This window comes from Antechinus flavipes, chromosome 3 (genome assembly GCF_016432865.1).
Source record: "Antechinus flavipes isolate AdamAnt ecotype Samford, QLD, Australia chromosome 3, AdamAnt_v2, whole genome shotgun sequence".
NCBI classification, from domain to species: domain Eukaryota; kingdom Metazoa; phylum Chordata; class Mammalia; order Dasyuromorphia; family Dasyuridae; genus Antechinus; species Antechinus flavipes.
The window spans coordinates 428,008,698-428,279,868 of record NC_067400.1 but is presented as its reverse complement, the minus strand read 5'-3'; the positions used below and the strand labels follow the sequence as shown (position 1 = coordinate 428,279,868).

General features: G+C 33.1%; 1 protein-coding gene across 2 annotated transcripts; it reads right to left on the bottom strand.

Moving 5' to 3' along the window:
* Positions 1-77,394: 77,394 nt before the first annotated feature.
* COBLL1 (cordon-bleu WH2 repeat protein like 1) lies at positions 77,395-250,095 on the bottom strand. Of its 2 annotated transcripts, XM_051986250.1 has the most exons (16): positions 249,789-250,095; positions 248,876-248,990; positions 140,054-140,239; positions 130,948-131,149; positions 126,640-126,868; positions 125,802-125,840; positions 122,213-122,310; positions 121,842-122,078; positions 110,469-110,622; positions 109,940-110,014; positions 106,475-106,597; positions 101,106-101,340; positions 99,669-99,754; positions 94,253-95,832; positions 87,928-88,104; positions 77,395-78,779 (listed from the first exon to the last, which is right to left on the bottom strand). In XM_051986250.1, the coding sequence occupies exons 1-16, from the start codon at positions 249,796-249,798 to the stop codon at positions 78,693-78,695; spliced, it is 3,633 nt and encodes a 1,210-aa protein (XP_051842210.1). In that variant the 5' UTR covers positions 249,799-250,095; the 3' UTR covers positions 77,395-78,692. The 2 variants fall into 2 exon arrangements, with proteins under 2 accessions (XP_051842210.1, XP_051842211.1); XM_051986251.1 differs by lacking the exon at positions 106,475-106,597 and having other exon boundaries at positions 249,789-250,092.
* Between the last annotated feature and the right edge of the window lie 21,076 nt (positions 250,096-271,171).

Below are 271,171 nucleotides of genomic sequence, written 5' to 3'. Positions count from 1 at the left end.
TTTGTCTGGTTCAGATAAAAGTAAGTTTATTTTTAGATAGTGATTGGATTAGAGAGAGACCAATCCTGTTCCACTGTGAGAAATAATTCATTTTGACTCCTCCATTCCAATCTGTTTTATATGATTCTATAGTGGTGATGATAAGTTTTCTATATTAGACCCCAGAGCTATGAGCTGCAAATTGTAAGTTCACTTGCTCAATCATGGGAAGCTAAGTAGAGGTTCTCCACTCTTGTTTTTCCTTTTTATAGTGACCAAGCCCAGCACAGTGGAGATGACTCAATTACATGGAAAGTCCTCCAATTTATTTTTGTATCTCCAGACCACTCTCTTGCCCAATACAAACAAGTGACTATCTTATGAACACTTAGTCAGTGGAGATGCCATGTTTCACTCAAACTGAGACCCCTCTGCTGACATACCATTTCTATCTCATGCATCATGTTTTATTCTGCAAAGCAAGATTTATCAATCAATGGAATTCGGTACTTTGTATATTTCCTTTTGAATGCTCAGGTATCAAACTTGGTATTATAAAAATAAGGGTCTGCAAGAGGGGACATATCAGATTGTGAGGAGAATCTGAGGTATTTCATTAGAGGGGACCATGAACCCTTTAATAAAGTGCCATTGGCTCAGAACTCTGCCTTAATCTCTTTTATTATAGGTTGGATAATTTTAATCCCCATTGCATTAGTATCAAATGCAAAAGGATATTCATAGAAGCTAAAATATTGATAGGAGGTCTCCCTCTTTCTAGATTTCCTCCCTCTCTAAAGGGTAACTGAAATCAGTTACAATGATTATGTTTTCCAAATAAAAATATCTAAAAATAAACTTACTTTCATCTGAACCAGACAAAAGAATGTAGGACATATATTACATATACACTACAAAAATTGTTTTTATATTTGAAATACATTCAACTCAGGAGAGTAATTAAGAGAATGGAGAAAAATGTATAACAAGAGAAACATGTATAGCAGGGAATGTCCCAGAAGATCTGGGGTATATGATATATCTAACAGGGAACAGTAGAAGAGTAGGAGAGATTAGAAAATAAGTCAAAAGAAAAACTAATGAAGGATTGGAATTCAGGACAGATAGGAGTTTGAATAGCAATGAAAGGACAAAAATAATAGCAGCAATACAGTTCAGCCAATAGTCTCATTTTGTTCTCCTTCACTCCTGATCTTTATCATATGCCTTCACCTTCACCCAAGAATTGCTTCTGATAAAACAGACCTGGAAGGACCTGGAAGGGGCAACTAGTTCCCCATCAGCAAATACAATAATTCATGGCCAGGTAAATACAAATAAAATGCAAAATAATTTCTGTGGTAGGCAGGAAGAACACCAATACCTGAGAAGATCAAGAAAGGAACAGATATTTATTGCATGCCTACATTTATAGTTGAATAAATTGAGGCAGACAGAGGTTAAGAGAGTAACAATAGTGGAAATGATGATGATAATGATGATGATGGTAAGAAGATGCATCTATATTGTGCTTTACAATTTGCAAAATACTTTATACATGTTATTTCATTTCATCCTCGTAAAAATCAAAAGTAGGTTCTATTATTATCTCCATTTTACAGAAATTGAGATGACATGATTTTCCCAGGGTCTCATGTCTAGTATGTGTCTGAAGCAGAATTTGAACTCAGATCTTTCTATGTCTAACCCTGTTCATTGTACTACCTGATTCCCCATTACTAAGATAGTTGTTCTGTGAGTGGAGAAAAGGGAATGAGTGTGAGAGATGAGATATAATGGACAAGGCTTAGGAAATAATTGAGTATGACAGGACATAGAGAAAGAGGGAAAAAATAAGAATAGTTCTTAGGTGCCTATGGAACAATATTTGTGACCCAGATAGAAATGAGTAGTAACAACCTGTGTTGAGTTTCTTTAGGGGAAAGATAATAAGTTCAATTTTGAACTTGTTGAATTTCAGATGTCTCTAAGACAGCTAATTCAAAACGTCCATTTGGCAGTTGGTGATATAGAGCTCAGGAAAAGTAATTGGAGGTACAGATTTAGGAGTCATCTACATAGGATTGATAATTGAGTCTGTGGAAGACAATGAGATGAGAGACAGAATAAAGAGAAGGAAAAAAAAAAGAGTCCATGAAACATCCTTGCAAGAAAACTTACAAATATGAGTGATAATTACATAAATGGTAATATAACAAAGGAGATAAAGAAGGACTACCCAAGCTAGGAGAAGGAAAACCAGGAGAAAGAAGTACCACAAATCCCCACCAGGGAAGATCTGGTATCCAGCAATTAGTGGTAATCAACAGTATCAAATACCAGAGAACAATCAAGAAAGTTATGTGCTGAGTCTCAGCAAGGGATTTAAGGGAAATAATTAATTACTTAATTAAGGGAATCATTTTTTTAAGCCAAAATGGTTCATGAGACAGAGTTTGAGAAATGCCCATATAGACATTGAAAATTCAGAAGAAGGAAGATACTGGTAATAGTGCTTAATACTTTTCTGGAATAGAGAGAGACATGAGATAATATACTATAAATAACACTGAATTAGTAGTCGGTAGATTTTGGCTCTAATTTGATTCCTTGACTTAATACTTACCTGATTTTTAATTAATTACTAGCCTATTTAATCCTTATTTTCCTTATCTTTAAAATGGGGATAACAGTTCCTTCCCTGCCTATTTGAAAAGTATTGGGATGATTACATTAGACATGAGAATGAAACAAGTAAATAAAAATATGTTGGAAACTATGAGACACTACGCAAATGTGAGCTATTACTGTTATTATTATTCTAGATCCCAAGTGGAAACCTTACTGCCCAAAAGTATGTCTTTCCTTCAATGCATATATTGAGTAAAACTGGGCCTTCAGACACTCTTTGAAAGCAAGGAAAATCTTTTGAGAACAAATTTCTCCCATCCATTATTCATTTCCCTAAAGCACCTAAGTGCATTTTGTTTTCTAAAAACTATTTTTCCTTAGTATATCTATTGTGCTTTGGCCTATATATCTTAAAATTCTAGTCAATAGCTTTTAAAAATCATGCCCTTTCCTCTTTCCTCAAAGTGATTACTTAGTCATTAACCATAAGATGAATTCACTTATAGAAGAAACTATCATTAGGAAGGAATAAAAAAGTCTCATTACTAGAGGTAACTCGTTTGACATTTCTTTACAACTCTCAACATAATTGCTAACTACCAAAAGAAGTTCACAAAGCTTTGTAGAATGAGTTATAGTAGGAGCACAATCAAAAATACTACCTAAAAACAAACAAAAAAAATACTACCTGGAACATGAAAGATTTATGGCAGAGGAGATGCTAAAACTTACAATTTTTGTTCAGCATAAACAATTGAGATAGGTTTAGGCAAAAATTAAGAAGAGATATCTCCTGCACTATATAACCCACCCATGGGCAAGAGTAAGGGAGCTAGTTTTAAAAGGCATTATTTTCAAGAAGATTAAATTAGTCAATTTTCAAAAAACATACACATACACACAAGAAGACTTTATAAGTGAAAGAAGAATTCCCTTAGGAAATTTAGAAAATGAGGTAGCATGTTATTCATTTTTCCTAATAAATTGTTTTCTGAATTGCTTATTAAATAAAAAGGTATAATAATGACCATGTTGAAAAAATAATAAAGTTGATAATTACAGAATTTTAACACTTTAGTGAGACCTTAGACAAAATCTTTCCGAACTCCCTCACAGACAGAATGGAAACTGAGGTCAAGGGCCTCTATGACTTATTCAAAGTCACACAATTTGTTTGTAGTATAACCATAATCATTAAAGTCTTTTTATAATCATTAAAGTCACTTTCTCTTCTGACAATAATTCAATTCAATTCAACAATTTGTAAAATGCCTATTATGCACAAGGAATTTTGCTAGATAAATGGCAAACGGTCCTTGATCTCAAGAAATTTAAGTTATATTGCAATTAAGGAAAACAATAAGTAAATGCAAAGAAGATATTTTGAATGAATATTTTGTTGATTCTATGATCCCGCCAGTTTGAGTACCCCTGCCAATCGCAGTCCATTCATCATTATCCATCCAGAGTCACTCTTCTCAATATTCTACCATAAATTCACCAAAAGGAGGCCTACCCAATATTGCTAGAGGAATTCTTCTGTTTTTGTTGACATTGCAAGTACTGTAGTAGACATATGACTTAACTGTTATCATATGCATGTGATCAACTCATCTTTTTCAATCACACCTTTCTTTAATGACATCTTTTAAACTGTTTCTCTTAAATACCTTTTTGTTTCTTATGTATTATGACTTGCCTATGTCCACTATCTGCTTCTTCATCGCTCTTTGGGTCACCAAACACTTTATTTCATTAGAAACTGCGGTGTTTCATGACTCTTAGTCATATAATAGCATTAGAGCAATATTGCTGTTATAAAGTCAAGTCAAATTCTTCTGAGTAATTATGGATCTCATTTAAGAGATTCTACAATGCTCCTAGCCTTGACTTAATTAGCTCAACATTGTCTTCACACAGAGGCATTGAGAGTACTTTATTATTTATTGGGAATCTCTCCTTGATCTTTGTACATACAAAGTATATAAAATAATCATTTCAAAAGGAAGAGAGTATTAAGTTAGAAGGATCAAGAAAAACATCTGGTAGGAGGTAGCACCTGAGTTGTGTTTTGATGAAAGCTAAGATTTTTTATAAATGAATAAATATCTTTGAATAACAATGGTAACAAGCTAAAAAAAAAAAAAAAAAAGATGTTCTCTGGAAGGGCAACCTCCTATTGATGGCAGTCTAATAAGAGCTTATTCGTTTTATGTATTTTTAAGGTTTACAAATGACTTTTCATATATTAACTCACACCAATCTCATGTTAACCCATTATAACAACTCTTGAAATTCAATGCTATTATTCTCTCAATTTTACAGGTGAAGAAACTCACTCAAACAAAGAGGTCTAGGTGACATTTTAGAGTAACACAGCTAGTGAATATCTGAGGTAGTATTTGACTACAAATTTTTATTATTTGTTTATTTTAACACACATTGCTTTATGAATCGTGTTGGGAGAGAAAATCAGAGCAAAAGGGAAAGACCACGGGAAAGAGAAGGAAAAAAAAAACAGAAAAAAAGAAGTGAACATAACATGTGTTGAATTACATTCAGTCTCTTTAGTTCTTTTTCTGGATGCAGATGATATTTTCTGTCCAAAGTCTATTCGATTGCTTTTAATTGCTAAACCACTGAAAAGAATCAAGTCTTTCATAGTTGATCACCACACATTCTGGCTGTTATTATGTACAGTGTATTTCTGGTTCTGCTTGTTTTGCTCAGCATCAGTTTATGTAAATCTTTCCAGGCTTTTCTAAAATCAGCTTCTTCATCACTTTTTATAGAACAATAATATGCCATTACCTTCATATACCACAACTTGTTCAGCCATTCCCCAATTGATGCGTATCTACTCATTTTACAATTCTTTGTTACCACAAAACAAAAAGTTTGTGTCCCAGTTTTCCCACATCCCCTCCAACTTTTATCATTATCTTTTCCTGTCATTTTAGTCAATCCAGAGGTGTGAGGTGGTACCTCAGAGTTGTTTTAATTTGCATTTCTCTAACAAATAGTGATTTAGAGCAATTTTTCATATGACTATAAAAGGCTTTCATTTCATCATTTGAAAAGTGTCTGTTCATATTCTTTGACCATTTATTAATTGGGGAATAATTTGTATTCTTATAAATTCGACATAATTCTTTATATATGTTAGAAATGAGATCTTTCTAAAGGTCTCATTCTAAAAGGCAGCTAGTTGGTGCAGTGGATAGAGCACCATCCCTGAAGTCAGGAGGACCTGAGTTCAAATTTGGCCTCAGACACAACACTGCCTAGCTATGTGGCCTCGGGCAAGTCACTAAACCCCAATTGTCTAATTGCCTCAGCAGGGAAAAAAAGAGAGAGAGAGAGAAATAGACCTTTATCAGAAATACTTACTGTAAAGATTTTTTCCCTGGCTTTGTACTTCCCTTTTAATTTTGTTTCTGTTGGTTTTGTTTGTGCAAAACCTTTTTAGTTTAATATAATCAAAGTTATCCATTTTACCTTTCATAATGTTGAACACAGATTTTACTGACTCAAAGTACCATACCTTATTCATTGTCATTTAGTTGTCTTTAGCATAATTATCTAAAAATAATTCTTTAAAGGTAAGAACCTATATGGAGATGTTATTTTGGGAATAGGAAAGATCAATTAAGTAGAACTATACATGTAAATCCAGGAAACTGCCATATAACTAATTCTTCCCAATATGACCAAATGTACACTATACTCTCTCCATGTACTCCTTTTTCAATTGTACCCTTCTCTAATGACATCTTTTATATACTGTTTTTTTTCTATATACTTTCTTGCATGTTATGTGTTATGACCTGTGCATATTCATACTCTGTATCTCTGTCACTCTTGAGTCACAAAACACTTTCATTCTTTAGAAACTATGGTTGAGAGAACAGAAATTCAGAGACTAGAATATCCAAAACTCCTCTCATATTCTCCACTCACACTAGACTTAAAATATATGGCTTCTAGGAAGATCACTATTTAACAATTTGAGAAATGTAATAATTAATCTTTACCATGAACTAGTAATATGCTTTTGAAAACCACCCACAATTTTACAATGCTGATTTTTTTATAAATCTGTAAAAGATTTTTCTTTTAAGAGAAAATAACTATATCATCTAATTACTGCATTTTATTATGCATTAAATCTTTTACTGACATTGCAGTAGAGCAAATCCTCCTCTACCACTAATTAAAGAATCCTTCAACATCTTTGAAAATAGATTTAAATATTCCAGGATTTAGATAATCTGTAATTTAATTATTCAGTTGATACATATTATATCCTACAGTAAGTGTTACAGGCAGGATTTGAAGCTAGATTTTCTTAATTCCAAGACAAGTACTCTGTCTACCATGCCAAAGGTTGAAGTAAAAGAGCCTGGAAAATTTTAGATTTTTTAGGAAGTTTTCTTATATAGTACAATTTTCTATTATACTATACTATTTCTCAAATGTCTTTCTTTTAGATATCTAATTTCCATCCTATTCAGATATACTGTTGTTATTCAGCTGAATAAACATTTCTTAAGTGCCTTCTATTAATACTTCATAGATGTATGATACTTTTATAGTTTCCCAAGCATTTTCCAATTTATTTTCTCACCCAGTCCTCACAAAACCCCATGCTTATAACTAGACCTTCTTATACTTACCTAATTATATTTCTTCAGCTCCCATATATGTAACATTTTGCATTATACAAAGTGTAAATCTCTCAAAAACCCTATAAGATAGAGTAAATCCCATTCTACATATGAGAAAACTAGGATTCAGGAAAGATCAGTACCAAGGTCATATTGTCAGAACGTAGCTGAGATCAGACTGAAACCTAGCAAAAGTTCTTTGAAGAATCTTATCTACTGAATGACATTCACAAATGCAAAAGATTTCTATGGTTTAGAATATTGAACTGAACATAACAAGACAACAAGGAATAGAGATAAATATAATTAATTATAGATGGATTCAAAAAATCAGCTTCATAGGTATAAGGTTATAGTTTATTTAAAAAAAAACAGCATCTCAATGAGCTTTCAACTTCAATATAAGTAAACAGTAAAATGGAACAGCTAAAAATGCTAATGTAATCTTAGGGAGACAGACTGTCCAGAACAAGGAAGAGTCCAGTCCCTTCATCCGCTGCATTAATCAGGTCAAATATAAAATAATGTATTCAATTTTGAGCCTCATATTTTAGAAAACACATTGATAAACTGGAGAATGTTCAGAGGATAGTTACCTATATTAGCTATCATTAATAAAAATAGGTTGGAAGAAAGGAGGATATGTAGACTAGACTAGAAATGCAGGTTGAACACAATAGCTAGTTTTAAATATCTAGTATGGTAGAAAAATCTCCTCTCTGAGTTCACATGGGAGATAACTGCTGCCAAAATACATTTACCATATGGCAAGGAATTGAAAATTGAGTGGATGCCTATCAGTTGGGAAATGGCATATGAATATAATGAAATATTATTGTTCTATAAGAAATGATAAGCAGGTTGATTTCAGAAAAGCATTGAAAAATTTATATGAACTGATACTGAGTGAAGTGAGCAGAATCAGAACATTGCACACAGTAACAGCAAGATGATATGATGATCAGCTATAATAGACATAGCTCTTTTTGGCAATTTGGTGATTCAAGACAATTCCAATAGACTTGGGATGGAAAATGCGAGCCTTAACCAGAGGGAGAACTATGGAGACCGAATGTTGACCAAGGCATACTATTTTCACCTTTTTTTTTGTTTGTTCACTTTTTCTTTCTCATATTTTTCCCTTTTGTTCTGATTTATCTTTTATAACATCACTCATATAGAAATATGTATAAAATGATTGTATGTGCATAACGTAAATTAGATTGCTTGTTGTCTAGGGGAGAGGAGAGATAAGGCAGCAAAGGGAAAAAATATTTGGAACTCAAAATCTTGGAAAAATGAATGTTGAAAATTATCCTTATGTGTAATAGAAAAATATATGTGTGTGAAAACATATATGTATGTATGTACATATATATATACACACATACATATATATAATGCTTACCACAATTAGAAATTATATGGGCAGCTATATGGTACAATGAATAGAGTATCAGGTCTGAAATCAGATGACTCATCTTCCTGAGTTCAAATTTAGGCTTAGACATTTACTAGCTATGTGAGCCTGAGCAAGCCAATTCTCCAATTCTGTTTGCTTTAGTTTCTTTTTCTGCAAAATGATCTGGAGAAGGAAATGGCAAATCATTCCACTATCTTTGCCAGGAAAATTCCAAATGGGATCACAGAGTCAGATGTAATTGAAATGAGTGAACAACAAGAACAAGAAATTATAGAATTAAAAATCTTGGCTTTATAATTATGCTCAAACATAGGTCTCAGAGAAAATAATAAACTTGAACAACCATTAGGATTTTAACAGATCCTCTTATAGGCAAAATTACAAGTAAAGTGACAGAGAAATAATTCTTTTATGTATTACAATCTTTATGTCATAAAAGTTAAAGAAATTACATTTACAACAGCATACTTCCTTCAATATCATGAAAGTTGAACAAACTTACTTAACCAAAAAAAGACCTCATAATTTGTTAAGGAAACAAGCTTGTTTCCTTATACAAACAAACTGTATAAGTAAACTAAATCATGTTACTAATTAAACTACATTTAGAGGGTTTGCAAATAGGCTGAAGGAGAAGAATTACATGTTGCAAAAGAATGAGAGATAGTCAAAAAATCTCAAGCTTTGGTCAGGTGAAGTTAATATTAATAGAAGAAAGGCTTTCAATTAACCAAAAGTTGCAATAGGAAAAATAAAATGAAATAAAAAAGCACAATTCCCATTACATTTCTAAATTAGCATAAATACTTGGCCCCATGGGACAGAACTAGGAGCAGTGGAAGGAAGTGTTAGAGAGATTTAGGACCAATGTAAAGAAATACTTCATAACAGAATTTTTCTAAACGCTGCCTTGGGAAGCAGTTAATTTCTTTCTACTCCCCTATACCACTTAACTTGTTTTTCTCTTAAAAGATGATGAGAGCATCTTCAAATATTGGTTGACTCATCAGACTTAAGGTTCAAGCTATTGACATTACTCCCTGGCTGTCTAAGTATAACACAAGCAAAAAAAGTTTCAGGGGCACTCCAAATCTCTCTGAATTATTTAGGAATATGGCTGTCAAACAATAAAGAAACTCAGGAAAGGAGTCAACTTGAAATGTCCCTAACATCTATCTTGTTGAATATCCTTCTGTGGAGTATCCTTGTATGGCTAAATTAATCCCCTTTGGTTAACTGTTGAATGACCTTTGAGTATTCATTTAATTCCAAATTTAACCTGAACTACCAGGGAACTAATTTGATTCAAGGTCATGTCTAGTCTGGATGTAATTTCATTTTCACTAGGGATCTTCAGGCAAAGGCTGAATTTTATTTGTTGGACATTTGATAGAAAGGATTCCTCTTTGGGTATGGCTTGCACTAGATGATCTTTAACGTTTTCTTTAATTTTTATAGTCTGTAGTTCTGAGTTGATAAACTAATATTTATAATTGAAAACAAAAGTCCACTTAATTTCCTTTATGTGATGGGGGAATTGGCCAATGAGGGTCTGGTCCTTAGAGCATGCAGAATGTGTTCTATCTGATGACAATTCACACGAAGGCTTGCTGAATTTGCCTCTGCAGATGTTTAATGAAAGAACCCTTCCCCTGATTCAGAGAATGTGCAGGTATTCTATTACTGTACCTTGTCAGCTTGATGGATGGTGATGAAAAGTCCTAAATAGCTAATGAACTGGAAATTAATGTTCATACAAAGCATTCAAAAAATAGACAAACCTTTCTTCCATGTCAGCTTTTAGGTGACAAGGAAGAACTGTTATGGGCCTCTAGGTAAGGAAGGACTTTCTCCCACCTAGTACTCACATGGTCATGAACATATGATACTGCTCTATCTTAAGTGAATGAATATGAGAGACAGAATGCATAAGATTATAAATTTGTGATCTTTAAAATGTAAAAAATAATCATTAGAATTCCAGCAACAGGAATCTAGGGCAGAATCTGCTAGTACCCAACTAAATCTGACAACAAGAATACCACAAGAACCAACCTGCTTGACTCAACCCAAAAGTGAATCATCATAGCAGCTCAAATACCATGTGATACAATTAAAGTATTGCCTTGTTATTAAGTTTTCCCACACTAACAATGAATTTTATGTAGGAATATTTTTAGTAGCAACTGTTTTAATTTGAGAACATTCTTCCCAGGACTAAGGTAATAGAGTCATGTTTTCAAAGGTCTTTGTCCTTTTAACTACATTTTTATATAGTTAACTATAATTGTAAAAGCTATTTGATATAAATTGGTTCAATGATATTATGGACAATTCAACATTTTGGGAAGCAGTAATTACTGTGTAGTTATTGCTATTATATTATTATTGTATAGATATTTAACTAATGGGGTTATTGGTGGAACACACTGGATAAAGTTTGAGAGTTATAGTCTTAGAGAGTTCCACCTCTTAATAGTTGAGTTCTAAGTACTCAACTTGCCAGTACAATGTGTGTGTGTGTTATATTTAATTTTATTTATTTCTAAATTAAAACATTTTAAACAAATGAACAATTAATTATCAAGAATATCTTCTTTTGGAAGTTGGGATTCGAGAGGAGAACTGAAGGAAACTAAGGAAGGGGAAGCAGGGAAACAGAAGGCCAAGACAAGGAGAGAACATTCTATGTGTGAAAGACAGTCAATGAAAAGTCATTGAATGTCATGTTTTAGGAAGAGAAATGAAGCCTGTATCCCTGAATCATAATATACATATAAGGAAATAAAGGATTAGAAAATTAGAAAGATAACAAAGTGACTACACGGTGAAAGACTTTAAAAGACAAAGAGAGAAACCATTCCCCAACTAATAAAATTCAGAAGAATATGAATAGGCAGTTTTCAGAAGAACAAATAAAAATTATCCATAGTCATATTTTTTTAAATGATCCCAGTCACTAATAATTAGAAAAGTGCAAATTAAAGCAATTCTCAACTACCATTTCACACCTATAAGATTGGCTAAAATAACAAAGAGAAATGACAGATATTGGAAGGGATGAAGGAAATCAAGTATTTTCATGATAGAGCTATGGACTGATCTATTTTGCAAAACAATTGGAACCATACTTCAAAGGCCTTTGATCCATCAGCATTACTACTATATTTTACATATACTCCAAAGAGATCTTAGAAAGAGGAAAAGGACCCCTACATACAAAATTATTTATAGCAGTTCTTTTTGTGATAGTAAAGAATTAGAAACATAGAGTATGCTCTTCAGTTGGGGAATGAGTGAACAAGTTATGTAATACAAATGGTTTCAGAAAAATCTGGGAAGAACTGTACAACCTAATACAAAATTAGGTCTACATAATAACAACAATATTTTAAAGATCTTTGAAAGATTTAGTATCTCTGATCAAATGATCAATCAAATCAACAATGATCCACAGCAATTTCAAAGGACTTATTAGGAAACATGCTATACATATTCTGGCTAATGCAGCTATACATACTTGTAATGGATTTTGTTTTTCTTGTTTTCTTGCTGATTGGATTAGGGAAAAGGAAAGAGAGAGAATTTGGAACTGAAAAAAAAGAATAAAGAAATCTCTGTTTTACAATAAATTAAAGTTACACTCTTTAAAAAAATTTTTTTAAACCAGATAAGTTATTCTTGGACTTATCTATATATTTCCTGTTTTTAAAGAATAATTTACTTAGCAAAGTTGAATATAATCCAGAATGAGAAAAAAATTAACATGATGAACTGAAGACTTTGAGGTATCTGTAACAAAAAGATCAGAACTCAATTGAAAATTCTACATAAAAAATTCAGAAGAAATATAAGGAAAACATTAAAGACATTATAAGGCATACATTAAGGTCAATTTTTTAAAACTTATATTTATGAAAATGTTATCAATATTCTTAAAATTTTAATCATGACTAAGGTAATTTGAAAAAAAGATTGGGGCTAAGATGTGTATGATTGGGATGATATAGAAAACATAGTTGAATAGGAAAAGGTAAAAAAGAACAATCATATTATTAAAATGAGGCATGAAAGGAAAAATTAATATAGAGGAGTAGACGTGGATAAAGGACTGGTAATTAATACGTACATCTGGAAGGGTGTAGAAGTATTCTGCACACGTAGAGAGGATTGGATGACAACTTTTAGAGGAATATGTGGATTGAGATTTGGGAGGGTGAGGAAAGAAGATGGAGAAACTTTTGAGGGGTAAGTGAAGGGGAAAAGAAGATAAGTTAACAGGATAGGGTAGAAAGAGATTGAAAAAGAAAATCATGAGTAAAAATAAGATGGAGAAAAATTCACAAATAGTAATTATAACTTTGAATATGAATGGAATGTTTATAGCAACTCTCTTTATAGTAGCAAAGAACTGGAAATTGCAGGAATCCCCATCAACTAGGGAATGATTGAACAAGTTGTGATATATGGTTGTAATGGAATAGTACTATTCTATAAGAAATGATGAGCTCAGTGATCTCAGAAAGACATGGAAAAAGTTACATGAAATGATAAAGAGCAAAGTAAGCAAAACTAAGAGAACATTGTTTATAGCAAAGATTCTTAAACTGTTGGTTGTGACCCCATATGGGATCATGTAACTAAATATATATATATATATATATATATATACATATATATATATATATATGTATATATATATATATATACACACACACATACACACACATATACACATTCATCTCATATATACCTTAAGCCATATGAAAATTTCTGAGGTAAAAAAGGATTGCAAGTAGAAAAAGTTTTAAAAGCCCTGATTATTGTAATAGCAATGGTGTTTTTGAGAAACTAGGTTATTTTGACTATTACAACTACATAAATTAAACATAAAGGACATATGAAGAAAGATACTGATAGAGAAAGAATTGCTAAATAGAGGTGTTAAAGAATAATTTTACATATATACCTACTTGTATCTAATGATAGCCATCTCTAGGGTGGAGAATGGGGAAGAAAAAGAAAAAAAGGGAAAAAAGAAATTTACACTTTAACTTTGTTGCATATTTGTAGAAAATAGTAAGTTATAAATGGTAGATTTTCAGTTTTATGTACAATCATCTTTTGTTATTGTACTAGAAAATAAAAATAATGTTAAGTAATTCCTAAAAACTGACACTGATCAACAATGATGAAGGGAGAGAATACAAGAGGAATGAAGACTGAGAAAAGGTTTTTAGACTTAGCGATTAAGAGATCTTTGGGACATCAGAAGTATATTTGAATTTTTAAAAAAAATTTATATCACTTAAGAAAGTCAGACTCATGATTTTAAAGAAAAAATAAGAATGATTTTATAAGTGATACAATTCAATAAGCTTTTATTCATCTCCTACTTTGTTCCAAGCATTGTGTAGGTAGTAAGAATACAAATTAAAAAATGAAAATAATTTCTATTCTTGAGAAACTTATAATCTAAGCACAATTAACAAATCAGGGAATTATTCAGTATGTAGCATTTGGAGTTATTATTACAGTGCATTTTAAAATTCACATACCTTAAGTCAAGCAGCACAATGCTTATTGACTAACCTTAATTAATAATCATTTTTATAGCATACTGTAGTCATAGTCAAATGTCCATATTTATTCATGTATTTTCCCTTTATATGTTTTGAGAAAAAAGTTGAAGGTTTCCCCTGATGACTTTTAAGGTAGTAGAACTGATACAAGTCTCCATTCCTGAATTAGGGCAGCATTTTGGTTACCTTGCCTTCCACTATTTTTTTTTTTTTTGAACTCATGGAGCCCATGTTTTTGGTGTGTTTCCTCCTTCTTAATTCTCAGGTGAGTGAGTGTCCTGAAATGGGAATTCCCAGGTGTACAGTGATACAAGGAGATTCATCAAATCCATATGAGTTTCTGGGGGCAACTGAAATCCTGGAGCTAGCAGCAATAGAACCTGAGTATGGTTTAGGAGAACCTGAAGTAGATTTGAAGAGTAACTAAACTAACCCAGACAGGAGACAGACCCCAGGGCAAGGGAATGGTTAATCCATCCAACTCAACACATCACCCTCATGAAGCCTCATGAAGTACCCTTCAAGAACAAAGGAAAAACAACAAAATCATTACACTTAAAAGTAAACTGAGTAGGAATTCTGCAAAAAGAAAAAAATATTCCCAGGGTCAGGAAATATGTACAATACAGCACAATATTTTACCATTTGTTAATGCCAAAAAAAGAAAAAAAATGTCCCATAAAGAATAGGCATAGAGGCAGTTAGGTGGTGCAATGGATAGAAACCAGCTCTGAAGTCAGAAGGACCTGAGTTCAAATCTGGCTTCAGACACTTAACACTCCTTTGCTGTGTGACCTTGGGCAAGTCACTTGACTCCAATTGCCTCAGCAAAAAAAGAAAAAAAGAACAGGCATAGAGAATGTATATAGTTAAAGTATACACGTGAATGGCTTACACCACACAATGGAGACCCAGTGGAAGCTCTGGCATCTTCTGGGTATAGTAATACACTCTTGGGCCTGCTTGCCTTCTGGTCTTAATCAGATCCATAGTCTCCACTAGGTGCTGCCATTGGACATGTAATCTCCATTGTCCACTGCCATACAAAACTCCACTGGGTATGTGGTCATGTAGTTTCTCTTTCCTTCGATTTTCTAGATTCAGCTTAGATCCTTGCATTGAGATGCTATTATTCCAAATAAGAACCCTTCTTTTTTAAAGGCTTTTTAAAAAAATGCTTGCTCCAGTTATGGGCTAGCAAAAGACTTCCCTAGGAAGAATAACCTTCTTCATCTTTTTTCTTTATCAAGTGACTAGTTTTGTTCCTTTTAATCTTGGCTATAGGGGCTTTCATAATCAACAAGAGATTATCAAAAGAAAAGAGAGAGAGAGAGAGAGAGATTATCCATCCTAGGATAGATTTTTAGAGCAGAGAAAATCCTGGCAAAGTTCCTGCTGCCCACAAATTTATCTGGCTTTCTGAACTGAATTATCCTGAGTACCAGACTTGGGTTTATGTGATTGACATCTTTCTGATTTATAATGATGTACTGCCTAATCTTAATCTCTAAAGACTAAACTACAAATCATCATCATCTATGTTAAAGCTATTCACCCAATTCTGCCAAGAACCCTAGGATTCTGAATTCCTTTAGTTGTTCCATTTCTCAAACTCCTTCTACAATCTCCAGGAAAATCAACTGGGAGAAAGTAAGGGGAGGCATAGAAACAAAACTAAAGCCAAGGATCAGAATCATATATTTTCTCTCCTTCCTGCCCCATTCTTGTTCTTTCATATGCATATTTAAAATATATTTGTGTGTTGCCTATGTAGGTTAATGTGCCCACATGGGTCTCCCTAGATGCAGCTTGCAGGAAAGGATGAATAAATATCTCTAGAGTCTCTTCCACCCACACTTCTTCAAGCATGATTTCTAATCCTTCCAGGAGAGAATGTAGGAGATTGAGGCTTCAAATCTATTACTCTGCTCTCTCAGCTTAAATTATGTCTATCCACCCCTCCCCTAAATGTTATTAGTCTAGGGGAAATAATTTTAGGTTCAATATGCACCTCTGATCACGATTCTTTTAACAAAAAAGAATATATCCAGTGGTTTGGCTTCTTCCCTTCCCATCTAATGTTACACAGACCACAGATAGCAAACAAACTCATTTAGCCAAGTCTATAGCAAACAGAAGGAAGATTTAGTTGGCAGTAGTGAGTAGAGTACGGACCTAGAGCCAAGAAGAGTCATCTTCCTCAGTTCAAATCTGGCTTCAGACACTTATTAGCTATGTGACTCTGGGTTCATCTCTTAATGCTATTTGTTTCAGTTCCTCATTTGTAAAATGAGTTGTAAAAGAAAATGAGAAATCACTCTAGTATCTCTGCCAAGAAAAATCCAAAATGGGGACATTAAGCATCAGACATGACTGCAATAAGACTTAACAAAACAACAAAGAGTAAACAGAGAAGTTAGACAGATGAGAATTTAACAATTCTCCCACTGGAAGTGAGATACTTCAACCACAAGATATAAAGTCCCACATTTCACTCAAGGGGAAATTACTTGAGATCTCTAATATAGTAAAATGAGGTTAAGGACATGATCTACAATTCTGATGGATGTGGCTCTTTTCAACAACAAGGTGATTCAGGGTAGTTCCAATTATTTGGGGTTGGAAAGTGGCATCTGAATCCAGAGATAGGGCTATGGAGACTGAGTGTGGATCACAAAATAGAATTTTCACTTTTTTTATTTGCTTACATTTTGTTTACTTTCTCTTTTTTTTTTCCTTTTTAATCTGATATTTCTTGTGTAGCAAGATAATTGTGGAAATAGGTATAGAAGTGCACATGTTTAACATATATTGTTTTACTTGCTATCTAAGGAAGGGAATGGGGAAGGGAAGGAGAAAAAAAATTGGAACACAAGATTTTGCAAGGGTGAATGTTAAAACTATTTTTGCATATGTTTTGAAAACAAAAATCTTTAAAAATTAAAAAAAGGACATGATCTAGCTACCACCCTGTTCTATATATCACTTTCTTTCCAGAGTCTTTTTCTTCCTTCAGAGACCTCTCCCTGAAGAGAATCTGAAATCATGTGTATTTTACATTGAAGTTGAAAGCCAGAAGACCAGGATCTCTTATCTCCCAAACTCTTATCAATTCGGTCTCTCAAAAATTGAGTAAGCACAAATCCAACATCAAGTAATCAATCTCCTCCAATAAGCAATCTTTTTCAATGGGGCTTTGAGCCTGTAGTTATATGTGTATCAAAAGTTAACACCTTTTCTGCTTAATCTCGCAGAATCTAATTAATTTATCATGGATAACTTCTCCTGTAAAGAGCATGTTTTGTTCCTGTTCGAAGTAGCTAAAATACTAAATTAAAGAAGTAGAGCACTTCTCAGATTGGCACTTCTCAGCACCGTTCAAATGACAGGAAAAGATAATGATGAATTTTGAGAGGAAGTGGGAAAACTGGGACATTAATACATTGTTGGTGGAATTGTGAATGGATCCAACCATTCTGAAGAGCAATTTGGAACTATGCCCAAAAAATTATCAAATTGTACATACCCTTTGATCCAGCAGTGTTACTACTGGGCTTATATCCCAAGGAGATCTTAAAGGGGGGAAAGGGACCAAGAGATGCAAAAATGTTTGCAGCAGCCCCTTTTGTAATAGCAAGAAACTGGAAACTGAGTGGATGCCCATCAGTTGGAGAATGGTTGGGTAAATTGTGGTATATGAATGTTATGGAATATTATTGTTCTATAAGAAATGATCAGCAGAATAAATAAAGAGAGGCTTGGAGAGAGTTATATGAACTGATGCTGAATGAAATGAGCAGAACCAGGAGATCATTGTACATGGCAATAATAAGATTATATGATAATCCATTCTGATGGACAAGGCTCTTTTCAACAATGAGATGATTGAGGCCAGTTCCAATGATCTTATGATGAATAGTGCCATCTACTTCCAGAGAAAGGATCACAACATAACATTTTCACTCTTTCTGTTGTTGTTTGCTTGCATTTTGTTTTATTTCTTTTTTTTATCTAATTTTTCTTATGCAGCAGGAGAATTATATAAATATGTATACATATATTAGATTTAACATATATTTTAACATGTTTAACATATATTGGATTACTTGCCATCTAGGAAAGAGGATGGGGCAAGAGGGGAAATTTACAACACAAGGTTTTGCAAGGATCAATATTGAAAAATTGAAAAAATATGCATATGTTTTGAAAATAAAAAAGCTTTATAAAAAAATTAATTTAAAATTAAAAAGCTTTTTGTTTAAAAAAAAGTAGAAACAATTAATCACTTGTTATTGACTAGGGCAGAATAAGGGTAGGGGAAATGAATTAATATTAATTCCTTTGCCTCTGGCTAGCTACCTCATTCCCAATTCCTTTTTATCCTACAATCTTCCTCTTTAATTCCCTGGGGTAAGACTATGTGAGGTTCTCAGTTGGGTGCTACAGGGGATAGCATTGAGGGTCCCAGCATTGGATAAGGACTTCCATGGGACAGATTTATCTGAAGAACAATGTTAGTAACAATCCTTTTGGGCTTGGGTTTAAGGATATAATTTGCTTATATAGGATATAATAATAGGCTATATAAGGACATAATTTACTAAAGCAGAGATTCTTAAACTTATTTGTCTCATGGACCCCTCTGACAGGCTAGAAAAGTCTTTGGACTCCTTCTCAAAACAAAAGTTTAAAATTTAAAAAATTAAAATGCATAGCATTGATAAGGAAAAAATTACAGTGAAATAAAGATGAAATTATTTTTCACATCCAAATTCACAGGCCCCCTGGAACCTAGCCATTGATCCAGATTAAGAAGACCTGCTCTAAACAAATGACTCAGAGCTGAAAAAACTTCCAAACCTTCTTTTGGGCCAAAGCACCAAACCTAGAATTTGAAAACTATTACTAAATATAAACCTTTCAAACATTTTCACAAATGCTTTCTCACTCCTTTCTCTACCCCACCCCCAACCATCTTTCAGTTCTTTCACAGACACACTGGCATAAATGTTCTGACACCTTCCCACAGGATTTGCCATCAGAATTTCTCAGTTAAATCATTTTCCTAAGCAACACTTTTTAGGAAGTGGGGATTGCTCTACTTTATGGAAGGTGGGAAGTTTCGATCAGTATTTCAACAATTTAAAAACCATTCATGGGAATCAGATCCAAGATGCTAGAATGAGAGAATCCAAGGGAACCAAGTTCCTCACACACCCATACCAAATAAGCCAATACCAAATAGAACAGAAATAGCTTAAAAAAAAAACACACAAGAAAGTGAAAACCAATCAGAATAAAAGATGAGCAAAGAAGAATGCTGATTCAATTTAAACTATTATAGAGCAAACGAATCAGCTGAAGCAAAAAAAGCCACCTAAGATGCCTCAAAAGACATCCTCAAAAGTATAAACAACTTAATAAAATATATTAAGCAAGAAGTGGCATTGTTTTGAAAAATAAAAGATGAATAAACAAGCTTAAAGATATTTAGGGAACACTGAGAAATTAAATAAGATTTACATACTCTGTGGCACAGTTCAAAAACATCTTGACAAACTAGAACATTGGGCTGGATCCAATAAAATGAAATTTGATAAAAAATAAATTGAAGTCTTTTACTTGGATTCAAAAACAAAGGCAGAAATACAGAAGAAAGGCATTGTTATGATAGTAGTTTGCTTTAAAAAATTTCTGGATTTTTAATGGAATATAAAACACGATTCACACTATGATCTTAAAGCCCAAGAAATACAATGAAATATTGGGGTGTATGAAGAGCATCACAATGTCCAGATCAAATAAAGAATTGGTATTAGTATACTCTCTGCTTAGTCAGAATATATCTGAAATATTATGGTCAGTTTGGGGCCCCATATTTTAGGAGTAACATGACTAAACTGGAGGGCACAAAGAAAAAGGCAGCCAGGTTAGTGAAGAATCTTGAAATTATGTCATAGGAGGATCAAGAAACAATTCACTCACAGGAGAGATATCCTATAGCTTAAAGAAAAGAATCCCCTTCCTCCAGGCCGGACAATATATAAAAGTAGACAATGAGAATTAGTATCAAGGACAATGAGGATATATCTGCCATACTATTTTCCAAATTTCCCATCAATTTTTGTCAAATAGTGAATTCTTATCTCAGAAGCTAGAGTAATTTGGTTTATCAAACAATAGATTACTAGTCATTGACTATTGTGTCTTCGTTACCAAACCTGTTCCACCGATCCAGTATTTTTTTCATTATATCACTTGATATTCTTGACTTTTTTTGTTTTTCATATGAATTTTGTTATTTTTTCTAGCTCTATAAAGTAATTTTTAGCAGTTTGATTGGTATGGCACTAAGTAAGTAGATTAATTTAGGCAGGATTGTCATTTTTGTTATATTAACTTGGCCAACTCATGAGCAATTGATATTTTTCCAATTGGTTAGATCTGATTTTATGTGTATGAAAAGTGTTTTGTAATGGTAAGTATTTTATATTGTATATCATTATTTTCAATGGGATTTCTCTTTTTGTCTCTTAGTACTGGGCTTTGTTGCTAATGTTTATGAGTTTATTTTATATTCTGTAACTTTGTTAAAGTTGTTATTTATTTAAAGTAGGTTTTTAGTTGATTCTTTAGGATCCTTTAAATATGATGGTAATCATATCATCTGCAAAGAGTGAGTTTTATTTCCTCATTGCCTACTCTACATTCCTTCAATTCTTTTTCTTCTCTTATTGCTAAAGCTAAGCTAACATTTCTAGTAAAATGTTGAATAATATTGGCTTCTTTTGCCTCTTTTTGTTATCCTCAGTGCTGAACATAGTGCCTGTCATATAGCTGGTGCTTTATAACTACTGATTTGTTGAGGAGAAAGTTATCAACAATATCAAAGACTGCAGAAAGATTATAGAAAATGAAGACTGAGGGAAAAAGCCACTGGATTTGGAAATTAAGAGATCATTATTAATTTGGAGAGAGTAGTTTCAACAATGAAGTTTTAACCAGATTATAGAGCATTGAGAGAGTGAGAGGAGAGAAAGCAGAAGTAATGAATCAGTGGAATAGGTTAGATACACATGACATAATAATCAATGACTATAGTAATCTAGTGTTTGATAAATTCCATAAGTCCAGCTTCTGGAATAAGAATTCACTATTTCACAAATATTGCAGGGAAAACTGGAAAATAATGTGTCAGAAATTCAGCATAGACCTACTTTCCACATCCCATTCCAAAATAAGGTCAAAATGGGTTTGATTTGATATAGACTGAAAGGGTGGTATTATGAGCAAATTAGAAGAGGAAGGGATAGTTTACCTATCAGATCTTTGAAGAAGGGAAATTTTTTTGACTAAAGGAGAATTAGAGAACATTATGAAGTGCAAAATGGACAACTTTGATTACATTAAATTTAAAAGGATTTGCACAAACAAAATCAATGTAATTAAGATTAGAGAGGAAGCACGTAGCTAGGAAACAATTTTTACAGTCAATATTTCAGATAAAGGCCTCATTTCTGAAATATACAAAAAACTGATTCAAATTTATAAAAATACAAGTCATTACCCAATGCATATGGAAAAAAAAAGCATATGAACAAACAATTTTCAGATGAATAAATTAAAGCCATCTATAGGTATATAAAAAATGCTCTAAATTGCTATTGATTAGAGAAATGTGAATTAAAACATCTCTGAAGTATCATCTCACACCTCTCAGATTGGCTCAGATGACAGCAAAAGATAATGATAAATATTGGAGGAAATGTGGGAAAACTGGGATACTAATGCATTTTTGGTGGAGTTGTAAAATGATCCAACCATTTTAGAGAGTAATTTAAAACTATGCCCAAAGGGTTATCAAACTGTGCAGACCTTTTGACCCAGCAGTGCCATTAATGGGTCTGTATCCCAAAAAGATCACAAAAGAGAGAAAAGCACCCATATGTGCAAAAATGTTTGTAGCATTCCTGATGAAAAGACCAGAGATGAACAGAGAATTTGGCTTTTAGATACAAGACTCAAAAGAAGCATAAAAAGGCAAACAGAAAAGTGATATTTGTAAGGAACTCAATAAAGTTACATTTTTCAATGTTTATATTTATCCATGGGAAAGTGATACTTGTAACTCCTAAAACCTTTCTTATTATTAGGCCAGTTAGAAGTGTGCATAGTCAGAAAGCACAGATATGAGTTGAATACAATGGAATTATCATCTAAAAAATAAAATTTAGGAATAGAAAAGAAAAGAAGAAAAGAGGTAGAAAAGAATAAAATTATCCAATATAAAGAAGGCACAAAAGAGCTTTTATACTGGAAGGGAAGATGGAAAAGGTGTGAGAGGAGCACAGGAACTTCAAAATACTAATGCATTGCAAGTAAAGTTGTATGCTGATTCAACCATTCTACAGAACAATTTGGAACTATTTCCAAAGACATATAAAACTAAACATACCCTCTGTTTCACAAAGAGATAAGAAAAAAAGAAAAAGGACCTATGTCTACCAAAAATATCTATAAAGGCTCTTTTAGTAGTAGCAAAGAATTGGAAATCCTCTTGATTGAAGACTGACTGAACAAGTCCTTGTATATGATTGTAATTAAATACTATTTTGCTGTAAGAAATGATGAGCAAAATGTTCCTTTAGAAAAATCTGGAAAGACTTATATGAATTGATACGAATAGCCAGGAGAACCTTGTATACAATAAATTAAATATTATATGATGCTCTAGTGTGAATAACTTAGCCATTCTCAGCAATACAACCATGCAAGACAATTCTGAAGGACTTATCATGGAAAGATACTGTCCATTTACAGAGAAAGAATTGGTACAGCCTGAATATAGTTTGGAGATATTTTTTCTTTAACTATATTTTTCTTGGGGGATTTTTGACTCTTTTATTTCACAGCATGATTTACATAAAAATATGTTTCACATGCCTACACATATATAATCTATGTCAAGTGTTTGCTTTTTCAATGGGAAAGAAAAGAAGAGGAAAGAAAAAAATTTGAAACTCAAAATTTGAAAAAAAAAAAAAAGAAAAAACTAAAATTGTTTTTATGTGTAGTTGGAGAAAAAAATCAAATATTATTTTTTTTAAAAATGCTTAAAGAATGAATAACTAGTCAATAAATGTTATCTCTCTTCTTCTCTCCCTCCTTCCTTCTCCTCTATCTCTCTTCTCTCTCTTTTCCTCCTTTTTTTCCTCCCCCCCCCACTCTCTTATATCCTTATTTATGTCCAAAAGATCTTGGGATCAGAGCTGGAAGGGACCTTAGAAAACACCTAGTTCAATCCCTTCATTTTATAGTTGGAAAAACTGAGTTGAAAGCAGGTTAAAAAAAAAAAACTTTCAAAGGGTTGCACAGTTGATAAATATAAGAATTAGAACTCAGATCTTCCTGATTCCATCACAACATCCATTATCCTGAGTTACTTCTTTATATCATGTGCCCTTGAGATGAAAGACCATTAACTTTTTTTTCAAATACCTAACATCTAGCTTGGGTAAAATAGTAAGAACTTAATAAATATTTACTAAATTGAATTAGTCAGGTAGTTAAGATATGAAGGAAGTTGGGATCCTAAGAAGTGGTGATGAGAAGAGAGCCCATTCCAGGCATTGGGTACAGCCTGTACTAAGGTACAGAAAAGAGATGGAATGTCCTGTACTGGGAACAGGAAGCAGGCCAGTTTGGCTATATTACAGGGTGTGTAATGATGAAGGGGAGTGATGTATAATATGTCTAGAAAGTCAATGGGAGTCAGACTACAAAAGATTTTAAAAACATAAAAAGGTGGGATTGTCCTTTATCCTAGAGGCAAAGGGGAGCCACTGGAGCTTTTTGAGCAAGGGATGTGATGTGATCATATCTGTGCTTTAGGTATGTCAGCTATGAGAATGGGCTTTAGAGGGCAGAGACAGCAAGTAAGATGACTACTTAAGAGGTGGTCCCAATGGTATGGCAAAGGCCTAAGCTAGACAATACTTGTGAGTAGATGTCAAAAATATTGGGGAGGAAGATTCCACAAGACTTGACAGTTGGAGAAAGAAAACAACCAAAATCTATACTGAAAGGAGGAAGAGTTAAAAAAATTAAAGGTTGAACAATACCTTGAGAGGTACAGCTAGAGCAAGGAATATTTGTGGGTACAAGGCTCATAGATTTAGAGAGGGAAAAATTTCAGGAGCAAACTAATTCAACGCCTCTGACTTTGGAATGAGGAAATCATGCTAAATGATTTGCCCAAAGTCCCAAAGACCTTAAAGGACAGAGAAAGAATCAAACTCTAGAGCTAATATATACAACCCCCTCCTTTTTTGTATATGTGAAAATGAGTGGTAAAATATGGGAAATTATATAATGAAATATGGTAAAAGTTTTGCAAGAAAAGAAAAAAAATGTGCTAAGTGATTCATGTTCCTGCTGTAAGTCAAGTTATGGGAGGCATTCCAGTGGTTGGAGTGGTTGAGAGTGGGTTTGACTGATAGTAAAAAGAAGTTTGGGTTTGGGGAAAGTATTATAAAGACCCAAAAATACCCAGAGAAAAAAGGGTAAGTATTCTAAGTAAGTTTCATATCTATCAGCAAACATAATAAGGGTGAATTTGAGTAGTTTTAATATTTGGGGATTGACTGATATATTAACCTTTTCCCCACCAAAATCTTTCTTTTATAATTTTTCACATTCACTCTTTTCTGATTTTATCCTCAAAGCATATAGATCTTCAACTATATTTTCTTTACACAAAATATCTGATTGCCAAATCTAGGTGTATATGTAGGATGCGTAGATAGAAAATCAGATAAGAATAACATGAAGGTAAATAAAAGACCAAATTCCCCAATTTTCCTGGGTGCTATTGGCCTTCTTATTAAATCCTTAAAATTTAATACTGTGATGGCTAAAGTGTGCTAAAGAAGGAAATTCTGACAGTGGCCAGAGAATTCATTTTTTAAAAAACCCATTGCTTGTATGTTGACTTTGCTTCCCTGAAGGGTCTTTTTTCAAATAGCATGAGAAAGCTGGCTCAGATTTGTAAGCTGAAATTGAATCCACATGGTCACTCATTGGTCCAAAAAAGGAGCAGAGAGTAGTGACAGATGGAGGAAGGATGTAGAATGAAATCATTGTCACTTTCTCAGCAGATAAGAATCTCACTTCAACAGCAAGTATGACCCCTAAAAAATGACATCAGCTTTTGAAGGAAAGGTCACCTTTCTAAGATTGCAGGAACTCCTGAGGAAGATCTTCCAACAGTAGGAAAAGGTTTTTCTCTTTTATTGGAAAGGCTCATCAATGTATTCTATAAACTCATCATTGATTTTCAAAATATACACTTTTATTCATATATGCCTAAAACTAAGGCATTCAGAAGTCCATACAACATATATTATTAATCCACTTCTAGGAAAAAGCAGCTTAGATTTAGGCTGCCAATGGCAATTCATTTACCCCAGGAATCATTTGCAACACTTCATAATTTACCAAAAAGCATTTATTGTTGTTTTTCGGTCATATCTCACTTCTAATGATCCTATTTTGATTTTTTTCTTGATAAAGAAACTAGGCAACCTGGATTAAATATCTTGCCTAGAATGACACAATTACTAAATATGTCTGAGGCTGGATTTGGACTCTTAATCCCAAACCCAGCGTTCTATCCACTGCACCACTACTCTGCCCCTCATAAAATTTCCTACTGGAGGTTTAACTGCTATGGTATGATAGAGAGTCAGAAAAGATGGGGAAGATGTTTTCATTTTTTTAGCCACTTAAGTTAAATATTCAAAATGTAGTGTATTTAGGAAATATAAAATTGTCCTAAAATCTGTTATACATAACCAGTTCATTCATTTTTCCTTTTGCTGAATCAACAAATTGCTTATGCTTGGCAGTCTCTTCAAATGAAACTTTGATTACAGAAAATGAATGAGCTTAGTAGAGCTTGATTTCGTAACAACCAACTGTCAATGTGTTGATTAACATTAGAACCAGGAAAGGGAAAAAAATGTAATAGCCCCACCCCTGCTTGGAGAGTCTTTCTGGAACTTGGACTGTGTCTGGATTTTTTAAGCTATTGGTACTTTATTCATGTCCTGCCTGTCCTTTCCCCATGGACTGATCTTAAAATAACCTCCCATGGCCTTCCTTTCTTATTCAGACACTTGGCATTTATCTCACCCTCCAGGTCTTGCCTGGACTCCTAGTCCTGTCCTTTTCTAGTGCTTTTTAAATTCTGATATGACTTAATGATGTACCTAAAATCTCACTGAGAGCACTATCTATGAGAATGAGATCAATTTGACAAACATCAATTGTGTCCATTAAGCCTGCAAGTAATCAGTAGTTCTAAGTGCTGCCACAAAGATTCCCACATCCATAGCTTTGCTTAGTACAAAATGGCCAAAAAAGAAGATGTATGAATGTAAAAGTCCCAAACTTCAAATTATGGGGGTTAATGGTTTATATAAAATGTCAATCCCACAGCAGGACTAGAATATACAACACAACTCAAAGTTTCAGTGAAGTATCCCTTTATGTCCAGCACCTCACAGCGAATCTGATACATGGTAGACCTCCAAATAAGAGTTTGTTCATAGTTTGCTGACTTAATAAATCTAGAGGATTCTGATAGGTGAGATATAGGGCTTTGCTGAATGCTTCAGTTAATTACAAGGAAGTTATAAGAAAGACAACATATACTCAGTCTGCAGAATTTTATCATAACATGTTGGAACTACTTGACCCTTTGAATTAATCTAATTGCTTGCTTCCTTCCTTTCCCTTCGGTCTCATGGGACCTGATACTTTTTGGAGGCTTGTTTTGGGCTACACCACAGGAAACCCCCAAGAGAATCAATAATTTTATTGATATTCAAATATAGAGGGATATTTGAAAAATAAACTGAATGATCACCACAAAATATAGAGATTATATTACCATTCATAATGGATTAAATTCTGAATATGAATATGGGAAATGAGAATCGCAATATCCACATTCTCTGTCTCACAGGGTTGCTGTAATATTCAATGTGGTTATTGTTGTTGTTAAATCATTGTCAGTATGTTTAATTCTCCATCATCCCAGTTAGAGGTTTCTTAGCAAAAATACTAAAGTATCTTGCTATTTACTTCTTCAGCTCATTTTTCATATGAAGAAACTGAGGCAAACAGGATTACATGACTTGCCTAGGGTCACAAAGCTAGTATATGTCTGTGGCCAGATTTGAACCCAGGGCAATGAATCTCCCTGACTCCAGGCCTTTCATGCCATCCACTGTATCATCAAACTGTGAAGCATGTGATTATCTATGTATATGTACATGTATATAATACACATGTATAATGTGTGTGTACACATGCGTACAATACACATGTGAGTTGCTGAAAACTTTAAAGCATTATATATCAATATGATTGAATGCCTTGAAAATAGTGAAATTAATCATTTCAGTCTTATGAATATGTTTCTACTATGTAAAATAACCAAAGTAAATCAAGAGGCAAGATGGTATAGTCGTTAAAGTATTAGACTAGGAAGTCAGGAAGAGCTGAATCATCATTATAACATACATGACAAATTGTCATACATGTTCTTTTTGAAACCTCCAAGGAGGGGAAATTATGACTGCTCTAGGTAACTCATCCCACATTTGGACAAATCTAATTGTCAGTTCTGATTTTCCTGATATCAAGGCCCAAATTGGCTTCTTTGCAATTTCCACTCATGGATCTATATTCTGGGGCCAAAGAGAACAAGTCTTATGCTCCTCTATGTGACAATCTGTTGTTTGTCTCTTTGAAATCTCTTTGACACATTGCATACCTATTCCCTCTGCTTCCCTGATGTTCTAGTTCTCCTTTCTATTCCTTCCCCTAAGAGTAGTATTCCCTAAGACTCTGTCTTCCTTTCTCTTATCTTCTTTTTATCCTCTGTCTTAACAATCTCATCTAAAAGTTTTAGTTATCATTCTTATTTAAATGATTGCCAAAAATCTTTTACCTAAAGCTACAGACTTGGGGTCTTCAGAATTGTTTTCCAATTGAACCTTCAAGGCTCTCTTTTACTTATCCCACAATCTAGTATTTAAGGCTTCAATTCACATTCCCAATCTTTTCCCATTCTTTACCCCTTTAGGTATCCTACACTGCCCCAAACCAGAATTCTTGCTGTTTCATTTATCCATCCTAGTGGATTCCTAGCTCTCCTGCCTTTATTCTTGCCATCCCATGCCCATAATGTCTTTCTGTTTTCATCTCTATTTGACCTTCACAGCTCAACTAAAATGCTCCCTCTTTGTGATGATTTACCAGAAATTCAAAGATTAAAGCATTTCTTCATATAGGCCTCTGGATAAAAATGATCTGTCCTGCCTCTGAACTCAGAGCATTTTTTGTACTTTTCTTATGAATACATAATTCATATTATAATTGTGTGTATCCTCTCTCCCTGAATAAATTGTAAATTCTTTTTACATTCTAAACCTTTTATATTTCCTGCCCTCTCTGATGACACAGATTATGCCTTACTCATCCCTGTCTCCTTTTTAGTACCTATTTATTATAATCTTGATAAGAACCACAATACCAGCACTTAAAATTTGCAATACACTTCCACAGAGTATTTTATTTGAACCTTATAATAATCCTCCAAGACAGGTACTCTAGATATTATCCCCCTTTTACAGATGAGGAAATTGAAGTTCACTGAAGTTAAATGACTTGCCTTCATTCACAAAGCTAGTATCAGATGTAAAATTTGACTCAAAGCATTCCTGATTAGAATATCAGCCCCAGTATTTTATCTGCTGCATAATTATCAATAAATATTTTTTACTTTAGTTTAATAAGTTATTTTGATAACAAAATATCTTAGTTTAGGAGGAAGGTATTCAGGATTGTAACATGTTAAAATGAATATCTAACATCTAACTTATTAGGTTCTGGGGAGAATGTGTTTTTGTTATGGAGTCATTTCAGTCATGTTCTCTCTTATGTGACCCTATTTGGTTTTTTCTTGGCAAAAACACTAGAATGGCTTGCCTTTTCCTTCTCCAGCTCATTTTACAGATGAGGAAACTGAGGCAAACAGGGTTAATTGATTTGTCAAGGGTTGTTGGAATCCTTACTAACTGCTAACTAATTAGAGTTGATTTAATCTTACAAGAAGATGTTTTGGGCAGAACCTGAAACAAGGTACTAAGTAGAACTAATTAATACAAGGCTTGTGTTCACACCTTTACTCATTGGAGTTCAATGAGTTCACACCTCCCTTGAAGCTCTTTGGGCCAGAGAGCACTATGGGAGAAAACCCACAATCCTTCTCTTGAAAGAGCATAAATAGAGCTTCAATGGGCCAGTCAAAGAAGTTCTTCAGAGTGAAGAAGCTCCAAGTCGAGATTTCAGCGGAGTTACGCCAGAAGCCCTCTCTCCGAGGCAAGGCAGAATATTTTCCACTTGGCTGGCTGGTGGCAGAAGAAGAGTTTTCAGAAGAAGAAGCTATGAGTCGAGAGTTCAGTGGACAACTAGATTCATCTTCATCTCACACCACTATGGTAGGTGGCTGGACTCCTGCACGCCCCCCACTGAGACCAAGCTGGTCTGAAAGACACACCAGAAAGCTAGCCGAGCCCCAAGTGAAGGAGACAAGAGATTCATTCCATCTCTGTGCTGGTTGGAGGCTGAAGAAAGCAGAGGCAGAGGCTGAAGGACAGAACCTTTGGATTTGGAGACATCCGGAGGGCTCTAAGCTAAACCAGCTGTGTTTTGAGAAGAACAAGAACTCCAACATTTGAACTCCAACAAAGGGTCATACAAGTAAGTAGGTAAAGTCAAATTTGAATTCAGATCCTCTTGACTCTATCCACTACACCACCTAGTTGGGGAAGATACGCATTAATGCCAACAAATGGGAAAATTATAAATGTATGTAGTTTTTAAAGAAATCATAAACTAACAAATGGAAGCACTACATATACATTTTAAAAGAATTACATAATATATGTGTACACTTTTAAAATATGTATGAATGTGTATATAAATGTATTATATATATATTTGCAAATACATGATTTGTGGTGGTGGTTGTTATTTAAGAAATTTTGTGATATAGCAGATAGAGGACCAGACTTGGAATCAGGAAGTTCTATGTGGAAGTCCTGCCTCTGATGCATAAGAGGAATAAGAGGAATAAAGGGACAGGTATTTATTTAAAACCTTCTTTGCGAAGTGCTTTATAAATATCTCAATTTTTTCCTCAGAAAAATTCCATGAGGTAAGCACTATTATTATCAGCATGATAATTGTATGATCATAAACAATTCACTCAAACTCACAGAACCTATTTCTTCAGCTGTAAAATGGGGATAATAATATAGTATAATTTATCACAGAGAAAAGATTCAATTAAAGTTCCAATATTATTTCCTAAAGACATGTTAAACATAATATCCCAACATTTAGACATGAATTAAACACAAAGCACTTGTATATAATATAGAACAACTCCTCATTACTGATTCATGTTACAATCACAAAAGTTTCATTGATTTTCATTAATTTATTTTGTATTAATATGTCATAGGCATTTTTGTCAAGACTACACTTCATCTAGGCACTAATTAATGGTAATGTACTACTTAAAAATTAAAACTCTTATCCTAAAGTATGTGCATTTCATTTATATTAGTGAACCGGATTTTAAAATATTATTTATAAAATCATTATCAGAAATAATTTAAGATCAAGTACATAATTGAACCAGTCAATGGCATTCCTAAAAATATTGATATTTTCACTTTGTTCTTAATTTTTATGCTAATCAACCATTGTAGGAAAAAATATTGCCCTTTCCTCTCTGGATCTCATTTGTATGATAAACTTTGCATTAAAAAAATGAATATATTTCTTTGTTTATTTAAAATTTAAATACAAAATTAAAAAAAAAAATTCTCATGTGTATAGCAGACCATAGGATCAAAATACATTACAATAAATTTCCATTTCAAGAAAGTATATATAATAAAAGACATTATATTCAGAACTTTTCTTCTTTTCTTTACTCTCATAGGTTTTCTTCTGTTCTCTGCTATGTACTTTTTACTTTATTTTTGTTTTCCTCTTTCCTTCTGTGGTGTTCTTTTTCTTTAAAATAATAATGATTCCTCTGATAGCAGGTTTCTTGGGGAGGTTTTCCTCCTGCAGCCTTAATTTCAGTTAAAAGCAATAATCACCCAAAGGCAGCCAGGTGTTAAAAGTTCAGATCTTTTATTGCATCCTCCAAAATAACCCGGTTAGTTTTTCTTCCAGGCCTCTCTCTCTCATTGGTTCTAAGAGTTCTTGCAGCTTTGTCCTTTGCTTCTGCCTCTGCTTTCTTCAGCCTCCAGCCAGAACAAAGGTGAATTTGTCTTGCCTCGGAGAGAGGGCTTTTGACTCTCAATCTCCCAGAGTGCTCTGTGTCTGTCCCAGAGTGCTCCTCTCCCGCCCCTGGCAATGTTCAGAAGTAACTAACTTGAAGCTCTAGAGCTTCTATATATATGATCTCCCAAAGGTTAACTCCTCATTCTGGAGGCAGGGATTAAGGGAGGTGTGAATTTGGATATCTCAAACTAAACCCTGAAATCTCCCAAATGTGTGAACTCCAATGAGTAAAGGTGTGAACACAAGCATTATTTCTCAGTTCCACTTAGTACCTTGTTTCTTCTGGTCCATAATATCTCCTTGTAGGATTAGATCAATCATACTGAACCATGCTAAATTAGATAATTATTGTCTCTATTAATTCTAATGACTTAACAGTTTGTAAAAATTCCAACACCTTCCATACACTTCTACCAAACTGGCTACAATTAAGCATGGATATATTTGAGTGTATGCATATGCATGTATGTGTGTATACATATATACACAGCTACATACATGCATTAACATACATTCACATGAATCTAAAACAATATCAACATGGCTGACATAATGTAGATTTCTCTCTTTTGATTGAATTTCTTTATATTTTGATTTAGTCTAAGATTACTATCCTTCCTTTTTTTTTTCTAAAAATTCTACTCCTGATCATTGTTACTGTGTTTGATTATATCTCTTGTTTCCTGTTTTTGCTAATTTTTTTTTACTTTATTTCTACTTTCTAGCTTGCCTTGTTAACCTCCTCCACCCACAATGATCCCTCTCTTATCTATTCCATCCTTTCCCTCCCTCTTTATCTCATTGCCATTAAACTACACACCCTTCTATATGCCATCTTATTCTATTTCTTCTCTGTCCTGTTTATAGATTTTGGAGGGTGCTATAACCTTCTTGGTGTGTGTGTGTGATTTCCTATTTACTTCATGTCTGATGTAAGTAGGATTTCATAGCTACCAACTCTCTTCCCCAATCTAATTCTTCCCAGTTCTTGCTCTCATATCTCATTTATAAAGCATAATTACTGTTTTTACCTTTTCCTACACAATTTTGTCTTTTACAGTCACATCATACTTAGCTCGACCCCAATCTTCTTTTTTTTTTAATCTACCCAATTTCTAAAGATGACCTTACACAGCTGTATAAAATTTCCAAGTATAAAATAAACAATTTGTCTTTATTGAGTCCTTTGAAATTAGTCTGTGATGTTGGCTCTTATATGTCAAATTTTCTGTTGAGTTCAGATCTGTTTGCAACAAAATACTGAAAATCTGACAGTTCATTGAATGTCTTTTTTTTTTTTCATTCAATATTATATTTAATTTGGCTGGATGAACTATTGTCTGCCGCAAACTCCGTGTTCCTTTACTGTAGTTGCTGATAAATCTTATGTGATTCTAATTATAGTGTTAGTATATTAGAATTGATTGTTGTTATTTTATAAAATTTTCCCTTTGATTTGAGTTCTTGTTGTTGTTTAAGTAATTTTCCTTGTAGGATCTCTTTCAGATGGTGATCATTGAATTTTTTTTTGTCTATTTCTACTTTCCTCTCCTGTTATAATATTTCAGTATAATTTTCTTTAATTGTTTCTTGTATTATTGTATCAAGATTCTTTTTTTGGTCATAGTTTTCAAGGAATTCAATTATTCTTATGTTTTCTCTTCTTGAACTGTTCTCCATATCTGTGTTTTTATTAAGGTGTCTTATATTCTCTTCTGTTTTTTCATTCTTTATATTTTGATCTCATAATTTCACTGGCTTCCCTTTGCTCAATTTTAATTTTCAAAGAGTTAATTTCTTCCTCAAGATTCTGGATCTCGTTTTCTAATTGGATGTCTTTTCATAATATTCTTGTTTTTTCAGATTGTTCAGGGTTTGGGGTTTTTGGGTGGTTTTTGGTTATTAGTTTTTTTTTTTAATCTATCTCATTTCATTTTTAAAGTCTTTTTTTATTTGTGACAGGTAACCATTCATTGTTGCTCTTTTGGGTATCCAAAACTTATGATTTTTTTTACTTCAGTATCCTGCTCTGAAGATAATCCATTCCCATTGTAACTTTTTATAGTTGGGTTCTTTCTCCTTTGCCTGCTCATTCTTTAAAATATAAGAGCTGTTAGTGTAATCACCTCTTGCCTTCACAAGAGGCAGAGGGGAGGTTGCCTCTGGTTTCATTTCAGTAGGCCCCTCTGGCCTGGAACACAAAACCAAGAACTGCACTCTCCTCTAATGTCAGCAGCCAATAGCTTCTCTGCTCCATTGTTTCTGCACTCACTGGGAGTATGCTAGTTTCTTCTCTCCAGAGCTACAGCTGGTCATAGTGTTCCTCATCAGAGAGATTTCCTCAATCTTCCTGGAATCCCCTGATTCCCCACACTGTCTATCAAATAAAGTTCCTTGGCTGAGGCTATCTCCAAACCCATTCCAAGGCTCCCCACTTGCTGTTTCAATGGAGCTACCTTGAAGGTATTTATATTTTACATTGGCCAAACCTCAATCTTGGGGTCTTTCTTCAGAACTTTTCTGGTTGTCCTAGGAAGACAATTCTTTTCTCCCATATCTTATTTGTATTTCACCAATCTACTGGACACAAGTTTGTTTTGTTTCTGGGGGAAATCTGGAGAGTTTGGAATTTTCTGCCTACTCTACCATCTTCCCAGAATCCTCTCCTATGATGAACTTTCAATCAAAATCCTCATCCAATTTCGTTTTCTATCCTGATGATCTGGAATACGGTCCAGTGACACAAAGATACAATTTAAAATTGATAGGAAAAAAAAACAAAAACAAAACTTATTTACATCCAGTTAAGAATTACAATGAGTTACATCTGGAGGTAGGCAATCAATTTTATATCTCATAAGTTCATAAGTCCTTATTGGAGGTTTGCATTTATAAATTTGGATTTTTTGTATTATGAATTTCTCATAATAAGAACAACATGTGTAACCTCATGATTTTTTTGGCCACTTATTTCAAGGTAATTCTACTAGCATTATTCAGTTAAGCAAAATTGAATTTATCTGTCTGTGCTCTAAGAACTTTTTTTTTCTTCCTGACTTCTCCTGTTTCTTTTCATGGCATAAAGATGAAACCTCAGAATCATAACTTCTCCCTTTTTCTACCTTCCACATCTGACTTGTTGTCAATTATCATTGTTTCTAGTCCCATCTCTTGTATTTGCTACTTCTTTTCCATTCCAACAGCAGTAACTATTTTTAACATCTTACTTAGATTATTAAGATAATATCCTGACTTATACCAGGAAGTAAAGCTAAATTTATATTCCTAATTTATTATTCTAATCATTTCATCCCCATGCTGGAAAAAATCAAAGATTGATATTGATTCAAGCTTCAAATTCAAGACCCTTCAGAATTCAGCTCTAGCCAACTTTTCTTTTTTTAAAAAATGTGATTATTTATTTGTTAATTAGTTTGGGTCTTCCTTGTTAAAGGCTAAAAGTTGGGAATGATTTTGATCACCTTTTTTTTTTTTTTTTTTTTAGCATCAACTCATTATTATTGCTTCTCATATACCTGATGCTCTAGCCAGAAGTTTCTGTTGCTTTGACAAGTTCCAGGATTTCTTGCTTCTGTTTCTTTTCAAGGCCATTTCTTATGACTAAATTGCCATTCCACTCTCCTCTCATTTCAACTGACATTTAGGCCAATATTTATTTTGTTTTTGTTTTTGTTTTTTTTGTTTTTTTCATAGCTTTTTGTTTACAAGTTATGTGCATGGGTAATTTTACAGCATTGGCAATTGCCAAACCTTTTGTTCCAATTTTTCCCCTCCTTCCCCTCACCCCCTCCCCTAGATGGCAGGATGACCAATACATGTTAAATAAATTAGAGTATAAATTAAATACAAAATAAGTATACATGACCAAACCATTATTTTGCTATACAAAAAGAATTAGACTCCGAAATATTGTACAGTTAGCCTGTGAAGGAAATCAAAAATGCAGGCGGGCAAAAATATAAGGATATGGTTTTTAGTCATCTCCCAGAGTTCTTTTGCTGGTTTAGTTCATTACTGCTCCATTTAGGCCCAATATTTGAAGAGCTGTGGTTTTCATACCTTTGTCAGTTAAAACCCTACATATGCCACAAGGCTCAACTGAAATGTCTTCAACTTCATGTAGCTTCCAGTGAATATCTTTTTTTTGCTGAAACTTGTTGTCTATATGATCTTGAACAAGTCTCTTTCTCTTTGAGTTTCCCTATATAAAAATATAATATATATATATATGATTTCTTTTTTTAAAAAAAATAAGTTTTATTAATATTTTCTGTCTCTTACATTTCCACAATTATTCCAAGTATTCCTTTTTCATAGGTATCCCATATAAAAAATTAGATTTTCAAAGAAGAAAAAAAAATAGCACAACTGATCAATATGTAGGGAAAAGTCTGAAAACATTTTCAAGGTGCAACAACTATAGACTCTCTACCTCCATAAAAAGATGATTGGGGATATCCTCTCATATCTCTTCATTCAAGCCCTGCTTGATCTTTTGAATTTTGTTACATTTGCTTTTGATTTTTGGATTGCAGTTGTTCATTCAATTTATATTGTTGCAATTATTATGAATATTGTTATCTTGACTTTGATTCACTATGTATCAATTCATATAGATTTTTCAATGTTTTTTATATTCATCACACATTTCATTTTTTTTACTCTTAATTATTTTAATAATAGCTTTTTATTTTCAAAATACATGCAAAGATAGTTTTCAACATCCACCCTTGTAAAACCTGGTGTCCCAAAATTTTCTCCCTCCTCTCCCACCACTCCTTTTCCTAAATAGCAAATAATCCAATATATGTTAAACATGTGTAACCTTCTAATACATATTTCCACATTTGTCATTTTGCAAGAGAAAAATCAGATCAAAAAGGGGAAAAAAATGAGAAAGTAAAAAAAAAAAAAGCAAGCAAACAACAATAAAAAAGATGAAAATACTCTGTTGTGATTCACATCCCCATAGTCCTCTTTCTGGACGCTGATGGTTCTCTCCAACTCAAATCTATTAGAATTGGCCTGAAACATCTCATTGTTGAAAAGAGTCATGGCGATCAGAGTCAATTATCACATAATCTTGTCATTGCTGTGTACAATTTTCTCTTGGTTCTACTCACTTTACTTAGCATTAGTTCATATAAGTCTCTCCAGATTTTTCTGAAATTATCCTGCTGATTGTTTCTTATAGAACAATAATATTCCATACATATACCATAACTCACTCAGCCATTCCCCAACTAAGGGACATCTATTCAGTTTCCAATTCCTTGTTCCTACAAAAAGGGCTGCTAAACCCATATTAATACATGCAGATTCTTTTCCCTTTTTTATGCTCCCTTTGGGAGACAGACCCAGGAGAGATACTCTTGGATCAAAGGGTATGCACAGTTTGATAGCCCTTTGGGCATAGCTTCAAATTACTCTACAAAATGGTTGGATCAGATCACAACTCCCCCAAAAATGTATTAGTATCCCAGGTTTCCTACATCACCTCCAACATTCATTATCTTTTCTTGTCATCTTAGTCAATCTGAGAGATTACACACATCATTTCTTACATTGCAGTAAATATTCCATTACATCTATGTATTATAATTTATTTAGACATTTCCTGACTGCTAGGCATCTATTTGGTTTCTAATTTTTTAGCTATCACAAAAAGTGCTACTTCAATATTCTGGAGTATATATGTATAGATTTTCTTATTGTTGCCTGATAACAGAGTCTCTAGTTCTAAGGATATGAACATTTTAATTACTTTATTTGCAAAATTTTAAGTTGCCTTGCAATGGCTGTACCATTTCATAGTTTCACCAACAATATATTAATGTAGCTATTCTTCCACAAATCTCTCCAATGTTGATTGCTTTTTTTTTCTATCATCTTTGCCATTTTATGGCATGTGAGGTCACATCTCAGAGTATTTTTTTAATGTGCATTTTTCTTATTATTAGTGATTTGGAGCATTAATCAGATGATTGTAGATACTTTGCATTCTTATGAAAACTATTTATATCCTTTAATCATTTGTCTATGGGGAAATAGCTATTATTATTTATTTTTGGATCCCAAATCTTTATAAGACAAATTTTTTTCCCCCATTTGACTACCTTCCTTCTAATCTTATTTGCAAAAGTTTTGTCTGTGCACAAGCTTTGCAGTTTCAAGTAATCAAAGCTATCTTTTTTACCTTTTTAAAACTGCCTATCTCTTATTCAGTTAAGGATACATCTCCTTTCCATAGCTGTGTAAGAGGTGTATTCTACTTCTTTTCTGATATTTTTATGATATGATTGTTAACATTAAGGCCATATATCCATTGTGGATGCATTGTTGAATTTGGTGCCAGATGTTGGTCTAAGCCTAATTTCTGCCAGACTGCTTTCTAATTTTCCTAGCAGTTTTTATTAAATAGGGTATTTTTACCTATTTAATTTATGTTTTCCACTTATCTGTCAAGTAATGGGCTTGAGTTAAACTACATCTGATTCTCCTTGATTAGTATTTTCCATTGACCTATCTCTCTATTATTTAATCAGTATCAGATGATTTTGATGACTGTTGCTTTTTAATGTTGTTTGAGGCTGGAAGTGTTATTTCTCCTTTCTCCCTACTCCTTTTCATTATCTACCTTGATATTCTAGTTTTTTTTTTGTTTTTGCCAGTGAATTTTGTTACTAGTCAAATGCTATGAAATATCTCCTTGACATTTTGATTGTCATAGCATTAAAAGTATCATTTTTTATTATATAAGTGCAGCTTATCCATGAGCACTGAATATTACTTCAGGTATATAAGTTGTTTTTTTTTTATATCTTTAAGGAACATTTTGTCATTAAATTATATATCTTTTGTGCACTTTGGGAGGATGATCCCCAGATATTTTATGTAACTTGTAATTATTTGGAATGGAACATCCCTTTTTATTATTTTTTGTGCATTTTGTTATCATCATATAGACAAGCTTGATTTTTAAGAATTTATTTTATAGCTTGAAACACTACTGAAGCTACTAATTGTACCAGTTGGTATCTTTGCTCATTCTCTAGGCATTTGTCAAATAAATTATTGTCATAAGCAAACAGGAATAGTTTTATCTCCTATATATCCATGTTCGTGCCTTTTATTTCTTTCTCTTGTCTTACATCTTTGCTAGTATTTCCAAAAGTACACCAAATAATATTGGGGAAAGGGAATATCTTCACTTTCTTTCCATAGTTATTGAAAAGATTCTATTGTATCCCTATTGTACATGATGTCTGCTTTTGGTTTTAGATCCATGACTCTTATGATTTTTTAAAAATGACCTATGCAAATACTTTGTTGGGTTTTTTAACATAAAAGTGTTGTTCTTTGTGAAAGTTTTTTTTTTTCTACATCTATTAAAATGACCATGTGATTTGGATGATTTAGTCTTTAATATGATTAATTACATGGATTATTTTCTTCATATAGAATCATTCTTGCATCTCTGGTATAAATTCCATTGATATTAATGAATGATTTCTTGGATTAAACAGTTGTAGTTTATTTCATATAATTTTGTTTTAAATTTTTGAGTCAGTTCTCAATAATGACGTTGGCCTATGGTTTTTCTCCCATGTTTTATCTTTCCTGGGTTTAGGTATTAGGACTATATTATTCCTTAAATGAATTCTAATAAGTTTATTTCCTTCTCAAGTTTGAAAATCATTCATGAAAATTTTAAAAGCCTGATAGAAGTCTCCTATGAACCAATCCAACAAGATCAAATGTTTTTGGTAATTTCTTTACAGTTAGATTTATTTCCTTTCTGAAATTTGGTGATTTCAGGTTTCTATCTGGGCTTCTGATAATTGAGATTTGTTATATTTTGTAGCCTTATATTTTCTTTATTTATATTATATACATATTATATAATACATATAACATGTTATATATTATTTTATTATAATATATATTTATGCCTTATATTTTTAAAGATATGCCTCTTATTTATTTTGTGTTTTGAATTTTATTAGCATATAACTCTAATTATTTTTTTTTTGCATTCTGGTTTTGCTGTGATTTCACCCTGTTGATATGCACTTTTATCAATTTGACTTTCTGGTTGTCTTTTTAAAATCATATTATTCAAAAGTTTATCAATTTTGTTAATCTTTTCAAAGAATCAGGTCTTAGTTTTATTTATTATTTCTATAAGTCATTTTTGTTTGCAATCTATTCCACCTTTAATTTTTAAAATCTCTTTTGTGATAATTTTAGGTTAGTCTACTTGTGGGTTTTCTAATTTATTTAAATGCATAGTCAATTAATTCTTTCTCTTCTGTTTTGTTATTATCTGTCTGTAAAGATATGATTTTCACCTGTAGGCTATCATTTTTATTGATGTAGTTATCATTTCTATGATTTGTTCTCTTATATTTAGGCTTTTATTGTTTAGTCTCCATGTGGGTATGTCTATTTTGTTTGTGGTCTCTGAATTAATGTCTATTTTTATAACTTTATGCTTTATAAAGGATTTAATTAACTATTTCTGTCTTTTTACACTTTTTTTTGCAACATCTCTGTGTCCTAATACATGGCCAATTTTTGCAAAAGTTTCACATAGTGGTGTGAGATAAATATTTTCTTTTGCTATCTCATTAGATGTCATAAGTCTTTTCTTTAGTAATTTCTTTCCAGTAATTTTTCAGTAATTTGTTCAGTTCCATATTTTCCCTTTTGTTTATCTTTATGTAAGACTTACCCAAAACTGAGGTTTGTTGATGTCTAAAGTCCCTTTCATTTTTAGGTTCTATGACTCTAATTTGCTTTTTTTTTAAGTCTGTTATAATGGAAAGGTCATAAGATTTGGGTCATGGTGATGCAAATTACGTGCCTTTTAACTTTTGTGGGGGAAATGATGGGGGTGAATCCTTAAACTGTCCAAACTCTCCTCTGAAATAGGCCCACCCTTCAGGACAGTTAAGGGGTCTCATTCACTTGGAGATTGAGACCAGGGACTTACACCCTCTATTGAGTTGAAGATTAGTCTGGAACCACTCCTGATAGCTCAAACTCCCAAGACAAGTAATCTCTTTTCAATTTGAGGTCTAGATTCTGGGCATTGACAACATTGAGAGAATCTCATTCAATTTTGAATTGAAGCCCAAGCCTCAGACAGCTAACAAAAGATGACTCTGAACCCCGAATCTTTGCAGAAGTCCGAAACAAGATTATGCTTGCCAAGGAAACTACCTTCTTAGCAAGCTATCCTGCCAGGACTTTTTGCTCACTGATGAAGATATTCTCTTCTCTGTGTTAACCTTTGCTATCTCCCTAACAGGACCTTTTGCCTACTAAAGAAGTCTGTCTTCCTGGCAAGCTGCCTTCCCAGTGCCAATAAATCCCTTTTGCCACACAGATTTCAGGTTTGCAAGTTCTTTCATATAGGACCTGCAACCCAGATCAGAGGGGATTTCCCACCCCATCCTCACACCTCATCAATGAGATCTTAATTTGAAGCCTAGATCCTTATGTACTGGATAGAGTGCTAAGTGTGGAGTCAGATATTGCCTCTGGGCTACCTGTGTGATCTGGAGCAAGATATTCACCTCTGGGCTTTGTTTTCCTTATCATAATATAAATGGATTAGATTGAATAGTCTGTAAAGTCTCTTTCATTTCTAATCCATTTACCCTGAATACCTGGGACAAGGCTGTGTGTCTAAGAAAAGCTTAACAAATATTTCTTAAATTGTGAAAGGAATTAAATATAGTCGGTGCACAATGCTTTCCTCATAGAAAGGTTTAATTCTATAAAAATCCCTTTTATTTCTGTTCTTTTTTAAAATTATGACACCCTTATTTCATTTTCTGAGAACATAAAGTATGTTTCTATCTTATTTTTGCTGTGTTCAGAGAATTTAATAATGTATACATACATATACAGACATGGACACACACACACACACACACACATACACACACACACACACACACACACACACACACAGTAAGTGGAATAGAAGGTAAAGAGCTATGCTTGAACCAGAAAGTCTTGGTTCTGATACCTACTGGCTACTTGACTTAGAGTAAATTGTTTAACCATTCAGAACCTTAGGCAAATTTATAAGATTATAAAATTGCAGAGAAGGCACTAACTGGAATTGGTAGAGCCTTATACTACTTAAATTATAGTCTGTCCATTATTAAATGCAAATGGATAACTTTGATTACAATAAATTAAAAAGGGTTTACATAAAAAAACTAATGTAGCCAAGATTAAAAGGGAAGCAAAAAACTGGAAAACAATTTTTATCATCCATGTTTCTGATAAAAGCCTTGTTTCTAAAATACATAGATAACTTAATCAAATTTATAGGAATAAAGTATAAATGATCAAATTATATGAACAGACAAGTTTCAAATGAATAAATTAAAGCCATTTATAGTCATGTGGAAAAAATGCTCTAAATCACTATTGATTTAAATGAAAATTAAAACACTACTCAGATGAGAGGAAAAGATAATGATAAATGTTGATGGGAATATGGGAAAACTGGGACAATAATATATTGTTAGTGAAGTTGTAAAATGATCCAACTATTCAGGAGTACAATTTGGAACTATGCTATATATGTATATAGGACTATAAAACTGTGTATACCCTTTGAACCAGCATTGCCACTTCTGGGTCTGTATCCCAAAGATGAATAAAAGAGGGAAAAGGACCCACATGTGCAAAGATGTTTGTAGAAGGTCTTTTTGTGGTGGCAAAGAATTAGAAAATAAATAGCTACCCATTAATTAGGGAATGGCTGGATACGTTGTGGTATATGAAAAAATGGAACATAAATTGTTCTCTAAGAAATGATGAGCAAGCTGATTTCAGAAAATCCTGGAAAGACTTAAATGAACTGATCCTGAGAGAAGTGAGAAGAAACAGAAAAATACTGTACACAGCAACAGCAATTTTATGTGATGGTTGACTATGATAGACCTAGGCCTTTTCAACAATTCAGTGATCCAAGGAAATTTCAAAAAATTTTGGATAAAAAATGCCATCTGCATCTAAAGAGAGAACTATGGAGACAATAGGGATCAAAGCATACTGTTTTCACTTTTTTTTGCTTGTTTTTTTTTTTCTTTCTTGTGGGTTTTCCCCTTTTGTTCTGATTTTTCTCTCCCAACATGACTCATATAGAAATATGCAAAAAAAAAAATGAATGTAGAGGTATAACCTAAAAAAACATATTTTTTAAAAAGAAGGAAATTGTAAGTTCTCTCTTATGTATTTTCTCTCCCTCTTCAATCCATGTATATTTACATAATCATATACATACACCATATGTATACACAAAGACAAACTCAACATTCTGATTACATTTATAGAAATCATATGTCCTGGATTTTTATTTTAGGACTGCTTTGATTTCAAGAAGACATAGTGCTTATTAGGTCTTTATTACATATTTCATTTTTTGATATATCTAATATGTATGGTACAAAGAAATGTCACTGTAATTATACTCCACTATGTAAAATTCTAGATGTTGACATGCAAACTATTATAAAATCTTTAAAACTGATGAAATATAAAATGTGCATCCATATGAAAATACTGTGCTTTTTTTTTAACCTATAAAACAGGTGCTTACAAAAACTTAACAGTAAGTTTTTGTCTCTAACTATTTTGCTATTGTATCTAATAAAAGTCATTATATAATGTTAGATTTAAGAAGGCTTTTAGATATAATCTCAGAATGAGGATCCTTAGATCCAGAGAGTTTGCATGCTCACAAAATACCATGGAAAGCATATTTTAAATCTTTCCATTTAGATATATTATAACGTACACATTAATTATATTACTCAAAACTTCACTGAAGATTATTTTCCAAGCCTTAATTTAACAATGTTTCATAGCACTTATAATAATATTGAATTGAAAGGGGAAGGGTTGGGAGGAAAGAAGAAGGGGAAATGAGAGAACCATATATAAAGCTGAGATATTATTTTTAAAAGTAAAGTAAATGTCATTATAATGCTTAAATGTTTATTGAATGAATGAGTTCAATTATAAAATGGTACTAAGAACAACTACTTCAGAGTTCTTTTATGCCTTAATCAAATCTTCAATGCAAATAGAGTTGTCATATAAATTATTACTAGTCACATAAATTAAACTAGGGCTAGTTAGCTAAAGTAGCGGATAAAATAATAGCCTTTGAGTCAGGAAGCCTTGAGTACAAATCCAGTCAAATCAGCCCTTGATCTTGGGCAAATAATTTAACCTCAATTGACTCACAAAATAATGATAATACTGCTTTAATGGTATGCTGTAAGCTCTGAAAGAAAGATGAAATTTAAAGAATACTCAAAAAAAAAAAACCCAGTACAGTTTAGGAAGCCATAATGCAAAGCCCAATTCATACTTTTATTTATTATAGGAAAGACCCAGAGCCATCATACATTTAAGAAAAAAAGTTTTCACATAAACGTTTGTAAAAAGAGATGCGTGGATAGTAAACATTAGGCTACAACAGGATTATTGAACTCAGATAAATTTGGGACAAAAGAGAATTTTTTTTAATTCTGCTTCAATTGAAAATTATGCATTTTTATAGTATGTCAAGGAATAATTCTGTCATCCACTTCACCTTAAACAACAAATAATCTGAAATAATTTATATGACTTAATTCTATTTGCAATGAAGATATGATTACGGCATAAAAGAACTCGGCAGTCTTTCTTAGCAGTATCATTTCATAATCAAAGTCATTCATTCAATAACCATCTATTAAGCACCTCCTTTATTCACTCAGAGACCCCAAAGAAAGGGCTAGAATGATGGGCTTAATCCTACCTTAGTAAAGAGACATTCTTTAATATGGTTTCTTCATTTTTCCTTTAAAGCACAACCAATTGATTCAATTTTTTTGGAAACCATATTTACGATTGTTTATTTATTTTTAAAAAGCTTTTTCTTTTCTTTTTTGCTGAGGCAAAGTGACTTGCCCAGGGTCATCCATATTGGAAGTGTTAATTGTCTGAGGTCAGATTTGAACTCAGGTTCTCCTGGCTCTATCCACTGTGCCACCTAGCTGTCCCAAGCTTTTTATTTTCAAAACATATGCATAGACGGTTTTCAACATTCACCCTTGTAAAACCTTGTGCTCCAAATTTTTTCTCCCTCCCTTCCTCCTTCTCCCTCCCCTAGACAGCAAATAATCCAATGTATGTAAAACATGTGCAATTCTTATATACATATTTCTACAATTATTATGCTGCCCAAGAAAAATCAGATCAAAAAGGGAAAAAATGAGAAAGAAAACAAAATGTAAGCAAATAACAATGACAAAAGTGAAAATGCTATGTTGTGATCCACACTCAGTCTCCACAGTCCTTTTTCTGGGTGCAGATGGCTCTCTCCATCACAAGACCATACTGGCTTGAATCACTTCTCCATGGAAAAGAGCCACATCCATCAGAATTGATCATCACATAAATTTATTGTTGCTGTATACAATGTTCTCTTGATTCTACTCATTTCACTTAGCATTAATTCATGTAAGTTTCTCCAGGCCTTTCTGAAATGATTTTGCTGATCATTTCTTATAGAACAACAATATTCCATAATATTCATATACCATATTTTGTTCATCTATCCTCCAACTGATGGGCATCCATTCAGTTTTCAATTCTTTGCTGCTATAAACATTTTTACACATGTGGGTCCTTTCCCCTTTTTTATGATCTCTTTGAGATACAGGCCCAGTAGAGGCACTGCTGGATCAAAGGATATGCAAGTTTAATAGCCCTTTGGGCATAGTTCCATATTGTTCTCCAAAATGGTTGGATCAAATTCATAAGTCCATCAACAATGTATTAGTGTTCCAGTTTTCCTACATCCCCTCTAACATTCATCATCTTTTGCTGTCACCTTAGTCAATCTGAGAGATATGTAGTGATACCTCAGAGTTGTCTTAATTTGCATTTCTCTAACCAATAGTGATTTAGATCATGGTTTTAATTTCATCTGAAAATTGTCTGTTCATATCCTTTGACCATTTATCAATTGGAAAATGACTTGTATTATTATAAATTTGAGTCAATTCTATATATATTTTAGAAATAAGGACTTTATCAGAATACTTGGATGCAAAATGTTTTCCCCAGTTTACTGCTTTTCTTCTAATCTTGTTTGCATTGGTTTTGTTTGTACAAAAAATTTTTAACTTAATTTAATCAAAATTTTCCATTTTGCATTCCATAATGTACTTTAGTTCTTCTTTGGCTGTTGTGGCATAGGAGCCACCTGCCAGTGGCTGGAGGTCTAACTCAGACCTGTAGAATGGATCTCTTTATTTGAGAGGATGATGGTGATACAAGGAGACTGAGAGGCAGTTGCATTGTCTGACTTCTCTCCTCTTCCCTCTTGCTTGCAATTTATGTCATTCCTAATCTGCAAGGAACATCTGCAAAGGCTGCTTCACAACTCCTTCAAGTATTATGATTCCCAGCTGTGGAGGCTCTCAGAGAATTATCTGCCCCTTCACTTATGCATGGTCCTTAACAATTCCCCATTTTTTGTTTTACAGTAGTCACCTGCCAGTGGCTGCTGAAGGTCTAATTCAGACTTATAAAATGGATCTCTTAATGTGAGACTTCATGAAACAAAGAGACTGAGAAGCATTTGTGTTCTCTGGCCTCTCCACTGAGAGGCAGTTGCGTTGTCTGACCTCTTTCCTCTTCCCTCTTGCTTCCAATTTATTTCATTCCCAATCCACAAGGAACATCTGTGTCTAAAGGCTGCTTTGGAACTCCTTCATGTGTTATGATTCACAGTTGTGGAGGCTCTCAGAGAATTGACCTGCCCCTTCACTTAGGTATGGTCCTTAACATTTGGCCACACTCTTTATGTCCAAATCATGAATCTATTTCAACTTATCTTGGTATAGAGTGCTGGGTGTGAGTCAATGCCTAGTTTCTGCTATACTAATTTTCAATTTTCCCAGCAATTTTTGTCAAATAGTGAATTCTTATCCCAGAAGCTGGAGTCTTTGGGTTTCTCAAATACTGGATTACTTATTGTCATTGACTATTGTGTCTTGTGAATCTAAGCTATTCCACTGATTGACCAACTATTTCTTAGTCAGTACCAAATGGTTTTGATGACCTCTCTTTTACAATATAGTTTTAGATCTGCTACAGCTAGGTTATCTTCATTTGCATTTTTTCATTAATACACTTGAAATTCTTGACCTTTTTTTCTTCCAGATTAATTTTGTCTTCATAGTTTCTAGCCCTGTAAAGTAATTTCTTGAGAGTTTGATTGGTATGGCACTGAATAAATAGATTAGTTTAGGTAGATTTGTCATTTTTATTATATTCACTCGGCCTACACAGGAGCACTTGATAGTCTTCCAATTGATTAGATCTGACTATTTGTATGGAAAGTGTTTTGTAATTGGGTTCACATAGTTCCTGACTTTGTCTTGGCAGGTAGACTCCCAAATATTTTATATTAACTGCAGAAATTTTAAATGAAATTTCTCTTTCTATCTCTTGCTGCTGGGCTTTGTTGGTAACCTATAGAAATGCTGATGATTTATGTGAATTTCTTGTGTATGCTGTAACTTTGCTAACCTTGTGAATTATTTCTAGTAGTTTGATTCTCTAGAATTCTCTAAGTATACCATTTTATCATCTGCAATGAGTGATAATTGGTTTCCTCATTACCTATTCTAATTCCTTTAATTTCTTTTTCTTTTTTTATTGATAAAGTTAATATTTCTAATACAACATTGAATAGTAATGGTTGAATAGTAAATGCTTTTTCTGCATCTATTGAGATAATCATATAATTTCTCTTAGTTTGGCTATTGATATAATTAATTACGCTAACAGTTTTCCTAATATTGAACCAGCTCTGCATTCCTGGTATAAATCCTACTTGGTCATGATGCATTATCTTGGTGAAAACTTTAGGGAAATTGGTCTATAAATTTTTTTAGAGTCAAGGAACAAAAAGGCAGGCAAAGTTCCCTAGTGGAATTCACATTTCACAAGGATGGGACTTTTTATGAGAAAGGACTCAAAGTTGGGGTATGCCAAAGATGTTGGGGTATTGGCATCTTAGTAGTGGTAGTGTCAAAAATTCACACTAAAGTTATCTCCAAATTAAGCAAAGGCATTTATTTGGGAATTTACTTGATGAAGGGGTTGTGCATCCTAAATCCTCCTTTTTTAACTTCTTCTTTAGGAACTTGGATGCCATACCACTTGGGGCATATATGTTTTATATTGCTTATAACATCCTTTAGCAAGATGTAGTTTCCTTCCTTGTCTCTTTTAGGAAGGATTTACCTTATCTGAGGTCTGGATTACTACCCTTGCTTTTTTTACTTCAACTAAAGCATAATGGATTCTGCCTTTTACCTTTACTATTTACGTATCACTGTTTTAAACAAATTTCTTGTAAACAACATATTGTAGGATTCTGGTTTTTAATTCAGTCTGCTATTTGCTTCCCTTTTAAGGGAGAATTCATCCCATTCACATTCACAGTTAAAATTACTAACTTATTTTCCTCAAATTATATTTTTCTCTTTCCTTTCCCCCTTGTGCTCCTCACCAATGTTTTGCTTCTGACCATCTCCCTCAATATGTCCTCCCCTTTTCAGCTCCCCCCCTTTTTAAATTCCTTTCTTCTTCGACTTCTGTTCTCACTTCTATTAGGTCCCCCTTATTTTCGTCCTTTCCTTTTCCCTCTCTCTTGTTACTTTTCTGTAGGATGAGGCAAGTTTCTATATAAAACTAAATGTCTGTTATTCTTTCTATGAACCAAATCCAATGAGATTAAGCTTCACATGATGCTCATCCCTTTCCTTTCTTTCCCTCAACTGTAATAGGTCATTTTGTCTCTTCATGTGATGTAATGTAGCCTATATTACCTCCCCTTCCATTTTCTCCCAGTACAATTTCTTTTCCACCCATATCTTCTTTTTTATATCAGCACAGTAAAGTCAAATTATACCTATACCCTCTATGTATACTCTTTTTTTTATGTATACTCTTAACAAAGATACAGTTCTCAAGAATTAAACATGTCATTTTCCCATATAGAGATGTAAACATTTTAACCTTTAAAAACATAGGGTTTTTTTCCTCCCCTTTTTACCTTTTTATGCTTTTCTTGAGTTCTGTATTCGAAGATCAAATTTTCTGTTCAGCTCTGATCTTTTCATAAAAAAAAAAAATGAAAATCCCCTATTTCATTGAATGTCCATCTTTTCCCTTTGAAAGAAAATGCTTAATTTTGCTGGAAAATTGATTCATGGCTGCAGTCCAAGTTTCTTTGCCCTCTGGAATATCATATTCAAGGCCCTTCAATCCTTTAAAGTGGAAGCAGTTAGGTCCTGAACAATCCTCATTGTGACTCCTCAATATTTAACCTGTTTCTTTCTGACTGCTTACAGTATTTTCTATTTGATCTAACAATTCTGGAATTTATCTACAATATTCCTTGGAGTTTTCATTTTCAACTTTCAGGAGATGATCACTTAATTCTTTTAATTACATTTTACAGATTGGTTGTAGGACATCAGTATACTTTTCTTTGATGATTTCTTAAAAGATGTTGTCTATGCTTTTTTTTTTCATCATGGTTTTTAGATAGTCCAAAAATTCTTAGATTCTCTGGCTCTATTTTCTAGGTCAGTTGTTTTTCTGATGAGGTAGTTTACATTTTCATCTTTTTTTTTTTTTTTTGGTTTTGTTTGATTGATTCTTGATGTCTCACTGAATCATTAGCTTCCATTTGTTCAGTTCTAAATTTTAGTGAATTATTTTCTTCAGTTAGTTTTTTTAATCTCCTATTGCATTTAGCCAATTAAAGTTATAAATAAATTGATCTCCCTGCATTGCACTGGGCTGCACTGTACCTGCACTGACCTGAAACACTTCTCTCTCCACCCCCAGAACTGCCCGATTGAGACAGACCTTTTCTGAAGTTCTTCCAAAATATTTTCTGCTGGAAATTTGTTACACTCCAAATATTTGTGGATTTAATCACTTCAAACCCATTTAGAGGTTTGATCTCGTGTTAATCTGGGGGAAATCAGGAAGAGTTCAGACAAAGACCTGTCTACTCTCTTCCATCTTGGTTCTGCTCCTTCATATTTACTATTGTTAGACCAATGTCACTTTAGTCTTTGGTGTCCTAGAAAGTTGTCTGCTTCAGTGGCTTCCCATTTGCTGCCCCATGGTTTCTTTCCTTTTTTGTAATAAAGAAAACAAGTTTCACCTTAAAAAGCACAATTCACTCCACTCATAATAATAAAAATAGCTCTCATCTATAAAGTGCTTTAAGTTTTTTCAAATCATTTTTCTTATAACTCTGTGGGTGGAGTAGTGAACATTTCAATCTCATTTTACAGACAAATGACCAATTCCAGTCACATGTCACATAGCTGGTAAGTAGTCTAGTCAGTCCTTGGAGACTTCTGTTTCAAAGTCCATTTCTCTATCTACAGCATTATATCACTTTCCTAGGGCTTATATCTATAACTTGATATAGAGCCTTCTCTCTGTCATTTCCCAGAGGGCAATTTGGCCTTTTCATGGGCTTATTATTTTTTCATAAAGCAGTTCTATTCAATTTTCCTATCCAGTTTGTTGTTGTTCATTTGTGTCAGTTATATCTGAATTTGCCATCTTCTCCTGATCATTTTACAAATGGGGAAACTGAAGCAAATAGGGTTTAGAAGACTTACCCAGGTTCACACAATTAGGAAGTATGAGGCCAGATTTGAACTCAGGAAGATTCTTCCTAATTTCAGGCCCAGTATTCTAACCACTGAATCACCTAGCTGCCCCCTCCCCCAAAAGGTGGTGATTTTTGCTGTTGTTCAATAATATCCTATCCTTTATAACCCCATGGACTATACTGCTTTGGGGTTTTTTTTGGCAAAAGATGGTGGAGTAGGCTTGTCATTTCACTTTCCAGTGGATTAAGACAAACACAAGTTAAGTGATTTCTCAGGGTCACACATCCAGTAAGTGTCTGAGATGGATTTGAATTGAGATTTTTCTGACTCCAGGCCCAGCACTCCATTCTGTGAGCCACCTAACTCAGTCACTTGCTTCTAAACTTGAGCTGCTGAGATCCTCTTTTTGCTGGTCTGTTAAAAATTACCTAGAAATAAATGTTTTATGGACTGAAGCAAAATTAATAAATACATAGAAAAACCAGAAAGTTAAGTGAAATATTAATAGAATTTGACATCAAAGGATGTCCCCTTTGTTCTTTGTATCCATGAATATGCTGGGAGATTGCCTCAGGTACAGGCTAGCTTCCAATCCTAAATGCCACCAAATGGACAAATCAAGGTTTACTACTCATGAATTTCTGATCTAAAAAGGTCTCATGGGGATGGAATCTAAATTAGTGTAAACCCTCAGGACTCAACCTCCTAATCCCATCCCACCACTCATCCCCTCAGAGATTTGATCTTTGAGTTCAAGGGATATGTAAATTAACATAATTTAATATCCCACTGGCCATTTGGAGCAGATCTGTATCTAAATCCCATGGCTTTTAGTAGCCAAAGGCTGGGGCACTAAACATGGAATAAAGAAGACCAAAGTTCAAAACCGGCCCTCCCCACACCCACCATACCTATTAGCTATAGAGCCCTGGGTTTGCCATTTCCTCCTCCAGATTATTTTACAAATGAGGAAAAGAGGGTTGAGTGATTTGCCCAGAATCACATAACTAGTAACTGTCTGAGGCTGGATTTGACTTGGAAGAATGAGCCTCCCTGACTCCAGGTCCAGCACTGTGGAGCCACCTGGCTGCAAGCTTCTTCTCCATCACTGCAAGTTCTCTCCTCCATCTCTTATGGCCATTTGTTCTTCATTCTCCAAGAGGACTATACATTCAGAAGGTGATGCTGGGACATGTGAGTTGGATTTAAGTGAGGGAGGTCTGTGCCCAGTCCCCTCCAGAGCCCTCTGGGTCAGGTTGGCAAGATATAGATCAGGAGGATGGGAAAAGGCCCTGGAGACAATGGGAAACCTAGGTCTTTTTTAAGCTAAGGTCTTCAACAAGTTACACAATGAATTAATGGGAGAATAAAACCTGGGGCAGCTAGGTAGAAAAATTTGAGAGAGCCACCAGGCCTGGAGTCAGGAGAATCTAAGTTCAAATGTGACTTCACTTACTAGCTGTGTGACCCTGGAAAAGTCACTCAATCCTGTAAAACCCTGTTTTACAGTATCCTCTTCTGTAAAATGAGAGCAAAGGCAAAAGCAAATCACTCCAATGTCTTTGCCAAGAATATGGCAAATGGGGCAAAAAGAGTCGGACAAGACGAAAACCATATAACAACAAAGGACTCTAACAAAAGTTTAAGAGACTCGATCCAGTTTTATTTTCAACTATATCACAGGACTTAACTAAGAGGACTTCTACAACATATGGGATAATTGTAGGAAAATGGCATGTTGAAATTTGTGCAGTCAATTCCAGTTACCCCATTGTTCCAGTCTTGCTTGTCTTCCAGAGTATATGTCAGGCAATCTTTAGGGAAAAGGTAGCACGTACTTTGATCCCATTCCTTATCCTTTGTAAAACTTACCAATCTGCATATAGCTCCATGTACTTTCAATCCCCCATTTTATTTCTAGTCCCATTTGCCTGTGATGGCCCAATAAGGGAGGAACTGTGTGACATTAGCTCATCCCCTTTTAAAAATGTGTGTCTCTCTGGACTGTTTTTCCCCTATTTGGAATATAATAACACCAAGTTTGAATTACATTTCCTGTCCATGTTCAAAGTGCTTTTGCCTCAGGTGCTACAATAAATTCCTTTTATTGAGGTTGCTTCTTTATTGAGGACAAAGACTTAAATTTTTTTTTTCTTTTTTACCAAGTGGAACAAATGTAATCAGCAAGATGGTGAAATAGTTGTTTTTAGTATTACTCCTCTAAATTAACAACTTAACTAATAGTAATTAAGTCTGCATTAATAACATAAAAGACAGAAAAACAACTCAAGGTAAAAGTCTTAATGAAAACCTAAAATATTTGTTGTTTTGGTGTCTGGATGGGTGGCCCCTACCTATTTGTGTCAAATACTTAACTCTCTCTCCTTACACAAATAAAATGTGGAGTGCATTGGGATTGTCCACATATACAAAGGAAAAGGGGGAAAGAATAAAGAAACATAGAAGATTCAATAGCACTGAGCCAGCTAGAGGGGAAGTGACTTCTATGTCTTAGGAAAGGGGCCTAAAAGTCTAGCCATGATCAATTTTCTCCTCTACAGAGTTTGGCCTGGGAAGAGTTTCAGATGGATCTTTACAACCTCAAGTTGAAAACTGAGGAAGAAGGTAAGGCTGCCCAAGCCACAATATCTAGAAAATACAAAATATATATAGTAAATGAAAAAAAAAAAAAAAAACAGAGACAAAATATCAGAAACAGTCGAAAAGTCACATATTCCATGAGAAAAGGGCAGATTATAAATAGCTTAACTCTTAAACCAGATGAAATAAAACTGGAAAAAAATGAATAAAAAAATTTAAGACACAAGAAATGTTATACTTTGATTATAATGTCATAATTTGAGAGAAAAGGAATAAAAAACCCACAATAAGAAAGAAAATTCTACCAATTACTTGGATATTATAGAACAATATATGTCATACATGGATTTTTTAAAAAGAGAAATTAAAACGATATGTTTAACTGGAAATTAGGTCAGAAGTTAGACTTCTCAAAGCAGAAATAACTAAAACAGAGTAGACAATTTAAAATGCATGACAGAATCTTGACAAAGTAATAGAAGAACTGAGAAAGAGACAAATTTGGAATTTAAAAACACAGTGGGGGGAAAATTAGACAGGCAAAAGAAAAACAATTTGCCAAAGCAAGTTTGCATATAAATAACTTAAGGGTTATGTATGTCTTCTTCCAAATATAAATTAACATAATAAATTAAAAGCCCAAATATCATACTATTAAAAATACATGAAAACTATCTAGAACTTTTGAATACAGATAATTCAAAGATCACCATCAGAGAAAAATCCATACTTGAAACCCCAAAAATATAATAAAGTTCTGGAATTTCAATTTCCAAAACTAAAACATCTAAGACAGGTCTGCAATTATGAAAGATTATTCATGGAGGAGGGGGAAAGATTACTCCATGTTAATAAGAAATGAAAAAAGAAAGTAAAATAAGATAAAATTAAAAAAAAAAAAAGATTCTCTTCCCCTTTGGCCATGTCCAAAGTAAATGTTTAAATTTGCACTCTAAGTCCATCAATTCTCTACCTGGATATAGGTAGTATGTTTTGTCAAATTCTTTTATTTTTTTTCTTTTAAGATTTTCTTCAATATCCACTCTCTTAAATTATAGTTTGCTTTGTTTAGGATTACCTTTTTTTTTTAATTCCCTTCTTTCCCTTCTTGTTTCCCTGTTAATTAAAATGTATTTCTATCCTTAACAGTTTTTGACCAGTTAAGATGAAAATGAGCTTCAAATGTTGCCTGTACCTTCCCCAACTTCTTTCTTTTTGTTTATATATACTTCTGCTTACCCACCTCAAATATGTGAAATTAATTTCCCCATTCTTTTCTCTTCCCCTCCCCTTAGTGTGTTCCCTTTACCTTCCCTTTTTATTATATTTTCATATGTTTTATCAATACATACCAGAACCACTTTGAGATTCTCTATCTAATTAGACTCCTTCTATGAGCCCTAATAATAGTATTCTGAGATATCTCTATATATTAAAGTACAAACAATTTGATCATGGTTAGCCCCTATAATTACCTCTGATTATTCATTCATATTTAACCTTTTATGTTTTTCTTGACTTCTGTGTTTGACTTCAATGTCTTTGCAGTTCCAGTCTTTTTTTAATCTTTTTTATAAAATGTATTTTTAAATGTATTTTTGTTAATATACATTGCTTTATGAATTATGCTGGAAGAAAAAAAATCAAAGCAGAAGGGGAAAACCATGGGAGAGGGGGGGAAAAACAGGAAAAAAAAAAGTGAACATAAAATGTGTTGATTTACATTCAATCTCCATAGTTCTTTTTCTTGATGCAGATGATATTTTCAGTCCAAAATCTATTGGGATTGCTTTGCATCACTGAACTACTCTGAGAAGAATCAAGTCTTTCATTTGATCATTACACATTCTTGCTGTTACATATACAATGTATTTCTGGTTCTCCTTGTTTCATTTAGCATCAGTTCATGTAAATCTTTCCAGGCTTTTCTAAAATCAGCTTGTTCATCATTTTTTATAGAACAATACTATTTCATTACCTTCATATACCACAACTTGTTCACACATTCCCCAGTTGTTGGGCATCTACTCATTTTCCAATTCTTGTTACCACAAAAAGAGCTGTTAAAAACATTTTTGAACATGTGTCCTTTTCTCTCTTTCATGATTTCCTTTGAGTACAGAACTAATAATAGTACTGCTGTGTCAAAAGGTATGCACAGTTTGATAGTTCTTTGATAGTTCCAAATTGTTCTCCAGAATGGTTGCATCATTTCACAACTCCACCAACAATGTATTAGTGTCCCAGTTTTCTCACATCCCCTCCAACATTTATCATTATCTTTTCTTGTCATCTTAGCCGATCTAAGAGGTGTGTAGTGGTACCTCAAAAAGTTGTTTTAATTTGCACTTTTCTAATCAATAGTGATTTAGAAAATTATTTCATATGACTTTCACATGGCTTTAATTTCTTTATCTGAAAATTATCTGTTCATATTATTTAACCATTTATCAATTGGATAATAACTTATATTCTTATAAATTTGACACAATTCTTTCTGTATTTTAGAAATCAGACCTTTATCAGAAACATTGTCTGTTAAGATTTTTTTTCCAACTTTGTACTTCCCTTTTAATCTTGCTTCTGTTGGTTTTGTTTGTGCAAAAACTTTTTTAATTTAGTGTAATCAAAGTTGTCCATTTTTGCCTTGCATAATGTTTTCTAGTTCTTCCTTGGTCATAAATTCCTCCCTTCTCTAAAGATCTGATATGTAAATTATCCCTTGCTCTCCTAATTTGTTTATGGTAAAATCCTTTATACCCAGATCATGTACCCATTTTGAAATTATTTTGTTATGGGATGTAAGATATGGGTCTATGCCAAGTTTCTGACAGATTATTTTCCAATTTTCCCAGCAATTTTTTTCCAAATAATGAGTTTTCTTCCTGAAATTGGAGTTTGGGGGTTTATCAAATACTAGATTACTATAGGTCTTGATTACTGTGCCATGTGTATCTAATCTATTCCACTGATCTACCACTCTGTTTCTTAGCCAGTACCAAATAATTTTGATGGCTGCTGCTTTATAATACAGTTTTAGGTTTGGTACTTCTAAACCACCATCCTTTGTATTTTTTCATTAATTCTTTTGCTCTTCTTGATCTTTTGTTTTTCCAGATGAATTTTGTTATTATTTTTCTAATTCCATAAAATAATTTTTTGGTAATTTGGTAATTTGGTAATTTGGTAATTTATGGTCATGAACAAGTAGGCCAATTTTGGGAGAATTTTTATTTTTATTATATTAACTTGGCCTACCCATGAGCAATTGATGTTTTTCCAATAGCTTAGATCTGACCTTATTTGTATGAGAAGTGTTTTGTAATTGTGTTCATATAGTTCTTGGGTTTGTCTTGGCAAGTAGACACCCAAATATTTTATTTTGTTTAGTTATTTTAAATGGAATTTCTTTTTTTAGCTCTTGCTGATGGGCTTTGTCAGTAATATACAGAAATGCTGATGATTTATGTGGGTTTATTTTATATCATGCAACTTTGCTAAAGCTATTAATAGTTTCCAGTAGGCTTGTGGATGATTTTTTTTATTATAGCTTTTTATTTACAAAATATATGCATGGGTAATTTTTCAACATTGACCCTTGCAAAATCTTTTGTTCCAACTTTTCCCCTTCTTCTCCCTACTCCTTCCCCTAGATGGCAGGTAGTTTATGGATGATTTTCGAGGATTCTTTAGTTATATCATCCTATCATCTGCAAAGAGTGATAGTTTTATTTACTCATTGCCTATTCAAATATTTCTTTTTCTTTTCTTATCACTAAAGTCAACATTTCTAATACAATATTGAATAATAATGGTAATAATGGGCATCCTTGTTTCACCCCGATCTTATTGGGAATGTGTCTAGCTTTTCTCCATTATAAATAATGCTTGCTGTTAGTTGTAGATAGATACTGTTTATTATTCTAAGGAAAGTCCCCTTTATCCTTATGCTCTCCTGAGTTTTTAACAGGAATGGGTATTGTATTTTGTCAAAAGCTTTTTCTGCATTTAATGAGATTATCATATGATTTCTATTGATTTTGTTATTGAAATTATGATTTCCATTAAAGTAATACTTTTTTCTGATATTGATACAGCTTTGCATTTCTATTATAAATCCTACTTGGTCATGATGTATTATCCTATTGATAAGTTGCTGTAATCTCTTTGCTAATATTTTATTTAAAATTTTTGCATCATTTAAAGAGATTAGTCTGTACTTTTCTTTCTGTTTTTGCTCTTCCTGATTTAGGTACCCTATTTGTGTCATAGAAAGAATTTGGCAGGATTCCTTCCCTTTTCCAAATAATTTACATATTTGGAATTAATTGTTCTATAAATATTTAGTAGAATTCACTTGTGAATTCATATGGTACTGGAGATTTTTTTCCTTAGGAAGTTCTCAGTTCCAGAATTTTTAACAGAAATGCTAGGGAGTTTTTTTTATTTCATGAAATATTTATTTTTTCCCCTTGCAATATTATACTCATTTTTGCTGAGTAAGTTATTCTTGTTATTTTATATCAGTATTGGGATTTTATATTCTGTTTTGCTGAGTAAGTTATTCTTGTTATTTTATATCAGTGTCCTTTGCCCTCTGTAATATTGTTATTTAAAACTTTTTGCTGTCTTATGATTGTGGCTATTGAATCTTATGCTCCTGATGGTGGTTTGGTTCCCCAGTACTCAAATTCTGAGTGTTCACAATAGTTTTTCTTTGACCAGAGGCTCTTATTTTGATTATAATGTTTTTGTGAGTTTTCATTTGGAGAAGTTATGTGGTGGATTGTTTGTTTTTTTTTTTTCTTTTCTAATTCTACTTTGCCTTATGGTTCTAAGAGTTCCAAGAAGTTTTTTTTTTTTTAATGATTTCTTGAAATACAATGAGTAGGCTCTTTTTGTCATGGTTTTCAGGTAATCCCGTGATACTTAAGTTTTCTCTCCTTGATGTTTCACAGGTCAGTTGTTTTTGCTATAAATTACTTTACATTTTCTTCTATTTTTCCAGGCTTTTGACTTTTTTTTTTATTATTTCTTGTCTCATGGAGTCATTAGCTTCTATCTGGTCCATTTGGATTTCAAAAGAACTTACTGTTTTTGGTAAGGTTTTGTACTTTTGACCAAGCTGCTGATCCTATTTCTCATTCTTTTGTTCCATAACATTTATCATAACAAGAACAATCCCCCCCCAAAAAAAACCCCACTACTTTTAAAATATATTTTAGCTTATTAGAAGAATTGCACCTGTTTAACCTATATTAAATTGCTTTATGTCTAGGGGAAGGAGGCAGGAGAAAAGGAGAAAAATTTGGAACAAAAGATTTTGTAAAGGTGAATATTGAAAACTATATTTGCATATATTTGGGAAAATATACAACTATTACAAAACAAGAATCAATAAATGAAAGTCTCTAAGGAAAAAAAATTCTTGGAATTTCTTATATGAATTCTAGTTGAACTTGTGCCTAAGTAATTTTTTTTCTTTATTTCTTTGCTTGTAGATATTTTCAAATCATTCTCTTCCTGTGCATTTATATCTTGAGCAACCTTGTTACCATAATGAATCTTTATAGTGAGATTCATTTTGTTTGCTCATTCTTTCAACCTACTTACTAATTTTAGAGTTTATATTAGACTAAATTGCACAAATCTGAAAATTCCTCTTGGCTGGTCTTGCTATGGCCTTCTTGAGACTATTGAGTGTTGTGTTATTCTAAACTCTCAGGAACAGCTCAGTCTGGATACCTCCAATATTTCAGTAAGTGATTTGATCCAGTATCAAAACTTATCAAAGGTTATCACTAACCCCTTTTCTGAGTGCTGCTAATTTCTGGCCTTAGTTTGGATCTGAACATTATGTCTTGGTATTCCAGGTAGAATGCCATTAGATTCTTTCACCTTCGAGCCAACTGGAAAGCTGTTTTAGTTCAGAGCTATAGGACTATAGGCTTCCATTTGGCTGCGTATTCCTTCCTTTATTATTCCACAAGAGGCTTCAGATTGGATTGGAGCCTGAAACTGAAATTCTTTTCCATTTCTTAGGTCAGAGCCAAGTTACTATTTATGTGGTCTAGGACCTGTAATAGTTCTTTACCCTGAAAGGCTTTCCTAAGCACAGGTTGCTTCCTCAAATAACCTGGATCTTTTACTTAGAACCAAGCAGTGAGTGAAGGAGCAATTACTTGGCCATCTGTTCCTTCACCTTATACAATGTCACATCCTCTTCTGGATCTGAGACCTTTTCTCATTCTGGTATATAGCCTCTCTCTGAGCTGAAATGCTCTTGCATGGTGATTCCTAGCTAGACCCTATCCCCAGTGTCTGCAGACTTCTCTGTATATCTTCCCATGCTGTCTGGGGAAAAATGAGGTAGTGTGATTGGGGGGGGAGGTGGGGAAAGAAGGAGTGGAAATTTCCTCATCAAGACTTGATTAAGTTTTAATTTTTTTCTAGATTTCTTCAGAGTTTTATTTTTGTGTGCATGTGTGTGTAAGTACATGCTTGTTCTGTCAAGAAAGCACTGTGCTGTACTTATCCCTTCGTTATTTGCTATCTTGCTTCTGTCTCTTATAATAAGATATCCCCTCCCCCCCCAAAAAAAAACAAAGAAATTTAATATTTGTCCCATTTCCCCCAAATGCATCCAACAAAACCAAGACTAATCTTCAATATAAAAAGGCCTATTTAAGGCATTTTTTTTCCTAAGAAATCAGAGGTGAGCTAACTGTTCAACTTGGGAACACTGAATATGAGAAACATAAGAAAGCAGTATAGTATAATGAATAGAGAGTTAAACTTAGAATCAAGAAAAACTATCTTAGATACTTACTAGCTGTGTGACCTGGGACAAATTATTTAGTCTCTCTAAGCCTTAGTTTCCTTCTGTGGAAAATGAGAGGGGTGGGCTTGATGACCTCCAAGGTCTCTTCCTCCTCTAAATCTATGATTCTATGAGATAAATATATATTTTTTAAAAAGAGTAAGTGATAAAATCAATTGTCTCACATTTCCAGGATACTGTTAAAAAGAAATTAGATCAAAGGGTAAATGTAAGAACAAAGAGAGATTATCAAAGGACAAAAATGATCTAAGAAACTGAAGATTTAAGAGGATTTTTAAAAGTCAGGAAAAGGAGAAAGGATTGAATTAATATTCATGGACTACATTTCAAGCTGCCTGATAGATGAATCAATATCTTTGAGTAGGTATGGACAGTGGGAAGAATAATATAAAAGGAAGTTTCTCACATGACTAAAGGGGAAGAAAGAGAAAGAGGACTGCTAGAGAAGCATTCCTCTCCAGGGTAGATGTAGGTTAAGAAGAAAAAGATTTTTTCAGTATTTCAGGGGAAAAAAACACTTGAGCTCTTTGGGAAAGTAGGATAAGAGTAATTGATAGGAGAAGGATTGACAAAAGTGTGAGCAATAGAAAACTGGTCAAGATTTAACAAGAAAAAATTAAAGAACCATATTAAAGAATATTCTCACAAGGGATGGGGGAGAGATGGGAGTATTTTACAGGTTTCATCTGATGGAATATTAGAAGATGACTTTTCTGAGCAACAGCTGTGCTTTTCAGGACTGCCCACTACTCAAGTAGAAAAGATGTGTATGCATGAAATTAATGATCACAGTGGTCTGGGAAGGGACTTAGATCCAAAAATATACTGGTCTTATTAGGGGTTCATGTTCATGGTAAGAACATGGGGGGATGATAGTACTGGGTTTCTGGACTTGTGAAACAGAGTGCTCAACATCCCAAATTAATCCAATGTAATCTTCATGAATAGTTTTTCTAAGGGTGAGGCACAGCAGACCTCATTCAACAAACAAACAAATGCAAATAAGAATGAGTGAAAACTGTGCATGTACTAACCCGGTTTGTTTGTTTGCCTTTAATTCTTTTATTTGGGATTATTGTTTGCCAGAGCACTGCATATTTATCGAGAGTCAGACTTTTGATATATACAAACATCTTTTTTTTGAGAATTACATTTCCTTGTGGTATTAATGATGAGCAACCAAATGAACCTATTTAAAAGTTAGGTCATCAAACCTGGTATATAAATATTATTAGTTCAAAATTACCTGATGTAATGTATTTGAATTAAGAAAATATAATCATGGGGACTTCCAAAGGTGGAGCCAAGAGAAAGCATTCAATTGAGTTCTCCCAACATTCCCCTCCAAATAATTTTAAAATATCACCTCAAAGAAAATTGTAGAGTGAAAAAGCAACAAAAAAGTCAAGAGTGAAACATTTTTCTAGCCCAAAACAATATAGGAGGTCAGAGAGAGGGGACTGTGACATGGAAGAGAAGGAGGCTTGCCTGGTCTATGTGGTTAAAACACTAGTGGAGTTGACAAATCCAGCAGCATCTTTGGAAAATTGTCAAGATGGTAAGGGGACCTGACAACTGGTCAGAAAAAAGATTATAAGGGAACCCTGTATTAGTACTGAATGGAAAATCAGAAGCTTTTTGACAACTCCATTTTTTAATACCAACTTTTGAATCATAGTTCAAGAACAGAGGGGTGCGCTTTCAGTCAAGAGGGAGTGGAAGCCCTGAAGGGCAGTATCACTTCCAGTTGCAATGGAATAAAGGGACTTCCTAGATAAGGACCACAGTAGAGACTAACAGAGCAGTGTCCACACCTCTCCCCAGCTCATACCATATTGGTAACATCAAAACTTCCAAAGCTGAAAAACTAATTCTGACAATAGCAGTGAGATTAAAAATTGAGACAGTACTCCTCCCTATGTGCCAGCAGCAGAGTCCAAGATTAACATAAAGTTCCAAATCAAGAAATAGCTTGTAAAAATGAAAAAAAAAAAAACTACCAAAAAACAGATCATAGGGAAGATCAAGACACAAATGTAGAAGAAATTAATTCACAATAGTTATAAGCAAAGCCTCAAAGAAAAAATGTTAATTAGACATAAGTCTAACATGAATTACTAGAAGAGTTTTGAAAAAATATTCTCAAAATCAGAGTGATAGAAGAAAAATTGAGTAAAGAAAGGAAGAAAAATATGAAAAGATAGTATCTTAGCAAAAATGGCACAAAAAATGCTGAAGAAAAAATACCTTTAAAAATTGGCCAAATTGAAAAAGTGGTAAAAAAAAAAAATTCACTAATAAAAATAACACCTTAAAAAGAAGAGTTGACGAAATGGAAAAAGAAGTCAAAATCTCATTAAAGCATAAAGAAGAAAAAATTCCTTAAAAATTAGAACTGGGTAAGTGAAAACTAATGATTCTATGAGTCATAAAGTAACAATAAAAAGAATTTTAAAAATTGAAAAATGTGAAATATATCACTGGAAAAACAACTGATATGGAAAATAAATCAAGGAGAGATAACTTGAGAATTACTGATTTATCTGAGAGTCATGATCAGAGAGTCTAGACATCATATTTCAAAAAATTGTCATGGAAAACTGTCCTGATATTTTGAGTAAAATAGGACTTGAAGGAATCCACTAATCAACACCTGAAAGAGATACCAAAATGAAAAATCCCAGGAATATTATAGCCAAATTCTAGACCTCCCACGTCAAAGAGAAAACACTTCAGTCAGAAACAATTCAAATGCCATAGGATCTGAGTCAGTATCACATAAGATTTAGCAGCTACCTTCTGATATTTCAGAAGGCAAAAGAGCTGGGATTACAATGAAAGATAATCTACACAATAAAACTGAGTATAATTCTTCAGGGCAAAATGGATATTCAATGAAATAGGGACTTCAAACATTCCTCATAAATTATAGTGCTAAATAAAAAATATGACTTTCAAATACAAGACTCAGGAGAAACACAAAAAAGTAAACATGAAAGAGAAATCATAAGGGACTCAATAAGTTTAAACTGTTTGCCTTTTAATATGGAAAGATTATGTGTGTGTATATATATTATATATGTTATATGTATATTTATATACACGTACATGTATATATATCATATATATAGCTAAGATTTTTTATCATTATTAAGGCAACTAGAAGGAATATACATAGAAAGATAAGAGTGAGTCTATTATGTTGCATTAAAAAAAAGGGGGGGATAGGTAAGAAAGAGGGATACCTTAAGAGAAAGGGGGAGTGAAAGAATGGGGAAAATTATCCTACATAAAAAAAGTGCAAGGAAGAACTTTCCCTTTGAACAAGGAAATCCTAGGAGTGGGGTGGGACAGACAATACTAGAACTTCACTCACATCTGAATTTGTTCAAAGAGGGAAAATTATACATACATATGTGTGTGTGTACACACATATACTGTATCTTAGTACTCATGATTAATTGGTTTCAGAAGGCATAATGAGTGGTGAAAAAAAAGTACTAAAGGAACTTTTTCCAGAAGAGGCATATCTTCCGCTGAATCCTAACTATCCTTCTTCACACAATTTCCTTAAGGGAGAAGTGGGGCTTCAGCTATATAAAAATAAACCAGCCCAAACCAGCCCAGCCCAGACCAATCAGGTTACTCCCTTCTTGACTTTCTGAGACTTTTATATTCTCCCTCTACCTGCTCTTGTCTAAGCTTCCTGGCTGGGGAGGTGAGAGGGGAATAGGGAGAATGAATGTTCGTGTGGAAGCTATGCTCCCAAGCCTTCTGTCACCCAGGGTTCTCATCCCAACCTGGGACACAGGACTTCCAGGAGTCCTGGGCCTTCTGCTGCTGCTGCTATGGTTTGGGCCACAACTGCTAATCCTGCTTCTGCTGCTTCTCCTCTTGCCGAGCATACCAACTGCTTTGTGCCCTTTCCAGTACTACTCTTTTGGAAATTGGGAGACTATACACTGCAACCACATCATCCTGCAGAAACAGGATGGAGAAAAATGTGCAATTAGTAATCACAACTGTGAATGTAAATGGAATGAACTCACCCATAAAACAGAAATCAACAATATGTTTTTTTACAAGTAATATACCTTGGTCAATCTGCCATCTGGGGGAGGGAGTGGGGGGAAGGAAGGGAAAAATTGTAACAAAGGGTTTTGCCATTGTCAATGCTGAAAAATTACCATGCATATATTTTAAATAAAAAGCTATAATAATAATAATAATAAAAAACAAGTAATATACTTGAAACATATTTGTCATATACAAGTAATATATATGAAAAACACAATAGTGTTATGGACCAGAAGGTGTTAAGTCAGTGGAATTGATGAAGACAATGGTTATCTAGATTAACGTGGTGCTTAATAGTTCCCTAAATTCAGTATGATTGATTTAATCTTACAACAAATAATGGTTTCCAAGAGTGGATGCCCATCAATTGGAGAATGGCTGAATAAATTGTGGTATATGAATATTATATAATATTATTGTTCTGTAAGATTACTGACCAACAGGATGATTTCAGAAAGGCCTGGAGAGACTTACATGAATTAATGCTGAGTGAAATGAGCAGGACCAGGAGATCACTATATACTTCAATAATAATACTATACGATGATCAATTCTGATGGCCCTCTTCAACAATGAAATGAACCAAATCAGTTCCAATAGAGCAGTAATGAACTGAACCAGCTATACCCAGCGAAAGAACTCTGGGAGATAACTATGAACCATTACATAGAATTCCCAATCCCTCTATTTTTGTCTGCCTGCATTTTTTATTTCCTTCACAGGCTAATTGTACACTATTTCAAAGTCTGATTCTTTTTTTAACAGCAAAATAACTGTATGGACATATATACATATATTGTATTTAACTTATATTTCAACATATTTAACATGCATTGGTCAAACTGCCATCTGGGGGAATGGGTGGGGGAAAGGAGGGGAAAAGTTGGAACAAAAGGTTTTGCAATTGTCAATGCTAAAAAATTACCCATGCATTTATCTTGTAAATAAAAAGCTATAATATAAAAACAAAAAATAAAAAACAAGAACAAATAATGGTTTCCTAGTGATATAAAGATTGGTTTATACTCAGTATAGCGCATATAAATTGGGAGTCAGACTCAGAGCCAGATTCATTCACTTCATCTCACAGCACTGTGGCTGGCCTGGCCTCCTTCACTTCCCCCACTGAGACCAAGGCCAGTCTGAAAGGCTCTCTAGAAAGGTAGTCCGGGCTCTAGGCAAGGAATCTAGATTGTGAAGGACATAATAAAGGATTTGGACTTTACCACCTGGCTATTCTTGTAGTGATTACTTGGCTGAAAGGAAGGCTGCTCCCAAGACCTCCAGAAAACCAACCAAGAACATTACACAATAGAGTTAAAATAAAGGACTGGAGCAGAATTCATCATGGAAAAAGAACAAATTATAAAGTCCCAATTGAAAACCAAAATGGAAATTCTGAAATTAAAGGAGATATTAGTAAAATTAAAAACAACAAAACCATTGGACTAATAAACAAAACTAAAAGCTGGTTTTATTAAAAAAAAACCACCCCAAAATATAATAAACTATCAGTTAAATTTGATTTAAAAAAAGAAAGAAGACAATCAAATTGCCAATATCAAAGATGAAAAAGGTAAATGCATCACCAAAGTATTTACTAGGAGTTATTTTGTCCAATTACATGCAAGTAAAACTGACAATCTTAAGTGAAGAGAATGAATATTTACTAAAGTATAAATTGACCCTTTGATGAAAGAGGAAATAGAATACTTAAATAACTTTATTTTAGAAAAGGAAATTGAATAAGTCATCAATGAGCTACCTAAGAAAAAATCCTCAGAAACAGATTTATTAATGCAATCACTGTGAAGAACAATTTGAAATAAGAATCTCAAACAATTTGAAACAAGGATCTCAAAGGGCTATAAAACTGTGCATTCCCTTTGGCTGAACAATACCATTACTACATCTATATACCAAAAACATCAAAGAAAGGGGGAAATAATCCATTTGTACAAAAATATGTATGCATCTCTTTTTATACTGGTAAGGATTGGAACTGAAAGGGATGTCCACCAACTGGGGAATGCTGAATACGTTTTTTTAAAATACTTTTTATTGACAGAGACCATGCCAGGATAATTTTTTACAACATTATCCCTTGCACTCACTTCTGCTCCGATTTTTCCCCTCCCTCCCTCCAACCCCTCCCGCATATGGCAAGCAGTCCTATACATGTAAAATAGGTCACGGTATATCCTAGATACAATATATGTGTGCAGAACCAAACAGTTCTCTTGTTGCACAGGGAGAATTGGATTCAGAAGGTAAAAATAACCTGGGAAGCAAAACAAAAATGCAAATAGTTTACATTCATTTCCCAGTGTTCTTTCTTTGGGTATAGCTGCTTCTGTCCATCAATTGAAATTGAGAGATCTCTTTGTCGAAGAAATTCACTTCTATCAGAATACATCCTCATACAGTATTGTTGTTGAAATGTATAATGATCTCCTGGTTCTGCTCATTTCACTCAGCATCAGTTCGTGTAAGTCTCTCCAAGCCTCTCTGTATTCATCCTGCTGGTCATTTCTTACAGAACAATAATATTCCATAACATTCATATACCACAATTTACCCAATAATTCTCCAATTGATGGGCATCCATTCAATTTCCAGTTTCTAGCCACTACAAACAGGGCTGCCAAAAATATTTTGGCACATACAGGTCCCTTTCCCTTCTTTAGTATCTCTTTGGGATATAAGCCCAGTAGTAGCACTGCTGTATCAAAGAGTATGCACAGTTTGATAACTTTTTGGGCATAATTCCAGATTGCTCTCCAGAAGGGTTGGATTCGTTCACAACTCTACCAACAATGCGTCAGTGTCCCAGTTTTCCCGCATCCCCTCCAACATTCATCATTATTTTTTCCTGTCATCTTAGTCAATCTGACAGGTATGTAGTGATATCTCAGAGTTGTCTTAATTTGCATTTATCTGATCAGTAGTGATTTGGAACACTCTTTCATATAAGTGGTAATAGTTTCAATTTCATCATTTGAAAATTGTTCATATGCTTTGACCATTTATCAATTGGAGAATGGCTTGATTTCTTATAAATTAGAGTCAATTCTCTATATATTTTGGAAATGAAGCCTTTATCAGAATCTTTAACTGTGAAGATGTTTTCCCAGTTTGTTGCTTCTTTTCTAATCTTGTTTGCATTAGTTTTGTTTGTACAAAGGCCTTTTAATTTGATGTAATCAAAATTTTCTATTTTGTGATCAATAATGGTCTCTAGCTCATCTTTGGTAATAAATTTCTTCCTCCTCCACAAGTCTGAGAGATAAACTATCCTATATTCCTCTAATTTATTTATAATCTTATTCTTTATGCCTAAATAATGGACCCATTTTGATCTTATCTTGGTATACCGTGTTAAGTGTGGGTCCATGACTAATTTCTGCCATACTGATTTCCAGTTATCCCAGCAGTTTTTGTCAAATAATGAATTCTTATGCCAAAAGTTAGGATCTTTGGGTTTGTCAAACACTAGATCGCTATAGTTGACTATTTTGTCTTGTGAACCTAACCTATTCTACTGATCAACTAATCTATTTCTTAGCCAATACCAAATGGTTTTGGTGACTGCTGCTTTATAATATAATTTTAGATCAGATACAGCTAGGCCACCTTCATTTGATTTTTTTTTCATTAATTCCTTTGAGATTCTCGATCTTTTGTTCTTCCATATGAATTTTGTTGTTATTTTTTCTAGATCATTAAAATATTTTCTTGGAAGTCTGATTGGTATAGCACTAAATAAATAGATTAGTTTAGGGAGTATTGTCATCTTTAATATATTTGCTCAGCCTATCCAAGAGCATTTAATATTTTTCCAATTATTTAAGTCTGACTTTATTTGTGTGGAAAGTTTTTTGTAATTTTGCTCATATAATTCCTGACTTTCCTTTGGTAGATAGATTCCCAAATATTTTATGCTGTCAACAATTATTTTGAATGGAATTTCTCTTTGTATCTCTTACTGTTGGATTTTATTGGTGATGTATAAAAATGCTGAGGATTTATGGGGATTTATTTTGTATCCTGATACTTTGCTAAAGTTATGAATTATTTCTAATAGCTTTTTAGTAGAATCTCTGGGGTTCTCTAAGTATATCATCTGCAAATAGTGATAATTTGGTTATCTCATTGCCTACTTTAATTCCTTTCATCTCTTTCTCTACTCTTATTGCAAGGCTAACATTTCTAATACAATATTGAATAATAATGGTGATAGTGGGCAACCTTGCTTCACTCCTGATCTTACTGGGAAAGGTTTCAGTTTTTCCCTATTGCATATGCTCCTGACTATTTTAAGGAAAAGTCCATGGCTGAATAAGTTTTAATACATGATTGTGATGCACTACTATTTTGTTATAAGAAATGAGGAGCTGGATGATTCCAGAGAAACCTGGGGAAACTTATATGAACTTATGCAAAGTGAAATTAGCAGAACCAGAAGAATATTGTATACATTAACATATTGTATATATTAACAATATATTTTAAGAATGACCAGCATAAACTTAGCTACTCTGATCAAGACAATGAACAAAGACAATTCCAAAGGATCCGTTATTTAAAATATGCTATCCACCCCCAGAGTTTATTGGGGAGTTTATTGATAAACTCTGAATAAAGATTCAAGCATACTTTAAAAACCTTTTAATTTTTTATTATTTTGTTTCTTTTCTTTTTGCATTTTGTCTAATACAGAAATTTGTTTTGCATGATTTCACTTGTATAATTGATATCAAATTGCTTGTTTTCTAAAGGAGGGAAGAAGGAAAATACTATAGGAGGGAATTTAGAACTGAAAATAAAAAAAGATTGTCAAATTTTTTATGTTTAATTGGGAAATATTTAATAAAATAAATTAAAATACTTGAAAATTTAAAAAAGAAAACTAATTCTTTCAAAATTATTATCTTCATGTAGAAGTACAATTTTTTAGGAATAGCTTTATCTGTGATGATTAGGTTTAAAATTTTAAATGTCTATTTTCATAGCAAATGGGAACCAAAACTTAAATCACCTTCATTTTCTAGAATTTTCTAAAATATTTCCCTATTCAATAAGAGTTTCAGGATCAAATATGAAATTCCCCTGTTTCATTTGAAACCCTTTATAACTTAGGCTCCTCCTATCTTTTCAGTCTTTTTTCATTTTTATTCCTTCTACATTCTTGGTGATCCTGGCACTGGCCTCCTTTATGTTCCCTCAAACAAAACAAGCCATCTGGCTAGACCTAAACATTTTCAATGGTCACTGCCTCTATGTTTGGGACATTCTGGTTCTTAATCTCTGTCTCTTAACTTCCCCTTTATTCCATTAAGTCTCAGCTAGTGTTCTGTTTTCTGCAAAAAAAAAAAAACCTTTCAAGGTCCCTCTAAATCTTAGTGCCTTCCCTCCAATTTTACCCATAATTTATTTTGAATCTATCTTGTTTGCACATAGGTGTTTGCATGCTGTCTGCACTATGAACTTCTTGAGATCAGAAACTTTTAAAAAATTATTTTTGGCCTTTCTTTATATTCTTAGTGCTTAGGACAGTAACTGTCACTGCAGACAATTATTAAATGCTACCTTTCATATTAATGCTCTGTGTTAGGAGGCCTTGTCTCTGAAAAAATGGATTTTTTGAGGCAAAATGTATTTTTTAGAATAGAGAAATTTTTGTGTTTAAGACAAAAAAGAGTTAGATAATGCAGCAGGAATTCAACTCTCAGTTATCTGGAGCAGATGGGATGAGGGGTTTACAAGCCAGAAGTTACTGCTGGGGAATCTGGGAGAGAGAAATGAGAGCACTCATCCCAGCCTGCTATCTAGTAATTTCCTAATTTTAACTAATTATTCTTCCTAAGTGGGTTCTAAGCTCTGTTCTTTTTCTTTAGCTGAAGAATTATAAGTGCTGTCAGCACCCTTTAAATGCAATGCCTTTGGTTAGAACTCTGATTACTCCACCCTAGTTACTGCTCAGCTTTTAGATGAATATAGGACAAAGGTACACATTCAGAAACTTTTAAAGAGTCATCATCAGTAATAATTTTTTTTTAACATTCAGCAATCATCATCATAATCATCATCCTCCTCACACTTAAAAGGTTCAAAAAAGTGAATCCAATTTCATTTTCTCTTTCTTAAGGCATTTATCTTTGAGGGATTTCAGAGACGTTTCTTCTGTTAAATTCAAGTACTCTAGAGAAGGAAATTAAAAGACCAACTGCCAGTGTTTGTTGAAGGGAAGCTCAGTTGTTATTCACATTGTGCAACAGATGGCATTAACAGCCTGAGGGTTTCAAAGGGAAAAAAAAAAGTACATTCCCCATTTAACTATCCAGAGTTCTTATCTGAATCTAAGACTAGGATCTCAAGCAGGATTACTTATTCATTTGTTTCCCCTTTAATTTGATATTCCAAATAGGATGATTTGTTTACTCTATGTACGTTTTCAATTATTTTTGTCCAAGATCAATCAATCAACAAGCATTTATTAGGCACTTATATGTCAGGTATTGTACTTATGCTAAAGATACAAAACCCCTGCCCTCAAGGATCTCATATTCAGTTGAAGAAAAGAACATGTACATATGAAAAAGTATAGAAAATGAGCACAAAATAATATAGGGGGAAGAAAGAAAATACTTGTGACTGGAATAGAATCAGATGTTTTGGGTTTTTTTTTTTTTTTTTGAAGGATCTAGGGGTTTTAAAACTTCTTTGTTTTGGGATCTCTTAGAAAGGGCAAGTAATAGTCTTCCAAAACACAAAGACTTACCATTCATTTCTAAGTAAATAACTTTTCAAAATACACATTATCATCCAAAGGCAGCTAAGTGGTATAATTGATACAGCACTGGGATGTGGAGCTTGAAAGAACCCAAGTTTGAATACTGCTTTAAATGATATGACATCCTCACTAAGTTATTCAACCTTTCTCAGCCTCAATTTCCTAATCTGTAAAATAAGGATAATAAGAACACCTAACTCACAGGACTGTGAGGATCAAATGAAATACTGCATATACTTTGTAAACCCTAAAGTTCTATAGAAATGTTTTTACTATTTTATTGCTATTATTATTGAATAGTAATAGTTCCTATTTACGATTGCAATGTTGATCAAATAAGATAATATATGTGAAATACTTTGTAAATCTGAAATATAAATGTTAATTTTTAGCACTGGAAAATAATGACCAATTTTTGGTTCACTTTTTAAAAGCTTTATCATTAGAAGTCCAATAACCTTTGGCATCTGTTATTTCAAGTAAGAATGGACATCTAGCTGTGTGCCTTTAGTATATGAAGACTATTTTCTTCATTTCTTTGGGCAGAATTGTACATTTGTCTATTGTAGGTGAATGAGAACTTTCTGACATGTCTTGTGTATCAGTGAGAACAGGAAATGTAATCGCTGGCTGCCAGCTACAACACAAATTCTACTTTGGGACTTCCCTAACTAGACTGAGAAGTGTTTTAGCATTTCCATGATGTGGTACTTAAGTGTACTAAAAATAGGCAACCTGAACTATACAGCAGTTGAAGGACAAGATAAAAATAGTTAATAAACTTGAAAAATATTTGTATAAATAGAGTACAGGGATTAACAACTTAACTCAATGGGTTGAAAGTACTAATAGGATTTAATATTTTTGTTGAATATAGGAAATAGGATAGCTATTTTAAATATTCAAGAAATATGTAAGTTATAGGAATAGATTCTGAATTCTAAGTATGTTTGGAATTCATACTTTAACAAATTAACACTTTAATTTAGAATAGTTCTTTAGCCTTTCTTAGGCTAACCTCCTAACCCCAGTGTACTTCACCTTTTTTTTCCCTACCCTCACCCTAACCCCAGTGTAATCCACTATATGTTTATCTAAGAATTGTTTGGAACTTCCTAGTAGGAACCCCTACTCAATAGTACAGCAAATAATAAAGATTGTAAGCTCTATGAAGGTAGGCAGTAAATCTAACCTACACTTTTAAATGTTATTCTTTATTCATACAATAGTAGGTTAGTACAGTGGCAGAAAAGGTGGATTTTGATTCAGAGGATCTGAGTTCAAATCCTTTCTCTGACAATGACTAACAGTACTACACTGAAAAAGTAAGACATTTAGATCTCTAGGCATCGTTTCCTTAAGCTGTTAAAATGAAAAGCTTGGATTAGGTGACCCAGTCCTTTCTTGAAATCTATGGTCTAATGAGAATATTTGCCATAAGATATGGAACTGGAGGGGACCTTGGGAGCCATATAATTTAAATGAATTGCTGAAAAACTAAGTGAAAATAGTGTGTAACCTCAGCCCCCTAAACTCTAACAGTTCTGATCAGTTTCATTCAATTAAGTTGAATTTAAAAAATATTCATTGAATCTCTCTGAATCTTTTAATTTATACATCATCATCCAGTGACAGCTAAGTGGTATAATTGATACAACACTTGATGTGGAGCCTGAAAGATCTGAGTTTGAATCTTGTCCTAAATGCTGTGAGATCCTTCCTAAATTATTCAACCTCTCTCACCCTCAATTTCCTAATTTGTATAATGGGGATAATAAAAACACATAATTCACAACACTGTGTGAATCAAATGAAATAATACATATACTTTGTAAACCCTAAAGTTCTATATAAATGTTTTTATTATTTTTATTGTTATTATTATTGGATAATAAATAGGTTATGTAGAGGAAGACCTGAATTTGAAACTTGAATCAGACACTTTCTAGTTGAAAGGTTCTGGTCAAAATACACGTAACATCTCTTAGCCTCAGTTTTCTTGTCTGCAAAATGGAGACAATTATTATATCTACCTCATAGGGTAGATGTGAGGATCAAATGAGATATTAGGATGTTTTCCAAACCTTAATGCCCTATGTAAAGGCTAGATGTTATTATTAGATATTGCAGTTTGTCATTATAAGTACCCTTCAAACTAGTTAAAGCTCCACATTGACTTATTCTTTTATTTCCAATTTGTCCTATAATTCCTTGGAAAGTTCTATTCTTCAGTTAAAAATAATACTGAAATAGAGAAAGTTATGAAAACAGAGAGCAATATCCATTCTTGATACTTGAAGGTCATCCATATGGTTTCCTTCCTCTTTCTCCCTCCATAATAGCTCAATCACAAGTACCTGCCAACTCCTCCATAATGTCTTTCATATGCATTCCTTTTCAATTGTCACTGCCACCATCTCAATTCAGACTCTACTTATTTCCACAAATTCTTGCAACAGCTCTTAAACTGGTTTTTGATGCTGGAAATTTCCCTTTCAATCCATACTAAAACAGTGCTGTTTTTGTGAAATCCAAAATACTTCAATCTTGCCACTTTCATGCTGAAAAATCTTCAATGGCTCTCTATCATGCCCAGGGTATATCTACCTGCACTCAAGGTGTTCCACAATCTGACCCCAATCCAGCCTTAAGAGTCAAACTTGGATCTTAAGTTCTGTCTGGTACAGGTGCTACTTTTTTCTTCCTGTCTCAATAATGGTCTCTCAATATTGGATCAAGGCAGTGTGGCTTAAAAAGAAAATTTTTTTTAATAGCCGAAGATACAAATTCTTAGCCTGGTATTTAAAGTCATTGAGAAAGATACTATTTTCACTTTTTTGATTGTTTTTCCTCTCATGGTTTTCCTCTTTTTTTCTGATTCTTTTTCACAGCATGATTAATGTGAAAATGTTTAAAATGTCTGTACTCATATATCCTATATCAAATTGCTTGCTTTCTTGGGGAGGGGGAAGGAAAGTAGAGAAGGAAAAAAAAAATTAGAACTCAAAATCTTATAAAAGTAAATGCTGAAAACTATCTTTATGTGTAATTGGGGGAAAATGCTATTACATGGGAAGAACTTTAAAAAATAAATTCATTCAAAGTCTTGATCCTATAACTTTTGAAGAATTTAATCCTTAAAAATTCTTGAAATGTTTTTTTTTTCACCATCATCATTTCCAATGATTTCCTTCTCTTTTTCTAGTCATCTCTTGTAACAGATAATAAAAAAGAACAACATATCAATTACCAATATAGCAACCAAGTCTGTTATTCAGTATATACAATGTGACATTGTCATAGTGACTTTTCTCAGCAAAGAGTGAAAGAAAATTATTTTTTGCCCTTCTTTAGTCAATTGTTCACTTCTGATTTTTTTAATTTAAATTTTAATAGTCATTGGATATACTGCTTTCCTGGCTCTATTAAAAAAATTAATTCATGTAAGTTTTCACATTTCCCATATAGTCCACAACCAGTGTTACTTATGAAATAGTAAAATAGTAGGTCAAAGTATATGGTACATTTCAATCAATTTCTTAGTTTAATTTCAAATTGTTTTCAAGAATTGCTGAACCAATCCCTAACTCCACCAATGGTATATTAGTTTACCTGTCTTTTTACAAGTTCTCTAATGACTATTCTAATCTATTGTCATTTTTATCAATTTGCTGGATATGAGGTAGAACCTTGGTTGTTTTGACTTGCATGTCTTATTAGTGATATGGAACAGTTTCTTCTATGGTTGTTTATAGCCTGAAATTCGTTTGAGATTTCCTTTTTTATATTGTTTGGTCTCTTATTCATTAGGGAAAGGTTTTTGTTTTGTTTTGTTTTTTGTTTTATTTATTTATTTTTTTGTCACATCATTCCCCTTTACACAATCATCATTCCATCTGAAAGCCTCCTCAAATCTCTCATCTCCAGTGAATTTGGATAGGGCAACCTCCTTACCTAAATTGCTCACATTCTACATTTCCACTTAGTGAAATCCTTTTCTTTTAATGTTTAGTATAAAACTATGAAATCTTTGCTGATCCACCCCCTCCAACACTCCAGCAGAAAATGATCTCTTTTCCCTTGAATTTTCTTTGAACATTTTGTCCATTTTATATGTATTTTTTGCCCTTATTACACTCTTACTTATATATGAGCATCTTGTGGGAGGGGATTAAGAGAGGAGAAAATAACAAACTGAAGAAGAGTGATGCAAAAGAGAAATGGAGAGATTTAATTTTGGTAAATTGTATAAACTTTTTAAGAAGCAGCAGAGGAATTTGCAAAAATTCCAAATGGAATTTGTCCATTTAAGAAGATTATTTGTAGTCCTTTACAAATTAAGGGAACAGATTTTAATCCCTCCATAAATACCTGTCAGAACTTATTCCTTTATCAGTATAGAGAAAAGATGTTGGCATTTTCCCTTGTCTTGGGCACACACACACAAAAAAGAAATACAGCTTAGCTGTAAGAATCTTAAGTACTCCAGTCACAAAAGAAGATTTATCAAGAGACTGGCGACATTTAAAAGAAAGGAAAGAATATTCAATTAAGGAGACAGCATATTTGAGCATTGTAGATCTTGTCCTTTTGCCTGATACACTGGAGGAGATATACTGTTCTATTTCAGAGCAGTGTATCATATACTACAACCACTTCAATCTCTACCAGGGTTAATGATATTAGCAATTTGTTTTAACCACTCATTTTAGTTTTCCTTTTTCACTCAGTTGATGACAATTGTAGAATTTGTCAGGTTGATTTTTCCTTCTTTTCCTCCACTTATTTCTGGCTAATACTGATTAACCTGTAAGTGCTATAATATTGTTGCTCAAGCTAAGCCATCTATTACATCTCAGTGAGGTAAACATATATTCTAAACCACTTTTCTTTTGCTTTTTGAAACCACTATCTCATTCCTGTCAGGTTTCTTTTTTCTCTTTTTTTTTGTAACCCTAATCCTAACCCTCGCATACAGTTACAACTCACAAATGAGTTCACCAAATGATACTTTCTTGGGTATTGTACTGCAATCTATCTTCCTCCTAACTTTAGCCAAAAGCTTTGTTGCAATATGTGTTGGCTTGATACCAATTGACTGATTGAACTCTGTTACCTCATTATTGATGACCTTGCCATTTAGTATTAAATATTCATGGGAGATGTAGCTAATCAAACATGATCTATTACTTCTCCTAGTTTCTCCTCTCACATCCACTTACTTTCTTCAAATTCTTTCTGTTTTTACCTCACAGTCTGGTTATCCCTTCCTTTTATAATGCTAAACAACTCCTAAACTATATGTTTTGTTTTCCCTGCCTAAACCACTCTCCCTTATAATTCATCAGAAATAACTTCAACTTCAGAAGCAGCATATAAGGTCTATCCCTTAAACAGTTTATATAACAGGTTTATTTACCTGGAATTGTTGAGGAATGTAGTATTGTACCTGAGAATTTTTCTAACTTATTGAAGCTTATTATCTCTTTGTCTGCTTTTTTAAAAAACTTAAATGGCTTGAAATTTGATACATTGCTAGAATGTATTGAATCTAACAATTTTTTCTTGATCATTCAATCATTATTTTGAAAAATTGTGACCTATTATGTAGCAAAACATTGCTAAGTTGTGTTTGGTCCTATACTTACTGGTCCCAGATGGCTATGTTTTTTTAGTGTTTCAGACATTTTTAAGTGGAGATATCTAGGAAGCTCAGTGATTTGAGTGCTAGGTCTGGAGTCAGAAAGGCCTAAATTCAAATCTGGATTCAGTCTCTTCCCTGGGTCTTTGGGTTATTAAGTTATTATATTAACTATTCTTTTCACAATCTTTATTTGCAAACATTTCCTTACATTTCTCCAGGGAATCATCTCCTATAATAGATAATAAAGAAAAAAAAAGAATAGTTCAGCAAAAATGAACATATCAACCAAATCTGATTGTATAGAATATGACACAGCCATAGTACCTCAACCTTGCAAAGGTGGGTATAAATCTTATTATTTCTTGAAATTATAAGCATGCCTTACTCAAGTTAGTCCCTCCCACCAACTAATTATGTTATGTCCAATTCAAATTTCTTTGGGCAGTTAACCAACAACAAGTTAACCAATTTTATTCGAATTGTGTGTCAAATCAAATGTATAAGGAGCTCCCCATAACAGCAACATAACTATAATATCTCATATTGTTTTACTTAAATATTTTGGTTTCCATTTTTTCCAAATTTTACTCAACCTTACTTATCATTTCCATGATATTCACAGCAGGTTTTTTTGTTAATATATTTTAATTCAGTATTTGTTTAATTCAGGTCACAGATAAAGAGCTAAAAAAAAAACTAAGGAGTGATCTAACCCAGTTTCTCCCTAACCTCTGTCACCCATCCAACCCATTTTATAGACCAGGAAACTCAAGCTCAGAGAGGTTAAAAACCGTGTCTAGTTGTCTGCATGTTTTATGTCTTAGAAAATTCTTAGAGTCAGGATCCATATTTGATTTACTTAACATATTCAACCCTAATATGTCTATAAGACAGAAAGATCAACATGTAGATATATATCTGTATGGTACAAACCAGTCTTTAAAGAAAAAAGTCCTCAAAAATAAATAAGATAATTTTTATTTAACTGGAAAAGAATCAACATACTTTCAAAACTGGCAAATTGCTCACCAGAGGCAGTAGAAATCTACCAGAATTCACAATCATCTTGCTTGACCAAAAGTTATGATAATAAGTGAACAATTTAGTTCCTTCTGTGAACAAACAAATATCACATAAAAACTATAAGCCTAAAAATCAGGTGTACCCCCCACCCTCTGCCAATTAGAAATCTCTTTAAATGATCCAATATTAATTTACTAATTTTTAATATTTAGAATAATAGTATCTTAATCTTAAATAAGTTTCATATAGACTTACTATTATATCACATTACTATAATTAAGATAGATAGGCTCACTGGTATTTTCAAAACACATTTTAAATTGCCTAATCTGGACACATTCTAATCTTTTTTGGCCCTATACATCAAAAAATAAAATGAATATTACTATAAATCAATATTTTAACAAAGGATATTTTAAGGCCTCTGGTACAAGAAACATGTATTTCTGTAAGATTCATCTGTGCTCTGATACTATAAGAATTATATACAGAAAAACATTTATATTTAAATTATCTTTGTGCATTTCAAAGGTTAAAGATTAAAAGCAGAAAATTACTAAGATATTAAAATACTAAGAGGATCCCATCGCTTTGTCTCTGACTTTGCATTGTTCCTACAGGAAAAAAAAATTAAGATGAAGAATCTTGAGCACAAAATGATTCAAAAATTAAAACCAATGTTCAACTGATGACAGTCAAAGACAGTCATTTGTTATCACCAGTATTTTTAGTTGGTTCCTTCTGTAAATTGCAAGAGTTGAAATTTATGCTTATTACAAGTTTTTAATTTAACAGTAACATCAAGGCAGCATATGGCAGATATTTATTAACTCATATATTACGTTAAAGTACTTATATGATTATAAACCTAAGGATATTAAAAATGTATCCTTTTGTCTAAAACACCATTGTACAATATATTTCTACAGATAATTCAATGAAATCAACAAAATGTGATTATTTTTCATTTCAAAAACTGAAACTCATCTGCATCTCGTCTTAAAAATCCTAGAGCAGCATTTTTAGTTTTTAAGGCATACAGACAAAAATATCACTATAAATTACATATTCCAATAATTCTCTTGGCATGAAAAGCCATTACACAAAATTCACACATTTTAATAGACAATATATATTAACATACACCTGAATTTACATTTGCAATAAATCTCAATTAGTATTGTGTTAGCCTATGTAAAAGATGGTAGTAAAGTGCAAAATAGTTGATGTAACATTTCTAATGGTCAGACTGTGTTTCTGTGGGCAATGGACAGTTGAGTCTTGGTCTTCCATTTATAGATATGGTATTGGATGGAACAGTAACCTAAAAGAGAAACATATAATCACATTTTTTTTTCCATTTAGAAGCATACAGCTGCCTAATTTCAAGTTTTCATTCACTAGAACATTTTATTTACTGCTTAATTATGAGCACTCACATTTAGTATTTTATTGTTCAATGAAGTATAAATCATTAAGAATCAACAATCACTCATCCATGAAATTAAAAATGAAAGATTTGTTATTTTCACAACAAACAAGTTAAATAATCCATTAACACATCATAGTCTTTATAAAATGACTAAACCAACTCAAAGGACAGGAGCACAAACACAGACTGCAATCCAAGCTGTTAATGAGCTTTTTTCATGAGCTTAATTCTGGCTTCTAAAACCTGGTAGTGAGAATGCAGAAAAATACAGTCAATTTTTCAAAATCATTTTAAAAATGTAGACTTTGCCTTTCTCTTGCCCTGATTTTTCCCTCCCATGGACTTTTCATTAATAGAGAAAGGCTATTTTTGTATTTTAAGAATGCATATACTTTGGCTAATATGAAAAAAAGGAAAATTTTGAATGTTGGAGGGAATGTGGGAAAACTGAGATACTAATGCACTGTTGGCAGAATTGTGAACTGATCCAACAATTCGAGAAAGCAATTTGGAACTATGTCCAAAAGGCTACAAAACCATGCATACCCTGATCCAGCAATACCAATATTTGGTCTATAAATCTCAAAGACATACAAAAAAAGGGCAAAAGGACTTATTTGTACAAAGATATTTAGCAGCTCTTTTTGTGATAGCTAAGAATCAGAAATCAAAAGGATGCCCATCAATTGAAAAATGACTAGACAAGTTGTGGAACAGTATTATAATGGAATGTTATTAAGCTATAAGAAATGATAAGTAGGATGATTTTAGAAAAACTTACATGAACTGAAGCAAACTGAAACAACAGAACCTGGAGAACATTGTACATAGTAACAACAATATTGTTTGATGAAGAACTGTGAATGACTTAGTTATCCTCAGTAATATAATGATCTAAGATAAACCCAAAAGACTAATGGTAAAGCATATTTTCTGCCTCCAGAGAAAGAACTAATATTGATTGGTAATGGATTGAAACATGCTATTTTTCACTCTTTAATTTTTTTTCCTTTTAATTACATCTTCTTTTACAAAATGACTAATATAGAAATATTCCATATAATTAATGTGTACATTAATTAAATAAAACATACACATTAATAACCTATATTTGATTGCTTACCATCTCAGGGAGGAAGGGAAAGATGGACTTTGGAAATCAAAACCTTAAATAAAAATGTTTTTTTAAAATTGAAAGAAAAAAAGAATGTAGATACTTGAATGGTAGAACAACAAAGTTATTTTTATGCTTGCCATAAAATTAAATTGTTATATCAAAATAATATGGACAGTGACAATTAACTACAGTCCAATAAATTCCTAAGAGAGACACAATAACATATTAACAATTGAATGAAATCATCATGAACGAACCTGAAAATCAAATACAATGAAATCTGAATTTCCAATTTTTCCTCATCACTTAAAAGGATCTAAGGAAATTTATTTAGATTCTCCTAGATGAAGATGCATTTAGGTGTTCTGAAAGCTTACTGGAAGAGAGGCAGCTAGCTAGGTGGCATGATAGATAGAAAACTGGACTTAGAGACAGATGAAGATCTGGGGTGAAATCCTTTCTTAAAACTTAATAGCTATGTGGTTCTGGGAAAGTTACTTAACTAATGTCAGACTTAGTCTTTTTATCTATAAAAGGGGGATGATTTATTTTTTTAAATAATAGCTTTTTATTTTCCAAATATACACAAAGAAAGTTTTCAATATTCACCCTGGAAAAAAAACTTGCATTTCAAATTTTTTCTCCCTTCCTTCCCTTACCTCCTCCCATAGACAGCAAGTAATGCAATATATGTTAGACATGTATATATATGATTCCATAATTATCACACTGCACAAGAAAAATCAGATCAAAAAGTGAAAAAAAAATGAGAAAGAGCATGCAGACAGCAACAAAAAGGTGAAAATACTCTGTTGTGATCTACATTCAATCCCCACAGTTCTCTTTCCAGATGCAGATGGTTCTTTATCACAAGTCTATTGGTATTGGCTTGAATCACCTTATTATTGAAAAGAACCATGTCCATCAGAATTGATCACTGTATAATCTTGTTGCTGTGTACAATGTTCTCTTGATTCGACTCACTTCACTTAAAGCAGTTCATGCAAGAGGGATGATTTATAACAACTACTACTGCACAGGGTTGTTGTGAGGTTCAAATGACATAGCATCTGTAAAGTTCTTTGTCAACCTTTAAAGTACTATATATAAATGCCAACTACAATTATTTTAGAAGATTAGCAAAGAAAAAGATTTTTAAAATAAACATTAAACATGATGAATACTTTAAAAGAAAGAAAAAAAAGGAAGATTTTCTCCATTTTGGTTACTGATTATTGACAAAGATAATTGGGAGGTTTTTTCCCTGTTAAGAAAAAAATCTGTTATACTAAAAGCCATATAATCTATCCTGGGCAAAGAAAATTGGCTGCCTTGGTCCTGTATGGCTCAGTTTTTCTCCTGCTTCCTTTGGAAAGAAACTTGGAAAGCAGGAACATCCCATAGAACAAATAAAGGATTCAACTAGATTAAAAATCAGGTTTCTGTGGATTTCATATATGCCAAGTTCAGGGAAGCCAAAACTAAACCAGCTAAAATGTTTCTTGTTCACAAATCTTAGTAAAAGTCTTTTTCTGTCCCAGTGATAATTACATTGTAATTGACATTTTCATGGGCAAAAATCAGTTTTTAACAATATTCGGGAAGGAGAGGCTATTCAAATGGTAGAATACTGGTTAAATATTACTGACTATTTAATAGTGAGAGTATGGGTGTGTGTGTGTGTGTGTGTGTGTGTGTGTGTGTGTGTATGAGATTGTAAGTACAAAGGCAGTTAATTATTCTTTTTCAATACCCAGTAAATCACATTTAATCATGAGGTTTTCTCTTAATGTTCCAACAGAAAACCTCTCTTTCTGGTCCAATAGCTTCTGAAACAGGAGCATTAGAGCAAATACATTAAATTGATAAGGTTCCAATAAAGAAGGAGATAATCTCTGCACCTAGGGAGGGAACCCAAGAATAAAATTTCCCCACAGATTTGGTTTCCTTTTGTTTTGTTATTCTCCTTGAGCTAAAAATGGTTCATTCATATTCAACACAGTTTTGTGTCATGTGTCTCTTTGGTAACTTGGTGAAACCAATGGAATCTTTTTCAGAAGAATGTTGTCAAATGTATAAAATAAAATAAAATACATATGGTTTAAAAAGACACTCCAAAAAATTGTAATATAGATACAAAAATATTTTTTAAAAATCCATGAACCCCTGGTTAACAGCTAGCTCCTGATCACTTAAAATTACGAACAAACTTACCTTCTCATGTGTATTTTTATTCTCAGGAAATTCTCTGATGTGCTATTGTTGACTGACATTTTTATAGCTTATATAGTTTGGGGCAGGGGAGAACAACTATTAGTTGAAATCAAGTAACTAAAATAATTTTTAAATCTCTAAAGAGAGGAAAAAATAATTTATTGTTTAAACATTGAGTGTGCTTTAAACATGTTGAATATTGTTTAAAATAAACTGTGGTTTTAAGATAGGCTAGAGTGAAATGAACAACATTTGCTAACCCTAGGTCCTTTCCATCAATAAGGTTCCAAACTTTCCCAATGCTACTTCATCTAATTTGTAATGCTTGAATTTAACAAGTTGGTCTTGGGCAAAACTAAAATCTTCAGGGGTTTTTTTTTTTTGAGTAAAATAAGGAGTAAACAAGTTTTGATTTTATTGTAGACTAAATATACTTCACAGCTAATTTCTTAAGAATTGTCATCAAAATTAAAATATTTCTATTTTTCTACAGTAAAATTATGAAAAACTCCTTTAAGCTTGTGGTTGTATTTTTTTTTAAGGATTGCTATTAAGGAGTGCTTTTGATAGCTTAAAAAAAAAATCCAAGGAAATATGAGAGAAATCAGCAGGAGCCTAAGCTTCTTGACAAGTCTGCCCAACAACCTCCAATCCTAGTCTCTAGTTTATTTTTGGAAGGTTCCCAAAGACTAAATAGTACTTTTCAGATGAAATAATAAAAATCATTCCTTAGTTTTATACATTTCTAAAAATTGTATTCTAATTAAAAATGGTATATAAAAAGACATGTGCATAATTAGAAGAGAAAAAAACCTAATACTTTGCCTCCAGGTGTCTTATAAACAATATGACTCAAATAACCTTATGTTTAAAAATTAGTTCAGCTGAGATCAACTGAATCTAAAAGGATATGCTGATCATATATTAGTCTTAACATCAAAAGCAGCTTATAAATCACTCACCTTGGTTCACCAGCTCTTTTCTATACAGTAATGGGGTAGAGGGAAATGACCTCTATGAATTCATAGAACACATGGCCAGGGTAGGGATGAATTTTAAAAGGTTAGGGTATAAAATCCATGACATGCCCATGCTATGTCAGTTATGACTATATCCTCTCTAGAGCAATCAACCAGATAATTGCTCTAATGTGAATCTAACCATTATAATTAAGGTTAATTGCTTTGGTGTGAACATCAGCCATAAGGCAGGTTGGTACCTGAAGTTAAATTGAACATTCTGAGAGCCAAATCATAGACAAACACAGAGCCAACTTTCTGTTGAACATCTAAACTCACTGTCAAAATCACTAGAGCTTTTATTTGGCAACATAAATGTTATTCTATAAAAGAAATGTCATCATTTGAAACAAAAACTAGGAAAAATTTTCAGTGTACTGGTATAAGAAAGATGGTATATAAGAATGAGAAATTAGACCTTGAGGATAACTGTACATTTTTAATGATACATATAGGATATTAACTGATTTTTTAAAAATTAAAAACCTACCAATATATTATGACCTAAAGTGCTTTTCAAAGGAATAGGTACTGTTGAACTATTCAGCTATATCAGTAGCAGAGTGCACAGTGTGATGGTTCTCAAAGGTGGTTAGCAGATCCCTAGAGGTCCCCAGATCCTTTCAAAGGGCTCTCAGTGTCAAGTTGTTTTTTTTTTTTATTTGTTTCTTTGTTTTTCCAGAATTCTAAGATCTTATTTCCTTTTTTAAATTTTCACTTGCTCACCAGCAAACAGTGGAGGTTTCCATAGACCACATGACCTGTTAATTGAAGATTTAACTGGAAACATGAAGAATGATTTACTGTCTCATCTGCAGAACTGTGTTACTGGCTTACAATTGAATGAATCTATAAATGTGCTGGCCTAAGCTGCTTTGCTTGTGTTCATCCAGTAAGGGCTAACCATCAAAGTTCTTTTATGTGAATGCTTGGCAATAGACACAAGTGAAACATTGACCAAAGTTCTTAGAGAAAGGGTTTTCAATAAGTTTTAAGAATCTTAAGGAGTCCTGAGGCCTAAAAGTTTGAGATGTAGTTGCACAGAAAGAGCACCAGAATAGAAGTCATGAGTATTAGGTTTTCATCCCAATTCTTTCATTTAACTCTGTGACTTTGGACCTGTTACAAGACACCTATGGACATCAGTTTTTCTATCTCTAAATTCTGGGGTTTGCTCTTTCTCCTACTAACACTTTATGACTTGGTTCTTCCATTAGAAGCTAAAGAAATGGACTCTTGAAGTAAAGAACACTGAATTTGTAGATGGGAATCCTACCATCTGTCCACTCACCAGCTTTGTGACACTAGAACAAGTTATTTGACCTTTCAGGCTTCTATTTCCTTATGTGGGAATAATACTTTTACTTCCTACCTCACAAGGGAGATAATTTTAAATTGTTAAGTGCCATTTAAGTGTGAACTATTTTTATTATCTATTATGTGTGATGTGATAAGAAGATCTAGATATTTAAAATCTGGCTCTCTAAAATCTGTTTCACAGCTTGCTCAACCTTGAATTAGTGAAAGCTTTGTATGTGAAATGACTCTGCTAAAACAGGTTCTTTAATATGTTGAGTATATTGTGACCTCCTGGTTTAATTTTGCAGGCTTAAAAAAGTTCCAACTTACTTTGTAGATTCTTCTCATTAATTCATGGAAGATGATTATATTTCCATTGACTTCACATAGAGAAATTAAGAACAGTCCCATAATGAGTGTAGCTTTTTGTGATTCTTAGGTGCACTAAAACCAGTGATAATTTCTCAATTCTTTTTTAGGGAGAGAAGTCAAAAACGATAAAGGCTTTTCCCAAATTATAATATCTAATTTTGTTAACAACCTTAGAAAACATACTTTTCCCCCTTCTACATCTTTTGAATACAACAAATTTTCTATTTTAATTGCCTACTGAATTAATAATTAGAACGTATGCTACTAAAGCAAACAAAAACTTAAGTCCTACAAATAAAGATATAAAATATTCAAAATCACATGCTTTATGTCTTTTCTAAAAATAAAAACCTAAGCTCCCAAAATTCTCCTTCATGTTTTCTTCTCAAGACCCAAAAGAATCACTTGGAATAGTTTCCACACTAGCTTAGTTATGAACCTGCTTTTGTAGAGATCTCCAAAGTGGTCAAGCTCCTGCCTCATGAGAAGAAACTGATTGAACTGAGAGTGTCTGGGATGCTTTACCCAGAATCACTTGCACCTGTCTTGTCCTCTCTACACAGTGCCTTTGCTTGTTATGTTGAACCAAATGTTCTGTTCAATTCAATTCATCAAGCATGTATCAAATATTTATTATGTGTCAGAGACTGTGCTAGATGCAAAGAAAGAGAAAAAAGAACAGATCTCAAAGAATTTACACTTTAGGAGTAGGATATGATGTACATAGAAAAGTAAATATAAAATAATTTGGGGAGCAGAAGAAAAGTAATCATTGGGAATATAGGGAAAGGCATGATTTGGGAAAAGCTTTGTTTTCATGCTGAGCTTTGATGAAATTGGAGACTTTGGCAAAGGTGCGATAAAATGCACTTTAAACATGGAGAACAGCTTATGCAAAGGCATAAAAGAAATAGAATAAAAATCAGGTTTAGGAAATAACTAGCATGTGTGTTTAGAGCAAGGTTTCTCCAAGTATGATCCAGAGAATCCTGGGGGTTTCTGAAATTCTTTCAGAATATCTACAAATTCAAAATGGATTTTTATTTCTAATGTTATAAATATCTATATTATTGCCTAAAGTGCACAGATATTGATTAATGTTATGATTTCAACCTAGATCTCTCTAATTTGATGACTAATCCTCTAAATACTATATCACACTCTCTTTCTGAAGTTTTCTCTTCAAAGATAGCTTTCTACTTCTCTGAAATAACTGGTCAAAATAAAGAGATGGGGAGTTTTTTGTAACTATTCAAATAAAATCAAACACAAAAGTTGGAAGATACAAGAGTAGATAGTTAAATCTCCTCATTCAATAGAAAGTAGTGAGGCTCAGAGAAGGGAAGGGAATTAAGTCTATATCAATGTTTAGTATCAGACCTACAACACAATGCTGTGATTTGCACCTGGACCATTTTATAATTCATTTTGGAAAATAAGCCTCAATTATAAAAACAATTTGGTACTGATTAAAAAATAGAAAATTCATTGAGCAAAACAGGTTAAAGCAACAAGCAAACCATGGTTGAGGTGCTTACTAAACTAAAAGATTCCAATTTTAGCAGGATAGAAAGTTATTATTTTACAAAAAATTTGCTTGAGAAACTGGAAAGCACTTGGGCAGAATCTGGGCATAGACCATCATCTCACCCACTATCTCAAGATAAACTGCAAATGAATATATGATTTAGGCATAAGTGGAAACATAAATTTAGAACAAGAAAGAAATCACCTTTCAGCTCTATGGATAGGGGAACAATTGATGACTAAAAAAAAATGGAGACTGCAGAAAATGGACAATTTTTATAAACATTTAAGTTTTTTATAAACAAATAGAATGCAGGTAAAGCTAGAATGGTAAATGAGGGGCAGGGAATCTTTATGGTAAGTTTCTTTTAAAGACCCTATAGCCAAAATATGTACAGAGCTGATTATAAACTAAGGGTCTTCTATTCATAGATAAAAGGCCAAAGTACATGAATAGGATATTTTTTCAAAGGAAGAAAACTAAGCTATCAATAGCCAAATGAAAAAAATGATCTGAATCACTAATTAAGTAAACTACAAATGAGAGCAACATTGAGGTTTCATCTTATGAGATTGGTAAAGATGAGGGATTGACAAATAAGACTGACAAATGAGAGAAGTGACAACTATTAGAGGGGTTGCAAGAAAATAGACACCCTTATTATGTATTGTTGATGAAGCTATGAATTGGTCCAACAATTAGGTACTTCTGAAAAGCAATTCTGTACTATGACCAAAATAATTACAATACTGTATACTATAACTATAATCCAAAGCTATGATAAAGGAAAGAGGAACCATATGAACAAAAATACTTGAAGCAGGTCCTTTCATAGTAACATTAAAATGGAAAATAAGGTAGTGCCCATCTCATGGGGAATCAGTAAACAGATAAGACAACATATAAATATAATTAACATCCTTGTGCCACAAGGAATGATGAAACAGATAGATTCAGAGTAAACCATAAAGTTTCTGATATAATGTGAAATGAACAGAACTAGGAAAACAACTTAAATAAAGGCAACAATATCACAGAGGAAAAACAATTATTAGAGACTTTAGAGTTGTGATTAATGAAGTGATAAACCACAAGTCAAGAGGAATGACAATGAATTACATAATCTATTAGAGTGGTGACATATTTTAAATCCAGAATGGGACATTGGTATTTAAATGTGGTCAATGTGGGAATTTGGTTTGCTGAACTATGTGTATTTACTGTAAGAATTTAAAAAAAAAAACTTTTGGGGGAGCAGACCAGTGAGAAAAAAACTTATAATTAAAAACAAAAACCAATTGAGAAGGGATGGTAAACTTGAATTCATTATATACATTTTAAACTTGGGGGGTGGGGTGGGGGGGGAGAAGCTTATGGAAAGGGAGTAACTTACAGTGTCCTTTTTTAGGTTTAAATGTCAGAAACAATTTTCCCTAAATTGACAATGTTGAAATAAGTCCACTGTGATCCATCTGATGAAAGTAAGCTTACCCTTTTCAATTTGGCAGCAGCCTCTCCAGAGCGAATTGCGGTCAGCAAACTTTGTCGAATCTGTTCTGGGTCAGCACTTTGGAATGTTAAAGAAGTTTGCCTCTTAACGGTGAATGATGGGCGGTCAGTTAATGACTGCATCTGGCATTTCTCTTCATTGTGTGCACAGCTACCTTCCTATTCAAGGAAACAAAATATTTAGATAGTCCTCATGAATATAATTGAGCAGAAAGGATAGCGAGGGAGATGAGAAAAAATGGTACACTTGAGAACAGAGACACAGTCCAGTTCTATTATTCTTAGAACAACTTCTAATCCATAATCATCTTTCATTAAAGCTCTTTCCTTATTTCCTTTTAGGATTTAAATGTGAGCAGCAATAAGTTTTTGAGTCATTTTTAGTTATGATTATCTTTGACCCCATTTGGGATTTTCTTGGCAAAGATACTAGCATGGTTTGCTATTTCCCTCTTCAGCTCATTTCACAGATGAGGAACTAAAGTAAGCAGCATTGAGTATCCTGGCCAGGGTCACATAGTTAGTAAATCCCTGAGGTTGGATTTGAACTCATGAAGAGTTCCTTCTGAATCCAAGCCCAGAGCTCTATCCACTGTGTCACCTTGCTACCAGAACGCAATAAAAATGAAGGAAGGCAAGGGTGGAAGCTTTTCTTCCCCTAAGTTAAGGTTATCACAGAAAAGAAATAGTGTTCATTTTATGGTATAAGATTATAACGCTGGAATTAAATAATATTTTAATAAAATAATAACAATAAATTAACATTTTTCTCTAGTTTTTTATTAGCAACCAAATCAGAAAGTCCCACAATCCAAATAAAATGGCATTTCCAAAAATGGGCATCTTATATGGTACATTGGTTAATTTAAGGCTCATGGTGACATTCTAGATCACTATACATTATTTGTGTTCCTGTTGTTGTGTTCATGAAAACACTGCTTAGCACAGTGCCTGATACATAGTACAAACATAATAAATGACTGACAAAATCTCCAGGGCTCAACTTATTCAGAACTCTATGAATTCAACATATTTTCTGTTCTGTTCAATTATGATTAAACTAAAAAGAAAAAGAAATATAAACTATCAGTATCAGTGTCAAAGAAACTAATGAAAAAAATTTTTAGGAATAAACATTTAGAAATAACCTATTAAAAAGAAGTACTTACAAGTTTAATTTTTATAAAGTATCTTTAGGTAAATATAATCATAAAAGACTTTTTAATATAGAAATTAAGCAAGACAACTAGAGAAATCATCATTGATTATGGTTAGACTACACATGTATAAGAAAAGTCACAATACTATATTATAAATTTAGTGCTATGGCAAACTGTCAATGTGACATTTTATGTAACTGTTTTTAAATAACAATAAAATTGATTTGGAAGAAAAAAAGGGAACCTCAAGGTAAATACTGGGAGTAAGGGGAAGAAAGGGGTAGACAGAGCAAGAATGAAAGGACACAGCAGTGGTGTGATGGCAAAAACAAAACAAAACAAAAAACTAGGTTTAGAGACAGAATTCTCAAAGTCAAATTCTGATTTTGTTACTTACTACCTGGGTTTTCCTGAGCAAGTCACAACCTCTCTGAACCAGTTTCCCCATCTTTGAAATGAGTAGTCAAGAGTGAATGCTCTGTCAGGTCCAATCTATCATAGTTATCATATCTCACATTTTTGCATAAAAATAACACCAAATATAATCACATTACATCATAAAATTAATATCAAATTGGAGACAATATGATATAATGAATAGAATACTAAGCTTAGAGTCAAGAAGATGTAGGTATAAATCTCACCCCTAACAATTACTAACTTTGTGACCCTTGGCAAATCTTTTAATGCCTATTATCAGTTGACACTCAAGTACTTATCAAGTACTATATATAGACCTATATACAGATCTATTAACTCATAGATCTATCCTCCTGTAGGAAGTTCCCAAAGCTGATGAAATCACAGATCCTTGTATACTGAAATATATAATCATCAAATCTATTTGGTACTAGTAAAAGAACTAAAAATTAGACCAGAGACAAAGACTACACAAAAAAGGGATGAGCCACTATCATAAATGTTTTACAAATCTCATTCCATTTGATTTTCATTTCATCCTACAAAATAGATCTTATAATTATTCCCATTTCATAGTTGAAGAAACTGAGGCAAACAGAGGTTAATTGATTGACTCCAGACCCAGAACTTTATCCACTGGTTAATAGTCTTGGATAAGCTAGATCCAGAAAACAATGGAATACAACTCTACAGTATGAGATAAACCCAGGAACAAAATTACCTTAGAGGAAGGTCTTCTTTATTTGACAAGTTTTGTTAGAAAAAATGGAATATATTTTTATAGAAATTAGATTTAGACCAACAATCTATATCATATATCAAATAATAATTAGTGCTAAATAGCTATGCAAACTAAATATAAAAGGTCACATTATAAAAGAGAACAGAAGGAGATACTTTTTATAATTACAACTAGGAGAAGATTCTTTAGCCAAACAAGGAATAGAGGTGATCATGAAAGATAATTATAGACAATTTTTAATTACATAAAATTAAAAATGTTTTTATATGAAAAAATGCAGCTAGAATAAGAGAAACTATCAGATGAGGGAGAGGGAAATCTTTGCATTAAATACCTCTGAAAAAAATCCAACATTCACACAATACACACACACACACACACACACACACACACACACAAGTGTGTGTTCATTTCTCCAAATTATTAATACTAAGAGCAATACAAATTAAAATAACTAGGAAATTTTATCTAATCTCTCTCAAAAATTGACATAGTCAATGATTAAGAGTTTAAAAGATAGGTAGACTGATTAATACAGTTCCGGGGGAGTTTTGAATTTGACCAAAGTAGTTAAGCTCAAATAGAAATGAATTCCTGCAGTAGCATGTTGACTTAGAAAACCATAAATTAATACAGTCTATCTTGTGCTGTATTTTTAATTATTTTGTAAAATATTTCCCAATCTATTTTTTCCCTCCAAATCTAACCAACCAATCTGAAAAACAATTTGAAAATGCGGGGGGAAAATGTCACTTGATTGTTCATTCTCTTTGTTTTCCCCTATTACACATATGTTTCAAGGAGGTCAAAGACAGAGACAAAAAGTCTTATAAATAACAAATATTCATCATAGCCATCATAGTGGCAGCAAAGAATTGGAAACAAAAAATGTATCCATTAATTGACAAATGCCCCTAAAAAACTGAATCACAGTTGGTGGAGAGTGTTCAAACCTTGAAATCAGGAAGTTCTGATTTCAAAGATGGGATCACACATTTCCTACATGTGTGACTCTGGACATATCACATTCAAGCTACCTGCCTCAGTCTTCCCATTTATATAATGAGGATAAAATACTTGTGCTTACAAACATGAAAGCAGCATTTAAATGTGAGTTTCATGAATTTAATTGAATATTATTATGTGGTAGGAAATGACAGATATATTACTTAAGAGAAATATAATTTAAGTTGAAGTAACATATAACCAGAATATATACAATGACTACAATCTAAATCAGATAATACCAAAACCATTTAAACTGTTTAAATGTAATAATAAGTAATTAAATAATGATAAATAAATAAATAAAAATAAAATAATGAAGCCTAAAACAAAAACACCTCCAGGAGGTGGTATCCAATACAGAACTTCATATATGTTGTCAGAAAGTATTTGTGCTAAAAAATTCTGCTTAACTATTTTCTTTTGTTTTAAGGAAAGATCTAGTGAACAATGATTTAAAGGAGAAGGATGTGATACAAATACAAAATGAATTAATAAAATCTTTTTTAAAACTTTCCTTAAAAGTTTGTGAGAAAAATGAAATTAACCTCATTCAGTTAAAAAAAGATACAAAACTACAAATTCTGTTTTGTAAACAGCTATTCAAGATATGTGCTCTCTTCCTGAGGCAAAAGTGATTTTGAGATTCTCAAGATAAGGGAGAACACATGTTTTTTGTTGTTGTTGCTGTTTTTAAAAAGAACTCTTTATAACAACCTTTCAGTCCAGAGAAAAGAATACAAATACAAAATATATGGGGAGAGAGGAATAGACTTCAGAATAGACTAAAACTTGACTTGGCAATGCACTTAGTGTTATGTCAAACTCAGGATGTTTAGAGAAGTAGTCTGAAATAATGTTAGAACCTTAAAATGAACAAGATAATATAATTTATGTTAGAATACTAAAAGGCCACAGAGTACATAAAATCTCACTGCAATGACTGTGATCCAAACAATGAATTTTGTCCCTTTTATTTATCATAATATAAAATCAAAATCCCCCATTCTTTTTCACCAAACCCTGGGCCCATAACTTCTTATTTCAGAAATAGGCTGTTTCCAGTTTGTCATACTGGCTCTAATGAACATTTTTTTTAAAATTAAAATGAATATAAATGAAAGACTGTGAAATTGAACCCCCCCAAAAAAAATGGCTATTGTGAAAAACAAACAAATAAACAAACCTAAACAACATCTAAGTTGTATTTTAAATTTTCTTTACTTAGTTTATTATTGGGGTGGGGAATATCATATTAGAAAGGTAATAATGGATTGAGAAATGCCTGAAAAAACTATAGTATGTGAATGTAATGGAGCATTATCGCCCTGTGTGCTGAAATTATGTATTGTTTGTTATAGTTCCTTCAACCAACCTAACAGTTAGTATGGTAGGTAAGCATATGAATAACCACTGTTAAGGTAAAAATAAATAGGAAATAGGAATTAAGAGTGTAAAGGGAAACATGCAGCCACTTGCCCAAATCTGCCTTTAAATTAATCAAAGACACATCTGGAGACTATATGTTTAGAAAACACATAAACAAGGAAATTTTTTATCATAAAATACATATTTTTCCTCAGGTCTTTTCCTATGAACTTATCTGATATAGATTTTTGAGAAAGTGTATGACACTACCATATACAAAGAACTTGCTGGCAATATCTTTCAGGACAATGGGTTATCTTTTGCACATTTAATCCCTCTCTCATATAAAGAAAAAATCAGGAACTGCAAGTAGGAAATAGTATTAAACCTGAATGCCTAACAATAAAACAATCAATATAAAAGTTTTTTGTTACTGCTGTTGCTTGTGTTTTTAATTTAGTGAGTTATTTAGTCTAGCTTATTCATACAAATACATTCCATAATACTTTTCAATTCTAAGTTAATGTCTTACATACATTTGAATATGCATAATAAAACAATATTGACTATTTAATTCTCCAGAATGCTGATGATGATGCATATTATTCATCATAGAGAAGTGATGGATTTAGGGTAAAAATGAATATTTTAAAAATTATTTTAAAATATTGAAAAATATTCATGAATAAACAACAGATATACCTCACATATATAGAGATTTCTGTTAATTAAAAAAAATATGGAGGTTGCAGAGGAAGATGCCACAGATGTAGAGTGTCACATGCACTTTCAGATAAGATCACTATCAGTTTTATGTAATAATTTAACACTGACGGGTTGAGGCTACAGAATGAGACATATATGTTTACATATACACACAGCATATACATGCATTTGTATATAGAAATTTGTTTAACTATGCATATTTAGTACAAGGAGTTTGTTCTTATTTTATTTTACTTTCCAATTGGTTAAGGAGTGGAAAGAGGAAAAAAATTAGCTTTGGTACCTAAAAAAAAACAGAAAGGGGAAGGGGGAGTATGTGTGGGAAGTGAAAGCAACAATCCATAAATAAAAAATGTTTTATGCACTTTCAGGTGTGGTCATTTTATCATTAGTCTTAATAACTGTTTAATTTTGTTACAAGATGATAAGATAAATTATCCTTGACAGAAAAATAATGGATTTATGGTACAGGAGACATGTGTACAAAGCATGCATTATGTATTTTTATATGCATGTAAATGTACATGTTCAAACAGATTTACAGACATGGGAGAATTGGTTATACTTAACTGTACACTTGTTAAGAAGAAATTTGTTTTTGTTTTTTTCTCAATCAGGTGGGAAATGGAAAGGAGAAAAAAAAAGATTTTTGTTGATAAAAAAAAGTAGTGAAGTATTTTGGGAGTGATTGTACAAATGTGGAGAATTGTTTGCACTTTCAATTGAAGTCACTCTGTTACTAGTTTTATGTAGTTGTTTAACTTTGTTTTAGGAGGTCTCTCATAGAATGGGAGGTAAACTATAAATGCTTGTAAAAATTATAGACAAAACACATAAATAAAACTTTAAAAACCAAAATCAACAAAAGGAGAAAAGTAATGTTTACCTTATCAGATTGTAGAACTCCCAGTAATTTATCTAATGGATTATTTTTTTCTTCTTCCTCTTTAAAAGCTGGTGAAGGAGATGAATCCTCTCTGGATGATTGCCTTGGGACAGTACATGTTTTACTGAAAGACTGTGATCTTTTGACTACAGCAAGTGCAAAAGGAGAAGGGGAGGAAGTGGTGTATGGCCGTGGTGCACCAAAAGTCCTCAAGGTTTTAAGACTGATTGCTGCTGGCTGAATAGAGGGAAGGTTCGCTGGTTTAGGGGGTTTGATAGGAGAAGTTGGGATCTCTTTGTGTCTCTGACCGATGTCATGATCAGTTTGTTTGTCAGGTAATTCAGAATGGAAGTTAACTGTCTTATTTAAAGGAGATATTGTTTCTTCTTGGGGAGATGATAACTTTTTTTCAACTTCTTTATGCTTCAGTTCACTTTGAGCAGAACTTGTAGCAGCATTGACACTTTTGGCAGCTGCAGATGTAACATAATGACCTGAGGCCCTTTTCTGCATCTGTAGGAAAAAAGAACTAGGTTTCGTCTGGGGACTTAAACCCTTAGATCTTCCTTTTGGTTCCATGATACTATTTAGGTGTTCTAAATTCAGCATCAATGGAGTTGCACCATTGTCTTTATTTACTATGGAGACTGGTTTCGTAGAAGACACAGTCCCATCAGTGACACTTATTTCATTTCGAATATTATGCTCCCCTCCCAATTTGGGTTCATATTTCATATTAGCTTGTGTCTCCCTTGGGTCTTCAGAAATAAGATTATCTGTCTGGATAGCAGATTCTTTCAGCAGCTCACGTGGTTGGCAATTTTCTGAAGTTTGTATCTCCTGATCACTTTTATTGTAGCATGTATTTTCTGATTCCCAATCTTTTGGTACGTCCAGGGACTTGGGAGGTACAATTTTATAAGTTGTCATTCCAATTTTGGGTATGTAGTCTCTTGTAATTTCATTAGAAGGCTTTGGTTTGGTTTTGTAATCAGGTTTATAAAGGGGATAATTCTTTATACAGGAATCAGTTAGAGTTTTATGATTTCCATCTACTGGAACAAACAGATCATCGTTGCCACGTGTAGGACTTATATCTTTGAGGTTGAGTATATGTTCTTGCCCATTTAGTGATCTCTGGTTCTTGAATTCTCTTGAGGGATCTATAGAATCCTGTGATCTGAAAGATGACCTTTGAGATGATTTACTGTTATTTGAAAACTGTATGTTTTCATCACCTTTAAAGTTTGATAAATTATGATCCAGGTGAGCAGCTGTTTCATTTAACATATTATTTTCCAAATTGTTAGGGGACTGAGTTGTCTGAATTGATGCATCTTGAGTTTTTACCTTTTCCAAGTTGGACTGACTCAGCTTTTGATCTTGAATTTGTAAAAGTGATGGAGGATTTTCCTTGTTATCTATAGCAATGTCATTTTTACATGCTTGAGAGTCTGATAGCCTGACGGTTTCAAGCTTGTTATTTTCAGTAACATCAGATATACTGATTTCTATCGTCTTCCCTTCATTTTTTACTTTCTCATCCAAGTCCTTTGGAAGGAATGTCATATCATTTTGATCTTTGAGAAAAATAAAAACAAAATAATCTGTAACTAATAGTTCAATACGTAAAAAGTCCCGCCCCCATGACTAATATACCATAAGCTTGAGATCTACATTTTTTTTCTTATTTTGATATCTAAACACAGTTCCCACATTATGTATAATTTTTTTAAAATCTAGTATTTAATATGGTTCTATTTAATTTTTAAAAAATATCCCACAGGATAATTTTCAAAGAAAATCTTTCCAAAAAAATCACATAAGGAGTACATGATTTTTGCTGCCTTTAATCCTCTCCTTTGATCAATGAGCATTTACTATCACCTACAAAGAAACATTAGATGCTGGAAAGATATGAAATAAACAGACAAGACAAACCCAAGAACTATATAAACGTAATTACAAAACACTATTCACACAAGTAAAGACATTTAAACAACTGGAAAAATACTAATTGCTCACGGGTAGGCTGAATCAACGTAATAAAAATGACAATACTACCAAAGTTAAATTTTCTCATTCTGTGCCATACCAATCAAATAATTATTTTATAGAGCTAAAAAAAATTTATCTAGAAGGACAAAAGATCAATAATAACAAAGTAATCAATTAAAAAAAACTGTGAAGAAAGTTAGCTTAGCAGTACTAAAATTCAAATTATATTACAAAGAAGTAATCAATCTGATATTGGCTAAAAAATAAAGTGGTGGATAAGTGAAGTAAATTAGCTACATAATACAAAGTAGTAAATCACTATAGTAATCTAGTGATAAATCCAAAGATCCAAACTTTGGGGATAAGAACTCACCTTTAGGTATGTTATTTTGAGGTAAAAACTCTCAAAAAAAAAAAAAAGATGGAAAACTGGAAAGCAGTTTGGAAGAAATTAGGCATAAACCAACATTTCACACTACATACCAAGATAAATTCAAAATGGATACATGATTTAGACATAAAGGGTGATATCATAAGTAAATTGGAGGACTATGGGAAAATGTACAAAAAATAGATAAAGGATAAAGGAAGAATTTAGGATCAAACAAGGTATAGAGAGGATCATAAGAGGTAAAACAGATAATTTTCTTTACATAAAATTAAAAAGGTTTTGCACAAACAAAACCAATACAATTAAAAGGAAAGCAGGAAACAGAGAGAGGGGAGAATTTACAGCAAGTTTCTCTGATAAAAGTCTCATTTCTTAAATATATAAAGTAAGCCAAATTTATAAAAATAGTAGTTATTCCCTAATTGATCAATAGGCAAAGGATATGAACAGTTTACAGAAGATGAAATCAAAACTATTAGTGGTCACATGAAAAAATATTCCAAATCACTATTGATTATTGTAGTTCAGCCGTTTTTCAGTCATATATAATTCTCTGTGACCTCATTTGGGATTTTTCTCAGCAAGTGATTTGCCATTTCTTCTCCAGATCATTTACAAAGGAGAAAACTGAGGCAAATTGGGTTAAGTGACTTGCCCAAGATCACATAGCCAGTAAATGTCTTAAATCAAATTTGAACTTAGGTTTTACAAAATTTGAATGAATTTGAAAGAAACTAATAGCTAAACCATCTTCTATAACTAACGAGTAAATGGAGAAACGGGTTTTCTAAGTAACCTGTCCTTCCTCTATTCGCCCCTAGCCAGTGAGTTGCAGAAGGTCTGATTAAATGATAATCATTTGCTGATGATGAAGTGATTATGAGTGAGTGTGTGTCAGCAAGCTGACAGAGGCTAGGGAAGATGAGAGGAGAGAATGAATAACGGACTAGTTTAAAGTAATAGTAATATATCTTTTTTTTTTTTAAAGATTTGAAACTGTCTCATTATATTACTTAGTCATTGTATACAGACATAATTGAAAGCAATTTGAAAGTATAGAATTTATGCATTTACACTTGGATTCTCATAACTATGTCAAAATCCTGAAATAACTTAGTAAATATAACTAGATTAATTCTGATTTTGAAAATTGGTAACCAGCTTTTGATATGTCATTTTTCAAAGAATGTGGAATAAAACACTATGTTGTGGTGGGAAAGAACCCCATATTTAGTCAAGAATTAAACCTGGGCTTTTCTATTGTCATCCCCCCATGACTTTAGATATGTAACTAAACTCTCCAGAATCCCATTTCCTTCACTTTTAAATGAAAAAGATTAGACTAGATGATCTCTAAGGTCCTTTCCATCTCTGAAACTCATGACATAAACATATCAGGCATTAATGGTCTTAATCATTTTCTACTGACAGAATATCTGCCATCTTTCTTATTATACATTCAATTTTCAATTTTATTTCCACACATGTGGTAAATGTTTTAATAAATGCTATCTTCTAAGAGAGATCAAAAATGTTAGAAAAACAGAAGGAAAAAAGGAGAAGCGGGTAGATGATCTATTGTCATTATGGATTTTGAGGCAAAAAAAAAAAAAAAAAAAAAGACAAGGAAACTGTACAAATCATTCTTTCAGTTCCTGAGTCAGGTATTCACTGGTAGTTTCTGTTAAGTAACAGGTCAAACACACCTTATGTATTCCTAAAAGCAAACAAACATGCCTCACTCATCTATAATACCCTACATTAATCTCGATTGTTGAAAGATAACCATATTCTTTTCCCAAAAAGCTTCACTCAGTTATCATAGTTTAACAAAATAATATGGATTACAGGAATACACAAGTTCTTTTTCTCCTTGTTAACTCAAAAACCATCAGTAAAGTTCCACTTCAATTTCTTACTATAGCATGAAGGTAAATTTTTCAAAGTTAAGCTAATGGAGAATTAATCCTAGTAAATCCCACTAAACTAAGAAGGTTTTCATTATACTGGCATGAAAATATAAACTTGTATTTGGACATTCTGTCTTGTTACACTTTCAGAGATATATTACCATTTATTGACCACTAGTTAATTGAATTTTTGATCAAACTAGCTCTTTAAGTGTGTATGCTAAAATATGAGGCGATTTGAACTACAGCAGTCAAAGGATTAACCACACTGACCAAATCATGGCTCTATAAAGAATTGAAGTAATTTAGAATATCATGAGGAATATCTTATAGTAATTATTGTATTTATAAGGACTATCTCTTTTTGAAAATTAATCAATATGTACTGACGAAGTACCCACTAAGTGACCAGCACTGTTGTATATGATAGGCCACTAAGAAAAAAACTGGGACACTTCTGCCATCAGTGTGATGATTACATTATAATTGAGGTAACAATAGTTACTTGAAAAAATACAGACATCATAAGAAATACATAAAGTTTCATGGAGAGAATGGAATTTAAAATGGGGCTTTGAAGTATCTACCATGCTAGGAGTAAGTATGAGCAGAGACAGTTCATAAAAAGAGTTTAAAGTCAAATCACAAAGCATTTATTAAACATAAGTATTGGGGATACAAAGAAACAGGGAAAAAAAATCCCTATTCACAAGGAGCTCACAGTCTGACAGCCAATTGAGGAGTTTAGATTTAATGAAGTAAGAAATGGGAGCCACTGATGACTTCTGAGCAAGGAGTAATCAGACATGACAAAAGGACTCTTTTAGGAATATTTATATGGCAGGGATTTGGAGGTCAAATGGAGTGAGTGAGATAGATTGGAATGAGCAGTTGAGAAGGCCAGTTAAAAGACTGTCAGTAATAATAATAGGAAGTAATAAAAGGTTTATATTAGCATAATGACAATGAAAATAAAGATGATACTTAAGAATAGGGTAGAAGAATGGATTTTTTTAAAATATGACTTACTATAAACTAGTAGACAAAATAGATGAGCATTCAAGATACTTTTTTAGGCTTATAACAGTATCTGACATTCTTAGTTGGAATAACTCACCATTATTTTTATTGTGGTCCAGAGTTCTAGAGTTTCTTCCATTTTCAGTTACTGCCTCTTTACTACTTGTACCATTCTGTAGTTCTCTGTAAAATATAGTAATGTATATTGTATGCTGATATCAATAACATGCTCCCAAGTGCACGTGCACACAGACTCCCAAAGAACAAGAAAATTGGCAATGTATACTGAAGACAGATGGAGTAAAATAATCATCTGTTTCTGCCAAATACTGGAAATGTAATAGCTTGATAAAACAAAATACAACTGGGAGGAAATGCTGCTATGAAACATTATATTTCAGATGGAAGTACCAATAGAGAGCAGGAAATTAAGAGCTTAGTATACTGGACAATTTTCCAACTCAGTCAAAATAAAGCGGGGAAAGACTGAGTCAACTTTAAATCTGGCAAGGTCAGGAATATGGGAAGTGAATTGTTCTCATCGATCTTTTAAGTTGCTTTCCAGATCAAAAATCCTTTGGTTCTGTATGTTCTCTCACAGAAGTGTTTTGTCCAGAAGATAGAACCCTAAAAAGAGGTTATAATAACCCTCGTAAATTGGCACAGAATTTGTTTTGTGCTGCACTTTAATGTCTAGGCACTAGAAATATTTTCACACCATAATTTGTATGCTGAAGGCAAAGGGGAATGTATTACTACTCCTTTTTCCTTTTTCTTAAAAGGGAAGTGTTAAATTCTCCTTTTGAGGAAGTTGTTGTAATTTAATGGTTTGCCTAGTCACAATGTCTACATCACTAAGCTTTGTTGGCCTTTAATACCAGGATATTTCAAGATTTTCAAACAGGAAATTTCATTTTCAGTAAGTACTTCCCAAGACTCAAAAGCAAGTTCAGTCCTTCAGGAATTTTTCATTTGTGTCCGACACTTTGTGACCCTATTTGGGTGTTTTTTTTTTTTTTTGGGGGGGGGGTGCAAAGATATTTGAGTGGTTTACCATTTCCTTCTCCAACTCATTTTAAGGATAAAGAAACAGAAGCAAACATGGTTAAGTGATTTGCCCAAGGTGCCATAGCTAGTAAGTGTCTGAGGCCAGATCTGAACTAAAAAAGATGAGACTTCCTGACTCTGGATCCAGCATGCCATGCAGTATGGTGCCATCTAATTGTCCAGATGCAAGTTACAGGCTTGCAATAAACTGAACTAAGATAGTGACACATTTTGAATTACAAAACTCTAAGATGGCAAATGCTTTAGATTCTGGTTCTGAATTTGCACCTTTCCTAGCAGAGTACCCCACCACTTACAGGCTTTTAATAAATATTTTCATAGGGCTGATAAAAGTTATAAAGTATTCTAAATCAATAAGCTGGCTATTTGGAAGATATTTGTATTTCAAATATTGAATCTAGATTTCAGAAGCCTGGGATCCATAAAGTAAATCAGCAACAACATTTGCAGTATCTAAGTTACTTACTTTCCATCTGTGTTTCTATTTTCTTGTTTTTCTTCCTTAGAGTTTTCTGGGGACTCTCTAGAAACAATGCCAAGCTCTGATGTGGTATCTTTTTTTTCATTCTTTGTTACATCCATAGATATAAAAGAATTTTTTTGTGATTTTGAAGAAATACTTTCACTGTCTTCCTTGTGGAGAACATTCAATTCTTCTTTTTCATCTATTTCTTCAAGACTGAACTCAGAGGTAATTCCAGCTGCAACAAATATGGTCATAACTAGTAAAATATTTAAATTATGTAATTATACTGAAAATGTATTTTTAAAAATATGTTACATTAACTTTTTATAAATCTGACTTAATAACCAACCCCACCACCATCATTCATGAAGCATCTACTATATGCAAATCTCTGTGCCAAGCAATCAAAAAATAAAGAAAATGGTAGTTTCTGTCTCCAAGGTACTTACATTCTACTTGAGGTTAGGAGATAACCCACAGAAAAGTAACAATAATACAATCCAATTTGCAGAGGAAGAGGGAGACAGCACATACTGATTAGACTAGAGAAAGTAGCATGACAGTTATCCTTCAAAGAAAGTAAGGATTCTGACAGACAACAATGAGAAAGAGTGTATTCAAGGTAGATAGAACAGCCAATGACAAGAGACGCAAAAGACAGGTGAAATTTGGGAAAGAATAACCCAATTTGATTGGGTTGTAGAGTAAGAAAGATAAATGAAATAATGTAGGAAAAGTAGGTTAGCAGCAGTTAATGAAAGACCTTAGATGCTAGGCTGAGGAGTTTATATATAATCTTAGAGGAAATGACAAAGTGATTGAAGGTTTTAGAGAAGAGTGACATGGTCAGACAAGGAAAATTAGTTTCACTCTTGTATGAGGGAGAGATTAGCGATGAGGCAGACTAGAAGCAAGGAATTTGCTTAGGAAGCTATTACACATCAGTAGAGAGAAGAGGAAGGATTCAAAAGAGGTTGTAGAAGTAGAATCGATACTATGGGGTAAACAAGAGATAAGAATAGAGAATAACAGATTATGAAACTGGGTGGCTGAGAGGAGGTGAGGGCTTCAAAAAAAAAGTTTAGACAAAGGGCAAAAAGGTTTAGTTTGACAGTAAAGATAATGTTTTGTGTGGAAATTTTTATACACTATGTAGGAAGTAGTATCTAACAAGTAGCTAAGAATGTAGAATTTACATTTGGGAGAAACGTTAAGGCAGCTAGTAGAGCTCATATTTGAATTCGCAAGAACAGATGAAATTATTGAAGAAAAATTAGGTGAGAAATTTCGATTCAAGTCCAAAGCCCTGAAGATCCCCAATACTAAGGAAGCATAAAAAAGATAATGATCTACCAAAGTGGAGAAAGAAGGAACATTCAAAGAAGGGGAACTATGAGAGAACAGTGCCATGAAGACTAAATGATAAAAGATAATTGAGGAAAAAAGAGAAGTTACCAGTGTCAAAAGCTACAGAATTCAGAGTAGAAAGACTGTGAAAAGGACACTGGTTTTTAATAATCAAGAGACTATTAAAAACAATAAAATAATTTTCATAATATAAAGATGAGTGAAGCTAAGATTCAGTGTTATAGAAACCAATAGAACTAAAAATCCAATCAAAGATTGAGTATATTTGCATGAAATTCTTTAAAACTGTGTATGGTGATACTGTCTGAATTGTAAAGGTAAAGTAGTTTTTTCATGTATAAAAATATATGGGACAAAATTTTCAGTCCCTTCCTTCCAAGAGCTTGCAATCTAATGGGAGAGAATATGCAAACAAATATATGCAAAGCAAACTATATATAGGATAAATAAACAATAATTAACAAGGGAAAGGCACTAGAATTAAGATTGAGGAGAAAAATATTCAGACAACAAAAACTTAATTCAAGTGAGGCTTTCAAAAACACCTCTTTCCTTTTTGCTAAATGACATTTTAATACAAAATGTTAATTTTTTTTTTAAAGCTAATAGATTAGTGGAAAGTCTTTGAGAAATTTTGTAGCTGTAAAAGTCCATCACTCTGCAGCCAGTAGACAGATACAATCTCTACTCAAGCCTATCATGACATGACATCACAGACTCTACAGCTTCCTAGGATTGGGCAAAACTTGAGCTTTATTGCCATTGTCTTTCATAATCAAGTTTTCTCCATTTCATAACCAAGTTTTCTCCATACCAAGATAAGATATCAGATTATATTATTATAGGAAGACATGAAATCATTATCATAAAAAAATAAGCAAAATAAAGTGCTTATCTGCACTAATTCATATACTTTATAGTACAGAGAAACCTGTCTTTTTGCTTTTCTTCAGGCACAAGTTTCATGTTCAGTCTGGACATCTCCCTTACCTAGAATGCACTTCCTTCTCTCCTAAAATCCTTAGTCTTCAAAGCTGTATTCCAGCTGGAATTCAACAGCCTACACAGGCCATTCAAATCCCTGCTGTTTCTTTTCCACCATCCAAATTACTGATGAACTTTTTGAAGACATGGACTGACATTTTTGTCTTTATATACCAAGTACTTAGCACAATAGGCACTCAACAAATACTCATCTGACTGATGTAGCAAGTATTGTAAAAGTATTTCTTTCAAACTTCTTTATTTCTATTAAAGATACCATCATTCTTTCAGTCTCCCAGGTATGTAATAATTGAATTATCTTTAACTCCATGATAAACATATACAATCAGCTTGCCATCTCTGGTCTCCAACTCCTCTCTACTCACAGAACTACTACCCTTATTAAAATCTTCATTCACTTTGGCCTATATTATTTTGATCTCTTATTTGGTTTTTCTAACTTATCTCTCTCAAGTCTATTCAACACTTAGCTGCCAAAGTAATTTTCCTTATGTGAATATCTGAACATCCCACTCCTCTTCCAATTCCAGTGCTCTCCATCTCACTTCTAGGGAAAAAAACATAAACTTATCTGTTTGGCTTTTGAAGCCCTTCACCACCTTGTACACAAATTTCCAGCCTTACTACACAATATTGAGATCCTGAGATTTCCTGAGATCCAGACAAACTAGTTTCTTTACTACCCAGTTCCATCTCTGTGTTCATGCACTGGTCACTGCCCTTACCTGAAAATACTTCTTCCTTATCTGCCTCATAGAATTCTTCAATTCCTTCAATAACTTTCTACATCAAGCCTTTTCTGATTCTCCCAGCCAACTTCAAGTGTCTTCCCAAATTGCCAAATTTAACCACTTTTAATTATATATATAATATATATATTCTCAATATATTTTTCTGTAAATAGTTATACAATTAGGCTATGTCCTATCTATGCATCTTATCTAGTTATTCAATTATCACCATGACCTTACAATGTAAGCTACTCAACAAGAAATATTGATTCTTTACATTTAAATATTGAGTGCCTAGAACAGTACATACCACATAGATGCTTAATAAATGCCTATTGACCGATTATTCTAATTTAACCTACAAAATTCTTAAGGGCATACTAATAGCCAGATTTTCTACATATTTTATACTGAAAGTAAAGAAGGTAGTTTAGAAAATCAACTTTTTCAAGTTTACTGAAGAATCATTTGTGAAAATTTTTAATGTCCTAGTCAAATGTACTCACTAGGAAAATTGAGCTCAATGAATTAAATTATAAAGACCTAAGAGCCGGATTAAAAAAGACATTTGATTCAAGTAATTATTAGGGGGTTAAATTTTTCTTCAATAACCAGAAATGTACCCTGAGATGCTTTAAGTAATTTTTTTTATTGTAAAGAATTATTCTTGATCTAATGATGCCAGCTGACATTTTGTGTAGCACTTTTATGATTTGCAAAGCAATTTTGAAATGTAATTATTTTTAGTTGCAATGATTTTTAAAAATATTCAATCCCATTACATGCCCTTTGTTTAAAATGGGAATTTCCTACTTGACCATTTGATCAATGCAAGTTTCCATAGACTGAAAATATCAAGGTTGTTTTGTTTAATATAAATATTGTGGGCCAAATTTCAAACCTACATAGAAAAACAAATAAAAACAAATAAAACAACAACAACAAAGCAGTGAAATTAAATTTATGGAGCCACAGGAAAAAATCATAGAATTTCAGACTTGGAAACAATTTCAAATGCTATATAGTCCAACTCATCTTTGAGAGTTCCCTTTAACAGGAGTCCTCAAACTTTTTAAATAGGGGGTCAGTTCACTGTCCTTCAAACTGTTGGAGGGCCAGACAACAGTAAAAACAAAAACTTTGTGGGCCTTTAAATAAAGAAACTTCATAGCCCTGTGAGAGGGGGATAAATGTCCTCAGCTGCTGCATCTGGCCGCGGGCCGTATTTTGAGGACCCCTGCTTTACAATATAACATATCTAGTTTCTGCTTGAAGACTTTCCAGTGAGATAGAATCCACTCTTTCCCAAGACAATCATCTTTTGAAAAATTAATTTCTTAAATACATTACTTTTTTGGGTAATTCTATTTAGTAGGGAGCTTTTCTTGGCATCAGTCTTAAATCTGCCCTTTTTTGTTACTTCTATCCACTGCTTCTGGGACAAGAGACAAAAAGTCTAATTTTCCTAATACATGATATTTAGACAAGTATGGACAGCTCTCATCTCTGTTTCTGAATGTTCCCTTCTCTAATCAAACATATGGAGTTTTTTTAAACTGGTTGGAAGGTTGAACTAAGTGGCCTCTAAGATGTTTTAAAATTCTAAAATTATAATCAGTATCATTCTATCTATAAAGCTTTTTGCACTTTCAAAGAATACATTTTTAAAGGAATAAATTCATGGAAAAATTGTGCTTACTTGGAATTTTACTAAAATATATTTTTAAAGATTTTAGTAGTATATTCTTAAGAAATCATTTTGAAAATATTTGATAGAAAAAATTTGCATAACTAAGCAAAAATGAATTTTAATATTACAAAAATATCCCAATAATTAACTTAAAAGAAAATCAATAGGTAGTCCACGACTAGAGTAATGGGGAAATTCAGCAATGAGGTTATAGGAATGTAGCCAAATAAGACAAATTCCTGAATACACTTATCTGATATAAATGAAAGCCCTATGTCATCAAACAGGAAACAGTATAAAAGAAAACAGAAGGATTAAGCACAGAAAGGAAGTTAAATATTCAGATCCATGAATTTCATTCTTCTTTGATAGCCATTTCCATCCAAAAAGCTGAAAGCAAGCTTGAATGGAAGAAATATCAAGCAAGTCTAAAATCTGCATAACACTACAATTTAAAGCAAAGAGATACAGTCCCTTTATAAGAATTTTAAAATAAACAAAAGTTGACAAGTGAAAGCAATTGACATTGTTATCTTAAGCAAAGCAGCCTAGAGAAACAAGCTCCCACCACCTACATTTCAGTGATGTTATGGTTAACTCAGGTGTTTCAACACAATCAGAATAAGAAGCGTCATCTGCCAGCATCAGGACAGTAGTACACGGTTCATGACCAGGTAGCTCAAAGCAAAGTGAGGCATCTGTCAAGGAAGTAGTTTATGAGTGAGAGCTCTTAGATTAAAAGCTAATAAAAATTAAGAAGCCATTTAAAACAACAAGATTGATTTTAATCACATGTAGATAAAATCAGGAAAGATTGGGGCAAAAGAAAAGGTGAACAAGGCCAATGAGAGGAAGGCAAATATTAAAAGTAGATTACTGCATATGCCCTATCCAGATGTTTTTTCTTTTCATTTCACTTTCATGATTGAAATGAACACATATCACAATATTCAACGTTTAATTTAGTAGAACAAAAATCTGGCACAGAATTTGCAAAGTGCTTTGGGATTCTTTCCCACAAAAGAGATAGAAAAAAATACAGCAGACTCATCTCAATTTTTCCCATACAAAAATAACATGATGACTAGTCTTAAAAGTATATATTTTATTGTTGTTGTTGTTGTCCATTTGAGGTTTTCTTGGAAAAGATGCTGGTTTGTCATTTCTTTCTCCAGCTCATTTTATAGATGATGAACTGAAGCAAACCAGATTAAGTGACTTGGTTAGAGTCACATATCTAGTAAGTGTTTAAGGCAAGATTTGAACTCACAAATATAGGTCTTCTCTGACTAGGACTACCACTCTATGCCACTTAGTTGCCCTGAAGTATATGTTACAAGACTTAATTACCTCCCATTAAGTCCACAGAACATTACTAATTTGGCAAAGATAGAAACAAAGCACACACGCCTTGGAGTCTAAAACATATAACCACTTTTTAACATAGCAGTAGCAACAAGGATAAGAATTTTGGAGTCAGAAGAGACTTGACCTTATAGATTTATGTATTTACAACTGGAAGGAGCCTTAGAGGTAGATGAATCCAATCCCCTGGATTTTCAGATGGGACCCAAATTAAATAAGTGACTTGTCCAACTTCACAGAATAACTGCAAGTGGAAGAACTAGAATTAGAATCTTATTCTTCTGACACCGAATTCACTGCCCTTTCCACAATCAAAATGCTTCAGAAACTGTATAATCTAATTGTGTTAAACTCAAATAAAAATGGGAGCCACTAAACCATCCATAAGGATCCTGTGCCCTACAGGACTTAAAAAACCATATATTAATATCTATATTGTATTTTATTTGCTTTGTTAAATATCTCCCAATTATATTTTAAACTGGTTCCTATACTCAGGATTGTGGTGAGTCACACTGGGGCTGTGTGTTTGACATCTCTGATCTAGTTGAATTCCCTCACTTTATGAAGAAGAAATGTGAAATGACTTGTTTGAAGCCACAAAATAGCAAAGCTAGAATTTAGTCCTCAGACATTTAGTCCAGTATTTGAATTATTTACAAATTCATTATTAAAATAATTTTTAACAGGAAGTGAACGTGAGTCCTACAAAAATCTATAATACCACTCAAGAAAAATAAATATAATATTTGAAAGTATAGCAGTACTTTTCCTTCTATATTTATGATTATGTAACAGAGCCTTATAAGTGCTGTTATACTGTCATCCTTTTTAAAAAAAATTAGTCTTCCCCAATTACATGAAAAAATAGATTTTAACAGGCATTTTTTTAAAAAGGGTAGTTTCAAATTCTCTCTCCTTTTCCTGACCCCTTGCTGAAAAGACAAGTGATTTGATATAGTTTATACATATGCAGTCATGCATAAAATATTTCCATATTAATTTATACTGCTATTTTCAAACACATCCTTTCATTGATACAATGTTCACATAATCAAGGCAACATTGTGGGCTAGATGGAGAGCCATCACTGAAACCAGGAAGAGGTGGTTTCAAATCCCCAAACAATAACATCATCATCACCATCACCATCACCACGAACAACAACAACAACAATAGCCAACATATATAGTGCCTACTTTATAGCACAAACTATGCTAAGCACTTTGCAATTATAATCTCATTTGGTCCTTAGGTGATATTCATCTTCATCTTCCGGATGAGGAAACTGTGGCACACAAAGTTAAATAACTTGCCCAGGATCACACTGGTAATAAGTGTCTGAGTACTTATTTGAACTCAAATCTTCCTGATTCCAGGTGGCATTATCTACTTTACCACCCAGCTTTCACACAGACCAACTGTGACTCTGGACAAGTCATTTCATCTTTCAATGTTCTAGGTAACTCAAACACTAAATTTTTGAGAAGGTATCTGTCCACATCAATAGCAGAAGGTTCCTTTCCAGGAAAGTTCCTACATTAGGGAAATTACATTTTCACATTATCCCTAAGATATAAAGTTGCTAGTAGAAATACCCCATTTTATTCCTGACCTTCCCAATGTGTTATATTCATTTCCCACAAATAGTAAACAAAAAGTAAATTTATTGTACTTCTTGATGTCAACAGATATTTAATTGCTATTCATAAAAAACATGTATAGATCAAAATGGGTTGATAACTATGTTACTAAAATTTCAAATTATATTACTGGATTGTGACTAACTAAAAAGACCTGCATTAATATATTTTCTTTTTCTTTTTCTCTTCCTTTTTTTTTTTTGGCTGAAGTTTATGTTGTAACCCTAATCTTTATGAATGGATTTGATAATTAAATTTTGAATTTCAAACTATCAAAATAACATTAAGAAATGGTACTTCAAAACTTCATAACTTTACTTTTGGGAAAGTCCAAGTACTTCACAAATCACCATGTATCAGCTGGGGAAATGGGGTTGAATGATGCTAATCAACCCTATGGTTTCATATGGGAAAAAAAAAAAAGATATTCAAGAATGAGTACATTGCTTAAGAAACACATATGGAAAGACTACAGAATTTCTCCACTAGGATTTGCCCATGCTAATGAAATTACAAATCTGTAAACCAAAAAAATTACCACTCTACCTCGTCCCAACAACAAAATTATGAGTCCTATCAGCTTTGAGGATGGATTGCTAAGTATCAAACATGAGATTTCATTGGCATAAGAACTCTCAGGTACTGCATTTCAATACATATTGGCATCTTCTTTGCAGCTTTTACTTGGGTTACTAGGGCTTAAGAGATTAAACTTTATGCTCTAATGACAACAATAATAATAATAGATTGGAGCTTTGAAAGTGCTTTACATATAGTTTTAATCATTACAAAAGCTAGTCATTTCTCAGTATGGACTTAAAGTAATGACATCAAGGAATCCCAAACCACACAATTTTGTCTTCAGACTTCAAGCCAGTTCTTTTTTTTGGCGGTTAGCTTTCAATCTATTATGCGACACACCTTCTCATAACAATACCCAATATTTTAATATATGACTTTTACTTTTTATGTAACCCATCATAGATAATTTTTTATTTTCATTAACTCCCAAGTTCATAAGATATAAACTACCTGAATCAGGTGACACTTCAGGAGGATTTGTTTCTGGAATACTTTCTCTTGGAATTGTATCTACTGATTTCAGTGCTAAAACAAAGAGAAAATAATTATCATCACAAAAATGTCATATGCACAATAAGTTTTCTAATTAATTCCCTGGAGTATTATTATCTAAAAATGTGACTGAGTGTGTGTGTATGTATAGTTATGTTATTAGACAGCTCTATGACCTTCTAATTAAGTTTGAATTTCCATTTCTTTTTAGGTTGTGACATTAGAGTATCAGTCCTTTGTGAAATAAATAACAAATTTATAATCTGGCTCCCATATACAGTTTATAATAGAAAAATTTTCTGCATATTTTCTTCCATAAGGTTTTATTACTTTGGTTTATCTTATTTAAGAAAAAAATTTTAAGAAATAAGCATGAAAAGTATATAATATAGAAATCAAGCTTAAATATTATTTTATTATGTTTTCTATAGGCTAGTTCAAAAACAAAATCTGCAAACATCACTAATGGAAAAAGTCACATCATTACCTGTCACATTATTGGTCTCATAACTTTGATTTGGAGATACTTTAGAAGGTGGAGAGGGTGCTTTGCGTTTTGTCCTTCTCAAAGATGAATTAGTTGAGGATGTATTGCTGAGCTGGAAAGATCCTGTCCTCACTATCCCTGCTCCAGAATGGTCCTAAGAAAATTAAAACACACTAGCTTGTATATCCATGGCAGTTTGAGGCAACTACGTGGAATAGTAGATCAAACACCAGACCTCAAATCATGAAGACCTGAATTCAAATCCAGCCTTAGAACTTACTAGAGATGTGACCCTGAGCAGGTCAATTAACCTCTTTTAAGTTCAGTTTCCTGGAGAAAATAATAGCATCTATCTCCTAGAGTTGTTAGGATCAAATGAAATAGCTTATGTATAGTTCTCTGCAAATCTTAAAATGTTATATAAATACTAGTTATGATTATAATTGGCTATTAATTTTCAGCTTAAGTGTCACATTACTTTACATAAACCAAATCCATGTTAACCAAAAGTAAAGAGAGAAAGGCTAGAGCAAGTATTCCTACCCATTATTGTGTCATGGACCCCTCTTGAAATGAAGGCTATGGACCCCTTATGATTTCTTTAAACGCATACAATTCAGAAGATTGAAAAGGAAACCAATTATATTGAATGCCACCAAAAGTGTCAAAAAATAACGATAACAGGCAAATAAGTTTACAAACCTCCGAGGGCTCATAGTCCACGGATCCCAAATTAAGTAATCCTAATCTAAACTAACAATTAAATCAGCAGGATATAATAGAAAGAACATCAAACTTGAAGAGAGAGGATCTGGTCCAAATCTCACATCTTCCACTAACTACATGAGCAAATTTAACAGTAAAATGTATGAATATAAAACTAATTTCTTGAGAAAAAAATAGGGTAGGAAAAACTTTGTCAATCAATAAACATTGCCTAAAAGCTACTATGCACTAGGCACCATGTTAAACAATAGAGATACAAAAAAGACAAAAGACAATGCCTGCCCTCGAAGAGCTTACACTCTAACGTGGGAGATCATAAGCAAACAGGTTTATTGTGGTCAGACCTAGGCTTTCAGAAATCATTTTGGTGGTTGAACAGAGGATGGACTAGAGTGAAGAGGGTCATGAGGCAGGCTGCACTGGAGGGGTGACACTGTGTCAGAGGAGAGAAGGGGGCAAATGTGAGAGATGTAGCAAAGGGGAACTCCACAGACCTTGGCAACAGATTGAATAAGGAGGGAGAAGGTTGAGAGGTAGTGAGGAGTCAAGGAAGACACCAGGGTTGTGAGCCTGAAGAACTGGCAGGATGGTGTTGCCCTCTACCATACCAGAAAAGGTAGGAAATCAAAGTGTTTAGGGGGAATACAGTAAGTCTTGTTTCTGACATGGTGCATTTGAGCTGTGTCAAAGGCAGTTAGAAATGTGAAACTGGAGGTTAGCAAGATAGGTACATTTGAGAATTATTAGTATAGAGATGGTTATTAAATGCATGGAAAGTGATGAGATCACCAAGTGAGGTTTTATAGAGGGAGGAAAAAAGAGGGTCCAGAATAGAACCCTTTGGGGCATCTATAATTAGATGATATGGCCTGGAAGATACAAAAAAGAAGATAGAGAAGGAGAAAAACTAGGAGAAAGTGGTATTCCAAGACTGAGAGAGAAGAGGAAGATCAGCAATATCAAGGGCTAAGAAACATCAAACTAAGAAACAACATTGATGAATCAAAAAAATACTCAAACTGGCAACACCACCACTGCAATTAATTGCAAAAACACTATTTAATAAAGACAAAATTGTATTTCTGAAGACCCATTTTGAAAAAAAAATTTCTAGGTTTATTTTTTTAATATTTCTTTATATTCAACTATAGTCTACTTATTAAATGTATTCATGTATATGGCATTTGAAAACTTTTAAAGTTGATGACATTTGTCTTTATACTATTTTTTCCCTCCTCTTTTCCAGATGAAACACTTTTTGAAAAAGAACATCCAATATAGATTCTAATCCCATATTCTTCACTTCTATTTTCCTGACTTGCTGTCATGAGGCAAGAACAATGTTCCACCATCTATTTTCTAGGGCCTTCAATTTGTCAGTAACTCAGAGGTTGGCTTCCTTTTCATGGTGTTTTCATTTACACTATTGAAGACATATATATTATTCTATAATAATATACAATACATATAAATTACACATAATACATTTAATATAATAATATTATTAATATATACTATATTAATTATGCACAATTAATACCTTAATGATATATCATAAATACATATAATATAATAATATATAATGGACCAGTTTCTTTTTTTACTATCTTTGAATATATGCCTCATAGTAGGACTGTAGGATCAAGGCACTATCATTTTCTGACTAGTCTCAACTTCTTATTTCAGCGGATCCATACACACATGAAAAATTACACTAAAAAACTATTATGAAGCACTTTACTATTCAGGGCAATACATCAATTTCTCTGTATTAATAGTTACATAGTTAGAGGATGCCCTAGTACACAGAGCTTTAAGCCCAGAGTCAGAAAGACCTGAGTTCAAATTCAACCTCAATTATTAGTTGTGTTGCCCTGATCTGCCTCAGTTTCCTCATCATATAGATGGAAATAATAGCAGTACCTATCTCCCAGAATTGTTCTAAAGATCATATGGGATATTTTAAAAGTGATTAGCAAACCTTAAAGAGCTATGTAAATGCTATTAATAAATGTTATTAGTCTAGGATTACACAATGAAGGAAGGAATCTTCCTTCTTTGGCTGATCAGTAGCAAAAATGGGCTTTTTTGCTGGTCACTGGTATCAGTTTCTCCATCACTGTCACTTGTCTTTTCTATTACCTGATAAAACCCAGCTATGGCATTCATTTCTTCAGGAATAATACCTGCTTGAGAGTTAGACCTGGAGGTCATCCTCAAAGGACTTTTGTTTGTGCCTCAATTAAGCAGACTGCTTCACATAAAGTAATATGAAGGAGAAGAATTGGCATAAATAGACCCACAAATCTCTTCTGCTGATCTTTCCACAATTCAAAAACTCAATGACAGCAGAATTTTGACCTTGTCAAATAACCACAGGCACATTTATCAACCTATACCTCTGTAACAATTCCATGTTAGAATAAGTTGACATATTTGTTCAAGATATTTATTTTTTCTATATATGTAGGATTTAGTGTCTGCCACGAAGAGACAGGTTTTAGTTCTACATTAAGATAGAATTTATTCTGCACATTTGTTAAAACAGGCTTGAATGGATACTCAGCCTGTGGGATGGCAACTAGGAGGGGAGTGGTAAAATCAGCATGCATGGTAGGCTACAGTAAAGGTTTTATAACCTTATTTTTTCAGGGTAATTTTATTGCTACTGAGAAAGTATGGCATGAAAGGAAAAGAATGTTCATCACTAGAGCAGTGATGTGGTCAAAAAAGACATTCATAAAAGGCACAATCACACTTGAGCTTACCTCAGGGGGAGGGAGGGACATGGTTGTCAGAAAGGAGTCTGAGTTAGCCTGCTGTGACATGTCATAACTAGGTTTCAGATGATAAATAATGACTACAGTTTAACTATACTTCCTCCAACCATGAAATCTAATAGTCAACTGGGAGAAAGTCTTAAGGAGGACAAATTAAAGAAAGGGGGAGGAGGGATATAAGTGGGGTATTTGGATCATTAGCCTTTAGATACAGATTATGGACAAAAGGAGCTATTTTCATTTGGATACAATGCACTACCTCTTTGGGGAAAGTACTTAATTAAAATTAGAAATTAGAATCAGTTCTTATGCTATGTATCATCATAAAGTCTTAACCCCTAATCATATCTGGACATGAAAGAAACAAGAATGTCAGATCTGCATAAATTTAATGAGATTTTTTTTCCCTCTTGACTCAGCTAAGTCTATTTAGATTTAAACTAAAGAGAAAAAACTATCAGTGTTATATAGTAGGAACAGCACTGGTTTTAGAATCAGAATACTTGATTTCAAATCTGTCACTTACTGTATAACCCTCAATAAAACAACTTTCCAAGTCTCAGTTCTCTCATTTGTACTACAGTGATGCAAAAGAAAAAAAAAAAATACTTGAGTTTTGCTCATAAAAAATAAACTCAAGCTATGATTAGAGATAATGAAATCAGTCAAACAATAAACATGTCTATTATGTAGCAGACACTGTGCTAACCTTTGGGGATACAAACAGGGATAAAACAGTTCTACCTCTCAAAGCTCAGTCTAATGGGAGACACAACATGCAAATAACTATATATAAATGAGCTAGATATAGGATAATTTGAAAATAAACAACACAGAGAAAGTACTCAAGAAAGTTTGGAAAAGACTTAAGTCTTTTGCACATGGTAGGCATTAATTTAGTTCAATATTTCTTTCCATCACACTATTCTGTGTCCCCCTTTTTGTCTATTGAAACTTCTTGCAGAAATACAAAGAGGGCCATGGTTAAACTGGAAATTATACTTAGTCTAAAATGCCAAGAAGAGAATAGGAATATTTAAAAGGTGCCTTTTTTTTTTTTTTTTTTGCAAATACCTACTTGTCCCCTTACTTCACCTTCACTCTTCTTTTTGGATAAAAACAAGCAAAATGTAAAGAAAAAGTTTTAGGAAAAAAGTATTCCCCCTTTCCCTCAGTAATTCTTTGGAAACTACTTAATCATCTGCTAAAATTAACTTTAGAAGGCCAGTAGCCTTTCCAGTGTATATTCTCATGGGAGCTATAATATCTAAGTTCAAAGAGGACTTTTCAGGTTCCTCAATTTGCCAATCCTATTTTTAAGGGCAATTACTAAAATCCAAATAAAGCAAAAAATGAAATATGTATTTTAATTCTCTTCCTATGTGAAAACACTGGGGCCTGTTCCATAAAGAAAGAATAGGACAATTTCAAAATGTTTTGGCTGAATAGGAAAAAATATATACAAATCAAGTATGAATATGTATCTTTATATGTGAACTAGCATGATGGGCTAAGCCTGATATATCTTTCAGATGATCGAAATATGCTATCATATATAAGAAAGGCAAATGGTATGATGTGTAGAGAGCTAACTTCATCATCAGAAAGACCTAGATTCAAATCTAGTTTCTGCTGGCTCTCTGACCCTAGGCACATCTCATTCCTTCACATTTCTTAATTATAGGAAGGGAGACAACATACAACAACTACTTCTGAGATCTATTGTGAGACTCAAATGAGAACAGACATAGTGTCATTTCTTAACTTTCATAAATATTATTATTATTAATATAATTATTAGTACTGTGAGTATCTTAGATAATACAATGCTGGCTAAAAAGGAATGTATCTAATGCTGACAGACAAGTGAAAATATGGATAGCCATTTTTGTGTGTGGGAGGAAAAAGAATGGCATTTTGTAGAACTTTAACTTCTACTTAAAAGCCTATTCTCTGAGACAGACATCACATATTGAAACATCATCCAAATATATATATATATATATATAAACACCCATCAAAAACTACTAGAAAATACTTATATGGAATATGATGGCCAAATATAAAAATAGCTATTGTAGTTTCAAATCATTTGTGGATCACCATTAGATATTAACTATCATTTCCTAATCTATTTTTCTCTGCTACAAAAAAACTTGAACAAACAAAATTGCTATGTTAGGTATGTTACTTACAAAAAAATTAAGTTACACAGTATTCAATATTTCTTATCGCCTTTGTTTTAAGTATGCTTTCTTCTCATTTAAAAGGAAAAATTAAACTGAAAAAAAAAAAAAAAAAGAATTTTACCTTTGTTAAACAGCGCTCTCTTGTGGTTTATATTCACACAAAAAAGAAATATGAGGATAAATAGCTAACAGAACTTACTTAGCAATTGTTTTAATAGACAAATTAGTACATAAATTGGATGTTTTGTCATATTTTAACTTTTTTAGTACTCTAGCTGTTTACTTCCCTTAAATGAATTTAATTTATTTAAAAGTTTATATATATATATATATGCTTCATTATATATAAAAAGGCTTCAATTGAAGCCTTTTGAGTTTATAAAGATCTAGCTGCAAGATCCTGGGATTTTTTTCCTCTTAAAAGCAGATTTTACAGATAAAACTGCTAAGAATCATTATCATACTGATGAGAATAAAAAGGATTTTCAAATGACTGAACCACTTCTAAAAATGAAACATAATTGTAACACCATTCCTACCAAGTCTAGGGTGGTTTTTCTGAGGGACAGTTCTGTGAAACTTCTATGTGAAGGCAGTTTTGACTCCTGGTTGGCCAAAATAACTCTAAGATGATGCTACTGAATGTACCTGGAGAAGGGTACACCTTAATGGTGGCACTCAAAAGAGACATTTTGAATGGAGGATTATAGATCTCCCTCGTGCTATACATGGAAAAGTTAGCAAGAGTTCCTCCATCTTTCTCAATGTTTCTTGGTTTAAATGAGAACTTACTTTGCATCTAGTTAGAAGATCATTTATAATTGTATATATTTTCACCTAATTTGTATAATTGCCTCCTATTTCTGTTTATTGTTTACTATGATAAAGAAATAGTATACTAATTAGTAATAACTGTCATTTTTTAAATTAGCAGTGAGGAGTGGGTCCAAGTTTGTTAGAATAAATTATGACTCATCTAGATGCAGCAAGATGGTGCAGTGGATGGGGCACTAGAGTTGAAGTGAAGAAGACCTAAGTTCAAATTCAGCCTCAAACAATTTCTAGCTCTGAATCCCAGGTATGTTGCTTAAAGTCTGTCTGCTCTACTTTTCTCAACTGTAAAATAGGGTTAATAATAGCACCTCCCTCATAAGACTTTGCGAAGATCAGATGAGATAATAATTGTAAAGCCAATAAATAGCACAGTATCTGCTCTTTTTCCAAGTTCTCCCTTAATAAATGCTTATTCTTCATCTTCTCTCTTCTCAATAAAGGAAGGGAAAAGTAGCTGCTTTTTTTCCTAGAAACCTTTTCATACATACCATTAGATTATAGATATTTGATATGTGATAGATTTCTTGGAGAAAGAAGAGTGAAAAGGGGATTGCACAGAATCTACCAATCCTAGATCCTTTCTCTCATGTCCCTAACAGGCTGTACTCCTACTCTAAGCAAAGGTAGAGAAACTGCATTCTTATCCTTGATCAGATATCTATGCATTGCCACATGTAGACTACCTGTATTTATATTAGACATATTAAATGTATATCTCAAACATATAAAATATAAATCTAAACATATAAACTAAACACTAATGGAAGATTAGGAAGCAACTGCATCTTCTAAGAGGCACAAGTTACTCCCCCTCCCCCACCATTATATATTCTGATTTTGTGATATCCATGAAATAATACATTCAATGAATATTCTTAACCTCAAGGAACTAATCACCTAGTAAAGAAGATTACATAATATTCATTCATTCAAAACATTTATTAAGCTACTATTCTGTACAAAATAACATGCTATATGATGAAAATGATACAAAGTTATCCCCCACCCAGTCCTTGGCTAAAGAGAATGGATAGAAATTCTAGCTGTTCAGAAACTGGAAATTGAATGGATGCCCATCAATTGGAGAATGGCTGGATAAATTGTGGTATATGAATGTTATGGAATATTATTGTTCTATAAGAAATTACCAGCAGGATGAATACAGAGAGGCTTGGAGAGACTTACAAGAACTGATGCTAAGTGAAATGAGCAGAACCAGGAGATCACTTTACACTTCGACAACGATAGTGTATGAGGATGTATTCTGATGGAAGTGGATTTCTTTGACAAAGACTCAGGTTCAATTGATAAACGAATTGATAAATTCATTTATCATCATTTGGGTGTAGAAGCAGCTACACCCAAAGAAAGAACACTGGGAAACGAATGTAAACTATTGCATTTTTGTTTTTCTTCCCGGGTTATTTTTACCTTCTGAATCCAATTCTCCCTGTGCAACAAGAGAACTGCTCAGTTCTGCAAACATGTATTGTATCTAGGGGAGGGGAAAAATCGGAACAGAAGCGAGTGCAAGGGATAATGTTGTAAAAAAAAAAAAAAATTACCCTGGCATGGATTCTGTCAATATAAAGTTATTATAAAATAAAATAAAATATTAAAAAAAAAAAGAAATTCTAGCTGCTCACTTGCATAGTTGGTTTTTTCCAACCAGCTTATTGTGGGGGGAGGGGAAGGGGTGAATAAAAGATAGAAAAGGGAAGAGTTTCAAAGCCAGATTCACAAAAAAATATTGATTTGAAGAGGTTAGAGGAAGAAGATAGCTAGTAAAGGAAGAAGAAGGAAAAATTAGAAAAGCAAGAATCAGCAAACTATGGAGTTCTCTGAAGGTAAAACAGAAGAGAAAATGTAGTAAGAAGAGTGAGGTTTTTAACAGAAGAAATAAGAGTACTATTGAGGGGAAGAGAGGGGAAGAAAGTTGAGGGAAAAGGGACAAGGTTTCAGAGAATGATTTTCATTTAGAAGAATTTTAAAAGAAAGTGATCATACTTTCAAGAAAACAATATCCTCTCCAACAGCAAGAGACACAAAGAGACATTACACTTAAAATAACTATCGATAGTATAAAATATTTGGGAATCTATCTACCAAGGGAAAGTCAGGAACTATATGAGCAAAATTCAAAACACTTTCCACACAAATAAAGTCAGATCTAAACAAATGGAAAAATATTAAGTGCTCTTGGATAGATTGAGCAAATATAATAAAGATGACAAAACGCTCTAAACTAATCTATTTATTTAGTGCTATATCAATCAAACTCCCAAGAAATTATTTTACTGACCTAGAAAAACTAACAACAAAATTCATCTGGAAGAACAAAAGGTCAAGAATTTCAAGAGAACTAATGAAAAAAAAAAAAAATCAAATGAAGGTGGCCTAGCTGTTCCAGATCTAAAACTATATTATAAAGCAGCGGTCATCAAAACCATTTGGTACTGGCTAAGAAACAGACTAGTTGATCAGTGGAATAGGTTAGGTTCACAGGACAAAATCATAAATTTATAGTAATCTAGTGTTTGACAAACCTAAAGACCTCAGCTTTTGGGATAAGAATTCATTATATGACAAAAACTGCTGGGAAAATTGGAAACTAGAATGGCAAAAACTAGGCATTGACCCACACTTAACACCGTACAACAAGACAAGGTCAAAATGGGTTCATGATCTAGACATAAAGAATGAGATTATAAGTAAATTAGAAAAATATAGAATAGTTTACCTCTCAGATCTGTGGAGGAGGAAGGAATTTGTGACCAAAGAAGAACTAGAGATCATTATTGATCACAAGATAGAAAATTTTGATTTATATTTATATTTTAAAAGTTTTTGCACAAACAAAACTAATGTAGACAAGATTACAAGGGAAGCAATAAACTGGAAAAACATTTTACAGTTAAAGGTTCTAATAGGCCTCATTTCCAAAATATATAGATAATTGACTCAAATTTATAAAAAATCAACCCATTCTTCAATTGATAAATGGTCAAAGAATATGAACAGACAATTTTAAGATGAAGAAATTGAAACTATTTCTAGTCATATGAAAGAGTGTTCCAAATCATTCTTGATCAGAAAAACGCAAATTAAGACAACTCTGAGATACCACTACACACCTCTCAGATTGGCTAAGATGACAGGAAATGATAATGACGAATGTTGGAGGGGATGTGGGAAAATTGGGACACTGATGCATTGTTGGTAGAATTGTGAATGGATCCAACCATTCTGGAGAGCAATTTGGAACTACGCTCAAAAAGTTATCAAACTGTATATACCCTTTGACCCAGCAGTGATACTACTGGGTTTATATCCCAAAGAGATCTTAAAGAAGGGAAAGGGACCCACATGTGCAAAAATGTTTGTAGCAGCCCTTTTTGTAGGGCCAGAAATGGGAAACTGAATGGATGCCCACAATTGGAGAATAGCTAAATAAATTGTGGTACATGAATGTCATGGAATATTATTGTTCTATAAGAAATGACCAGCAGGATGATTTCAGAGAGGTCTAGAGAGACTTACATGAACTGATGTTAAGTGAAATGAGCAAAAAAAAAAAAAAAACAGTGAAATGAGCAGAGCCAGGACAACAACAAGACTATACAATGATCAATTCTGATAGATGTAGCTCTCTTCAACAATAAGATGACTCAAACCAGTTCCAACTTTCAATAATGAAAAGAATCAGCTATAGCCAGAGAGAGTACTATGGGAAATGAGTGTGGACCACAACATGGCATTTCTATGCTTTCTGTTGTTGTTTGCTTTCATTTTTGTTTTCCCTCTCAGGTTTTTTTTTTTTTACTTTCTTTCTAGATCTGATTTTTCTGTGCAGTAATATTCTGTATTAATATGTATACATATATTGTATTTAACATATACTTTAACATATTCAACATATATTGGACTACCTGCCACCTGGGGGAGGGGATGGGAAAAAGGAGGGGAAAAGTTGGAACAGAAAATTTTACAAGGATCAATATTGAAAAATTACTCATGCATATGTTTTGTAAATAAAAAGCTATAATAAAAAAATAAATTAATTAATTTTTAAAGAAGAAAACAATATCCTCTGTTGCCAATATTCAACTGTGGTACTGGCAGACATTAATAACTTCATAAGTTCTACTGAATCCATTGGAGAAGAAAATGGCAAATTATTTAAGTATCTCTCCCAAGCAAACCCCAATGTGGGGTCATAAATAATCAGACAGTGTTGAAAAATGACTGAGCAAAGTAATAACTATTTGGTTCCATTACTTTCCTTTATCATTTAATTACAAATTTAAGTATTTCTTTACCTCATATCAATATTGTGTTTTAGTGTAATTTCTGTATAACACCTAGGAGATTACTGTGAACCCAGGAGGCAGCAAATAAAATCATTTTAGGAGTTTATCTGATGAAGAATGCATAAAAATTTGATTATATCAGTCATTTAATAGTAATAGAAGACCTCCCAACATAGACTTATGGGTATCCCAAATACATTAGATTCTGAGCAAGCATGGGTCCAAGTGTTAGAGCAAAATTATTATCCAGGCCCTAGTACCTTATCAATATTTTCTGGCAACCTATATGAATGAATCACTTATTTTCTTCAAAATGAAAATTTTTGAACAATCGGCAACATTTTTCTGCTTTTAGAAAAAAAAACTTTATGTAAAATTTAATATATATATATATATATATACACACACATATAAACACAAAATTTTGCATGACTAAATTCCTGACACTCCTTTTTTCCTAGTAGCAAAATCTTTTTTTTAAAGTCTATTAGTAACTGAAGAAAAAATAGTTTTAAAACAACAACAATAACTCACCTTATTTGTTTCATCCACACTAATAGATTTCACTATGCAGGAAGCAGGTCTTGTCTGACTATGTACAAGATCCTGTGGGACACTCTGAGAAGTTGGCATTGGAGGCAAAGGAGCTCTCCTCTTTTTTGGCACATCAGATGGCAGTGTATTTGAAATATATGGTTTAGAAATGGTATTTGATCTAGTAAAAGTTGGCCGAGGTTTACTTATCAGTGGAGTTGCTGGAGCACTTGAAGTCTTAGGAATAATAAAAAGGCAGGAGAAAAAGTACCATAAGTATTAAGGAAGTTTCAGAAAATAAAACACTGAGATTTGTTTTTAAGTTTATAAGTAACATTACAAGATGCATCCTTAACGTTAAAAATGCTTACTTGTTCCCTTTTTTTCTTGCTGCGTTGAAAAAAGCTGAAAAACTTTTTATTTTCTTTTTCCTTCATACTGTCCAGGTTTTGAGATATTTGGCAGGAGTCTAAAATAAAAGAAATACATGTTACATTTTTTTCTTTGTTTCCCTAAGATCTTTTCCTTAGGTTTCTCTCACTATCCATTTTAACAAATGTTCATATTCAATAATAACTACAAATCTTAAGAAAGTAAATCCCAAAAAGTTGTTTTAACAGGGCCTTGAAAAGTATCTATTATGTTACTTTTTTCTCCTTTTCATTTATACTTTTGGTTTACAGCTAAACTATTATAAATAGCATTTTACTCTGCAAAATACAGGAATCCAAGTTACTACTAAACACCTGGTCAAAAGACTTCATGATTATTGCTATTTGTTTCAAGCATCAGCTTAAAATAAATGATAACAAAATTTGCCAGACTACACAGAGGCATATTTAGATTTTTTGCTAGTTTTTTTTTTAATAAACAAGTTTTTTTTTATAATAGAAACAATGTTTTAATGGAATTAAATTGTAAAAATGCAGTTTAACACCTTCTAAATAATATGACCATATAAAAAAATTTTGTTTGCTTAGCTCTATTAGTATTCTCCAAAATTCCACTGCCTGATATTTATAAACATCATATAACACAATTTCTTTTGGAAAATTCTTAATTACTTCAGTAGTCACATCATCAAAGTCAATTAACTTTAAAGGTTTGAATTTAAAAAATAACGGAAGTGATATTTGATCTTCAAACTATTTTAATATATTTATTTTTTAATTTAGTATATGCTACAATAATTACCTTAAACCTCAGGTACAAAGTTCAAGTAAAAGATTTATGACAGGTCATGAAAGGATTGGTTGCTGGTTTTTCTTTTGGTATTTCAGCAATGATAGATATCAGGAATTTTGGATGCCATCAGCATTAAAGAAAATTTAAAACTGATGTTTTGGTTTATAATTATCAAAATGACTGAACTGCTTCAACACTCAATACTTTTCCCTGTGAACTTTCTTTATCTGAAGAGATGCACATCTCTATTTTCAGTTTAACAATTTTATTTTAATAGAGTCACCACCACCCTATCCCCTAACTACAAAACATTAAAGATGTTTCTTAATTATCCAAAATTTTAGCAGGAAATGGTTTCACATTTTCTAAATAAGGTTTAATTATAATCTGAAATGTAGAACATGTATACTCTACCACTTAAAAAAAATTTTAAAGGATCTTTCTTGGAAAAGTTATAACAGCTTTTTATCCTAAACTAGTACAAAATATCCTTTTCTTTTCCTCAAATGGGTAACTTCCACTGAGAAATTCTGATAAATAGGATAGTTGCCATATGAAAGTTAAACAACCTTATCAAAGGTTAGCGTGTGGAGGTTTTTTTTTTTCTATTTTCTTGTTTTTTAGGGAGGAAGTATTGGGATTGGAATGGAGTGAGGCAAAAAGGATTAAGTGACTTGCCCAAGATCACAGAGCTAGTATGTGTCAAATGGCTGAAGACATATTTCTAAGGTCCTCCTGATTCTAGAGCCAGTGCTGAATGTGGATCAAATCACAGTATTTTCATCCTTTTTTGTTGTTGTTATGTGTTTTTTTTCCCCTTTTGATCCTATTTTTTTCCTGAGCATGATGAATATGGAAATATGTTTAGAAGAATTGGACACATTTAACTTTTATCAGATTGCTAGATTGTTTGCTATCTTGTGGAAAGAGAAGGGTGGAAGAGAAGGAGAAAAATCTGAAACACAAGGTTTTGCAAAGGTGAATGTTGAAAACTATCTTTGCATGTATTGGGGAAAAAAGTACTTTTTAAAAATCTAAGACATTTCATTATCTTATTTTAAAATTAATAACAGGAAATAAAGTTTATTTTCTATATACAACAAATAATAAAAAGACTATTTAATTAACATGCCCATTTAAAAAGTGACAAATGTGGAAAGCATGAGAGGGAAAAATAAAAATAGAAGAAGGCAGAAGAAGAAAAAGAAAAACACAAAAATGAAATGTGGGTTGTACGAGAAAAAGTAAAAAAAGACAGAAAGGGGAAAAAATGAGAAAAGAGGGAAAACCTTTTAAAGAGGAATAAAGGGGGATGCTTGGCAGTTTCCCCATTCCTTAACTGCACTCACATCAATTTCACCCTCTCAACTTTTAGAATCCCATGAAAAGCCAGAAAAGGAAAATCATGATATCCATGGCACAAACCTTCTTATTTCCCAGTATTTGTATTTGCTGTATTTCTCAAATTACAAATTGAGATCAGGGGTTCCTAAGGGATCATCTTACCCAGTTTTACATATGAAAAAACTGGGATTTCTATAGTGTCTTAATTTCTAGCAGAAAAGAACAAAGCATTTTTGTTATCATTATAAAATATTTTGAAGAGAAAAGCAGAAAGGAATCTCCCAAACGTGTTGATTATTTTTAAATTTCTGTTTAAAAAAATGTTTTGAATTGCTCTCACTCGTCTGGTTGGAATGAGATGATTTCTTAGGTATATAAGAAGGGATAAAAAATGAAGATCCTTCTATATGAAAGAAGGATAACTTAATTTATACTTCTAGATTTATAAGTTTATTAATATAGCAAAGTTTTAGTGTGGAAAATCTCTCTGCTAATATAGACTGACACCTTCTAATTTGTCCTCTTAGTAATTTGTCTGATATATTAAGACGTGAGTGACTTTCTTATGATTATACAGCCAGTATGAGACTTGAATCTAAGTCTTCATGAAGTCAAAGTCTGCCTTCTGTTCTAAGCCACATATGCTATATAAAGATTTGCCCTAAAATTATTTTGTATAATTTGCCTGAGCAAAAATAGTATTTGCTTTTCATTTTAGAATGATTTCCCCTAAATAAATTAATGTGTATGGAGATTTTGGGTAAATTACACAATTAGTCCAAGGAAAGATGAATAGTAGAATGCATTTAAGTGAGGATAAATTGAAAGATTAATAGAAGCAAATTTTACTGGGAATGTAGCATAATCTGTCCAGCCAACTAGATGTCCTGCATGATATTTTCCATGCAAATTCATTTATCTGCTTACTGTTTTATTATAGAAGCAGAAACAAAAGGTTGATTTTCTAACAATTAAAACTATTTCCAAAATGTAATAGTATGCTTTGTTAGGTAAGGAGCTCCCTACCATAGGAGCCTAACTATCTATCAAGCATGTTGTCAGCAGACTCCTGAACTGCATAGAAGCCTGGACTGGAAAATCTTAAAGGTGCTTTCTAACCCTGAATTTCTGATATAACAAGTTCAAAAAGTGAGAAGAATGTATATAACATAGTTTTCAGCATCTGAGTGGTAACTTTTGAAAGCGTGTTTGAGTGAATGAAATCAATGCTATTCTAAATTAAAATCTATAAGCTACCAGAGCATTTATGCTCGCTGTGCCCTAGTTGGTAACAATTTGTGAAAGCTCAGCAGGTATTCTAGAACTTAGGCATACTTTCAATTTACCCAATCACCAATAAGTAGAAATGTCATAGTGTGACACAGCTCTACCTACCGTGTAATATTAAAACTTCAAATCCATTGCTCTTACCTTGTAAAGATGATAAACTGAAGTCAGTAACAGAAGAAGCTACAGAGAGAGGGGGTAAAAAAAGTGTAAGTTAACTATAATGATATTTGTTCAAGTTCAAAATGTTACTATGTCAAAGAAAGGAATGTAAATTATATCTTAACACTCTATTGGGAAAGTGTTAATATTTTCTAAAGACAGAATAATTGTTTTCTTCAAAATTTACTTCCTTCAAAATTATTTTCTGAATCCAAACAATATTATCATTACTAATACTATTAGAAACACACATATTTATGTCTATACTTCAGAAACTATTATAATGCATGACCAAAGTATTATAATGCATAGAATATGAAATTACTTTACTATTTGTTAAAATTGTATGGAATATGTCTTTTTAAACCTCCTAATTTTTTTTTAAATCTTATTTTAACCAATTTATGTCAGATGTGAGGTTTGGAACATTTTTAGTATAATATTGTTAAATTTAAATTTAAAAATGTATATATAGATGGGACTATAGTCAATCAAAAGCAGTTCACTTTTTATTAGGAGAACAAGAAATTCACAAGATGCTACTCAATTTTTTTCTGTTTAAATCTAAGAAGCTGTATTAGCTATTCTATTCTTAGTCAAAAAAATAAGTTAATAAAAATTGGAAGTTATCAACCTTTAACTGAGAAAAATTCAGTTTCTTTTGCCATTTTTATGAGATGAAATCTGATGTATTTATATGGTTTAGTTTCCCTTACTTTCTTGTCCATGGAATATACAGACTTTATTAATTTATGGGTTGTGAAGTAGAGAAAACATATGATATATCAACTATCAAATGAAAAAAAAAAAAAAGTTTTACCTTTGCTGACATCCATCGCATAGAGTTCTCGTAGTCCAAGGTCATTAAAGGATTTAGCCAGGTCAAGAGGCTCCTGAGATTGGTAGTCCTTCAACAATATGGTGTGTGAAGGATCAAACTCACATTTGCTACAGATAATAGGAGTGAGTTCTCGAAGGGACACATGTGGACTAACTCTCACAACAGTCTTCTGTGTTTTCTTGTAGTTTATCACTACTCGTACAGTTTGCTGAAATAAAATGTAAAAGTCAGTCACAGTAATGTTTTTATTGGTTCTGTTGAGTTGTTTCAGTCCAATCCAACTCTTTTTGACCCCCCTTTTGGTGTTTTCTTGGCAAAGATACTCAAGGAGTTTGCTATTTCCTTCTCCTGGTCATTTTACAAATAAGCAAAGTGAGGCAAACAAAGTTAGGTACTTGGCCAGCATCACACAGTTAAGTATCTGAGGCCAGATTTGAACTCAGGAATATCTTCCTGGTCCCAAGCTCTGTGCTCTATTCACTGAATCACCTAGTCATCATAGTAATATTAAAATATTTAAAAACTAATAAAAGAACATGGATGAATTTCAATGACCTGGAAATCTAGAATTCATCTTCCTAGTTAGATTCACACAATTAAGATTACTTATGTGTATTAAAAAAAGTTATTTTGATCAATTTTTTCTAGTTCTACAAGTCTTAAAACAAAAAAAAATTAATTTGGTATAACTTGTAGGACTTCAGCATCAAACAATAACTATATTTATTTCCTCAGCACATTTTGGGCCCTTAATAATGCTTATTGATTAACCAATTCAACAAAGTTTAAGATAGACTAATTAATGAATTACCTTGTTTCTTTTACTATTATTTCAAAATTAGAAAATATACATAGATAAAATTCTTTTTTGTTCTTTATTCAAAAGTACATATTTTGCTAATGCCTTACTAAATGACAGGTTTATATGAGGTCTTTGTTCTAATTTAAGTGCAAAGTGTTTTATATGTATCTGTATTTGTATTTATTTATGTTCAGGTGTGAATTATCTTAATTCATCCTGGGTACAGATCCCTGCAGACATGCTCATACAATATAACTAATAGACAATCTAATGTCTTGTCATATTATAAACTAAAGGGCTCGTCTTTTTTCATTTGTGGACTAAACTGATTTGTCTGAATAGCCACAGAGATCTCACTGAAGAAAACTTTTAGGTTACTGGAATCCAATGTAAAAAAAAAAAAAAATAGAATAACTTCTACAAAAGGAGTACATAGAAAATAATTAAGATCCAAAGGAAATTTTCTTACTCCTAGACTTTGTGCATGTTATCATTCTTCATGATTTGCTGAGTAACTTCAGCAAATGCATGCATCTATAATATCTGAAAGGATCAATCAATTAAAGTTCTTTCTGTTTGCACCTATTAAAGAATTATTGATTTTTGTTTCCCCCAGTCCAAAAATGTAAAGTTCTTTCTGCACCTTATATACAAGGTCTTTCTTTCAGTAATCAGATAACAGGTCTTCACTGAAGACATGATTATGCATTATATTGATTAAAGTTCTTAAGTCTTTCAAAGTGTTTTTTTTTTTAATCTTATATGACCATAACATGCATAAGGGAAACCTTCTTATAAGAGGGACTTTCAAACTTCATTTTCCTGAGTCAAATATTTGCTGATTCAAATGCTTCCTCCTACGTGATTCTCTGACTCCTTGAGTTGTTAACATTTTATTCCATCTCAATTTTTTAAAAATAATATCCATTTGTGTATGAGAATATGTATGGTTTTATTTTTGTCCCAAGTACCTAGCACATAATTAATATGTCATAAGCGTTTGTTGAACTGAATTGATAAAGTAATCCATATTCTCTATGTTGAAAAGTATATTATTCTTTTGCGTTCCTGTTTTTACAAGATTTCAAATATATGCTTTGATTGATGATCCTATCAGAATTTATTTTGTTATATGCTATAATAAGGTATGAACTTAGTTTTGTAGGGGTTTTTTTTCCAGCCATGTCCAATATTTTGATTCCTTTTGGTGTTTTCTAGGCAAAGATACTTAAGTAGTTTGCCATTTCATCTTCTAGAGCTTTTTACATATGAGGAAAGTGAGGAAAACAATTAAATTATGTTCCTATGTTTACACAGCTGGCAAGTATTTGAGACCAGATTTGAATCCAGGTTTTTCTAACTCCAGCCCAAGGACTCTAGATCCTTTGCATCCCCATGCTATCCCTTCCATTCCCCACCAAGATATGGAAGTGCAACCCAATCATCTGTCTTACTTGATCATTAGAGACAAATTACACAACTTTTTTTTACTCCATGACATATTCTATTCCTATTTTGCTTAGTATTTTTCCAATGCTTCATAAATATTTCATAGAGATAAGAAAATAAGCATATGATTTTAAAATGTTAAGATCTGTTGTTTATTTTCTAATAATACTTCATATAATTTTCCACCTCAAACATTTTATATATTTCCTTATAAACAGAAAAAAACTTGTAAATTAATTCTTTAGTGATGATGAAACTGCATTGTCTTCAGCGTAGATTATTTCTTCTGTGGTGGTTCCATTGTAATTGATAATAAAAATAGATAGTATAGAAATACTGGCAAATCTTTTCCATTTAAAAAAAATGTTTTGCTTTTGTCCTTCCAGGTTTATATTAATAAGTTCCAAGGAATTTTAATATTTTCAAAAATCAATGATCATGAATATGAAAAATGATACACATGATGATGAAATAAAATATATTGTTATTGTTTTCCTTTGTTTTCAATGAGGACCAGTCACATGAATGGGTATGTCTTGGCTCAAATATGAATTGGATTTAAGTGAGACAGAGTTGGTCAGTCATCACCTACACTTTTTCAGAATCATCAAAATCCAGTGGCAAGACAAAAGCCTAGAGAACTGGTAATGGTCTAAGATGCAGGATAACCTTGGTATCTTCAATGTCAGACCAAGCTCTAAGTGCATTATAGAACCTGCTTTCAGCCACCTTTTTGACCTTTGGACTAAATTATTAATATCCACCCATTCCACTGGGGAAAGTCTTCAGCTGCTTAGAGTACACGTCCCCTTAACTCACCAATGAATTTGAGGCCCATTGGTAACTCTCAACCTATTTCATCCTATCAAAACTATTTACTGGGGTGTGACTCTTCTGCATGCTATAGCTTTTTGGAGCCAAAGGTGAAAAGTGAGTGACAGGTGACCAAAGGTAGAGAAGCACCCCTAATAAGGGTTCACACTAGAAGTGTTAGTCTTCCTGGAACATCCTATAAACCCTATACAAAATATAGGTGGGGGAAGGATAAAACCAAATAATAATTAATTTTAATGACCCAGCTTGGACTCTAGAAGAGTTGAGAAAATGAACCTTTCATTCCTCATAGCAAAAGTGAGAGAATTATCAGTGTGAAACATTCTATACAATGTTCAATGTATTGGTTGGTTTATATTTTTTTCCTTCTTTTTAAATTCTTAGTTACAAGGGGTATTGAAAAGCTATATCCATAAACAAATGTGATAAAGAAAGAGAAAATATATCAGCAACATATAATTTAAAATAAACTCACTTTATTAAAAATGAAGTGAACTGGAAAAAATGGCTTTTTAAAAGTAGTAATATTATATTTATCAAATAACAAAACCATATAGTAAGATTTCTTTTGTGAAAGCTATATGTTTATTATATAAACTTTTATATTCCACAAAGACTTACATAGTTAATGATCAATAGATTTTCTTATTCACAGTAATTTATTCAATTTTTTCAAAAATTAATACGAAAAAGGTCAGTGACATGAAATATAACTTCTAAAAATACATAATAAAGAAAATTATATAGACAATAGCATAGTCTTACCCAGAAAGTACTTAATGGGTTACTGCTGTGTTATCAAAAAACTATTCTTTCATCTATTTAAGTAAACTTTTACATGAATAATATTTCAAACACTTTTAGAATAGTAAATATTTAACTTAAATTCCTTTGAAGAGAAAATGTCTGTAATGCAATTCATTGGGAAAGCTGGCAAAGCATGGTCTGATTTGGGCCTGAAGGTAGCTAACATTTGAAAGGATTCTCCCAAATCCTGCCTACTTGAGGCTCTCAGTAACCATTTCTCCCAGTAGTTTATGCACTTAAGACTTACTGGTATCTTTAAGTCACCTTCCATTCACTAAATCTATTTTCAATTAAATCATAATAAAGTATTACTAATTACTGAAAATCAACCATTCATAATATGACCTTTTTATTAACTTACACTATGACATCAAAACTGAAAGGATGGTTCCTACCTCTGGTATCACCGGTATAGGCTTCTTCTTATCCAGATTTTTTGGCTTTAGAATGACCTTCTCCACTTCCAACATTCCAATGGGTGTGTTAGGCTTAAATTTAATTGGCACTTTTTCCGCAGATACCAGGTCAATTGTATAGCTTGAGGGGTTTAAATGATATTGTGCACAGAGATATATTAACAAATCCATCATAGGTTTGCTGCAAAATAAAGAATAAAAACAATTATGGTCACCAAAAGCATATTCAGTATAAGGACAACCTGAAATTATAGTTTTTTCAGAGCCTGCTTGAGATTCAGTCATACCTACAATAAATGGCCCAAATTTGGATGTAATGAGTTCATAGAAGTAAAAAATAATTTGAAATTTGCAAAGTATCTAAGCCAATAATGAGATATATATATATATATATGTATATATATATATATATATATATATATATATATATATATATAGCAGGAAGTACACCAGATGTGAAAACCTGGGCTCAAACACCATTTCTGAGTGAGTCATTTAACTCATCTGAAAATCTGTGTCCTCCAGAGTCCCTTATTTTACTCATTCCAGAAGCAATGGTAGTGGAAGAAATGCATTTCTGCATCCAAGAAAAGTAAAAGCAATGAAAACATATAAAAGATTGAGTAGAAGCAAAAGGATATAAATGGTGGGTTTTTAGCAAATTGTAATCAGCAAAAGGCCAAGAGAGTGACAGATCTAAAACGTTAGAATAATCAAGGATCAGAATTGAGAAGGAAAGACCTGGGAAAATAATGAGAGGTGGAAAGATTGAATTTCAAGGTGAGAATGAAGACACAAAGTTCATAAGATACAGGGAGGGGGAGGAAGTGGCATAATAAAATATTATGACCCAACAATGAAATTTTTGAATTCATGAACATGGTAATGAAACAACTATGAGTGATATCAAGGATATGGATATCTCCCTTATATGTAGCTGGGGCACCTAGCTGGCACATTAGAGCACTGGGCGTGGACTCAGAAGAGCCTTCTTCAGGAGTCTGAATCCAGCCAAAGACACTTTGTTGACACTGGGCAAGTCATTTAACCCAATTTGCCTCAGTGCTTCATTTGTAAAATGAACTGGAGAAGAAAATAGCAAATTGCTCTAGTATTTTTGCCAAGAAAACTCCAAGGAAGGGTCAAAGAGTTGAAAATACTGAAATCACTAAAAAAAAATTAATAATTTGTGTGTAAGCTAATGTAGAGAGGAGTAGATTAATAGTAGTTAATAGTAGAGGAACTCCTAAATTAAGATATTTGAAGGAACATTAATATATATACTAATAATAATACAACATGATGATAAAACTGTAATAGCTATCATTTATATATAGTTTTAAAGTTTCCAAAGAGCTTTACATTTATTTCATTTGATGTATGTAGAAGTCCCCTGATTTTCTCCATCCACTGGGATGGAGAAGAGGACATTAATGAATCAAACATTAACTCTGAAAGAAGGAACAACATTCTGGGTATTGGTAGATAATATTTACCCATATTAGATTGGGCTATCAATTTAGACAGAATGAAACTCAGAGGAGGAGAGGCTGCTGAGTGATGGCAATAAAAGGAGAAGCTGGAAATGGAAGCCTCAAGCAAAAGGCTATTATTCTGATTCTCTCTCAGAGGGCTAGTGAAACCATGGTTATAAAACAAAATGCAATGAGTATAAAATAGGATGGCCATGGAAAGGAAAAGGTTAAACAGGATAAGTTTATTAATTATGGAGCAGGACTTCCAGAGGTCATCATGGAAGGAGAAGACAAATCTGGAGGTGGGATGCAGGGTTGAGGTAGAATAGGAAATGATAGAATGTACTGCTGGATTGGTGGGGAGAGGGAGTGCTCATATACAGTCTCAGGTTTCAGTAGCACTGCAATAGGAAGAGCAAGAATGGAGTAGGACTAAGCTATCCTCTGGGGCAAGAACCCAAGAATAATATCAATGTATAGAGAGAGGTCCACAGAAGAAGATGGGTAATTCAAAGGTTCTAGGTTATCCCTCAAGGTGCTTAATCTCACTTCAGGCTGTGTGGTGTGTCTTATAAAGAAATGGGAATGTGTTTCATGGAAGACAAAAGCAGAAAAGAGGTAAATTCTGAAGTCTGGAAGCAAGGTCAAAAGACAGGAGATAAACATCAATAACAGAGACCTGGCACTCTCTGGCCTGTAGTCCTCAGGATTCCACCTGAAGGCAGGAAATCTCAGGTACTGCTGGGAGTGGGATGTTGAGGGGGGAAGGAAGATGATTTGTGATGGGATTCCAGAAGTTCTTAGGAGGAAGAAGGTGGGACTTCAAATAAATTAGTGTCAAGAACATCGAGGCAATTAAGAAAAGTTCCTCAGAAGATGTGGCATCTAAGCTGAATCACAGAAAAATTCAAGAATTTTGAAATGCAATTAAGGGGGCAGCTAGGTGGCACAGTGGCTGTGACTCAGGTCAGAAGGACCTGAGGTCAAATCTTATCTCAGACACTTAACACTTCCTGGCTGTATGACCCTGGGCAAATCACTTAACCCCAACTGCCTCAGGGGGAAAAAAAAAAGAAAAGAAATGCAATCAAGGAGGGGTTACTTTACATGTATAGAGAATGGATTAAGGAAATGCTGGTATTGGAGATGGAGTACTGAATCTGATGTATGATTATTAGTTTAGTTTGCCTGGAATGTAGAGTTCATGACTCATATGTATATATGAGTATATACAAAAGACCAGAATGGTGACTAGGCAACCACCCTGACAGAAGGAAAGACTAAAAGTTTTATTTTTATTTCAAAATCACAGAGAACAACTAAAATTTTCTAAGTAGAGGAATGACATAGACTTATTCCTATAGTGATACTATTTTTTAAAAAAAAGGAAAATAAATTATAAGATTATAGGGACCTATACTAAAAATATCTTATATATCTTTCTAAATTTATCGTTTTCAAATATTATTTACTGAATGATTGTATTTAGTATTCAGAAACTTTAAATTCTTTATCTATAATAAAGTATGTGCAAAATAACCTATTTTGGATCCCTTTTAAGACAATATTCAAAGCTGTCAACTTTCATTCAAAGAAAGCTATGATTTGTAATTTTAATTTTTTCTTTTTTTCCTTGTTTAATTTTGTTTTTGAATTTCATGGCCTATGAGGAATAGAGATAGATGCTGAAGCAGGAATTTCAATAATCTATAAGAACTATGTCAAATACCCAGAAGGCAGAAATATATCCAAGTAGTCAAAAAAAAAAAATTCAATAAGGAAATATTTTTTAAAAACTAAACTAAAAAAAAATGCAATAAAATAGATATCAAGTACATAGTTTTCTAAGTCAACATGAAGTCTATGTGGATATTTACGTACAGTTTAGTGGCCTGTTTATATTTGAGTTTGACATCAATGTTCTAGGAAACAGTGAGTTCTAGGGAATTCAATGGTGAGAAAATTATATTCACAATATAAAGTATATACAAAATATATCATGGTATATATAGTGTATGTTGGAGGCAGTTGCTATTGTAAATGGTACTGCCTCTCTCCAAAAGGATTATTAGCAAATACTGGGAGAAGAGAAGGCAAGACCACCAAAGGCCCAAAACAACACTCCTAGGAATAATACTGTATTCTTCTGACTTAATCAGTCTTATCAGATATTCACACCGACAGCTTCTCCTCTCCTCAACTAGTACAAAATAACTAGTACAAACGCAACATAAATAAATTCTTTTCATTTCTCTATGGGCTCTTGACTCTCCATATTTTTTTTTTCCACCATGTTTCAGCAGCTTTATATCCCTGTTATGCCCTTTTTCCAAAAGTAGGTTTCTCCCAGAACCTCCAGCTTAAGTAAGAACCCAGGACAACCATATTCAGTCTTTCCTTACTCTCTGGGCTCTGCTCTTACCTCTTCCACATGTATACTTTTTCATCTTTTTTGTTGTCTTCTCCTACTTGAGAATAAGCTTCCTGAGAGTAGGGACTCTTTCTTTTGGCTTTTATTTATATCCCCAGCTCTTAGCATAGTGCCTAGCAATAGTCAACAATGAAAAAATGCTTGTTGACATCTTGACTTAACTCCCAGCATTGTCAAGGGACATTAGATATGAAATTAATGTTTTATATTTCCAAATTCTTATATAATATTAAACATTTTTATCAGTACACTCAATTTCTATTCACTTCCAATAAATCAGAAGAAGTCTAGAATCTAAGCTGATGTGATGAACATCATATAGGTAAGTTTAAGCCTACCTTTCTAGGTTTTTCACATGGAGTTTTTCTCCTTCAATCTAACCTACCTTGTATATCTGCCAATGCACTTTCTTTCCAATATGACTCTTTTGCTATTATTATTCAGTTGGGTTTTTTTGGTCATATGCAACTCTTTGTGACCCTGTTCAGTTTTTTTGGCAAAAATACTAGAATGGTTTGACATAATCTTCTCCAGCTCATTTTATAGATGAGGAAACTGAGGTAAATAGGGTTAAGTGACTTGGCCAGGGTCACACAATTAGTATCTGAGGCCACATTTGAATTGAGGAAGATTAGTCTTTTCCAGACTCAGCACTCTGCCCACTGTGCCATGGAGCTGCTCCCTTAGCGTCTCTACCTTCCTTTGAAGGAAGTAAAATACTGCACAGTACAAGAAACCAATCTTGACTCCTGAGTTACTAGTAACCTCTCTCTGGAAATTATTTCATATGTATCTTTTATTTAATTTTCTTTGAATAGAACATAATAAGTTTCTTTAAAACAAATAATGTTTTGATTATGTTTTGGCTTTCTCAACACTTATTAGTAGAGTGCCTCAGAGAGGGAGAAGGACAAGATATACACCCTCACTGGTAGACAGCAGTGGGATATTAACCTGACATATATGCTTTTTGCTTTTAATTATTCTGATAATTGTATTACCACATCATTGGTTTTCTCTTTAATCCTATATATTTAATTTTATGCATTTAAAAACATTATTATAAGAAGTGACTTTTGGCAAAAGAAAAATAGAAAGATAACAATCTCAGGTATAGTGTTTTCAGTGAAGACTTTCCTAGATCCCCGAAAAATGGCACTTTCTCTGTAATTCTCACATTTAAAGATATGTCTAGAGCACTAAGATATCCAACAGTTTGCTAAAGGGTTATACTGCTAGAATCTGTTAGAAATGAGGATCCAAAGCCAAGTCTATTGGGTTCTATCCCCATCTATACCATGCCACCTTGGCAAACAGTAGTAGTATATAAATGATTCCTGAATCAAAAAAAGGACGACATATAAATGTACTTCTCTCATTTTATTGTATCGTCCTTTGAATAATTTCACAATTTTCCCAGGATATCTTTGTATATACACATTACAGATTTACTATCATGGAAATAAGTTTTAGAAGTGGTACACTGGATAGGTTTGGCTGAGTTCAAATTTGGTCTCAGATCCTTACTAGCCATATGACTCTAGGAAAATCATTTAGTCTCTGTCTCGGTTTTCTCTTCGTTAAAATAGGGCTAATAATAGCACTTAAATGAGATAATGATTATAAAGCACTTCATACATAGCAAATAATGGGCACCATGTAAATCTTTTTTATTATAAAATGTATCATAATTTTTATTTTGAAGTTCTAAGATTTCAGATCCTGCTTTTAAATCCGTTCTTCCAAAAAGAATCCACATTCAATCTATTCTCAAAACTCAATTCTTTGGCATATTACATTTAACCCATAGATGGCACTGTACTCCATCTGAAATAGTCTTGAATCAGTCACTTATGTTAGCCATTACCAGTAAAAATTATGTTCTTATTCAGTAAGACTATGACTACTATTGTACCACAAGGATGAGAGGAGTCAGAGTGTATTCAGCAACATAAGTCACCTTCAACTTTTCTTACCACAAAAACAAGTTCAGTTTAAGGGAAGGCAAGAAAGAGAAAGAACATCATATTGTTCCAATCTTCCTTCACCTCAAAGAAGGAAAAAAAATGTATATATTTGTTGTAGCTGTATGGACTAAATCTCTCCAGAGGTTTACAGAGGTAGAAACAGTGCTTTGCACTCTCTCCTATGGATAGAATGGCTCTATGTCCATGGGCTTATTTCTTAAACTGGGAGGTTACATTTGAAAGCATAATCTTGAATTAGAAAAGAAGAAAAAGGAGAAATGCACAAGGTTGTGTTCAACACTGGTTATGAGTTCTCCTCTCCTCAGATGTCTGGAATAAATTTGGTCACATGCTTATGTGCACTACATTAAAAACAAATAATGATTACAATAATAAGTAGCACTTCTACAAGTCAATTCTTTAAGCTTTGCAAAATACTTGTTTTCAGACATATATTAACTCATTTAATCCCTACAGCAATGCTTGTGAAGTAGGAACTATAATTATTCTCATTTTGTTGATGAACAAACTAATCACAAAGAGATTAAATGACTTGCCCAAGGTAATACAGTTGGGCAGGGTTCTGAGGTCTTCCTGACTCCAAGCCCACTTTGTCATTTATATAATACTGTAAGGTTTACAAAGCATTCTACAAATATCATCTCGTTTTAGTTTCAAAGCAATCTTAGGAGGATAATTATGCCATCAGATGAGGAAATTCAGGTAGAAGGTGGTCAAGTGATTTGCCCAGGGTCACTCATAGGATTTCAAACCAGATAGGACTCCAGACCCAGTCCTGAACATACAATTTCTTCTCAGTCCTTAACTGGGGCTAGTGTGGCTAACAATGCAATCTGTGTTTTTTTGTTTTTTTTTTTTTTTTTGGCATAAATGGTCAAAAACTGCTCTGTCTGACCAAAGGCAACTTGCAAAGCCAGGAAAATGTTTTCTCTATATCACTCTCAGATAGGCTTCAGTACTACCATAGAGATTAAAATTAGAGAAAGAAAAAAAAAAATTCCAGCCCCTGATTATTGTCCTCACAAGAGAAAAGTAATAAAGGAAAGAAAGTAGGGATGCTTTGGAGTCACCAATGCAATACTTATAATTAGCCTGGATATCTGAAGCTTTGTTCTGAAAACAGAGGTCAACAACCCAACTCCCAGCACACCCCTGTCACCATTCACTGATAAAACACTGTTTTAAGTTTACTCCTCTCTCAATATTCCCATGGGACTTATTTAAAGAACCAAGAATTTATTAAATAAGCACCTACCATGTACCAGGTGCTGTGATAAGTGCTTTACAAATATTATCTAATTTGATCCTTAAAACAATGCTGGGAGAGAGGTGTTATTATTGTTCCCATTTTACAGATTAGGAACCTAAGAAAGACAAAGATTAAGGAACTTCTCTGTGGTCAGGAATTTAATTGTCTGAAGCAGGATCTGAAATGAAGTCTTGCAAGTTCCAATTCCAATGGTATCTTTCTTTTAACTTTGAATTCAAGGAAAGTGGGAAAATATTCTGAAACTCAGTGGATAGCAACATTTAAAATGAGGAGGGACTAGTCTAATTGGATAGTGTGAATTTCTACAGAGGTCTCCAATTAGCATTTATAGTCAACAAGCATTTACTGAGAATAATAGATTTTCTTTCTTACTTAGATAATTTAATATGGTTACATTTATTGTTTACATGGAATTCTTGTCTACTTCAGCTTTTAAAGATTTCTTCTGAATAACTGCTCCTTATTAGGAGCACACTATGGCCTTTCAGGTGCACTCTTGTGGACTTCCTACTTGTCATGACCTAGTTTCCATCTCAGGAATGCATCCCCAGTGCTGGTGAAAGTTGGTTTGGGCACGATTACTAAACACAAAAAGCACAGCAGATAGAGTAAGCCTTTTGCCCCTGACACATACTGTCTATATGACTAAGCAAATCACTTTATAGTGCCCCATAAATTAACTCTATAATATAGCTGCAGGAGAAGTATTTCTCTGCAACAATATAGGAAACTCCTCAATAGGAATTCCCCACATGAATAAAACCATAAATGTGGTCCAAAGGGAAAAAAAAAAAACCACATCTAAATTTTCCTATTCTCATCTACTCTTTATGACTCAAAATTCTACCTAATTATGGAGATAAATCCTAAAATGAAGGCTGAAAGCTGTCATGTTATCTCAGGAACATGTTTCTCCTAGATAGAACCAGCCCAAACAAGACTTAAATACCCCATCTTAATTGCTCATCTAGTTTTTATTATGTACTGCAATTGTGAATATACTAAGATGAAGGCAGCTTAGCAAGCTTATGTCTTCAGAACACCCTCAATGATAATATTCAGGCAGTCAAAGCTAAAAGGAAGAACAAAGCCAAGAAACACTGTCTGTTCAAAGTAATTTTCCACATCTATGGCAACTCAGACTTGGCTTTGCCCTATTTTAAATTATTATGTGGATTTTAAGAATATCAAGTGTACTAAATCAAATCTTTACCTCTTTGTTAAAGTTTTATTTTTATCTTTCCAGTTAACTTACCTACATTCTAGTAAACAATTAAATTGTTTAACAAAGAGGTAAAAGTTTGTTAATTCTTTTTACATACAAAGTTTATTTTTGCATATACAGAAAGAAATATCTTAAACCTAAATGAAGAGTTAGGGAAGTAAAGGTTTTTGTTACTTCAAAGTTGTTGAAATACAGGAATTATTATTATTATTATTTTACATTCAATATCCTCATTTGGAAAATGGAGGAAATAATAGCACTTACCTCCCAGAGATGTTGTGAAAATAAAATGAAATAATATCTATAAAGCAATTTAGCTTAAATTTCTATACAATTATTATATACATATTTTACATATAATTTTTAAAAATCCAGCATGCCTGTGGAACTTTTCTCTGGAAAAGAAACTTTTCTTTTAAGATTTCTAAAATCTAGAACAAGAAATATGAATTTCTTTGACTGCATGGATTAAATTTTGACTGGGAATATAGAAAATTTTGAAGTTTAGATAGTGCTAGGGACTTACAGAAAATGTTTCAGCAGATATTTCATGACCTATCTATTTATGGCAATAGTAAAATACTACTAAAATGAGAGAAAAATATGGCCAAAATTTATCCCACATAAAGATTAACATCTTTAATAACACTAAAATAAATAAGTTATGTCTAAGAATCCTTCTAGATTGTAACATACCTGCCATGAACAATAGTTGATTTGATCACATCCCCTGGAAGAACCACAGAGAGCGCAATGTCTTTATCTATCATGTTTTCTTTCTGTTCCATGATGAAATTAGAGGATTCTATTGACTCATGTGAAGAAACATCAACGTATTTAGTCTCAGCTGGAGGAAGTGGTGCCTTGCCTTTAATTTTTCTTCTAACAAACAAACATATAAAAAAAAAGAGAATAGGAAATATTAATTATAGTTAAGAACCAACACTAATGTAGCATTAGGAATAAGTTGGCAGCATCAATATGTTCATGTTTCATACAATTAGCTGCTCTTCCCCTTCTCTTTCACTATATTCTATGCTCCTCCCAACAAGACCAACCTGCTTTTGTTCTGCTAACCTAACCAAATTCCAAATCCCAGATGTATTTGTTCCATAAAATCTTCTCTAATTAATCTAGTAATACTCTATTTAAATAAGATAATATCTGTAAAGTTCTCACTTAAAACAGTGTCTTGAACATAGTAGGCTATATAAAAATGTTTATTTACTTCCTCCCCCAAATCACCCCCACCTTCTTACCAGTTTATTCAGTGCATAGAGTGATGGAGATGAAATAAGGAAGACCTGTGTTCAAATCTAGCCTCAGATACTTCCTAACTGTGTGTAATCCTGGGAGCATCTTTTTGTGTTATAATATCCTCATTTGGAAAATGGGGGAAATAATAGCACCTACCTCCCAAAGTTGTTGTGAGAATAAAATGAAATAATATTATAAAGCAATTTTGCTTAAAATTCTATACAATTATTATTATTACTATTATTCTCCAAATCCCACTATATTTGGAGATGATCATATTGACACTCTTTACTTCACAAAGTTGTTGTGAGGAAAACATCTTGTAAAATACTGGAGCACTATTAAAATGTGAGTTTTATCATTAATATAGTTTATACCATATAGTTTCTTATATGATAACTTCCTGTCTCTAGTTAGTCCATCAGTTTTTTTAAAAAGGAAGGGGAAATTCTATATCTTTTATACACACCTACCATTTGGCATAGCACTAGAAAATAAGAAGCATTCATTAAATGTTGGTTGATAATATCAAATTTCATAACAATGCATTTTTAAAAGATTAAAGATAATTACTTAGTACTATTTTCCAACTCTATTTCATAGGATAATTTCTTAGTTGGACTTCTATAGGAATAAGTAGTTTTCAATGCAACTCAACTTTTACTGAGCATCTAATATGTATGAGGCACTGTTGGTGAAGCTAGATACCATTGCTATAACAATAACAAAAATAGTTCTTGCTTTTCAAGAAGTTTACATTATACTAGGGGGAATGCAAAAAGTACAAACAAACATAACATAAGATAATTTAAAGATAAAAAGGGCATCAGAACTAGAATTTGAATTCTGTGATACTAAGAGGTAAAGATAAAGGAATATCTTCCTGGCATGAGAGACAATTTCTTACCTAAAAGCCACACTAAAGATGGTCTTCAAGCATTCTCTGATTATCATAACAAGTGAAGCACAAAGTAGAGAAATATAAGCTTGCAAAAAGAAAAAAAAAAAAGTTCACCCTATAGGAATACAAATCAAGCTCACCCCCACCCAATGTGAATGATACTAGTGATAATTGTTATTAAATCCCAGAATCCCCTATTGTCTCTTCAATAAGATCCATAGTGACCCCAAAATCATTGTTCCAGTAATAAATGTAAGAAAAAAGCAAGGGGATAAAGAATGTTCAAAAATAAAACTTGCAATTATAGTAATAGTCCATTCAGTTAGTCTAATAACAAATTTATCATAAACAATGAGCTGGGCCTAGAATTCAATATTGGGAGAGGAGCTAGAATACATTTGAGAACTTGTATGATGATATTGCTGATCTAAAATTGCTAAAAGAGTATCTTTTAATATCAGTGTTCCTAATAGGCAATATACAAAGGCAGATAAGAGAACCAGGGGTAGATTAAAAAATGACCTTAATTATTTCCTTCCTTTCACATATTCCCTAACCCTACGAAATCATGCTTGCAGGCAGTTCTCTCCCTAATAAAATCCTACTCATGACACATGGCTTTGATTCATGGAATAACACAGTCTTAGAAGAATCAAAGTTACAGATTACCCAAAGGAAAATAGAAAAGAACATGTGAAGATACAATATTTTGCAATGAAAAATTGCAAACCAGGGGGAAAAACCAGAGACCACTAATCTATACATAAAAGTCTCTTCAGGCTATATACTTAGTTTTAAAATGTGAAATTATCTATGTTTTATATATTTTATTAGATATTTCCCAATTACAGTTTAAACTGGTTCAAGGGCATGTTCTAAGTCCCATGAAACTGGTGAATCCCATGTCTGACACCTTTAGTACTGCCATCAAGGAAGAAAAGGTGAGTCAATTATGTACTTAAAGTGAAGAATAACAATCAGAATGCTACATGGCGATTCTTGAATATTAGAATGCTCATGGACACCACAATGTGGGACAGATTCTTTATGTTAGATTTATGAAAGGGCATGAATTTTTTTAATAACTTTTTATTGATAGAACCCATGCCAGGGTAATTTTTTTTTTTTTTACAGCATTATCCCTTGCATTCACTTCTGTTCCGATTTTTCCCCTCTCTCCCTTCACCCCCTCCCCTAGGTGGCAAGCAGTCCTTTACATGTTGAATAGGTTACAGTATATCCTAGATACAATATATGTGTGCAGAACTGAACAGTTTTCTTGTTGCACGGGGAGAATTGAATTCAGAAGGTAGAAATAACCCGGGAAGAAAACAAAAATGCAAGCAGTTTATATTCATTTCCCAGTGTTCTTTCTTTGGGTATAGCTGCTTCTGTCCATTTTTGATCTGAATTAACTCTGATAGGGCATGAATTAAGATTACTCAGGATGAGAAGATAAAATGGGCTATGATCAATCCTGATGAAAGGATTTATTTTTATTGATGAGAGTGCAGATTGATATATCCAATTTGGGGTTTTCTTGGCAAAAATACTGGAGTAATGTGCCATTTCTTTCTCCAGCTCATTTTATATATGAGATCACTGAGGCAAACAGGATTAAATGATTTGCTCAGAATAACATAGGCAGAATTTGAACTCAAGAAGATGAATCTTCCGGACTCCAGATCTAGCACTCTATCCACTGTATTACCTATTTATTCTATGCATTACAGACCTGCTTGTTTATCTTGCTGCCAATGGAATAGCATTGACTTTTTTATTCTCCATGACTTCCATATGTTTTCCATTCACTCACTCATCTAAAACTGACATTTCAAATAGCCCAAATCAATTTAATGACTTGTTGGTCAATCACATGAATAACAGAGAATAATAGCTTCTGTTTCAAATAACCTTATCATTTATATAATTTTGGCTTAAAATTTAATTACACACAAAATAAAAATTGTGAAAATTTTTCCTTTAGTCTGATAAATATTATTTTAAAAGCAAATGTTGGTGGTTTTCACTCAAGGTGAAATACGCAAATTTTGCAATTTGCAAAAGAACAAGAAACTCACACAAGTGCTCCTTTTCCAAGGAGAACTTTACTCCAATGTCTACTCTTTCATACTTTTAGAATTAAATTCAAAGTCAAATTAACTTAATAGTGTCAATGGTCAATAAAGCATTATAGTTCCCAAAATGAACTAAGACTATCAGAAACTAGGTAAGACATTAGCACACGTTAAGTTTCATGGTACATATTTTTAAAAGTCATCTCTATTGGCTTTTAAAAGTGTATTCATTGGTTGGTACAAATATCATACTTTTGGAACCAACATATGGCAACTTAAATACTTTCTGATAATACTAAAGAAACAAGTTATTTTTATTTACCTTATTCTAAAACTTAATCTTTAAAATATAGTAAGCAAACAAAATCAACACACTTAAAAACGAAACATATAACTGGGAAAAATCTTTGAAGGAAACTTCTTCAATAAAGATCTGATATTAAAGGAAAGGGAAAAAAGGGAAGGGGCAGGAAAACTCTTGCCTTTCTTCTTTTTTTCTGGTCCCCTTGTTCCTCCTGATTTCAAAGTGCTTTTTTTTTTTTGAAGATTTTTTTCCCCTTTCAGTTTTTTTTTTTCCCTATGGTTTCTTTCTAATGGCTTACTGACAATAATTCCAACTTTCACTCCTTTGTAAAATGATTCTCAAACTCATTTCTAGTCTCTCTCTAGTCCCACAATTGCACAAGCCTACATTTTTTCCCTTGTATTTCATACCAATACCTTAAACTTAATGTCTAAAGCATAATTCACCATTTTATTTTTTTAATAGCTTTTTATTTACAAGATATATGCATGGGTAATTTTTCAGCATTGACAATTGCAAAACCTTTTGTTCCAACTTTTCCCCTCCTTTCCCCTTCCCCCAGATGGCAGGTTGACCAATACATGTTAAATATGTTAAAGTATAAGTTAAATACAATATATGTATACATGTCCAAACAGGTATTTTGTTGTACAAAAAGAATTGGACTTTGAAATTACAATTAGCGAAATTGTGAAGGAAATCAAAAATGCAGGTGGGCAAAAATAGAGGGATTGGGAATTCTACGTTGTGGTTCATAGTCATCCCCTAGAGTTCTTTCACTGGGTATAGCTGGTTTAGTTCATTACTGCTCTATTGGAATTGATTTGATTCATCTCATGGTTGAAGAGGACCACGTCCATCAAAATTGATCATTATATAGTATTGTTGAAGTATATAATGATCTCCTGGTCCTGCTCATTTCACTCAACATCAGTTCATGTAAGTCTCTCCAGGCCTTTCTGAAATCATCCTGCTGGTCATTTCTTACGGAACAATAATATTCCATTTTATTCATATATGACAATTTATTCAGCCATTCTCCAATTGATGGGCATCTACTCAGTTTCCAGTTTCTGGCCGCTACAAAGAGGGCTGCTACAAACATTCCTGCACATCCAGGTCTGTTTCCCTTCTTTAAAATCTCTTTGGGATATAAGCCCAGTAGTAACACTGCTGGATCAAAGGGTATGCACAGTTTTATAACCTTTTGAGCATAATTCCAAATTGCTCTCCAGAATTGCTGGATGTATTCACAACATAATTCACCATTTAATGTCATTTTTTTTCTGGTCCATTGGCCTAGAAAACTTTATCGTTTTTTACTCTGTCCTATTTCTCAAAACACAATTACTTGTCAAGTCCTATAATTGACATTTTCACAATTATCCTTTATTTGATTTTCTTATTACCTTTCAACTAAACTGCTACAATTATCTTCTGGTTTCTAGGCTCTCTCCATATATTCCATCTCACAGTCTCCCAGAGATTAAGGTTCTTGATATACAGTCTTTACTACATTATTCCTCTGATCAAAACCTTTCAATTGTTCCCCAGTACTTAGCTAAAACAGACTAAACTCTAAGCCTGGCATTCAAATAAATTTTTATCTTGCCTCCAATCTAGATTTCCAATATTATTTACATAATTATTCTTAGAGTAACTCTGCATTTCAGACTATTGTTTTTAAATTAATGTTAAATTTTGTTTTTACAAATTTCTGCCTTTTCGCCTTCCTTTTTCTTTCCTCTCTTCATTAAAAAAGAAAAGTAAAACTCCATTTTCAAACACATAATCAAGCAAAACAAATTCCTACACTTTTCATATCACAAAATACCTATCTCATATACATTCTGAGTTAATTCAATTCTCCAGTAGGAGGAGGTGTATAGCATGTTTCATTATGATACTCTGGAATTGTGGTTGGTCATTTTTTGAATGTTTGTTTTTTGTTTTTGTCTTTTTTAATTTTCTAAGTTGTTTCTGATCACTTCCACTATATAAGATCATAAAGTCTTCTTGAATTTCTTCAAAACCATCTTTTCAATATTTCTTATGGTACAATATTATTCTATCACATTCATAAGTCATAATTTGTTCAGCTATTACCCAACTAAAGATCATCCCTTCAGTTTCCTAGTTCTTTATATGTATTTGAATTCTTTTTTGATTTGATTTGATTAGATTACTGATTTCATTTATTGTTCTTTTCCTTGATATTTTTGTAATCATATACATCCATATGCATATATATGTATACACACATTTATGCATATATATTGCTTTCTTGACTCTGCCTACTTCATTTATATCAGTTCCTGAAATTCTTTCAATGTTTCTCTTTATTGTGCTGGACATTTCTCTCTTTTTCTTAATAGTATTTTATTTTTTCCAATTGCATGTAAAGAGAGTTTTCAGCTTTCATTTTTATAAGATTTAATTTCCAAATTTTCCTCCCTCTCTCCCTTCTTCCCTCTCCAAAAGACTTATATAGGTCATATACGTACAATTATGGAAATATATTTCCACATTAGCCATGTTGTGAAGGAATATTCAGAACAAAAAGGAAAAGCCACAAAAAAAAAAGCTTATTATTCATATCCTTCACTCATTTATCAACTGTAGAATAACTTGTATTCTTACAAAATTTTTCTCAGTTGGTAATGGAAAATTTTTGACCAAGAAATCCAGGAGAGTATTGGTCATTTCTTATAGTATATCTATGTACCACAATTTATTTAGTATTCTTCAGTCAATGAGCATACACTTTATTTCAAAATTCTTTGCTAGCATAAAATGTTATGCTATAAATATCTTAGTGTATAAGAGGGTGTTTTTTTTTTTTTTAAAGTCAATGACTCAGTGGGAATGTATCTTGTTAGTGAAATTTCTGGGTCAAAGGAAATGGACATTTTAGCTCATTTTGTTGGCATTGATTCCAAGTTACTTTCTAGAATAGCTGTACAAATTCAGCATTCTATCAATAATGTATCAGAAACACTATCTTCTAATAACCCCTCCAATACTGACTTTTTAACTAATTTTTGCCATCTTGTACAATTTATTGGAATAAAGTGAAATCTCAGAATAATTTTCATTTGTCTTTCCCTTTTATTGGTGATTTGAAGCGTTCTTTCATACTGTTGTTTAATAATAGTTTGTGATTCTTTTGAGAACTATTTGTTTAAATCATTTGATCATTTAATTACTGTCTCTTACTCAATTCTAAAAACACTTTATATTAATCAAAAAGCATTTTCCTGTTTACTATGTGCTAATAATGAAGAATGAAGCAAAAACTATTCTCAGAGCTACATTTTAACAAAATTGTAGGACTTGTATAATATGTTTTTATTGCTTTGCACTTATTTTTGTATGTATCATCTATACTGGCTAAACTATTAAGATATTTAAGGTTAGGGACTCCTTGTTCAGATATTGAAGAGCCTTCACAATCTGAACCTAATCTATTTTCTCAGTCTTATTACCTATTAGTATGCGAGAGAAATCTTATTACTTACTAGTATGCAAGTAGTATACTGTTGTAGCCAAACTGTCTGCTGATTTTTCCCCAAAAGCATAGTATGCTTATCTCCTACCTTCCCAGCCTTCCCTCATTCATTACCCAACCCTTGAGAACTCAGCTACTAATAAGTGAATTTCTTAATATTCCCACATTCTGAATCCCATCCAACCTTCAAAGCCCAAGGTCAAATCACACCTCTTTCCTGCTTAACTATTTAATAAATACTAGTCTTTGAGCATATGACTAAACCATACTAGATTAGACTTTTACTTTAAGGTACTCATTTTCCTGGAGAGACCATGACTTGACTTGTATTATATCCTAATCCATGTAAATGAGCTGTGCAAGTTGTAACAGGGCTCTGTTGTACTTCAGGTTTTATGAACTGGATACTTGGTACTTCTTAAATCAAAATGGAAAGTTTTGTAAACTTTTTAAAAGTCTACTCAAAGCTGAAACACTTACCTGAGTAATAATTTATTGTCTGTTGCATTTTTTTGTAACTTGAAAGTCACTAACAAGATTAGATGCAGGGCTAAAATATCCCCATATACATATAATTTTATTAGAATAATCATGAAAAAGTATTTTAAGTAGCAAAGTTATTTTATTTTAAATAGCAAAGAGCAAGATAACCAACTAATCATCTAATCTCAAAAAATCTGATGCATTTCTATCTAATGCAAGGTGATGCTAAAGTGATTTTAAATAAAATAGATTATATTCTATTGTTTGTGTGTTTCAAGAGAAAAAAATTCCCATCCTACCCCTAAAGCTAAGGTGCAATAGTTCTACTTTTTTAAAAAATCTTTCTCGCATGTATCTTGCCCTAACTCTTCTCTACTTCTATTATCACCAGCCAAGTATAGGCTTTTATCCCAATATACTTTACCCATATTGAGTAAAAACCTTCAGAATTCCATGTGCTATTCTACCAATCACTCTTCACACATCTATTACATATTTTCCATGTCGATAAATCAAATTAACAAGTATTTCTTAAGTATTCAGTACCTATAAGGCCAATGTGCTAAGAGCTGAGGATATAAAGTCAAAGAATTGAAATAATCCTTACTCATAAAGAACTTCCAGTGAAGATGGTACCCTCCCCCTCAAAAAAAAATATATATGCATAAACATATTTACAGATACATATATACATATATATAAACATAATAAACACACATATATACAAATACGTGTGTCTGTGTGTGTGTGTGTGTGTGTATGTGTGTAGTAAAGTCAGAAATACAAAATGCTTCCTGTACTTTGAGAAACTTGCAATTCTGTGCCCAAGTTCCAGTTTGGGATTTAAGCTCCCCAGGAACATGTACATCAGAAAATCCCTGAGATAAGACAAATCCCCCAGGCTTTATTCTATGTCCCTTGCATAAATCATGTAACAAATACACATCAGCCCCTCAAGTTTTTGAAAGGAGTTGTTGGGAGCTCAAGGAGAATGAATGACTTTCTTGAAAACTGATTTTCTTTTCATCATCTTGCCTCACTATATCTGATTAAATGAAGGCTATAAGTAACACATATGCTTAGCAGTATGTTCAATTGTAGCTCTAGGATCTTTTTACACAGAATATATTTTATTCTCAACAATTTTCAAGCTTGTCTGCACTGAGATTCCAATCTGGGGCATGTCAGACATAAGACTTAAGTGGGACAGAATCCTCCTCTACTGCCTCTTTGTTCAAAATTTCATTTATTTTACTTTTAATTTATGAAATAAAACAAGTATTTGCATGACAGAATAAAAAAAGGATGAATACATGTGAAACTGCAAATCTAATGTATAACTTATTATTTCTTTTTAAATATGATAAAGTTAGCAAGTAACTTTCCTTGTCCTAGAGATAGCTACCAGTGGACACAAAAACACATACACACACAAACACACATACACACAAATACAAAAACATCCTATATCTACTCCTATTTATCAGTTCTTTCTCTAGTTGCAGATAGATCTTTATAGGTCCTTTATAGTTAACTTGATTATTTATAAAGCTAAAAATACTTATTCAGAGTTGTTCTTAAGACAATATTTGCCATCACTGTATACAATATTCTCTTGGTTCTGCTTATTTCATTTTTCATTATTTTGTGCAAGTCTAACCATGTTTTTGTAAAACCAACAAGCTCATCATTTCTTATAGCACAGTAGTGTTCCATCACAATCACATTACCTTCTCTCTTCCCTTTCTTATAATTTGACATTCATATAGCACTTTATGATTAAAGAAAAGATCCTCTAAGAAACGACCAGCAGGATGATTTCAGAGAGACCTAGAGAAACTTACATGAACTAATGCTAAGTGAAATGAGATGAACAAGATCATTATATACTGCAACAATAAGACTATATGATGATCAATTCTGATGGACATGGCTCTATTCAGCAATGAGATGATGTAAACCTGTTCCAATTGTTCAGTGATGAAGAGAGCCATCTACAGCCAGAGAGGACTATGGACCACAACATAGCATTTTCACTCTTTCTGATATTGTTTGCTTGCATTTTGTTTTCTTTCTCAGTTTTTTTCTTCCTATTTGATCTGATTTTTCTCGTGCAGCAAGATAACTGGGATTCAATTTTTGCAACTGTGTAATTCAGGGATTGGAAGTGAGAACTTAGTGATTCATTGTAAAGCTAATTTTGATACTCTTAAGTCAGACAGTCAAAACTGTTTCCATACTTGTCTTAAGCATAGATACTATAACCTGTGTCGTAATGGTTTACACACATCCTTATATCTCCTATCCTGCAAACTCTTTGAAGGCAGGAAAATGACTTACTGAACTTTGTATCTCCCTTAGCATCAGCACAGGGATTATACACAGCACATAAGTACAGCAGGTACTTAATTTTGGTTTTATGGTAGAGCTTTCTAATTTTGTTTCTGTTAAGAATAATAAGAAAATTATTTTATATTCCCTGAGCACAAGAAATCATAACAAAGTATTACAAGATATGAAGCATCCAAATGACAGGAAAAATCAGTTTGCTATTCATTGGATATGATGCACACTACAATGTGTGAATCATACTGTGAAGAGTGTCTAGGTTTCCCCAAATATTTCTATATTATGTCTATAAAAGTACTGATGGCTTCTTTCTAAAGTGGTTTTAAATATAATCAAAAGGCAAGAAAATGTATGTATCATTTACTAGAGAGTACTCTTTTCTCTCATATGACCATCAGAGTGATAGTTTGATGGGACAGGCTTCACTGACAAAACCCTTACATATAGGAAAAATAGTCAGGTACAGAACAATGGAAAGACTCATTAACTAAGAACTGAAAGACCTCAGTTCTTTCCACAAGCTTGGTCTTTAAAATTAGGCTCTTAATTTCCACCAGGAGTCAGTAATCATTTAAGATAAAAGATTTTATTTTATGATTTTTATACATCTACCCCATATATATACACACATATGCATAAATATGTATATTTATAATATATTAATAAGGGTATATGTTTGTTAATCTATATATGTATATATGTATGTAATTGATGCCTTAAATTATAGACCACCTAATTTCTACTGATGTATAGTTTAACAAACTTTGTATATTAAATGTACTAAATGAATATTGGGACTAAAATAGTATTTGTTTCCAGAAATTGTTCTAATGAATGGCTGGCCTAGGAAAATAGGCAAAAGCCCTCAAGAATATCCATAATTTTTCCCTAGGTTTTTTTTTTTTTATCTTGGAAAGCAGGGAGATCCTAAACACCAAAAGCGAGGAGAGAGGTATGGAGGGACTGGATAGAGACAAAGAGTAAAAAAAAATATGACAATAATAAGGCATTTGAGAGAGGTGCTATCAAATGGAGATATCTAAGAAAAGAAAAGTCCAAGTGGAAGTATACTCTTTTCTTAAGAGATCAATTAAATTGGAATCTGCTACCAGCAGCTAAAAGCATGTTGTTCTTTCAGTGGATTTCTGGCCAAAAATAGATGAATCTATACCTGTGTATTGACTCACCTCATTAATTAAAACCATGAATATCTAGCCTTAGAGGGCAGAAGAGTTCAAGTCAAAAGTTCTTTTTCCCCCCACAGATTCTCCTCATACTGCCTAAAACTAATCCCCAAGGGTGTAGTCCCACTTGGGCTTTCTTTTCTTAGATATTATCTCCATTTGATAGTTTCTTCCTCAAATCCCTTGTTATTGTTATATCAAAAAAAAATCATATTGAACCAAGCACTTAATAACTTCCCTCAATTTCTACTCACTTCTCCTTGCCAACTTTCATTCTTGCCCTTCACTCTTCTGATTAGTGACTCTCTTCTATGAATCTAGAAAGGCTATATTGCTCCAGAATTTTTTCTTTTATTCCTCATTAAACCATCTTATCATTCCCCTATCCCCTTCTAACTATCCTTTATATATTGTCTTAACCCCATTAGAATTCTCCTTACTCACCATCAACTAACAAATCATTTTTAGAAGCATACGGAACTTCATTACATATAGCGAACATTACATATTCAGGAAACCACTGCTTATGTATAATATAAATTGAGAAACTTTTTTTGTTATCATAATTTTATGTAGATAAATATATTTTTCCCACACTGTTTTTCTAAAGAGATTTTGACACTTACCTTAATAAGACAAAAACATAAACCAAGAAAAGCTCTTAAAAATTCTAAATCACTTTAAAACAAGTTCAAGTTACACTATAACATATTTCCTAAGGCACTTCACCAGAATTCCTAAAAGATGGATCAAGAGAAGTAATATTGTACAATGCTGGCATTGAAATGTAGTCTATTGCATGCAAAAATATTTTACATAAGAAACTCCATAGGTTGAAATTTAAAATCTTTTGTTCTTTAAAATGTGTTAGGTTTCAAAGTATTATTTTTAAGCAAGAAAATGATATTTACAAGATTCATTTCCTCCCTCTCTTTTCTCTAGAATTGCAAAGATACACCAAATTTAAGTAAAGGTTCTCAAAGAAAAAATGAAAATATGACTTTAAAATTGCTATTACAATATAAATAATCTTTACATAAAGATAAAGGGATATATACATATACATATATATATATATATAATGAATAAGAACTTAAGTACAAAGATACAAAATAAATACTGGAAATCAAGACATCAACAAAGCAATTATTTCTGATACTTAAATTAACTTGAACTTCAATAATTGAATAATAATGGCATCTAGAAAAAAAGAACTGGACTGGAATGCAGAGAACTGAATTCAAATCTGTGTCTGCCCTAAGCAGACTGACAGCATACCAATAAATTACAACTTCTCTGAGCCTCAGTTGGAGTAATTTATATTTATCTTACTCCACAAGTGATTGTGAAAAAGGGCTTTTTGTAAAATGCTATAGAAATGAGTTATTTTTGTTGTGAACTTCTTTTAAGCCCTAGACTGAGTGAAGAAAAGACTGTCAAGAAGAAAAGCATCTTTCTTTTTTTTTAATAGTTTTTCATTTTTCCAAATACATGAAAAGAGAGGTTTTAACATTTATCTTTTTGATTTACATATTTTTCTCCCTTTCTCTCTCCCCTGTCTTCTCTACCCTCCCATAGACAACAAGCAATTCAATATAGGTTAAATGTGCAATTTGAGAAAAACATTCAGAGGGAGGAGCAATCTGTCTTTCTTAAGTAACAGTCTATCTGTATTTAATATTCCCAGATTATTATCATTTTCCTTTCGTTAAATACTTCAACTAAGTGAAAGAAGGACTTAGAAATAGTTTAAGGATGTTGACAATTTGAGGTCTAATAGACGAAGATGTTAACTTTTTAACAAAGTGTGTCATCTCAAAAGACAGAGAAGCTCTGACTACATAGTATTTCATCAACACATTAATTCCTAGTGTTACTCGTGTCATGTGAATCTTTTGGGATTCCTTTGCTTAGTTATCTGATAGTCTCTGCATCAGATATGCTAGTTGGATCAGTCATGCTGTATTAAATGTATAAATTCTTATATGCAAAACATATCTGACAACTAATAACAGAGAGGATAGAGTGAAAATGTAGAACTGGGGACATGATGGAGGGAGGGATTGTGGAACCCATTCTATAAAGCTGTCACTTTCTCAACTAGAATTACCAAGCAGCTACTATGTGGCAGGTATTATGGTAAGATCTGGGGACACAAACAAGGGAGGGGAAAATAATCCTTGTTCTCAAGGATTTTATAGTCTAATGGGGAAGACAACATGAAGACCAAAAGGTACAATGTATCTCGAATAAATTGGTGGGGGTGGGGCAATCTGGAAGGAAGGCACTCAGATTAGAGAGGACTGGAAAAGATTTCTTGCAGAAAGTGGGACTTTAACTGGGATGTGAAGGAAGTTAGTAAAGGCAGAAGGAAAGAGATTCCAAACATGAGGAGAAAATGCTCTTGAGCTGAATCTTGAGATGAAAATTTGCTCCATAAGAGCAAATGATATGCCCACACAAATATAAAGCATAGATTTTGTTTAGAGCTGATCCTGGACATAACATATAATGTCATTCCAAACGGCCCCTAAATTGACCATCTCTGTAACTCATATTGTTTTCTCTGGACAAAACAACCCAAATTCACAATTTCTTAGAGTTAGATCACATAGGACTTAGAACAAATTCCTTCCTCACATTTATCTCTTAGAATCCCCTGAGTTTCCTTCAAGTCAATTACTTTCTGCATGAGGTCTTTCATGATCTCCCTCTCCCCCCAGCATGGCTAGTGCACTGTCCCCCCAAATTGTCTTGTACAATGCATCTATTTTATTTCTGCTCATCAAAGTTCCTAGCTCTCTCTTCTGATCTTTGAGAGCTGGAACTGTTGTAATTTTATTTTTATTTTTCCAGTATCTAGCATAGTGCCAGGCACATTGTAGGCCTTTAATAAATGCCTATTGGTTAACTGGATTGGAGAAGAACATAGTCTCTTTCTTGATTCACTGCAGAACAGTGGAAAGAGGAATTCAAATCTCTCTGCTTCTTATCTCCTTGTGATCTTGGGAGAATCAAGTTTTCCATACTCTGAAATAGGTAACTGCTAAAGTATTTACAACTATTAATCTATGACCTACCCAGTTCAAGAATCTCCTGTAGAACAGGCATTATCAAACTATAATCCATGGACCAAATCAGACCTGTTACCTTTTAACTCCAAGGCAATACAAAAACAGCAGCAAGACATATTTAACATATATATGACTGCTTGCCATCTAGGGGAGGGGGTGGAGGGAGGGAGGGGAAAAATCGGAACAGAAGCGAGTGCAAGGGATAATGTTGTAAAAAAAATTACCCTGACGTGGATTCTGTCAATAAAAAGTTATTATTAAAAAAAAAGCTATTAAAAAATAAAAGAAATTAAAAAAAAAGAAAATGGATAGAATAAAAAGTGAGGGAGAGAGAGAAAGAAGGATAAATGGGAGAGATAGGATGGATATATATATGTATATATATATATATATATATATATATACACATATACATATTTATACACATATACATATTTATACACACACACACACTACATATATTTGTATATATGTATATCTCTAGTAATTGTAACTGTGAAAACATTTTACAATGAATTTCTCTGATAAAGATTTCATTTTTTTAAACATTAAAAAAAAAAAAAAAAACCAGCAGCAAGACAGATTGGGTTCATGAGCAATAAGTCTGACAACTCTCAGGGGTCCTCAAACTATGGCCTGAGGCCAGATGCAGCAACTGAGGACGTTTATCCCCCTCACCCAGGATTATGAAGTTTCTTTATTTAAAGGTCCACAAAACAAAGTTTTTGTTTTTATTATAGTCAGGCCCTCCAACAGTCTGAGGGACAGTGAACTGGCCCCCTATTTAAAAAATTTGAGGACCCCTGCAACTATCTCTGACAGTACATATCTTTTGGCTCACTAATAAGCACTATTAGACCGAAACCTTAAAGACATCAAGATTGTCAGGAAGGAAGGAACCATTTTATGCACAAAAATATTTATAGCAGTTCAATTTCTTGTAGCAAAGAACTGAAAACTAAGGAGTAACCCATCAATTCAGAAATGGCTGGACTAATAATGGTATGTGATTAAGTGAATACTGTAAGTACTCCAAGAAATGTTGGAAGATAAGTTTCAGGAAGAACTAGAAAAACTTTTATGAACTAGTTGAGAATCAAGTGGGCAGAAGCAAGAGAATTAGTTGCACAACATCAACCAATAATATGTAAATATAAAATATCTCAGAAACTTGGTAATGACACACCATGATTTCAAAGAAATGAGTGAAAATGCTATAATCACCTCTCTGATAGAGAGATGATGACATCAAGATCAGATTGAGACATACCATTTTTAGACAAGGCCAATGTGTACAGTATAGATATGCTTTGTTTGACTATGCCTGTTGTTTAGAAGAATTTTTCTTTCTCTTTTTTTCTCCCCAAGTTGGAAATGTGAATAGGGTATCTAAAAAAGAATTCCACTCCAAAAAAGGAAAGAAAGGAAAAAACGAGTCAGTGAAGCATTTTTAGAGATGAAGAGAAGGAAACTCTAGAGGAAATAAATGAGCAGGACAGCTTTGAAACCAAGACTGAATTAACTATATATTTAAAAAGAAAAGCAAGATTTGTGGTTTCCTGTACAATCCTCATTATCTGTTCCACCTTGGATATAGAAATGCCTGTTTTATTTGCTAAGTTCAAAATAAAAAAAAAAAAAAATTCCTGAGAAGGAACCATCCAATCTCTGCTTGACATTTATACAGCCCTTAAACATTTACAAAGCACTTGAGAAGCATTATCTCAATTAAACCTCACAATCCTGTAAGTAGTTATTTTTTTCTCTGTTCAGACATGTTATTTCATTGGTAACTCCCTACAAACTTCATCTACCAACACAAATTAGCAACTACTTTCAGACTTGAATTATCTGAGTCAATGAGAAGATAAGTGGGCTCCAAGTTACCTGGGCTCCAACAATATGTCAGAAGTAGGGCTTGAATTCAGGTACTCCAAGCTTTAAGACTGTCTCTTTGTCAGTTGATCTACTCTTCCTTGACAGGAATTATACTCATTTTTCATATAAATAAACAGGTTCAGAGACAGTTAAATAACTTGCTTATGGTCACATTGCTAATAAATAACTGAGATGGGACTTGAATCAATATCTTTCTAACATTCTAATTTCTATATAATCCCTTCACAAATCACCATAAATAATTGGAGTTCTACAACAAAGTATATACAGTATGGCTTCTAAGGAGAATAAAGTCAGTTATCTAGTCAGTCAGTCAATATTAGGAAAATTAGGAAAAATTTAGTGGCTGAATGGAGGATGAATTGAAGTTGGGAGAAGCTTGAGGCTCGCAGACCTATTAGCAGCTATTACAATAATGAAGGCATGAGGTGATGAAGAACTACACCAGAGGTGTGGCAATTTCAAATGAGAGAATGCAAGAGATGCCATAAAGGTGAAACAGACTGTGGCAATAGATTGAATTGAGTGGGTGAGAGGGAGGAAGAGATAGTACAGAATTCCAGAATGTCAACTAAATTGTGAACCTGGGACTGGGAAGATGGTGTTAGGGAAAGAGGAAGGGAAGAACGTTTAGGGGAAAAGTTCTGTTTTGGACATAATAAGTTTGTGATGTCTACTGGATTTCCCCCTTGAAGATGCAAGACTGGAGATTAGGGAAGGATAGAAGGATTTAAGAGCCATGGGCAAAGAAATGATAATTAAATCCTTGGGAACTTTGTTAGGTTGACTCAATCACTGAATCAATCACTGATTGTTTTTAGTTAAACTCAGCTGCCTCCCTACCAGAAGTTTTCACCTCATATTTATACCACAGACAATACTATCAACATACCATACAGGGCTTTAAAGGTAGTGTAGCTTTAAAATTTTTTCAAGTTCATTTTTTTCTTTTAGAAGTAGCATATTAAATCAATCAATACATTCTACTATGTGCCCCGAAGGGTGTTTAGGTACTGGGGATACAAATAAGAATGAAACAATTCCTAATCTCAATGTTCCTCTTTTAGGTATTTAAATCTAATTGCCAGAAAACTTTTTTATATGAGGTTGTCTGGTACAATGTAAGTTCTTTGAAAGTTGAGATTGTTTCATTTTATTTTCATTTTTTCCCCCAGTGATTTGGCATTTATAAATGTGTGTTGACTAATTCATAGTAACTGGAGGTTATATAGGATCATAAATAAAACTGAAAAGGTCCTTAGAGACAACTTACAGTTGAGAAAACTGAGTACTAAAGAAGTTATATTATTTGCCCAATATCACCTAAAAGCAGTACTGGAATATAAACACAGATCCTCCAATACCTTTCAAAACTTGTCCCTATGTACCTTGCAAGATGCTAACTTCACTAAATGATGTTAACTATGTTCAGAAGGTGTATTGATTCCAGGCCCTCTGGAACATAGGTTTCATCTATTCCCCTTCTTCCTTCAATCAACCTCACCTTCTTCCTGAAGCAAAACACATCTCTTTCTTCATGCTTTCACAAGTAATACCTTCCTTATAGCAGTTGGCACTGTTGTAATTTAAGGATATACTTTTCCCTCTACATGCCTGTACATTTCCTGAGGGCCAGAATGGTTCATCTCTATATCCCTCCATGGCTTAGAATGGTGCTTTCAAATTGTAAATGTTTTTGTTTTATTGAATATGCTTCTCAATGATATGGTAAAAAGGACAAATACATAAAAAGACACAACAAATAATTTTGTAATTAAGAGAATTTCATAACATAATTTCTCCCCATCATCATTAGACTACTATGATAGCCCAATTATAAACTTCAAATCCAGGAATAAAAGCATATTTTGAAAACATAACAATAAAATCTGAAATTAGCAGAGTAGAAGAAAGAGCACTAGTAAGATGGGCTATGTTTATCATGGCTTGTTATTAAGTAACAGGGTGTATTTGGCTTAATCTTCTATTTTTTACCTAACTAGATGGTAGAATCAAAGAATGAGAAATAGAAGTCAATTCTTTCAATTTACACATGAGAAATGATGCCCAGAGGATACAGGTGGTAAATAACAGAGTTAGGATTCCAATCAGGGTCCTTTAACTTAAAATTTGACTGCTTCCTCCCCCTTCCCCCCCCAGTTCTAAAATTGCAATTAATTCTATAGTTGCACATATTTAACATATATAGGACTGCTTGCCATCTTGGGGGGGGGGGGTGGAGGGAGGGAGGGGAAAAAACGAAACATAAGTGAGTGCAAGGGATAATGTTGTAAAAAAAATTACCCTGGCATGGATTCTGTCAATACAAAGTTATTATTAAATAAAATAAAATTTAAAAAAAAATTCTATAGTTGCAGAATTGACACAGTAATATATTTAAAATGTTATGTACTTTGTAAGGCAAATAGGACACCTTTTAAAACTAAAGCTTTATTATCTATGTAAAAAGAAAAGCAAGCTATATGATCTACTACACAATCTTTTTTTTTCTGTTCTATTAGGTAGTTGCAAATGTCCATCCTACTTAATGCTAAAGTTTAGAATAGAAAATTAATTTTAAGATGTCTACTTTAAAAAGGTATCTTCAAACTCCTTTTTACCCTCTTTATACTGAAAGGTCTTTTATCAATCAATAAACATTTATTAAGGACCTACTTTGTTTCTGATTTTGTAATTTAGATCTCATTTGCAATTAATACAGTATCACTCATGACAATATTTTTAACCTAGAAAAATTAAGCAATAATATTTTCTGAATGTTACATTATAAAGAACCAGAATCAAGAAAATCACTACAAACAGGAATAGCCATCTCATGTTTGGAAAAGCTTCCATTCTTAAATTAAAACTTTATATTGACTCCTTAAAACAAAGAACATCAACAATCTGTCACAAAAAGAAAATATTTAGCCATTTGTTTTGTCTTTCATTACCTCAATATATATAAAATAGTTTTCTTCCTCATTCTTACAATCTCAAGAGAAAGTGAATTAATTTATATTAAATTTAGATATATACTAAAATCCATTAGCTCTTTTTTTAGCCTAGAAACAACAAAAGGAAATGACAAAGAAATATACAGTATTCACAATGGTAAGAGAATATGCCTAAGGAAATAGGTGGGTTTAAAAGCAAAACAAAATCTAAAAACAAACCTATATGTTGTGCCAAGTACCCTACACAAGAAAAGCACCATATTCAGATTCTTAGCATAAGGCTTTGTTCAGAAATAGCTATTGAATGTTCAAAATATTTTTTCTTTATTATCTTAGTCTTTCATATAATAGATTTTGCTGTTTTATAATTTAACAATTTCCAAAAAACAAAAGCAAAAAAATAATTGTTCATTTGCCCTTGGAATAAAAATTAGCTAGAAATATTTAAAATACTTGTAATAATAATCTTTTAAGAAAAAAATCCACTAAATAATCTACCAGGTCCATAAAACAACATAGGTATTATTATTCATATCAATTTATCTGTATTCATTATCCTATCTTAAAGCTTATGCTAGTTTAAGTAAGAAGACATTTCAGCAACCTCCTACTTAGACAAATGAGGAAACTGGAGTCCAGAGAATTCGTAAAATTTATCTAAAGTCATGCAGGTAAATAAATAGAAGACTAAGGATTCAGATTTTAATCTTCCAACTTTTAATCCAATGTTTTTTCCACTGTGTTTTCTACCACATCTCAAATAAGAGTTCCTTTACAAACTTAAGGAACAAGTTCCTTAAAACAAACAAGAAGGAAGAGACAAAATATGTTAGATTAATTATAGTTTCAGGGCTAAGCTAACATCAGAACTTAATTTTCCTCTTTTATTTTTGGATTTTTGGATTGCTCCCCTCTTAAATTATTTATACGGTATCTTTACAACACAAGTCCATACAAACAAATATACCATCATTCTGCTGAAGAGATGAGTCGTGTGAAATGTTCTTTAGAGTCAGAATCAGCAGATAATAAGTGGCAATCACCATCATTGCAGGGAAGTGACATCTTTGTGATCACAAATCCATCTGAGTATTTCACAACTAAATGAATATATCCATTAATTAGTCTAGTTTTAGATATTTAACATTTTCTCCTGAATGTGAAGCTTAATGAACTTAAAAAAAAATAACACAAATACTAAATCTTATATGTAATCTACAACTTTTCCTCATCTTTTAAATTTGCAATCTAAATTTCTGTTTGAAGAAATAAAATAAATTCAAAGCTGGCTTTAATTCATCCATCACAAAAGCACCTTTTACAAATGTATTTGAAATGTCCAATTCATTATATATATTCATAATATATATGATTTTTTGAGTATGATAATTATTTTCTTGGGGAAGTATTCACAATATCTGTATTAAAATTCAAGTTTAGGACAGCCCATCAATTACTAAGTAGTCTAACAACTCTTATTCAGAAATGACTTTGAATCTCCTCTGCATCATAATACAACATGATCAAGTGTGAACATGGTCAGAACTGTCACAAAGTTAGATATGGCTTGTTTGTTTTTTTTATGTTTTGTGTTTATGTGTATAAGTATAAATCTCTAATGTAGCCTGTATTCAGTGGCCAAGTACAAATTTAAAAATCAAAACTTCTATTCATTGGCATGGGAACAAGTCATAATGGGATATTCAAAATCTAAGGTATAAGATATTTGGATGTTCTTCTCAAACAGCATTTTATCACTTCTAACCAATACAACTTCAAGGGTCAGCATCATTGTTTAAAATCTCTCAAGCAAGACTCCAAATAGATTAAATACATAAATATATCCTTTTTATATTTTACATTTCAATTGAATTGGTTTAACAATATATCCACTGCCTATGGCTTCCAAAGGCAAGTTTTATTGTTTGTTTGTTTGTTTTTTATATTACATGCTCAAATAGTTAAGTTCCTCTTCTTACCTCCAAGATTCCTTGTCCCATCCTTCATTTATCAGACTAGTGATTTTCTTCCAAAAGACATATGAATCAGAGGGAGGAAATAAAACATTCTAGGTGTATCCCTCCCCACTCCCTTCCTCACTAATGATATCATTAAGCCTATCTATTTATAATTTCACAATCTGAACTCAAAACCCACATGGATCACTGGATTTGTACAGTTTGTTAATCCTGACAGTCTCTGCTTTAAAAAATTAATCTAATCATGAGTAACTTTTGCTAATTCTGAAACAATATTTAAATGAAAACCATTAAGACAATTTTATTTCTTATATGTTGCTATAGCAAACTAATTTTAAATTGTAGTTTCAGAATAAATCACAAAGCTATACTTTTCCAGATACATTGACCATTGCTGTTTTGGTCCCACCCTGTCAGGTTTTCATTATCTTCCCACTTCTAAAGAAACCTCTTCTTTTTGCTAAGTACTAGTCAGCCATGCAATAATGAATACTTACATCAGAGATCCACAGACTGACTTCCTGGAACCCTGGTATTCCCCACAATGTGAAAATGAATTCGCAAGGAAAAAATAACACCAAATTCCACCAAAAATACCAATATTTTCTCTTTTTTTTCTGTTTTCTTCTTGAGGTGCAAGAAACTTCAACTGAAATAAGTTGGGGTTTTAACTAAGGCAATCTTTTGACTACCCAAAACTATTTCACTCAAATAATATTAGCATTTACAAAGCATTTATTTTCACTATAATTTTGGTTTTCATCTGACATTTATATCAAACCAGGCACATACTTAAGAGGTAGTATTGGTATGATTTGCAATGGAATGGAATTTCTACCATACTCAGCACAAACACAAATATCATCATTCCAACTGGACAGACAAGTAATGTTATGTGTTCTTTAGATTCAGTCAGTTAGCAAAATAGGATGTATTCCTAGAAAAGTTCTGTAATCAAGGGCAAGGCAAGGCAAAAATTTTATTGTCTGTTCCCCTATTCAAGGTGATCTCCTGAAACTAAGCTTAACATTCTTCTACCCAATCAAAAGATATTCATATTTTTAAAAAGATTAAAGGACCTCTGAATAAATGCCGCTTTTTAAAATGCATTTGGAAGAATAACTTAGAGCCCTATGTCATAATGAAAGTAAGATAAGATAGAGAGTTGAAGTAAATCAAAGACTAAGATTACCAGTCATCTTCACTATCATCCAGTCAATAATGTTGGACATGTTATTAAATTCCTAAGAATCTCAGTTTTCTTTTTATTTATAACATATGGATAATAAGGAGCATAATGCTTTCTATGTCACAGGATTGTTATAATGATTAGCAATTTCTTTTAGTTCTAAGATACTATAAAATAGGTGAAATTAAAAGCACTAATTAAACAAAAAAGCTCCAAACAATAGCTTTTATTTATTTTATTTTTTCTTTTATTTTTATTTTAATAAATATTTATTATAATTGTTACTGCCCTTTATGCAGAAAGAACCATACCATGGTTATATCTGAAAGTATCTTAAAATAGCATTTGAAACAAGTCTAACAGATAACATTAATTCCATTTTGGGTGGATTGTTGATCTTGGATATAATTCAGAGGACAAGGCAGACATTCAGAAATAGTCTTTTTACCCTTCCTGACCATATAAATGAAGTTTGGGGCAGCATATGACTTTTTTATGTCAAAAAGGAACAATGGATGATACAAATAAATCAGTTTCAAACATGCTGATTCAAAGAGGTGGAGATTCTTCCTTTTTCTTTCACTACTGTAAGAATTTTAAGCAAAAATAAAGAGATTATATAGAACTTCCTAAAACCAAAAAGGAATAGAAAACAATAGCAGAGATTTTTCTAGTCTTTACTACTGTAGAATTAATAAAATATGTAAATTTCCCCTTCTGTTTAAAATTCTCCTTTTCATTAAAAACACATATACTAGAAAGAAAATAAGCAACAAATTACAAAACAAAATTCCTGATACTTTATAAATCTTATTAACCATACCAATATATATACACACACATTTTATATATATAAACTTATAGCATTACCTTTAAAAAAAAAAAAAAAAAAAAAAAAGGTACCACTCACTTGGAAATTCCCAGCATGAGATCTAAAATGAACTGTCTGCTTCTGTTACACTCATGATAAACTGTAGCATTAGTAAGTGCCAGGCACTTCCTAACACTAGCAAATATCTTTTTTTTTTTTTAAAGGAATTTACTGATCTTACAGAATTCTTCCTGGAAGTAACAATTTCACAGGCATTAAAAAAAAATGTATTTCCCATGGCAATTTTTTTTAGTCTTCCAGATAAATTATTTGAACTGCAAAGAAAGAATTTTATTGCTTTTATGGTCTTATTCTACTTCAAGTATGTTTCTACAATGTTCATTTGTATAACTTTAAAATTCTAACATCTACACAGAAAATGGAATTTTTTAATAAGTACCAGAAAACTCATAAAGTATTTAAGATTACATGTATTACAAGCCATGGCAGGGAGGAGAGAAAGAAGTATTCTAAAATCAAGTGGAGATTAATAAAGGAACAAATATGTCTAAATTATGGCTTTTCCTATTTAATTCCTATATAACTTCCAGCAAGTCCAGCCTCAGTTTCCTCATGTGTCAAATAAGATTGTTGAAAACTTGGAAGAAGTACCCTTCTCAAAAAATATATATATATAAAGGAAATAGGGTAACTTGTTGACATTTTAAAAAGCTAAAAATAATTCTATTTGAACCATTATTTTGTAGCCTCTACCTTCAAGCAAAAAGCAAAGGCAGAATGATGTAGTATAGGAGTTCTCAAAGAGTGTATATTTGTGGTATAATGGTAGTCAATTCATTTAAACTTTCAGTGCCCCAGGCAATACTCAAAGCCTACAAAATCATAGGACAATTGTCTATCTATACTGATAGAGAATGTTTTCTTTCTAAAGCATTGCACAATGCCTGGCACATAAAAGATGCTTGATAAATGTTTAAAAACCAAATGAAACTCCCTACAAAAAAGTTAAGACCAGGACCCCACCTCAGCCCAACCTTCTATTCCAAATATCTACTAAACAGATGGCCAGGACCCAACCAGTTTTTTTCTATTATAGGACCACTATAAGATCTGTAAAAGGCAAGATCTGAAGTCAATGGGCACCTCATTCCCTTGTCAGCTCTGGATAATTATTAAATCAAGCAAGATCAGACCCACAGGGCTGGTCTTTATAGAAAATGCTGATGGAATGTAACTGGCACAGATATGACTAATAGCGCAACAATCTCTACTTTACTCCATTGTCACCAGAAAAGAGTCAAAAATACCATTAAAGATAACACTATTCTAACTACAGGTACACACCAGAATATACTTATTCATACTGAATCATATTGATAAAGTTATAAGTATGTATTTTCCCTATTAGCACTAAGATATTTGCCGGCAATACAGTTAATGACTGGGTGAAAATAAGAATTCTTGCTAAGCAATATAAAACAAATTCAGTTTGTCTTTGATAATCTTATTTCTTAAGAAGGTCATACTTTCTATTGGCATTGGGCTTTAAATATTTAGCTAATCTTTTCTAAACACAACTATGGAATGGGGTGAATCTCTTGCTACTTCATAAATCACTGTCCTGAATCATCATCCAGGTCAAAGAATTAAGAATTAACAGATAGATAAAGAGAGATAAATAGATAGATGGCCACAAAAGTGACAACACACACACAGGTATAATTTGTTTTTATGTAACTTAACAAATTGAATAATAAATATTTTTAATATTAATGTGATTTCACAGACTTATTGAAGATATTTTATCACAATAACCATTCCAGAGAGGGATATAGATTAGCTCCAGATGTCTATAAACCATTACAAATTGCTATTTTAAATAGTATTTTAAATAGAAAAAATACCATGAACAAAGAACAAAATTGTTACCATTTGACAATTATAAAGGACTGCTTAAATTTGGAGTCAAATAGTGACACGCAAGCAAAAATATTAACCATCTCTCTCATTTCTCTCTTCCATAGGACTGTATCATTTGACTGAGCAAAATTTTATACAATATAATCTTTTCAAATCTTCTGTTTTCTTGTCGCGTTAGCTTTAGGAATAATGTTTAATGATCTCTCTTCCAACATTGCAAGTCACCACCACATATATGTGTATAAGTAACTCCCACTTAAAAGAAAAACCAAGATGTATTCTGCAGAGAATTGAATCAAACTTAATAAAAGCAGGTTTTTTTCTTCATAGCTCTTAATGAGCTGATCCACTCCACCTGTGCCACTTCCCAGAGGCACATAGCCTATTACAGAACTGCTCTGCCCATCTTCACACACACACACACACACACACACACACACACACACACACACACACACACACACACATGTTCAGACAGGTATGGTTGGTTAGAGGAAGGAAAAATCTTATACAAATCCTCTATACAACCAAGCTGTTTCATTCTCCTGATTAAAGACTAGCAGAGGTTAGCACTTTCTTTTACATCTTTTCAAACTAGATATGACCCCAATGTTTCCTTCTAGGATGAAGATAGAGATGAGCTAGGTGAAAATTAGGAAGGGAAAAGTAAAAGATGATTAGTAGGAGAGATAAGTTGTACCACATCTTAATTGCTCCCCAGGTGAATTTTCATATAATATATGAGGTATAGCAAGTGTGAAGGCTTACTTGATGCATTTAGAAATTAAAAGCCCTTCATTTCAGGTTAATTGTAGTTTTTTTTCTGTTTTTATTTTCAAGTTGTTGTTTTTTTTTTTTTTAATTAAGAATCTACTAGTTTACTACTCCACTCTTCTAACTACTTCAAGATTTTTCTTGAACAACAACAAGAGTCAAGAATTTATGATGCACTCACTGTGTGATGGGAACCATGCTAGACACCAGTAATAAAATGCAGAATATATTCTAATGAAAGAAGACATGAAAAGGTAGCTGAACAGAGAGGAAGAAACAAAGAAAGTCTAGACTAGGGACATGGTAGACAAAGTCCTGTTGATGAGTAGTGCAGCTTGGAGAGTCAGAGATCCAATATCTCTTTGAAAGGGAAGCTTTTTCTACAAAATACCAAGAGTCAGTAAATTCAGCAGGAAAAACACCTGAATGTATTAATTCATTCAAATGGGTTTCAGCTAATTAATAATAATCAATCTTTTGATCTTATATCAAGACAGTCTTAAAGATGGTTTGTTTTTGAAGATGCACTTTGTGAAGTCCAAGACTTGTAGTAGGTGGCTAAAAACAGAATGAGGTATATAAAGCTATTGAATCATATTTTCATTTGTCCCATCTTAGGAATTTATGCAACCACTTTATTATGATTGTGGACAGTGAGTATTCCCTATTAATTCTGCCATAAATATTCTACTTGAATTCTCTCTCTTAAAACATGTTTTCAAACTTCTGGGCTTATTTATAAAGCAACTTCTAGAATGTACATAGGGCGGTGTTTCCAATGACTTGGGAATATTATGCCTTTAGTATGAGTGGGCAGGAGAGGGCAAATAGACACTGGACATGCTGTATTTCCAAAGGAGACATGCTGTCTCCTTGTGAGGTTTCTGGACAAGCTATTAATATTCTAAGTCAATAATTTGCTCTTCCAATTTACTCCACCTGGAGAACAGAACACCCTTTAAAAATAATTTTTTCTTCTAACTGCACATTTATCCCTGGATATTTCTTGTTCAGTTTTGGGGAAAGAAAATGAAAAGGCTTAAGATTTTTGCAGCAATGAGGAATATGTTTTTTTTCCCTATTTGATATTCAGAATTAGCTAATCTACCATTACTAGTGAAGGGAAAAAACTACACAATAACTCAAAACCTAGCATTAAAAAATACTGTCCATCGTAGCTGAATACTTTTAGTTTATGTTTTCTATTTTTCTATTTCCACAGATTATAAAAAGAAGGAAAATGGTTCATCTTATAATTAATGACTGATTAGATAAAGTTTGAGAAGATACTTTACTATTGCTTATTTATAATTCTATATTTTCCTGGTAAAAGTGTTCATGTTTTAAATGGTAATCTAATGATATTACTAATATGTATATAAAATATGTTTAAATTTCATTTTACTATTTGATATTTTAATGATTTCAACTTATAAACAAAAAATTTACGTACATTCATCTAGCAAAATTAAATATATATACATATATATTTAGGAGCAGCTAAGTGGCACAGTGGATAGAGCATCAGCCCTGAAGTCAAGAGGACCTGAGTTCAAATTTAACCTCAAACACTCAACACTTTCTAGCTGTGTGACTTAGACAAGTCACTTAACCCCAGTTGCCTTAGCAAAAAACAAAACAACAACAACAAAACCCCACATTGGCACAAGTTCCTTTTTATTTGAGAAAAGAAGGTCTATTCTACTATTCTATGCACTAATCTATGCAATATGATTAGTAGTCCCTATAATAAATAATCAATACCCAATGTCTGGCACAGTGCTAACTAAATTCTGGTGATAAGTAAAAGGCAAAAACAGATTCTACCCTTCAAAAAGCTTACATTCTACTGGTGAAGACATGTATATAAATAGATACACACAGAAAACATAGAAAGAACCTCAAAAAGGAAGGGATCAGCTATTAGGAGGAAATGGTAGAAAGGAAACTTCTGTGGGTAGAGTTTCACAATTGATAAATGCCTGGCACAAGGTAGATACTTAATAAACATTTATTGACTGACTGATACTGACTGGCAATCTAAAAGATAAATGCTTCATAATAATCTCTTTTGGCATTAGCCCAGAGAATTCATCATCTGAGAAACAGTGAAGCTAAATGCAAAGATGAAAATCATTAGATTTTCTGCAATGTGATGCATTTATTTTTCAATAATTTTAAAAAATATATTTACTAAAACTTAAAAGATTTGCCTCTTATTTCGGTGGGAGAGAAAGCCATCTCGGGTTAGACTCCTGGCTTTGGTCAGGTCTTGAATAAACTCCCTTCTTAACTCTGTCCCTGAAAAAAAAAATTATTTTCCTGAAAAAATTAGTTTAACTGCCATCATCTAATGTGAAGCTTCCCACATTCACCAGCTACAATGATTAACCCCTTCAAGAATTTCATTTTTAATTTATTTATATGCCTATGGGTTTTCTCTCCCAGGTAAACTATAAGCTCATTGAGGGCATGGACTATTTCATTTTTTGGTTTTGTGTTTTTATTAACCTAGGAATCCAGTTCCTGGAATATGACAGAGCTTTAAATAAATAGTTGCTGACCTAATGAGTGAACTACAAAAACACAGACACTCTAATCATTAGAAAAAGAAACTGTTTAGGAATACATAAAACTCAATTCAGCATGCATGTTGGCAGCACGCTTAGGTGTTTGGGGTACAGAGATACAACTGACCTCAAGGAATTTATAATTTGACAGAGACAACATGTATGTATTTTATGTATGTATTTACATAATTAAAAATAAAGTAAATGTAGCATGAAATAAGAGCAGTAACACCAGGGGAAAAAATAGAGAAAAATCATAAAAATTATAAAAAAGACTGTTACTATCTTGAACTTTTAAAGAGACCTAGGGATTTTAAGAGGTAAACATTCCAAGAATGAAGGACAGCTTGTGAAAAATATGAAGATAGGCAATAGAATGCTTTGTAGCAAAAGCAAGTGTAGATGAAAGCAAAAAAAAGGAGTGTGGTGAGAAAAATCTTGCTGTTATTATGTACAATATATTCCTCATTCTGTTTGTTTCTCTCAGCATCAGTTCATGTAAATCTTTCTAGGCCTTTCTAAAATCAGCTTGTTGATCATTTTTTATAGAACAATAATATTCTATTATTTTCATATGACACAACTTATTCAGTCCTTCCCCAGCTGATAGACATCTACTCCTTTTCCAATTCTTTTGTCACCATAAAATGAGCTGCTACACACATTTTTGCATATGTAGGTCCTTTTCCCTCCTTTAAGATTTCTTTGGGATACAGACCCAGCAATGGCACTGCTGGGTCAAAGAGTATGTACAGTTTTATAGCCCTTTGGGCATTGTTCTAAATTGCTTTCCACAATGGTTGGATCATTTCACAATTGCATGAACAATGCATTAGTGTTCCAGTTTTCCCACATCCTCTCCAACATTTATCATTTTCTTTTCCTGTCATCTTAGTCAATCTGAGAGATATGAGGTGATACCTCAGAGTTGATGAATTCTAATCAATTGTAATTTAGAGCATTTTTTTCATATAACTAAAGATGGCTTTAATTTCATCATCTTAAAAATTGTCTGTTTCTATCCTTTGACCATTTATCAACTGGAGAATAATTTGTATTCTTATCAATTTGATACAATTCTATAAATATTTTCCCCCAGCTTTGTACTTCCTGTTTTTGTTGGTTTTGTTTGTGCAAAAACTTTTTAATTTAATGTAATCAAAGCTGCCTATTTTGCCTTTCATAATATTCTCTAGTTCTTCTTTGGTCATAAATTCCTCCTTTCTCCAAAGATCTGAGAGGTAAATTATCCCTTGCTCTCCTAATTTGTTTATGATATCATCTTTTATGCCTAAATCATAATGACCTTATTTTGGTATGAGGTGTGAGATATAAGTCTATGCCAAGTTTCTGACATATTATTTTCCAGTTTTTCCAACAATTTTGGCCAAATAGTGAGTTCTTATTCCAGAAGCTGGATTTTGTGACTTTGTCAAATACCAGTTTGCTAAAGGCCTTGATTATTGGGTCAAGCACATTTAATCTACTCCACTGACCCACTATTCTAATTCTTAGTCAGTACCAAATGGTTTTGGTGACTGCTGCTTTATAATATAGTTTTAGTTTTGGTACTGCTAAACTACCATCCTTTGTATTTTTTTTCATTAATTCCTTAATATTCTTCACTTTTTGTTCTTTCAGATGAATTTAGTTATTTTTTCTAGCTCCATAAAATAATGTTGTGGCAATTTGGTATGGCACTGAAAAAGAAGATCAATTTAGGCAGAATTGTCATTTTTATTATATTAGCTCGGCCTAGCCATGAGCAATTGACATTTTTCCAGTTATTTAGATCTGACTTTATTTGTGTGAGAAGTGTTTTGTAATAGTGTTCATATAGTACTTGGGTTTGAGTTGGCAGGTAGGCACCCAAATATTTTATTCTGTTTACAATTATTTTAAATGCAATTTCTGTGTCTCTTGCTAATATATAGAAATGCTGATAATCTGTATGGGTTTATTTTATATTCTACAACACTGTGAAAGCTGTGAATTGTTTCTAGTAGGTTTTTGGATAAGCATATCATATCATCTGCAAAGAGTGATAGTTTATTTCCTCATTGCCTATTCTAATTCCTTTAATTTCCTTTTCTTTTCTTATTGCTGAAGTCAACATTTCTAGTACAATGTTGAATAAGAGTGGTAATAATGGGCATCCTTGTTTCATCCCTGGGAATGTGTTCAGCTTCTTTCCAATACAAATAACGCTTGTGGATTTTAGATAGATACTGCTTATTATTTTAAGGAAAGCTCCCTTTATCCCTATGCTTTCTAGTGTTTTTAATAGGCATGCATGCTGTATTTTGTCAAAAGCTTTTCCTGCATCTATTGAGATTATCAGATGATTTCTCTTGGTTTTATTATTGATATGGTTGATTATGGTAATAGTTTTCCTGATATTGAACCTATCTTGGGTTTTTTAAAATTATTTTACCCCATTTTCTTTAAATCTTTATCTTTGAAAACCAGGAAGATAGGTCAATCCTAAAATTTTATCTGTTCTAATTAGAAATTGTCATCCTCAAGCATGGAGAATAGGATCAAATCAAACAATCAATGAACATTTATTATTAATTTTGCTTCAGGTACTGGGGATACGAGTACAAAAGTAAAAACACAGGGAACAGGCCTGGGCAAATCAAAACAGAGTCTATAGAAGCCAAGGCAAGAGAAGAATATTGCAAAAGTTAAGGAAATAATTGTTAGAAAAGTAAGCAAACAAATTTAAAGAAGGAAGTATCCCCAGGCAAAAATTATAAAAGAAAAAGGTAATTCTAGCAACCATAGTGATTAAAGACTCAAAGATAAAATTAAGGGGGAAAAAGGTGTCTACCTACACCATTCCTTTTGTAATGAAGACACTGTCAATTTTATGTATTAATTTCATCTTTCTAACAAGATTATAAATTTCCTATGCACAGAAAGTCTTGATTAAAATTGGGCTAGACTTGATGGAACTCAATGTCTCTTTTGATTTAAATACATTATGCTCTGATAGTGATTGCTAATAGTGCTACCTATATTTCACTTAGTATCTTCCCCCATCTTTGAGTTTTCTTCTACAGTACCATCTCTTCTATCTTGTATAAAGAATGTCATTTGAAATCACAAATTGCTTATAGATCAAGTGTAAGAGGACTTGCCAACCCCCTGCCAGTCTTGGACATCACTCAGTGTACAGCTCAGGTAATCTGAGAGTAGCCTTGTAAGAGTGAACAAGATGGCGATGGGAGGAAGGGGTCCCACCCAAAGAAGCAACAGGTCCCAGGGGAGGCGTGCCGGATCTTGGAGGGGAGGACCTTGAATAACCCTGTTAGGAAAGGAATGTACACAACACATCTACATGTAGCTTCCTATCTACTATAGGAAAGAATCTGATTACTATGAAATAGTGACTTCATACACCAAACAAGTGACAAACAAGCGTGAGATGATAAAAGGACCTGCAGTCTTTGTAATAAACAGAGTCTCACACCACCCTGCCTCTTGCCCCTCATTGCTCAGTTTTTGCCATTTCAGGTGGACAGGCAGTTCTGGTCACATAAGGCCTATTCCACTCCAGAGTTAGGGCCGAGACCCCTAACAATCAAGTAATAAAAAAGATTAGATTTATAATGTTGATTATGAGATAAGGAGAATGACACATTGTGTTATTTGAACATTTTGGAAAGGAATTGATTATTTTCCTTTGTATTTCTTCTGTTTGACATTTGAGAAAAAAAAAATTTTTTGGAGGGGGATGCTGCCTCATTTTCTTTTAATCTCTATCCTGATTAATTGGGGAGTGGGGGGGGGGGGAGAGGGAAGAGTCAACAATGCTAAAATTTAAATCTATTCCAATCAAAAAAGATTTTCTCTAGTCTCTAATGTAGTTGACATAAGGCTGAGTCCAGTTAGCAAGAAACTTAGAGATCATCCAATTAAACCCTAACATTTTACAAATGAGGAAGTTGAAGCCTGAGACTAAGTAACCTGCTGAAATTACAATGGCAGTGGTAGAACTAGAAGTGGAGCTCTTATAAACTTGGCTCTCCCTCCACTAAACTTCTCCATGTCTCCTCCTCCCCCACTCTCAAATTTTTGATTAACTAGAGCTGCTTTTTGTTTAAGCTTCCTTCTCTAAATATTGTCTATGTCTATTTGCCTAGTCAGACAATATATACTTTTATCATGAGAAGGACCAACCATGTCAACTGATAATCAGGTTTTTTTTTTTTTAACTTAACCTTTTCATCCTATTTTCTTTCCATAAAGACTGTGCAAAAATGCACTATACAAACTGATGCAATTTGGTTCACTCAAGGTAATCTTAAATTCCATCTCTAGTATTAATCCTTTCAGTTCTAACAAACTGTGATTGTATGAAACAAGACATCAAAACAACAACAACAAATAATCCAGGATATCTTTGCAGAGGAATATTTTTTCAAGAAGTCTCTGTACCACATCCAAAATAAGGACTTTCAAAGAAGAAGAAGGTTAAAAAAAAAAAAAAAAAAAGGAAAAAAAAAGACTAAGCTTGAAGGAAACTGATAGCAAAAAGATAAAATAGATGGAGCACTGGGTGTCAGGTCAGGAAATCCAGAGTTCAAATTTAGCTGCAGACACTTACTTACTTATGTGACTTTCACCAAGTCACAGGACCTATTTGCAACATTTTCCTCAAATCTAAAATGGACATAATCACACCTATCTCTCAAGATTCTTGTTAAGATTAAATAAAATAAAAATGGTAATATGCTTATTCAGTGCCTGGCACACAGTATGAATTATATAAATGCTAGCTATTATTAGTCTAATTAACAGGAAACTACATAAAATAACTTTCACGCTAGTACAGAGCTTAAAGTCAGTGACAAAACAGCTAGCAGTAGTTGCTATGGTAAGTAACCCCCCCAAAAAAAAAACCCAAAGCTTTCTTTGATTTGAGGGCATCAGGACACATATCCATTCTTTCTTTAGTGTGTGTCTGTGGGGGTTGGAGGTACACAAGAGAAGGAGATTTAATGAAGTTTGAGCCAAAGCAGGAATTTTTTCCTTTCACCTGAGTCAGTCTTCCAAAGAAAAAAATAATGCTGGTTCAGGGTTCATTAGTGGGCAAGGGTGACAGGTGACATCTTCCCTCTAGTATAACAAACTACAAGACCATCAAACAAGAGTTATATTTTCGGTATGCTGGGTTGTTGGTTTTTAATATAATAATGTTAAGGGATAAGACATCCTAACGTTTGAGGTTCCCCAATTTGGTGTCACAAGTATGGTAAAAGAACTCGCACTCAGTTCCCAAATTAAGTGGCAAAGGGTTTATTAACGCTGAAAACAGCGGGTTAGATTCCAGAAAGGAAATAGGAGAATGTTGAGGGGCAGAGGACAATTTATCTAGCTTTCTACCATTGGCAAGTTAATTCTCTGGCCCAGAGATAGGACAGAGGAGTGGTGTTCCAGAATTTGGTTCTTGCTGACCAGATTATCAGTCAGCTATGAATTGAAGGATGGTCTCCGGAATTTGATTATCACTGATCAGATCATCAGTCAGTAATGAACTGAGGAGTGGCTCAGGAGCTTGGTTTCCACTGACAAGATTATCAGTCATCAATGAATTGAGAAGTAGTTTTTTTTCAGAATCAGACAAAAGTGTAATTCTTAGATTGGAAGTTGTAGGAAGTCACTTGAGGCAGACAGCAAATTTAGAAGATTTAGGATTTCCTGACTTACTGTTAGAACAGACCCTTCCACCCCCTAAAATCAGGGGACTACAAAATCATATTGCATCAATAATATACCCAATGAACATGAGCATAACAAATGTAAAAGTGTCAGGAAAGTACACTAGGCTATGAAGAGAATAATATCTGGACTATTTTCTATCACAAATTGTAAATATACAAAAACCTGAATATTTTCTGTAAATCAATGTTGAGGCTTGCTGTGACTCTGAAACAGAAGCAAGGTCAACCTACATCCTGGAAAACACCAATACGCTGGTTATAAGAATTAATAATAAGAAAACTGATTTTTGGAACATAAACTCTTTGTGAACAGCAATTGTTTCTTTCCTTCTTTTTGTATCCAGCAGTTAATAAATGTTTATTGTTATTTGTTATAATACTTATTAAGATAATAATTTATAGTGTTATTATAGATACATAAAAGTAAATTTGAAATCATATCAATTACGCCTCAGGGTGAAAATAGACTGGTGAAAAACCAAGACCACCTACAACTCAAGAAGATCAGAAGAAAGACCCAGGGCCAGGATTAACCTGTCTGAAATGCAAACACTTCCTGGCTATCTCCACAGAAGTATTTAGTGGGGACCTCTGGCCTAGCTGGAGATTCAGCAGGAACCAGGGAAACTTTCACCTCCCCTTCAAGGACTGAGAGAACCTCTGCTGATTAGGAATGCCAGGCCCAGCTAAACTGCTGAGAAGTGGCCCTGGAGGAGAAAGAACCAGAACCCAGTGAATGCAGAGGCAATGGGGCAGGGACATTGTTGGCTGGGGGATCTTGCAGGATGGAGCTCTTGGTTTAGGATCCCTGGTCAGAGAGGAGAGTTGAAGGGAAGCTTGAGACACCATTCCCCCACTCCACAATTAGAAGTGCTTACACTAATAACTCTTATTTTTAAAAAAATGAACCAGTAAAGAAGAATGAATCCCACCATTGAAACATATTATGGGAAAAGGGAAGACTGGGTTTCATCTTCAGAGGAGGACACTTTAATAAAAAAGCTTATATCTCAAAGAGTAATGTGAAATGGCTCCCTGCCCCAAGAAAATTTATAGAAGAACTCAAAAAAGAATTTAAAAATTAAATGAGACACAATGAGGAAAAAGAAAAAGAAAAAAAAAAAACATACAAGAAAAACAAGATTATGAAAAAATAAAGTTATCCAACTACAAAAGAAGGTATAGAATCTCAAAAGATGAACATAATTTTTGAAAATTAGAATTGGTCAAAGGGAAGCCAGTGAAGCTGTGAGAGACTAAGAAATAACAAAACAGATTACAAATAATAAGAAAATAGAATAGAATGTGAAACATCTTATAAAAGACAGATCTGGAGAACAGATAAGGAAGAGAAAATAAAAGAATAATTGGACAGGGAACTTTGACACAATAATGCAGGAAATAATAACTCAAGAAAATTGTCCTGGAGTGACAGAACATGAGGGAAAAGTAGAAATAGGAAAAAAAAAAAAAAAAAAAAAAAAAAAAAAAAACAGCGACCACCATCTCAAAGAGATATGGGAAACACACAGAAGTATTATTGCCAAATTTGGAAAGATCAAAGAGAAAATTTTGCAAGAAACAAGAAAAAAACAATTCAAATATGCTGGAGCTACAATTAGAATTGTACAAGGCTTATCATTAGCCACAATAAAAGACCACAAGTCCTGGAATCATATCTACCAACTATCAAAAGAAGTAGGCCTCCGGCCAAAAATATATTCAGCAAAATGGCTTATGATGAGAATAAACAAAAGACCCTGAAGAAAATAAATATAATAAGCAGTATCTAGCTACTGCTTATTATAAAAATTTTTATTTTCCTAGTAGTTGCAATATTTTTATTTGATCTCAAGGGTAGTTAAGAGATATTAACTCCATTTGTATTTTAAATATTATATCAATTTTCCTTAAAACCTCTACCTGGTTTCTAAGTAGAAGACTCTAGCTGTTTTTTCAAAGCTCTCTCTCTGTCCAAAATTCACTGCCCCATAAATCCAGAATTTCTTTATCCAAAATTCACTTTCTTTCCTAATACTTGATGTAAATAAGCAAAATGATTATGGGAACATGTCAAACATGTTACATAGTAATGTTAGTATTCAACTGACTAAAGTGCACAGCAGTAAATATTCTTACTCAATAACTGTCTAACACATTACCTCACTGCTGAGATTTCCAAAACAGCCAGCTGCTATTTGACGTAAGGTCAATATTTTTTTGCAAACTTAAATGCACATAAAGGTGAATGATGAAGGTTAAGATAAAAAGGTTTACTTTAGCATCAGGCTCAAATTTAGAGTAAACAATAAAATGCTGAAAAGCTTTACAATTAATATAAGCTTTTTATATAAATAATGAAGTTCCTCTGGAAATCTGTTATTAAATTCTAACTTCTATCTGTCAGTAAATAGAAAAGATAGATACTTTCCAGAGTACTTTGGAAGAAAATGAGCATGTCGGTAAATAGAAAAGATAGATACTTTCCAGAGTACTTTGGAAGAAAATGAGCAATAGTCAAAAGAAGTGAGAGAGGATTAAATAAATAATTTTTAAAAATAAATCCATAGTACTGAACACCTTCTAAGTATCTACAATTCAATCAATGAAAATTTAGAAGGGAGAGGCATAACTATTAAGAATAAAATAAATAATGTTGGGAGGGAGAAGCTAACAGAACATGATCCCTATTGGAATACCAAAACCCAGGAAAAACTATTACAATAATGTCATTTTGCCTCCTAATTATACATTATTTTGCGGGGTGAGGATGCTTTTTTTTGTTTTTTGATTAAAGCATTTTAATTTTCAAAAGATATGTATGGATAATTTTTCAACATTAACCTTTGCAAACCCAGTGTTCCTATTTTTCCCTTTTCTCCCCATCCGCTCCCCTAGATAGAAAGTAATCCAATATTTGTTAAACACATAAAATATATATGTTAAATCTAATAAATGCATACATATATATACAATTATTTTGCTGCACAAGAAAAATCAGATCAAAAAGAAAAAAAAAAAAAGAGTGTAAATGCTATGTTGTGATCCACACTCAGTTCCCACCATCCTCTCTCTGAGCATAGATGGCTCTCTTCATCACAAGATCATTAGAAAAGGTGTGAATCATCTCATTGTTGAAAAGGGCCACATCCATCAGAATTGATCATCATACAGTCTTGTTGTTGCTGTGTATGATGATCTGGTTCTGCTCATTTCACTTAGCATCAGTTCATGTAAGTCTCTCCAGGCCTTTGTAAAATCATCCTTCTGGTTGTTTCTTACAGAACAATAATATTCCATAACATTCATAAAGCATAACTTATTCAGCCATTCTCCAATTGATTCAGTTTCCAGTTTCTGGCTACTACAAAGAGGGCTGCCACAAACATTTTTGCACATGTGGGTCTTTTTCCCTCCTTTAAGATCTCTTTTGGATATAGGCCCAGTAGTAACACTGCTGGGTCAAAAGGTATACCCAGTTTTATAACCCTTTGGGCATAGTTCCAAATTGCTCTCCAGAATGATTGGATCACTTCACAACTCCACCAACATATTAGTGTCCCACTTACTATATATTCTTAGTTATAGGACCCTGTCCTATTATCAATACCCAGAGGCACAATTCCATCCCACAAGAGATTCTGTTTCTTCTCCAAAATCTCCTTAGAAAGAACAATGAACCACACTTAATCTTCTACTTCCTACTTATGAATATGCTTTTTGAGCAACTAGTTTATAGGGACACTATATAAAAAATTACACATCCTCATGAACCAAAATTCCAAAGAAGCCCCATAAATCCGGAATGATTTCTTCCAAAATTCACCCATATTCAACAAACAATTATTGTCATTCTCTTCTTTCAAGCCCTTCAATCAAGGATTTAGGGTTTGAAATGTGAGAAACAGGTTAATCTGAATCAGTTTCAATTAGAAAAATAAATGGGGAAAGATGAATTATAAGGCACAGATAGATGCTAAAGGATTGTGTGATAGCTTCGGATCCCATGTCCCTTTCCTCACATCCCAATTCCCCCACCAAACATAATGGCCTTATCAAATTTCAAATTATGACTTCTAATCTTCTGCTTATTTTTAATAGAGTACAGCTCGTTTTCTTTATGAAATGTAAAGTCAAATATTTATTGTAAAAATAAGCGTTTGTTTAATAATATGGAATGGATCTTTCATTCTAACATTTTTTTCCTAAAAATATGGGGACAGATGGGATTCTTTAATTTTCACTTGCATTTCCTATATTTATTTAGCCATGTTTTTTGAACCTCCTGACTTTCACAAGTAGCAACAGGTGAACATTTTGTTACTTCACTTTGAGATTTCCTCTCATAGTTTCACCTAACTAAAATGCCTCATGATAGTAGTTTAATATATGAACTACTCTTCTAAATAGTATGGTTTCAGGTCTGTTTTATTCCATTAAACTATCAGTAAAAAATTAGGGATTTTTAGACATTCAAAAGCAAGCTTAAGTATCTTATAGTGTGTATAACAAAAAAAAACTAATAAGTAGTAGGATATTCCAGAATGAAATTTTATTAGGTATGAAAATTATTGGGGCAATATTCTCAGAAAGTAATCTTCCATTATATTCCGAGGTTATTTTTAAATTCACATTTTAAAATTCACTGCTGCCAGATGGCTAAAGCATACAAGGTTATTACAGAGTTTAATGACTTAACTGTGATTAGGGCCATACTTCTACAAGGTCATAAATGCTATTTACAAATATGTGGCCTCATGTACTTGAAAAAAATGTCAGTGGGAAGCAACACTGTAAGATTCCCTGATTGGCTGAAAGATTGGTGGGAGACAGGGAAAACCAACAAGAAACCTGCCTGCATTTTAAAATTACATTTACCCTCAGAAAGAGGAAATTCTTTAAAAAAAAATTTTTTTTAAATGGCAAATGTGGAAACCCAATGTGAATTTTTATGCAACAATTTGTTTCAGTCTGATATATCTGTGTCCTTGAGAACAAATACAAGAGGCAACTAGTAGTCTAACCAGAAAAGCACTAGGTTTTGGAGTCAGAGGATTTAGATTTAAATTGTGACTTAGTCACTTTTATAGGTGTGGCTATAGGCTGTCACATGTCTCTGGGTCACAAGACCCTTATCTATTAAACTAGTAGGTTGAATTAGATCAAAGCTTTTTAAACTGTGGGTTGGGACTCAATATGGGCTCACCTAACTGAATGTGGGGATTGTAAAGTTATGATTTATTATCAGTAAATGTTTGATTTATATATCTATTTTATATACTTGTCTACTGGAATCTCCTAAAAATTTCTCAAAGAGTAGTTGAAAGTGAAAAAAGTTTAGAAGCCCTGAATTAGAAGACTTCTGAAGGCTTTTTTTTACCTCTGAGGTTTATATCCTAGAAAGCCAAAGGAGGATGAATAACTTAATTTCCTAAGGTCATCAGAACTGGAATTTGAACTCAGATTTGTGTCTCCAAGTTTAGCCCTCTTTCAATGAACATTTCATTTGATTTATGCCATTTTCCCATATGTCCCACACATATACCTCTCTGAAAAAAAGAGGCTTAAAGAGAATTAGACAATATGATGTAGTCTTTGTGGCAGATCAACATAAAGGTTTGTAGGCCAAAAATAACACAAATCTTTTGTACAAAGATGTTTTACTGCTTTCCAAAGAGCTCTCAAAATAGTAGTCAAGTTCATATTCTACCATAAGGTAATATTTTAATAAGTTCACAGATCCCCCCCCCCCTTCCTATAAATACTAGTATGGAACTTTGTATGTTAAAAAGTACAAAGAATATGAATTTTTAAAACTTTTGAATCAATGCTAATGTCTAAGGACAATACAAACAAAAGTGAATTGTGAGGAATACTTATCACAGTGGCCTATCTCCTCTCCAAGTCCACTTCCTTCTATAACTGTTCTCATCTTCTCATCTCTAGGGAAACTTTGGCTCCACATATCAAGTAATCAAATATGTTTATTATGAAAGGGAAACTACTTCCAATTGCTTTTCTTTCTTATTTATGCTTGCTGTATAAATACAACTATATAAAAAATTTCTAAAAAGAGAATACAAAAGTTCAGAAAGCTGAATTACAAGGTTATTTTTATTACAAAAACTTTGATTTGTATTTCAAGCACACACTGGGCCATAAGCAGAGATTTCATTCATAACCAACATCTCAACAAAAAAGTACAATTGCCCAAACATCTGATAGCAAGGACTGAAACTACTCGTTTCAAGCTAGCTACAGTCAAACTTTTCTTAAGAACATATACTATGTTAGTCACTAGGGGTCATCAATTATTCTCAACAATTTAGGTAAACTTGATTTTATTTTTAGAACACACTTGAGTGTGATACCATGCACACCTACAAATATTATTTATGGGAACTCTCAAAAGTCCATAAAACTTAAAATTGTAAATATTGTCTTGTCTTCAGTAGCTTTACTAATAATTATTCAGATCCTCATGACATCTCTTTTTTGTAATGGTCCTTATATCCTGTGATAATCTTACCCAAACTTTTCTCAGAGCCAGATTCCTGGAATATGTATCAGAATCCCTTTGCATGCTGGCCCCCTTCTCCCATTGGCAAATTCCTCCAGGGGCCATGATTCTTCTTTCCTTCCTTCCTTCCTTTCTTCCTTCCCTTCTTTCTTTTTTCCTTCTTACTTGTCCTAGGCTGAACAACTTTTATTCTCTCAGAATCTTTCCTTCTGATTTCTTGACTATGACCCTATCCTTACCTAACCTCCCCTTTCACTAAGTTTTTATGAAACTTCTTACGGTCAGACACTGACTTTTAATTTGTATTTGTATCTCCTCCACTTAGCATATTGCTTAGCATGTAGTAAGCACTTATTAAATGCTTTTCGCATTGCTTACCATTAAATATAACATTATGAATCATTATCACAGTTTTTAAAAAAGATTTTTGGCCCTATACAAGATTTCTAAAGGTCACTTTAAGATTAAATCTGAACTGTCTCATTCAAGATATTTTATTATTTTCTCAAGGTCAAAAGCCTAGAATTATAAAGCTTAAATACTAAACACCTGATCTTGACTCATTTTTTAACTACTTTGAGCACTTGGCAGAGTCCCAGTGAACTACAGTGATATAGTCAACTTTTAAAACACAAAATGCATTCTATATTATGTCTCAGAAAATGAAGTTTTTTTCATCATAGTTCAAAGGTTCAGTGGAGACACAAACCTAACTAAAAAGATAAATGATTTTTCATTAAAACAATCATTTCTCATATTCAAAATGGAGAAGCCTGCCAACTCTCAATGATACAAAATCTCTGAAGAAAGAGGAGTTTGGCAGACTCATAGAATAGTTTTGGCATTTAACTTGAAGGAAGTAGCTTGGCCAGCTGATCTAGCTCTTAGAAAGTCTCATTATGGTAATAATCCCAGGTAGGATTGACAGCTTTCTGAGAAAGGGAAAAAGGTACTTGCATTAATGAAATTTTCTTTCTGGAAAAGAAAAATGAAAGCATATCTTACTTGATTTAGTCACCATAAAAAACAAAATAGTTGTTAATGCTGCTGCTGGGGAGATGCGATAGGGGAAGGTGCCAAAACTGAGGAATTTTGTTCATGTCACCTGAGATTCAACAGAAAGTAGAAAAGTTCAAGATCTTTCAATTTGAAACATTATAAAAGTTCAGTAGTGAATGGTGGTGGATTTTTCTTAAGGAAATCCTGAGTAGAAAAGAGAGAAGTGGCAGAGGTGGGAAAGGAGAAAAATATGAATGCAGTGCCTTAAACCATTGCTACACACTGGATAATCATCACAGGGTGTTCTTCAAGGGAGATTTCATGATTTTGCTAATTTCAACCTCATTTTATTAGTCATTTAAATCCATATATTAAATAAATTAAATGCTACACAACATTTCAAGAGGACAGGGGTTAGTTTACCACACTAACAAAATATTTCTGGGTCATTCATGCTAACATTACAGAATCACAGAAAATTAATTGTTAAAGTTTCTTTCAGCTGCACTTAAACCAACTGCCTTATTAACATTTTTTTCCACAACTTTTCAAAAGGGAATTTTAATGACTTAACCTGTTATCTAAATACTTTGAAGAAAAATGATATACATAGACATTAAAAATAATTGACTTAGTTCCAAAATTTTCCCTTTTCCTTTCCTGATAATACTTCTCTGTTTATTCTCTATTCATATAAACAGATCAGGGAGAGGACCATAACTTTGTCAAAGAACCTCAATATGAGAAGAAGAGGCTTATACTTACTCCTTATAACAGCTCTCTACCAGTCACTCTCCTATCCTACTTACTTATACAGCTATGCTGTATAAATACCACCATTATCTGAGGGCTGGCTGTCCTCACATCTTTCCCGGGGGTTGATGGGGAAAGGATGTCTGCACCTGTTGTGAAGATCACAGACAGATTTCTACATGATGATGAACAGTCCTCTCTTCCTGTACCACTGGCACCTGCTCTGAGATCTGGCTCTTACTAAGCTGAATTTGTCGTAAAAAAGCAGTCCTAAGAACTGCTGGGTTACAATTCTGCCTATGACTTACACTAAAATGAACTGAAACAAGAGACTAGAACAACTATGTCAATAACTACACTTTATATTCATATGCATCTAAGAAAAAAGAATAAAGGAAGATGAATGTAATAAATAGCCTAATTCATATATGCAAGAGACTATCATCCTCCTAAAAACATCCCAGATGCTAATTTCTTCAAAATATTTTATCTACAAATTAAGCCACTAAAATCACATGCTCATATCATTACAGCATAGAAGCAACTCCCTCTTCTAGAAGGCTACCCTAGCAGCTCAGATAGGTCTCCCCTAGCAAACTGGAAATGCTTACAAATTACTGCAGGCAGGGAGGGTGGAGAGCATGAAGGAAGCCTGGGGAGATGCCCCTATACAAAAGAAATGGTAATTGTAGAGGAAATATGGGAACTATCCTTCCTAGAGATAATGCAGAGAGTTGGCCCTGGAATCTGGAAGACCTCAGTTCAAATCTAATCAGATACTAATTAATTCTGTAATCCTAGACAAATATAATGCTGCTTGTCTCAGTTTCCTAATCTAAAAAAATCTATAAAAACTGGAGAAGGAAATGGTAAACCACTCCAGGATCCACCACAACAACAAATCCCTGACTCCAGATCCGATAGACTACTCCCTGACAACCTCTAGCTAATATGCACTGGAGGGAAAACTCACAAGAATGCTTCTGCTTCACCATCCCTAAAAATCCTTTTCCCCAGAGTTCAATCCCATTTTTCCAACTGCCAAATACATATTTCCACATAGTCTTCCAGCAATTCAAGAATCTTAAAATCAAAATATTTCATTAAAAAAAAACTCCAAACCTGTCCCTTTCCTTTAATTTATTTCTGTTGATGACATCATTATTAATCAACAAACATGCAATAGTTCATGGGGCTACAAAGACAAAAACAAAATAATCCTTTCCCCAAGGAGCTTAGTTCTACAAAGGGAGTAAAATGTATTCATAAATTAAGTAAATACAAGTCACATACAAAATAAATACAAAAAAACTGAGGAATGGGATAAGAGGAACAGACTAACAACTGGGGGAATCTGGAGAAGTCTCTTAAAAGAGATAGATGTCTTGAAAGGAAAAGGGGTTTCCAAGAGGATGGGTTGGGGAAAAGTATTCCAGGCAAGATGAAACATAAAGTACAAGGGTGGGCAGATAGAAGTAATACATAAAGAGTCTGGAAAAATAGGTCTGAGTCAGTATTAGGAATGCCAAATTGAGAAATTAAAAGTTATCCTAAAGGCAAAAGTTGAATCTCTGAAGCTTTTCAAGAAGAAGAGCAACATAGTAAAATCATTTACTTGGTCACCCAAGTTTATAAACAGTCATATCTTTTACCTGTTACAACTCTTTCCCATTTAACATTGCAATTATCCCACTCTAATGTTGTTTTCTAGATTTTTTTAGAGCATTTATAATTCTGAAATTATTAAAGCTTAAATCTTTTGGGATACCCTACACAGTAATGGAGAAAAGAGTATAAAAACTAGAAAGGACCTGTGTTTCATTGGTATAAGGAATTTTCTAGTAAGGAAATTCTTTCCATCAATGCAGATCAGTACCTTCTCTGTGATTTATACTCTTAAATAACTGCCTTGGATAGTAAAACCTACTGGATTTCTTGAAAATCATAAAGCCCAATATGGGTTGTAAACAAAACCTGGTTCCAGATCATCCAGGCTCAGATCCATTTAGCCACACTGCTTCAGAAGGACAGGAGTTTAAAACTGGACTCACTGAAGCTAATGTTTAAAAACAAAGATAGGAAAAAAAAATAATAAGAAATTCGAATAATGAAACCATAACAAAAATCTTCCATCTAATATCTCATTTCCCTTTTCTGAAGTGACAATGATACAAACAGTTGAGAAATTATACAAGTAAATACAGCATTTATTATCAAAGCACAATGTTCGATTCTAACAGGAAGAAAAACTCCTCAGTTAAAGTGAGACAAGGTTCTAGAAATTTCCTACAGTAGGAAGACAATGATATTTGTGTCATTGACTATTCAAGAAGTTAAAAAGAAAAAAACTCTTTAACAATTGCCCATTTTCCAAATTTTTGGTATTGTCACTTTCAAACAAGGGATACTTTGTCAATTAATTTAAGGAAGACATGTTTATAGGCTTATTTTTAATCAACAACTTAGAAATATACAATGTGATCATTAAAGTCCTTTTTTTAAAAAAAGAAATTAAAAAGGCATTTTTTGCATGCTTAATCTTATACAATTACATCTTTATAAACTAAATATGATACAATTCTTTATATTCTTTACTCTTTTAAAAAAATCAATACTGAGGCTGGGAGTTAATTTTACTTTCCTAAGGCAAGTAAGTTTTAAAAGCTCTGAAATGAAATATATATATATATGAATAAACTTGTGAGAAGTGATATTGTATTTGATTTCAAAATAATATTATTACTATTTATTTATGCAACTAAATCATGCCTCAGTTGTTTCGCAAATGATTTTTTTACAATTTATCTCATATGGAAGCATATATGTCTTTGGGTATGTGGGTGGGGATTATATTCATGTATTTATAAATACATTGTGTGTGTATATATTTATGTACGTGTGTGTATATGTATATGTATACATACACATATATATGTATGTTCACAGATACATACACATATATATATATAAACATTCAGAAGACAGTATTATACAGTAGAAAGAGCACTGTATTTTCCTTCTCTGGCTATTAGTTAACTCACCTGTTTAAAAAAAATAAAAGAAAAAAAGATTGGAACAGATGACCTCTAAATCTATGAATACTTCTATGCTGTTGAAGTATCAAATATATGGATGCACCATTCATATACTTTTCTAAAAAGATAAACAGGAATCTGCCTGGAGAGTCCAGCTAAAAAAAATAAGTCTATCCTAGTACAATAACAAACTATGGGGAGTAGGGTATGTTCAGAGACTAGTACTTCTGAGCCCTTTGCAAGGCTGCTTTGCACCTTTGGCATCCACTTGATCCACCTAACCTGTAGCTCACCTGTAGCTCCAAGAAGCTGTAATATGCACAGAGGCCCTCCCCCTAGCCCTCCTCCCCTAAACTATTTCAGCAGACAGACTAAACTAGGTTGGGGTAAACCAAGGGATTTTAAACTCTCTGGTGAGTTAGGGTGTGTCTATCCAAAGCATGTAAAGAATTCCTCGGATGGAATGGCCAGATGAGAATAATTTGTTCCAATGGCCATGAAGGCAGGTGAAACAAGTTGTTATAGAGGCTTAGAGCTTGGTTAGACACAAAAGACACCAAGGTCATCCACTGCATTTCGAGTCATCACCAGTAATCTTGACTCTGTCCTGCTATTGGATAGTGGTGGCTCTGGAAAACAACAACTTCGTTGTGACTTTGTGCAACTCTGACACACTTAAATTTAATTTACGCACAAATCAAAACAACTATACAATTATCAACAAGTTTATTCTGCAAAAAATGTTATCCATAATTCACAACTCATTATTCCCTGACTACATATCTCCCATCTCTAGGCTTTTCCATATGCTGTTTGCTTATGGCTACAATGTCATCTATTTCATTTTCATATACTGACATTCCTCCTATTTTTCAAGGTCCATCTGAAATGTTACCTCCTCTCTGAAATCATTAGCCAAAAGAAATATCCTCTCTCCTCTGAACAATCACTACCCGTCGTCTCACACTGTAATTGTTTACATAGATATGCAATCTTCACCAATATATTATAAACCTTTTAAAGTTAGGAACATTATCTTCTATACATCACCATAGACTAGTACTGAAAATATACAAGGCATCCAATAAGTATCTGTTGAACGAATGTTTCTTCCCAAATATAAGAAAAACAATCTCGCTTCTTAGACAATGCCACACAAAATGATATTTCAAATGCAACACTAAGGATACATTCATTTGGGGCTGAATAAATTACAAGCAAAGAAATGGAGAAGGTTAAATAAACATATCTGAAAGTGAACCAAATAAATAAATAACCATCTTTCACATCTTTCAAAATTTCCACTTATAAAGAAGTCCAATTGACTTGGCAAGTTAGGAATGCATAATTTTATGAGTTTTATATAGTACCTAAAAAAACCAATTCTTTTACTGTATAAATACATAAGGATGGCTTAAATCAGTTATATAATGGCATGTTTTGCTGAACTCCAGTTGTAATTGTGCTTCCATATAATCCTACAAGGCTAAGCTTATGCAATAAAGGAATGAAAGTTAATTTATCAAACATATTGTAATATTATTTTCATTGCTCATCTCCTTTTTTTGAAGGAAAAACTAAAATCCAGAAAAATAAATGGCACAATTCAAGATCAGTGAAAAAGTTACTGATAGCAGGAATCCATCTCTCTATCCTTAAATGCACCAGAATATGAAGACTTTTAGCTGGAACATCTAGGACATTGGTTAGTATTATATCATCATAATTAATTATCCAAATGGGAATCATCAATTCTACCTTCTGAACATTCTTTAAGGTAAAAAAAAATCAATAATATATGAATGTTCCTAAAAAAATTCTGAATTTCTCTGTCTACAACCCAAAAGCATTTCTAACAAATTACCATTGAGCCATTAACTTTCCACCACAGAGAACTTCTTTACACATGAGAACTATTCTCAAAAAGTTTAAAATGAAATCAGGTTTATTTTATTTAATGGAGTAGAAAAACTCTCTGTTAACATCTCTCTGTTAACAGGGGGTAGCATTCATTGAATGGCTTCAGGTTCAGTATTAAATATCCAACCATAGTTCCTCTGAAATAACGGATAAAAGCACAACTTATGATCTGTCACACACAAAAAGAAAATAAATGAGCATGGGAAATAATGTTCTCTGGGTCATTTGGGTGTAGAGTTATGCATCTGTTCTCTGTTTATTGTTTTTAGGTCATAAATGGCTTCCTTTAAAAGTACTGCCAATATGAGCAAGATGAGAAAAAACAACAGGCAAAATTTTCATTGCCAAGAAATGGGAGTTGAAACTGAAACGTGCATGATGTGAACTTCAATTTTGTAATAAGACTATAAACTACCACTGCAGTTGAATAAATAAGTCTACGATTTCTTCCAAGTTATATCTATGTCTCTGATTTCATCCCAGCTCCTTAAAAGGAATATTATCTTTAATTCCAGTAGAGTACATTGCCTAACAATAACTCACAGTACTTAACTGGAACATGAAAAAAGATTGAAAAGGAAAAAAAAAAGCTACATAAACATATGCCACATGCATATTTCTTACATCTCTTCCTTTACAAAATAAATGTCTCTCCAATGTAGGTTGTATTCTATAAAAAATGAATCTTTGACTTAATGAAGAAGTATATTCCTTCTAATAATGCAGATCATAATTTATATCTCACTGATCCATCTTGTGCCAGTATTGTCCATGTTGTGCCATAAATTTGTCACATGAGATTTATTAAACATGCATGGTGGGTATTACTTGCTTTTTTTTCCTCGAAACAATGAAGATTCAGAGAAGGGGAGGGGAAGGGAAGAAAAAATTGAAAGTCAAATATACAGTAGGATCCTGGAAATGGGTCAGAATTCAGGACAGGTAAGTTGGGAATAGAAAACAGGATTTCTACCATAACAGAGTTTCAGAATCACTAGAATGGAGTTAAGAAAAAGAGGATATCATTGAAGAATGAGCCCAAGCAGAGTATCTGTCAGTGGTTAGAAAGAAGTCTGTTGAGGGAAGTACAAAATTAGGTTCTGCAGATTCTCCTTCGAGGTTCAACCTGGTAGCATATGGTGACTCTTTATTCTGTGAGGCTCCAGGAGAAATGTCTTGGAACAGATGGGTGTATAGTCAAGAAGAACTTACAAAGCAGGAGGTAGAACAGATCTTGTCCCCAAAGAATGGGGCAACTAAAGATGGTAATGGAGTAGGACCTCAAGGAAGCAGGGGACTGAAACTGATGAGGAAATCATGAAACTAATGGAGGAGACAGAGGTACAAGAAGCAAATAGTCACGTAAGTGGGAAAGGTTTTGTGTCCCATTTTTGCTGTAGTTCTGTTAATAATTGTTATTTTTTCTTGTCATTTTTTCCAATCTAATGGATATTATTTTAGAGCAGTCCTAGGAGACAGGTACTATCATTATCTTCATTTTACAGATGAGGAAATTGAAACACGGAGATCAAGTGACTTGCCCAAAGCTGGTGTTTGAGGCAGAATTTGAATTCACTTCCTGACATATAGGATCAGTTCATATTTATTTAGAGCTGTATATCTGTAGAGGGGTTAGGGCTGGTATTTATATAGTTTCTCTTTGTATTATAGTAGGAAGACATCCCAAAATTTATTCATCCTATGATTTTTTGAATAGATTTTTTTTCTGTCCCTTCCTGCTAGGTTCCATTGATAATATACACAATAATTGGTGGTTTATATGGGTTTATTTTATATTCTGCAACTTTGATGAATTTGTAACATCAATCAATTTTAACAAACTTTTAAAAGCATTTTTAAATAGAGCATCATATAACTTGAAAAAAAGTTATAATTTTGTTTCTTCTTTGCCTTTAAGTTTATTTTTCTTTTTTTATCGCTACTGCAAAAATTTCTAATTTATTTAATAAATTGAAGTTGGCAGACATAGATAATTCACTAATGAGGAGTTATCAGTTATATTCTGTTATTGAGCATCTTGAATTCAGGTAGAGAATTAATAAAATAATTAACAATGATTGAGTCAAGAAGCAAGATGAGAGACATGTGCCAACACCAACAGAAGCTATATGTGAGATGATAATTTCAAAATTGTGTAACAAATAATACTGATCACGCAACTCTATAGATTATTATACATAGTCTGATAGAAAGTATCAACAGGCATTTTTCACTCACTTCTTTTATTTCTCTTGCTATTTTTTTTTTCTATGTATGGATATTAGGTCAACATAGATCTCCTGCAGAAAGCTCTGCAGAATTCTTGGACTTGAACAACCAAAAGTAGCAGCTGGAGAACATCAACATCTCTAGAGAATCTTTCTTCAATTTGGACTTCTCATATAATGCTGTTCACTATTTTTTATGAACATATCTCTTTATGCCATGCCATATCAAAGGGCTATCTATTGAATACCAATGTTGTTCCAATGATGTATGGATCTGAATTATGAGAACTATCCTATCTCATCTATTCTAAATGTATGACCATGGACAACCACTTAAACTCTCTAAGCTTGAATTTCTTTATCTATAAAATTAAGATAATAATAATATCTACTTCTTTATGATGTTGTGAGGTTCAAATGAGATGTTGAGATGTGTGCTATATATACATAGGAGTATGTATGCATATATGCATACCTAGATAGATACAGTACTTGGTAAAATTTTTTTGCTATTATCACAAAGAAGGAAATATGCAAAAGCAATCATATAACAGAGGTCCTCAAACTTTTAAAATAGGGGCCAGTTCACTGTCCCTCACACTGTTGGAGGGCTGGACTATAGTAAAAACAAAAACTTTGTTTGGTGGGCCTTTAAATAAAGAAACTTTATAGCCCTGGGTGAGGGGGATAAACATCCTCAGCTGCTGCATCTGGCTCATGGGCCGTAGTTTGAGGACCCCTGATATAAAAGATATCAAAAAAATTAACAGCCAAAACAATTGGGCATCATATAGAGAAAATGAAGTATAATCAATGGATTGTCCACATGATTCACGAGTACCCTATCATTGTCAAGAGATGTGAAGCCTTTATGATAAACATATGGTAAAGGAGGGATGGAAGTGTACAAAATAGCCAGAAATAGATGAATTGTCATCTACACTATCAAAAACAACTTTCCATATTGACCCATATAGATCCACTGAAATTTGGGAGAGTACTTACTTTTCTTTCCACATTACATCATAAACCTAGGAATGTTTCCTATGTCTAAAGATTCCTTGACTGCATAGCAGTAGAACCTAGCTCTTAAATCTTTCTCTTGCCTAAGAAGACAGGATTCAAAACTTTGCTTCACTTAAAAGTGTTATGTAATATATATGACATACGTTGATCTTTTTATTTAAAGACAAGTAATAATATGCAATTAATCCATTACCAATTGAATTAACTTAAGTGTAAATTCCAAATCATTAGGCTGTAACTTCCATATTGCATACCTACATATATTTCATATATATGATACTTCATTTTCTCTTTGGTGCAAACCAAACTGTTCAGACAAAAAAGTAGTCTTTACTGAGAAAATATGGTTTAAAAGACAGCAATTTTTTTTTTCATTCAATGACAGATTAAGTGTTAAATAGAGTGAGTACATTTAATCTGTTTGCTTGCTTTTATATGACTTGTGATTTCACTCATATAAGAAGCTCTATCAGCAAAAAATAGTTTTCAGATGTCTCACAGAGAAATTGTGATTTGTCCAAGTCACAGACAGTAATTGTCAAACTAACCTGATTCCAAAGCAGCTCTTTAACCACTGACAAATATAATATCAGTGTTATAATAATAGATATACTGCTGATATCCCATTTTTTGAGCCACTCAAAGAGAAAGCAGAAAGACAGAATTTTCCATTTTTACATAGTCAGAAAATATTGTGGAAAATAACAATTATAAGTTTGTACACTTTTATAGATTCTATTATGCCTATTATATAGCCTAATACTTTAATATATTGGGTATATCATTTTTATATTCTGTATTTCAAAAAAAATAATATGTCACTATTATTTTCATCATTACTCTAAACAGATGATTATTTTAAAATGGAAAACTGTGAACCAAAAGTTAATTTCAAATGGTATACAACGAATAGAGAAAATACAAAAACATATGCAATGCCTAAGGCGCTTACCTCAAACAGAGTACAAACAAAAATTTCAATATGTGATCACTATAAGTTCAACAAAGGCCTACTTTTATAATTGGTTTACATTTCTCTTTGGTTTCTCAACACCAGTCTTCTCACTATAATCTAATGTTTTTACCTTTTTATTTTACAATTAGGGAAGCTGAGTTTCAAAGAGGTTAGTTGAACCCAAACATAAATACACTTATTAGCTATGTGACCCTGGGCAAGTTACTTAACCCTGTTTGCCTCAGTTTCCTTATCTATAAAGGAGCTAGAGAAGATAATGGCAAACTATTCCAGGATCTTTGCCAAGAAAACCCCAAATGGGGCCATAAAGAGTCAGACATGACTACAATGAATGAACAATAATAAAAACACCAAAAGGACTAAAACTTAAGTCTGGGTCTCTTTTCCCCTTAGACTATGAATTTCTTGAAAGGAAGCCTGCTTTTGGTTATTCCTTATATCCCCAGTGCTTAGCAAAGTGATCACCAAATAAGTGGTTTATAAATGCTTGTTGAATTGACTTTGACTCCATATGCAATAACCTATTTTCCATCCTCTTGCAAAATTATTAGATCTCTGGACAAGAATACAGATTGTGGGTAAAGTCTGATGCTAAAATTTCCCTAATACCCACCTAAATAGAAGTGATTCTCTCCCTTTCCAATCATTCATACCAATGTCTTAATTCTTCTATGCATTTGTTATATTCAAATTCCTATTTCAGATATTGATATATTCAGTTATTCAGAAACATAAAGTATGTGAACTTTGAGGAAAACATTCTTAAACTAGGGAATTTATTATCACAAATGAAATTAAGAAGTACAATATGAACCAGGGACAAGATAATAAGTATCTTTAAGTGATCAACTCTTTTTAGTGATTCCCATTCCTTTTTTTTTTTTTTTTTATCATTTTGGAGACAAACTGATGTGCAGAGAAAAGAGACAGTATGAGATTAAAAAAAAAAAAAAGCCAGTTTGATTTGAAGAAGATCAGGATAGGAATTTGGCTTTGCTGCTTATTACCTGTAAGAATCTGGGCAAGTCACTGAACCTCAGTTACCTAGCTTCATTATTTGTAAAATAAGAGAATTAGTAAAGATCAGGGATGTCAAACTCAAATAGAAGTAGGGACCACTAAATCATAGATAAGGATCCCTGGTATGATGTACATGTTATTGTATTTTTATTTATTTTGTTAAATATTTCTCAATCACATTTTAATTTGGTTCAAGTCACCCTGGGGGTTGCATGTAGCATGTAGGTGGTGTTTAATCTCCCAGGCCTAGATGACCTGTAAGGTCCCTTCCAACTTACAATTCTAAGAGTTTTGGGGTCATAATAACTAGCATCTGATACTTTCAGGTGCAACTGATAAAGAATCTGTGTCATATGAAAAGCCACAAAAGGTCAAGGACCTCTACAGGTGCTTCTGGTCATAATAGTCATGGCTAGTCTTGTTGGACGTCAAACTAACAGTCAACAGAATCATGAAAAAATTTTAATCAGGACTGAGGATTTCCCACATGGAAAAATACACTGATATAGGAAGTGCCTTCTCCTGAAGCCAAGAACATGTTAATAAGCAACTGTACGAGGGCACTCATTAAATGGTTCATTTCAATTACCCCACTAAAAAAAAAAAAATCTGGAACATCTCAAATTATCTAGTTCTATGGGAAAAGAATGTGACCCTTGTTCCTTAGACCTGAGATTCTCTACAGAGTTCATTAGGCTCTAGTTACACTTATTCAAACATAGGTGAAATTGCCTCCTCCATAAAGTTCTACTGTCTCCTCTGTCCAATCTATCCTTTACATAACTACCAAATAAACTAAGACACAGATCTAGTCATGTCATTCTGCTGCTCAAAAACCTTCAGGAGATCCATTTAATTATCAGGAAAAAAAAAAACTAACTAAGCTTGAAATCCAAGGACTCTTCAGTTTGGCTCCTACCTATCTTGTAAGGCTTGTTTTTCCTCTTTTTTAATCTTCATGCATTGTATGTTCTCTTCAGATTAGACTAGCTTTTTTCCCTGCTGTATTCTGGTTTATGTATTGACAAGGACTGTATCTCCCAACTCTGGGATACATTCCCTCTGCACTGCATCATTTCAAATTCATCACTTCCTTCAAGGCTGAACATGTTATCTCTTTATTCCTCTGAAGCCTCCTTGAAACCCAATTCCCACCTCACAGAAAGACTAATCAATATCCCTTTCCCTCCTTCCTTTGCTTTCCTTCTTTTTTTTTTTTATTTATGTATGTCCCCTATTAGTTTGTAAGCTAGCTTATCACAGAGATTGTGTTGCTTTTCATCTTTCTGTCTCCCAGCACTTTGCACAGTAGTCAAGATTTTAACATTGAGGGACGAGGGAGAAAGGGAACCTCTTTCAGCCATGCTTACTCAGAGATGCAGAGGAGTATAATGGCTAGAGAACCAGGTCTGGATTTGAATTCTGCCTCAGACACTTACTAGTTATCATTTATGGAAATTATCTTCACTTCTTTGGATCTTAGTTTCCTCATCCACAAAAGCAGGACTCCAGGTTTGATGACCTCTAAAGTCTCTTCCAACTCAATACCAATGATCTGATTTTTTTTTTCCACCAGATCTCAAAATGTATTACTATGACAAACTTCTTTGCATCAAGGACAGTGGAAGCACCATGCTTGGACATGAACATCACAGACCTTGAGATGCTGACAGACAACTCTGGAGGCCCCTGAATGCCAAGGGAAAAGTCTGAATTTTGCTTAGTAAACAAAAGGATCGCTAAATATGTGGGAGCAACTAGGCAGTACAATGAATTAGAGCAGGAACACCCAAGTTCAAATCCAGTTGATTTAGTAACTGTGTGATCTTGGGCAAGTTACTTAGCTCTGTGTGCCTTACTTTCCTTATCTGTAAAATGAATTGAAGAAGGAAATGACAAATCATTTTAGTACTTTGTCAAAAATATCCCCAAAAGGTCTGATGACGAGCCAGAAACAACTAAAAATAACTAAACAACAATATTTTCGAGCAGAAGAGTGAAAACATTATTTAGAAGATTATTCAGCTAGAAGCATCATGAAGGATGGCTAGGAAAGAGGAGAGTTAAAGTAGAAAATCTGCTTGAATTTAGTTTGTTAAGTGGTTGCCAATAATATCATTTACTAGTCTTAAATATGTACCATTAAAAAAAAATGGATTTTTGAAAGATGCTATAACAACAATAAACAAGAATTGGTGAAAGCTAAGATGAAATGATAATAACAGTTTCAAACAAGGAAAATTGAGGAAATGGCAATGTGATTGAAAGAAATATTAAATCAGAAGATAGTTTCAGTGAAAAGATAAACTCCATGAATTTTAAGTGGAACATCCAGTGGAACTATCCAGTAGAACAACCAGTTAACATCCAAATGGAAATAACAAAAAGGAAAAATAATTAGATTTCATATGTGAAAGAGACAGGAAGAGGTAGTCAGAACAGAATTTTAACATTCAAAAATTAGGAAATGGTAGGGTTGTAGTGAATTAAATTAAGGGTATATCATCAAAAAGGAATGGAGGCAATCACTGGAATTGAAAAGGTTAGCAAATTATGTAATTTGAATGTTGACAGGATTAACAATACGGATAAAGATGGAGCTTGGGTCAGAGAAAAAAAAAGATTGATTCATTTCTAAAGTCATTTTAAAAATTGCCAGAGTGACATGGGAGTCTAAATGAATGAAAAAAAGAGATGCAATGTAGTGGTTTAAATGCAAATACTTTTAAGAAAAATCCAAAGGATATGTAAGCAGCAATGGGAAATGGAAAGTGCCCAAACCTCCCTAGTCTGATTCAGCAGAAAAAAAGTTGGTTTTGGAGTCAGACAACCTGAATTCAAATCCTACTCTTGTGACTTGCTACCTGTAATTTTGTATGTCACTTAATGTCTCAGGCCTCAGTATCCTCAACTATAAACTGAAGGGACTGGACTAGATAGCCGATAAGATCTGTTCCTCCTCTAGAAGTGTGATCTTATAAACCTCATCCCCATGCTACCCCTTGGTGTTAAGAGTTTAAAAAAGTGGAAGGAGTACTCTGGTGATAAATATGGTAATTGTAGGAAAAATTCTCATTTCTATTATACAAAGAAAAGGAAAGTTTTTGGTTGAAAAGATCAAGACTATAAGAAAGTCTGCTGAGAATAAAGCAGGCATCCTAGAGAATGCTAAAGATTGGAGTAACATAGTCCATCCAAAATATGATGATCCTAAAGAAAAATATGACTGCTCTTTAGAATAAGGACAATGACTCAGAAAGTGGTATCTCTAAGAGATATTGTGGGTTTGCAATGAAAAACAAGTCCCACATTTTTTTTTGGTTTCCCAATCCATAGCCATGTTTATAACATAATTTAGTCTATTGAGTGTGTAAAAGTATCATGTCTACAAAAATGTACATTCCTTAATTTAAAAATGCTTTATTACTAAAAATGCTAACCATAAACTGAGACTCTGGCAAATCACAATCTTTTTGTTGGGGAAGGGGGAAAGGATAGAGAGGAGCGGGAGTCCTTTTTTTTTTTTTTTTTTTGGATGAAGCCAATATTTTATTAAGGTTTCAGTAAACTTACATAATGGAAACATGTAAATGAAAAAAAAATTTACACTGACTTCATGACCACCAACCTAAGCCATTACAATAGTTTACTAACAATAACTGTCAAGAGAGTGACTCAGTAAAATAACTTAATCCAGCAGTATAATGAAAACAAGGTCAGTAGTACTGAATATATCTCTCTATTTTCACACAATCAGGGAGCAAGGCACATTATGAAACAAGAGCATACAGTTATGCAAAAGACAAGACAAAAAAATATTGAATACAAAAAAATATTAAATAGAGAAGCGGGAGTCCTTGCCTCAGGGTTGATCACTGCTGACTGATGGGTGATGGCTGCTAAAGGCTGGGGTGATTGTGACAATTTTTTAAAATAAAACAATGAAGTTTGCCATAACAATTGACTTTTCCTTTCACTTGAATATTCAGAGGTCATCATAGGGTTATTAAGTGACCTAATTTCAATATTGTTGAGGCTAAGGGAATAAGAAAACCCAAGAAGAGAGAGACTGGAAATTGCATTCAGGACACACAGCATCTATCAATTAAGTTCACTGTCTTCTCTAGGCACAAGACCCCATTACAACAATTACATCACAGATCACCAGAATAGAGATAATAATGAAAAAATTCAAAATGAGAATTGCAAAAATGTGACACAGACACACAATATGAGCACGTGCTGTTGGGAAAATGGTACCTATGAACGTGCTTGACACAGGGTTGCCAAAAACCTTCAATTTGTAGCAACACTATAAAGTAAAGTGCAATAAAATGATGTCTATATGGGAACATAATTTAAGTCTACAGCAGGGAGAGTAGGTGACCAAGATTAAAAATCCAAGTTACCTCCTAGGCACTGTTTATGCCAAATTCTCTGTCATCCAAATTTAAAGAATGGAATACTACCAAAATTAATGCGCTTCACAGACTGAGACAGAATTTGGAATTCTGGTGTTTTGAACTATGTGTATTTAAACCTCAACTCAGGTGGTCTTTTTGGCCCTGGACTATGCTGTGGGCGTCCTCTACTGGTACAGGGACCAAAGGACAGCTCAAAATGTGCCTGTGTGAAATCTCACCACAAATGGATTCTTGATCATGATTGATACCTGAGTTGCATACTTGTCCCAGTGGTTTTAACAATGATGTTTTACATGAAAACAGGGAATGACTTTTAAGAAAACCCATCTGGACCACTTTGTCTTTCTTTGATTTTATATTCATTTCTGACACTGTAACAAATTGCTGAGCATATTACCACCATTTCACAAAAAGAATAATGGTATCAAATGAGGAAGGAGAGAAAAGAACATATGACTTAAGCAACAAAGACTTTTTCATGAAATTGCCTTTCCTGACTAAAACTGAAGGGAAGAATACAAAAAAATATTGTGTCAGTGCTGAATAGCCTCTTTTTCCAGTGCTTATAATGGACTAATGGATATTTATTTGTATGTGTGCATAAAAAATAATTTTATAAAATTAGTATATATGAAAAATGATTTTTGTGCACATTTGCAAATATTATGCTTAAAAATACAATTTGTACCATACTATATGGTGATCAATTCTGAAGGACGTTCAACAATGAGATGAATCCAATCAGTACCAATAGAGCAGTAATTAATTGAACCAACTACACCCAGCAAAAGAATCTGGGAAATGAGTATGAACCACTATGTAGAATTCTCAATCCCTCTATTTTTGTCCGCCTGAATTTTTGATTTCCTTCACAGGTTAATTGTATACTATTTCAAAGTCCAATTCTTTTTGTACAGCAAAATAACTGTATGGACATGTATACATATATTGTATTTAACATATATAACATGTATTGGTCAACTGCCACCTGGGGGAGGGGGGAGGGAAAGGAGGGGAAAAATTGTAACAAAAGATTTTGCAATTGTCAATTGCAAATATGCAAATGTCATGCATATATCTTGTAAATAAAAAGTTATAATAAAAAAGATAAAATTTGTATTCAAGGTATACAACATTAATATAACTCCTTTAACAATTATAGCTAAAACTTTGAGTCTTTGGAACCCTAGGGAACTAAATAATTTAGTATACCCAAGTTCCAAGAATAGCCCAAGATTACTTTCTTAATTCTTAGCACTTTATAATCAAACCATATTTAGCTAGAAATTTTTCTAAGATGCATTATTAACCTGCCATCTGAAAGATAATAGACTAAACATAAATTAATGTATTATTGGTTATTCAGAATCATCATATCCACAAAAGACAGTGTTAGTTACACAAGAAGTCAGGAAGATGGGAATCTGAGTCTGGCCTGAGGCACATACTGGCTACAAGACCTTGATCAAGTCATTTAATCTGTCTTCCCGAGTTTCCTCAAATGCCAAATGGAAATAATAATAACATCCATATCCCTTGGCTTCTATAAGAATAAAATGAGATTATTTTTAAAGCACCTTACAAACCTTAGAAAGCACTATATAAAGATGAGCTGTTAATACTGAGGTAGTTAGTGGCAGGGTATGGAAACTGGAGTCAAAAAATTACCTGCCTTACCTAATTGTATGATCCAGTGCAAGTCACTTAATAACTTCTCTGTCTCTCTTTTCTTCATATGTAAAATGGCACCCACCTCTCAGTGTTATTATAAAGATCAGAAGTTAACATATGTAAAGCATCTTACAACTCTAAAGTGCTATATAAATATTATTATAATTATTAACAATTTAAAAAATTTAATTTGATAGTTTTTTTAGGCCCCACACTTAATGATGTACTCAGAGCTACTGTGCTAGTTGAAAAGAGAGAATTATTTGGTCCAACACTGAATAGATCAATACAAAAACATTCTTATGTTCTAGTGTGTGGTTTTTAATATTATTCTATATCCCCTCCCCAGCCTTTGCTCTCAGCTATCAATGCTCAGTATATTAAATACAGCTGACTAAAACACCTCCTTCTTCCTCCTCCATAACCATTAGTGCAAGCTTCGAAACTAGACAACCAGGGGCAGCCAGGTGGCACAATGGATATAGCACTATCCCTCTAGTCAGAAGGACATGGGTTCAAATCTGATTTCAGACATTTAATACTTCCTAACTGTGTGATCCTAGGCAAGTCAGTTGATGCCAATTGCCTTAGCAAAAACAAACAAAAAAGAAAGAAAGAAAGAAAAAGAAAGAAACTAGATAACCAAATTTAGTGAAAATAAGAATAAAATACCCTAAAAGTGTAGGCAGGCTTCCTATAAATAAAGTACATAGTCTTCATGCCTTCTATTTTGTTACATGAAAAGAGTACCTATAGTAGTACCATAGTAGTAGTTAAATAGTAGGCATTTAATAAATGTTTATTAAATGACTCCCTCTTCTGGATCTTGTATTAGTTCTAAATAAGTGAAATTAAAATACATCTTCCTAAAATCTTTCAAAAAAGTACCTACCACTGAAGTAAGGAAAAAGAAAGCAAATAAATAAAAAGGGAAGCCATATTCTATAACTTCAAAGAAAATGATTGTAGGTTTTTTTTTAATTATTTTTATTTCAAATAAGTATTTTCAATAGAGATTAGCTATTATACTTTCAGTAGTCTACAAAGAAAACCACCAGGTAAAACTTCTGGTATTCACCAGTAACCTCCAAAGGTAGATCAAGATCAGTGACACACAACATAAGTACTTTTCTCAAAAAGAAATTATTGTTAAAATTTAAATCCATTGGTTTTGTTGACCCACTCAAATATTCTTAAATGATATGAACAATGTTTCTTTTTATATTTGAACAATGTATCACTTTCATTATCACTCACTAAACATTCCCAGGGCATACATTACAAAATAGCATTGAGACCAAGGCTCTAATGGGCTATTTCAACAACTCAAGGCCAAAGCATGCCAGAAGACTAAGGCATTAATATGAGAACAGATTAAAACATAAAGACACTCCTCCCCCCCCACACTATTACCATTAATACATTAATCCTACTTTTTCCTCCCCTCAATGTATAACAATTCATATAAAAATTAAAATATTTCCTTACTTGTTTTCCCTGCTATCCACATAAGTAGTGTCAAACTCAAATAGAAATTGAGGCCACTAAAAACCGTACATAAGGATCCCTAAGGATTGTATACTGACTTTGAAAACCACAGGTTTACTATTCAACATGTAAAGGACTGCTTGCCAGGGGGTGGAGGGAGGGAGGGGAAAAATCGGAACAGAAGTGAATGCAAGGGATAATGCTGTAAAAAATTACCCTGGCATGGGTTCTATCAATACAAAGTTATTTAAAAAAAAAAAAGAAAAGAAAAGAAAACCACAGGTTTATACAGATGTTCTTTTAAATTATTATTATTACATAAATACATGAAAATGAAGTAGGAATTATATTTTAATCTGGTTTGAACTGCTCTAGAGAATGTTGTGGGCCACATGAAAATCATAGATATTCTTCCCTCTTTACTCAAGAAGTTTAGTACCTGGTTCAATCATCCTTTCTACCCCAAATCCTGTTCTATTTGGACATTCCATACACATGTTGGTACCCCACCAAACATTCTGACATCTTGCTTCACTGATCGCAATTCTAATGATCCATTCCTTTATTTACCTCAGTCCCCTACAAGAATGATCATATACTTGATCGTATCATCACCCACAATGTTCAATCTCCATAATCTAGAATTCTGAAATTCTTCTCAACATATATTGTTACAATTCCCACCACTTCCACAAGGACACCACATTCCTTTTAAAATTGTTCTTTGTCCTCATTTGGTTTCTAGTCACTTTACCCCTATGGTTTTCACAGTACCTATCTCTTCTGATCTCATTTGATTTTCTGCCCTTCACAATTATTGGTTAATTAGTTCAATATTTTATTATCCCTTTTTTTCAAATCCTTTGTCCCTTGTCTATTTCTAAGCTTCAATATTAAATTAATCTCACTATCTGCCTTGTTTACTTCTACCTCTATATTACTGACCATGGCTGGAGGAAATTGCAGGACAAGACCAATTGGGTATATTACAGATTTGTGTTACATAATCTCAGTTGATTCCTCAATGTGCCAAACAATTATCTTGCTCTTTTCTGACTGGTTCTCTAAGCACTCTAAGTGATAATAGGTGTATTTGGAAGAAATAAGATTTGGAACAGTTATTCCAAATCTCATCTCTTCCAGATCTACCCATTATCACTTCCTCTTTTTTGCTGACAGAAAGACCTGAGAGTTGGGTCTAGGATCAGAAAGATCTGAGTTCAAATCTAGCCTGACTTACTAATTGTGTGACCCTACATGAGTCACTTAACTACTAGCTACCTCAGCTTCCTCAACTGAAAATTGAGTATAATAATAGCAACTACATTCTAGGATTATTGTAAGGCTCAAAGGAGATAATATTTGTAAAGTGATTGCCATAATCGGTACATATCCGGTGCTTAATAAATGCTTATTTCCTTCTTTCCTCATTTTTACCATATAAGGTAACTTTCCCTTTCTCTATGCTTCTATACCATCATCCCTTAATCATGGGTGTAATCAAAGGTTTTTGGTTTTCTTTCTTATGAGACCCATAAGCAAATTTATGCAAATTAGCAAAATTCAAAATTAATATAGTCAATTCTCATCTAACTCCTTGGCTTCAGTTCTAGATAAACAACTGCCTTTCAAACTCAGAATGTCCAAATTAAAACTCATCTTTCTCTCTAACTCTACCTTAACTTCTTACACTCACAAGCTTGGAATCATTCTCAATTTTAACATTTTCCACCACCACCCATCCCTATTCTGGGATAAAAAGTCCTAAAATAAGCATATAATACCTTTATGTTTTTGAAAAAGACAAACTGAGACTCTACAGACTTGTTTTCTTATATGTTAAATAAAAGAGCTGAATTATATAATATTTTAGATTCTCTTTATTAATAACTTATGACTCTTTCAGAAGGAGCATTCTATGTCCCATGCAAGTTAGCCTACTTTTTCCTTAAAAGATATTCAAACTATCCTTGAGATTTGATTGGATCAGAGGACTAAGGGGTCAAGTTACTGACAACACTTCCAGGTCACCAGAGTACAAAAAAGTCCGAGGCATTCCAGCTGTGTTGGAATGCTTCGCTGGCAGGTCACAATGATCAGCTTAGGGGCGGAGGAACTTTGCTCAGCTGAATCAGCTCAGGATTTTCTCAGTGCACATCTTTACTGAATATCATTTAACTTCTAGAGTTAAGTAATCTCCTTTTGCTAACTTTGGCATGATCTCCAAGTGTCTCATTTCACACTAATATCAAACATATAAGCTGAATCAAGTTTGGTTTAGAACACCCTTTTAGATCAAAATCTATGATCCAGTCACCACCCCAAACTAACCAGTGGCCAAATTTTGCTGATTCTGCCTTCGCAATCTTTTTCACTTTTCTCTCCATTCACACAATCACCACCATGGCTCACTCCTTTATCACCTCTCTCATATGGATTATTGCAACTTCCTTTTAATTAATTGTTTTGTTTCCAATCTCATCTCTCCATCCATCTACCTTATACACAAATTGGCAGTGTGATTGGTACATATTTCACAAGTATGTCTACACTACTCTCGCTTCTTCAGGGGTTCCTATTCCCTCTAAGATAAAATGTGAAGTGCTCTGTTTGGCATTTAAAGTCCTTCAAAATCTGTCTTCAGGCAATCTTTCCCAACTGATTTCATATCATGTCACCTCTACATATCAGCTAGATACCTAATCCTAAATGTTTTTGCATAGCGTGCCTTCCCTCCTAAACTAGCTATCTTCTACAGAAGCCTTTAATGATCACCTCATTTATTAGTATTCTTTCATACATATAACATACACACAAATATACACACTTTCACATACCCACAAATTGTATATACTTTGCATTATTTATCCACAAACATTTTCTTCTGCGAGAGAAATGCAAACTTCTTTAAAGCAGGATTTAGTTTTTGTTTCTTTAATTCAACAATTACAGTGCCATAGCACTGTGCCATATAAATAACACTCACTTAGTAAATACTAACTGAATTGGATAACTATTTAAAATAATATAATATACTGTAATTTTAAGGGAGATAATTTTATTATTAGAACCATAGCCTTAAAAGTTGGAGGATATCTTTCAAGTCATCCAGTTAACCATTCATCTTATGTAGGCATTCTCCACTATGCCCAAATCATAGGAGGCTTAGTGACAGTGGAGCTATGAAATCCTCACAGAAAACTAAATTCTTAGACTATGATATCCAGGTAGAGGGAAGCAAGGTACTGGAAAGCAGAGATTGGAAGAGGTAGAGATAAGGAGGAAATAAGGGAGATAGTGGCTAGGGTGAAAGCACAGGGATAGGAAGGGAAGTACTTAAGTGAGAAACTGCAATAAGATGAATTTGGTTTTCCCACAAAGTAAATGTAGGGGGATAATGTATAATAAGGCTGGAAAGGTAGGCTGAGGCCAGATAATAAAAAGCTTTAAATATTAGGCAGAGGAGTTTATAATCGACCTAAGAAATAACAAGGGAACCTCTAGAATTTACTAAAGTTAAAGGGTAGCAAGGCCAGATCTGCATTTTAGGAAAATAATATTAAATAACAAGGTATTGTATACAATAATCCAGACTGTTTAAACATCTCCAGTTATAGAGAAATCGCTATTTTACAAAATTGATCAGTTTATCTTTGGAAAATTATTTTAGGAAATTCTTCATATGTAATATAATATTTAAATGTATTGTGCATTTATAGACATGCATGTTAACTATGAAAGAAATGATGTGAATTATATAAGCACAGTTATAAAAAAAAATTTTAAGTATAAGCATTGCATTTTGGTTTCTTTCTCAAGTTTTTTTCTTCTTGATCTGATATTTTTTGTGAAGCAAGATAACTGTATAAATATGCGTGTATATATATATGGAGAGAGAAAGAATTTAACATATATTTTAACATATTTAATATGTATTGGACTACCCTCCCAAGGAGAAGGAGTGGGAGGAAGAAGAGAAAAATTTGGAACAGAAAGTTTTGTAAGGATCAATATTGAAAAATTACCCATGCATGTTTTGTAAATAAAAAGCTTTAATAAAATTTAAAAAAATAAAAAGTATAAGCATCCCTCTATGTATTCACACATATACTTCAATGCCCCAGCACTCGTACCTCATTCCCTAAGTTTACTTTGGATTTATTTAGTAGATATTTTGTATGTATGCCTGTAGGTGCATATACCCAACACTTAAATGAAGATGTTGATGTATATGTGTATGTTTTAAACAAACTCACTGTCTCCTCCAACAGAATGCAACCTCCTTAAGGGAAGAGTTTGTTTCTTTTATTTTTGTTTTGTCTTGTTTGCTTTTTCTTGGTGTCCTCAGTATTTAAAATGCCTATCATAGTCTAGTGACTAATTGACTCAATGATCCATGATTTCATCAAAGTGAATACCCTCCTCACCAACACAGATCACAATTCCTTTGCCATCTTCATGAGCTGAAAAGCTCATCATAGCAAAGCCAAATCCTTGATTAGATTCTTTGAATACTCCAAAACTTTTCTGCAGATGATACACATATAACCCATTACACTCCATTCCCAAAGCCTTTCCAGATGATAAAGCTTGCAAAAACTTTTAGGACTTCTACACTGTTAACATGGCCTTCAAGAATCCATAGTCTCAATTCTGAGATACCACTACACACCTTTCAGATTGGCTAAAATGAGAGGAAAAAATAATGGTGATTGTTGGAGGAGATGTGGGGAAACTGGGACACTAATACATTGTTGGTGGAATTGTGAAGTGACCCAATTGTTCTGGAGAGCAATTTGGAACTATGCCCAAAGAGTTATCAAACTGTGCATACCCTTTGATCCAGCAGTGTCTCTTCTGGGCTTATATCCCAAAAAGAAGAGGGAAAGGGACCTGTATGTGCAAGAATGTTTGTGGCAGCCCTTTCTGTGATGGCAAGAAACTGGAAATTGAATGGATGCTCATCAGTAGAGAATGGCTTAATAAATTATGGTATATGAATGTTATGGAATATTATTGTTCTGTAAGAAATGACCAACAGGATGATTTCAGAGAGACCTGGAGAGACTTACATGAACTGACGCTAACTAAAATTAGCAGAACCAAGAAATTATTGTACACAGCAACACACAAGATTATAATGATGATCAATTCTGATGAACATGGTTCTCTTTAACAATGAGATGATTCAGAGCAGTTCCAATAATCTTGTAATGAGGAGAGCCATGTGCACCCAGAGAGAGGACTGTGGGAACTGAGTGTGGTTCACAACATAACATTTTCACTCTTTCTGTTGTTGTTTGCTTGCATTTTACTTTATCTCATTGTTTTTCCTGTTTGACTTGATTTTTCTTGTGCAGCAAGATAAATATAAATATGTATGAATATTGGATTTAATATATATTTTTACCATGTTTAACATTAAAAAAAAGAATCCATAGTCTTCTTCACACTATAATAAAGCATAATAAAACACGTACACTCATGAACTTAGATGGGGGAAGAGTCTTTATTTTCACTAACCTCTAAATGAAATTTAGCATTTCCTTCCATTAAAAACATAATTATGAGAAGAGATCCACAGGTTGCTAAAAGGGTCTGTGACAAAAAAAAAAAAAAATTAAGGACCTTTGTCTCAGTGACTAGCTCAGTCACAAAGCAATAAGTATCAATAAGTAGGAAATAAACTGTGTCTTTCTGACTCTGAGAATAACTCTGTATCTATATCACCATATTGCCTGTAGAAGAAAAATAACACTAGGAAAAAAATCAACATAATTTCTTCATTTGAAATAATAAAACATAAACCTAGATGGTATCTAAGTTATCTTCCAAATCTAAAATTCTACAATTCTAAATTCTAAGGATTAAAAAGGCTGAAATATGCCATTAATTGATCATTATAATATAACTAATCTTTTTGAAAGAATCAACCAATGAAAACTAAAAATAATAATTCTGAGACATCACTGAGCTTAGTAGCCAATATGTAACTATAAAGTGATTCCTTTTTGTTATTAAGAAATATGTTTCACAAGTTTCAGTCAATATCTTTTCTATAGAATACGACAGCAAGACAATAAAATGGAGAATTCTTTAATTTAGGTATTTCTAACAGATCTAAATAGATCCTTTAGGTTAAAATTTGTTTCCTGTATGTATTTAAAGGGAGATGTCACTTCTTTATACTTAATATAACTTTTGGTTTTTTTTCTCTAGTGATATAAACACCTACGTATTTGGTTTTTCTCTATTACACATGCTTAACTGATAAGAGAGGCTCAGGAGATTGCACCCTGGGCCTGGGGTCAGAAAGAATTCAAGTCCTCAGTCACTCACTAGAAGTGTGACCCTATGGAAGTCACTTGATCTCTTTTTGCCTTAATCTACTGGAGAAGGAAATAGCAAACTACTGCAGTATCTTTGCCAAGAAAATCCCAAAGAATTGAACAAGACTAAACAACTCAACAAAAACAGAATGATAAATTTCTAATTGCATTAACTAAAATTATCAGCTATTTTCTATTAAATATGACACAAAATCCTCTGATTTCATTTGGAATAGCTAATATATTGTCTTTCCCTCTTAGTTCAATCAAGCAATAAGTATTTATTAAACATCTATTATTTATTAGGCACTGTAATAGATTCTAAGAATACAAATACAAAAAAAAAATCAATTCCTCTATATACGAAGCTGATATACTGAAAGAGAGAGAGAGAGAGAGAGAGAGAGAGAGAACTGGACATATAAAGCAGAATAAATACATAGAAAATGTACCCAAAAAATGGCAGTTAAATCAAGGGGAAGGAAAGGGAAAGGGAGGAGAAGGAAAAAGAGGAGAGACAGACAGGCAGACAGAGACAAAAAGACAGAGCAAAAAAATAAGGAAGGCTAGCAATGGAGGAGATCAGGAAAGATTTTAAGTCTAAAAAAAAAAAAAAAAGGCTGGACATAAACAGTGTTTTGAAGGCAAAGAACAGATTCTAGGAGACAAAGGAAAGGAGTTGTGAATTCCAGGCATGGTGTCCAGCTAGTGCAAAGAAAAAGAGGTGGGAGATAGTGTTGTATATAAGAACAGAGAGAAAACCAGCTTGGTTGGATCAAACAGTGATGGATGGGGAATAATACTTAATCAGGCTGAAAAGATAGATTGGGGCCAGACTGTGAAGGATTCTAAAAGCTAAAAAGAGCAAATTGAATTTGATTCTAGAGGCAATAGGAAATTTTAAGAGTTTACTGAGTATAATATAAATAACATTTTCTTTTCTGAGGCATTTGGGGGTAAGTGACTTGGCTCAGGGTCACACAGCTAGGAAGTGTTTAAGTGTCTGAGACCAGATATGAACTCCAGTCCTTCTGACTTTAGGGGTGACATTCTATTCACTGTGCCACCTAGCTACCCCAATATCTTTTTTAAATATACAACACTCAAAACTTGAAGTAAGAAAGTGAATCATATGGAGAGGTATAAGTTTTAAGATCAATACACAAGTAAAAAAAAAATATATATATATATACATATATATAGTCAAAAATTAACCTTGAAAATCCTTCAAATTATCCATATTTGGTCCCTTAAAAAGAAAAAGCAGTCTTCATGGTACAGTATAATGGATTTGAGAAGGTTGCCAGGGAATCAACTAGATGTACATTCTATCTTTATCTAATTAATCAATAAGCATTTATTAAATGCCTGTTGTATATTAAATTCTCAGTTGCAATGAATTAAACAACTCTTGCAAGAAATGTGCTAATCAGATGCCAGCCAGGAGCCAGCTTTTAGGCTCAAATAGAGAAAAACAGATAACAGGTAAAAACTTAGCTAGGCAGGAAAAGTGATGATTAGTGAAAACAGTATTCCTGAAAGGGCTTCACACATCAATATGATTATATCTAAGGGTGATTACAATTCCACATAAGTATGACTTCTTCCTGCATCACCATGGAACAAGAGAGGACACAAGTAAGTCAAAGGAAACACAGCAGGGGCCTTGAGCTGCTCAGGAATGCTAAGAAGGCCAACTAAGGTTGTATCTATCCCAGCCTAAGCAGAATGAATAGAGCATTTGTGGTTATGACAAAAAGGAGAGTCTAGAATCACATTCAGCTGTGAGATGTTGATACCATAAGAGGCATAAGTAACTGAGACCAAATGAGCAACAGCAGATTCACATCTCCCAATTCACTCTGGGGAGACAATCACTGAAAGAAAACAACAATGCCTTTCCTAAATAGGAGCCGTCACTGTTTAAAATTGGGTGTTCTCTCATGTTCTCATTTTTTCTTTCTGTCTTTCTTTCTTCTGTCACCCCCTCCCTTTTTTCTTTTTACCCCACCTCAGGGGAGAAGGGCATCCACAGTCCACAAAGTTAAACTGTAATATTATATCAATTGTTCAATTGACTGTACATAGTAAGTACTTAACAAATATTTATCGATTTATGGAACTAACAGTGAAGAAATAGAAATTTTTGCTAAGAAAAATTTAACCTTTTGATGGCAGTTGAGAAAGACATTTGGGAGTTTTCTCTTTCTTGCTTTTTATTATATCAATTACATAAAATTTTGGTTCAAAAAGCTCCCCAAATGATTTTCTCAGCTGGCTTCAAAATGTCATAAATAACATAATCTTTGAGAAAATTAAAAAGTTAATGAATAAATGTCTTCTTCTTTGAATCTAATTAAGAATGTTTTGCTTTGCTCATACATAGAGCTAATCCAAATTATCCTACTGGTGCTCAATATCTAATTCACAGGATTTTTCCATATATATAAATAAAGAATAGGAGCTTTATTAAGTAATTTTCTCCATTAAAATGTATTGATTACTCCTTTTGTTAAGGATCATCTATTTGTCCTAAAACCAAAAGATTACTTTAAATCAGCAAATATTAATGATTATAGCAACACATTCACAAGCATTTAATTTTCTATTAGAAATACAATTTAAGCAAAAGTTTTTCAACTTTGAATGACACTATTTTAACAATCATTCCTTTACCTTTTGTTGTTAAAAACAGAAAATGAAAGTAATTTAGAATAAGAAAATATATAATTATTAATATTCATAACTTTGATTAGCTTAGACAATTAATATAAATGTACCAAAAAGCATAAATAAAGATGGGAAGCCACCCAAGATTTTACTGAAATTTTCTTACATCCTTTTAAGACAACTGACATATACATTTCTGACTAAAGAAAGCATCCATGCATAGTATGTCTAAAGTGGATTTTTTTTTGAAGATTTATATTTATCCAATAGTTCTAGTCTTACTTTGAAAAAAAAAAAAGAGAGGTTTGGGGAAACAAAAGAAGGGAGAACTAAAAGTTTATAATACTCAATTTCCCAATGGCAATTATACACAAAAAAGTAAAAAGGTTTTCGTTTATATATATATATATATATATATATATATATATATATATATATATATATATATATATATATATACATACACTACTTTTCAAAGAAAATCTCTATCAGGAGATACGCTTTTTCTGAATCATAATTTCTCAACTTTCAAGATTCAGACTTTATTTTTAGTTTCATTTGATCACTAAAACAAGATTTTAAATGCCAGAGGTCTGGCACAAGTTGTGAACTCCACCTAATCTATGAATCTATGGTTTCTTTCTTCTCTTTATGTGTTGCAGACTCTTTTTAGAGTCAAAGAAATCCTTTGAAAAAAACTTCGAAGATGCCCAGATCATGAAGAGATTGTAGATTTTACAGGGTAGGTAGGGCAAACGATTACTACTACTAATATCAGATATATGACAACTAGATAAAAGTAAAGGAAATAAAGAGAGAAAACTAGGCTATAGTCTATATTGGCATTCAAACAGATTGCTGGCATTTCCATCCTGCCTTCTCCTTCTTGTGGTAGAAGGATAAGATAATGGCAAGCAGCAGATAAAAGAACTGAATAAGAAGCAGCATGCTAGTAGAACGATTCTGACTGAGCAAACCTGAGTTCAAATCTCATATTGGCCACTAACTACCTGTGCAGCCCTGACCAAGTGATCTCATCTCTCTAAATCTGTTCCCTCAGAACAAAATAAAGAGACTGGAATAGATAGCTTTTTATTTTCCTGCTAGATCTAAATCTACATTGTTCTTGAACATTCTTGAAGTCAAAGTGAGTGGTGATTTGTATCTGACATTATTTTTAAATCTGACATAATTAACTAAAGATAAAATAATAAACATCCTAGAGCATAATATAATAGAAAGAGCTTGACTAGAAAAGGTAGGAAGAGTTAGGAATCTATATACTGATTCAGGCATAAACTATATGGATGACATTGGGCAAGCAACAAGATTTCTGTGGGTCCTTCTATTCTCATCTACAAAATAAGGAGTATGTACTAATTGATCTAGAGCAGTGGATAGAGTGCCAAATCTGGAATCAGGAAGAAGTAAGTTCAAATCTGGCCTCACACAATTAATAATGTTGTGATTCTAAGCAAGTCAGTAAACCTTGTTTGCTTCAGTTTCTCCATCTACAAAATGATCTGGAGAAGGAAATGACAAATCATTCTAGTACCTTTACAAAGAAAACCCCAAATGGGGTCACCAAGAGTCAGATGTGATAATTGATTGAACAACACTAACTGATCTCTAAATTCTAAACTTTCTGAAATTAGATTAATTTTCTGATTCCAAGAATTAAAGAGTGAATTGTGTGCTAGAAACAAAGAGAATAGCAGCACAACATGATACATGTGTAATAAAAGCAAGATAAACTAGCAACTTTAAAGCAATGAAAAAGGACACATTTTATCTCATAGAAACTGAGAGACTTGGTAGAATGAGACTAATGAGTGGAATATGGCTTAGAAGGGAGGATTTTGATAATCCAGATATCTGCAGGAGCTCTCTTTCTACCAAAAGCAAGTAGTTGCTAATTCTTGGCATTCCTCCACAAAATTATCATCCTTCAAAAGATTGAGGCACCAAATAGAAAAATCTATTTAAAATTTGATTCTCACAGTACAGAGGAGTTAACTAATGAAATGGAAATGAAGAGGACATGGAAAAAAATGACTACTTTATCTTCAAATTTGTAATTAAGGACAGAAAAGCAGAGTAAGATCCAACATATATCCTAAATTTGGGGAAATAAGGTTTCAATATTCAAATAGAAGATTAGTAGCATCTCACTAAATTACATGTCTACAGGGCAAGGCAGAAGGAAAGAATTAAAATACTATCTTTCCCCCAGAATAAAATTCTGAGAACACAAACAGTAACAATTCTAACCAATGAGAAAGACAAATCTAATTCTATATTTTTCTAACTTATATTTTTTAAAAGGTACACACTGAAGATGGCAAGAAAAGCAGCTACAGTAGGATAAATACAAAAGTGATAACATTCTATTTCCAAAGGAGGGGAGGGGAAGGAAGGAGGGAGGGAAAGAAAGAATGCTAGAACCAGGAATGTAAAAGCTCAATATTAACTAAGAACTGGAGAGACAGAGAAGGGTATGGATGGGACTACTGACTCAGGGTGAATAGGAGAAAGATAAATGATTACAGATATAGGGCAAAACTATTCAACTCCTATTTTGTTTGTTTGTTTTTCCTTCCAAAGAGAATGATCTTTGAACTGGAAATAATAGAACAAGAATGGAGAATAAGAAATAAGTCGATTCCCAAATTGAAGAAAGAGATATAGTGAGAAATCACCTAACTACTCATGATTACTTCAAATCACCAAGCTTAGATGAATTGCTTAGGTACTAAAGAAACTGAGAGTGACTATGGAAGCATCTTCAGTTATTCTTGAAGGATTATTATACAGAATACTACAGAATTAGAGTAAGACAAGTATCCTGATTTTTTTTTTTAAGAGATGGAGAAGACAAAGGAATCTACAAAGTATTGGTCAGTTTGATGTCAGTTTAAATTTGATTAAATTTTATTTTAAAAGTGGTTAGTGAATATTACAAAGAGTCATCATGGCACCATCCAGTGTACTATAATAAACTCCTTTTCTTCCTTCATTTCTTTCTTTTTTCCCTTCTCTTTCTCTTTCCTTCTTCCTTTCTTTCTTTTTTTTTTTTGACAAATATAAGCAGAAAACTGCTGCAGATGTAGTTTATATGGAAGTAAACAAAGCATATGATAAAATCTCTCATGTTGTTCTTTTGATAAATGGGAAGGATAACCTTACAGGATTTGGAACTCACTGAATGGCTATACTTACCAAGCAATCATTAGGAATTCAATGTCAACTTGAAAAGTCATCTCTGATGGAATTTACCAGGGGGCTCTATGAGTGACCCTAGACTGTTTAAAAATTATCAGCGCCTTGGTGATGACATAGCTGATTTGCTTATAAAATAAGCATAGAACACAAGACTGGAAGGCAAACCTGACAGTGAATGAAAGTCAGAGTTCAAAAAGACTTTGAAAGCTAATATGAAGTTGTTGGGGTTTTTTTGATTTTCTTTTTTATTTCCAAAATACCTCCACAAACATCATGTTGCACAAGAAAAAACAGATCAAAATGGGAAAAAAAATGAGAAAGAAAACAAAATGTAAGCAAACCACAACATCAAAAAAAAAAAAAAGTGAAAATACTATGCTGTGATCCACACTCAATCCCCACAATCCTCTCCCTTGGTACAGATGGCTTTCTCCATCACAAGACCACTGAAATCCACCTGAATCACCTTGCAATACTAATATGAAGTTTAATGGAGGAAAATATATAATCTCACATACAAATGCAAATAAGGGGGTCCAGAAATATGGCTAGGCAGCAGGTGTTATGAAAAAGGAATTGGATATTTTCATGCCATCCCAATTTGCAATGAGTTAATAGAGTCAAAGAGTAACCAAGAAAATGAATGTAAACTTCCAGAAATGAGAAAGTGATTGTGCCTCAGTACCTTGTTCTGTCCAATTATTATCTGGATGCTGCCAAATTTTAAAAAGGATACTATAAACTTGAAGATATCCAGATGGCAAAGGCAACGGAGGAAGGTGAAAGACCTTGAGTATATGCCATATCAGGATTCTGTGAAGGAAAGTAATATATTTAACCTGGAGAAGAAAAGCTCTAAGAAAGGATGCAATAACTAACTTAAAATATCTATCCAGACAAGGGAATAGACTAATCTCAAAGGAAAAAATAGAGTAATGGATAGAAGTTATAATAAAAATTTAGACTATATATAAGAAACTCCTTCCTATCTGCTAGAGCTATCTAGAGAATGGGCTGGCTCAAAATGTATAAAATGGCTTCTTTCTCACTTCTGGTTATTCAAGCAAAACCTGGATAATCATTTTGAGAATTTATTTTGCAGAGGAGAGCTTCACAGGAATACAGACTGAAATATATAGCCTCAATAATCACTTCCAAGTCTGAGATTATGTGATTATGTTAATTAGATTATAGCAAAATAAGGAAAATAACATCTTCTCTCTTTGACGTTTCAAGTCTCTAGACTTATCAGACTTGAGTGTCAAAAACTGCTTCTCTGACAGGCTATCTAAAAGTAATCTCAATGATATCCTTAGCTCCTGGATATTAAAAAAAAAAAAAAAAGGCGGCAATCTTAGAACCATTTCAATTTATGAATTTTTAAAAAAGAAGTATTTTTTTCTTTTTCAAATCTTCTCCTGAAATATTAGTTAAATCTCCAAAAACTACTACCATCTTTCTGTCTTGAATAGTTATCTGTCCAAATACGCAGCTTTGATTAGCTTATTTCTGATGGCTCTGTCTAGTCCTGAATCTGTAATTATGAAAACATTCACTTTTCACCAGTCTGATAACTAGAAAATATTCTATGTTAGAATTACTCATTTTATGAGATTTAACTATTCTAATAAAGCAAGTTAACAAATGGGGAAAAAATTAAGCAGAGTCTAAACAAAATCTGATGGATATTAGCCAAAAGACTAATACACTAACAATTATAATTTTGCAAAAGTGTTCAGGAGAACACTTTTTTTCTACTTATTTTTTTATCATCTCCATCTCCAGTCATCTTGATCTATATCTTAGTACTGGCTCTGGAGGGGAAGGTGAGGCAAGTGACCTTGCACAGCTTTACCTCACTTATATCCAATTCACTTGCATGTCATAGAATCACCTCCCTGTCATCGTCCTCTTTGGAAAGAAGAACAAACAACAATAGTTGATCAATAATATTTGCCATTTCTTTTAGCAATCTTCACTTTGTTTTGTTTACTTTTTTTTTTACTATTGGTAATGTTAATTGGGCCAACTAATTAGTTCCACACAAGTTTTTTCCAGGCTACTGTTATTGATATTTCTGTAGATTCATAAGATATAACAACCACATTTGGTGCAGGACAAACAACAGCTTTATCATATACTGGTTACTGTTTATATAAACAATTACTACTCCAGGATCACAGATATTCTTCTTCATAAAAATAAAACAAAACATAACAGGCAAAAGAATACATTATTTAGGCCTCACTAAGAAATATCCTGGAGTTCTACTTTAGTGCTATCTTTCATGGGCAATATAGAAGGTTGGCCAAAGATGAAAATATTAAAAATCCTTCCCAGTTAGATATGATAATTAACAATCTCTTCCAAATAAAGAAAAGGATAACCATTAAACCATATTCTACCTGATGAAGCAATATGACTTTTGTCAATTAAAGTTTCCTGAAAGTGAATGTCATATATAGACAAAATTATCTTTCAATGTATCTATAATCTCCATATGGACACTGTCTCTACAGTTATCTCTTCTACACTGTGACTTTTCCCATCCCAGTTCTGATATTTCTCAGATATAAAGAAATTTAACCAAGAATTTGGGAGAGTTTTGTGGAAGCTGCAGATGATATACAAAGGCCAGCAGATGACAAAGGAAAAGTTTAGAAACTAATGCATAAAATATATGTACAATATTATATAACATCAATATATTTTATCTTTTGTTAATACCATAATAATTGAGACTTCTTTGGTACAAAGGGAGGGCCACATTTTTTTCATGAATTTTCCAAATTTTGGGGATTCTATGCCCCTACTCCCCTGACCCCATGATGAGGAAAGGATGATTGTGATGATATTTCTGTAGATTCCTGTTCCAACCTGTGACATTCTTGTCTATGTCCTTCTGTAAATCATCCACAAAGTCTTCCAACTCTCTGAAGGTCATTCTCGTATCTTTCAATATTCCATGGACAGCACTGCTACCCATTTGTTATTTCTCACTCTATAACCATTTTCTAATCATACATTTTTTGATGACATCTTTAATATCTTTTCAAGGATACAGATAAGAATGTCATACTAGAGCCAACAAAATCTAAAAGCCTTCAGGATTCCATTTTCAAAATATCTGAGAGGGAAATTTATAGAAGCAAAAGATTTCTTCATTAAATGTTCATGTAACTCTCTAAAACTATAAAGTACAAATGGGTTATCTAATTTGAGGAAGGACTTTCCTTGTACTGACAAAATCAGTATTCCTTGACTTATTTTATACCTACCTATGAAGACTACCAAAAAAAATTCAACATTAAAATGTTTTTTTTTAAAACCCTGCAAGTTGGAGAGAATACAAGATCCTACTGTTTGTTATTGTAAATATATAATGTATTAAAACATTTGTCATGTACAGCAACTTTTCATTATGAAAACATGTTTCTGTTCATTTTGTTCCAAAATTTTCCTTATCTATTTTTTATTCCCCAATGTATTCTATATCTATAGAAGTTTCAGAAAGATATTTATAGTTTCCACCCATATACAAAAGGTGTCTCAAAAGTTTTAGTATAGCTAATGGTTTAAAACTTTATTGAGACTTTTAGGACACCATGGATTTCAAGTTGGTATACTACAGTCCAATTAACTTGGAAAATGTGGGTGCTATTAATCTCGAATACTTTTAAACTGTACTAAGATTTGAGAGGCATTGTATTTCAAGCCTGTATTGTACAGCCATTGTAATTTTCCATTAACTTGGGAAATATCACCAGAAAGAATGTTACTTTTCTGTACATCTATTCTGAGCTTGGAAACCTCCTTTATACTAAATGATTTGCCCATTCTCAGATTGTTTGGTCCTGAATTTTAGAAAGGAAAGAAAATTATCATTTCTTTTCATTCCATCTTGAAGGGGCATATGTGGAGAACCACTTAATCTTTCACTAACCTGTATCTTTTTTTATGCCTCTTCAGATAGATTGGTTGTGATGGTAACAATATTTCCAAGTGAGTCCCTATTGAATTATTTTAGGGTGGCAATCACAATGAGTGCAAAGCAAAGCATTAACAAAACATTAAGAGGGGACAGGAAGGAGAAAAGCAGGAAAGAAAGGAAATTAAGTATACTCTGATAATCAGTCCTTAAGCCCAGCTACTCAAGTGAAGTTTATCTTCCCCATTGTTAATTCTTAAATGCACACTATTTCTCCTGTTGACTATATGGAAGCAGCACCATGATCAAAGAAGAGCTGACAGCAGGGGTGTCAAACTCAAACAGAAACAGGGGGCCATGAAAATGTGCACAAGGATCCTCAAAGCCTAGCCTAGTGATCTCTTTCTTTCTCTCTCTCTCTCTCTCTAAATCCTAGAAATCATATCCATCTAATAACTGAATTTCAAAAAAGACTCTAATAATAACTAGAACAAAAAAGCTTTTTATTATACATTAGAGATAGATATCAAGTTACTTTGATTAAAAAAAACTAACTTCTCAAAGATCTATGGGTAAATAAATTTGATTGATTTTCAATCACAATAAAAACCAGTAACAAGAAGAAAAAAACCCAAATGATTTTTTGACACGAATGAAGACATGACAAAAAACAATAGCCCTAGATCATTTTTACAAAAAGCAAAAATTCTACTGGAGCTGAAAAAAATCTAAAAATTGCAGGTTAATGCTGCAATCTAATCTTTTATCAGCTTCCTAAGTCACATGCATTTAAGAACCAATAGTAACATATTTTACATTTCACTTAAAAGTGCTTTATAATGCAATTAGATAATAAGGTACTAAAGAACAATCTTTCGAAAATGTATACATTTGGGGTTTTTCAAGGAGAGATGTCCCTCAGATATAGAAGGAAAAAGAACTGCAAGCGTAAAAACTCACTCCATTTAAAACTTAAGTTTTGGAGATTTGCTTCTGGCATTAAGAGGTTAAGTGAGGCAAGATTTGAATCTAGATCTTCTTGATTACAAAGCCAACAGTACTCTATCCACTGGAAAATATAATAGGAAAATGAGAATATTCAGTGAATCACACTAATCATTAAAAAGTGCATTACCAGCATTATATATATATATATATTGATATATTGATATATATATATATATATCAATAGGAAATAAACAACAGAATGGAATATTACTGCACCACTCCCCAAAAAGGAAGAGATCAAATAAATGAATTGATACAGAACAAAGAGAAACCAGTAAAACAAAAGACAATGACTTCAACAATCCCCAGAAGAATTAATTCATTCTACTTTGTACCTCAAAATATCTTGATTGGTGAGTGAAAAAGCTTAAATTCACAAGGTCAAAAGATATATCCAGTATCAGAACACTAAGCCAGACTGTACACATCCTATCTCATCTAGGCAACTACCCTGGTTCCTATGCCATATGTCTAAAAGTTTTCATTGTGTTTGGTAAGCTGCACACATTTCTTGAAATATGTAGCTTGCAAACTTACAAACAATAAAATCTGTAAATCAATAAAATAAATTAATCAAATAAGGAAATGAAATGGCATAGGGCTGATTTTTTTCCACAATCTCTCCTGTAAAAAAAATAAAGATAGCTAATATTGGTCATGTGAGAACCTAATGATATTCATTACTGATTCCTCTCTTTTCTTTATTTCTCTTTTTCTTTATTTTAAATTTGAAGTCAAAATAACACTAAATAACCATTTCATTCTCGCAAATTAAAAAAAAATCTTCAATAGATGACAAATAAGCTTTTTTAAGGCTGCAGCAAAATTTACACTTGTCAAAAATGACAGATTTCATTCAATGAAGTATCAATAATTTATGATTTTTTAAGAAGTCATCTTTGTTTTTATATATAACTTCATCTATGAGTCTTGGGGGGCTCAATAGCCCAACTCTGTATAAATGTGGTTTTAACTAAATTTATGAAAATTTGTTAATAAAAATTCAAATATGTCTAAGAAAATTAATTTTATATGGCACAATTCTAAAGCAAAGCTTTAGGATTTGATTTCTAAAAATATGATTCATAAGTAGCTTTCCTAGAAGCTAGAAGAATTATGAATAATGCTAAGGTATAATCATAATTAAGTGAAAATATAACTGCATTTTTATGCTAATTTTTTACCTTTCTGAATCTAAGAAAAATAATGATTATTCAACTGGTACTTATCTTTCTAAATTTACGTGATGATTGTAGTAATGGGTAAAACAGCAAGATAATGTACAAAATTGCACATGAATGTATGACATCTCTGTTTAATCTTCAACAAAATAATCTCACAGGCACACACTTATTTATCCCCTTCAAAAGGCTCTATGGACTAGATTAAATGTTACAAAGTGAAACCAAAGTCTGAAAAAACCTATTACTAAGTCAGATCTTGGTCAACAATCAGAGCTCCACATTCATTACATCCCAACAAAATGATGGCTTTGTTCCTCCAGCCTTATACAACTTGATTCTTAATATTCAAAGCAGATGTAAATATATTAACTTCTATTTGATGGACAAAAAGTTGATGACTTTTCCAAACATCAAGAAAACAATCCTTGATGCAATTAATATTAGAAATACTCTTGAAATGTGTTATTCCTCTGGAAGTCATTTGATAGGTAAAGGTAGTGTGGTAATATCATTGAAAGAATACTGGAATTAGAGTACTTGGGCAGAATCCCAGATTTTCAACCTTGGGATAATTTTCACTCCCTAAAAACTTGGTTTCTTCATCTTTGAAATGAGAGGGAGGGGAATAAACAAAATGATCTCTGAGATACCCTCCAGCTAAAGCATTCATTTTTATTCTCACAGGAAGACAACCTAACAAACAATGTACCATTCTGTCTGTTGCTTTTAATGGTGGTAAAAGCAAAACAAAACAGAACAAAACAAAACAAAAAACACCTAAAATTACAGAGACCTATGCTGACTTCTATAGCATCCCATATAAATTTATCGCTGGATACATTTAAGGGACCTACAAAAAAGGAATGTTACAAGTAACTAATTAATTTAGTGCAATGTATTACTATGTAATCATTCTGTTAATTTCATTTTTTCTTACTGGATAAAATATTGAATTTTATGGTAAAAAATAATGATTTTAGGGTTTTTAAAATTGTGATATGATTAAAAGATACATAATATATTATGTATCTTTTAATCATATCACAATTTTAAAAATCACATATTGATATTAAAATATCATCATTTACTATTTAACAGTACACTTAATATTCACTATTTATCACTATCATTTCTAAATTTAAAACTAGGATACTAGTACTAATACTAAAATAAAACAAAACAGCAACACCTAAAGTAGGCAAGGCAATTTAAAGAGAAGTCTGCTTTTGTATCCTAAGGTTAATGAATGAGGGGCTCTCTTACATATAAATTGATTTTTCTATTTGAGTATGATAAGATTTTCACGTAATACTGGGTTATCAGATCAGAGGTTCACTTTAACCTTCTGCTACTTTACACGCAGCTTGGCAATAAGATACCAAGTTTTTTTTTTTCCTCCTTACCTTTCAGCACAGTAATACCTTGATTAACAAATCTTGTGGAAACAAAGGTCTTTTATAAAAAAGTTGGCCATGTTAAAAAAAAAAAATCCTCCAGAAATCATGAATATCAGAGTCCTGCACCCATGCCTTATGAAAATAGTCCATGGATAGATAGCTTTTTAAAAATTTTCCTAGAAGAGGAAAAACAAACTGACCTTATGTAAAATTGTTCAATGGGCCTTCTTGGCTTGGCTTTTCTTTATCTTTCACTAAAGTTAATATGCTCCCTATCTCCTAACAACAGGAATTAGCATTGCTGGTCCCCCATCCCTGGAATTCTTTCCCTCCTCATCAACTACTGGCTTCCTTCTATTTTCAGTTGAAGTCTCTCTATATACACAAAGCCTTTCACAATCTTCCTTAATTCCTTTATTGATTATTTCCAATTTATCCTTTATAAATCTTGTTTATATATAATTGTTTACATATTGTCTCCCCACTAGACTGTGAGTACCTTAAGAACAAGACTTGTTATATGTCTTTCATTATATTACCAGCATTTAGTTGGTCTAGCACATGATAGATACTTAAACACTTGTTGATTGACTAGTTGAATTTTTCCTCTCTGTTACTGAAAACATTTTGATTACTATAAATGCTTAATAAATTATGTTCTACAGTGAAGTTTAGTGAGAAAATAATTTTCTTCTATAATTGTGAGTTTAGAATCAGATAATATAGTACTTTGATGCAATTTTGATGGATAAAAATATAAGGCTTTATTGCCTTCCTCTTTCATCAGAGAAATAGAAAATAGGATTGCTTGATAATAGTTTCATTACATAATTGGTAAAATTTACATTTTCCTCATTTGTCCAACTGACCATCAGTTCTTTTTTACTGATTTTATTAGACCATATGACATTATAACTTTTCAACAACAATTTCATTTCAGAAACATGGCAAAATATCTACCAATTTTTTTTAAATTTCAGAATATTTCTAAGAAACTTATGGAATACTATTCTAGCATAGAAGCTCTCCCAGCATAAAAACTTAATTCACAAATATATATGACACAGTCAAAAAGGTCGCAATTTGCACAGAAGTGACAGATATGTCTCAAAAAATTGTCCTGTCGATCTGTATAACTAAGCAATTGTCAAACAGATAACCTTATTAGATAGAAAAAGAATATAATCTTCTCACATTCCTGCAAAGTTAACAGTCATTTTAAACAACCTGCCATAAAAACTTTACTAGGACTCATTATCCTGAGAGCTCACAGATAAATAAATGAAATCAGATTCTTTTAATGTTAATTATCAACAATCATTTCTTGTCTGTCATCAATTAGAAGCTCCTATTTCAAATGAGATATCTCAAGAACTAATGGAATGATTGCTCTTCATGGTATTCACTAAAGTTTATCACAATAGTTCTTTGAAGTACATGTTGTTGATCTTAAAACAAACAAACCAAACTTTGAAAAAGAAGGAGCTGAGAAATACTATGGAGCATTAGAATTCTGGTTGTATCTAGAAGACTGGCTTTAAGAGTATCAATTATGATAGAGTAGGTTGCCTTATTGGCATATACACAAACTCCATGTCACAGCTGGACAATCATGTGAAACAGATGAGTTTATAGCACTTTCTCCTATTCCCTTTTAAGATATTCTTGCCCTTATCACTTGTTCTCCTAGTTCCATCTCTGGCTTTCTTCAGCTGCCAACTGTGTCATTTCATTTAAATTGGGTCAACAACTATTGAGTCATGCTCTTCTCCAGGGCTTCTTAAAACTTTTTCTACTGGCAGCCCCTTTTCATCTAAGAAAATTTTACTTGATCCCAAGTATATACAATATATATATATATATACAAATCAAACATTTATTGATGTCATAATTTCGTGACTCCCACATTCAGTTATGTGAACCCATATGGGGTCACATCCCACAGTTTTAAAAGCTTTGCTCTACTCTTTAGGCAAATTTGCTAGGGGTATCCCATTTCCCTACACCTAGTATAGAATCTAAAGTTGAAAGGAACCTGGGTTGCCTAGGCCAACCCGCTCATTGCACAGATGAGGGATATCAAAACCCAGCTAGGTCACATAATTTGTCAAAATAACTGGTATATGCAATAGTAAATTCAGGATTTAGATACATGTTCTCCAGCTCAAGATTCAGTATTCCTACATTTACTTTCTCAGAGAGAAACTAAGTTAGTAGCTGGAAAAACAGTCAATGATAATAGAAACTTAATGTGATAATCTTATAGGCAGTTTCTTTTTTTAATGGAGAAATCTCTAGTGGTTGAATTTCAGGCATTATATAAGGTAGTTTGGATAGTCATTCTGAAGAAGAAAGTCTTTGTAGCAGGTTAGAAATGGGAATATCAATCTGAAAAACAGCAGAGAAAAGAATTCAGTTGGAAATTTTGGGGATGTCCATCAATTAGGGAATGGCTAAACAAATTGTAGTATATGAATGTAATAGAATACTATTGTTATATATAAGACATGATGAACAGACTGATTTCAAAAAAAAATCTGGAAAGATTTACATGAATTGATGCTAAGTAAAGTCAGGAGAACATGTGCACAGTAACAACAATATTGTATGATAATCAACTATGATAGACTTAGCTCTTCTCAGCAAAACAATGATCCAAGACAATTCCACAAGATGGAAAATGCTATTTACATCCAGAGAAAGAACCATGGAATCTAAATGCAGATCGAAGCATACTACTTTCACTTTTTTTTTTCCCCCCTCATGGCTTTACCCTTTTGTTCTGATTCTTCTTTCACAACAAAACTAATGTAGAAATATGTTTAACATGATTGTGCATGTAAAGACTATATCAAGTTGCTTGTTGTCTTAGGGAGGGGAGAAGAAGAAAAATCTGGGACTCAAAATTTTGCAAAAATGAACAATCTTCAAACTGTACATGTTTAACCTCTATTGGATTATTTGCTGTCAAGGGGATGGAGACTGAGGGGGAAAGAGAGAGAAAAATTTGGAACACAAGGTTTTGCAAGGATGAATGCTGAAAACTATCTTTTCATGTATTTTGCAAATAAAAAAAGATATCTATTATCAAAATGAAAACATTAAAAGTCAGAAAAAAGAAAACTATCTTTTTATGTAATGAAAAAAAACAAAGTGCTATTTAAAGTACTATTAAGTAAAAAAAAATTCAGCCCTTAAAAACAATTACAAGACTATTGGGGGGAGTTTTTTTTTATAGTACTTATAATACTAAAATACAGTGAAAGAATTAAAATAAAAGATACCACTTAGAAAATGTATGAAAGAAAAGGAGGCAGCATGGACAAATAAAAGAAAATCTTCAGATGGGCATTGAGTGTGACGCTGGTACACATAAAAATGTTAATTCTTGGACTCATGGAAAAAGAAACAAGAATAGTACAGGAGAATAATAATGAAATAGCAATAACAGCTAATATAACATTTTGAGGTTACAGTATTTTTTGTACGTTATCACATTTGATCATCACAATCTAAGCATTGCAATTATAGCTATTTTACAGATGAGGAATCTGAGGCTTTGAGATTGAATGACTTCTCCATGAAGAGCCAAACTTGGGTATAATTCAAATGTTTCTCATAAATCCCATTGCATTTCCTCTCAACCATACATGGGTTGTGGGCTACACTAATGTAAGACAATCTGTCATTCTACTGATGAGAGCTCAATTCATTGAAGTTATATATAGTGGATGTACGTACATTATGTATGTACATCCATAATCCACAGAGTGGATTGATTTCTGATTGAAGTTCTGAGAACTTTTTTTTCATTTCTAAGTTATCATGAATTATTAAGAAATAATAATTTTTTTCCTTTCTTTGACACTCATAAAGAATACTCTATGTTCATACTATAAGCAAATGGAGTTGTTCTGTGAAAGTATGTATAAGTTCCTTGAATAAGACCACAAGGTGATAACCATAAAAACAACATCAGAGGCCATGATTTCAATTGCTGAAACACTGAACATCTTACAGCAAAAATTTATTTATCTATTATCATCAGAAAATAAGGAATTCATGTCATTTTTGCATTTAACTCTAAATTTACCCCTTGCAAGGATAAGAGCCAAAACTTCTTTTTAAAATCTTTTTTCAAGATGTGACTTTCCAAAATGATGTCTTAAAAATGGGACATTAAATATAATTTAATTCTGTCTAGTGACTAAAGAACATATTATTTTTTTCTATTATAAATTTAATTTTATTATTTGATTAACAAAAAAAAAAATTTTTGCTCTCTCTTCCAGTCCCTCACTGTAGGAGAAAAAAAGAAAGAAAAAACCTATCTGTTATCTGACATTAACCATTAATAGCACTTTTTCACTATTTGCTACTTTTATTATGTTGTGGATTAGAAAAATAATTCATTGGGATTGTTATAAATTGCTAAATAAAACACAGGGAAAGAGCCAAAGTCTCAACCAATAAAATCATGATGTAATAGTAGACTTTGAAGTCCTATCTAATAGATCTCCAAGTCAATTGCCCTTACTATACTCCTTTCTTATTCAAAAACATATTCAGGTGTCCTTTGATCTAAAGTGGCTTTCCCTTGATCTGGATATTATCAAGTTATCCCTCTCTACTTTCTATCCATGTCTAACATCTAGAAAGCTATTTTATGTTTACTACCATCACTTCACCAAGAAGGTTATTCCTTGGACTCTCCCCAACTTGTTATATTTCATTTAGGTATTTGTATCCATAACATTTCTCCTCAATAAAGTTCCTTAAGAATGGGTCCAGGCAGAAAATAGGTATTGACCAGCACTTGATACCCTATGATACCCTATACCAAGATAAGGTCAAAATGGGTTCATGATTTAGACATAAACAGTGATACTATAAGCAAATTAGAAGAACAAAGGATAGTCTACCTCTTAGATCTGTAGAGAAGGAAGAATTTTGTGGCCAAAGAACTAAAGTACATTGTGAAATGCAAAATGAATAATTTTGATTATATTACATTTAAAAGGTTTTGTATAAACAAAAACAATGCAGATAATATTAAAAGGGAAGCAGAAAACTGAGAAAAAAAATGTTTACATCCAAGGGTTCTGATAAAGGCCTTATTTCTAAAATACATAGAGAATTGACTCAAATTTATAATACAAGCCATTCTCCAAATGATAAATGATCAGAAGATATGAACAGACTATTTTCTAATGACAAAATTAAAACAATTTCTAGTCATATGAAAAAATGTTCTAAATCACTACTGATCAGAGAAATACAAATTTAAACAACTCTGAGGTACCACTACACATTTCTCAGATTGGCTAAGATGACAGGAAAAGATAATGATAAATGTTGGAAGGCATGTGAGAAAACTGGGACACAATACATTGTTGGTGGAGTTGTGAATTGATTTAACCATTCTGGAGCACAATTTGGAATTATGCCTAAATGGCTATCAAACTGTACATACCCTTTGATTCGGCAATGTCTCTATTTGACTTGTATCCCAAAAGAGATCATAAAAAATGAGAAAGGATCCACATGTGCAAAAAAATGTTTGCAGCAGCCCTTTTTGTAGTGGCAAGAAATTGGAAACTGAGTTTTTGCCCATCAGTTGGAGAATGGTTAAAAATGTTATATAAGAATGTTATGGAATATTATTGTTCTATAATAAACAATCAGCAGGGTGATTTCATAAAAGCTTGGGGAAACTTGCATAAACTGATGCTAAGTGAAGTGAATAGAACCAAGAGAATTTTGTATACAGCAAAACAAAGAGTATGAAACAATGAAGTGATTCAGGCCAATTTCAACAGACTTGTGATGGAGAGAGCCATCTGCATACAGAAAGAGGACAGTGGGGGACTGAATGTGGATCACAACATAGTATTTTCATCTTTTTTGTTATTGTTTGCTTGCTTTTTGCTTTTTCTCATTTTTTTTCCTTTTTGATCTGATTTTTCTCATGCAGCATGATAAATGTGGAACTATGAACAGAAGAATTGCACATATTTAACATATACTGGATAACTTGCTATCTAAGGGAGGGGATGGGGGAAGAGAGGGAGAAAAAAATTTGGAACACAAGGTTTTGCAAGGGTGAATGTTGAAAATTATGCATATATTTTGAAAATAAAAAGCTAAAAATAAAATATAAAATAAACATTAAAAAAAAAGGAATGGGGCCAGAGTCATATTAGTCTTTGTATTCACAGTCCTTAGGAGAGTGCCTTTACTCATAGTAGGCCTTACCAACCATTTGTTAAATGGTTAAAATTCTCAGCGGAGAGAAACACTGCTAATGTTGCCATTAGTTGCGCTACTCCACCCCACCTCCCCGAGTGGATATAGCAGAAATAATTTCAAATCAATATGAGTTTTTATTATTATCTATTTGTCAATTTATCTCTCTGGACTTCAATGTCCTTATCTATAAAATGAGAGGTGAATTAATTAAGAGGATTAATTAATCCCAAAGACTCCTTCAAGCTCTAAATCTACAATTCTATCTGTGCATCTTGAGAATTACTACTGAAGAAAACAGCACAGTTGGTTTCCACGATTTCATCACTAGAAAAATAAATGCCAGAAAGCTTCTCAGTAGCTCCTAATCATACTATGTAGAGGGCCAGAACTCTGGAGAAGTATACTTGAAACAAGGATGTTTACAACAAGGTGTTAACTCAATGGAATTGAACTTAGCATGATAATGTAATGGTTCTCTAGTTCACACATAATCAGTATGCAGTAATGATGTAATTACAATAAGGTATATAAGGGCTAAGAAGGACTGGAAATGAGACATTCTATTTTTGACCAAACTGGTGGCTCTCCTGCCTCCTCCAGTAAGACCAAGGACTCGGGCTGGTCCTGAGATCCTCCAGAAAACTAGCCCAAATATTACAATACTATCTACAACTCTATTTTGTGGAACCTTGCTCATGAATTAAAACATCTAACAATACAGTACAGGGGTTTTGTGACAATTATTTTGGGTACTCAGGTATCTCTTAAACTTACATTTAGGACTGTGTTCTAAAAGGATGAAATGGCTCTACGCCTGAGCTTCAAATAAGTGAGATTTTACTATAACTTCTTTCAAGAACCACTTGTGTTTTTGTAAAGGGTCACCTTAACACAGTGACAAATAGCTAACTCTGTAATATACAAAATATGGGGAGAGAGTCTTTCCCTGTGAAGTCAAATTTAAACATGAAAGAGAGCTATGAAGACTTCAGAATATTGTCAGTGCCAGAAAATCTGCCCAAATATCAGACACAAAGTGAATAATGTAGTGAAGAAGGAAACAATTGGTGAGAAACCAGATATGCCTCTATTGCTTATAAAACTGAAGCCAGGTTTCCATTGACTTTCATTTAAAATGTGTCCTTGTCTTGAAAAGCTGGCAGATTTGAAAAGGTTTTTGTTTGGTTTGGAGGGGGGAAAAGGCTACTGCCAGCTTTGCCACTTGGTTGGTTTTTTTTTTTCCCTCTAAACTACTAAGCTTTAAAAAAAAACGTACTATTACTTTGAATAGATTATTTTATGCCATAATAAAAATGCCAACATTTATATAACACATGCCAAATAGCATAATCACCCAAGCCCAGTGATCCTTGTAGTGGCCTTAAAATTACTCAATTCTAAGATCTAAATATGCTGATTGGCTTGCCCAGTGTCTTCTGAATGACCTTTTAAATGTCCTCCCTCTTCTATATCCATTTCTGACAGGTTATGGCCAGCAGGGGTAAACAGCAAATATCTCAGTTATTTAGAAAGAGAAAGAAGTTTTCTGAAATGTCCTTTTAACCATGTGCCCTCCTCCAGAACCAGAAAAGTTCCAACTGCAGGGCTCATTAGTTTGTTGGTTAAAGAGTGTGAATACATTCACATAAAAGTATCTGTTGCTGTAACAAAAATGTAGCTACCATTATCACTCTGACCTCAAACTAAAGGATCCTAGATTAAAGGAATACAAGATCACAGATACATCCTAAAGATTATCTTATTCAAACGACTCATTTTCTAACTAATAAAACTGAGGTTCATAGAGATTAAATGATTTGTCCAAAGTCACACAAAAACTAGATGGCAAAGGCAGAATTTGAATCCAGGTATCTTTATTCCAAATCCTGTAGTACTCTTTTCATTAATGCAGACCTCTCCTCTACGCATAAGAACATCTCATAAAAATCTCAACATAAAGAAAATGAGTAATCTACATGAACCTGACAGGACATCTTTTTCAGATTACTAATTTTATCAGTAATAAGTAGCAGTTAATGAGGGCAGTCAATGGGTGTAGTGGGTAGAACACCAGCCCTAAAATCAAGAGGACCTGAGTTCAAATCTGGTCTCAGATACTTAATACTTCCTGGCTATGTGACCCTGGGCAAGTTGCTTAACCCCAACTGGCTCAGAAAAAAAAAAAAAGTAGCAGTTAATTTGGTACTGTTCATTTTAAGTCATATAACCTGAAAGAGGCAAATGTGGAAATCAAGTGTTAATCTAAGTGATTTCCAAAATCTCTTTTTTTTTCATTCTAACTATTGCAACACTGGTCAAAGAATGGTAACAGAGCCATAGATATAAGTGGCACAGAATAAAATCTAGACTATTTTATGAAAGAGGAGACTCTCCTGTAAACTCAGAGATAAGGTCTTTCCATTAGGCTCTTAACAATTAAACTCCAATAAAAGAACATCTTTGGTTAACTGATTACTTTCTTTTATTGAAGAAGCAGAAATAAAGGTTTACAATACACACATTGTGCTTTCAACACCTCCAATCTTACCCAATAGAACCTTTTCTAATTACTGTTAATGGCCAGAAAACCTAGTACCAAAAATCATATTCTATGAATTAGTAAGTAAACTAACAGGAATTACATTTATTGCAGAATGTATTTAGTTAATTTTCCTTCCTTAAAATAACAAAACTGTAGCTTAACTATTTAACTGTTTAAAGGACAGTTACACTATAAACCAAAATAGTAAATAGTAATAGAATAATTTTTAATGATGATACATTTCATTTTGTCAAAGTAAACAAGTCTTTAAAAATTCATTAATGTTGATTTTTAAAAAGTCTTATAATTGCTAGTAAGAAGTAGAATAAAGATTTTTTTCTTTGTTTCTAACTATAAAAATGATACTGTTTTGCCTCTTTCATATGATGATACTGCTAGCTACAACTAAGGTTACAGAATTCAAGTTTCATATCACCTAAGAATAAGTAGACTGCTTACAAACATTTTTACAATTAAAAAAAAAATTGGAAGTAAAAATAAAGAACAAAGAATTATCTCCACTAATGTATCTAACTTTGTATATATATGCTCTGGATATGTACAGAGCCAGAAAGAAACACCACAAAATCCATAATAACATGCCTCTCTAATTCCTCTCAAAATCTCTCTTGACCCTCCCTAACATTTCTTCTATAACTCTTTATAAATGCTCAAGTCAGAGCAAGGGGTAAGTCTGAAATTTTCTGGTTTGAATTCAAAGAAAGTTGGACATTATCTGCCTAGCCATTCTTGGGACAGGCATTCTCTACTCTTAGATAGGCCTTAATCCCCTGCCCTAATACTCACCCTGCTGCTCACTCTGAACTTCTTCTCCTATACATGGAGACTTCCACACCTGACAAACTCAACAATATCTCTGCTTATAACACCAGAGATAACAATCCACACATACTGATGGAAATCTCTCTCCTGTCATGAAAACACCTGGCCTGCTTCAGCATCCCTAAGTATAACAGCTGCCAGATGCACAACCCAGGTATTCCTGTGTGGAAATGGAAAGAATGAAGGTAATGTGGAACAACCTGAGTGCTGGATCCAGAAGGGCTTCTCATATGATCATTTTTCACTTTTTTCCTCCTATTATGGTCTGAATATTATTTCAACCAAAGCCTAGATTGCCATGATAGTTACCCTGAGGTATCCCTCTCTCCAGTGCTTATGACACAGATTTATTCTGATCTTATATCCTACCCAATCCCAGCTCCTTCTTTATCCCTCCTACTCAATGCTCCTAATGTCTACTCCCACTCCTAAACTCCCACTAAATGAATCAAAAGTAGGGTCTCTCATTTTTAATATCACTGAGCATCTGAGTGTCACAGTAAATAAAATATTGGTCTTGGAATCAGGAAGACACGAGTTTGAATCTTCCATAGCTACTTATTAGCTGTGTGATCTTAATCAAGTTATATAAACTTAAAAATCTGTTCTTCAATTGAAAAATGAGCATACAAAACTGACTTTATAGTGTTGTGGTGAACATCAAACAAGATAATAAAGCACTTTGCCAATCTTAAATCACTAAATAAATCCATACTATTATTAATCAATTTATTTCTATCTAAGGCCAAATTAGTCCTTGAGAAAGTTACTTCTCTAATCTATGCCTAAGAAAATCTGAGTTGAGACTGCCAAGAGGAAGCTAGGGGCAAAAAGAAAAAAAGAAAAGAAAAAGTGTGAATTTTGTTTGTTAAGCTACATTGAGAGCAAAAGGTTATTGTGGGTGGACTAACAATAACCAACAGAGAACAGGCAGAGTCAGTCATTTCTTATTTGGCTCGTATTTTCTCTGACAAGGACAATACACTGGAAAATGACAGAAATGATTAACAAAGTATGGTTAACCATAAGCAAGGAAATCATAAAGGAACATGCAATGGCCTGTGATGGATTGAAGTCACTTGGCCTTCATGCACTATATCCTCCAGTCCCAAGAGACTTGGAAGGCATGGTTATGGATCCACTGTCAATGATAATCTGAAAAATCACAGAAAATGAGAGGTAAATTAAAATTGTATAAAAATAAACTAATTACTTTTTTGAAAATCAGAACTCCCACAAATGCAAAGTTATAGGGAAATAAGCTTGTTTCTGTTGATGGAAAAATGTTAGACAAGACTAACTATCTAGAAATGAGAGAGGTAATGACAAAGAACCGAGTGGCTTGATCAAGAATAAATCATGTCAGATTTAACTTCATTTCCTTTTTTGACAGAATTACTATGTTACAGGTAAGGGGAATGCTGTGGATAAAGAGGGTATTTCAAAAGTCTTAGTACAGTTTTCAAACTAACAAAGCTTAAAATTACACTGACACCTATAGTTTACTTAAATGTTAGCAAAATTCTTTATTAAGTATCTCTTTTCTCACTACACAGAGATGTTAGAAGCAGATAAACATTAGTACAATTAGGTGGATTCAGAAATGGCTGGATAGCCAAAATAAACAAATAGTGATGAAGAGAACACTGGGCATATTCAAATCTGACTTCAGGCATTTATTACCTAAAGGGATTCTATGCAGGTAATTTAACTTCTTATTCCCTCTGTTGTTTTCAAATATAAAACAGAAATAAGATTTCATAGGATTGTTGTAGGATCAAATGAGCTAATATTTGTCAAGTATCTAGCACGATGCCTCACACATAGTAGACATTACATAAATTATTATTTCCTTTCCTTCTTAATGGCTCAACATCAATGCAAGTTAGCAGTAGACTAGCCCAATGATCTGTGAATGGCCATATGTAGTTCATAATTTTTATCAGTGACCCAGATAAAGGCATAGATGGTATCTTCATCATATCTGCATATCATATCTGACACGGGCTGAAAAGGATAGCTAATATTTAAGATGGCTGTCAGTATCTAAAAGATTCTTGATCAAAAGATATACTTAAGTAGGAATAAATAATATCTAACATGAGTATAAAAAATAGTTCTGTCAATAGAATATTGGGGAAGCATGGTTAGACAACAGCTGTTGGAAGGAGGGGGAACTGGGGTTTAATTAAGTTGCAAGCTCAAAATGAGTCAGTAGTGTAATGTGGAAGCAAAAACAAACAAACAAAAAAAAAAAAAACACCTAATATGATCCTGGGGCTGATTAAGAGAATGAAGATCTTTCAAAAATAAAAAGACAATCACTATACTTTTTCTTCATTCTCTATAATACTTGGTGTATTATATTCAATTATAGGTACCTCAATTGCAAAAGGATACTGATATACTGGAGTGTTCAGGTAGAGTAACCAAGATAAGGAAGTGTCTTGAGACAATGCTATATGAGAATCAATTGCAGTAACTAGGTGTGTTTCGCCTGAGAAACCAAAAATGCAAAAAAGGATTAGGTTTGTTCTAATGAAATTTAAGGTTAGATATCCCCCTAAAAAATTATTACTAAATAGAGCTGTCCCAAAATGGAACGGGCTGTCTTACACCTTGGAGGTCTTAAGGCATAAGGTAATTCACTTGCTGGGTATATACAATTAAGATTCCTTTTAGAAATAGGTACTTGGTGGCCATTGAGGTCACTTCCCTGCTCAAATTCTATAATTCCATGAAGGAAAAATACAACAGGATCAAAAATACTAAATTTAGGCAGAAGTCACATTAGGAAGAAAACTAATAAGATCAATTTAAACATGATGATTATTGGATATAACACAAATATTTCTGAAAGGCAACTAGAGATATAAGATGGATTTCAGCACAGAAGATAAAGAGATTTGAGAAAGATCAGGGTAGAGATGACTGAATTCGTGGGAACTGAGGAAGATCACCAAGTAAAATGGTATAAAAAGAAGACCAAGGATCGAGTCTTGCGGGACAACCAAAGTTATGGATCTGTGACCTGGATGGAGATCTAGCCAAAAAAAAAAAAAAAAAAAAGACTGAGAAGAAGCTTCATATAGATAGTGGGCAATGCCATGAAACCCTAGATATTTCTATCTAGAAGAGGTGATCAACAATGTCAGAATAAAAGCTTGCTATCTTGGGGAGAGAAGAGGAAGGGAAGAGGAAAAGTGAAACTCAAAACTTTACCAAAATGAATGCTGAAAACTATAGTTTACAAGTAAACTGGAAAAAATAAAATGCTATTAAGTGAAAAAAATAAAAAATATAGCAAAGATCTTGACAACTAATTTCAGTCTCAAAAGACCCCTTTTACAAAATACAGATCCAAAATACAGTGATTCAATGACCTGGAATCCCTGAATATTCTTATCCCTCATATATTAAAGAAAGAAATGCCTTACAATTACATGATTCAAGGACAAAACTTTAAAGAGCAGAGAATTTTAGTAATATTGTTGTTCCAACTTTAAATCAAAATTCTCTTTCCTGAGCAAAGGAACAGTTCTGCATCTTCTCAAATGCTCATTCTGAGCATCAAACAAAATTTAGATAAAACCCAGTGGCTAGGCCACAGTTCATTAGCTCCATAGCCAATCTGCAAATTACTCCTTCTACTCTCCAAACCTATCTCCTCCACCTAAGTTCATAGTCAGTTGCAAAACAAGGTAGAGAATCATATTCACCTAAACCAAAGAGCAGGTTTCTCAATCAAAATACCAGTTAAATATAACATTGTAGTACAAGCTTGTGGTTACTTGATATAGCCTTGGAACCTCTAGTGTTTTAAAAATGTTCTCTGCCACAATCAACTGTTGCATTCTAACAAATGGGAATTAGTTATATTTGCAAATATTTAAAGTATTTGCTCAATTCGTTATTTCTGTTATCCAGTGGTGATGAACATCCACCAATCTATGCTGACAGAGCATTGAGGTAAGTGGTAGGCTGAAAAATCTCTGGTTTGGGATTGGGGAGTATCTATCTGACCATTCTTATAACAGGCTCTCTCTACTCAAGAAACACCCTCTCTTTCTTTCTAGTATACAATGCCCTTTCTCTGGGCATTCCCACCCATCCCCACCCCACCCCCATAAGGATATTTCCATGCCTAGGAAAACTCAATAATTGGTGTTTCCCTGTTTGTGATAGCAAAGACAGAAAACCTGACAGTTACAACTCATTCATATAAAATATCTGGCTTTCTTCAGAATTCCAGAGGGGCTTATTAGGGTTATATTTATTCAAATATAAATAACTGTACTAAAATGTTAATGTTCAAAAGTTTTCATTTACATAGTTCACTAAATACTATACTTTGCTTGACTTGTTAGCCTCATCTTGTCCAGGACACTTTGCACATAAGACATTTAATGCTGTTGCTGTTGTTAACTATTTGCTGGTGTACTATAATTTATGAGTTTGTAAAATATCACTTTCCATTTAAATAACATAGTAACAGCAAAAGATTATTACTATTATCAATATTAATTTCATTTTTTTCACTGTCACCAAAAAAAAAAAAAACACAAAAGAAAGAGAAATGGACATCCACTATTTGTGAGATTAATTCCAAATAGTAGCAATTCAGTCTATTTATATATATGTATATGTATTACTTAAGAGCCCTAGTCAACTAAAGGCACAGGGTTCTGAATTTTAAATATTCAATTTGTGACCTGCTTTCTATGTATTATATATTTGTCTTTATAAGCAAAAAAATGAAAATGTAGTATTATACCCATTTTACAGATGAGAAAATTAGGGTAGACAAAAGGTGAGGCATTTTATATAGCCTTACAAAGAGAGATGGTTATTTTTTTAATGGAATTACAACACACCCTGTCTCCTATTCTGGAGGCTTAGAGTCCACTTTTATCCTATAAAAGACCATGTAATTTTCATTAAGGTTAATTAATATTTTACAACCAAAAATAGCTGCAATTTGCACATTGTGGCTTCCTGAGTAGATATAAAAATCTCTATTCCCACCTATTTTCACATGAAACACTAGAGTGACAAGACCTAGTCCTCCCCTGTTCTTTGAATTTAACTTAATACAGTATAATCTAGGATTATGATAAAATGTTATTAAAAACTTAATTCAAAATAAACTTGTATTTTTGATCTTTTTTATATCTTTTTGAAAAATCTCTCTAGAAAAGTCTGAATTTAACACTTCTCTTTCCTTTGAAAATAATATTTTAAATGCTGACCTCTTATCTTGTGACCTCCTCATCTTAAGACTTCAATCTAAATAAAACTGATTTGTTCATTATTTACATATAATTCTCTTGTTTTCCTTTGACCAGATTATAAATACTTTCCAACCAAGAAGTTTCCCTAACCCTAAATATGTACCTTTTCAAAGAGGATGAGCTATATCATCATTTCTAAATATTTTTTAAGATTCCATAGTTGTTGATCCATAGCCCAATAAATGTTACTGAAGACCAAAAATCAATATCTATAAATGCAAATGAGTTAAGTATACTGGTTCACTAAGTAGGTCTCTTACGACATTTTTCAGATATTAAGTTAATAAAAAGCACTAAAACACATCTTGGAATTACTATATTCTAACCTCCACTATTCATGCAGCAAGTTATCATTACACTGAAATTATTCTTAATAAATTATAGATTAGAATTTCATCTTATTTTTATGCAAATAGAAACTCCATTTTGAGGGAAAACATATTCATTTGTACTTATATTTTCATAAATTTCTTTTCCATTTGAAATTTATTATAGGACCATATCTCATTCACTAAACATAAAGAAGTTAGCATGTATATTGTCCTATTCTTCTTTAAAGCATCTCTGATACTACAGTTTCATTTCAGGCATTTTAAAAAACTAATTCTCTCCTTTTATCAGTAAATGAAACTAACTTCTGCAGTTTTAGACCACTCACCAGTGCACAATGTTTATATCCTCTTCTTACTAGAGACCTGAACTCTAGAAAGCATGTTTACTAGATTTGTAAATGTAAAGAATTTTTATGCAGTGCCTATTCAAACATAGTCCATCTTAGATCAATGCCTAATTCCCTTTTTTCTGCCTCCAAAAGCAGTTCATTAATCCAAATGACATGTTGTAGAAAATGTCGAGGTACTCATGTTCTGTAATATTTAGAGGCTATTAACGAAACAGTTTACATGTAATTCAAAGTTGCTATTTTCTGTGCAAATAAAATGAAAGCATGTATTCCTAGAATTTTTAATCACAACACTAATGAATTTCACATTTTTTCATTAATACCACTGCAAAGAACATTGCTTGTAAAATGATCTTACACTAAGGGAAGAATTTCATAATTGAGCATTCTCAGATTAACTATAAACTCTAAAACTTAAAATAAGTGTCATATGCCAGTTTCACAGCAACAATGCCCTGGTAAATGGCACCCTAAATGAAAATATTTATAGGTTTTGTTTTTTTTAAGGGGGAGGAGAGTTGCACATGATACTTCCACATTAAATTAATGAAACATCTTTTATAATTAATTCAATTCAGAAGTTTTAGATGTTGAAGTTTACTAAGGATCAGATTTATTTCTAAAGGTTCTCAGGCGCACACATACCCATGTATATATACACATATATCACACACACACACACACACACACACACACATTCACATATATAAAAAAAGACAACATTCCAATTGAATCTGCCTATCAGTCAAATAGCTGACAGTTACCTCCAAAGAACAAAAAGCTTGGTTTAGTGTGGAATGATGCAAGGAATTAAATTCACAGTACATTCACTGAGCTGAATAATAATGAATTTAAACTCAACTACTGATAAACTTGCTATTTCTGACTAGATAAGATTACTTTTAATTAACAACATTGCTTACTCAATTCAACATTACTAAATGACTACTCTGCACAAGACAAACCTGAATTCAAATATTTTTGTTTAGAAGTTCTTTGTATAAATGTAAAGTAAATAAGGGATATAAAAACATTATTTGAACAAGTTTATGTTTACTAAATATAAAAGCACCAAAACTTGGTGGCAGAGAGAATGCATCTCAAACTGAAGGCATGAAAGCTTTAAAGATGTCCTGCTCTTATGTTTGGGAAGAGGCCTTGAATTAATCTAATACCATGATTTTTTCCTGCTGATTGTGTTCATTTCTCCCCTTTTCTCACTTCAATCCTAAACATAATCATTATTTTACATCATTATTACTATAACATCAAAATATCTATTAATGCAGAAAGAAAAGCTGTTACAATGTTGGTCCTCTTCAGAACACCATGGAAATTCTGACACATTTTCATCCTTTTGTTTGAAGTATTAAGTACATCAAAGAAACTCTCAGAAAAGAAAAAAATTACATTTATGTATGTGTGTGTGATACACAGAATATAAAATAACAATATGTTTAGATCAGAAATGAAAAAATGGAAGTTTCAACATAATCCCATGTTTCCCTTTCTCTTTTGAAAATAAAAAAAAAAATCAAGAAATTTTTCCCATAGTTTTTATCTGTTTGTTTGGGGGGTGGAGGGGATGCACAATCAAAGGTCACTAGAATTTTAAAAGCATCAATGGAATGTACTACTTTCCCTGTCAAAGGGTTAAATTACAGAGTAAACTGACTAAGATAATCAGAGAAGGTTGGCATTCTTTCCCTCCTCATCTCCCCTTAATTTCTTTTTCTTTTTCTCTTTCTCTTTCTCTCTGTCCCTGTCTCTTTTTGTGTCTGTCTCTGTCTCTCTCCTTACTTTCCAAGCTTAAGAGTAGCACTGATCATGACAAATTGTTACTTATACTACATGCTATTGAGGAGGAACAACAAAAAAATCCATCCATACCAAATGAATATTGACAGTGCTGGAGCAATAAACTGGTATTGCATTAGCAAGTCATATCTAAGGACTAACCCTGCTTAAACATTAACCTAAAAATGAAACAATCAATGGAAAGGGAATGGGGAAATAAGAGGAAAAGATACAACTGAATATGGTCAATTAAAAACTGAAGGGCTTTTTTTTTGGGGGGGGGTTGTAATTATCCTTACACTTCCATAGTTTTTCTTATCAAAATAGTTTTTATATATTTAGACAAATGCTGTACCAACATTCTCCATAGAACAATTACAAAATACAGATTTATAATTAGAATTTTGGGGCACTTAGGGCAAACTATAAGAACCCACTCCACCAACACACCTTGCAATCCATGTCTCCTTGCACATTGAGGTTTTGATTGTTTTGCATTGCTTTTTGTTCAGACTTTTGATTTCACCAATATATTGTAGGGAACTCCCAGGATGGAAATTCCCTCTTCAGACCAGCAACTCATACTCATCTGTAATTTCAAGAGTCTATTCAGAATTGCTTGGGCTACTTCAGCCTCTCTCAGAAGTAAAATCAGACTGAAACCAAAGCTGTCTCTAAATACTACACTACACGGCCTCTTTTATACACAGTATATTTATGAACCATTTGTTGATATTCATTGAAAAAAAAAAGTGTGGAAAATGTCCTTAAGCATCTAATTTACCTCACCTCTATATACCTTACCAACTAGTATTACTCCTATGCAACTACCAAACTGTATTGAGATAGAAGTTGCGATCTATCTTTATAGAGTAAGCAAACATTCATCCAGTTTATCTTCTATGGGTCCTCAAACTACCGCCCTCGGGCCAGATGCGGCGCTGAGGACAATTATCCCCCTCACCCAGGGCTATGAAATTTCTTTATTTAAAGGCTCACAAAACAAAGTTTTTGTTTTTACTATAGTCCGGCCCTCCAACAGTCTGAGGAACAGTGAACTGACCCCCTATTTAAAAAGTTCGAGGATAGATTAAATCTATCTCTTTTCTCCATTGTTCGTGTATCAGCTATTCAACCAACAACTTCTAATTCTTTGCTCCTATTGCCACTTTTTAAAAAAGTATTTTGGAATTATTATTGCCCTCTTCTCTCTTTCTTTTTCTCCCTATATATTATAATATTTTAATTAAAATATATTTGTCTCCCTTCTTATTTACCCTATTTCCCATATCTTTTCTTATAAATCTTTGATTTGATGCCTTGGGTTCAAAGCCATTTCAAAAACCGAAACATTTAGAAGGCTAGATAGCAAAAATTTTCTCTGCATCATGAAAAAATACAATTTTATCCATTTAAAAAGTAGGGAAAAAACAACAGCATGATTTAGAATAATAATCCATAATTACAGTACAGTTTCACTAGGTGCTTTCAGATAACTGTACTAGTTATTACTTTATAAAGATGATAATGATAATAATTGCTAACATTTACTAGCTTTGAGAGCAGCTAGGTGGTGCAGTGAATAGAATGCCAAGCCTGAGGTCGGAAAGATCTGAATTTAAATCCAGTCTCAGATACTTAATAGTTATGACTTGGGCAAGTCACTTAACCCTGTTTGCCTGAGTGTTCTCATCTGTGAAAAAAAAAAAAAAAATCACTTAGAAAAAGAAATGGCAAACCATTCCAATATCTTTGCCAAGAAAACTTCAAATGAGAGTTGGACACAATTGAAATGACTGAACAACAGCATTATAGCACATTAAGGTTTGCAAATGGCTATATTGGTTTCACTTGACTCATAACAATCCCTATGAGGTAGGTGATCTTATCCCTATTTCACACATAAAATTGGTCTTACAACTAGTGTCTAAAGCAAGATTTATACTCAAGTCCTACTTCACCATCTGTTTATACGTATATTTAATATCCATGAAAATGGAAAATTCATACATTCCTTAGTTGCAAATATACAATGTATATCTACTATGTATAACGGAGTAAATTTTAATCTATTTAAATATTCTGATCTTTGTCCCCCTTAGTACTAGCATCTTCCATCTGAGATTTCCAATATATACTATGTATAACTTTTTGTACATGGTTATGTGCAAGTCTCTTCCATTAGACTGTAAACTACTTAAGAGCAAAGACTGTTTTGAATTAGATTGTTTGTTTGTTTTTTCCTTTGCATCCCCATTCCTTAGTATAGTATCGGGAACAGAGTAGGTACTTAATAAATTCTTGTTTACGTGACTTGAAATAAATTTGGGATTTCTAAATTTCAGTATAAACAAATTTAATCAGAAACAGGAATACAGAAGCTGGATTATTTTATATGCCAAATAAAGTTTTGTCTAATTACAACACAATTCTAACCATGACTGAACTGCTGAATATCTGTTCCATTTTGTTTGGATCAAATCACACTTTGATGAAGCTTTGTAGTAACTTGATATAGATTACAGATCAGATTGGCACTTTATACCAATTTTATCAGAGTGGAAAATTTTCCAGAAAACCACTAATCTGGTAAATGTTCTAAATTTTGTTCAAATATGTTAAATACTGTTCACACCAGAAAAAAACACACACACACACACACACACACACACACACACACACACACACACGGTTTTTCATTATGGAAAGACATGTAAAAATAATATGTGTAGGTATATGCATATAACTGTATATATATATATATCCATTTATAATCATAAATACATGGCAACTGAATTTATATTATAGAATTTATTTTAAAAACTCAACAAACATTTCTCCAATGTTATCATTTTCCTGATATCAAGGTCCTTTTTAAGAACACAAACAAGATTTATAGTTGAATGCTCACTTTCCCCATAATAACTATCAACCAACGGTTCACTAATTAAAGCCTTAAGTGGTCCCTCAATCCAATCACTTCTACAAATAACCTCAGGAGTTAAATGTCTTATTCAAGGCTACACATACAGTATGTACCACATGTGGAATTTTAACCCAGATTATCTAACTCCAAACTTTACCCACTTTTAAAATGAGGCAAATTATGTCTAGAGAAGTGAAGGGACATGCTCAGAATCACATCTCGAATAAGTGTCTTGGTCAATTGTTGAAAGTCTAGTCATTTTTACTATGGACTGTGTTCTTATCTATTTTACCACAGACTCCCAGCTAAAATACTGACAACATAAAAAAGGGACTAATATAAAAAAAAAATTAGCATCCTCTATTTAGACATGGAAATAATCTTATGTAGTTCCATCCCAATAATTTTATGGATTGGGAAATACATACTAATCTGAATTTAAACTTGGGCCCTCTGGTTTCAAATTTAGTACCTTTTTACTACTGGTTATAATCTCTGATTAAAGGTTATAATCTCTGATAAAAAGGATAGGAAACAAGTTTACTTTCTCTCTGATTAAAATGGTAGAAGGAAAAATAGACACAGAAGGGGAAAGTGATTCATGTGAAGCCAGTTTCTTTCCATCTGAAATAACAGCTGTCTATAGAAATTTTTCTGTTTTTCTAAGACTGGCTTTAATGGAAGTAAGCAAATTTATTTTTTTTCCTAACTAAAAGTATTCAACTTATTTTTAGGAAGGGATGCTTAAAAAAGAAAAAAGAAAATTCTACATATGTATCAAAAGGGATATAAATATGCCAATAAATATAGGCACAGGTTGGGTTTTTTTAAGTGTCACCAAGGAAGGAAAGGAGTAGAATAATCAAAGCTTTGCTTAGGAAGTTGTCTTTCAGCCAAAAGGGGTATTTAGCATGTATTGGCCCACCCGACATATTCTCGATAAGGTAAAGGTTAAATGACAATGCCAGGAAAGATGTAGAATAAATAAAGCCAGTCCAAGAAACAAGGGAAGAATGGCAACTGGGTAGCACCTAACTTCCTCCAGTGTCTTGGCCCAGGAAACATGTAGAGAGCTAGTAGAAAATGCTAAGCAGGGAGGAGTCCTAGGATTTATGAGGTAAGCAGGCCAAATAGACATGAAGAGAAGAAATAGCCCAAGATCCTTTGAAAGGTTCTACAAGTATCTTTCTGGGCAGAAAATGAAGCTGGAGTGGGGAATGGAAGGAGAGAGCTCAAGGAGGAAAAATAGGTGAGCACTTCTATGATATGGCAGGATAATGCTGCACATCAGGCTTCTTCAACTATCTAAGCTACATATGAGAAAAGTAAAATCCAGAGAATCTTAGATATTCAGTTTTGAGCCAGAATAAGCCATAAGTCACTTTGCTATCAGCTGCTGAAGAATACTTACATAAAGAATAGGAACTCAGGGACAATAATCGTATCTTTTATACCAGCTAAGAAATTAATTCATTTCAAATAATAAATACTTGGGGGGAGGAGAAAATGGCTTAAACTGCTGCTGTCACTATTACTTGCCTTGCATTTATCTCATTTCTATTTACTTCAGAACTAAGTAGTAGGAAGAGGGTAAAAGGAATGGGAAAAGGGAAGAGATCAAATTATAAATGTTATATAATCAATTTGTGATATATATATATATATATGGTAGAATACAAAAAGTACACCACAATATCCACACTTATCAACACCAACACTGCTCTCCTTATTCATACAGTGTTCTCATGAAAAATAAATATTTTATTGGCTAGACTATAAATATAGATCCACTCTATGTAGCTCTACAGTGGATAGAAGGCTAGATTCAGGGTTAGAAAGATCTGGGTTCAAATTCTGATAAAGATATTCTCTATGTGATCCTGGGGAAGATAATTCATATTTGTGAGCCTCAGTTTCCTTATCTGCAAAATGAATAAGAGCACCTATCTTCTTAGAGTTTTGTATAGACCAAATATGATGTGTAAAGTATTCCACAAACCTTAAAGCTCTATGTAAATAGTAGCTATTATTCATAACACAAAGAATCAATGTTCCAATTTATCCAGAACATAAATGGTTGGTGTTTAATAATTATGTATTGGATTGTTAAATTATATTCAGAATTGTTAAAATTAAATTTCAAGGAACTAGAGATTAATAAAGTGGGCAAAGAGGGTACCTCTTGGATTCATACTTCCTTTAATAGACCCTCTGTTATTATTGTGGGATGGAAAGTTAAGAAACTATCACTCAATCAAAACTAAATAAGATATCTCTCTGAACCTTTAAGTAGGGCCACAGAATTAATTGGTCAAGTGAGAATTGGCAAACCTATAGCTTACATCATTTAGTACATTTACTGGTCCACAGCAGACACTCAAATATGATGATCTACACCTATAAAGTTAAGTAATGCTGTCTGGCATTATAAAAATATCTTTTGTCTTTTGTGTTTATATCTTCAGCCCCTAATAGAATGTCTGGCATATAGCAAGTGTTTAATAGATGCTTGTTGATGAACTAAACGTTTTCTAACTGTTAAAGATTCTAATTCTGATTTTTTAAACTCTCTTTAGCTCTAACAGCACTTTTAAATTAATGTTCTATTTGTCTTACAGTAAAAATAAAAATTAAATACTTACTGTTGGGTGTCAAAAAAAAAAAAAACCCTCAGCTACATAGTACATTCTTGTCTAGAAAACAATAAGGATTTGTTCATCCAGTTTTAAAATTTACAAACCTAACACCATGTACTTACTCTGACTGAAATGGAAAGCAATAAAACTCAACCTGCATTTTTTTAATGTTACCAAAATAACCATATTCATTTTTGGTAGTCTATCAAGGGATTAATTTCCCTTAGATAAGTCCTTATATAAGACTGTAGACATTTGACCCTTGGGAATTAATCATGGGAAACTTTTCTCTCCCACCCTGAAAGTTTTTTTTTTTTTTTTTAAGTATAACAGATGGAGAAAAAATTCCACAAAAAAAGTCACAGCAAAGTCCAATAGTAACAACAAAAATACATCTTTGGCTACTTTCTAGAACTCACAAAAAATAACACAAAATTATTTAAAATTTTCAGTGAATATATTCAGTATATCTTGAAAGCTCAGCTAGTCCATTCCTTGCCATTAAGTAAAAGTGACTCTTACCTCTCCAGTTTGCTAGACTAGAGGTTATCCCTCCTTAAAGATTTCTATATAAGTCCTCCATACAGAGGTATGTCTTACTTTATGTAAGTTATGTATACTGAACATGTATATAAATCTTTCTTTTGATCTTTTGATTATTTTAATGCATTTTAAAATCCAAATAACTCAACATTTAAAAGAACTAGACAAATTATTTCATAAAATGAACTCTTTTGTAAAGCAACTCCTGTAGAGCCCACCTGGCAAACTATCTTTGCAGGTTCTGCAACCTCTCCCTTCTTAGTAACCATAACTGAAGACCTTGATAAAAAAGTTTTTACCACCCAATGGTTCAACATCAGAAATGTTTTTAATAAATGGAAAATGGCATTAAAGAAGATATATTCTAAACTGCCTTGCTAGGAATCACAGGGCTTTTCTATCTCTCCTGCAGGTGAAACCTCCCATATATATTCTCTTTTACTATTAGAATTTGAGCTCCTTTGAGAGCAGGAGCTGTCTTTACTCTGTCTCCCCAGCATTTAGCACATATTGAACACTAAAAAAAAAAAATGCTTTTCATTCATTCATTTATCACTCCACAATATTTATTGCTTATATGTTTGGTCATATCTTAATTAAGCAAGGCACATGTGCACTTTAAGAATATGTACAATATTAAGCATTCTTCTAAGCCACTTTCTTCTCTTGAATAATGTTATTCATTTATCCTTTCCTGACATAGCTCATTTTCTTTCTGAGAGCAAAGAACATACAGGTATCGAGAGGACCCACTAGAGACTATTCAACCTATAATGGGGTTCAACAGATTCTGATGACTCTCTAAATAAAACATTTATTTGAATGAGGCTGTTTTCCAGATTAGCATAGGAAATAGCATTATCAACCACACCTGGTGCTACAAACATAAGAAAAGCCATAACACTGTTATTCAATTATTCCATAACTCATTCAGAGGAAATAACTAATTCAAATGTTATGCTTTATGGATTGCACAATTTTTCCTACGACCTCATTTTACAAGTGGGAAGTTTGTGAGAATTACATTAACAATTTAATTCAATCCTTTCTGGTAACCCAAATTCCTACTTTAAAAAAAATATATTACAAATATGACCTTAATATCATGACATGAAGTCCAGTTTTACTTTAAAGAAAACTTCAGTTGATAATCCAAGCTTCTTTTAAAAACCCACTAAATTAATTTAAATCCCCAAAGATAATAATTGAAAAAATATTCTACATTAAAAACAAACAATTATTTTAGATCCTATTTCATTTTTGTCCCTTGATTTCAATCCTTAGCACTGTGTCTTGCATATATTAAGAGCTAAATAAGTGCTTTATTTGATTGAAATCAAACAGAAACATTTTAAGCTGCTATTCTTGCAGAAATAAAAGTATTCTTTACACATTTAGTGTACTCTTAAGAAATAAAATAAGATAGCAATTAGAGGGTATGCTATAGTTCTCCAATGGAAAGAGTGACTAGGTTATTGTCCAACCTTCTTTTTAAAGCTTCATCACTATCTCAATTAATGACATCTAATAAATCAGAACTTAGTATCCTCAGGACTACTAGTAAAGCACTGACTGGGCAGATAAAGGAGTCCTGCTGCCTAATTCAAGGTAAGACAAGAAGTAAAAATTTTCTAAGTTTTTTCAGTTTCATAACTTTAATGTAATTACAGGGTTTTTTTTTTTAACTAATTTAGAAATTTAGAGACTCTTAATTCTAGAGGAAATACATTTCTTCTAAGGTAAGAAATTTTTAATCTTTTTTTTTACAAAGAAAGTATCCCCTCCCCCAAAAAAGCACAACTGATTAGGTGTAAAGCAAAAACAAAACCATTATTAGAGATAAAAGGGGTATGGAAGGTGATTTCAGGAATAAGCTCTTCTTCTAAGGAATTAATGGCACCATAATAATTAAGAAGTAAATTGGGGGCTTGAGCAACATCAGGCAATCAGTTAGCAAAATGAAGCACAATTCCCTATTCTGAAAAAAATATAATTTAGGGAATTGTTATCTAGCACCTTTCTTCTAATCTTCAAAAAAAGGATTTGCTCTGTGAAAAGAATAAAATGGAAACAAATATATAAAAGGATTTATGATAATTCACTTCTAGGTTACCAAATCAGTCAATATACCGTTAGGTTTCATATAATAAAAGTATTGAAGTTTTGGAGAATTTAAACAGTTAACTTTACTCTAGCTGCTAATAAGCAAGCCTTAGGCGTAATTACAACCATAAACTAAAACTTTCTTCATTAACCTAGCATAATTACATAATATTTACCTTGTTTCCTCTACTCCTGATACATATATAATACGTCAAGCCATTTTTCTATGTTTATATTCAGTCTGGTGAGGCCTTTAGTATACTTTTTAAAGTCTTTATATCCAGAGATTCTATTCTCCAACCAAACTGGACTACTTGTGCATTCTGTCCTCTGTACTTTTTATTATCAGCACATGAAATGACCCATTTCTGCCAAAATTCTGTCATTACAGGATCTGCAGGAATGCTAAACCTTAAACAATAAAAGTAATTTCTCCTCCCTTTGCTTCCTCCCCTCATCAGTTAGTATATACTAGCCACTCTAGTACATAGGAAAGACCATTAGATTTGGCTCTACTACTTAGTAGGTAGCTAAATGGCCAGTGGATGTTACTGAACCTGTAGTCAGGAAGAACTGAGTTCAACTCTGGCTTCAGACATTTACAAGCTGTGAAACCCTGGATAAGTCATTGAACCATTGTCTCAGTTTCCCTAAATACTGAATAATCTGCTTAACATAGTGCCTGGCACATGAAATGTGCTCAATAATTTTTTTTTCATTCCTGGTAGCTGTATGATTCTGGACAAATCATTTTAATTTTCTAAACCTCAAATCTCTTCTCTATAAGAATGAATATGAATACTTGATTATCTACAGTAACTGTTATGGTATGAAAAATGTTTTGTAAACTGATATATAACTACTACTAGTATAATTCAACAGCACACAATTTTTTTCTTTTATTTTCTTTTTTTGTGTGTATGGAGGCAATTGGGGTTAAATGATGCGATTGGGGTTAAGTGACTTGCCCAGGGTCACACAGCTGGAGCATGTTAAGTGTCTGAGGTCACATTTGAACTCAGATCCTCCTGATTTCCATTGCGCCATTTAGCTGCCCCTAACAGCACACCTTTTTAAAGTGCCCACTAGACTGAAGATAATATGTTAGATGTTAGAGATAAAAAGATTTTTAAAATGTTCCCTGACTTCAAAGAATTTACAACTGGAAGAATTGAAAGAAGATAAATAATTTTAAATTAGCAAATGAGGCCAGAATTTTTGAGATTCGAATTAGTATTACTGAGTGTGGGAAGCAAAAGAGGGGCAATTCTGCAAAGGTTAAACAATCATTCTGGGAAGAAGCCATAAACAGATGTAGGAAAAGACTATTACAGATATGAGGAATAGTCTGTAAATTCATAGAGGCAAGGCAGGACAGGATGTAAAGGTGAGAAACAATATATGCTACAATGTTTTGCTGTTACTAAAGTTTGTGTTTTGTTTTGCACTAAATGCTGGCTGTTATTATTACTTCTATGGAACTTATTCTCTTCTTTGTATTATAATTATTTGTCTACATTTTACCTCCCAACTGGACTGTAAACTCCCAAGAGTCAGGAACTTATTCTGGTTCATCTTCATAAGTTCCTGTCTAGGCCTTCCATCTTAGCAGACACATGGTGAAGTGAACAGAAAAATGGGAGGAGAAAAAGGAATAAACTGAAAAGTGCAACTATTGGAAAATCTGGCAGTTATCTGGAACAAAATGAAAGAATTAATTCGCATACTACATATTTCCTCAATGTAAGCATCATACTAAATATCTTTCAGATTAGTCATATTGTTTTGAAAAATTTCCATGTTTCCCCTATTCAACTGCCAATGTTCACATGGCCAGTGTGATGAATAAACATGCTGTGACTTGCTTCTAAGGAAACTCCTGTCATGTTCCAGGGAAAAAATGACTTGTGCATCCATTAAATTAGAAGGAAAAACTACAACTTTCATTCACCAGACTCATACTATAAATTTTCCTTAACTTTCTTATTTTCACCATCTTCCCACTCTCCTTTAGGCATTCTGTGCAACAGACTAGTGACAAAAGAGGGGAAAAATACTGAGGTGAAGGGAGATGTGAGGAAAGAGGAAAAACCCTTTTAAGAAGCACTGCACTAGGTACAGGTAGTATTCGATTTCAGGAACCCAACTAATGTTCTCCAACTTAGTAGTTACTAAAACCTTAAATTATTTTAAAGTTCTTGCCATCTCTAGAAGAACTACCTGTTCTCTGATCTGTTTACACAAGTACTAAGAACGGTCATCATTTGCATATCTGGTAGGAAAACATTCTTCCCTTAATATTAACTCATCATGTGATGTCTGTCCCCTTTCCATCTCTTTTTTAAGCACACGTGGATACAAAGAAAACTATAGGTATTTTCCGTTTGATTTTTCACTCCTCTGGCTCCAAAGAGAGAGCCTTCATCGAGAGCAAGCTGGCACAGAAGGACGATTGGCACGCCACACTCACCCACACCCCAACCCCAAATCACTGCACCTTTCCCAAGACAAGCAGCAAGCTGCCCCCACACACGCACACCCAACAATCCTCAGCTGTCAAGTGATCTGACAGCTAACATTCCCTAGCCCTCCAAATGCTGCCTCCAAGTCCCTTCTCCCCACCCAGAGTCACCTTGACACAGATCTCCTCCCTCAGCCCCTCGGCTCTGCCAAGGAAACTTTTTTTCCCGGGAGTTCGCTTACAGGTATTGCCCGATGTTCCTCCAGAGCCCCGACAAGGGCTCTTTGTTGATTTTTACACCCGCCGGACTCCTCAGTCCCAATCCCTGGCATTCAACCGAGCTTCAAATTACCAGCGCAGCTCCAGTTTAAAACAAAGAAAAGCTACAAAACTACCACCACCAGCCAGAATCCAGAGAGACCGAGAGAAGAAAAAAAAAGAAAAAGAAAAAAAAAAGAAAGAAAGAAAGAAAGAAAAAAAAAAAAAAAAAAAGAAAGCCTTCTCTGGGTCGGTCCTTTGGCTGGCCGGTGACTCACCCTGGCACAGCTGGCAGGGCAATCGTTAGCCTAGGCAGGTAAACGGGTTTAGTTAGGCCTTGCTGAACTCGCCCTTCTCCAGTTGCGTTTCTTCCCTGAGCCGGGTGGGTCGGTTGGGGCTTACCCGGAGGAGGCGGGAGGAGGCTGGGGTGCTGCCGCCGGGGGTTCCTCGGCTCTTCGGGCTCGGCCGTCCATCGTCCCGCTGCTGGTGGCGCTCGCTCCACTTCCAACTCTGCAAGCTGCTGCGTGGAGTGGGAAATCCAAGCTGGATCAAAGCAGCCCGGGAGGTTTGCCCCGATGTTTACGCGCAAACGGGCATGGGCACCCGGAGAGCCATCCACCCACCGCTTCCCCTTTCTTTTTCTATCTTTTCACCTGTGGGGAAAGCCAGCTCCCACAGTCCGGGCACCATGGAGCGATAGTGGCAACTAGAGGCAGGTTTTTCCCCCAGACTGGAGCGAGCAGTAACGAAAGGCGGCGCTGCGCCTCCCACCCCGTGGGGTTTACACTGTAGCCATTTGGCGGCGCACAGGGAGACTAGCTGCCCCGAGCTGCCGGGGTTGGGAGGAGGGGACTGCGACGTGAGCAGCACCAGGAGCTGCAGCTGCTGCATTAGCAATGAATGCACACCCCTTGCTCCAGCGAGCTTAGCTAGAATGATTTAAGTCCACCACCACCTTGCAAAATAAATCTATAAAACTTTTCTCTTTCCAAAAAGAGGAGAAAGGAGAGAGGAAAGGAAGTGAGGTCAAATTAGCAATCTGCCCTGTCCCTTTCTCCCAAAGCTCCCGCCGCCCTTTCAAAGGGAGACAGAAGTTGCCCTGTTCTTTCCCCAAGCTCGGTCTCCCAGTCTCCCTTCCCTCCTACCGCCCCCACCGCGGCTGCAATTTGGGCTCTCGAGCCCAGACTTGACAAGAAAGGGAAATCCTCAGCTTTTTTTCTCCAGGGCGATCCCCTTCCCGCCCCCTCCAAGATGACCTCCCCCAGAGACTGGATGGGCGCAGTGAGCGCGCCTTCCCTCTCCCGGATTCACCCACCCTGTCCCATGCCCCTAGCTAGGAACACAGCAAGTCGCCGCCAACTCTTCTAGCTGCGGGTGCCTCCCGGACAGCTGAGGGAATGTAAGAGGGAGGGAGCAAGAGAGAGAAAAGAGTAGGGCGAGCCAAGGCACGGGTGGGTGCGTACCGAGGAGGAATTTCCTTCCCCCCAGGGTTTCTTGCCTTTCGGGGTCTAGTGGGGGGAAATCTTTAAACCAGAGCGACTGCAAGGCGAAGCGTTCCCATTCCCACCACCAGGGGAGTCACCGAGGCAGTTCTACCAGCCCCGGAGCCCAACAGGTGGGAAGGGAGAGTACCTAGCCAGAGAGAGAGCAGGAGGTGGAGACTGGCCCTGCGGAAGTAGGGCGAGGCAGGAGGACTCTGCTGCTAGTCATTTAGTAGCAAGCAGTCTTGACCTTTCTTCCCTCTATCCCAGCTTTTAACCAAAGCCTTTTCCCCAAGCTGCCTGAAACCCGTGTACTTGAGTGTCCTGTGACCTTTCCAATATTGTTACAGGTTCCCCTTTCCCCAGTCTCTCCCCATGAAATCAAATTTGTTTCTTCAATTAGGCAGAATGTCAAGGACCTGCCTCAACAGCTGAGACGAAAGAGCTATGGGAAATTCTAAGCCCAATAGAAAAATGCAGAGAAAGATCTTCCAGATATAAAAGAATTATCTGCCTTGAAAGTTTCTACCATCTTGAAAAAAAAAAAAAACTCTTAGGAATTTTGCACTTAGAAAGTTTTTTTTAAATTAAATTCGTGATTTTTTTTCATTTACTTCTATATCCTCACTGCTTCTTTTACCAATAATCTTAATAGCTCACAGAGAAAGATATATCTGGATATCTTTTTTTAAAAATAGAAATCTATGCCATATAATGTTTTAATATGGGACTGTTTGGTGGACATGAAAGTTAATTCTCTCACCTTCGAAATTAATTTGACAACATTTCTCAGTATAAAAAAAAAAAAAGTTCCCAATGAAGTTGGAAAAAATAAAAGATAATAGAGAAAAGAACTGGACTTGATCCATAACGAAAGCACCCTTTATCAACTTAATTCTGATAGATGCCAAGTTTTACAATTATTATAGTGACATTTTAAAATTAAAATGCTATTTAAAAAAGCAAAACCAAATAAAACTGATACTTTGTTAGATTGTCCCATTACAGAAATAATGAGGCAGCACTGAAAGAGCCTTCCACCCATAGTTTCTGATAGCCATCTGTGCACTCCCAATCTGAAGATCTCAGGAGTGGCTAGTTTAAACCATGGTGTTTGGGAAATGCATATTCTCAAACTGGGATTTTAAAAATAACTGTTATTTTTTCAGTGCTATTCAACTTTGTTTTGTTCAAATGAATGGGTTTTCAAGTCTAAATCCTTTAGTTAAGTATAAAAAGCAATAGTATGAATCAGTCATTCCTCTAAATCACTAGTTTGTAAAATTACCTGCATAGACATTGAAATAAATATTGAGTAACAGTGAAACTACTTAAAGTTCTTAACTGTTTCAATCACAAGATCAAGATTAAACATTTAATTAGTTTCTACCTTTAATTTATGGCATGCTGGTATTATTATAGGTCTTAATGGCCACAAGTGGTAAGACAGACTTGTGTTTCATATGGAACTTTCATAACTCAAGTAAGAACTTTGAGTCACCAGAAGAATCTAGTCATTTTCTGTATAAAACTATGCCCATTATATTTAGCTTGTAAAATTGGACAGTAACAATCAGTATATTTGTATTTTATTCTCTTTGCCTAAAGATGAAAAAAAAATAATTTAAAGAAACCTCCCTAATTTGTATTAATTCAGAAAAAGGTTCATTTTAATTGTCCATGAGTTGTAGATTGTTTTTTCAAAGAATTGTAGGGTTCTTGTTTTTTTCCTCTACCAAAGGCCTGTTCAGATACCACTTTTTGTAGTAGAAATGAACTTAGATTCTCAGAGGCTATGCCAATGGAACACAGATTCAGACAAAACAATCCAAGCTGGAATGGCTTTGTGTCTTAGCCAGTGATAGACTATGTGGTTTAACACTCCAATAACTGTAGTGAGTGAACTTTTGTGACCATAGTAGGTCTCAAAAACCACCTGCCTAAATAAAAAAGATTTCAATCTCCTTTCATGAAGGGAATTCCCACACCTAGGAAATTATATCTCCTGGAAGTATTAAGTATCCACTTTTATTGCTTTCAATTACATATGGCTAAGTATTTTTTGGCAGCATAAAAGTAGTGGATAGAATTTGATCACAGAACCAGGAAGTACCCTGTCTGATAAATATATGACCCAGGTAAAAACTATAAATTACAAAGTACTCAGAAGAGATCTCATACTAAGTCAAAAGCACTTAGGCCTGAAAATTAAGTTTTTTCTACCATCCCTAGATTCCCCCTGAGATTCCTTTTTGGGAGTTCCATTAGCCAACAAAATAAAAGGTCCAGATTTTTAAAACAGAAGGCCTTGGGAGACTATCCAAATGAACTGATAAGAATAATTTATAGTTACCCCCTCAATTGTTAATAGTAAAAAATTTAAAGTACTTGATAGTTTGTTCTCATATACTTAAAAAACTTCCTGAAATTGTTCTCCCTGTAGCCTAAAGATAAATATCAACAGAATCCATGTCTAAATTATTTTTTAAAATTCCAAACTGATGGATCCTGCAAAATGTATTAGGCAGCTACAAATTTGCAAGATATGTTGCTATTCTTGTTCTCAAACCAAACTTGCACTCAAAGAGCTTACATTTTGCTTTAATGTTTCTAAATATAAGGGAAAAAGTAATCTGTATTTTAGGAAAGCATGAGGCTGTTCTAAGTGGGAGAAATTTCATCTGAGATATCTGAACTTAACTACTAGGAGTGCCTTATGCTATACAGCTTTATAGAGCATAATGACCAAGGAAAAAATAGTTGACCCTTATACTTCAAGGACTGAAGAGAGTTGAGGGTATAGCAAGATGTGGTACACATTGTGTTATGCTACACAGGCTTGATTCCCTAAACAAATCTAGAGAGCTTTGTACCAAATTCTTTCTCTTAAAACAACAACAACAAGTTGATAAAGATGACATAAGAGGGTACAAAGAGGACATTGTTATAAGTTGCTTTCTAAAGATACTAATACCCATCCAAGAGTTCCAGTAAAAGTTCCAAGAGTAGACCACTATGGGAATTGCCCAAAGGCTTTCAGAATTGAAGGAAACAAATAAATTCTAAAGAAAAAAATTGAGGGTCCTCCAGATATAGGAAAAATTTAATGCCTGGCAGCCTTTAGAGAAGAAGGACCTTACTTATCAAGAGGAGTTTTCAGCCCCACCCCTTTAGGGGTGTGTCTCATTCTCCAGATTTATTTATATCGAAAGATAAGGTAGAAATTATCTCACTACCTATAATTGGCAGGATTTGAGTTTCAGAATATTTGGGTAAGATTTAGGCCATCTAATATCTTTTTTTTTTTTGCTGAGGCAATGGTCACACAGATAGGAGGTGTTAGGTGTCTGAGGTCATATTTGAACTCAAGTCCTCTTGACTTCAGGGCTGGTGCTCCATTCACTGCCACCTAGCTGCTTCATGTCCATCTAATATCTTACTGAAACTTTTGTCCTTGTTGTTCTTTAGGTCCTGACCTGATATAAAAACCTTCCAGTGGAGAAACTTCTAACTAATTCAGATCTGCAATCGTTTTGCAATTTACAGTTTTAGAAAATTGCTTGGGAGCTGAGATAGTCAGTCATTTTCCCAGGGTCACACATTGAGGAACATGTTCCTCAAAGGTGGTACCAGAATCCTTAGACTTTACTATGCTGCTCAATCATAATAGTCTATAAATGGAAAATTTTATCTTTATAGTCCCAATTATTACAATATGCACTTAACAAACAATATGATAGTATGCACTTAATAAAAATTTGATGAAACAAAGTAAAATGAAACTTACTTAAACATCAAAATCCTTATGCCATTTCTGGTTTGATAAAAAATGTATGACTCGTATGTGTGCTACATGTGGAGAGCGATAAGGCCAATTTGAATATGTTTCTTTGTTTACTCAATAATTATTATGAATTTATTGTAAAATACATATGTGTGTGTGTGTACATACACACACTTATTTATATATTGGGTTTTTTACCCATTTAGTTCCCCCAAAATATTCCTAACATTGTTGTTACATTGGGTAACTAAAAAAATGTATTGCCCTTTCTGAAGCTGAACTCCCTTTCAGTCTAAATCTGTGAAACTATTTGGCTGAAAGAGCAGAAGAAAATAGTCTCTCAAAAATGTTTTAAGAGAAAGGTAAGGTAAAAAAAAAAAAAAAAAAAAACCACAGATATCCTGGTAATCTAAAAAGTTAACAATGAGTACCAACTAATTCTTCTTTTTTCTTTTTTTAGTAAAGAGTCATTTTGTTTTGTTTTGTTTTGTTTTGTTTTTTAAATAGCAAAATAGAAAATCTCAGGGAAGCACCCAATTTTTAATAAAAGCCTTGTTTTGGACTTCGGATTTATTTTTCTTTGAAGCAATTTAACTTCAGACAAAACTTGCTTTCTGTTTACATTTTTTTGTAAATTAAAAGGCTTAATCCAATGATCACAGCAGGGAACCAAGAGTCAAGGCAGGAGTTTATTTCAGAATCAGTCATAATTAACAAATCATTCTTTCTCTAAAATAGAAGTAGTCGTTTTATAGAGGGTATAAAGGGAAGCTCCTATTTTCTTTTGGGTTCATTTGAAGACCCTTATTTTTTCTACAGTTAGCAATATACTAGGATAATGTCATTAATTAGTTACCCATGTAAAAATGCTATTATATTTATAGCTAAGCTATTAAATGAGCAGATGCATTGATTCTTCATCAGTTTTCATTATACATATTGTAAATTAGTATAAACTTACTTGAACTTCTTCATCTATAAAGTAAAAATGGTTAGATTAGATGATCTCTAAGTTTCTTACAGGTGTAATATGCTATCATGGTCTGGTCATTTCACATATCTACTCAGAAATCATAAGTAGCTATCCTTTTGTCTAAACTCCAACTCCTTTTATATCATTCAAGGCCCTTCACAGTCTTCTGCCACCCTGCCTTTCCAACCTTTCATTGGTTCTCTTTATCAGTGATATGCTAATAAATATTTAATAGCCAGCTCCGGAGTGTAGAGGAAGGGGGTAGGGAGTGGGAATCTTTAAATTTAATTTGCGTTATTGACATTTTCTCCATAACTTTCTTAAGTTTAAACAATTAAAAAATAATAAATCAAGTCCTGAATTGTAGCATTTTCATAATATGAATGCAACTACTATCATGCACATCTGTTTTGATTTTTTTGGAAAGGTAATCAGGGTCAAGTGACTTGCCGAAACTCACACATACAAAAGTATGTCAAGTTATCTGAGGTTGAATTTGAACTCAAGTCTTCCTGATTCCAGAGTCAGAGCTCTAAGTACTATCCCACCGAACTGCCTCATCATACATATCTTTTGACATTTAAAAAGTGGTTATCACTTATTTTAAAGACTATATCTCCCTATTTAACCCAGGCTATAAAGACAAGACAATCTGATTAGCATTGAAGCTTTGCCCTACTGTTTCCTACCTGACCTTCTCTTTAGATAATCTAGGACCCCATATATTGGGGAAGGGCCTCATCAAATTTATGCCATAGTTAATACAGATACCTGATGGATTTAGCCCACTCCAGGTCAGAACTCCTGAACTCAAGAGATCCCCCAACCTCAGCCTTTTGGATTATAAAGCAGATTATCGTCCATGAAAAAACTGGCCCTCCTCACCTCATGATGTTGATTATTGATAGCTTGATGGTAGGTCTTCCTATCTCCAACTTCTCCACCCTTCAATCCATTCTCTATTCAAGTCACTAAAGTGATTTTCCTAAAACACAGGTCTAATCATGTCATTCCCCCCCATAGGAAATAGGGGTTTTTTATTGCCTTCAGAAGTAAATATAAAACTGTTTTGTTTGGCATTCAAAGCCCATGATACTCTAGTTCTTACCTTTTCAGTCTTCTTACATCTTAATTTCCTACATATGCTCTTGGATCCAGTGACATAGGGTTCTTGGCTGTTTCATAAACAAAACACCCTATTTCTCCATTTCAGGAATTTTCTCTGTCCCCTATACCTGGTCTGACACCCCAGATTTCCTTTAAGAACTAACTAAAAATTCCACCTTCTACAAGAAGTATTCCTTCTTAATTCAGTGCTTTTCCTCTTTTAATTATTTCTTATTTATCCTGTGTGTATTGCTATATGTAAGTATTTATACATATATGTATTTATTTATTTATATCTTGTCTTCTCCGTTAGAATAAGCTCCTCAAACCTACATGTGCAAAAATATTTGTAACTCTTTTTGCACTGGCAAAGAACTAGAAATTGAATGATGCCCATCAATTGGGGAATAAATGACTAAATTATGGGTATATAAATGTAATGGAATATTGTTCTATAAGAAATGATGAGTAAGTTGATTTCAGAAAAGACTGGAAAGACTTACATGAACTGAGGCTGAATGATGAGAACAGAACTAAGTGAACATTGTTCACAATATCAACAAGATTATATGATGATCAACTAGATTGGACATGGCTCTTCTCAACAATGCAATGATTCAAGGTAACATCATTAGACTATGGATGAAAAATACCATTCCCATCTAGAGAGAAAGCTATGGAGACTAACTATACATTGAGGCATAGTACTTTTCACTTTTGTTTGTTGGTTTAATTTCTTGAAGATTATTTTCCTTTTTGTTCTGATTTTCCTTATACAGTATGACAAATATGGAAATATGTTTAAAAGAATTGTTCATATTTAACCTATATTATATTACATGCTGTCTTGGGGAAGTGGGAGGTAAAAGAGGGAGAAAGAAAAATTTGGAACAAAAAGTCTTACAAAAATGAATAATGAAAACTTTCTTTACATGCTTTTGGAAAATAAAATACTATTGAAAATTTTTTAAAAAGAAAGAAAAGAGTAAGTTCCTTGAGGACAGGGACAATCTTCTGCTTTATAGCACAGCGGTTGGTACATAGTAAGCAATATTTTTTTATTGATTGATTGTTTGGAAAATGCTGACCCAGATGATGATCCTTAAGTCCTTTCTAATTATAAATCCTGTGACTATAACTCTATGCCTTGCTCAACCCCATCCCACACATACCATATTCTCAGTGAATTTACTGATAGTATTCTTTAGGCATGGAACATTCTCCTTTCCCAAATTTGTTTGTTGAATTGCTACCAGTTATTTAAAGTCCTACTCAAATACTATCTATTCTACAAAGTCTTCCCTGATCCCTTTGGTCAGGATTGACTTTCTCCATTATCTGGCATTTTGTTTGGTAACTCTCTTATGCGGCTATTATATAATATTATGTATCATAATTATCTAAGTTTGTTAGCCTCCTGCTAGATTATAGACTCCATGAGGATTGAGGTCCTATTTTATCTGTCCTATTTAAACTTCTAGTTTTCCCCAGAACCCATCACAGCCCAGGAGATGCTCCAGGGGGGAAAAAAATCCAGCTTTTGTCCATTTTTTAAAAATAAATAAATCACTTACTTCTATATTGCTGAATAGAGGGGTGGATTAATGCTTAATAACCCAAATCTTTTTTTTTTTAATTATAGCTTTTTATTTACAAGATATATCCATGGGTGGTTTTTCAGCATTGACAGTTGCAAAACCTTTTGTTCCAATTTTTCCCCTCCTTCCTCTCCCCCCTCCCCCAGATGGCAAGTAGACCAATGCATGTTAAATAAGTTAAAGTATATGTTAAATACAATATATGTATACATGTCATTACAGTTATTTTGCTGCACAAGAAGAATCGGACTTTGAAATAATGTACAATTAACCTGTGAAGGAAATCAAAAATGCAGGCGGACAAAAATAGAGGGATTGGGAATTCTATGTAGTAGTTCACATTCACTTTTCTGAGTTCTTTCGCTGGGTGTAGTAACCCAAATCTTAAAAATATTTTCCTTTCTTATACAAAGCTTAATGTGAGATTTTTATGAAAGTATAGAGAGAATAAGCATAATCCTATTTGAAGGAAGATGTTTATTCTATTTTTTTCTTTCAAATAGCTTCATTGGTTTATGTTTCTTGATTTGTAGAAATGCTTTATTCCTCTTGGTCATATAAAACAATGTACCCTAAAGCATAAAAGGACCTAGATGGGATATGTTGGGCTATACTGTTTCAATATGCTTTTTCATTCATCATATTATACATTTTCTGGAATATTATTTCACCAGGCACATTCTTTGAGTGGAATGTTCCAGAAAAGATACTATCACATGTCCTTATTCCAAATTAAATTTGTGGTCAAAAGGTCTTGTGTTATTATCACTGTAGAATTTGTAATTCCTTTCCTATACAAACTAATTGATATTTTTTCTATCTAAAGTAATTAATAAGCATGCATTAATGAAATATTTTCTAACACTTTTAGAAATATCCTACTTATGTTATATTTGCACAAAATCAAAGTATCATCCCATTCAAAGACTTAAAAAAAAAAAAAAACACCTTCCTGCATTCCAGAGTGTAGGTGAGGCTTGGGGAAACATGTAGCTGCTTGCACACAACATTTACTACTCTAAGACATGAGGACACAGTTTTAGAACCATTGAAATTAGAAACCATTGAATATTAACAAATCTACTAGTTTGAATTGCTTCCTTAAAATATTTTTGAAAATGAATTCAGTGAATGGATGATAACTGTATAGGCTATACTAAATTCATAGTAACGTTCTCCCTTTGGAAAAAGGAATAGGTCCTTAGAGGTCCCTAGAGTTCATTTTAACACAATTGTGTTAAAAAACACTTTTGAGATTTAAAAGTTAACTAATCACCCTGCAGAAACTGAACAGCTTGTCTCTCATATGATTAAGAAAAAATAACAAAAGCTCACTCATCTAAACTAAATTCTATTAGCTGCTGTTGTTTAAGAGAAAATCAGCTTGGTAGTATTGTAGGTAGTGTGTACTAGGCCTAGAGTCAGGAAGACTCACATTCCTGAGCTCAACCCTGGCCTCAAGCACTTATTAGCTCTTTGACCCTCGACAAGTTATTCAACCCTGTTTTCCTCAATTTCCTCATTTGTAAAGTGAGCTAGAGAAGGAAACTGCAAACCACTCCAATGTCTCTGCCAAGAAAACCCATATGGAGGTCAGGAAGAATGAGACAGAACTGAAATGACTGAACAACAAATTGCTTTAATATAAACATAAAGTTCTTTAAAAACTAGCCAAACTCTTTCTGCTATGTTGGGGGGTTTTATTGTTTGTTCGTTTGTTGTTGTTGTTGTTGTTTGGTAGGCTAAATAGCAACTATCACCAAAAAATTTAAACTATTTTGCTAGTGTCTGAGGTAAAAATGCTCACTTTTAGGAACTTGTTTGAGGTGGCTCCAACACAACTCTGAGTTGAGTCTTGAATGAGGGATAAAAAGGCTTTTGAAGAAATGTATTGAGAGATTATCTATTCCAGTGAAATGTATTGAGAGGGAAATAGCAAGTCAAGTTTGGACCACCATTAGTAGTCCACTTTTGATAGAATGTTTTTGTCCAATTTTTGATGGAATTCATAAAGGGGGCAATAATATTAGATCTGAAAGATAAGTTAGAGACAGATTTTGGAGGGCCTGAAATGTCTTGCTAAATTTGTTTCTTTTTTTTTTTTTTTATCTTGGTGATAATAGTTTTTGTATTATTTTTGTTTTATTTATAGCATTAAACATATATGCATTTACCTTTTGTTTTTAAAAATTGCATTATCTTTTATTTTAATACCACTTACATTCGATATATTCCTCCTCCTGTCTCATCCTAGAGAACCATTGCTTTAAAGGATAACAAAAAGAGGAGGGAAAAAAGCACATTGGCAACACTAAACACCTCAAACTAGTCTGGTATTGTAAGTAGTATTCTACACTCACAGTCTCCCTACTTCTGCTAATCAGGCAGCAGTGAATATACTCATTTCTCTTTCTCTCTTTCTCTCTTGCTTTCTCTCTCTCTCTCTTTCTCTTTCTCTATCTCTCTCTCTCTCTCTTTTGGCAGAGGACACATTTGGTCATTATAGTTTCAAAAATTCTATTTTAATTGTTTTGGTATTTTCTCTCTAAGTTGTCATTATATATATTATTTTCAAGTTTGTATCAATTCATTTAAGTTCTCTTTATATTTATCATTTATTATAATGAGGTAGCAGGAAAAGATTATTATGGTAGTTGTAAGGATAGATTAAAAAGAAGAACATTGCTAACAGGGAGACACACACATACATATATAAAACGTTAGTAGGCTATATGTGTCTTTGATTCTCATTTTGAATTTTTTATTCTTTTGTCTTGATCAGTAGTTTCCGTGCTAGATTCTTCAGAGTCATAAAGTAATAGAACTTTGGAGCTGAATAAGATCTGAGAGTTTATCTGGTCTAAACTTCTCATTTTAAAGAGGAGGAAATTCAGGCCTCGGTTTCACATATCCATACTGTGACTAAAATTCAAATTTCTTAAATCAGTCCTTTCCACTAAATCTGAACTCTACTGAAGGTAAATTCAGGATCATTTCTAGAAGCATTTTTTCACTTTCTTTCTTTGTTTCTTCCTTCCTTCTTTCCTTTTTTTTCTTCCTTCCTCCCTTCTTCCTTTTCTTTCTTTCTTCCTTTTCTTTCTTTTTCTTTTTTCCTTCCTTCCTTCCTTTCTTCACATATAATTCTTTTAGACATAAAAGAATTTTATGTTTAAAAGTTGCAGAAAAAAAGTGCAAGAAAAAAAATTATTTTTAAAAAAGCAAATCTTTTAGAAAGGTGAAAACAGTATGCTTTGATTCATATTCAGTCTCCACAATTCTCTCTCTGGATATGGATGGCATTTTCCATTCCAAATCTATTGGAATTGTTTTTGATCACTGCATTGTTGAGAAGAGCTAAGTCTATCATAGCTGATTATCACATAATCATGGTCTTGTTGTATACAATAGTCTCCTGCTTCTGCTCACATCACTCAGCATCAGTTCATGTAAGTCTTTCCAGCCTTTTCTGAAATCAGCCTGCTTATCATTTCTTATAAAATAATAGTATTCCATTACATTCATACACCATAATTTATTCATCCATTCCCCAATTCATGGGCATCCTTTCAATTATCAATTCCTTAACACTACAAAAAGAGCCATTGCAAACATTTTTGCACAGGTAGGTCCTTTCCCATCTTTTATGGTCTCTTTGGGATACATTACCCTGCTAGAACAAAGGATATTCAAGGCAGTCATCAAAACCATTAAGAAATGGTTTTGTAATAGAAATAGAGTAGTGAATCAGTGGAATAGATCAGATACAGAAGACATAAAAGTCAATGACTATTGTAATCTACTATTTGATAAGCCCAAAGACTCTGGGACAAGAATTCACTATTAAGATAATTTAAGACAGCGCTAAACTACACCTCCTACCTATCAGAATGGTTAAGCTGACAGGAAAAGATAATGATAAATGCTAGAGGGGATGTGGGAAAACTGGGACACTATTGCATTCTTGGTGGAGTTGTGAAATGATTCAGCCATTCTGGAGAGCAATTTGGAGCTATGCCCAAAGGGCTATAAAACTGAGCATCTGAACCAAGATGAGATGAGTAAGAATGATGTACTATAAACTACCTACATCATCAAAGTAATAATCAATGCCCCACAACTCTGCTAGATTGAACATGTGTAGGAATACTGTAATAAGTTTTTTATGATGAATTTCAGCAAGCTAAAAACAGAGGGAAAAAAGAAACACTTCAAGGGTACTCTGTAGCATGTCTTCAAACAATATGTCATAGTTATTCTTTATATCTGGGAAATGGACATTCCCAATTACACTGACATGCAGTCATCAAGAATGGGGATGTTGTCTTTAAATTCAAGCTTGAGTCTGCTAGGGGTTACAGTTGCCAACAGATTTTCAAAAGGCACAGATCATAGAGCACCCTTAAGCACACCTTATGAAAAGAGCTGTTTTTTACACATGGACTCTTTTGGTACACATGAATAATCAGTATCACAAGTGATATCATCTTCAAATTTGACAGATAACAGAAATACAATGGCAGATAAGCATCAAGGGATGTGCTTGTTAAATCAATCAATTATATATTAGTTATTAGGTGTCCGAAGAATATGGTTTAGTTCTGATATAGTCTTTCAGTTCTCAGATAATCTAACAGGGTCATATGAAAAGGAACTTCATTCCTAGGACATTTGATAATTATGGCTTCATTATAAACTAAATAATAATTCAACTCTACTACAATACTTGTTCATCCTTCAAAATTTAACATACACATGACATGATGAGTCATCTTGAGAGGACAAATGATTCTCTTTGCTGAAATGATGGGTCTAAGAGAATACAGCTCTCAGTAGCCACACAAAGAATGAACAAACAAACAAAAGAAGTATTTAAATACTATGTTCAAAGCACTGTTCTAAGCCTTGGAAATACAAATATCAGATACTGGGCAGCTAGGTGGAGCCATAGTGCACCTGGGAAGTCAGGAATATTCATATATATATATATATATATATATTTAGGAATATTCATCTTCCTGAGTTCAAATCTGGCCTCAGACAATTAGCTATGTGACCCCAGGAAGTCACTTAACTCTCTTTATCTCTGTTTACTCATGTATCACAGGAGCTGGAGAAGGAAATAGCAAATTCTCTAAAATCTTTGCTAAGAAAATACCAGAAAGGGGCCATAAAGTATTGGACACTGAAAGTGACTTAATAACAAGGGCAGTAGATCGGGTGCAAGGCCTGGAGTCAGGAAGACCTAACTTTAAATTGAATTTTAGACATTTACTAGCTGTGTGACTTGGGCAAACCACTTAATCTCTGTCTCAGTTTTCTCATCTGTAAAACAGAGACAATAACAGCAACTATCTCCCATGATTGTTGGGAGGCGCAAATAAGATGATAATTGTATTCTGCTTAGCACAATACCTGGCACATAGTAGGGTCTATGTAAATGTTAGTTATTATCATTATTATTAAATAAAAAAGTAAAACAGTTCCTGCTCTTGAGGACTTTATATTCTAATGGAAGGTGAAAACATATATGAAAATCAAATGGAAAGTTCCATGGTCTTTAGGGTAAAACCCGAGGGAATGGCAATGTGATTTCTCCAGATAAAATCCTATCAGTTTCTGATGTTGGAGTATACTGCCTGCAGGAGCAATTGCCATGTTACATTCTCACTGAAATTGCTTCCTAGGATGAGGTCTATGGTTGCTGGGGAGTTTTGCTATTCCCAACATGTACAAAAATTCCATTATACAAAGAATAAAAAATATGAAACTTTGTGTTTCTTTTACATAGTTTTTTAAGTACATATTAATTTTAACAAGGTTATACATAAAATTGATCTTAGTTCCTTTCTGAACTTTTAATTTTCTTCTGTGTAGTTCTAAAAGTTTTAATGTTTTGTTGATGCTTTTCCTCTTATTTTTTCACATTATTGGTTACTTCTCACTAACTAACCTCCTCTCCAATAAAAATTCTCCCTTTTATCAATTAGTGTAGTTAAACAAAACAAACAATACAATGGTCATATCTAAAAAATCTATCTCCTCATACACTTCTAGTTCCTTACCATACTTTCTTCCTAACTGAAAGTGCCTCCACTTTCTATTATACCACCCCACATCTTACTTCTCAGATCCTCCATGCCACCTCTCATACTTTGTACTTAGTAGGCGGTAAATTTAAAAACTACACAATTTAATAGATTTAATATAAATATGTTTAATAAGCAATTGATATGTTTGATATTATATATTATGATGATATATAATATTAATATGTTTAATAAACAATGTAATAATTGCAACAAAAGCAAAGGTCAATTCTCACGGTGATGTTGTGATATGTTAATTATAAGTCATAAAGCAAGACTCTTCAACAATGCTTATTTTAGTTTAGCTCTTAGTACTGTATATTATAAAAAAAATTATTTTCCTTTGAAAATGTTTTATGATTTAGATGTTATACTAATTCAGATTGTCCTCCTCTTTCATTAGTCTGAATTTGTACATTCTGAAAAAGTACCTGAATTCTGACGATATACTATCTCATTATGGTGTCTTCTGAAGAATTGAATGATGACTGGAGCTGAGATTAAGTACACTGCAAATATTTCTGTAGAATTATTTAGATAATATAAATAATATTTTTAAAATTATCAATAGGATTGGAGGAAACAAGTGAGCATAGGCTCTTAAGTTCTTTATGTCTATCAACCCACTTCCTTCCATCTATATAGATACAAAGCATGCATGTTATTCTTTGATCAGATGAAAGATAATATTTTCAGAAGTGTGTTGTCTATCATAGATAATCATGTCATGTGTGATTATCATTATTAAAGAATAGACCTCAAGGCTTGTTTTCTCATTTTCTGATAGAGATGTTTGTGGAACAACTTAAAACTAACTGACTCATGTAAGAATTGAAATTTCAAGGTCAATTTCACTGGCAAGATGTTCTAATATTCTAAACAATTAAACAAATTTTATACAAATACTTCCAAAGTAGAAATAAAAATGAAACTAAATAGAAATGGGTGAGCTTTTATTTATGTCTGTAAAGGGCAAATAGAGAGATGTAAATATTTGGAAATAGAAAAAAAAAACATGGATTCTCAAAGTTTTTTGGTATCTGAATAAACAATTTCAAAAGATCAAAAGACACTGATTTATATAACATTCCTTTTGTTTCCTCTTTTCAAAAAAAGTCTCATAATTAATGGGAAGGTGACAGGAACAGATTTGACATACCACATAAATATAAACAAGCCTAGTGTTTGACAAATCCAAATATTCCAGTTGTTGAGATAATAACTCATCATTAGACAAAAACTATTGAAACAGTCTATAAATAAACATTATTAAGCATATACTATGTGCCAAAGAAGAACCTCACAATATAGTAGGAAAAACAACACATAAAAAGAATCTGAAAAGAGAAAGATGGAGGAAAATGATGAGATGGCTGACCTGGACACTCTTCTTAAATGGAGGATTGGGTTAAGGTATCCATTATCTAGTTTCCAGTCTTTCCAATCAGAGAATATGAGATAGTGAAACCATGGCTTATTTGAAATACTTCAACTGGAAATTAGAAAAATTTAATTCTAGTACTAAAACTGTAGGTTTAGGTAAACAGAGGATAATTGACTTTGTGACTGTAGGAAAGTCATTATCTCCAACATTCTATTCTTCTTTGCTAATTTGAATTGCTAATACATTTTGCAGATGAGGAATGTAAGAAAAAACATAATTTAAGTGACTTGCCCAAGATTACACAATTAATATGTGTCTGAAGCTAGATTTGTACTCAGGTTTTCTTGAGTTGAGCTGTCTAGCCACTGTGATACTTAGCGGCCCTCCATATACTATATCTACTATACTCCATATACTATGAATTATTAAAATCAGCTTTGGTCATTAAAGTATTTGCCTGTCTTAAGAAGGAAAGATCCCTGGAAATGAGGTCAAACTGCCCCTCTGTGTCACCCTAATAAATAGTAGACTTGGCTTTGAGAGGATAATTATCTTTGAGCATTGATCCAGGACAATGGAGAAAATAGGTAGAGAGAAATTTGCCAGAAATAGGAACAAGACATAAAGTATTAGACTAAGCCATATAGTACCGAATTTTTTTCAGTCATTGAGTTGTTTTTGATGATTGGTGATTATTTATATAAAAGATTGGAGAAATTTTGTCTTTAATCTAGCAAGGGGAAGCTATCATTCTCTCCTCATTCCTCCTTGCTGAATTCAGTCAGATAATTGTCACATAGCATCAGAAGTGAATCTTACATGATAATATGCTATAAATATTGCAATCTGTTAGTGCTCTAGTGCTATATATGGCATATAATATTTCAACAACACTTGGCATGTTCTTTTATGAAGCATTGCATATTCTGGCTTTTGGATGTTGATGGAAGTGGAGGAATTCAGAATATAAGTTGATGAAACGTGATGGTAGTGGTTTTTTTTAAATACAGTTCCTTTGTACATGGGTTCTATGTTTATACTGACACTGGTTTTGGGATTCTAGTCAAAAACAATAAACAAAAAGGGATTTCATAATTATTTTGTCCATTAGATTTCAGAGACATTTCAGCTGTATGTAACTAGGTAATCTCTCACTGACAAGGACTAAGACTTCAAATTCCAAGTTTGAAATACATTTGCTGTATAATTTTAAATGCTAATTTAAATATTAAATATCCTATATTTAGGATTAAATATTTAAATATTAAATATCCTATAAAATAATATCTATAGAAAAAATTATTCAACTGATCTACTTTTAAAATTTGGAATAAAGAACAATTACCACATAGGAATGTATAGAACAAAAATGATTCTTTCCTTCTTATAGTCATAAGATCATGAATTATAAAACAGTAAGAGACCTTAAAGAACATCTAGTCAAAGTGTTTAATTTTACTTAAGTGGACATGAAGCCCACAGAGATGAAGTTATTTGTTGAAGTTTATGCAACTAGTTAGTGGAAAAGCCAAGACTGGAATCCATCCAATGCCTAGTGTCTTCAATTCAATGAGTTTACAATTCATTTCTGTAGGAAGCAAAGCAACTTTAAGAAAAAAAAAAAAAAGTAGGGTCATTCCCCATAAAACTGATGAAATCTCCTACCTCACTTCATCACATTCAGGTGAAAGGTTTGAAATCCTATTACTAAATCTTGAATTGCTTTTAGTCTCCGTGTAATTGGAAAGTTTAGTCATTTACTGATCCTAGCTTCTCTTGGAGCCAAAATATATATATATTGCTCAACTGGGTATCATTGTTACAGAATTTAATAGCAGAATAATTAGAGCATGTCTTTGAGCTTGTTTTAGCCAAATCAAAACCAAATTTTTTTTGTAATACTAAAATTTTAGCCAACTGTTAGTATATTAAAACCAGAATTAGAATCATTCAGATTCAACTTGCAAGTCTCATTTTTCTATAAACTTGAAAGTTTTGGATTATACTGTGAGTTTCATTTACAATGAAGTTTCATTTATTTATTTACATGGAGTTTAATTAGTTTATTTATTTACATGAACTAAGTATATTAAACCTTTATTTACCAGAACATTTTTGATTTAAGGTTTTAGGTACAAAATACTAGTATGATAAATTCTGGATCACTTCCCAAGTTTTAGGCATGGTAAATTAACTTTTTTTTAATTCACAGGCTTGTTAGCATGTTAGAACTAGTAAAGATTTTAGCAATCATATAGTATGATACTTTCAGTTTATAAAGCAGGAAAGCAAAGTCCAGATAGACTAGAAAACTTGCCAAATGTTATATAGCTAGCTAGTGCCAATCAAGAATGACACCCAGAAAAAAATTTTAAATTTAAAAATTTTAAAAAAAGGATAATGCCCAGATTAAGTACACTTAGTGCAATTTATACTAAAATGGAAGTTTTGTGCTATGGGGAGTAAAGTTCCTAAAAAAACAAATCCATCATTATTATTTAGTTGTTATAATAATGGATGAGGATGCTAAATCTTATTGCAAATACAAAGTGCTAAAAAAATGTATGAAGTCAAAAATTTTCCCTTGGAAGGTAGAATCAAGAATAACTGAGACATCTCTGCTGATTAGGAGATGGAATTTTTAGAACTCAGCTTGAGAAGCAATGAAAAAAAATTATTTTTGATCTTAGACTAGGATTTCTATTTTGTGTCATGGACTCCTTTGATTTTTGTTTGAATTCTATGGAGCCCTTCTCAGAACAATGCTTGTCAATTCATAAAAAAATAGAATTACAAAAGAAATCAAATATATTGAAACATGTCTATCAAAATATTTTTTAAAAGACAACTTCAGAAATCTTAGGTTAAGAATCCTAAAAGACAGTGAGTTTTCTGGGCTATCAGCATAGGAGTCTGTGTATGCATCCCTTCATTTACAAAGGGATAGAAGATCTAAAAATGATTCTATTATTTAACTTTTTCTATTTATTTTACCATTTTGTTCTCATTAAATGCTCTGTAACTTATTTAAATTAAGTGCTCTAGGGGCACAATCCCAGCATTGAATGGTATTCTTGTTACACATGCATAGTAGGACCCTTTCAAAACACTTGTGTTGGGAAATTGGAATAAAAAGAGTATTTTTAAGGAAGTAGTTGTATCTTAAGGAAGAATCTAGTCCAATTCCAACAATTTTACAGATGAAGTACCTGAAGCCCAAAGAAATTAAGTGAATAACATTACTAACAATAATAACCTCATTAATGTAAATAAAGTATTTTTTATACATTATCTCACTCAGTCCTCCAAAGAGCCCTGTGAAAAATGTAATCTAAATATTATCATTTCCCTTTTTTCTCTCTTTTCTTCTTTTCTCTTTCTCTCCTTTTTTCTTCTTTTTCTTTTTCTTTTTTAATAAAATGAAGGTATTAAAGGTCATAGAAGTTAATTGACTTGTCCAAATTTATATTTGTTGTTCTTCAGTTATTTCACTCATGTCTGTCTCTTCAAGATCCCATGTAAAGGGTTGAAACTCTTGAGTCGATGCACTGAGGTTGGACCCACGAGCACTTAAGGCTAACTACTGATTGGACAATACTCTATAAGCATATGTTTGGAAAATGGCCCTTCCCACTATCGTGTGCTGACTCGATAATTGGTGTATACAGAGAATTGTAGGAGGGACTAGGAGGTGCAGTAAGACCAGCCAGGGTCACTTCTGGGTGGGAGATGAAGAAGGAAGGTCCTGGAGATTCTGCTTCCATCCAATTCAATCCTATCTCTAAAGACCGAGAATAAAAACCAAGGATTTTTGTTTATCCTGACTCTGGCTGATTCTAAAGTATCCAGGGTGCTAATGAGGTCATCACAACCCCATTTGGGGGTTTTCTTGGCAAAAATACTGGAGTAGTTTTCCAGTTCTTTCTCCATTTTATTTTACAGATGAGGCAAATAAGATTAAGTTATTTGCCAGGGTCACATAGCTAATAAGTGTCTGAGTTCACATACCTAGTTAGTAATAAATCTAAGATGTGAGCCCACTTTTTCTATCTCCAAATTGAGAGCTCCTTCCAATGTACCACAGAATTTCTAATGTCTACTTTACAGGCCAATAGTGTTATATGGAAACCTTAATCCATCTAATATCCTAATATTTTATATATAAAGAGAAAAGAGAAGATATATTGGGAAAATCCTAGCAATCAAGTATTTAAAGGGCTATCACCTGGAAAAGTGATAATTATTAATAGTTTAACAGGTAAGAAATAGAAGTAGTAGATGAAATATTTTGAAATATGACTTTCATCTCAATAAAGATATACATAACATTACCCTAAATAATTACATTTTAAAACTATTTTATTGAGGCATTATGTGTAACACAACAAATAATCCAAAAATTGTATCTTCCATTAAAAAGAAAGTTAAGCAATACCATCTAACCCAGATCATCACTTTTTTACAACTCTCCTATTATGCTGTACCATCATTCTACTGGTCACCCACATTCACATCTTTGTTGTGATCCTCAACTCTTCAGTCACATTCTAACAATTAATCCAGTCTATTGCTAACTTTACAGAATTATGTTGTCTTCTCTCTACTCACATAAGCCACTACCTTCATTTTGGTCCTCATTACTTAATATTGGACTGTTGTAATACCCTTCTGGTTGAAGTCTCTCACCTCTCCAGTCCATTCTCCACTCATCTGCCAAAGTGATTTTCCTACAGTGCAGGACTGATCATGTCACCATTACCCACAATAAACTACTATGGCTCTCTATTATTTTGAAGGTCAGACGTTTGTCATTTAAAGCTCTTCACAACCCTGGTCCTTTTCCTACATTTCTCTTCTTCTTATACCCTATTCCTTTCCTTATAATCTCCAATTCCTTTCCTCATACTGTCCAACAACACTGGTCCTCTTGCTGTTATTCCATCCCATCCTACTCTAACTGTGCCTTTTCACTGGCCATCCTCTATCCCTGTAATGTTCTCCATCTAAAACTCCTTCACTTCTTTAAGATTTCTCCTCTCTGTGCTTCTTTCTGACTTTCTAGACTTCAAGATCATGCTTCAGCTGCAGGGTATCCCTGAAAACTTTCAGCAAGCCCTCCTCTGCTACCATTTGGGGTAGGAGCTCAGATCAGTCAAATTTTATTTGCCTCTGACTTTCTAGATTTCAACACCATACCCTCATTAGAGTATTTTCATTCCTCTCTGCCTTCTATGCAAACTCCTGAAAGCATGAACTGACTTTCTTTTTGTTTATATTTATACCTCTAGCTCTTAGCATAGTTCCTGATGAATAATAAACACTTCTACAAGAGAGCTTTTCCATTTCCCTCACTGCTAGTGCCTTCTCTCTGAGATTCCTTTTTCCATTTACACTATATATATCTTGTATACATATACTTATTTGATTGTTATCTCCCCCATTTAGAACATGAATTTCCTGAGGTTAGGGACTAAAATTTTGCTTTTTTTTTTTTTCCATCTCCAGTACTTTGCATAGTGTTTAGTACATATCAAATGCTTAACAAATATGACTGAATAATATATTAATTACATAGGATGGACCATGTGATATTCCTCATTTATAGCTTTCCATTTCTTAATTCAGATGAAAGAAAGGGTTTTTAGCATGAAACTTTTCATAACTATTAGTATTTGCAATATCTCTGTTACAATATTGTAACATATTGTAATATATCTTTTCTTCATGGAGCACATGAAAACTTCAGTTCTGTTTTTTTTTTCTGTTCTTATGATACTTAATATCATTTGCTACCACATCATATTACTACCATGTAATGTGATATATTCATGAAACCAATCAATAATGTTAGATTAGGATATGTCTGTATAAGAACAAATTTCTGAAAATTAGATCTGTGAAATAGATTGCATGTGACATAGTATGCATTGTAAATACTAAACATTTTCAAAAGAAGACCAAATAACTAGCTCTTAAAGATTTGATTAACAAGATTAGGTAAAAGATTGAACTAAATAACTTCTAAGATCCTTTGTACCTCTAAGTTTTGTGGAGTTTATAAAACGACTCTATTGTAGCAGTCAGAATCAACCAAAGCAAACTCCAAATGATCATTTTCCTTTACATCAAACCATCCCTTACACCTATAAAATAAGAAAATTTACATGAAAAAATCCAGGATATTTATATGCTATAAGAGACACTTTTATTAGAAATACTAACTAAAACATATGGTGCCTTCCAGCTAGTCATAAAGAATATTTGATTTAAAAAAATCTTAAAATA

What these genes read in the sequence shown, in the direction of transcription:
- COBLL1 (XM_051986250.1), bottom strand. An exon ending in TCAACTATTGTTCATGGCAG is followed by an intron (nt 131,150 to 140,053) that starts GTATGTTACAAT and finishes TTTATTTTGCAG; the next exon opens with CAAACCTATGATGGATTTGT. An exon ending in GTGTGGATGAAACAAATAAG is followed by an intron (nt 110,623 to 121,841) that starts GTGAGTTATTGT and finishes TAATTTTCTTAG; the next exon opens with GACCATTCTGGAGCAGGGAT.